We start from the raw sequence: 287,007 nt of genomic DNA on the forward strand, positions 1-287,007 counted from the left end.
TGCCTTGCCTCAATTGGGGGGCAACTCTGAAAGGCGGCTCTGGAGCTTTCTGTGGGACTGGCTGGGGCCTCAGCTGTGACCCCACTTCTCTCTCTGCCCACTCCTGCACTCCTCACTTCCTTGTGGGGGTCCCTCCTGAGAGCTCTCAGTGGAAACCCCCTGCCCCAAACTCTCCGCCTCAGTCTGCTTCCAGGAAACTCAGCCTAAGATGCTCCTGGGCTCTGGGGCCAGTGGGCTGTGGGGATGAGGGGCTTAGACTCCCATCCTGCTGGAACCCACCACACGCTCAGAGTTGTAACACTCCAGGTCCTGACCTCCAGCTAACCGAGGCATGGGTCTGACCCCCACAGGCCTCCCCTGGCTCACCAACTCTGTGAAGGGCTCCCTCGGTGGTGGACGCTGTTAACGCTCCTCCCAGGCCGTCTGCCAGCCCCTTCGCCCCATCTGGGCGCCTTGTGCCCCGATTCTGAGAGCCACACTAACAACTTCTCAAAGGCCTGCCCCAGGGGATGGGGAGCTGCTTTGCCCACAGGCCCAGGGCGTCCATGTCCCTTGGGGAGCCCTTAGCGGTTTGTTGTTGTTGTTGTTTTACAAATACAAGAACAAAGCTTTTAATATCTTGTAGCTAAAACATTCTGGAAGGGAAATCCGCTCTCACAGTGCGCTGACACCGACTTGGAACTGTTAAGAGCAGGCCTCATCCCGCCTCGGCTGACGGTTTGCAGGGGGTGGTCACCAGTCCTCTGCTGTCAGTTTGGAGCTCATGGAGGTAGTAAGAGGAAGGCCCACCAAGGCCCACAGTGACTGGGACAGGCGTGTGAGAGCCCGGATCCTCACTTCAAGGGGGGACGGTTGGGACTTTGCCCAAAATGGCAACTGTGTCTGGCTTCCTCCCTGGCCTCTGCGCCCTTCCCTTCCTGCTGGTCCCTGGGAGCGCACGGGTGTTCCTCGGGGGTCTACTCCTGAGAAGCCCACCTGAGACACTCTTATTAGAGAAAAAGTGGAGTCTAGAGAGGATCAAAACACACACACACACACACACTCAAGCCCGTGGGCCTTGGATTTCCATGTTTATGACAGGTCAGGAAGAATTTTCTCCCACTCAAGGATCCACCATGTAAAGTTTGCTCACCCACGTTTTCTCCCATTACTTTTGAGAGCTTCAGTTGTTATAATTAAATCTTTAATCCACTACTTGGAATTTATTTTGGTGCACGGTATAGGGAAGGAAATCAATTTAATATTTTTCATAAAGAGTTAACTAATTATCACAGTGCTGCTTATTTATTTATGTGGTTTTTAAATTAAAAATGAATTAGTACATGACATGATTGCCAAGATATTATTAAGTAGAAAAAAACAAAAAAATAAGAAAACAAAATGCAGAACAGTGTGTATAATAAGCTCTTATTTGTTTAGCAAACTAGAAGCAAGCGCCTCTCTATGCGTGGGCAGTTCCTAAAGGGTTTCTAGAGACCATTTCCATGAACCGTTAATGGTGGTTGCCTCCAGAGAGAGGGACAGGGTTCCGGAGTGGAGACTTACTTTTCATTGAATACCCTTTGACTTATTTGAATTTTTTATCATGTTCAGCTATGCCCTTTTTAGTAAAAAATAAATTAATTTTAAAAATTCAAGACTCTGTAAGTTGCAAGTAAGAAAACACAGCTGAGCTACCTTGAGCATATGGGGACACATATTTTAAAGGATGTAGTGACCACCCACGGACCCCAAGGACAGGAGGGCCACCAGTGTTGAACCAGGGATGCAAAACTAACACAACAGCTCCTCCTGCCTGTCCACCTGTCCCCATCCTGGATCAGAGGACTTTCCTCCCAATGGAAAGTGTCTAAAACCCACCTGTCCCTGCCCTTCCTGCCTTCCTTGCTCAGGTGGTCTTGAGGTTCCTCTTCTCAGAGCTCACCTTCTTTTCACTTGACTACTTCAAGTGATACCACATCCCATAGACAGTAGTAAGTTTCATTTAGAAGAGGCGACATGTTAAGAATCTTCTCGAATAGAACTGCACCCCATTCAGTTGCCAGGCTAAAGCAGATACCATTTCTTCCTGCCCAGGAGGAATAGGGGAGTGACAGGACCAATGGATTCTTGCCTTCCACAGTTCTCTGGTGGCTTGCTTCCCTGGCCAGCAGCCACCCCAGGGTCCATCGGTCAAGGGGGGGAGTTCTCGACCCAGTGTCCTTTGGGGTTCATTCCAGAGAAGAGCACTGGGGAAGATCCTCCCTGAGGGGGCTGACTGCCTTGGTAGTCCACTCCCAGCTAGACTCTGAGCTCAGAACTATGGATTTCCTGAGGGACTGAGAAGCAATCACAAACTCCTGTTGGCCAGGCTTTCTCTCCTCTAGGAACACATCTCTTATGAAAATCTGAGCCATGCAACGACAGGGGTCCTCTATGTCTTTACTCTCTGTTGGCCCCTAGTCCTAGACCCAAGAGCCAACAAGCACCACGATGCTTCTCTAATATGTAACCCATTTGGGGAGACTTCTCAGTGTTAGGTGTGAAGTTCTCACTTTTGACTTCTTCACTCCCATCCTGTCTCAGTCAGCTCATTGTTTTTCAAGGACTGACTACTTGTAACTCCACTTCCTGTACCAAGGTGGATATCTGTCACTATTCTTCTGATTACACCATCCAATTAGAACCAGCTTAAACAAAAAATATGTTTTTTTTTTAAAGGCTGTAGAACTGGTGAACGGAAACTAGGCCTCAGGAAGATCCATCATTCACTCACAGCCTGGACTCCCATTGCCACATGGTTGAAAACATGGCCGCCAACCTTTCCTGGCTAGATAGGTGACAGGGCTAGCCACATGAAGGACTGACTTTCTCAGCCTGATTCCAAATTCCTGGTCAGAAGATCTTGACTGGCCCAGCTTGGGTTAATGCCCACCCCTGGTTCAACCCCTCAGGCCAAGATGGAGGGTTGGGGAGAAGACAGGCCCATTATCCAAGATGGCTGCTAGACACCTACCAACGTCATCAAAATAAGGGGCTAGGATTGGAGATTATTTTGAGCTGAGAAGGCACCTCTTCAGGGTGGACAAAAATCTAATGGTATGGAAAATTACTTTTCCATTTCATGAGAAATAATATGTAAATTACAGAAAAAGCTTTAAATTCAGGAAACAGGAAACATCCCCCATCTCATATGCTAAAACAATACTATTAACGCCTTGGTGTTCAACTCTCCTGCCCCCTCCTCTGCTTCATCCGTGGGTGCACATCCTTCCAGTCTTTTTTCTCTATATTTATAATAAATTTTACATATATGTGGGAGCAGAATATGAATGCCCAGCCTGCTTTATTAAGAATCTAAAGTCTTTGATCTTTTTTCTCTTCTCTGTTGTATTAGAGAGACAGAATGCAAATATTTCATCTCTCCTCCAGGAAGGTTTGCATATTAAGCCCTTCCTGCCCTTGAGAAAAGAAAGGGTAACCAGGTTTTTGGCTGCTAAATGATGGGCTTAATGGCTCATCAAATCAGGCCTATTGTGAAAGAATGAGCGAAGATGAGGGGTTTGTTGGCATTTGAGGTGAGCAATAAACAATACCCTCCTCTCCCCATCAAGTTTTGAACCAACTGAACAATAAAATTCAGTAATCAGGCAGATGGAGATGAAATTGTCAGCTTCAGTTCTGATGAGGCTGACGTGAAGTCCCGAGGATCTGCAGCCCCTGTTGGGTTTCCTAATATTACACCCACTACATATCCCCTCCCCTCCAGCTGGGAGAGTGGTTAGTGACACCCCCTTGCATATGTATCTACAAAAAATGGATCATACCATATTCACTTCACTCTGAAATCTGCTTTGTCCTTTATCAATACCCTTTGCTTTACAAATCTCCTTTAATTGACATCTGAGTTGTTTTAACATGGGGACTATGATGAACATCCTTATTTTTATTGTTTTTAACCTGTTTGATGATTTCTGTATAATAAATTCCAAGAAGTGGATCACATTAAAATTGTGTATGCATGTTGCTACATTGGTCTCAGGAAGACGCTAACAATTCAGAATCTGCCTAACAGGGTATGAAAGTTCCTGTTTTTTTCCCACGGGCTCATCAGCATTGATAATTATCCTTTTTTGCTCTTTGCAAATATGAAAGACCAGAAACATATTGTTTTAATACATATTAATGATGATCACCAAAGTCGGATGTCTTTTAATGTTTCTTGTGCATTTGCACTTTTTTTGGAAGATTGCATTTGTCTTTTCATTTTTTCCTTATTGATTTTTTTTTGTTTTTGTTTTTGTTTTTTTTAAGATTTTATTTATTTATTTGACAAAGAGACAGTGAGAGAGAGAACACAAGCAGGGGGAGTGGGAAAGGGAGAAGCAGGCTTCCCGCCGAGCAGGGAGCCCAATGCAGGGCTCGATCCCAGGACCCCGGGACCATGACCTGAGCCGAAGGCAGACGCTTAACGACTGAGCCACCCAGGTGCCCCTTCCTTATTGATTTTTAAGAGCTCTTTACATGTTGAGACGATAACCTTTTGCTTATTGTAATGTATTGCAATCACTTCCCATATACACTCCCTGTCAAATTTTGTTTTCTGGTTTTATGGGAATCATTTGGAAATTTTTCACTATACACATGCCAGGTACATTACAAAATATTTCCTATATACCAGGCACTGTTCTAATTGCTTCACATGCATTAAATTATTTAATCCATACAACAATAACCCTGTGAGGTTCATGCTATTATTGTACCCATTTTACAGATGCAGAGATAGGCACAGAGAGGTTATATAACTTGCCCAAGGGCACATAACCAGTAAATAGGATTCAGGCTCATTGCCTGGCTATGAAGTCCTTGCTCTAAACATAACCTAATGCTGCATGTATTTACTCTAAACCCTGGAGAATCTGAAATGTTTCCTTGGGTTGTGGCTGGCATATACATGTTGAAAAGCTCCCCAGGCAGTTTGTCATACCCCAAGGATGAGCACCAGTGATTAATGGTGTTTTATTTGTGTTTTGCTCTACAGACGTTCTAAATTTTTATGTAGTCAAATTTGTCCTATTTCTATTTTTCTTTAGTACTACATTAAGAAAAAACCTTCCTTAGCCCAAATCTGTCAGTTATCTATTGCTGCACACAACACTCCCCTCCAGTATAGTGGCTTAAAATTGTAAATATCTATTAGTTTTTATGATTCTCTGGATGGCATATGGGCAAAGCTCCACTGGGTGGTTTCTCTGCTGGTCTCACCTAGGATCACTCATGTGGTTAAAACTGGCAGTTGGTTTTGGCTTTTGGGTGGGATGTCTTGGTTCTCTGGTAGAGAACCGCTCTTCCTCCAAGAACCTAGGCTGGCCTCCATCAGAGCATGGTGGTCTTCGAGCTATGAGAGTTTTAAGTAGAAGCTGCAAACATCTCTTAAGGTAGGGACTCCAGACCTGGCCCAGGGTCACCTCCCTGCCTTATACTGGCCAAAGCAGGTTGTGAGGCCAGCCTTGATTCAAGGGGTAGAGAGACAGACTCCACTTCTTGATGGAAAGAACACCAAAGCCACATTGCAAAGGGCCACGGACACAGGAAGATAGATTCGCTGGAGGACATTATTGTAACAATCTACCACAAGATGTTGAAATCACTCTTCTGCAGTGTTTTCTAGTCCTTCTTTTATTTTTGAGGTAAAATTCACATAACATAAAATTAACCATTAACCATTTTAAAGTATACAAGTCAGTGGCATTTAGTATATTTACAGTGTTGGGAAACCAACATCTCTATCTAGTTCCAAGACATCTTCATCACCCCAAAAGAAAAACCCATACCCATTGATTGAGCAGTCATTTCTGAATCTCCTCTTACTCAGCCTCTGGAAACCACTGCTTTCTATCTCTATAGATTTACCTATTCTGGATGTTTCCTATAAACGGCATCATACAATGTGTGGCCTTTTGCATCTTGCTTCTTTCACTCAGCATCATGTTTTTAAGGTTCATCCATGTTGGGGTGCCTGGGTGGCTCAGTCGTTGGGCGTCTGCCTTCAGCTCGGGTCATGATCCCAGGGTCCTGGGATCGAGCCCCACATTGGGCTCCCTGCTCGGCGGGAAGCCTGCTTCTCCCTCTCCCACTCCCCCTGCTTGTGTTCCCTCTCTCGCTGTGTCTCTCTCTGTCAAATAAATAAAATCTTTAAAAAAAAAAAAAAGGTTCATCCATGTTGTGACACATCACCAGTGCATGATTCCCTTTTATAGCTGAATAATTTTCAATGGTAAGGTCATGCCACACTTTGGTATCATTCATCAGTTGGATGGACATTTGGTGTGTTTCCACCTTTTGGCTTTTATGACTAGTGTTACTATGAGCATCTAGTACTCTTGATTCTTCTTACATTGAAATTTTGCCCACATCTGGGATTCAATTTTACACTGTTAGACATAGAAAATTGAACTCCACACTCTTCCTTTTATCCCAATGACGTGTATTTATAGACCATCCTTCTTACACCAACGTCATCTGCCACTCTCATCACGCATGCCCTTGGGCAAGTTACATAACCCCTGTTGTGCCTTAGTTCCCTAATCTGTAACTTGGGGTAGTAATAGTAACACATCTCACAGAGTTGTTGTCTGCATTAAATGAATTCATACATGTCAAGTGCTTAGAAGAGAGCGTGGCACATGGGAACTCTCTGTTATTAAATACCCATCATTAGGGACACCTGGGTGGCTCAGTCAGTTAAGTGTCTGCCTTCAGCTCAGGTCATGATCCCAGGGTCCTGGGATTGAGCCCCGCATCAGGCTCCCTATTCCATGGGGAGCCTGCTTCTCCCTCTCCCTCTCTCTCTCTCCCCGTCTCTCATGAATAAATAAAATCTTTTAAAAAATTATAAAAAAAAAGTACCCATCATTATTCTTTTTTTTTTTTTTTTTAAAGATTTTATTTATTCATTTGAGAGAGAGAATGGGAGAGAGAGCACGAGAGGGGGGAGGGTCAGAAGGAGAAGCAGACTCCCTGCTGAGCAGGGAGCCCGATGCGGGACTCGATCCTGGGACTCCAGGATCATGACCTGAGCCGAAGGCAGTCGCTTAACCAACTGAGCCACCCAGGCGCCCTACCCATCATTATTCTTAGTCATCCCCAAATTCTACATATGCAAGAATCCACTTTGGACTCTTTCCTGTCCTGTCGTTCTCTTTGTCTGTTTCTATTTGTAATGAGCATCGCTTTATATTTGTTTTCATTTCCTGTAAGCCAAGTCTACTTTCATTGTTCTTTTAAAAAAAAGTTCTTCGTTCATCTTAGCCATTTGGAATTCTTCCAACTGAATTTTATCAGGTTCTTCCCCCTAAATCCTGCTGGGATTTTTATTAGAGTTACATTTATAGATTAATTTAGGAAAAATGGAAATATTTTTATTGCCAAGTTTTCCTATGCCATAACATGGACCTTCACTTATTAAACTCTTATTTTATATCTCACAGTACAGTTTTGTAGATTTTTTTCATATAGGTATTGTAGATTTCTTTTGGCTTATCCCTAGATATTTTATATTTTTGTTGCTATGGTAAATGGGATTTTTTTTTCATTATATTTAAGTAGTTACTATTTGTATTTAGGGGAACTATGGATCTCGGTTCTTGTTTTATTGTTGATGTTCTAGTGGCCTTTCATTTAAAAAAAAAAAAGTCTTCCTATAATTACCTTCTTTTCTCTTTTATCCATCATTCTATCTATTTTATTTTTTTTCTTGACTTATTGCACAGACTAAGACTCTCAGAACACTATGACGTAATGGGCATTGCAGGTGTGAGAAGGTTTTGAGGAGTGGCAGTGGGTGGCGGGGAAGGTGTCTCAGTGCAACAGCATGAACAGAAGTTTTGCAGGAGGAAAGTGGTGATGTATCCCCAGAATGGTGCAAAGAAAGGAGAAGTTGGTCTTGAATACCAGAGTGGGGATTGTGGGTTTGACTTGGCAGTGGTGGACACCAGACTGGTGTGGTCGGGTTGTATTTTGGAGGCATGGCTCAGACTGTGGTGGAAGGTACACCACCGGGAGGTAAGACCCAGATAGAATGACCAGAGGAGTCTTCAGCAATCATCAGACGAGTGGTGCTAAGGATGGGAGCTGGGTAGGAGTGTCTGCTGGTGCCCTTTGTGATGAGGGACACCAGGTCTTCCGTTGGATTAGGTCCTAAAACCCTGGGGCCCGTGTAGCCTGGGGAGCATACCCAGAATGAAGGTTCATGCTTCTCCTAAAGAGGTTCAAAGGTGGCAGAACCAAGCTAATGGCCCCACACCCCCTCCAGTCTCACCCTCCAGAAGAATGTCTACACTCTCAGTTGTACATCCAAGAGGGGGAGGGGTTTTGTGGGGTTTGTTCTTGTTTCTGTTATTGATTTTGGATGTAACATAACTAGCAACCATAAAAACTCAAGATTCCAGGCCTCAAAGGGAAAGGGCTCCAGCCTTTAGGGTAAACCCATCTCACACATCAGTGGTGGTGACATTCTCCTTCTGTGGTCAAGGCACCTCAGGTCCCCTCCTCTGTTATCTGGCTTTGGTTGGCTCAGCCCCACAAAGTTCTAGGGTCACAGCGGTCATCTCCAGGTTGGGGGGGATGACTGGGGTGCAGGCCTAGGCGACAGTGACCAGTGTGATAGCAGCACTTCCCCAGTCCCTCCCCTCTACCCAGTATCCCCAGAGCAGCCGGTCAGGCTTCTTCCCTACCCTCCCTAGACAGCCATCATAGAGAAGAAGAGCAAGAGGCAGCCAGAGGAGGGGGCCCCCATCTGGAGACTAGAGAGAAGCCAGCTCAACCCCCATCGCAGCAGGGGCAACAAGGAGCAGGTAGGCAGCCAACGGGTGAGAAGAGAAGGGACCGTCCGGGGGCAGAGAGGGGAGCAGGTTGATGGGGGATGGCAGGGGCCCTGTGAGGAGTTTGGGCAGTGGGGCATGTGCTCTAAAATGAGGGTTTGAGTGTGGAAAGAGGATCACCTCAAAATCGTCGAGGGCAATCAGCGTGGGGGAGAACCAGCCCTGGCAGAGACCTCTTTGTTCCGCCGAAACCCAAACTCACTAAAGAGCCCAAGCCCATTCCCAAGCCTCACCTGATTCTGCTGTGCTTTCTGCTGGGTCTGGCTGCCTTTTGGTCATCTTGATTCCAATCAGCATGAAAGCAGTGCGAGTATCCCTGGCTTCTGGGACACCAAGGCCCAAGAATGATGGTGGACAGGAGATAAACCCCGATTTTCTGCCCAAGCCCAGCCCTGGATTCCCGGTTGGGACTTTGATTTGATAGTTGGCAAAAAGCTGTCTGGTAGTGATGTGGGGGATGGGCTGCGGGACGGGCAGGACTGCTCCGCCCACACCTGCCGATGCTCAACAGCCCCACCTGGTGGTGCCCGGGCTTCACCTGGGCAGGGCAGAAACCCTCAGATCTACCTCTGGCAATAGATAGAAGGTGCAGGGTTTTCTGAGTCATCCCAGGCTGACCCGAGGCCCCAGACAAGTGGGAGACCACTCACCCTGCAAGCTGCTCGTTCTGATTATGGGGATCCTGGGCCCTCCCTCAAAGAGGTCACCAAAGTTGCAGCTCCGTCTCTCCATGACAGACCTTGGCTGGTGGGCAGTGCCCCCACCACATCTCTGCTTGGCTAGTTGTTCACCAGTGGACATGAAGGTCCAATCCAAGTCCGGCGTTGGCTTTATTGTTGTGTGTTCACGTTTGCTGGGAGGAGAACCTATTGGAAATCAGCATGGACAGAGCATTTTAATTAACAGAGCTGGTCTGAAACATTAGGCTGACGCAAGTTTGCTCAGTACTGAGGATGATCACAGTTTAACATAAGGAGAGAAAAAGCAATGAAGGAAATAGATGAGACGAGGCAATATTGGGAGTTTATGAATCCTGTGCATTTTCTTGTGGCTTCACAGTGATCGCTTCTAAACTGGCTGTCACCCATGTGTGAATTATCACCTCAACCTGGGAGGATGGGGAGGCTGACAAGACATACACCCGCGCACAGGACATGGGCACTCGCCCGGCTCATAATTCTTTCTTATGCTGCAAAAGTGGAGAGCACTGTGATAGCAAAGAGAGATGTGACCCTTGTGATGTCTTTGGGAAAAAAAAAAGAAGAAGAAAGAAAAAAACCAACCCTGGGGGCAGGAGAGGAAAGAGGAGAGCTAAGAAATAAATAACAAAGCAGGATGCTATTTACATACCCAGGGAAGGCCTCTGAGACTGCGCTCAGTGCCTTGGACGTCAGTAATAACTCGGTGATGGAAATAAAGAGACTCTGCAAACCCACATCGCCCGAGATGGTATCAGCACCATCTTTCCCTCTGTTTCCAGGCAAATTCCAGCACAGCAGGGGGCCAGACAGGCCTGTCAAAGGGAACAGTGAGGTGGGGGTGGGGGGGGGGTGAGTCCAGTGGTCCCCATGAAGACTCAATTATGTTGGCTGTGAAGAGATTAATTAGAATTGAATTTTCTATTGATGTAAAGCTGCCTTTTGCACCTGCCGTTGGCATCCTCATTACTGGTTTTCTATTACGGGGGATTATATGATGCAGCGAAATAAACTTTATGCTTCCCGAGTGGTACTCTTCAAATGGGTTTACTGTACTTAAGCTGGTGGAGAAGAGGTTTACCTGAGAGATATATGGTTTAACCAATTCTCTTCTTCTTCTTCTTTTTTTTACACAAGGGGAACCTCCATCCATTTATGGGAATTGTAAGGCGCAGGGGTTTTAATGTCCGATGGCCCGGTGATAAGCTGTGTGAGGGGAGGGCTTGTCTTACTCACTCTGTGCCTGGACACTTACTAGGATGACGAATTGGAAGGAATCACGAGTCACAGCGAGTGATTCTCTGGAAGAGATGGCCCAGAGACCCGAGGGTAGGGAATCGGAGTCCCTGGGATTTCTGTAACTTGCCCCTTGGAGAGGGGGTGGAATGGGGGTGGAGAGGGGATGCTGCCCATGTGGAGGGGTGGGCAGCATCTGTGGTCTGGGGAGAGCTGGTGACCAAACACTGCGTCCTGTCCCATGAACTACCTGCCCCTCCCTTCCAAAGTCAAATTTGGGAGGCACTGGTTGGGAGTGGGACCTTCTCTGCCCAGGACAGGCTCAGTAATTGTTCATTAAATGGAAAACAGCGGCATCACCCTCAAGAGCACTTCATCCTCCCCCGCTGGGATAATGACTAACCTTTTGGCCTCTACTGTCCCAGCTGTTAAATGGCTAGAAACGGGGGAGGAGGAGGCTCTGGGAAGCAAATAAATCTCAGCGATTTTATGTAAATCCGAATTTCATCTAAATCACCTTAAACGATGCTACCTTCCAAATGTGCCCTGAATCTGGGTCTCCAAGGATGAAGGTAGTCCCTTATGTTCTTACGTGGGTGTACCTGGCATCCGGTTTTCTTGGGGACCCCCAGGAACTGCAGTTGGGGGCCTAGATGGGGCACACCAGTACAGGCCCGTGCTGTCTTTCCCTGATATTTTTGGGATGAACTCAGTGTGAGCCCCAGAGCCCACAGGTGTCCTTGCTTCTTCTGAGCAACCACTAAGGTGAATGCTTAGTCATGGTCCTTGCTTCTTTGAAGCATCGCCAAACTGGTTCAAAATGAAGGTGAAAGGACTATCTGGTCCCTCCCCTGGCCAGGCCAGTCCTGCTCTGGTCTTCCTCTGGAAGCAGCAAGACATCCTTCACAAACGTGGTTCACCAAGGAGGTTCTTGGGGCTCCTCAGCCACCTCGTCCGAGTGGCGGGAGGGCTGGCATCCAAAAGGGTCAGGAAGTGACCTCAGAGATAAAGCTATGCCTGACTCAGGAACAGGGAGAAGTCAGGCCTTTGGGGGGGGTGGTCTCGGTGTCTTTTATATGTTTTACCCGGACGAGGTGAAACCTCTGCCTCATGCATTCATTCAGTAAATATTTACTGAGCACCTACTACCTGCCAGGTGCGGCTGGGAATACAGCAGTGAACGTGGCAGACATGGTCTCTGACGTTCCGGAGCTTGTATTCTGCTGGGTCAGTGGGTCTTTCTAATTAGACACTCTGTCCTTACTCTGGAGCTAGAGCCCAGAGGGAAATCAGTCACAGCCACAACCACTGCCTCTGGGCGTGTGGAGAATGAAGAAAAAACTGTGGGATGAGGAAATGTTTTAAAGAAATAGCTTGATTGTAAGTAAAATAAAACAGATGGAAAAAAAATAAGCCAAAGAAATGGATGGCTTAAGGAGTTATTATAAAGACCAATATCAGATGGAGGACTAGAACTTCGCCAGTGTCCCCAGAAGTCCCTCATGCGCCTCCTATCAATCTCAGCTGCCTTCCTCCCAGCAGAAGTCACCCCTCTGCAGACTCCCACAGTAATCTATTCTCTGGCTTTCTTTAGAGGGTCTCACTTAAGTGTGCCTTCCTAGACAGATGAGGTACTCTTGCCCATTGTAGAAAAGCAGATCTATCTTTTGAGTTTCTTTTAATCTATAGGTTTCCCCCCTCCATCCCTTTCTTTCCTTCACAATTCATCTGTTGAAGAACCTGAGCCTTTTGACCCAGAGTTTCCCATTGTCAGGATTCTGCTGATGGATACCCTTGATGCAGTTCAAGAGTGTTCCTCTGCATTTCTTGCAAATTGGCAGCTGAACCCAGAGGTTGGATCAGACTCAGGTTCGGTCATTTTGGCAAGACCAATTGGTGGTAGTGAGTTCTTTCATTGGGAGGCACGTGATACCTGTTTGTCTCACTTTTTGTGAAGTTAGCCGTTGGCTGCTCGGCACCTATCTCTGTTCATTCGCTGGCGTGTCGAAATGGTGATATTCTAATTCTATCATTTCTTTTTTATATATCAACTTGAGTACCTCTATAAAGAAATGCTCCTACTTGTCTACCACATGGCTACCCAGTGGTACAGTTTACATAGTAAATTTGTTTCTTATAATCTGAAGGCGGTGACGTTTTAAGAAGCATTATGTATTAAAGGTCTAAATATATTTGATGGGTTTCAATCCATTACAATTATAATCTTTATTGAAGCTCATACGGTTCCATATATGGCCACTGGGAGCCTCTTGCAGTTGGCCCCCATGTCCTTTGGACACAATCGTTTAGTCTCTGCCATCCTCCTTGCTACCTGGTATGACAAGATGTGCCCGGTTCATCTCACATACCTCTTCCTCCAGACCTGGGATGCAATCAGCCGTGGAGAAATCAGACCTGGAGGAATCTGCCGTTTCTCCAAGAAGTCCTGGTGTCTGTTAGTGGAGAATCTTTTAAAACAAAACAAAAGAAAACAAACATAAAATGTCAAGAAAATGAGAAGACGAGCCACAGACTGGGAGAAAATATTGTAAAGACATATCTGATAAAGGTCCGTTATTCCAAATATACAAAGAAATAAAAAGAAATGAGCTATCGAGCCACAAAAAAGATGTAAAGAAACTTAAATGTATGTCGCTAAGTGAAGGAAGCCAATTTGAAAAGGCTACATCCCTATGATTCCAACTATATGACATTCTGGAAAAGGCAGAATTGTGGAGCAGTAAAAAAAAAATCAGTGGTTGCCTGGGGTCAGTGGGAAGAGGGGGAGGGAGGAGGGATGAATAGGTGGAGCACAGAGGATTTTTTAGGGCAGTGAAACCGTTCCGTGTGATATTATAATGGTGGATACATGTTCTTATACATTTGTCAAAATCCACAGGATATACAACACAGAGTGAGCCCTAATGTAAGCAATGGACTTGGGTTGATGTTGGTCAAGTTGTACCAGCAATGTTGTACCAACAATGTACCTCATGACCACTGGACATTGATGGCAGGGGAGGCTGAGTGTGAGGGGAGGGGATTTAGGGGAAAAACTCTCTGTACTTTCCACTCCATTTTGTGGTGAACCCATAATAGCGCTAAAAAAATAAATTCTATGAATTATTTCAAAAAAGATAAAAACCTCGCGAATGAATACTGATTCTTAAATTCAGATTCAGAGTTATTGGGCGTGTTTACCTAACGTCTTCTTTTTTATACCTGAATTCCTTTTTCTCACCCCAGACTCATAGCACAGGAAATGACAGAATTAGCATATCCAGCAATGACTCTTACCTTATTCTGTCTCACGCTCACAATAGTCTCCGTGTAAAACATTAATACTTCCTCGATCAACATCATCATTGAAAACAGGTAACATTTTCCCCTGTGCAACCTCATTTCCTTATCCCTCCTCTTTATAAATAGCTGTCGTACATCTATACCGTCTGAGCATCTAGCCGTCATACACTCTACTCTTTCCTCTTTAATCCTCATTTATTCCTAATTCTATAGACAGTTTATATTTAATGTTCACCTCCTTATGGCGATGTCCCTCTGGTCACCTTGGCTCTCTGAGGCTCATTTTCTAGTAGATTCCTCAGAGGTTCCCATGGGGACAATATTTCCTGAATTCTTGCATGTTGGTGTGAATTTGTACCCTTTCTACACTTGACAGTCAGTTTCCCTGGATATGAGATTCTTGGTTCACATTTTATTTTCTTGAGTATCTTAAATATAGTACTCTACTTGCTCATGGCACGTGTTGCCATCAAGAAGTTGACGATAATCCAATTTTCTGAATCCTGTGCTATTTTCGCTTAGCTACTCAAAGGGTTTTTCTTTTTCTCTCAAGCCTCATGTAAAACTAAAATTACAGCTTGGTTTAGGTCACTCTGGGTCAATATTTCCAGGAATGTGGTGTGACCTTTCAATATGTAGTTTCAACCCTTATTTCGGAGAGATGATCTTGAAATACAGCTTCTGTTGTTTGCTCTGTTCCCTGATTTCATTTTTTTCCTTCGGGGACTCCTATTCTTTGTGTGTTGGGTGGTCTTTACCTCGCTTCAAGATAGGTCACTTTTTAAAAAAAATTCTTTGTATCGTGCTCATTTCTTTTTGATCTCTAGAAATTTCCAGTTTTCCCACCCTCTACTTCTAAGGCGTTGTCCGTCGTGTTTACCCATCCTTGTATTCTTTCCAATTTAATGTCTCAAAATGATGTCTTTTAGACCCAACTCTTTCTTCAGTTTGTCATTTCACTTCTGAGCTTTTCCATTTCTGATTTCTGTTGTTTGTTCATATATCATCTCCTTAATTTATTTTAGCTCTTTTTGAAATAGTAGGTTATAGGTTTTTATTTGTTTGGTAGGCACATCTCTCTGGTGTGTTTTTCATTGTCTGTAGAGACAGCGTTCGACTGCTTATTTTCTTCTTTCTTAAAACAACTTTGTGTGGGATCTGACCTTGATCCCTTTCTGCTGCTCATTTCTGTAAAGGTGAAATTAATTTTTCTGAGCTTTTAAAAGGAGGTTTCATTCGAGATAGCTTTTCCAACTTCCAGCTTTCTAACTTCACAGAGCTCCCTGTTTCGTTTCATGCAGTTAAAAGGTATGTCTCCCCTTTCATCTGGATCTTCTGTTTGCTTCCTCTCTATTCCTGCTCCGTTCAGTTTTGATCCTTCTTTCAGTAGTTTCTCCTTGGTGTGGGGCCCTGTCCTGGAGGGAAGACCTGGCTGATCAGCCTCAGGAGTTTCCAGGGGCTAGGCTGCTCCATCCTCTCACAGTGTTCTTACCTGATGACCCTTTGCACTCACACACTGTTGCAGTGGGCAGAATGCCTCCTAGTTTCAGCTACCATTGTAAAACTGGAGTCCAGTGCTTTCCAGTGAACACCTATTGGCTATTTTGGGGTGCTTCTGTTCTCAGGCATGACAAGCACCCCATTTCTTCCCTTTGCAAATATTTTGATGTTTGGGGGGATACATTACCCACTCTTTCTATTGTGAATGTTCCCCACAAGTGTTTGGTCTTCCTATCTAGTTGGGCTGTTTTTACTAGGGGATTCAAGAATATTCAAAATTTTACCACCAGCACTGACACCATCTTCTGAAAAATGCCCCGGGGAGAACTTTTAATATTGTCACTTTAACAGCACTGAGGCATGCTATGTCACAAGCAGACCAGAAGAGAAAAACTATGTAAACATCTGCTTCCAAAGCCTGGTGACCTTGGCGATTTATGTGGAATGTCTTGTGCTGACCGTGACATTGTAGCAGACCCTGCTGATCCCCTCACTGCATCTCAGTTTAACCCAGGAGACAGTTCCAACTTCTACATCTCTTGAGCTTCTACATCTTTCCTTTTCTCTCTCTAGAGCTTTCCCTGGTACCACCCATTGGCTTGCTTTGTGCTGCCCGAGATCACTCTCAAATGAATTGCCTGAACCTAGATGCTTGTCTTGGGTCTGCTTTGGAATGAACTCAACCCAAGACAGATGCAAAGCTGTGTTCCAGGAGCCTTGCCTGTTTCAGACACCTCTCACGTAGTATAACCTGCTGATGATTTTCAAAAATGGAATGATGTTAGCTTCATATTTTTAATAGTCTTTGGTGAGACATATTTTTATTCTACACAAATGAAATGCTTGTCTTTCCTGTCTACACACCCCTTTATTTCCTCAAAGGGCCCTGGTTGATTAGCTGTTTCCCTTAGACATTGTCTTTCCTAAATGCTAGGTTTGTTTTCCCAAATACAGCAACCCTGTTTTCTAAATGTAGAGTCTATCCTTTTTCTGGGCATGAAAATGAGAGTCCTTTATCTGTAGGTGCCAGAATATCCTTTGTGTTTAACCAAATATATATTGAATTATCATCACTGGTTCTTTGTGGCTGGAAGTCTTATGAATGAGGACAGGCCAGGTGAGATAGGTCAGGTCAAATGTCACCTCTTCCGTGAAGCCCACCCTGATGTCCCAGGGAAGACCACTCAGACACCTCTCTCATCGCTCCACCATAATCTGCCTTGCATTCTAGTCTGTCTGTTCATCTGCCTTATTCCTTGACTGTGAGCTGCCCTCCTCAGTGCCTCCCCCCAATCCTGGCCCAAGCAGTCCTCAACAAAGGCTTTGCTGGGCAGTCTCTGCCTAAAGACAGGTGGTTCCAGACACCTGAAAGAGAGGCTGGGGTTTCACCCTCGAGCCTGCCTCCAGCTGGTGCATCATCTCAGCACACCTCTAACCAGGGCAGAGTGGGGGCCCCTGCCCTGCCCCCCCCAACCCCCGCAAATCCTGGGACAAGGCACAGAGCCTGGAACAGGCACAAAGGGAGGACTCATTTGAGCCCAAGCCATCACTGCTGAGAACAAGCAGACAGAAAGCTCTGTCTGAGGACAGGGATGAGGAACAGAGTGTGACAGGCTTTGTGCTGGGACCTGCGGGGCTGCCTTCATGCCACGGAGCCCTTCGTGTGGTGTCAAAAGAGGAGATTTGGGTTGTCTTGTTTTTTTTTTTTTTAAACCTAACTTTAAACACTATTGACAGCAAGATGTCTCCAGCACGAAAGCCAACAGGGAGGCAGTGGCTCAGTGTTTCCATAGCTACCGACAGGACGCCACTGGGCAGTGTTCTGAACTCCAGAGCATCTCAGGCTCTGCCTGCAGGATGAAGTTTCCTGGGCTCTGGGAGAACTCAGCAATGAAGTGGCAGTGGCTTATCATGGTTTCTGCTGCAGCTGCCTGCTATTTTCACTGACGGGGTTTAATTTCTCCAGGTATCCAAGGCTGTCCCCTGAGATCACTCCTGCGTCTGGGAATCCTGGGGAAGCTGGAGATGTCCCTTGCCCCACAAACCTGCCGCAGGTCATGGCATCTGCTTCCAGAGCCTGGTGACCTTGGCACCTTCTTGGCACTGAGGGATGGCTTGGCAAGGCGGGGAAGGCAGTTTCCTGGGTGGCTGGCCGGCTTTCAGTGACAGGTTGGCCATGGGATAGGAGGTGCGGACAGGACGTTTTGGCATTACCTGCATCCAGTTTGGAAAACCCTCGGAGGGTCTGCAGAGCCAAACCCTCTCTGGCTTTTCCAGTTTTCTCCCTCCCAGGGAGCCTGCAGGACAAGAGTCTGGGCGTTCTCCTCCAAGGCTGACTTGGGTGTTTCCCGTGGCGGTGTGGGCCCCCCAGAGGAGCAGGCAGCTCGGATGCTGGGGGGAGGGGAGGGGAGGCATTCCTGAGCCGCTGCCCTTGTGTGTCCTGCTGAGGGACATGCTGCCTGACTGATGGGCTCCTCCTGGTCTGTCTCCTTGGATGCATCAGCCACCAGGCTTTTGTTTTCAGTCCCGGCAGAGAGATTCCTGCTGCCAGGCGGTGTGTGGGTTCCCGGCACGGTGTGAAAATACCACTTGCTCAGGACTGCCTGGAGAAGCAGGGTAGTACCTGTCTCTGTGTTTCCATTGCTGCTCAGGCCGCCCACATGGACTAGGGCGCAAGCGCCACTGCTAAAAGGGTCTGAGCAACCCTTGAGAATAACCATAACCCAAGGCCTTGGGGAGATTTTTAGAACGTCTGCCCTGGGGGCAAACAGCAATTGCCTAGTGACCCCTTGGCTTTCTGCTGGCTCTGAGGACACAGACCTGTGGCTCCTTCAGCATGAGGCCCCCAGCTTCGCTGTGAAATTGCCACATGTGTGACCTCCATCTCCGTGTCACGTCTCGGCACTCCTCTGACTACAAACCTCCCGAATCAGGGAAGTCCCAGGGTGCCCATCCTCACCCAGTGGCAGGCTCCTGGGGGCATCTGATAAATGTTTCTGGAGTGTTCCTGCGGAAATAGTTTGTTCTGTTCAAAACAATCCTTTCTTTCCTTTCAACATCTTCAAACCCAATTCTTAATACTAAGCATTAGATGTAGAATAGCATTCACATTTGCATTTAAAAACATGCTTTTAGCTAGCTCAGGAACTGGGAAGACACTTAAGCCCCGCTTTCCTGCCACAGGATGGAAAGATACCAGTGGATGTATGACCTTTGGTCAGGGTGGAGGAGTTCTGGAAATGTGCTCTGGGCTGATGATGTTGGAGAGCAGATCCTGCCCTGAGAGGCCCCACTGGCCCCCTCGGATCCCACAGAGCACTTGGTGGGGCTGAGAGACCTGTGCTCACTCTGCCCCGGGGAGCGACCAGCAGCCCCAAGACAGCGGCCCGAGTTGTGCCAATCTGGGCTAAGCCAGCAGGGGTCCTGGAGAATCTGCAAGCTTTCCCAACTAGGCAGCATTTAAAAAGAAGTGCCATGAAATGATTTCATATAGTGATTTCCTCATTGTAACAGTCACCCCAGTTAATAATGAACAGCATATAGCAAAAAAAAAGGAGGCCCACTTGAGGGACTAGAGAGAATTATGTATAATTGTCTCTTGTTTGTATCTGGAGGCAGGTAGATGCACAGAACTACCACAATGGTGGGAGAAGTCAAACCCTTTACTATCTGAGGCAGAGGAGACTGGCCCCTGCAAGCCTAGTCCCACCGTCTTTGACTGACAGTGAAAAAGTCAACTTCAGCCCCATCCTGCATGACGTGAATGCTGAGTTAGTTTGGTCCAAGTGAAAGAGCATTTACTGAATTGTGGCATAAAATTATTCTAGAATTTTAAATTCTTTACCCCAAAGTAAAAAAGAAAAATCTCCACTGTTTATGCTCAGGGTCTACCGGACCCCCTCCTGCAGTGAATCCCCCCACCTGAGTGTCCTCTCCCGTATCGTGGGCAGGCCACCTGAGGAGGGCTGGGCTCAAGATCTGTGGGGACTGAAGGAACAATCAGCAGCAGACCAGCCCAGTGGTGTTTTGTTTGTGTTTTGTTTTGTTTTTTAATTAAGAAGCACCAAAATGAACTTGAACTTGGCAAGACCTCAAGAGCGAAGCCAGGCTGGCTCTGAGCCCAGTTCGCATGGATGGGCTCGACCTGGGCTTGGGCCTGCCTCCCTCTTGGGCTCTGGGTTCAACAGGGGCGCGTCTGCAGACCCGCTCATCTTAGATCGGGGGAGGAGGACATCCCTTCCTGCAGACCCCAGAGGTCCTCTAGCCCCCGACCCTGAGTGCTGCCATCCTCCCTCCTGGATGCCCGGCTCCCCCCCTTGCTCTGTGAGACGCCTCCAGTGTCCTTTCCAGGAGTCCTCCCTTTTTGCTCAAGTTAGCCACAGTTTTTATTACGTGCTACTCAGAAACCCTATCTGTTCACCAACCCTCGTTCATGTTAAGGATGGACACTGGTGTCATCTTAGCCTGCCTCAGAAAGGAAGTATTTTTATGATGGTGGAACTTCAGAATTTGCAACAGGCATGGGGGACGTGGGCTTGCCCGGAAGCCCAGCAGCATTGCTAGTGTAGAGGGCTCTCCCCCAGGCATGATGGCATCAGGAGATTGCAGGTGACTCAACAAAGAAGGGAACAAAGGGACCCATTCCCTCCAGCTTCTCCAAAACCCAAGGGGTGACAGAAAAGGAGAAGGGTCATGGGGAGTGGAGGAAAAGGGGCAGGGAAGGGACATTCATCCAACATGGTCCCAGGTGGCCAAGGGAGACTCCCTGGGCCTCCTCTCTAGGTGAGGAATTTTTAGGAATTGTGGCATTACAGCACAAGCCCGGTGGGGGTCTCAAGAGCCTGGGCTACCCTCCCCTTACTGTTCAAATGGGGAGGAAAGGCTTGGCCATGGTCCCACACTGAGGTCACGGCAGAGGCAGCTGGGGAAGGCAGCTATGTTCCTGGAAAAGGGACTCCCATCCGGACAACGCTGTGCTCAGCCTGTCACAGCGTGGGGAACTAACTCTGGGAAACCCTGTGGTCACAATATTTCAGAGGCCAGCACAGGGCCAGCTGCTTGACACCCAGGTCCTGAGGTGGCTAATCTGAGTGACGCAGAGCAGGCCAGCCTCGCCACCCCGCTTTCCAAAATGTCTTCACACCCTTCCCTCACCTCATCTGCGCATCCTGGCCACCAGAAGCAGGTGGAGTCTGTTTCCCAAATAAGGAAACAGGCTGGGATTGCTAGCAGACCTGCTCGAGGCCACCCAGCCCGTGCCTGGGAGAGCTGAAACCCACCCCCTGGTCTATGCCATCATTCTCTTCTCTCTCCCATGGGATGCTGGTGTTCCTGGACCTACCACTCCAGATGGCTTCCCTCTCCTCCCCGGAAAAGCGCTCTGGTTCTTCTCGCAGAATGGAAAGTTGAAGACTCAGGATGCAGTGTTACCACAGGGGCTTACGTGCCCTTCATGGAACACAAGGTCCTTCCCCCACTGTGCTGCCTTCAGCTCCCTACCCAAAGGTAGGCGAGAATCTGCACTCCAGGGGATGCTCCGGGGACCCAGAGCCCGGGGAGGGGGGTGGTTTGCCTGCCACCCTCCCCTAAACCTGGCCTGGCCCCCTCCTCCCGCCTCTTTGGCAGCAAATAGAGTGGCTTCTGAACCTCCGTGACCTCTTCTGGGGCATGGGTCGTGGACTCCTGGTGTGATCTAATGCAAATGTCCTTGTACCTTCGTTGGGATGCAAAGGGAGAAGTTTGCCACTCATCTTTCAGCGGAGAAACACATATCAAAAACTGCAAGTGAGGACACAGGGCTTCATGCCGGGAATTTGCAGCGTTTCTCTGCCTCTCTTGCTGCAGAGGCCGAGCCTGACTTTCAAAAAAGGGCACGCAGCCCTTGGCAAATCCCGAGGAGGAAAACCCAGTGCATGTTGGTGCCAGGGGCCTGGAGCCCGCTTTGGGGATTTCCCCGAGGGCCTCTCCGAACAAGAAGGAAGTCTGAGTGAAAAAATTGAAAATCTCGCGGATGTCAAAGGAATGCAGCATTGTTGATGCCTAGCAATGCCTGCCTGAATATTAGATGCAAATAAGTGCTAATAAGTACAGTTGGAAACGCTAATGGAAAAACGGTCCTTCCCGGGAGGATCACTGCACACAGCTGCACGCCATACCTCACCGGCCCCACTTGCTGCTAGCTTGGTTCTCATAAAGCCTGTGTAGATCAGTCCCGTGGAAGTAGAGCTTGTGTGGACTTATCCAGTGGATGCACTTGTGGCTCAGAGCCTCCTCCTGGGTGTAAGGCTGGGCTCAGGGGATGGGAGCTCCTCTCCCCATTCCCTCCGCACTGCCTGCTGAGTGTGTGTGTATTCTCTTGCAGGAGCGTGCCTAGTACTGAAGAGGTTCCCTGGACCACCAGCTTTCTTTGGCAGGTGCCCAGCCAACTCATGGCCAGGACCCTGGGTGGTGAGAGACGCTGGAGGTGTGGGGACAAGGCAGGGGAGGGGAGGGGAGGTACAGGGTCAGTGCTCTCTGGGCTCACCAGGCAAGTAGCTTTCTGCTCACTTCACCACCACCCCCCAACCTCGCCTTTGTTCACCATCTTTCATCCTGCTCTGCTCTGCTAGCTTTTGGTCATGGGCTGGATAAGGATGCCACTGCCCTGTCTCTCCTGACATTTGTGTCCTTGTCCCTGATATTCTGTTCATCCGATCTGCACCTGACTGAGGAGGAGTAGGGCGATTTCAGCCCCATACATACTCCCCCCCATATACAAACACAAGTAACACAGAGCCAGTGGAACCCAGCTAGGCCTGGGTCTGGAACAGTCTCTGAACTCGGGATCTTGGAGAGGAAACCCCACTGAACCTACTCCATTTTAGAATCAGCAGCTCAATCCTGGCTCTGCCATCCTCCGGATGTGTGGACTCCAGCAACCTGGTGGCATTCTTGTACCTTGGTTTCCTCAACTGGAAAATGGAAATAATAGAGCCTACTTTGATGTTGCAAGAATTAAGGAAAATCATGATAGCGCTGGTCTGCTAAAGTTTGTCTTCTCACCTTTGCTGTTCTCTCTGTGCTGAGCTCACCTGAAGCATTCAGTCTGGGTGCCTCCTAGGCCTTCTGGAGCTCTACTGCTGGGGACTCCCTGGCCTTCCTCAGGAGCGGCTCTGCTCCCTGCCAGGGCTGCCCCTGACCATCCCCTCCCTGGTCAATCGAAGGCCATGAGTTCACCTCACTCCCCACCTCTCCATCTTACACTCCGAATTAGCAGGGTGGAGTCGTCAGGCCAACCAAACAGCAGATAAAATGAGAGGAGGGTGAACATCCTTTCTTTTACTAAAGATTTCTCGGCAGGTTTTTGAAAATACTGGGGTCCCCTCAAGATTAAGGGGTGACTCATTTACAGCTTCATCAAGTTCCGGTGACCGGCCTTCCTTCCCAGCACCTGCTTCCCCCTGCAGGTGGGGGCTGCGTCTTCTCAGGAACAACAGGACTGGAGTCAGATCTCCCTCCCCCTCTTCCCATCCCGGCTCTGTCCCGGTGCTCCGTGGCTGTGGCTCTGTGTTGTTGAGGGTGTGTATAGGGAGGAGTCGGCTGACCCAGGCTGACCTGGTTCGAGAACCCCGCCCCCCCCAAGATCTCAGGACGTGACCCAACAAGCACTTCTAGGAGGTAGCCCTCAAGGAAAAGCCTGGGTCATGGGTCCTTTCAGCAGAATCCAGAGCCCCAGGAATTTGGGGATGGGTGCAGACACCTGGGACCAAGGCCGCCCAAGACCTTGACCAAACTCCACTGAGGCTGTAGCTCAGGGATCCCTCAATGCTGCTACGGACCAAGCCTCTGCGTTTCCCCAGCCCCGCGCCCCCGCAGCGTCGGGTCCTGAGCGCGCGCCCCTGCCCAGCTGTGGTCACGGCCCGCTCTGGTGACGCCTAGTCATTTTCCCAGGTCGGCGCCGGCGTGCGACCCACCGAGGCAGTGGCAGCACTCCGGCCACGCTCTGGAGCCAAGTGGCAGCCGTGAGGCCGGCTCTCAGGGAACCCGGGAGACGGGCGCGGCCCCCAACACCACCGCCCCTACCCCCGCGGCCGTTGGACCGCGCCCAGCGGCGGCTCCTTCGAAGCGCGCGGCCCGTGGGGCCGGCCGCGGGAGCCGCAGAGCGCGCGTGGGCGCGGCGCCCGCGAGCTCCCGGGAGGGACCGGCGGATCGCGGGAGTGATCCCCTCCCGGCCCGGCCCCCGCCACCACCGCCACTGCCACCGCCACCGCGGGGCGGGGCCCAGGCCGGGGGCGGGGCGCCGGGCGGGCGCGGCGTTATTTCCAGCCTTGCCGGAGGCTCCGCTCTCACTTCTCTGGGAGCCTTCCCGGCGCTCTAGCCGGATCTGGCAGTGCTGTGGGGAGAGGAGAAGGTGGCGGCGGCGGGAGGCTGGAGGTGGGAGGCGGGGGACGGACCCGGGCTCGGGGCCGAGGAAGAACACGCCACCGCACCCTCTCCCCCTCCCTCTCCTGCGCGCTCCGGCCGCCGGCCCGCGCCGCTAGCCTCACCCACCGCACCGGTCTCCGCTCGGAGCGGGAGGAGGCCCCGGGCCCGAGCTGAGGCGGAGGTCGTCCCTGCCGCGCGGCCCCCGGGAGCCGAGGATTCGCCGTGGAGGACCGAGCCCGGGCTGGAGGCGCCCGCGGCCCCGCGAGCGCCGGCTGCGCCAGGTAAGTGCGCTGCGCCCCCGCCCCAGCCCTGTCCCCGCCCTGTGCCGGCTCCCGGCCGGGAAGGGCGCCCCGAGGGGTCCCGGGAGGACTCGGGACTGCACTGCGTCCCGGCGCCGAGAACCTGCACGGTTAAGCGTTCGAAGCCGAAGGCGGAGATAGGGCGCGCGGGGTTCCGGTCCGGCCGCGCATTGGGGACCGGCTCCAGTAGCGGGAACTTTAATTAGACTTTTGCTCCATGGCTTTCACTTGCCGCCGCGCGTCTGTGCACTGCCGCCCCTCGGGCTCCCTCGGTCCCCGCGGATGCTGTGCTCCTCTTCCCAGCCCTGGGTGCCGGGCGCGGGGAGGCAACGTTGGCTGCGGAGAGGGCCGGGCTGGAGCGCCCGGGGCGCCCGGGGCTTTCCCGCGCGCTCCAGTCTGGGACTCGGGGGCGGGTTGTGGCGGGCGGGGGCGGGGGAGGAGTTCGGAGCTGCCAGGGCTTCCCAGCGAGCGGCGGAAGGTGCCCCCGCGCTCCATCGCGCGCGTCCCCACCCCGCCACTCTCCAGGGCACTGGCCTGTTTTGTACTTGAGGCGAGTGTGTGTGCGTCAGTGATGCGTAAAGGTGTGTGCGTGCGAGTGTCCGGGAGCGCGGGAGTCCGAGCCCGGGGCTGCTCGGGTGGGCGGAGCTGCTTCGCCGCGGGACCCAGCCGAGCTCTGGCGGCGGCTGCAACTCCAGCTGCTAGCTTCCAGTTTTGCACGCTAGCTCTGACCTCGCCAGAGGCCGGCGCAGCCAGGCGAAGGTGCGTTGGCGGGTTTTGGTAGTGCCAGTGTTGGCGCTTGATTCGGAGGGTCCCCTCTCCCTTTCCAGGCGCAGGACTCTTGCCGCCCTAACTTTCGCCCTACATCTGGTCCCCAGGCCCCGCGTAACCCCCGACCCGGAGCTGGCGCGGCAGCCGCTCAACTCCCTCGGCTGTGAGCACTCGCTGCGGGGTTACTCTAACCGAGAAGTAGGGGACGTTCCCGGGGCTTCCTGTCTTAAGCTGTCTCCCGGATCCGGTGGGTCTCGGGTGCTTGGGCGCCTCCCTGTTGGACCCTGCGCAGTGATTGGCTATGCTAGGGAGACTGGGCGGCAGGGCGGTCGGTGTCTGGCCCCGCAGCAGAGCCAGAGCGGGAGGCGGTTGAGTGAACGGACCATAGCCCCTGTGGGGTGCATGGTGGGAGAGGAGTTGGCAGAGGGGTAAGGGACAGACTGGCCCCTTCCTCATTTCTGGGATGCTTCCACGCTGCACTACCAAGCTCACTTTTTTGGGTAACCTCTCACATCCGAGTTCACCTTGACCCTTGCCTGTGGGTGGGGAACTTTTCTCAAGTCCTGCCCTAGAACTGGGCGGCCTCTGGATCAGAGTGGCAGAACCCTCTTTAAAATTTCCCACCTGTATGGCCTCTTCTGCCCACCCTCTGTCCCTGTCCCAAAGGCAAGGCTGACAGGCTGCAGGAAGAGGTGACCTTCTGCTTCCTGTAGGAGACCCTTTTAAAATCCAGGCAGCCCACCACATATGGAAGGACAAGGGCGGAGGAGCCCTTGAGGGGAGTGGAGCCCTCATCAGACTTGCCTCTGTGAAATGACCCACAGGAGGAATAAAATGCAGACCCTGAAGAGGTTGAGTCTCTTAGGATGATCAATAATTTAATAGCATTTGAACACAACCCCAGAGTCAGACCCCATCCCGTCGCCTAGCCCATTCACCCTGAGACACACCAATGGCATGGCTTATTTATTTATTTACTTGGAATCAAACTCCACAGAGTGAATTATGTTCCCTTGGTATTGATTTTTAAAAAGACCCCAAATTAAAAAGTCAAGGCTTTCTTAAAACAAGGTCAAGGATTAATTATTTATAGAGAGACATCAATCAGCTGACGTGGGGGCTCATTTATAAAATGCCTGAGCAGGCAAAAGGAGCATGGGCTGATTTTCACTGGCTCCGGCTGGGAGAGGAGCAGGCTTGTCTGACCTCCTGGGATTGGCAAATCTTCGCCGGATTGTGACCGGAAGAGGAGGCTTTGTAACTCAGCCTGCTGTCTGAGATGCCTTTGTAATCTCGTAGCCAGAATACCACTTGGGAAATTTCATGCATATCTGCTGTGTTTCCATAATGAACATTTACTGATTATGGAGTATCAAGGGAATTTCATTTTTTAAACATTTATTCAAATGTCTGTTTATGTAAGCTAATAAGTCTGGGAAAGTTCGGTGGCTACTTTTTTGCCGAATGGTCGTTGGGAAAGCGTGCTGGTGAGCTCCTTGGGGGAATTTGCCTGGGATTCACTTGGAAGGTGGGCAGTCAGAGTCTCCTGATTGGAAACACCCTGGCAGACTACTTCTCTGCTCTTCACTCAGAGTTTGTGCCAGTGGCGACCTGATAGGCTTTTTGTGGTTTTGCTGATCGAGGTGATGGGCGCTGAAAGCTCTTACCGTGATTTGCTGATGCATCTGGTTGGAGGCACCTGTGGTGGGTGCTGGAGTCTTGTGCAGGCTGGTGGGAGGTACGGGGCCCCCTTCTCTGGACTGCTGCCTGGCTTGAAGTGGGAGATGTCTGTCTCAGCTGTCCCTGCTGCACCTCCCTGATTCTCCCCGGTGGGTGTGGCAGCCACATTGGAGAAAATGTGGAGCAGGGAGGGAGCCCGTGGGCAGGAAAGTGGACCAAGGGTATGGCAGTGCGTTCATGAACAGCTGTGGCCATTGCTAGAGCTAGTACACACTGTGTGAAACAAGGGCCCGGCCTTTCAGCTAATCAGAAGGTGATGAGTTAGAAACAGGAGATTTATGGAGTGCTGGGCCAACAAGATCATTGTGACCCTCCTGTGGGACCCTGAGAAATTAAAAAAAAAAATTGAGGATGGTTGTCTGGATGTGAATGCGGGAGATGGTGTCCTGGAGCCTCAGGAAGTTTGCTGGGAGTGGGCAGCCTGTGTGGTGACAGCATGGGGACAGTAGGCTCCCTGGCACTGTCTTTGGAGTCAGAGCCAGGACTAGTCTGACTCCAGAGCAGCTGTGTTCCCTCCCTCCTGGGAAAAGGCTGCCCCAAGGCAGAGGGAACCCCTGGGTTCAAACAGCTGGGGGACAGGGCTGCATTAACTCAGGTGGCAGAGGACACGGGAGATGCCATCTCATTTCTTCCCAGCCGGAAGGTGTGTGACCCCGTGGTCGGTAAATCACGCGGCAGAGGATGAGACTTACAAATTGGTGGTGGGAAAAAGTTGTGACTTTTACCCGGTATAAAGCTACCTGTCATTTGTGATCTGGAGCTCTAGCACGCACCTGCTGGCCCAAATACAGCCTCGGCCACCAGCAGAGTGGGGGAGCCTGCGTCCAGGGGGGTGACAGCAAGAAGCAACTCTGATTCCACCTCGAAAGCCAGGAAGTCAGAGAGTGTCTGCGTGCAGGCAAGGGGCAGGGTCTCCCCATCCCTGCTCCCCAGCTTGAAGGTGGGCCATGCCTTTCTGGGAAATCAGGGCTTTTTGCTCCTGGGGACCAAGGGCAAGGCTCCCTGTCTCTGCCAAGCCTTGTCCAGAGGTGGCCCTGGTGAGCAAGTTATTTGAAGTAAATGGGAGTTGTCAGCATTGAAACCTGGAGCCAGAGGACTCCATCCCACATTCCCATTGTCTGACCGGTTGTGGCTGTCCTTCATTCTCCATCAGTGAATGCTTGTGGAGCAGGTAGTAGGTGTCTGTCTCTGGGCCAGCTCCGGGGACAGAAAGTAAACAAAACTAAGAGTGGCCCCTACCCCTGGTGGACAGCCGTTCCCTCATCACTGATTCATCACTCACTGATTGATGCTCTGCCAGACGCCTCCGCCGTTACTAAACAAATAACTGGTACATGTGTGTTCCTAGGCTGTGATAAGCATATAAAGGAAACATCTGGGTGCTTCGGAGATGCATCATAGTGTAACCTGACCTGGACTTGAGGGTCAGGAGGACCTCCCGGAGGAGGTGACACTTCAGCGGAGGTCTGAAGGAAGAAACCTGGAACTAAGAAGCAAGGAGGGGTGTGGCCAGAGGGAGGGAGAGAGCTTGCCTGGCACTGCGTGCACAGGAGTGAGAGGGAGTGTGGAAGGGCCCACGTGGCCAGCAGAGTGGAGGGGTTGATGCATTTGGAGACACAGCCAGAGCCCTGGCCATGTAGGGCCTTGAAGGCCAGGGAGAAACTTGGGACTTGACCCTCCCAGCTGCTGTACTGGAGGGAGCCCAGTGAGGAAGGAGCTGCAGTAATCCTGCAGGAAGGTGACCCGGGTCCTAAAAAGAGGAGCAGGCCGATGGGAATCTGCCGGGATTCTGCAGGGGCCTGGTGCTGGATTTAGTGTGGGTAGGGAGGTAGGGAGTGCCGTTGGGACCCCGACTTCTGGAGCGCCACTGGGAGCTGTCAGTTCCCTGAGGCAACCTCCCCACCCCCACCCCGAGACCAGGAGTTCCAGACTCCTGTCCCCTCTGGTCGGGTCATGTGCTCCAGGGCTGGGGCTCAGGCAGCCGCCTCCGTGGCCCTGCCCACATGGTGCACCTTCTAGCTTTCCTCTAAGCTCTTAGGCTTTCTGCTACCTTCCCCCCAGCACGGAGTGAGACTCAGTAAGTGACAGTCCAGCGTCCCATGCTCTCCGGTGAGGACAGGCAGCTCTGATGCCCACTCTCCTTTAGAGTTGATTGCCCGCAGGGCTGCTGGCCAGAGGTGGCCTTGGCCTGTGTGTCACCCGCTTAGCTTCATGGGGCCCTGGTAGGTCCTTTACCTGCCACCTACTTGTACCTGACCTGGCAGCTGGCCGGCACTGGGAAGGACTCCCCTCCCGTGCCCTTCCCTCACTCCAGCCCTCTCTCCTCCTCTCCTTCCCGTGGGAGCCACTGTGGACCTGCTCCTGCCCTCGGCTGGGGGCTCTGCCCCAGGCTCACAGCTCCCCAACTCCCTCGGATGTCAGCGAGTTCCCTGTGGCTGTGTGCAGCTTGGCTCGGCATCCCCACAATCAACTTGGTCCACCCAGCTCTGTCTTGCAGAGCTGGGGTGGGGGGAGCGGGTCTATGAGTCACCCCACTTTCCGTTGTGCCCACACTGCTGGCTGTGGGCCCTGAGCCGAGCGGCCGCTGAGCTGCAAGCAACAGCCCAGGTCGCTGTCACCTTGTCCTCACTCTGCCTGGGCCTGAGCCAGCTCCTTCCCGGCTGGGCCAGACTCGGGGACAGGAGGGATGAGAGCCAAGGAGAGGATGCTAGGAGGTAGAGATTACTCCTCTGGCCCCAGGTGTTTTGGGAGCTGATTCCTCCAGCGCTTGGACCCCTCGCGTGGAGGGCGGCCTCACCACACTGGCCCTCCTTTGTACCCTGGCGGCTGCCTCACCACCGTAGACCACCACACGAGGCGCCCAGGTGCTCACCGGTGGGAAGGTGACACAGGGGAGCCCTCTACCAGCAGCCCCTAGTCCAGACTGACTCACGCTTGGCCGACTAGTCATCCCCCTGCTCAAGGCTGCCTCTTCTTGGGGGCTGACTCATCTCCCTGGACAAGACCCATCTGCCCAAGCCTGTGAGCACGGAGACCCTCCAGCCCTGAGATGTGGGGGCTTCGCTTCCTATGCTCTTGAGGGGAGCACCCCCGGCACCCAGCAAATAATGACCGCAGTCCTTCCGTGTGTAGAGCCGCCTGCTGGCCCCAGAGGAGGCCGAGTGAATCTACGAGCAGGTCTCAGGGCATAGAGCAAATAGCGCTCGCTCTGGCTGTCTGGGCCATGATGAGCTCGGGAGAAGGGACTTGGTGATGGCTGCTGGCCGGCACAGTGAGCTAAACTTCGCAGTGTGTCTACACCACGGGAACCAGGGTGTGATGCAGGCACCTGTCTACACCAGCGGAGCCAGTGCCTGGTGCACGTGGTCTGTCTATACCGGCTGAGTCTAGGGTGGGAGCACTGGGACTTTCCATTCAGTCTGGGCCAGCCCCACTCCCTGCGGGACTTATACGAGGTTCAGAGCCCTCAGAAGTCTCCATGGCTTTGGGCACGGTCCCTGTGCCTGGGCCCCCCAACCCTTCCCCCGAGGCCATGGACCCTGTCCATCGGGCCCTGGCTCCCACAGCTGAGGGGGCTGAGCCCGCTGTGCAGGGCAATCCAGCTGTACTAGTTGAGCCCAGTTCGTGATGCAGACAGTGTGTTTATACGGGCTGAGCTCAGCACACAGTTCCGGCAGTCTGTCTACACTGGTCAAGTCACTGCATTATGCACACTATCTGTCTACAGTGTTTGAGCCAGTGCTCAAAGCAGGCACTCCGTCTCTCCTGGTTGAGCAGGAGGGGGGTGCAGCCAGCCTGTTTTGGCTCCTTCTGCTCCTTCACCAGGAATCCTCTTTTTAACCCCTTCCCTTATACATGTCTGGGTCCGATTTGAATGCTACGTCCAAGGAGCTTTTCTTCTCGGCTCCCTCCGCTTTCCCACATCTGACTCCAACCTCTTCCGCAGAGGCTGGTGCCGGGCCCGGGAGCGGTGTGGATGTGGGGCCTGGTGATGCATCGGGAGCTCCCCTGGATGTCCCCTCCCCCGTTGTGGTGCTGCCTCGTCGCTGTCCCGCACCGAGGCCACACATGTGCCTCTCTCTCACAGACGTCCTGTAGGTGCGGCTGACTCGGGTTGGGTCTGTCTTGCCATCTCCTGTTTAGATTTTGGGCGTCTTTGTCCCCTGATGTTATGTCACTTCCCGAAGGTTGGTCTCATCTGCACATTTAACTTACTGTCCGTTCATCCCTGTGAAGGCATGATCTAGGCCTCTTATTTATCTCTTCTCAGTCCCTCTACCGTGAATTCAAGTGTCAAGGGACAGCCAGGGCCACCAGCTCCACCCCTCGGCCTGCTCCGTGCAGCCAGCCCCCGGTTCTGAATGAAGCCAGCACCGGGGTCAGACCGCCTGGGTTCAAATCCCAGCTTCACCACTTGGTCACCATGTGCGCTAGAGGCTCAGTTTTCTCATCTGTAAAATGGGGATGACAAGTAGAATCCACGTCATAGTGGCCATATTATTCTTCTTCTTATCTCCTGTGTGTGGTCTGTTAGTCCCTTTCTATCTCAGGTGCAAGGAAGCATGCTGATTGGGGCCTGCCTGGTAACGTGACAAAGGCTTAGGGGGCATGTGGCCTCACTGGCTTGTGCCCCCTTGAGTCTTGTCCTTTCTAGGCAGGCTCCCATCCACGCCTCCTCCCCATCCTGCATTCAGTCCATTTGAAAACTTTTTACTCCAAGCAGAGTATGCATACTGAGATCGTGCGCACCATGCTGTGAGAATCCGCAAGCCAAACACACCTACGTCCAAACACACCAAGCACCAGAGCAGTGTCCCAGAGGTCCCTGGGTCCCCTTCCAGGCCCTTCCCCTCTACCGCGGGTAACTGCTGTCCTCCCTTGGAATGGCACTCATGGGTTATCCTTGTTTTAAAAACTTGATGTAAGTGGAATCAAGAGTCTGTACACTTTGGGGTCTGGCTTTCCATCACGTGTGTGAGATTCACCCACATTATTGGTTCTTTCTTGCGACTGTATGGGATGCCATTGTGCGAATGTACCCCAGTTTAAGTCTCCATTCTCCAGCTGACCGACACTGGGGTTGCTCAGAGTTTGGGGTTGTGATGAAGAGTGCTGCTGCGGACTTCCCCGCACATGTCTCTTGCACACAGGTGCACGTTTTAACGAACGTCTGCCGAGAAGAGAATTGCTCGGTCTCAGGATGCGCATAGGTTGACCTGTGTGGGGGCTGTCGGTTTTCTAACGTGGTTGTAGTAACCGCCCCGCACCGACACCAGTTAGATGAGAGTCCCCGTTGCTCCACACCCTTGTCGACACTTGGTGTGGCCAGTGGTTCTCATTTGAGCCATTCCATGAGTATGTAGAGATATCACACTGTAGTTTTAATTTTATTTCCCAGATGACTAATACAGTTTATTATTTATTTATTTATTTTGCTAAGGATTTGTTGAACTTAACACCATTATTCATCAAATTTGAAGATTCATTTCCATCTCCTAAATTTTTGTCTTAAATGTCTGTGGGTGATTCCCTCTGCAGGGCGGATCTGAATCTGCCCATTGGAGTGCAATGGGTGCCGTAGACAGGTGTTTCTCTGGATGAGGCTGGGGACCCAGCCACCAGCCTCAGAATCACCCCAGGAGCTGTCAGAGATGCAGGTTCTGGGCCCCTGCCCCAGCCTCCAATCACCGAATAAATCCTTGTGATCTATCCGTCTCTCTGTGGCTCATCTTGCTTTCCCTTCAGACATTTCCATGAGCATGAGCACCTGTCCATCCTGTTCACTGCTGTATCCTAGGACCTAAAACAGTCCTGGCATAGAGCGGGGCCCCATGAGTCCCCACTGACCTGCCCATTGACCTCTGCCCTCTCCCACCCCAGCTGCCTTGATGGGGATTTGTCGGTAGCCTCGGCTGCTATGGGGAGGTCTCTGGAAGTCGGGCTCTTGGGCCTTGGAGGGTGTCCTGTCCTGGTGCTCTGTCCCTCTAAATGACCTCCTCATCTCCAGAGCCAGCTTCTGACCAAGGCCTTTAGGTCCTAGGCCCCAGGCTCTGTGCTGGTGCCCCCAAAGCCCTGTTCACCTCCAGAGCTCCAGGTATTGGCCATTTAGGAACAACCCCTGGGTGACCTTATCTCTGATGGGCTTCTCTGTCATTGGGTCCCTCTGGAGAAGCGTGAAAAGCCCCCCAAATGCGGCACTCCATCATTGTGCCATCCTCTGTTTCACAGATGACACACCCTTGAGTCAAGTGAAGGCAGGAGGGCCATGTCTATGACCACCTCATCCACTCCTTCCCATCACAGGAGTGGTTCTCATCAAAAGCGGATAAAGCCTCCTTTCTTTGGGTGTGGCTTGTCCCCTTTCTCCTCAAGTCTGACATACTTACTTGGAAGGCAGCATGGCCTGGGGGGTGAGAGCTCTGGGTCAGACCCATTGGGTTCAAATCAAGGTTCTGTTCTTGTTTGGTTTTGAGACTCAGCCCTTGCCCCCAGGGGAGAGAGGCTGATTCACACACAAGCCTGATGCCACCAGAAGGGTATGGCTAGGGTGGCTGAGATCTCTGAGGTTGAAGAGTGAGAACAAGGGATTCTGGCTGGGGCATCTGTAGGAGGGAGGCTTGGGCTGGTCCTCAAAGATGCAGAGGAGAGAGATGACACCTCACGGACCACTCAGTGTGAGCCCCACCCCTGAGGGTCCACAGGAAAGGAGTTCTCAGGGAAGGAAGTGCACTGAGCCCCCATGAGAACATAGTCTCTTTTACCCAACACACAAGGGCACAGAGCAATGATCAGAGTTCATTGGTGAGTTATGGAAGGCTTCCTGGAGGAGGTGAGCTGGGGACTGCATGTCAAAGGCCAAGAGCAAGAACTTCCTCCTGGTGCCAGTAGAAATTCTCTCCAAACTGCAGGATCATGGGGCACGGGCGGTGGGAGCCACATACCATTGGCTTTAAAATAGGGCAAGAAAGAATCCATGACACACACATTGTTTATGCGGTGTGGAGGCGGTGTGCAAAATGGAAGAGCTAAAAGCAGTTTGGGAAAAACAACACCTTTTTTTTTGTTTTGTTTTGTTTTGTGGAAAGACAGATTATAAAGGTTTATCCTCTTCTGTGATAACTAATATGAAAGGTTTATCAAAGTTAAAAAAAAAAAAAAACCCTTGACGCTTTCTCCAAAATTGATTTGAAGACTTGGCAGATTTGAAGAATCATTCAGTAGCGTTTTATGGGTCGATGCTAATTTGATGCCGCAGACCCGAGCATCGCGCCAATTTACTGCCAAACCAACATTAAGCACGGACCTTTCGTGCAAGGTTTATAGGCGGGCAGCTCATAAAGATGCATGCTTGACAAGTATTCTGCTTCTCTTAGGATGTGCAATATGAAGTGTTTATCAAAAACTAACTAAATCGCCCTCGCCTTTTACTCGTAAACAATCTTCGGGGACTTCAGGCCCCAATCACAGACGATAATTCCTGTGCAATATCTCGCCACTCTGGGTACTGGTGTGTGGGGAGTCTTTGTCTCCAAAAGCCACAGGTAGCAATCCTTTGGGGTGGAGGGTGCCCTGAGGGACCACATTGGAAATAACCTGTAACCCAGGCCATGGGAAAGCCGGTGACGTTCTTCCTACCGGGGTCTCCTAAAACCAATCGAAGGTTGCACCTAAATGAGATCTGTGGCCCCAAGGAAATACATCTCCTGCTTTTGTTTTTGTTTCCCAGGCTGATGTGTCATGGATGATCACCGCATGTCTCTCTTGGTCCAAATACGTGTCAGAGCCTTGTCAATAAGGAGATCACCGGGCGCCTGGGTGGCTCAGTTGGTTAAGCAACTGCCTTCGGCTCAGGTCATGATCCTGGGGTCCTGGGATCGAGTCCCGCATCAGGCTCCCTGCTCAGCAGGGAGTCTGCTTCTCCCTCTGACCCTCCTCCCTCTCATGCTCTCTGTCTCTCATTCTCTCTCTCACAAATAAATAAAAAATCTTAAAAAAAAAAAAAAGCTTAAATTATAAAAAAAAATAAAAATAAAAATAAAAAAATAAGGAGATCACCGAGCTCTATTTTGCTCGTCGGAAAGTGCTTAACAATAAAAATTGCCGAAACTCCTGTCTTTCACCACCGAAAACCACAGCTCATGTTTTCCACAAAGGAAAAGTGGACATCAGTGGTCCTCAGCTCCTCTGCCCCACTCCAGTCCCCCAGTGCCTCCCAGCCCAGTGTTAATTACCCAGCCTCCAAAGAAGCAGGTTGCTTCGGGGAGGGAGTGCGTGGTGTGCAGACCGCTGTCAGCCCAGAGCCTCGTGGGTTTTCGCAGGGGGAAATTTGATCTTGGGCAAATGTCAAGACGTCTTTGAAATCTGTGTTATGATATCAGCTCATTGCCAGTGTAGGGCTTCATCTGGATTTCATAAATATTGTATGGACCTCAGCCAGCTGGAGAACACAACAGCTACCCCCCAACACACACACACACACACACACACACACACACACACACCCATCACAATTGCAATCTATTGCTGAGTTGTCATGAAAAGCCAATTGGTGATATTTCAATCACAATGTTCTTGTAACAAATTCCATTCAAATTCCTTCAGAAAGGGAGCTAAGCGTTCCTCCTGCTGCCGAGAGAATGATATGCTAAATGTAGCTTCCTAGGGCCCTGGCAGCCATCCAGGGCTTTGTAATTTATAGTTCTCCTTCGTGGTTCTCCAAGTGACCTTGGAACCTCCATGCTGGTGGATTCCTTAGGTCCACACGTTGCCCTCCGTTATCTTCTCTTGTGAGACTGGTCCCCAGGCGCGCTTCCAGCACCCATCAGCCTGGAGCTGGAGAGAAAGGATGTGAGCAGGGGCACCCAGGGATTGGAAGATTGCTTGTTTGCTTGTGACCTTTCCTCTGAAATTGATGTCGGCCACGAGAAACAGTCCAATATTGTGTTTAAAGGCAGCCTGCAGGTGACAGGAGCCTCCCTCCAGCCCCAGCACACAGCAGGTAATCCTGGAAAAGAAGGGGAGGGACACTCTGTACAATTACATTCATCAGCTATTTTTGGTTGGGGAATAAACAGAATGGCCCAAAGTGCAGCTGTTACAGATTCTAGCAGAGGAGTGGCATGTAGGAAAGATTAATGTACAATTAAAACCCGTGTACGGGTAAATTACAGGGTGACAGCTATCTAACACAAACACCGCAGACGTGTAATTAAGAGGAGTTACGGGCTCTCAAGGATGGATTTGCTGGGGAAAGTGCTAGGGAGCTGTCTGGGAAGCCGGCAGGACAGGGGCAGGCGCTGGGCCGGGGGAGGAGGCAGGGTGGCTGGGGAGGTGGTGATGGGGAGCCCTACAGCCTGTGTGTGGGGGCAGCGGGCGCACGGGCCCCACAACTCCTTCAAGGTGGAGCGGCCTGCCTCCCCAGCCTCGGCTGGTTCTTGTTCCAAGCTTCCAGCCCTTTCTGGGGCCGCCCTGCTCTCCCCGCTCCTCACCTTTGGCTCTGTGGCCATGAGTGCCCATGGATGTCTTTTTTTTTTTTTTACGTTTTTAATTTCTCCTGCTTTGTCAGCTTTTTAAGGAATATGTTACATTATGTGGAAATTGGATGCTAACAAGATTTGTATGAATAAATTAGACTCTTAACTTTCTATGTTATTACAGAATTGAAATGGACTCTAATGACAGTCAGAATTAATGTTCTGTTTCAAATAAATGCCGGGGATGTGACTGAATTTTCAGTGCACTCTCCTGTCTTGAGCATCTGGCCCCTTCCTGTGAGGCCTTTCGGGAGAGAGAGTGGGAGACACCTGGCCTTTTTCGTGGGGCAGCCTTCTCGCCTGGCCTGCCCACCGCGGGGCTGCCTTCTCGCCTGGCCTGCCCACCGCGGGGCTGCCTTCTCACCTGGCCTGCCCACCGCGGGGCTGCCTTCTCGCCTGGCCTGCCCACCGCGGGGCTGCTGGGAAAATCTGCTGCTGTTGTTCCCAGAAGTAACCCCCTCCCAACAAGAACAGCCCTTGGCCTGGGGAGGGCTCCTTGCCCAAGGTTATGTCCCCCACTGTGTCCTCCCAGCCCCAGAGCGCCCTGTGGGATCAGCTGAGGCCTCACTGCATTTCCCTCTGCGGGCTCCTGCCCCCTCACTTCCTCAGAGGGGTCTCCCAAGAAGCCTCCCCAGGGAACTCAGCCCACCACACTGGCTCTTAGGGATTTCAGATTTCCTACACCAAACCTCTGCCAGGTGAGTCTCTTCTGCTGGAATCAGAGTCCCCAAGGACCAGGATCAGTCTTTCTGCTCTGTGTCCCCTTCTTGAACCCAGGGCTGGATGAGGCGCTGACTGGGTCTTGGCCTCAGTCCTGGTCCCCCTGGTTGGGTTTGGACAGTAGCTGTGGGGCCAAAGGGCTCCCCTGGATCTGACTCCCCAAACTGCCTGGCTCTGAGTAGGGGGCAGACTTGAAGGGATTTTCTGTGATGAAAACTCCCGTGTCCCAAAGCGGCAGGGTTGTACGGGGGCTGAGAACACTGGGTTGGGGACACCCGTTCCCACAATTGATGGTGGGAGGGAGGAGGGGCCTGGTAAAGGGAGCAGAGAGCAGGAGACAGCCCAGACCTGGAGCAGCCTAGGTGGAGGATTCAGCCCCCACTTAGGACTCATGGCGACAGAGAAATGGGGTCTGGGATGCCAGGAACCTTATCCCTTGGAAGGAAGCAGCAGATCCTGGGCACCAGCTGTCCTAGCAGGAAGGGATGGGGGCCCAGGGTGGCCAGATATTTGAACATTCAAGAACAGGCAGATTTTTGTATGAAATCTATTCCTTTAGAGTGTGGAGACTAATTCAGAATTTAAAATCCAAGTCTCACCCTGACCACACAATATGTCTGTGACCTGCATTTGGCTTCTGGGCTGGAAGAATTTGGAACCCCAATCTTTATTGGCAAGGTGGACAGTTTCCCACCTGGAAAGCGAAGGCCAGAGCCCCTGGAAAGGGGCAGTAACTGCCGAGACCACGGGCCATGGCTGTGCAGAGGGCAATGATGGCCTGCCCAAATGTGTCCTCTGTCCTGCCTCCCCCCACCATCTGCTGGGAAGGGGGTCCTCGCCAGTGGGGTTTGGGCATCCAGGCTGCTGGCTGGGCCTGAGTAAGGTTGGATTCTGGCAAGCTTAACCATGACCCGTCGGGCCACTCAGCTTGGGGTTCTGTGGCTGAGCGGGCAGCAGAAGAGCCCATGTGGACCCCCATCCTACATCTGATGGACCTCACCTCAGCATTCCTGTCTCCTCCTTCACAAGTCCTAGAAAACTCCTGCAAAAGTGCTTTACCAAGAGTAAAAATAAGATTAAAAAAAAAAAGTAAAAATAAGAAAATAAAAGTCTCACCACCCACTCGGCGCATTTTCTAGAGCTGGGGTTCCCATACATTGTTACGGAGAGGGAATAGCTTATATTTATATCTCTTTATGTACATAAACTCATAAGTCCTATTCATTTTGTAAAAATGTAATAATTTTTATGCCTCCTGCACATAACCTGTTTAATCACTTTATGTATCACGAACGCCTTTCCAGGGTAATGGATCTATTTCCATCCCGTGCTTGACACCTGCACGGTATTGCTTCATATGAATTTATCATAATTTATATAAACAGTTCCCTGTTGGACATTTTAGTGGTTTTCTTTTTTGTTTTTCAGTTTGAAAGAACGGTGAATGGAACATTCTCGCTGTATTCCTTTGTGTCACTTCAGGATAAATTTCTAGTAGTGGAATTGTTGGCTCAAAGGGTATGCATGGTTTTAAGACTTTTAATATTTCCCGACAAATCACCTTCCAGAAAGACCCAGCGGTGCACGAGTGTGCCTTTTTCACGCGGGCGGATCTTCATTTTTTAAATCTTTGTCAATATGATAGGTTAAAGAGGGGGCATGCTTAGTGCTTTTTTAAAATAACTTGTATTTTCATTAAAGTAATACATATATGTAGTTTAAAAAGCATAGGTAATAAAAGGCTTATAATAAACCCAGCACTCCTCTGCTTCATCCCTCACCATGTCTCCTGGGCCTGCTCCTAGGCGAGCACCTAGGACTCTTCGAGCAACTTGGCCAGCGTGTATCAGTACCTCTGTATTTCTGCATAGCGTGTATTCTGCAGGTGTAAAATGGCCAACCAACTATCACAGCACCATTTCTGAAGCACTCACCCTTTGCTGACTGATTTTCAAATGCCATCATCATCGTTTGCTTAATTCTATTTCCTGGGGCCATTTGTGGTCTTTTCTGTTTTAGTCTGCCTATGCTAGAACCAGAACCCACTATTTTAATTAATGTATCACATGAACACATTTTTAATATTGTACAGGGCAAGTGTCTCTCGTTATTCTGTGTGATATCACATTTTTATTATTTTAGGTGCCTTTTAGAAATCTTGGGTCAAGTTTCCAATAATATCCCATAGAGATTTGTGTTGGGATTGTGTTTCATTTCTAGATAAACTTAGGACAAATTTGTAGATAAATTGACCTTTTAATGTATTTATTATGTTTTGCCATATTGAGTCTTGTGATCCATTTATTCAACAAATATTTATTGAGAACCAACTATGTGCCAGACACTGTTCTGGGCATTGGGGTTATACCAGGAAACAAAGCAGAGGAAGATCCCAGCTCCCATAAAACCAACTTAATAGTTACTTTGAAGAGCTAAGCAGGGTAAGGGGGATTGGAAGTGTGGGGCAGGGGTAGAACGGATGGAAGAACTGAGTGGGGTGATCAGGGTGGGCACCACTGAGAAGGTGAGACATGAGCAAACATGAGATTTGAGGGGAATGTCAACATGGGCCATGCAGATGATACAGACCAGCGGTTCTCCACGTGGGGCAGTTGTGCCCCCAGGGGAATCTGGGGGTGCTACTGGCATCTAGTGGATACAGGCCAGGGGTGCTGCTGCATCCTACAATGCACAAGACAGTCCCCACAGCAAAGAATTGTCTGGCCCCAGATGTTGATAGTGCCAAGGTTGAGAAATCCTGATCCAGGTGAGTATCTGCCAGGCAAGGGGATACTTAATAAAAGGTCTTAAGGCAGGAGTAAGGAATAGCAAAGAAGTGGAGAGAGGGAGGGCGAGGGCAGCTGTGAATGAGGCCACAGAGTTGGGATTGGGAGGGAATGGGGAGAGGGCCAATGTTCTGGGCCTTGTAGGGCAGGGTGAGGAATTTGACTTTACTGCCAGTGAGGTGGGGAGCAACTGTGGGGTGTTGAACAGAGGCGTGCCATGATAGAATTATGTTTTGAGAGGATCGCTCTTCTTGCTAACATGCTGAGGGGCAAAGAGCTGGTGGGTTCTTACACTGAAAGATGATGGTCTGAGCCAAGATGGTGGCAGTAACGTGGAGTGAATAGGTCAGATTCCAGATTGGTTTTGAAGGCAGAGCCAACAGGATTTCCTCATGGATTGAATGGGGTGTGAGGAAAGGAAAGCTTTAGTCTGAGCACCTGGAAGGATGGAGTTACCCCCAACTGAGGTGGGAAAGACAGTGGGCACAGCAGGTGTTGGAGGGGTTTAGACCAGAAGTTCAGTTGACACATACTGTATTTGAGATGTCCAACACACATGCAACTGCAGATGTTGGACGTTTGGTTGGATATACAAGTGTGGAGTTATGGAGAGAGGTTAGTGCTGGAGATATAAATTTGGGAGTCATCAGCACATGGTTTCTGAAACCGTAAGACTGATTGAGGTCAGTAAAGGAGTGAGTGTAGAAAGTGAAGAAAAGAAGACCAATAGCTGACACCTAGAATATTCCAACAGGAAGAAGTCAGGGAGATGAGGAGGATACCAAGAACAGAGGCCAGGAAGTGACCAGTGAGGTAGGAAGAAACCAGGAGAATATAGTATCCTAGAGGCCAAGGGAAGAAAGTGCCTCATAGAGTGCATTGGTCACCTGTGTCAACGCTGGTGGAGGACCAGTGATTGACCAATGGATTCGGCAGTGTGCCCTAGGAAGAGTGGCTTTGGTGGAGTGGAGGGAACAACGTTCTGATTTAAGTGGGTCTATAGACAATGGGAACAGTTGAGAATATGGGTAAAGAGATGCTTTGCTGCAGAGGAGAGCAAAGAAATGGGAAGGTTGCTGCTGAGGGAAGAGGGGTTGAGAAGGTTTCTGTTTTTGCTTTTAGGTAAATGGGAGAAATAACATGTTTTTATGTTGATGGGAATGATCCAATAGAAGGTAGAAAATTCTGTAGGTAGAAGAGAGAATTGCTGGAGCAAAGTCCGGGAGAAGGTAAGAGAGAATTGAAGTTGGTGGAAGTAGAGGGACTGGCCCTAGGAGCACAGACACTTCAGCTCTGGTGAAAGCTAAGAAGGCAGAATAGTGGGTGCAAATATGGCGACTGGAATCTGGAAGTTCTCTCCCTCTCTCTCTCTCTCTCCACACCCCCCACCCCCTAGCTTATTGAGATATAATCACATACCATTCACCCATTTAAAGTGAATAATTCAGTAGTTTTCACTATGTTCACAGAGTTGTGAACCCATATTCTCATCACCACAAAAAGAAACCCTGTGCATGTTAGCAGTCACTCCCTATTTATACCTACCCAGTCCTAGGCAACCCCTAATCTACTTTGTGTCTCTATAAATTTGTCTATTCTGGATTTCATGTAAATAAATCATGTAATAGGTGATCCTTTTTTTGGTTTGGTTCGGTTTTCACTTAGCGTAATGGTTTCTATGTTTATCCCTGTTGTGGTTGAATAATATTCCATTGTATGGATATACCACACTTATTATTGTATCCTTTCATCCATTGATGGACATTTGGGTTGTTCCCACTTTTTGGCTATTATTAATAAAACTGCCAGGTGCACATTTGTGTACAAGGTTTTTGGGAATGTATGTTTTAATTTCTCTTGGATATATACAGAGGGGTGGAAATCCTGGGTCCTTTGATAACTCTGCGCTTAACCTTGTGAAGAACTGCCAGATTGTTTTCCAAAATGGCTGCACCATTTGACATTCCCACCAGCAATGTATGGGTGCTCTAATTTCTTCATCTCCTCAGCAATACTTGTTACTGTCTATTCTTTGGTTCATAGCCATCGTTGGGAGTGCAAAGTAGTCTATGATTTGCATTTAGTGTTTGATTTCATTATAGTTTTGATTTGCATTTCCCTAATGACTCATGATGTAGAGCTTTTCATGTGCTTATTGGTCATTTGTACATCTTTGGAAAATATCTATTCAGATCCTTTGCCTATAAATTAATTTTGTTTTGTGTATTATGGAATTGTAAGAGTTTTTTATATATTCTGGGTATAAGTTCCTGATCAGATATGTGATTTGCATGTATTTTATCCTATTTTGTGTATTATCTTATCACTTTCTTGATGGCATCATTTGCAGTGCAAAAGTTTTTAATTCCGATGAAGATGCCTTACCTATTTTTTTCTTTTGTTGTTTGTTTCTTTGGTAGTGTGTCCAAAAAGGCCTAACCCAAGGTCATGAAGATTTACTCTTTTCTTTTTTTTTTTTCTTAAGATTTATTTATTTATTTGAGACAGAGAGAGAGTGAGCATGTGCATGTGCACACGCCCACAAGGGGAAGGGGAGAGGGAGAGAGAGAATCTCAAGCAGACTCCCCCCCTGAGCACAGAGCCCAACATGCCGCTCTATCTCATGACCCTGAAATCCTGACCTGAGCTGGAATCAAGAGTCAGATTCTTAACTGACTGAGCCACCCAGGTGCCCCAAGATTTACCCCTTTCTGCTTTTTTATTTATTCATGTTTTTTATTTAATTTTCCTTTCTCTTTGTATTGGCAAGTGTTCCCAGGATAATATTAAATACTAGCAGGCTTTCTTTGATCTATTCCTGACACTAATGTTTCACCATTTATCATGATGCTGTCAAAGGAATAAGATTTTTAGAACTTAAGAAAACAAAGTATCCCATATACATTTGTGTTTATAAATAATCAAGGACTTCTCCCCAAATTTATTTGATCTCTCTATGGAGATAAACATGGTTTTTCTCCTTTTACCTATTGATGCAATAAGTTATATTAATAGATGTCTAATATCTATTAATTATTGAGCAATTCTGTAATGTGTTTCTGGATTAATCTTAATTTGTTGAGAGTACATAATTATTTTATTATACTACTGTTTAATAGCCAGAAGTTTTATAATTTCCTTTGTGATTCTTTGACTCATGAAATATTGAGACTCTTAAACATTTCAAGGGCATTTTTTTCTTTTCTGCTTTTCAGTTATTACACTGTAGTCAGAGATCGTGGTTTGCATGCTATTGATTCTTTAATTTTAATTGAGAACTGCTTTGTGTCCTGGTTGGTACATACCCTCTAATTGTTGGGTGCAGAATTCTACCTCTATCATCTATATCATATATATCTATCTATATACAATCTTTAGCTCAGTCTTGTTACTTGTATTGTTTGTATCTTTTATATCCTTAAATTTTTTGATGCTTAATTTATCAATTTCAGAGATGTGTTAAAATCTCCCAATATGATTATGAACTTGTTATTTTTTCTTTATAATCTTATCAATGTTTGCTCTATATTTTTTAAAAACTATATCATTAGGTGCATATAAGTTCAAGATTATTATATCTTCTTGGTGAATTACTCCTTTTTTCTTTATGTAATGACTCTTTTAATCCCTATTGATGCTTTTTTGCCTTGCATTCTATTTTGCCTTATATTGCTATTATAAAAATGACCTTTGCTTTGTTATTTACATGATATATCTTTTTAGTATCTCTTGACTTTCAGCATTTTTGCATCATGCTTTGGAAGGGTCTCTCATAACAAGTTAATCTTTTTTTGTGTGGTTACTGGTGTATTTGCATTCTTTTGTTTTGCTTTATTTTGTGTTTTCTACTTTCCTTGGTTTTTCACTGTTTCTTCTTTTTTCAAAAAATATTTTCTGAGTAATACTCCATTTTATATATATATTCCACATCTTCTTTATCCATTCATCAGTTGATGGACATAATATTACTCAGCCATCAAAAAGAATGAAATCCATCCTTCCATTTAAAATGATGTGGATGGAGCTAGAGTGTATTATGAGAAGGGAAATAAATAAGTCAAAGAAAGACAAATACTGTATGATTTCACTCATATGTGGAAGTTAAGAAACAAAACAAATGAGCATAGGGAAAAAAGGCAGAGAGGCAAACCAAGAAACAGAGTCAACCATAGAGAACGAACTGATGGTTATCAGAGGGGAGGTGAGCAGGGGATAGGTTAAATAGGTATAGGGATTAAGGAGGGCACTTGTGATGAGCACTGGGTGTTGTATGGAAGTGTTGCATCACTAAATTGTACACCTGAAACTAAGATTACACAGTATGTTAACTGACTGGAATTTAAATAAAAACTTAAAAAATATTTTCTGCTTTCTATAGGATTGATTGTACTTTCTTTTTTTCCTATTTTGCTCCCTCTACTGATTTGGAAACTATGTATTCTACTGTTTATTCTTTCAGTGATTACTTTCACATTTTTAATGTGCACATTTGGCTTACTACAGTATGAATGTCACCAGAATTTCTGCCTTCCTCCAAAACAACACCATGATGACAGAACACTTCAGTTCTTCTTTTTTTTTTTTTTTAAGATTTTATTTATTTATTTGAGAGAGAGAATGAGAGACAGAGAGCATGAGAGGGAGGAGGGTCAGAGGGAGAAGCAGACTCCCCGCTGAGCAGGGAGCCCGATGCGGGACTCGATCTCGGGACTCCAGGATCATGACCTGAGCTGAAGACAGTCGCTCAGCCAACTGAGCCACCCAGGCGACCCTGGAACATTTCAGTTCTGATCATATTCTCATCTCATATCTTTTGTCTAATTTTAGCACTATATGGTTAATAAGCTCCCTAATTTTTTAAATCAGTATTACTGTCATTAATATTTACAATTAATGGTTATTTCGGTTGATAGCTGTTCTCCAAGTTCTTTGCTCACTCCTGCTTCTTGCATCCTTCTCTCTGGGTTCCAATTCCTACTGCTTCACATAACTGCTTTCCTTAGTTCTTCCAGGGAAGGCTTGTAGAAACTCTCTTGGATTTTGTTCATTTAAGTATGATTTTGCCCTAAATGGTTGAGCTGGGTCTAGAATTCTGGCGTAATAGGTGTTTTCCTTCAGCCCTTCGAAGACCTAGTTCATTATTTTCTGGCCTCTATTATTCATCAGAGGAACCTGGAGTTAGTCTGCCAGTCCTTTGTAGATAATATCTTTCTCTCTAGTTGTTTTTGTGATTTTCTCTTCACTTTGATACTCCTCAGCTTCACTCAGGGTATCTCTAGGTATATAATTTTATTTCCCCTGCTTGGAAGTTGAACACTTATTTACTCAGTCTTATGGCTGTCTCAAGTTCTGAAAAGTCTTCAGTCGTCATCTCTTCAATAGGTCCTTTCCTTATTAGCCTTTGAAATTTTTGATTTATTTAATATTATATATTAGCCTTTGAAAAGCCAGCCACATGTGTGAGGGACAGCATGGCATGGTGGGTAAGAAAATGGACGCTGGGGATAGCTACATGGATATGACTGTACTTCAGGTCTTAAGAGTTGAGGACAATCACTTAAACTCTGTTTCTCAGTTTTCTCATCTATAAATTGGGCATAATAATAAACTCTTAGGTTGTTGTAATAATTAAATGAGTTAATATATGAAGAGTGATTAAAATAGCTCCTGGCATATGGTCGGCGTTATGTGAGTCTTAGTGACTAGTGTTCCCTGAAATGCTCCAGAGACCCTACACTGACACTTAACGTGATTGTAAGTTTTCTAGATGGATCTGACTTTGTTTCAGTCCCTGGGGATGCATTTCTGCCAGTCTCCATGATTATTAGTATCGTTTTGGACCTTCTTATTTTATTCTCTTCCTTGTAACCCCCATCTCCTATTTTCCATGGATGTGTGCTGGGTGGTTATGTCAGATTTATCTCCTGGTCACTGCATCTCCTGGCTTAACTAATCAATCTGTTATTAAACTCTTGTATTGCGTTTTGAATTTCAATCACGCTATTTTTTTTCTTTCTAGGAAGTCCGTGGAGATTTCTAAGATTTATGTTCTATGTGTTTTAGTAATTTCCTGTTCTTTCATTGTTTTTAGTCCTTTTACTCACTTAGTAATTTAGAACATAATTATATTATCTTTTTCAGGTTTTTCCTTATTGAGGTTCATAGACTACTAGTCATTCTGTTTCTTTGTCAGCTGATTTTTCCCTCCTGGTGAATCATTTCCTTGAGCAGATTATAATTTCTTTTTTTAAAAAAATATTTTATTTATTTATTTTAGAGAGGGGAGGGGGCAGAGGGAGAAGAGAATCTTAAGCAGACTCCATGCTGAGCTCCGAAGCAGATGCAGGGCTCTATCTCACAACCCTGAGATCACTACCTGAGCCGAAACCAAGAGTTGGATGCTTAACCGACTGTGCCACCCAGGCGCCCCCAGATTATAATTTCTATATGATATTCTAGGGAAACAAAAATTATCCAAACTAATTTAAGATTGGTGATTTTTTGAAAAAACTTTTTTATGGTAGCCCTGTTCTTCCTGGGCTGTACGAGTGTTGCTTCGGAACATTTCAAAAATTGTTTCCGCCAGCAGAGCCATGGATGCATCGGTTGGGACCTGTTTTTTCCATTATTTCTGTATGTGGGGATTCTGCACCACATAGATAGTGTACTTTTGGACTTCCATGGCCATGGTGCTTCCTTTCTTTCTGGAAACTGCCCATCCCCCAAGATTCTTTGTATTTCCCCAGACTGGGGTTGAGTGTCCCAGCCCCCATTTCACTGAATGGGATGCTTTCTAGAACCTGAGTTTTGTGCAGGACCTCAGGTCCAGCTCCTTGTCACAGGGCGGATGAGAGCCCAGGCCGGATCCCTGCCCCTTGTGGACACCGGCGTCCCTGTCCTGGCCTCTGGGGTCTGCCATCTGTCGCTCAGGGCCTCTGGGGTACCAGCTGACAATTTATGGCTCTGCTCTCACATCTCTTCATTTTGTGCACCTGAGGATTTCCTTTTCTTTCCTTCAAGCTCAAGTATGTATTTAATTATTTTATATTGTGTTTTATCCAGCATTTCCATGCATTTGGAGCTGGGGGTGGTAGTGGGGGGGTGGGGGGCATGCTGTGCATGTCGGCCATAATCTTTTATTTAGGATTTTTACATCTAGAGTGACAAGCAAGATTAGCCTGCGATTTTATTTTTGTTTCATCTTTGGCAGGTTTTGGTACCAGGGTTATGTGTTATTCATAAAATTAATTAGGAAGTTTTCCTCCTTTCTTTATCCTCTGGAACATTTTAAATAGCATAGAAAATTTCTGTTCCTTGAAGGTTTGAAATTTTCCAGTGAAATCTGTCTGAGGACTACGCCTCTGGGGGTGGGAATGATTGTTTTCCATACTTATTTTCTGGTCGGCTTTTCTACTTCTTAAATCAGTTTGTATAACTTCTGCTTCCCTAGACTATCATACATTTAATCAAGATTTGAAAATTTATTAGCATAAAGATTCCACGTGGTATTCTTATGTTTTAATAATTTTTTTTTTTTTTTTTGCATCTCTGGCTACATCTCTTTCACATTAATGCTGTTTTTTCCTCTCTTTCTTTTCTTGATTGGACTTTGCCAGAGATTTATATATATTTATTGACCCTTTCTGAGAAACAGCTGTTGAGTTTATTTATTCATCCTACTATTGAATTCCTAAAAATCAGTACTTCCTCCTGTCATCTTTAATTTTTTAATCTTGCTCTTTTTCTAATTTTTTAAGTTGAATGTCTAGCCATTTATTATTTTTTTTCTTTGAGAATAAAACACTTAAGGCAATAAAATTTCCTCTGAGTACAGTTCTGGCCACATTCCGTAAGTTTTGGTGTGCATAAGTTGTCACCATCATAATTTTTGATAGCCGAAAATTGCTATTTTTATCTCTTCTTTGAGTATTTCATAGCTTCTAAGTTTCCCTCTTGTTGTTAATTTCTAATTAGGTAGTATTGCATCCCATACATTTTATCAAAACTACCGTATTTTTTCATGAAATTAGAATGATCTTGATTGTAACACATACCATTATTTTCCGTACCATGAAGAAAGAAAAAAAAAATCCACCACTAAATTCTAACGTCCCGTCATTCGTAAGATGTATCTTGGTTTCAGAGATGATGTGAAAAAAGTACATCTTAGAATGTCTGAAAGGTGGAGTTTATTGTTCATTTTTCTTTCTTTTTTTAAAGTAGGCTTCACGCCCAGTGTGGAGTCCACCTCGGGGCTTGAACTCACCACCCTGAGATCAAGACCTGAGCTGAGATCAATAGTCAGATGCTCAACCGACTGAGCCACCCAGGCGCCCCTGATTTGTTTTAAATTTAAGTACATTGTGGTTTGAGAATGTGGCCTGTATTGTATTAATTCCTTGCAATAGATTTTAACCTGGTATGTGGTCAGTCTTTTATAAATGTTTTACAGATATTTGAAAATAATGTCCCTTCTTGATCTGCTGGCTATAGGGATACACACACATATATATTTCTGTACATTCCATATATATATATACACATTCACACACATGCACATATAAAATCAATCTTGAAACAGTGCTTTTCGAATTTTCTGTATCCTTGCTAGTTTTTTCTAGTCACTTGATCTTTTCCATTTCTAAATGACGCCTGTTAAAGTCTTCCACCCTTGTGGTAGTTTTGTTCATTTTCCTCGTGATTGCCACTTTTTGCTTTACAATTGACTCTTGAACAACATGGGAGTTGGGGCACCCACCCCCATTCAGTTGAACATTACAGTAACACGTTTGACTCTCCCCAGACTTTACTAACAGCTTACTGTTGACCAGATGATAACATAAACAGTCGATGGACATATTTTGTACGTGTATTATATACTGTATTCTTACAAGGGTCCCTAACTTTTCCCAGATGTTTTTGCTATTTCTAGGCTGTGTGGCTCATCTGTGAGTTTTTTCAAATTGTCACAGATCTCTAAAGATCTCTTAATATACTATTTGCAAAATATTTGTGTGTGAGGGGCCCTGCATAGTTCAGACGTCCATTGCATATATTTTGAAGTGCTTTTGTTAGATGCCTACAAGTTCCTAATTGCTACATCTTCTTTTTCAGACTGTCCTTTTCTTCATTATGTTGTGCCACTCCTTATCCCCCCCTCCCCACCAATTCCTTTTGGCCTTGAAATCAACTTGATCTGATAATAACATCACAACGTCAACTTTCCTTGGGTTAATATTTCCTGGCATTCCACTTAACATGGACTTATTTCTGTTGCCTTTGAAAGGCTTTTCCACCAAGATTGATGGCCTTCATCTGGCTGGCAGTAGGCACGTGTTTCTGAAGGCAGCAGAGAGTACGGGGAAATGCACAGGTTGGGGAACCCGCATGCCTGAGTCCGGATCCTGGCTCTGCTCAGCCAGTGGTAGGCACTTGCACACATTCCTTCACCTTCCAGGGCCTTAGTTACCCCATTTAGAAAATGTGATCATAACAGTACCTCGCTCATGGGCTTGTTTTGACAATCAATATGACAATACACGGAAGATGCTTAGACCATGGCTTCACATATAGCAAGCATCGCTGAATGTTAGATGAACTTAATCCCTAACCATTTATTGTTGTCACTGATATTTTGGATTTCTTTCTTTCTTTTTTTTAAACCTGAGATCGTAACCTGAGCCGAAGTCGGGTGCTCAACCAACTGAGCCACCCAGGCGTCCCTTTGGATTTATTTCTATCACCTCATTTGTGGCTTCTGTTTACTAGTCTCTTCTCTTATGCTCAGTCTAATTGATAACATTTTCTTTTTTTCCTCTGTTAATTTGAAAATGGTAGATTTTTTTCCCCCTTTCCTTTGAGTACCCTTAAAATGTTAACATACATATTTAACTATAAACTTTTAGCATGTGTAAAGTTATTATCGTGGTCATCCTTCAAAACAGTCAAGGATCTTCACACATGAGGACTGCACACTGAATAGTCTCTCCCTCCATCCTCCCTCTTGTTAGAGTTGAGGATTTTTTTGACCTTAATACGAAACTGGTATTATCAATATGTAGAATCAATGGTTAATTCAATTTGCTAACAAATTTTTATTAATGCTGTGTTTTTAAAATCCTGCTCATTTCTCTCTGGGTTCATTTCTCTTGCAGAAATGTATCCTTTTGTTGTTTTTTCATTAAAAGACACAAGTTTTTTCATTTTTCTTGTTTTTCATTAAAAAATAGAATGACCCCTATTTACCTATAGCACTTGGAAAAAAATGTATACTTCACAGTCTGCTGTTGTTCACACCATTGGTGGGTAATCTATCTTTTCTTTTTGGTAAACTTTAAGATTTTTCTTTTTTCTTTTTATTGTCAGGTTTTACCAAGATGGGTGAATTTTTTTAACTTTACCCTACTAAGCACTGTGTATACACTTTCTGCATAAGAAATCATGTGTTTCTTCAATTCCAGAACATTCTTAACCATATCTCCTCAGTTTATTGCTTTTCTTACCTGTACCCCATTCTCTTCTTTGGAAACTCTGTATTCAGTGAATGGGGTGATTTTTCCAACAATTGATTGCATAGGATTCCAGAGTTCGGATGGACCAAAACTTTTTTTTCTAAGATCGTATTTATTTATTACAGAGAGAGAAAGAGAAAGAAAGAGGGAGAGCACAGAGGGAGAAACAGACTCCCCTCTGAGCAGAGAGCCCAACGCGGGGCTCGATCCTAGGACCCTGAGATCATGACCTGAGCTGAAGGCAGACGCTTAACCTACTGAGCCACCCAGGCGTCCGGGATGGACCAAAACTTAATTAACTTTCAGCTACTGATGGGAATTTATATTTTTCCACCTTTTTTTTTGCTATTAAAAACAAGGCTGTAGCCAACATTTTAATCTCTTTCTTTTTTCTTAGATTCTATTTTTTTTTTTTTTTTTGCATTCTGTTAGATAATGACTTCTATTGAGTTTTTTTTCTTGTAGGGTAATATAAGCCCATTTTTCTAAATATTCTATGAGTGATTGAGAAAACTGTATTCTGTTTGCTGAGTGCAAAGGTGTAAGAGGGAGTGCCAGAGTTTTATTAGTCAAATCTTTAATCTCACTTAATTTTGCTTGCATAATTTGTACATTTAAAAAGTGTTAAAACCTTTATGACTGGGGATTTATTAAGTCTCCTTTTGCCCTAATCATTTGCTTTATAGACTCTTTATAGACATTGTGAGATGTATCAGTGCCTGTCTGGAGAGGTCACTCCAGAGGGTTGACCCCCGAGTGTCCCCCTGAAGCCTTCTTCTTTTTTTTTTTTAAGTTTATTTATTTATTATTTTAGAGAGGAAGAAGGGGCAGAGGGAGAGAATCTCCAGCAGGCTCCCTGCTGAGCGGGGAGCCCACCCCAGGGCTTGGTCTCATGACCGAGATCATGAGTTGAGCTGAAACCAAGAGTCAGATGCTTAACCCAAGAGTCAGACGCTTAACCCACTGAGCCACCCAGGCGCCTGTCTCCTGAAGCCTTCTTGGACCTCCTTCATGGGTGCTCAGGCTCTGCCAGGTGCCCTGACCTCCCAGTGGCTGCCCAGTCACCCATCTTGCGCCTGCTGCTCTAGGTCTGCAGGAATTCCTGGGGGCACCTGCTTGCCTGATGTACCCTGCACAGCTTTCCTCCAGGAATACAGGCTCCATGCCCCCACCCCGTTTTTATATTGATTGGGTCCTTTCAAAGGAAACTGGGTGGGAAATGAATTAGGCTATTGGTGCCTGCTGCCACCCCCTTTCTTCCTGACGGCAGCTTTCCAAACATGAAAGTTCTTTCCCTTACTCAGCTTGACCTCCTGCCTGGGCTCCAGCCTACCTGCGTGTCCAGGTGAGCGCCGTCCACGTGTGCACGCATTCGTGGCAGGAAGGAAGGGATCCAGCACCGCTGGCTGCAGCGTGGGGACACAGAAGCTGTGTGGGGCGGACAGTCTGGGCTTGATTCCAGGAGAGAGGCTTGTTAACAAGGCCCGGGAACTCGTTCTGCTGATGGGATGTTAGCACACGTGGCATCCGCTGAATACCTCCGGTCAGGCCCAGCACTTGGTTGGGTGCAGTACTGCGTGACCTCACCTTGTTCGTACAGCAAAGCCCCAAGAACCGCTAATGCGGAGGAACCCAAGGTTAAGGCCCGTGTGTGTGGTCTTCCAGCCAGCCAGGGATCTGGTGGGATTTTCACCGGGGGCCTCCATTCCTGGCCACCTCGTGAATTTCAGCTGCGTCAGAGCTCAGTTCCCCTCAGCCCCGCTTTCGCTCCCTAAGGGAGGGTCCTTGGAGCCCTTTGCCATGGCTGGACCATCAGGGAAGAGGCAATGCCCATGCCCAGCCACACTGCCCTGCAGCCCACACAGGCCCTGCCCCAGCCGCATGTGGGACCCCCCCCTTTGGCCAGGTGTTTACCCAGCGCTACTCAGGCTACCTGTGGGTGGGGAGGAATGGACAGGCGGACAGCTGCCCTCCCCTCCCCAGATCTCTTCTCTACCACCAGCCAGAGTGGGTCTTTTGAACAAGAAAATTGCATCCATCTGGTGGGAGAGGTGCATGCCCCTGCTGCCAGACCTTTGGTTGGGGGTGCCCCCATCCCTTACCTGGCCCTCCTTCAGTCCCCACCTCCCACATCCTAGGCACAGGCACCTTCCTTTGCCCAGACTAGGGCCGCACACCATGGGGCCTTGCTTCAGGACTGTCTGCATCCCTGGGAACCCCATGAGGGAGGGATGTACGGCCCAGCACCCAGTGGGAGTGGTGCTCAGTGAGGGTGGTGCAGCAAAGGGATGAGGGGAAGGTGGGGGAGCCAGTGAAGGCAGGGGGAAGAGGAGGAGATAAAAAGGTGGGGGAGGATGCTCTTGAGCCAAGCTCCAGGCTCTGCCTGTTCCGAACGCCTGCCGCCTTTGCTGCACCGTTCCCAGAGGGTGCCAGCTCTGGATGCCTGTTTAAGTCACTCCACGAAGCTCAGCTTCTCAATCTGTTTTTTATTTGCAAGGGCCAGATTCATCTTCCTTTTTTAAAAGTCAAGCTTCTGAGAAAGTCATTTAAATTCACAGTGATTCTCCTTTCAAATAGCTTCTTTGAATGGGGTTTTTGGAGTCCTGGATCTTAGGGGCTCTGCCAGGAGAGGCTGAGGGTCGCACAAAGACTCATTGACAGGATGCTTATTGTGGACAAGTACCCAGGGGCCCCCAGGGTGGGGGGTATCTTCCCATAAATGGAGTGGGCACCAGGCGCCTGCAGGCCATCTGCTGAAGGTCGCTTTCCAAGGTGACCGGTGGTTTTTGATTCTCCTAGGAAGGAGAGCTGGTGCTGCCACCTCCAAATGTTTGTGTGCATTGAGATTGGAGTTTGCAACACCCGCACGTTGGAATATTCTGGACAGTTAAAAAGCATGAAGTAGATCTGTATGAACGGCCTGGGAAACACGTCCAAAGTGTATTAAGTGAAAAAGCCAAGTGAGAACAATGCATACACATATAACATGTATGGCTAAAAAGCCACAAGGATATATTCATTATTTACATATTTGTAAGTATATATCTAGAGAAGAGTCTGGAAGCAATTATAACAAATTTCCCCCCGGGGTGGAGTGGACTGGATTGGGGTGGCTTTCAAAGGGATCTTTCATTGTACTGTTTGAGGTCTTTTTTCCTGTGAGAATGTATTCCTGTGTGTGTGTGTGTAATTTAAAGAGATGTGTGTTTTGGAGTTGGAGCTCTTCATGATTTACCCTGAGCTTCTGAGATTTTCATTTTTATTTCTTCAAGTGATGGTGTTGAATGGCATACCCAAAGTTTATTGGGCATCCCCAAGGTTTATTTGATGATTGATAAAGAAATCACATTTATAGTGTAGGTCAGAGGTCAGCAAACTTTTTTCCTAATGGGTCAGATAGTAAATATTTTAGGCTTCATGATCCAAAAAGTCTCTTGCTGAAACTGCTCAGCTCTGCCACCTTCATGTGAGGCTGCCATGATGATATGAGGACGATGGAAGTGGCTGTGTCCCAATAAAACTTTATTTATAGAAACCAGTGGCAGGGGGCGCCTGGGTGGCTTAGTCGTTAAGTGTCTGCCTTTGACTCAGGTCACGATCCCGGGGTCCTGGGATCAAGCCCCGTGTCGGGCTCCCTGCTCCGTGGGAGGCCTGCTTCTCCCTCTCCCACTCACCCTGCTTGTGATCCCTCTCTCGCTGTGTCTCTCTCTGTCAGATAAATAAATAAAATCTATAAAAAAAAAAAAAAGAAATCAGTGGCAGGTAGGTTTTGGCCTGTGGACTGAAAGTGGCTGACCCCTAGAGGTTTAATTGAATCTTAAGACACAGATGGGTATGAAAATAGAGAAAAATGGCAAATGGAAATATTTGAGGAGTTTAGTCAGAACTATCATGTTGAAAGCATTGTTTGAGGGGCCACAAAGTTAAAAAAAAAAAAAAAAAGTATTGCTTTTCTCAAGTACTGTCCTGTGGCCTCTTTCAGCCAGATGAAGGTGAAGATAGGGCTGCCAGAACCCAGGAGAAAGGCCCCCATGAGTGTATTCGCTGTGGCTCTGTGGGGAGCAGGCCCTCTGGAAAATGTTCCAACAGTTGTCTGATCCTGTGCGAGTCTGTGAGGTGATCTTGCACATGGCTGGTCCTCAGTAAGCTTTGGTAATGTGAACAGGGCTCCAAGTGGCCCAGGGCCCCCCTCCCCCCAACCCTGAGAAGGTGGTGGACAGGGTCAGACTTGGGGCAGATGAGCGGCATTGCCGCAGTTAGATGCTGAGAGCCAGGCCTCTCCCAGGCTAGCCTCCGCCATCCTGGTTAGGGTGTCAGAACCCTTCTGCCTCAGCTTTCCCCAGGGTCAGAGGGCTGAGGTTAAGCACCATGGGCTGCCGGACAGGAAGGACTCATTAGCACCCAGCTGTGTAGCCCACTCTCATTAGACATGTTGCTAGAGATGGAACACTTGTGTGTCTGGCATTGAGCAATTCACACCCCACGTGACTTGGAAGGTCAGGGGACCCCTACAGAGTGTGTTTCCTCTTGTCCACACCCCCTGCAGCCTTTCCAGGGTGAAGGAATATGTGTACGTGCACATATGCGTGCACGTGTACGTGCAGATGGGTGTGACAGTGAAATAATCACTAATAGACCAGGACCTGCATGTCCCCTCCTCCCAGCCTCATGAGGAGAATTCGGCCTGCCTGGCATTTCCTGGGCCTCTGTGTCATTAGGATAGTAAGAAAAACAAATCCTGCTGGTCCTGGAAGGAAGAAGGGATAGGGTTACTCAAGGAAGAGCAGAGTTCTCACAGTGGAAGAAAGAAGGGAGTAGAAGGAGCAGGAGGTCATTGGCCAAGGAGGCTGAAAGCTGGGTCTGGGAGCAGAAGGGATTTGGGGTTGGCTGTTGTGCATACACAGGAGATTTCGAGGCAAGATGGAGACAGGGCTCTAACGGGCAGCCGGGCATTACCAATGGGATCCCTTTTGTTACCTCAGTGAGCTTTGGGGGATAGATTTCTTTAAGTAGAGGTTGGTTGTTAAATGGGTATTTTTAAAATTAAATTTGTTTAAATTACAAAAACAGAAACATTCCATTTCTTCCACACATACCCCCCGCCAACACCCCACCTCTGGCAACCACCAATCTGTTCTCTGTATCTATGAGCTTGTTTTTAAAAAATAGATAGATAGATAGATAGATGATAGATTCCACATATAGGAGAGAGCATATGGTATTTGTCTTTCTCTGATTTATTTATTCAGCATTATGCCCTTGAGGTCCATCCTTTTTGTCATGAATAGCAAGATTTCATTCTTTGTTATGGCTGAATAATATTCCACTGTGTGTGTGTGTGTGTGTGTGTGTGTGTGTATCACATCTTCTTTATCCATTCACCCATCGATGGACACTTAGGTTGTTTCTGTATCTTGACTATTATAAAAAATGCCGCTGTAAACATGGGGTGCAGATATCTTTACAAGTTAGTGTTTTCATTTTCTTTGGATAAATACCTAGAAGTGGGGTTGCTGGATCATAGGGTAGTGCTATTTTTAATTTTTTGAGGAAACTTCGTACTGTCTTCCATAGTGGCTGCACCAGTTTGCGTTCCCACCAACAGTATATGAGGGCTCCCTTTTCTCCACATCCTTGCCAGCACTTGTTATTTCTTATCTTCTTGATAATATCCATTCTAATAGGTGTGAGGTGATATCTCATTCTCCCCGAGAATTTGGCGTCTCCCCGATGATGAGTGATGTTGAGCATCTTTTCATGTACCCATGTGTCTTTGGAAAAATGTCTATTTGGATCTCCTGCCCATTTTTTAATTGAATTGTTGCGGGGGGGTTGCAATTGAGTTGTATGAGTTCTTTCCATGTTTTGGGCATTAGCGCCTTATCAGATACATGATTTGAAAATATTTTCTCCCACTCAGTGGGTTGCCTTTTCATTTTGATGATGGTTTCCTTTGTTGTGCAGAAACTTTTTGCGTGATGTAATCTCACTTGTTTGTTTTTGCTTTTGGTGTCAGATTCAAAAAATCATTGCCAAGACCAGTGTCAAGAAGTTTACCACATCGGGGCACCTGGGTGGCTCAGTCGTTAAGCGTCTGCCTTCGGCTCAGGTCATGATCCCAGGGTCCTGGGATCGAGCCCCGCATCGGGCTCCCTGCTTGGCGGAGAGCCTGCTTCTCCCTCTCCCACTCCCCTTGCTTGTGTTCCCTCTCTCGCTGTGTCTCTCTCTGTCAAATAAATAAAATCTTTAAAAAAAAAAAAAAAAAAAAGAAGTTTACCACCTATGTTTTTTCCTAGGAGTTTCATGGTTTCAAGTCTTTCATTCAAGTCTTCAATCCATATTGAGTTATTTTTTGTGTATGGTATAAGAAAGTGGTCCAGTTTCATTCTTTTGCATATGGCTGTCCAGTTTTCCCAACACCATTTATTGAAGAGACTGTCTTGTCCCCATTGTATGTCCTTGGGTCCTTTGTCACAAATTAATTGACCATATATGTGTGGGTTAAATTCTGGAATCTCCATTGATCTATGTGTCTGTTTTTATGCCAATACCATAATGTTTTAATTACTATAGTTTTGATTTATAGCTTGAAATCAGGGAGCATGATACCTCCAACCTTGTCCTTCTTTCTCAAGATTGCTTTGGCTATTTGGGGTGTTTTTATAGTTCAATACAAATTATAGGATTGTTTGTTCTGTTTCTGGGAAAAATGCCACTGGGATTTTTATAGGGATTGCATCGAATCTATATATTACCATGGCTGGTATGGACATTTTAACAATATTAATTCTTTCAATTCATGAGCATAGAATATCTTTCCATTTATTTGTGTCTTCTTCAATTTCTTTTCATTATTGTCTTATAGTTTTCAATATACAAGTCTATAACCTATTGGTTAAATTTATTCCTAGGTATTTCATTCTTTTTGATGCAATTGTAAATGGGATTGTTCTTTTAATTTCTCTTTCTGATAGCTCATTATTAGTGTATAAAAATGCATCAGATTTTTGTGTATTGATTTTGTATCTTGCCACTTCACTGAATTTATTAGCTCTAACCGTTTTTTGATGAAGTCTTGAGGGTTTTCTGTATATAAAACATATGCCACCTACAAAGAGTGACAGTTTTACTTCTTCCTTTCCAATTTGCCTGCCTTTCATTTCTTTTTCTTGCCTAATTCTGGCTAGGACTTCCAATACTATGTTGAATAAAAGTGGCAAGAGTGGACGTCCTTGTCTTGTTCCAAATTTTATTTTATTTTATTTTTTTTAAGATTTTATTTATTTATTTGACAGAGACACAGCGAGAGAAGGAACACAAGCAGGGGGAGTGGGAGAGGGAGAAGCAGGCTTCCCGCAGAGCAGGGAGCCCAATGCGGGGCTCGATCCCAGGACCCCGGGATCATGACCTGAGCCGAAGGCAGACACTTAACGACTGAGCCACCCAGGCGCCCTTGTTTCAAATTTTAGAGGAAAGGCTTTCAGCATTTCACTGTTGAGTATAATGTTAGTTGTGGGCTTGTCATATGCAGTCTTTGTTATGCATAGATACATTCCTTCTACACTTGCTTTGTTGAGAGTCTTTTTTAAATCATAAATAGATGTTGAATTTTATCCATTTCTTTTTCTGCATCTATTGAGATGATTATATCATTTTCCTTCTTTGTTTTGTTAATGTGATGTATTACATTAACTGATTTGTGAATGTTGAATCACCCTTGCATCTCTGGAATAAATCCCCCTTGATCATGGTGTATGATCCTTTTAATGTATGTTGAATTCAGTTTGCTAATATTTTGTTGAGGATTTTTGCATCCGTGTTCATCAAGGATATTGGTCTGTAATTTTCTTTTCTTGTGCCATTCTTGTCCATTTTGGTATCAGAGTATTGCTGGCCTTGTAAAAAGAGTTTGAAAGAGTTCATTACTCTTCTATTTTTTGGAAGAGTTTGACAAGGATTAGTATTAATTCTTCTTGGAATGTTTGGTAGAATTCACCAGTGAAGACACCTGGTTCTGGACTTTTGTTTGTTGGGAAGTTTTCCATTACGGATTATGTAAGGAATCTCTCCTTACTCGTAATCGGTCTGTTCAGATTTTCTATTTCATCATGATTCAGTCTGGGTAGCTTTATGTTTCTAGGAATTTATCCATTTCTTCTAGGTCATCAAACTTCTTAACACATAATTGTTCACAGTAGTTTCTTAAGATCCTTTGATTTCTGTGGTAAGGTTGTAGCATCTCCTCTTTCATTTCTGATTTTATTTATTTAAGTCCTCTTTATTTTTTATTTTTTTCTCTTTATTTTTTTCTTGGTGAGTCTAGCTAAAGGTTCGTCAGTTTATTTTTGTTTTATCCTCAAAGAACTGGCTGTTAGTTGATCTTTTCCATTGTCTTTTTAGTCTCTTATTTATTTCTGCTCTAATCTTTGTTATTTCCTTTCTTCTACTAACTCTGGGTTTCACTTTTTCTAGTTCCTTAAGGTATAACAGTAGGTTATTTATTTGAGACTTTTCTTGTTTCTTGAGGTAGGCATTTATTGCTATTAACTGCTCTCTTGTACCTGCTTTTGCTGCTTTCCATTTATTTTAGTATGTTATATTTCCGTTTTCATTTATCTCAAGGCATTTTTAAAAATTTCTCCTTTTATTTCTTCTTTGACACATTGGTTGTTCAGTGGCATATTGTTTAATCTCCACATATTTGTGAATTTTCCAGTTTTATTCATGTTAATTTCTAGCTTCCTACGATTGTGGTCAGAAAAGATGTGTGATATGATTTTAGTCTTCTAAAATGTATTAAGACTTGTTTTCTGACCCAACACATGATCTGTCCTGGAAAATGTTCCATATGCATTTGGGAAGAATGTCTATTCTGTTGCTTTGGGGTGGAATGTTCTATAAATATCTAAGTCTATCTGGTTTAATGTGCACTTAAAGCTGATGTTTCCTTATTGATTTTCTGTCTGGAAAACCTAATCCATTTATGTAAGTAGGGTATTAAAGTCCCCTACTATTATTGTATTGCTGTCTATTTCTCCCTTTAGGTCTGTTAATATTTGCTTTATATATTTAGGTACTTCTGTGTTGGGTGCATAAATATTTACAAATGTTATATCTTCTTATTGGATTGACCTCTTTATCATTATGTAATGCCCTTCTTTCTCTTATTACTGCTTTTATTTTAAAGTTTATTTTGTCAGGTGTAAGTATAACTACTCCGGCTTTCTTTTGGTTTCCATAGAATATCTTTTTTCACCCCTTTATCTTCAGTCTACATGTGTCCTTACATCTGAAGTGAGTCTCTTGTAGGTAGCATATAAATGTGTCTTTTTTGTTTTAAATCCATTCAGCCACTCTATGTCTTTTGATTGGAGAATTTAGTCCATTTACATTTAAAGTAATTATTGACAGGTACATGCTTATTGACATTTTGTTCACTGGTTTCTGATTGTTTTTGGAGTTCTTCTTTGTTCTTTTCTTCTTGCTCTCTTCCTTTGTGGTTTGATGACTTTCTTAAGTGGGATGTTTATATTCCTTTCTCATTATCTTTTGTCTATTTCCTATAGATTTTTGCTTTTTGGTTACCACGAGGCTTACATATAGAAACTTATATCTATAATAGTCTACTTTAAGTTGATAACAACTTAAGTTTGATCCCATTGTAAGCTCAACATTATTATTCTCCCTACCCCAATGTTTTATGTTTTACATCTTTTTTTATGTACCCCTAAACTAATTGCTGTAATCATACTTATTTTTACTACTTTTGTCTTTTAACCTTCATACTAGCTTTATGAGTGATTAAAGTGGATTAAGTGGGTATTTTTCTGAAAGGGACCTCAAGGATGCCAAAGGCAACCTCATGGACTAAGCCCTATGTGGTCACAGTCGTGCTTGCGTGCATGTGTGCGTGTGTGTGTATAGGTTTGGATATACTGATGTTAGCCCAAATGGGTATAGCTGGCATCCTTTCACCTTGAAATGGTGTTCATAGAAGGAGGGTGAAGAGTACCTTCATTTTTTCTGAGTCCTGGCAGGCAATGGCCATCCTCATGTGGATGTTGCCCAGAGCCCTGGGTCTGGACTTGGCTGTGGGAAGGGCGGTGGGAGAAATGACATAGGAGAAAGCCTTAATGCAGCACCCAAACGGAATTTCCTCCTCTGCTAGAAGTTAGATCCAATTCACACCCTCGCGCAGCTTGAAGGCTGGCGCTGGCTCTGTTTGGTAACATCACAGCAAACGGCTGCTTCGTCGCTATTTTGGTTCTTGCCACTGCAGCTTCTTTCTGCACCTTTCAAGAAGTGTTCCTTCCTACTGGAAGACTGGGGTGCCAAGCTCCCCCAGCTCCTTCCCATTTTGGTAAATTAAGGAACAAATGGTGCCAAATTGTCCTCGTCTCTTTCACAAGATTATTCGTAACCAGCTTATTTTCTTTCCCTCTATTGAGTGAACGCATTAAAACTAAAATTAAATCATTACCCGAAGCACAGACTACGATCCTTTTCATAATTACATCCTCTTAATTGGCATCTGAGGGCCCAGCTCATTTTAATGCTTGCTGGAAAATGTCTCAGACACGTTTAATTTTTTTTTTTTTTTTAGGTTTAAAGGTCAACAAGAATATCTTACCTTAATTTGACAAGTGTGTAAGAAATAAGGTAAGACCAGTTTATGTTCAGGTAACGCACATAAATCAAGCTGGGCGAATATTAGATGATGCCATATCGGAACCATCTGCCTTCATTCTCAGAAGAATCGATACCACAAAGAACGCACCGAAGATGTAGTGATTTATGCCCTTATGTCAGGGGAGAAATATTGGCCATTTTTCGAGTCACTTCATATGATCCTAAAACAACAGGGCCTGAGGGAAAGAATGAGAGTGACCATAACCCCACGCGTGTCAAGGAGCAAATCTGCTGCTTGGTGTTTGATTATCTCCGCTTGAGAAAGGGTGAGTCTGAGGTCCCTTCATGCCCTTGACTCTGCCCCCTCTGCTATTGTGTGTGGGAAGGCTGCCATGAGCGTTGAGGTGGCGTGGAAGGGAATTAACTGAATTGCATCTGAGTGATTGTTGCCAGGGGATGGAGGCTTAGAGCTTGGGGACCCTGGGTTTTCCATGCTAGCGCGCTGCTTCAAACCCTGCCTTCCTTTTGAGAGCCTTCCCTGGTCTCCTCATCACTGGCCTGGGCGGACATATAGCCTCCAGGAACTCCGCCCTCTGGTATATTGGATGTTGGGGCTGGGTTCCCACCAAGATGTCTGCAAGGGGAACAGGGTGCTGTGGCTCTTGATGGTGGGAAGAAAAGTCTCCGAGCAATTAGGGCTTGGAAAAACAAGTGACGTTGTCTTAACCACCTTCCTCAGAGGTGGTGGTCGACAGCAGGACTTCTCCAGGGAGACAGAGGAGGAGGAACAGGTCAGGTGAGCCTCAGGCAGGTGTATCCATCTCTGGGGAAGGAGAGGAGCATTTATAAGGCTTGAAAAAGAACACTTTGTGATTGGAGACATTTTCTTGCGGGAGGGGTGGCTCAAAGCATAAAAGTTTATTCTCATGCTGTAGCTACAAGAAAACAAAGCTTTTCACAATTTTCCTGGTGGGTGGGGTTCTGCAGGATGTCAAAGAAAAGAGAGTTGGCAGTGTCGCTCGTGACACCCGTGGTAGGTACATTGTGGACTGCCATTGTGTTTGCGTCGCCACGTGTCCTATGGTTCCCAGTCCATGTCACGAACATCAGAAGCGGTTCCTGTTTTACGGTGAGGATGGGCTTTGAGGGAGTGTTTGATTTTTCTGTTTACTACAGAGCAGCCCAGAAGAGGGACTGTGAGCCTCTTACACCTCCAGTTTTATCCTTTCCAAGAGGCAAAGTTGGTCCTAACACTACAAGCTGGAAATCAAAGTCGGATCATTTCCATTGCCACAGGCACCAGTACTCTGTGCTCATGACTTTTTTTGTGTGAAACAAACCCACAGACACATCATGCTTCTTGGAGCCTGGGCATGGCTAGATGCCTGGCCTGCCACACCACCATCTGGCCACCGGCCATGGAGGTCACATTGCCGTCTGCAGACCAAAATCGAGCACCAGGACTCCTGATTTTGCTTTTTTGTCTCTTTTGGGGTAGCTGATGATACTTGAGGCTCAGATCAAGGGCAGTTTATATCTATTGCAAAGATGGGGCACACCTTCCTTGAGGTGTTGGCAAACTCTGGGCAGGGATGCCAAACCGCCCCCATCCCTTAAATAGTGTTGGACCAAGATCACATGAAATTTATTCTAAAACCTGTGGGTTTCATTTTTGCCTGCAAAACATCATTCTGTGCTTCACATGAAAGAAACTTGCAGTGGAACACATCATCAGGATCTGAAATGTTTGTCACCTGTGGGTACAAGCCCCTTGGTATCCTTAAGGACACAGACCCTTGCCTTATTGGAAACTCCCACAAAACGTACACCGAGGGCCGCCAGACCTTGCCTTGGAGAAGAAACAGAAACACAGCCTGGTGAAGTTCATTGCAAAGGCCAAACCAGCGACTTAGGGAGGGCAGCAGGTTGAAAGTTTTGCCAAAAGTCAAATGTATTATTTGGCTATTAGTTGTCATGAATGGATGACAAAGGACCCCATGCACACTACCTGGGTAGAGGTGACATGTGGCTAAAAAGGTGGATCAGAGGAAATGCGGTTTTCCTGAGCCTTCGAGACCACTGATAGAATTGGTTATTGTCTGAAGTGGAGTCAGATTTCTTCGAAGTAAATGAGCTTAATTGGAAAGTAATATTAGACTTCCATGATAGGTTTTCTTGCAATGCCAAACTCAAGACAAGGACTCTGTGTGTGTGTGTGTGTGTGTGTGTGTGTCTGTTTGTGTGAATATAGAGAAAAACCTCACAAATATTTTCAGAATATGCTCCATCATTCCTTGGCAAGCTTCAGCTTCTGACAATTTTGCCAATTTTTAAAGAAGACTTCAACCTTGCTTGCAAAGTAATTAATTATGTACAGAAAGACAAGGAAAGAAAAAAAAAAAAAAAAGAAACCAACCAAAACAAAAAAATCACCCACCGAAACCCAAGGCCTCGAATGCCAGGCTGTTTTCCTAATTCTGTGACCATCTGACCGCCAGTGAGCTCACAGCACATACTGAACTCTGGTCTGAGCTGAAATCGTCAGAGTGAGTACATGGTGAGCACATGGGCCGAAGACAGAAGGTACCATATTTTTAATCATCAGGGAAAAGACCAACTGCATTCAACTTTCAAAATTGATCATTCTGACATGCTTGGCATACTCAGCAGACAAGACTGAAATAGTTTAGCAAACATGGAATGTCAAAATAAATACCAGCCCTTTTCCTGGGCGTGACACGCACCAGCGGAGATAGCCCAAGGCCGGCGCTGGGGGCAGAGGCGGATGTGCCCAGAAAGGCTGCTCGATTTCCCTTCTTTTTTTTTTTTTTTAAGATTTTATTTATTTATTTGACAGAGAGATAGAGAGAGAGCACAAGTAGGCAGAGAGGCAGGCAGAGGGAGAGAGAGAAGCAGACTTTCCACTGAGCAGGGAGCCCGACGCGGGGCTCGATCCCAGGACCCTGGGATCATGACCTGAGCCGAAGGCAGCCGCTTAACCGACTGAGCCACCCAGGCGCCCCCAATTTCCCTTCTTGATGCAGTGCTCAAGGGCCAATTTCATGGAAGCCCTTCCCAGAAAGGTCACCGACCTCTTTGGGGCTGCCTGTAGCCTGAGCTCCTGAGATATTCCTTGGAGAGCCCCGTTAGGAGCCTCCACGGCTCCTGTTTCTTGTTGACCTTCAGGCTTTGCTAGGCGATGTCCAAGAGTGGGTTGTTGCTCCAGCTCCAGGTTGACAGACTTGCCTGGGAGAGAAGCACTTCGAGGAGCTCTGGTCATTTTCCCAAAGTAGTCACTAACACGATGGAGCAGTCCCTGTGTGCCAGGTGCTGCTCCTTATCGCTCTAATAGTCCTTAGGACAATTTGCGAGGTAGCCATTATTACCCCCATTCTGCAGGTGGGGAAACCGAGGCAGAAGAGCTGAAGCAGCTTGCCCAGAGTGACACGGTCAATGCCTCATGGAGCCAGGATTTGGAACCCAGGGTGCCATGCGACTCCAGAGCCCTCTTCCCAGTCCTCACCGAATGTCTATATCCCAGGTCCACTTCACCCACATGTACCAAGCCACTGACTTCCCTTGCACTTCTGGCTCTGGAAATGAGTGACTTACAGGGGTGCCTGGGTGGCTCAGATGGCTGAGTGTCTGCCTTTGACTTAGGTCATGATCTCTAGGTCCTGGGATCGAGCCCCATGCTGGGCTCCCTGCTCAGCAGGGAGTCTGCTTCTCCCTCTCCCACTCCCCCTGCTTGTGTTCTCTCTCTCTCTGTGTGTCTCTCTCTCAAATAAATAAATAAATCTTAAAAACAAAACAAAACTCCCAGGGCACCTGCATGGCTCAGTTGGTTGAGCGTCTGACTTCAGCTCAGGTCATGATCTCCATCCAGGTCCTGGGATCGAGTCCCACGTCAGACTCCCTGCTCAGCGGGGAGTCTGCTTCTCCCTCTCTCTCTGCCGCTCCCCCTGCTTGTGCTCTCTCTGTCTCTGTCTCTCTCTCAAATGAATAAATGAAATCTTAAAAAAAAAAAGAGTGACTTACAGATTTTTCAGGATCCAGAATCCTCACGTCAGAAAATCTCATGGCCAGCAAGTAGACCGAAGACACATACTGATATCAGAGCATTAAAGTAAAAACATGTAATTTTCAATGTCAAAATGAAGTCCTCTGGTAAAAGTGCCAATTCTCATAAGAATGGCAGACCCGCATGTTCACATCACAACCGAAATCTTTCACCCAGACTAATTTCTTCCCTGGCCTTCCTGCTTTTGCCCTTGTCTACCTATGTGGCCAGAGGGGTTCTGCTGCAATCCGAGCCAGTTAATGCCCCCATTTTACTCACAGTAAAAGTCAACTTCTTTTCAGTGGCCCACCTGACAGGCCCCGCATTACTTCTCTGTGTCTCCTTTCCCTCTTTTTTATGCTCACGCCTCTGCAGACACATTGGACGTCAGGAATGCTTCCACCCCAGGGCCTTTGCACAGGTTGTTCCCTAGATATCCACATGGTTCAAATATCACCTTCTGAGTGAGGCCTCCTTCTACACGCTTAGGTCTTGAGACCTGCCTCTAGCCTCCAGCCCCCCAGTTCCCCTCACTCTGTTCTGTTTTTCTTTTCTTCATAGCATTTATCACCCTGTCATGTTAAAATAATTTGCTAATTTGTTTATAGTACTTATAGTACTGTCTCTCTGCTGGTTGGAATTTAATTCTATGAGGGCAGGATCTTTATCTGTTCTGTTGACGATGGATCCCAATTGCTTAGAACAGTCCAGGCACATAGTAGGTGCTCATTAAATGTTTACCACACATCTGGTTACCTCTGGAGGGGAGGGGAGGGGTAAGTAACAAGAAGGGGTGCAAAGGAGACTCCACCTATTGGTCCTTATTTTATTCTTGAAGTTGACAGTGCACTGGTGGTTCTTTTTTTTTTTTTTTTTGAGAGAGAGAGAGAGTGCGCACACGCATGTGAGCAGGGTTGGGGCTGGGGAGAGGGAGAGAGAGAATCTTAAGCAGGCTCCATGCCCAGCACAGAGCCCACCATGGGGCTCGATCTCACGACCCTAAAATCATGACTTGAGCAGAAATCAAGAGTCTGACGCCCAACTGACTGAGCCCCCCAGGCGCCCTCTTCATATTCTGTATATTTTTATACATCTGAAATGTTTCATTTTGAAGAATCAAACAGGGTCAAAAAGTAACAACTGTCACATGGTTTGCGTAAGAGGAATAGTCTCCTTCCCCATGTGAACATATTTTCTTATTTGGGGGTATTATCTTGTGTCAGTGGCTCAAAGTAAGGGTCCTTGGGCCTATGCATTTGTAACAGGGGAGCTGCAGAAGGGTGGGGGAAAAAAGGGTGAGGCGGGGCCTCTGACCATCAGGGCAGCTTGGCTTGGAGGGTGAACAAAAGGAAGGAAGCCCCAAACTGACTTGCAGAACTGACCGTCAAAGCATATTGGGGACAGATAAGAAACAAGATGGGTCAGCTGAGATCACGACTGCCTGGGGGCACATGTCTGATGACCCTGGGTGGAAGGGCTTGCGCCCCCTCTGTTTGCCAGGGGAGAGCTGGAAGGAGGAATGCTGTTTCCTGAGCCACCAGGAAGGGCAAGGCCAGAACGGGAAAGGGTCGGTTTCAGGAATCTGGCCGAAGACATCAGACGGAGGACTCCTCTGGGTCGGCATTGACCTGAGCAGGACAGAACTCAGAGCTTGGCTCAGTGACATCCTGTGGCCCCATCAGATCCCCACATCCTCCAAAGGAAAGCCAGTTCCTGGATTTGTTTTTCATCACGTTTGGCTTACGTCTGTGACACTGAAGGAGTGAGCGTCTCGGCTGTGGGGGAAACTGGCCCAGCACAGGGCCTGTGGTGTTTGGGTGAGGCGAGCTTGTCCAGGCTCTCAGCAGGGTGGACACATCTCATCCCCACACACACCGGGCAGCCTCAGGGCCCCTGAGGAGTACGATTCCTTCAGAGGAGCGCCATTGATCAGGCCAGACAGGAAAACAAGTGGCCAGGACTGGGATGAGTGAATATTCATTTGGAAATGTCAGTGCACAAGGGGAGATTACGTCTGCGGGTGACTTGCCTGGCAGGATCGATTCAGGACCTGAGGTGAATCCGATGTCTCCAAGGGCTGAGGGCTTGGGCCTGGGATCCTGGGGAGCGTGGGGGCGAAAAGGGGCCTGAGAACATCTGGAGCAGTGAGGTCAGACTTTTCGTGGCTGTCCCGCCCCTCGTCACAGATCTTGAGATGCTGATTGAAGCCTGTGTTTATGGGGTGTGTGGGTATCCTGTCCCACTATCTACAGTGGCCATCAGGCCTGGGGACATCTGTATGCATGGCTAGGAGTTGAAGGACCTCAGGACACGCAGTTGCTGGGGGAGAAGGGGCTTGCTGAGCCTTCCTCAGTGCGAGGGTCCACCTCCCTCCTGGGCACACTGAAGGCCTGGGGCCAGGGGAGGCTGGGAGATTTGGGACCAGGGTACTGTCTCCTCACCTTGCTGTGGGTTGGGTGGATGTTTAGATTCACCCACTTCACCCCAGGAGCCCTGGTCCCTGGCTGGAAGCACCCTAAGCAGAGATGAAAGGTCATTGCCGCTGGCCTGGGAAGCCAGGACCCCTGCCAGCCCGTTGCCAGGTGCACTGTCCCCTGGGTGTGTTCTGCCCCTCCCCCCCCAGCCAATTAACCATCTGCAGGAGCTGCTATCGGCATGGGGGAGGGCCGCAGTCCCACTTTTCTGTGCAGACTGCTCAGCTAATGAGGGGGTTTGTGAAATTTTTAATTATGGCTTCCATGCCTGGCTTAATTATTTGCATATGGCTTTTACAAGTGAGAAGAGGATGCCTGCGTGCAGTGCTTCTCCTCAGCCCCACATTTGACTTTAATTAAAGGCAGAACCTGAGGTCTTTCCATCACTAATGATCGTGGAAAATTAGCTTCCAATTCCCAGGGGTCGCCAGAGTGCTGCACCCTGAGGCGGAGAGGGGACGGACGGGGAAGCAGAGCGGGAGGTACAGATGGCAGATGGCCCTGCTGGGCTGCCACTTTGGACCCCCTCTCCAGCCCACCCGCTCCCACCCCCGCCTGCCCTCCAACACCCCCTCTCCCGTGGAAAAGGAGGCCTTGCTCACCTCTGCCAGGAAGGAGGGCTGACTCCAGGCAGCAGCTGGTAGTGGGGAGGGCCTCTGAGCTGGGGGCGACGGTCATTGGTGATCATCCTTGTGGCCACAGGGCAAAGGGATGGGAACTCCTGAAATGCCCACAAGCTTGCACACGTGCGGGAACACATGTCCCCACACACTCATGCTCACCCAGACACACAGACAGGAGCCCTCACCCTCTTCATTCACAGGACAGGGTCACAGGCGCGTCTGCATGCTCCCACACGCATGTGCTCACAGGTGAGCCGAGGGCTCTCGCGGAGGCCGGGGTCCGCATGGGAGCCAGCAGGCTAGTGCTGCAGGCAGGACGTGGCTGTGTTGGGAGGCCAGGCCAACCAGGTGGGCTCAGGGAGGGCTTCCGAGAGGGACAGAGTGGCCCTGAGCCCCTGCCCGCTGACAGACCGGGTCTGTGCTGTCACGGGTCCAGAGTGCGGCTCCCTCGGTCACAGGCGGCAGGGTTAATCCTGGGACGCAGCGTGGCAAGTGGCAGACAGCACTTCTCGGACCTAGACCTGAATTCAAATGTGCCTCCATTACTTCCCACAGTGTGGCCTTGAGCAAGTTACTCAGCCTCCCTGAGCCTGTTTCCTCATCTGTAAAATGGGGGTCCTAGTTTTTCATGCAGCTTTTGTCCATAGGGGACTCGGTGGCCAACTCTATGTCACGCCTTCCCCCTGTCTCCTGGGCTTTGAGTTTGGAGGCGCTGACCCCACTCCCGGCTCCAAGAAGGGCAGTTTCATCCCACTGGTCCCAGGCCTGCACCAACCAGCGCGGGACATTCCCCCAACCCCAGGCACTGAGTCAGGGAGGTGCCATAGGCTCAGGGTCCAGGAGCTTTGTTCCATGGTTAGGGACCGGGGCTCCCCCTCTCCTGCCGGATGTAGCGAGGATGCCTGGAGGCCGGACTGTGGTTGCAGCCATCAAACAACCATGCAGAAGCCATCCGAGGATAAAAGCTGCCCGAGGACAGAGGAGTGGAGCCTCAGGAAGGACCCGGGTCCCGATGGCTCTGGGGAGCTACAGGATTCCCACTGAGATAGGGTTTCCATTATTCACTTCCCAGCACAAATAATCTGCTTGTCACAAGCCTTGTGTCAAATGTCAAATGCTGGCCTGACACTGTCTACACACAGTTTATGAGAACCACCGAGGCAGGCAGGAGCTGGGCTCCTGGCAGCAGGCTCGCTATGTTCCCTACCCCAGCGCCCAGGATGGTGCCGTGCATGCCAGGGCTGAGCCTTCTCCACAGGGTCGGGTAGGTTTTAAAAATGGGTGTTGCTTGCCAGTTTGAGAATCAAGAAGTTTCAAGTGGTACTTGGCTTGGGCTGCTGTAACAGCATACCACAGACGAGGGGGCTTCAGCAGCCAAAATGTGTTGCCTCTCAGTCCCGGAGGCTGGAAGTCTGGCCCTCTCTGAGGGTGGTGAAGGGAGATCTCTTCCAGGCCTCTCCCCTAGATTCTGGGGGGGTGTGCAGGTAATCTTTGGCATTCTTTGGCTTGTAGATCTCTGCCTTTACCCTCACGTGGCATTCTCCCTGTGTGCATGTCTGTTCAAATTTCCCCTTCTTATAACAACACTGGTCATATTAGGTTAGGGGTTCAGCCTACTCCAGTGTGACCTCTTCTTAGCTCGTTACCTCTGCGATAACCCTTTTCCCAAATGAGGTCATAGTCTGAGGTACTCGGGGTTAGGACTCCATCGTGTGAATTTGGCAGGGACAACACAGTTCAACCCATAACGGGTGCATAGGAGTGTGACTGTGCATGCGTGTGTGTATCCCGTGCCACTGCAGCGACTGTCCTCCAGGCAGGGGCAGATGTCCTGTGCTGGAAGCCCGTGTTTCTGCGTGAGCGCCATCCTGTTACAGAGCTGTAGGGAGCAGCTCCTGACCAGTGAGGCTGCTGCAGCCTCCCTCCACACCAGCTGACTCACAGGCTTTTTCTCCTCTCAGCTGCTTTTGCACAAAATTCCTTGAATCGTTTTTATCCAGAGGTCAGGTGCCTTTCTCCAGTCTGGGCGATGCTTTTCGTGGCCACAGTGGCAATGGGTGGACCCCTGGCCAAATCCAGCTTGTACATGAGTTTTGATTGGCTCGGGTAGGTTTGAAAAATGTGTGTTGCTTGCCAGTTTGAGAATCGAGAAATTTCAAGTTAAAAATCCAGGTTTCTAGGGTGCCCGGGTAGCTCAGTCCTTTAAACATCCGACTCTTGATTTCAGCTCAGGTCACGATCTCAGGGTCATGAGATCAAGCCCTGTGTTGGGTTCTCCCTGCTCAGCAGGGAATCTGCTTGAGATTCTCTCCCTCTCCCTCTACCCCTCCCCCCCAAATAAATAAATTTTAAAAAAATCTTTTTAAAAATCCAGGTTTCCAAATTGGAAGATCTGAAGACCTGAAGGCTATCAAGGGTCATTGGCTATGTCATTCTGAAAATAGTTTTCATTATAAAAGTGTCATATAGTTAGTATAGGAAATGGACTGCTTCCAACAGGTGTGTTCACTGAAGACCAATGATTGGCCACTCTGGATCTCATCATGAAAATGTGTATTTCTACCTGTGTCTTTCTCTTTGCAGCAGCCATGCAGGAAATTAGGGCTTAAGTGCCCCTTCACTGACACTATGACACAAGAGCATGGGTGGGACCTTCGTGGATGCCATTCTGCTGTAGGGTGCTCCCAGTCAGCTGAGTGCTGCCTACATCCTTGGCCCAGCAAACATACCATAGAATAGCATGTCCAGGGACTATAAAGACTTAGCACCTTTTTTATCTGTGTCCTTGAGGTCGAGAGATGAGAACTCAGGGACATGGGACAGCAGAAAAGTGGCTGAAGGTTCAGGGAAAGAAAAACCAGACTCCCTTTTGTGTTGTTCAAGGTAAGCAATGAAGTCAGCAAAACCGTTTGGAGATCAGAGCAAGACCACCTGTAGAGGAGTATGTGCCCTGCAGGGAGAGGACTGGGACCCAGTGGTCCACCTCACCCATCCTGAGCCTCTTCCCTCTACCCAAGGACAGCAGGAAAGAGCCCAGAGCTCTTTCCTCTACACTAGTCTCTCACCTGTGTTAGAGGAAAGCTCAGGGGCTTTGGGAACACACAGGAGGGTGCCTCAACTGGCCTGGGGGCCATCAGGGAATGGTGAGAAATGAGACTGAAGATAGGAGAGCAGCAGACACTGGATACTCAGTGGGCCTTGTGGGATATGCTAAGACATTCAAACTTGGACCACTGGGCAACTGGGGGCCCTCAGACCCTTTTGAACAAGGGGGTGGCAGCAACTGTCCTATGGGGATTGGAGTGGAGATAGGGTGCTGTCCAGGCCTCCGGTGCTGAATCAGCCTCACTGAGGGGCTGGAAAAAAAAAAGATGGACAGGAAATACACAAGAGGCCGAGTCTACAGCTGGAGTGGGTGGGCCCAAATTTCTGGCTTTCCAACACCCTGTGGTGAAAGAGCGGGAAGGCACTGGAGGGTCAGTGGGGTACTCGAAGCACAGGATGTCCGCTGGAGGGAGACATGAGGCAGAGCCTCATGGAGAAGACAGGCTCCTGTCTTATGCATAGCCACTCTTTAGAACTTCCAGGTTACTCACAGCTCTGGCCCCCTCCTGGCAGCCTGAGGGAGACCCAATTCTCCACAACCAGGATAGGGCCCAGATCGCTCTGCCATATTCTTAGTCTTTGAGCCCTCAGGATAGAACCAGGTGTTCTGAGGAGAGCTCCAGGGAAAATCATGCTGGACTAGTGAGGACCAAGAATGTGATGGCTAGCCATGGATCTTAAAGAGGCCAGCCCTCTCCCAAAGGGGATGGCCATGCATGCACACTGTGCGGACAGGGCACACCTGCTGGACTCCACATGACCTCAACCCAAAGGACTGAACTGGTCCCAGTGTGCATCCCTTCCCCTTCTCCCTCCTCTTCCTAGCTCTCTCCTTGCTCACCACACATTGCCCGAGCACCTACTCTGTGCCAGGCATTCTTGGCAGCTGGGAACACAAAGGCAAGTCCTCTGAGGCCTCCCTGTGCCAGCCACAAGGAGAGGGATTCCGTGGAAGAAAGCCAAACCTCCTTGCCATTCTCTCTTCTTCTGGAGTCTATGGATTGCCATTCACAGCTTGGAGGCAGCTACACACTGCCAGGGGCCAGGGCATTCTAGGTTTACTCATACACTCCTTTCTGTCCATATTATACCCCAACTTTCAATTCTGAGAAGTAAATATGCAATTTTTTCCTCCCTGTAATTTTCCCTGCTGTGGCTGTGGATGTCAAAGCAGCTGGAAAATGTGAATAGCTCAGTGCTTTCTAAAAGTAAAAGGAGGCTGTGTGGCATCATACATCGTCTTCTGCTCTTGGCAAGATCCAGCAGCTCTGCTGGGGGGGAGATGCTCTCCAGGCTGTACTGTCAGGGGAACTTTTAACCCAAATAATCGAAGGCCCCTGCCTTCGATTAGCAATGAGATAATCGCCAAGAACTAAGCATGTGTGTGCACACACGCATGCATGTTGCAGGGATGTTAGCAGAGGTGAGGTGAGGGTATCTGCTTATGCAGTCAGACTTTCCATGTGTTCCTCTGGAGACTTTCAGACCTTCATGTCTCAGTACCTGAAGGTCAGGACAGTCTGATCTATGCTTTTGTTTGGGAGAAGGCATGAATGGGGTGCGGAGAGGCAAGATTTAAGTTAGGCAGATCTGGGATGGCGTATGTGGAATGTAACCTTGGCCATGTTTAGTCTCTCTGGGTCTTAATTTCATTGTCTGTAAAATGGTGGTAGACTTGGAGATGTGCTGTCTAGATCCCCCTCTGGAAAGGACACACTGACCACCCACAGGACATGTGGTCAGGAGCCATCTCCCAGCTGTCAGCTCCTTCAGGATCTGCTTTGGCTGCAGCAAAGTGTCCTTTCTGGGGTCGTGCCTTTCCCTGGGCATGCCACATCCAGGGACTGAGTAGGGTGACGCATGAAGGTGCAGCCATTTCTGCCTGCTACAGGACACTCCCATGGGCTACACCTGCTTCAGTGCTCCCTGCGCAGCCTGGGTTGGACCTGCATCCCTGTCTAGCCTCTTCTGCTGGTTCTGGCTTCCTCCCTTTTCCCTTCACAGGTATTGATCCTGAATAAACGTTTTGCACCCTAAACTCCATTCCACATCTCCTTACAGAGAACCAAACCTGTATCAAATAGGGGTAATGATTTTACTTCAAGAGGTTATTGTTCAAAAGCTAAATGGGATGTTTATATAGTATCCAGCATGCTACCTGGAAGGGTAACAAAGCATGATATACATCTATGCCTTCTCCTTGCCCTAAAAACTATGACACTAAATCCCATCCAGGCCTTGAGCAGTCATTCATAGCCTATGCTCTGTAATATTGGCTTGGAGAAAGTGGCCCTGAAAGTCTGTGCTGCCTAAGTTTGAGGGCCTGGCAGAGGACTCTGGAGCCAGTCTTGTCCCTGTGAAGTTCATTATCCATGGATCACATCAGCCCTCTTCAGGGTTCCTCACTGAAAAGAAATTGGGCAAGCAAATGCTCTTTTATCATAATCACCATGTATCCACAGGGTAATTCATAAAAGAGCTGGAAATATATTGAAATTCAATATTGTTTGAGTCCAAATCAATATTAATAATTGTTTGCATTTTAAAGTGCAATTTGCAATTGAAAAATGCACAAAGATCAACCAGTAGTTGCTAACACATCAAATTTTCCTATTAAAGGCATAGTCCCTTAACTTTAAAATGTTTCTTATACAACAAAGGATGGCGCTGATCCATGAAAATGGTTATCTATTATTTACGTGCACAACATTAGAATTTGCTTCCATTATGCATGAGTTGAAAGGCCAGTTACTTTTAAGTTCTTGATTTTTAAGAAATTAAACCATTCATTTTGAGATAATTTTAGATTCATGTAACAGTTGTAAGAAATAATACAGAGTAATCTCAATGTGCCCTTTTTCCTGTTTCCCCCAGTACATCTTGTAAAACTATAGTATAATATCACAATGAGGATATTGACATTGATAGTCAAGATAGAGGACATCTCCATCACCACAAGGATCCCTCATGTTGCCCTTTTAAGTTCTTTAAAAATTGAAGATATTTATTTATTTATTTATTTATTTATTTATTTATTTAAGAGAGAGAGAGAGAGCAAGCATGTAAGTGGGGGGAGGGGCAGAGAGAGAATCTCAAGCAGACTCCCCGCGGAGCACAGAGTCCGACATGGGGCTCAGTCCCACGAACTATGAGATCGAGACCTGAGCTGAAACCAAGAGTCAGACGCTTAACTGGCTGAGCCATCCAGGTGCCCTCCCAGTTGAAGATTTTTGAATGACAGAGGTGACTGTGGATACATTGGGATCCCCATCATTAGCCCTATGGTTGATTTCTGCCTTGAAATGAATTCTATCACTAAATGAGGCATGGTCTCAGCGGGGCTCAGTGTAGATGTTGAAACAGAGAGCAATGGTCATGTAGGGAGGGAGTGGCCTCAGGGGGGACTCACCTCAGCCCAACAGGCCTCAGGGGAGCAAGGCTTTGTGGCTCAGAAAGAACCTGAGAACACAATTTCCAGTTTTACACTTGCATCGGAGGCCTTTGCTTCCTCCACAAGGACAGAGTTGTCTTAAAGGGAAAGAGCTTGACGGCTTTGGTCCGTAGGAGCCCAGCAGTGATCCAGATTTGTGGCAAGGGATGGGTGGCAGGTGTGCGTAAGGGATGTCTTAGCTGAAAGGCCTTCTGCTCTGCCTGAAAATGGCCTCGTGCAAATGAAATTCATGAAAACACCTTTCTGTTTGGACATTTGTCTCACACCAGACTGCAAGGAACTTGGGAACTCATCTACAATGGATATTTTCGGTGCAGGCTGATTCTGAGATTAGGAAATCAAGTCGTGAGGGTCCCACAGCTTTGAGGTACAGCCAGGCTAGAACCTGGGCTCCCCACTCTGAGCCTGGTGTCCATCTCATGACATCTGACTACTTTGTTCAGGATGCCTGGGCCACAAACCCAGCTCTCCTATGTCATGGTCACGTTTCACACGGGCATGAACTTGACCCCTCTCTGGTCCTCAGCTCCTGGACTCACTTGCAGTCATCTGTGTGATGAGAGAAACTAACAGGCAGAGGGTGGTTTCTGCTCAGTTTCAACCTTTAGTTTGCTTTTGTTGATTTTTTTTTTTTTTTACTGTGGTAAAATATATATAATATAAATTTACTGTTTTTTTAAAGTTTTTATTTATTTATTCATTTAAGTAATCTGTATACCCAACCTGGGGCTCTAACTCACAACTCCAAGATCAAGAGTCACATGCACCTTTGACTGAGCCAGCCATGCACCCCTAAAACATACGATTTTAATCATTTTAAGTCCAGAGGCATTAAATATATTCACACTGTTGTGCAGCCATCTTCAGAACCTCCTTCAACTTCCCCAGCTGAAACTCTGTACTCATTAATTAATAACGCCCTATCCCTCCTCCCCTGGTAACACAATTCTGCATCTGCCTCTGAATCTGACTGCATGGAATCATACAGTGTTTGTCCCACTGCGCCTGGCTAGTTTCACATAACACGATGTCCTCAGTGCTCATCCATTTTGTAGCATGTGTTGTGTTTGACTTGTTTGTGTGTTCATTTGTTTTGTTTTTAGATTCCACATGTAAGTGAAATCATACGGTATTTGTCTTTCTTAGTCTGAATTATTTCACTTAACATAATATCCTCTAGTTCCATCCCTGTTACAAATGGCAAGATCTCATTCTTTTTTATAGATGAATAACATTCCATTGTGTGCTTGTGTGTGTGTTTGTGTGTGTATACACAATATCTTTATCCATTCATCTATTGATGGACACTTGGGTTACTTCCATATCTTGGCTATTGCAAAAAATGCTGTCATGAACATAGGGATGCATATTATCTTTTTGAATGACTTGTTTTCATTTTCTTTGGGCAAATACCAAGAAGCAGAAGCTAGGTCATATAGTATTTCTAGTTTTAATTTTTTGAGGAAACTCCATACTGTTTCAAATAGTGGCTGCACCAATTTACATTCCCACCAACCGTGCATGAGGGTTCCTTTTTCTCCACATCCTTGCCAGCATTTGTTGTTTCTTGTGTTTTTTATTTTAGCCATTCTGACAGGTGTGAGGTGATATCTCATTATGGTTTTGATTTGCATTTCCCTGCTGATTACTGATGTTGAGCATCTTTTCATGTGTCTGTTGGCTATCTGTATGTCTTCTTTGGAAAAATGTCAATGCAGGTCCTCAGCCCATTTTTAAATTGAATTATTTGTGGGTTTTTGTATTGAGTTGTATGAGAGCTTTATACATTTTTGATACTAACCCCTTATCAGATATATCATTTGCAAATATCTTCTCTCATTCAGTAGGTTGCCTTTTCATTTTGTTGATGGTTTCCTTCATTGTATAAAAGCTTTTTCATTTGATGTAGTCCCAGTTGTTTGTTTTTGCTTTTGTTTCCTTTTGCCTGGGGAAACATATCTAGAAAAATATTGCTAAGCGGTGCCTAGGTGGCTCAGTTGGTTTAGCATCTGTCTTCGGCTCAGGTCATGGTGCCAGGGTCCTGGGATCGAGCCCCCACATCGGGCTCCCTGCTCAGCGGGGAATCTGCTTCTCCCTCTCCCTCTGCCACTTCCCCTGGTCATGCTCTCTCGCATGCTCTATCAAATAAATAAATATTTAAAAGAAAAATATTGCTAAGGCCAATGCCCAAGAATTTACTGCTTATGTTTTCTTTTAGGATTTTTATGGCTTCAGGTCTTACATTTAGGTCTTTAACCCATTTTGAGTTTATTTTTGTGTATAGTGAAAGTGGTCCAGTTTCATTCTTTTGCATGTAGCTCTCCAGTTGCCCCAACACCATTTACTGAAAGACGGTCTTTTTCCTGTTGTTTATTTTTGCCTTTTTTGTTGAAGATTAATTGACTATATAATTGTGGATTTATTTCTGGGCTCTCTATTTTGTTCTATTGATCTATGTGTCTATGTGCCAGAACGATCCTGTTTTGATTACTATAGCTTTGTAGTATAGTTTGGAATCTGGGATTGTGATACTTCCTGCTTTGTTCTTCTTGGCTTTGACTATTTGGGGTCTTTTGGGTTCCATATAAATTTTAGGATATTTGTTCTAGTTCTGTGAAAAATAATATTGGCATTTTGATAGGGATTGCATTGCATCTGTAAATTGCTTTGGGTAGTATGGACATTTTAACAACTTTAACTCTTCCAGTCCATAAGCATGGTATATCTTCCTATTTATCATTGTCAGTTTCTTTCATCAATGTCTCATAGTTTTTAGAATATAAGTCTTTCACCTTCTTGGTTAAATCTATTCCTAGGTATCCTATTCTTTTTGATGTAATTATAAATGGGATTGTTTTCTTAATTTTTCCTTCTGTGAGTTATAGTGTATAGAAACACTACAGATTTCTGTATCTTGATTTCATATCCAACACCTGTACTGAATTCCTTTATTAGATCTAATAATTTTTTGGTGGAGTCTTTAGGGTTCTATATGTATACTTCTATATATAGTATTGTCTGCATATCATTTGCAAATAGTGACATTTTGCTTCTTTCTCACCAATTTGGATGCTTTTTATTTCTTTTTCTTTCCAATTGCTGTGGCTTGGACTTCCGATACTAAGCTGAATAAAAGTGGCGAGAGGAGCATCCTTGTCTTGTTCCTGGTTTTAGAGGAAAAGCTTTTGGCTTTTCATCATTGAGTATGATGTTAGCTGTGGGTTTGACATATATGACTTTTATCATGCAAAGCTATGTTCTCTCTATACCCACTTTGTTGAGAGTTTATCGTGAATGAATGCTGAATTTTGTCAAATGATTTTTCTGCATCTCTTGAGATGATCATATGACTTTATCCTTCATTTTATGTTGTGTATTGTGTTGATTGATTTGTGAGTGTTGAACAACTATCCTGCATCCTTGGAATAAATCTCACTTGATATGTTGAATGATGCTTTTCATGCATTTTCGAATTCAGTATTTTGTTGAGGATTTTTGCATCTGTGTTCATCAGAGATATCGGTCTGTTATTTTTGTTGTTTGTCATGTCTTTGTCTGGCTTGGGTATCAGGGTAATGCTGTCCTCATAGAATTAATTTGGAAACATTTCTTCCTCTTCTATTTTTGGGAATAGTTTGAGAAGGATAGGTATTAACTCTTCCTTAATTGGTAAAATTCACCTGTGAAACCATCTGCTTCTGGACTTTTGCTTGTTGGGAGTTTTTTGATTACTTATTTAATTTCATTACTAGTAATTAGTTAAAATTCCTGTTTCTCCCTGATTCAGTTGTGGAAGATTGTATATGTCTAGCAGTCTATCCATCTGTTCTAAGTTGTCCAATTTGTTGGCATTTTTTTTTTTGTAGTAGTCCCTTATAATCCTTTGTATTTCTGTGCTCTCTGTTGTAACTTCTCTTTCATTTCTGATTTTATTTATGTTAGTCCTCTCTTTTTCTCAATGAGTCTAGTTAAAAGTTTATCAATTTTATCTTTTCAAAGAACCAGCTAATAGTTTCATTGATCTTCTCTATGGTTTGTTTGTTTGTTTTTTTGGTCTCTATTTCATTTATTACTGCTCTGTCTGATCTTTATTATTTCCTTCTTTCTACTGGGCTTTGTTTGTTCTTTTTCTAGTTCCTTTAGGTGTAAGGTTAGATTGTTTGAGATTCTTCTTGCTTTTTGAGGTAGGCCTATATCACTATAAACTGCCCTCTTAGAACTGCTTTTGCTGTGTCCCAGAGATTTTGAACCATTGTGTTTTCATTTTTATTGTCTCCATGTATTTTTTGTTTCCTCTTTGATCTATCAGTTGTTTAGTAGCATGTTGTTTAGCTTCCACACATCTGTGTTTTTTCCAGTTTTTTCTTGTAATTGATTTCTAGTTTTACACCATTGTAGTTGGAAAAGATGCTTGATATGATTTCAATCTTAAATTTATTGAGACCTGTTTTGTGGCCTAGCATATGATCTATCCTGGAAAATGTTTTATGTGCACTTGAAAGGAATGTATATTCTGCTGTTTTTAGATGGAATGTTCTGTATATATCTGTTAAACCCATCTGGTGTAATGTGTCATTCAAAACTGCTGTTCCCTTATTGATTTTCTGTCTAGATGATCTATCCACTGATGTAAGTGGGGTGTTAAAGTCCCCCACTATTATTGTATTACTCTCAATTTCTCTCTTTATGTCTGTTAATGTTTGCTTTATATATTTAGGTGCTCCTATGTTAGGTGCATAGATATTTCTAATTATTATATCCTCTTGTTGGATTGATCCTTTAATCATTATACAGTGCCCTTCTTTGTCTCTTGCTACAGTCTTTGTTATAAAGTCCATTTTGTGTGATTGTTTGCTACCCTTGCTTTTTTTTTTTTTGCTTCCATTTGCATGGAATATCTTTTTTTTCATCCCCTCAGTTTCAGTCTGTTTGTGTCCTAGGTCTGAAATGAGTCTCTTGTGGGCAGCATATAGATGGGTTTGTTTTTCTGTATATTTAGTCACCCTATGTCTTTTGATTGCAGCATTTAACCCAGTTACATTTAAAGTAATTATTGATAGGTATGTATTTATTGTCATTTGTTAATTATTTTTGTGATTGTTTTTATAGTTCTCTGTTCCTTTCTTCTTCTCTTGCTCTCTTCCCTTGTGTTTAATGACTTTTAGTATTATACTTGCATTCCTTTCTCTTCATTTTTGGTGTATCTATTATAGGTTTTTGGTTTCTGGTTATTATGAAGTTCATACATAACATCCTATGTATGTAGCAGTTTATATTAAGTTGATGGTCACTTAAGTTTGAACACATTCTAAAAGCACTAAATTTTTACTCCTCCCTCCACATTTTATATATATGATGTCATATTTTACATCTTTTTACTTTATGTATCCCTTGACTAATTTTTGTAGATATAGTTGATTTTACTGCTTTTATGTTTTAACCTTCATGCTAGCTTTATAAGTGATTGATCTGTTACCTTTACTGTATGTTTGCTTTTACCAGTTAAATTTTTTTCTTTTCATTAATTTCCTTACTTCTAGTTATGGGTCTTTTCTTTTACCTGAAGAATTCCCTTAAACATTTCTTATAGGGCCCAGTTTATTGGTGATGCACTCCTTTAACTTTTGTCTGGGAAACACTTTATCTCTCTTTCGATTCTGAACATTGCTGGGTAGAGTATTCTTGGTTATACGTTTCTTCCTTTCAATACTTGGAATACATCATGCCACTTCCTTCTGGCCTGCAAAGTTTCTGTTGAAAAATCAGCTGATAGCCTTATGGGGTTTCCCTTGTATGTAACTGTTTTTCTCTTGCTGCTTTTAAGGTTCTCTCTTTATCTTTAGTTTTTGCCATTTCAATTATTTTTTTTTTTAAAGATTTTATTTATTTATTTGAGAGAGAGAGAATGAGAGACAGAGAGCATGAGAGGGAGGAGGGTCAGAGGGAGAAGCAGACTCCCTGCCGAGCAGGGAGCCCGATGCGGGACTCGGTCCCGGGACTCCAGGATCATGACCTGAGCCGAAGGCAGTCGCTTAACCAACTGAGCCACCCAGGCGCCCTTGCCATTTCAATTATTATGTGTCTTGATGTGGACCTCCTTAGGTTCATCTTGTTTGGAGCTCTCTGGGATTCCTGGACCTAGATATCTGTTTCCTTCCCAGGTTAGGGAAGTTTTCAGTTATTATTGCTTCAAATAAGTTTCTATCCCCTTTTCTCTCTCTTCTCCATCTGGGACTCCTGTAATGTGAATGTTATTTTGCTTGATGTTGTCACAGAAGTCCCTTAACTTATTTTCATTTTTTTTTAAAAAGCTTTTTTCTTATTTCAGTTTAGTTGTTTTTTACTACCTTGACTTCCAGGTCACTGATCTGTTCTTCTGCATCCTCTAATTTGCTGTTGATTCTTCTAGTGTATTTTTCATTTCACTTATTGTATTCTTCAGCTCTGACTGGTTCTTTTTTTATACTTTCTATCTCTTTGTTAAAGTTCTTACTGAGTTCTTCCAGTCTTGTCTCGAGTCTGGTGAGTGTCTATAACCATTAATTTGAATTCTTTAGCAGATAGATTCCTTATCTGTCTTTTGTTTAGCTTGTTTTGTCTTGTTCTTGTGTTTGAATCATACACCTCTGCCTCCTCACTTTGTCTGACTCTGTGTTTGTTCTGTATGTATATATTTGGTGCTCCACTATGTGGGTTGGGAGCACCCGCCAGTTATTACTGGCCTGAGTGCTGAGGGTGCACTGGTGGGTGGAGCCAGTTCTCAGCCTGACTTGTCTGTAGGCGCACTGGTGGGCTGGGCTTGCCTCACATGCAGTTGGCTAAAAGGGCCAACTAGCTACAGCATGTGCTGGTTGGTAGGGCTCATTCCCCAACTCCCTGGGTCAGGATTTGTTCTGGAGATGTGCCAGTTCTGACCAGAGCTGCCTGTTGGGTATGGGAGCTGATAGTCACTCTGGCGGGGCATAGGTCCTGGCTTGGGCTGCCCAGTGTGGGAGCCACTTTGGAGGGGTGCCTGCTGGTGGGTTGGTTTGGGTGGGGCTAGTCTTCAGAGGAATTCTGGGGCAGAGCAAGGTAGATGGAGAGTGTCAGAACTGGCTCCCCCAAAAGCATCTGGCCAGGTAGAAGGAGGGCTAGAGAAAGAGCACCTGCCAACATTTCCCATTCCTGGAAAAAACTCCTGCAGATCCCTAAGCCTCCAACACATATCCTAGAATTAGTCAATAAATCCCCTTCATGTATACCCCAGACACTTTTTAAACTGCTGCTTCTGTGCTGGCTCTTGGGCCCAATGATATAGTGCACTGGCCCTTTAAGACTGGAGAATCAGTTTCCTATAAACCTCCAGTTCTTCCGAAGGTAAACCCCGCTGATTTTCAAAGCCAGACATCATGGGGGCTCATCTTCTCTGTGCAGGTCCTCAGGGCCAGGGATGCCTGGTGTGGGGCTGATCCTCTCACCCCTCCATGCCTGTGATGTCCCTCCTGCTTGTGGGTTGCCACGCCGAGGGTTTGGTTCCCGACTTTGTCTCTGCGCCTCCTACGCTTCTCAATATGGCCTTCTCTTAATGTCTTTAGCTCGGGAAGATCTGTTTAGCTAGTCTTCAGGTTGTTTTCAGAGTGAGCTGTCACACATGTAGTTGATGCCTCGGTATGTCCACAGGTGGAGGTGAACTTAGGAGCCTCCCTCTCCACTATCTTACCCCACTGTCCTCATTGACTTTGGATCAACACATTCAAACTTAAATTTCATGTAGGAGTTTTCTAGCATAATCCATTTTATGGTATCTAAATGACTTGTATATTTGTTTGTACTTATGTATATTAATACAGGTGTGTATATATGAATAGAGTCCCCATTTACCTCTATGAGTGTATTAGTCTTCAAGCCCCATGATTTGAAATCTGCCCTACCAGAATGAGGATACAAAAGAGGCATCCTCATGGTGAGTGTGTGTTGGGTATGTGGGAGCTGCCAGGTTCCAACAGGATCTCTAATGGAGCTCACTTCCTTGCCTCCTCTTTTCTCACAGGATTGGGCTACTCTTTGGACCTAATTCTACCCCAGACCTGATTAAAACAAACCCACAGCTCCCTGAAACATGCATGGCCTTTTAGAAATTCCAGGTTCGTGGACTGCCTCTCTGCAGAGGGCCCAGACATCTCCATCTGTTAACCCCTGCTCACACCACATGCAGCACAGGTTATGTTGATCACCTGCCCTGTGCCAGGCACTGTGCTAAGTGCTGGGAAGGCAAAGATGGGGAGCGGCTGTGACACTGCTCTCGGGGCTCCAAGAGTTTGAGGCAGGTGTGGGAACACTATCCACACAGTGGGATAAGGGCTGTTATCGAGATAACACATGCTCATGGGATTGGGGGTGCTGAATCCCCATCCCAGATTCTGCCAGGGTGGGACTCAGTTTCTCTCCTTGCAGAATTACTCTCCCCTACCCTGCCTCATAAAATGCCCTGAAAATGAAGTCCTGGGCAGAGATGGTATCCATGGTATGGTCCTACCCCTGAAAGCAATCAAGGGCATTATAGCTTATGGCACCTTGGCCAGGCTCTCAGGAACCCCTTACTGCAGCTGTGTGTTTGCAGGCTTCCCCTCAGCCTCTTTGTGTAAGCAATGGTGGGAAGCTGGGCTGTAGCCTAGTGGATCTGTGGGGACAAGGCTTCAGGGCTGTTTAAGCCTGATTTATGCCTTGACCTCTGCCTTGGGGCTCCCTTTCTTCCACCCAGCAGAAAGCATGGGGAATTGGAGGGAGTCCCTGCCTTGTAATGGGGAGGAGTATGGCAGGTGGGGCGTACCCATGCGGGCTAGGGTGTGCTGAAGGTGGGCCCTGGGCATTTCAGGACCCAGGTCAGCACTCTCCCACATCAGGCAGGGCAGGAGGCTGCAGCCCTGCCTCAGTGAGCACTTGCAGCCATTTGTCACCCTCGCAGAGCACTGCAACTTTATGCCTACGCATAAAAACTGGTGGGACTCATCCCAGAGTTTGCTGCTGCCGCCGCCACTGTTAAAACCGGTTTTAATTAGCTGCAAGATTTTAATGAGCTGAAATCAAGAAGAACCCCATCTCAGAAGCAAGCAGGAGCCACACACACTGAAGAACTTTTCTGACAAAACAGATGGAGGTGGTGTTCTCTGGGGACTGGGCTGTGTGCTCCGTTTCAGTGAGGAGCAAATGAGTTACTGAGGCCAGGAGGCTGAGCAGGGAAGGCGGGAGGTCAGCGCCGTCGCAGGAGCCTCGGCAGGGGCTGAGCAGAGGTGCAGCCCCCTTTGCCGCCACGGCGGAATGCTTGGTGCCGGATTCAAGGTGACGGCAGTGCCTGGCTCCATTCTCCTCAAGTTGCCATAGCAGCCTCTCTCCCGATGAGCAGCTCCTCCTGGAGCCCTCAGCCGGGAGGGACGTCATTGTTTGCTCCTGCCTGTGCAAGGAGGAAACTGGCTGGACAGAGAACTTTCTGGGGCCCGGGGTCCACACGCCAAGTGGGTGCTCCCATGGGCACATGGCCGGACGCCTCCAGCTGCCTCCAGTGGGGCACGGGAGTGGGTCCTTACAGCCAGAGGGGGTCCTCTGGGTGACTGGGGGAAGCATCCAGGCTTTGCAGCAGCTGCAGCCAAGCGTGACCTTGGAGCCATCCGTCCATCTGCCTGCCGGCCTGTCGCCACTGGAGGTGCGTGTGTTTTGGCTGAATTCCCAAGTCCTTGCTTGTGCCCTAAAGTGAATTTTCCCAAGAGACAAATTTTTAAATCAGATAAATAAGGAAATGGGAGGAATCCTTGGCTCTGACCTGTGTCCCAGGAGGTGTTTACAAGATTAATTGCATTTTTTTTTCTTACAGTAAAAATTGGTGATACCATTCAGGCCTCAGGGAGAACAAGCCACTGGGGAAACTAGGGCTTGTGAGGACAGGACCTTCTGGAAACTAAGTGGGCTGTTTATTTTTCTTGCCTTATTCCTCCTGGCTCTGCCCCCAGTTATTTGAATTTTCATATTGTCTGTTGGTCCTGGAAGGGAGGCAGGGAGGCGGGGTGGGGGGGCCCCTCTTGTCAGTGGAGCTGAGTGTGATGCAGCGTGCAGTGAGGATGCAACAGTCCCAAGTGGGAGCAGAGGCCTGTGAGTGTGTTTATGGGGCCCTGGGCAGCCTGGCCCCGGCCTGTGACAGATCATAGTGTCCACTCCCCGGGCAGCAGCTCGACTCCCAGGAGACAGAGACAAGCAGCCTTTGGACCAGCATCTCCCCGTTGCCTTGAAAATAACATGTGACTTTGAAGACAAGGACCCTCACAGGAACAATAGGGGATCAGATACACACACTCCCTGGAGTGTTGGGTGATCTCTTATCTACCCTCCACCTTTAAAGGACGGAGGTTCCTACGGGTTCTGTGATGTTGGCCCCCTCCTGAGGGGAACCCAGCCAGATTGCAAGCCAGTTACCCAGGATGGGAGGCATGCTCACCTTTTGATTCCATTTGCACATAGCAGGGAGTTGGCTGGTTAGGTGGTCTGCAGTGAGAACAAACACTAAGCCGGGGGCGGGGGGCATCCGAGGGGAAGGCTGGGGTCTGATACTTAGGAGGGTCAGGGAGAGCCATGCACGCCTCTAACACCAGCTTCCCTGGATGTGGAAAATGGAGATGGTGCTGTATTCTCTTGGGGGTCAACAAAAAGGAGCGTCTCTGAGACCAGACACTTAAATGGTTGATGCTCCTACTGCAGTGAAGGTGCAGGTCCTAGGGCTGGTTTTCTCCCCCCACCCCCAGATCTGGGGGCAAAGATGTGGTCCTCATCCTGGCTCCCAGGCACAGGGGCTAATGGAGCCTGGCTCCACCTGGGGGGTTGGGTTTGGGGAAGGTTCAGAAACAAGTGAGGACTGGTCATTGCTGCAGGACGGGGGAGGTCTGTACTGGCTTGGACGGTGACAGTAGAGAGGAGGGGACTGGATTGCACGTGCTTCTGAGCTCCCCCCCCCCTTTTTTCATCCAATAGAGCCTTTGGGCCGAGATCAGGTGGCACTTTATTAGCTGTTTTACTGGGCAGCGGTGGGCCGTAGCCATAAACTTGCTGCTCTCTTTCCCCTCCTTCCTCTCTCTTTCCGTCACCCTAGGTCAGACTCGCCTGCTGGCTTCATGTAGGCAGTGTGCGACCACCACAGCCCGCATATCAGGGCTTTGTGGCACTTTCTTTACAGCTGGGGCCTTGCTGGGGACTGTCGATGGTATGTGTGTGCTGTGTGTGCATACGTGTATGCGTGTTAGAGCCTGTGCGTCTGCTCTGGAAGGGCCCCGAGCTGCCTTCCCTGCTCCCTGTCTGAGGGTCTTGTCCCTGCTGAATCCATGTATGTGACACTCTTTCCACTCTCCTGACTCCTTTCCGTGACTGTCTAGGCACCCCTGGGGGTTAAGCCAACTGCTTTGGGGCAGGAGGGCCTCCGTGCCCCCCCCCCACCTTCCCTCAGACCTCGAGGCTGGCCCTGGAGACCCCTGCACACAACTCCTGTCATCATGGAGGGAAGGGCTTGGGAGACCGAAGGACACAGTGTTGAGAGTGACCTTGCCTTCAGTGGGGCCTGGTGCCTGCACTGCTGTGTCTGTGTCTTTGCAGGACGATGAGCCAGGCCCCCAGGACAGTCCCATCCCAGGCAGCCACGGAGGGAGAAGCCACAGGGCCCCACGAGAGACTTCAGGGTCTGAGCCTTTGGGGACATGTGGCTGCCTATTTTACCCTCTGCAAGCCCCGTGCAGGGGTGTCCCTGGCGATGGCAGGAGCAGCTGTCTTTCTTGGGGCGGGGGCCGTTGCAGTGAGGTCGGGGCCAATGGCAAACTGAGCCGGCTCGAGACAAAACAGCCCTGCTCCGTGCTGCCTCCCAAACATAAAAGCTGGGAGGTCGTGGGAACCACCTGCTCAGCACAGCCCAGAGAGCCCTGTGCTCAGGCGTGTTCCCGTGCATAGAGGCCTGGGGCAGGTTAATTAAAGTTAACTGAGTGAAAACATAATTACAGAGACTGCAGAGGGGAGAAACCCAAACCTGCAATTTAACACTCTTCAGCCCCAGAGCTTTGCTGAGAACAGTCTAGACCTTGGGAATTTTTGTCTGGGCTGGGGAGGGAATGACTGATCTTACCACTTCCTGCCTTGTGCCCCCCAGGAGCATGAGGACACAGAGGGACGGAAGCTGGGGCTTCCTCCCCCACGCCTGGGTGCCTGGTCAGGAATGGGTTCCCCGACCAAAGTACTATGCCCAAGGAGACCCCAGGCAGGGAAATGTCCTTGTGCCAAGCAGCGCATCTGGTCTGGGGTCCCAGCCACCCACCTGTGATCTCAGAGGCTGCTGGAAGCTGCCCACCTGGCCTCAACCTCCCTCAGTGCTGTCCTGTGTCAGAGCTGGGGAAGCTCCCGCAGGCCTTTTGGGTAGAGAGAGGGTGGTATCTCTGTGCCTGGACTAGTAGGAATGGGCGAAGCCAAGGGGACAAAGCGGCCTTCCTCTAAAAGGGGGAGTTCTGGAATCCCTGCCTATCTATCTGTGCAGATCCCTCTTCAGCGCCTGTCCCATTCCACCCATGCCTCACCCCACTGCAAGAACTTACATCCTTCCTATGAGCAAATGGCCTCGGGGTGCCCCCATCTTGACCCACATCTTGGCCCAGTTGGAGTCACTCATTGGTATTTGGGGTATTTGGCATTTCTTGCTCTGCCCTTCAGGAGGAACCAGGGTGAGGGGCAAGTCACCTGGGCATGCTCTGGGTCGGCAGTGACCAGAGCAGCAGGTGTCCATCCGCAGGAACACAAGGGATGCTGTCACCAGCCTCTGAGCCGGGGATCTGTCAAACGCAGGTCTGGCTACCTCAGCTCCAGGCCCGAGGGCCTCAAGAGTGGGAGTAGCTGTGATCTGTTCAGAGCTTTGGTCCCCCTGACGCAGCTGACTAGCCAGTGGGGTCTCTATTCCGCTAGCCCACCCATCTGTCAGGGAGACACAGCTCTGGCTGGAGAGAGGAGCCACCAGGTGGGGGATTCTCTGTCCCTGGTAGCCACTGGGCCTAGGAGACTCCTTCCCAAAGCATCTTGCTCTGTGGAGACACTTGTCCCCAACATCCTGTAGAGAGGAGCCAGGGCAGAGGGATCCAAGAACTTCTCTGTCCACCAGGCCAGTTGTAATGGACAAGGACCCAAGTTGGTGGGCCTGTACCTAGGTCCCCTATAGGGAGCACACTAGTTCTTCTGGAAGCTCGGAGGGCCTGGACAGTGCAGGGGATGTTACTGGCTGTGGGTCTCTGGGGCTCCACCCTGGGCTCCCCCAGGCAGAGTCCAGAGAGTGTCTGTCTCCGTGGTTTTTCTGGTGGTGCAAATACAGGAGCCCCTGTTGGGAAGCTGGTGTCCCAGCTACAGGTGGTGACTAGACTTCCCTCAGCCTCCTTGGGCTTGGAAAGGTGGAAGGGACATACCCGAGTAAGTTCTAGAGAATGGAGGGATCGGGGATTATGCTTGGTCACAGGCAGTGACTGGGGCCTCAGCCCGCACAGGATGTTGTGTGCCTCAGTGATGGACCCTCTTTCTCCCCATCTGCCCTGTAGGCCATGGCCTGATGGACGCTTGGTGTGGATGATGAGGGAAGAACGCACCTCCCACACCCGAGAGGTGACCCCGGAGCAAGCCCTGGATGACCCCGCGAGCCGGAACCATGCGGCTAGCCTGCATGTTCTCATCCATCCTGCTGTTTGGAGCCGCAGGCCTCCTCCTCTTCATCAGCCTGCAGGACCCCACGGAGCTCGCCCCTCGACAGCTGCCAGGTGAGCCCTTGCGCTCGGCCCTGGTGCCCGCTTGCCCCAGCTTTCTTGTCTGAAGTGGGGGCCTCCGTGGCTGCCCCGGGGCCAAGTCTGTGCCAAGAGCCTCGGCAGGCAGAGGAGGGGGCCTGGCCTTCTCCTGGCGGGCATCAGCCTCTGGCCTCTGACCTCTAGCCTGTGGTCTCTGGCCTGTGCCCTCCTCTTGAAATGATAGCCAGGCTCTCATCCACTTGTTGCCTTTGGTGAAGCTGAGGCTTAAGGAGGATTCTGCCATCTCTTGGGGCCTCTCCCACATGGTCTGGGGTATCAGAGGGTGAATGACTTCTCCTTGAGCCCATGCCCCCCCCCATGGGACTCTGCTTCTCTGCCAGCCCTGGGACCCCTCGAATCCAGGCCCTCTGGCCTGGGCAGAGGGGGTCAAGGTACCTCCTGCCTCTGCAAAGCTGAGATTGCTCCTGCTGGCCCCCACCTGCTGTCTGTATCCCACGTGTCCCTTGTGAGCCATGGAGGGAAACACCCTTCCTGACTTGCAGAGATCTGCTGAGGACAGGTGGGATCCAGCAAGGGGAAAGTGGGAAGGATGGTTCTGGAGCCTCAGGCAGGCAGAATATGGAGAGGGGGAGCTCAGGCAGAATGCCTGCTGCTGAGACACAGCCCCCACTCATCTCTCAGCAGTGGGCCTGGGGGCCTTTAGCGGGGAAGTCTGTGAAGACAACCATGAGCTCCAGGACATGGATAATATGGAGGAGTAGAGGCTGTGAGTTTAGGGAGAGAGATTCCTGCACCGTCCTACAGAAGAGCAGGGCCCAGCGTAAGGCACCTGGCCCTCAGGGAGGGGACCCCGGCTACTTGGGCCTGCAGCCCCCTCCCCAGCCCCACCCTCGGCTCTGGCTGGCTTAGTCATCCCACGCACAGACTGAAGGCCTGGAGACATCAGGTAGAAAGTCGGAAGGTGCACCGGGAGGCTGGAATGAGGCCCGTTGGCCTGGCAGCTCCTACCAGAGGCCCTGGGCAGGGAGGCCAATGAGTTCATTCTTTCATCAAGAATCAGCAAGAGGCAGCCAGGTGGTGGGACCCCAGGAGACAACAGGTGAGTCACTGGTACTGACTCACGCCTGGGCTGCCCGGGCCGGGCCCTCAGGGGTAGTGGCTGTCAGAGGTGGGTCTGGCTACTCCCTGGCTTCTGGAGAAGCAAGGATATGTGACTGAGCGGGCTCCTCTGTGGGGACTTTGCAGCCCCACGTGAGCTTTAGAGTGGCTGGCGGCCCTCTGTCAGCAGAACCCGACCCGTAGGGTAGGGCTGTCAGGCGGGCTGAGATTGCCACCGCCCCCCCCACCACTGTGCGGTGTCTGTGTGGAAATGAGGTCCTGAACAAGGGCCCTTAAATGTGGCTTGGGGTGAATGGTGTATCCTCGGGGTGACCCATGGCTCTTTGGTGCCCATTTTGGTGTGTGTGTGTGGCTGGGGCGCACGCCATGGGCAGAGGGTCCTTGTGTCCAGGGTCTGCGTTCCGTGGGACGAGCCTGGGAGAGAAGGCATGAGTCTGTGTCCGTCTGGGCAGGGGCCATGCACTCATCCGTGGTACACTGCAGGGACAGATGCTACATACGTGGGTAGAGTTGGGACCTGGAGGCCAGGACATGCGCCCCGCCATGCTGCAGTCGGCCAGCAAACCAGAGCGCTTGCGCTTCGTGTCTTCCTGCCCCTCACACCAGCCACTTGCCTCTGCACATGCGCCCCTGCCCAGCTGCCCCTGCGCATGCACATGTGGATCTTTTCCATTACCAGTAGGGCCAGACCCCACAGGACGGCTGGGACTTCTGGGGTGGAGTGGCGAGCTGGGGAAGGAGCTCCGAGCCTCCGAAGGGCATAGAGGATGACACGAAGCTTAGGCACATATCCCACTGCAGTGGGGACGGCGTGGGCCTGGCTGACCCATGCGATGGGCACGCTTGAGGCTTGAGCCGTGTTCTTCTGGCTGTAAATGGAGCCGGACCCCCTTCGCCACGTGGCCGGGGATGGGCAACCTTGACGTTCTACGTAAATCACATCGAACACAGTCATAAAACTTTAAGTAATGCTTATGTTACTTTCCCTGAGCAAAGTGTTCCTGACACAGGCTGTTTGTGTTGATTTGTTACTATTCATTTATTCTCTCCCTGTACTTCTCACAGCAGCCTAATTGTGATTCGGTACCAAGAAAGCAATATCAAAGTAATTTTCCACAACATTAGTTACAATTTTCTTCTGATCTTTCAAGTGAAACAATCCCATCCTGTTGGCTTCTTTGAGCATATAAACCTTGATTACATTTATCTGTTGGAAACCAGTGCTTACAAAGTGTATGTATCCAGTTGCATGGGTGGGTGGCCCCAAGGGCCTGGACAAGCCGCCTCGCTGTGGATTTCTCCTGGCGGGAGGTACAAAGTCAGGAGGCTGCCCTGTCATCCAGATTGGGTAAGGCCATTGGGGATGCCGCCTAGAGAGGAAATTCCACACAGGCTCCTGCGGCTTTCACAGTGCAGCAACTTCTGGTGGCCTTGACCAAGGTGGGAGGGGGAGGGTGGGCAGGTGAAGATCCAGAAACAAGCCTGAGAGTGGGAGAAGGAGCCTTCAGTTGCTTGTGGTCCCTTAGGGTCAGGGTGTTGCTTAGATTCCTCCCGTGCAGTTATTAGGTGTTAACAGCAGGCGCACCTCTCAGAGACCAGTCAGCAAACCTCACCTGACTTGTGCATCAGATGGAATCTTACGGGCTTGCCAACTTTTGTAAATCAGGCCATTTTAAAAAAATGTTTGCTATATTTTAAATCAATCAAACCTTTTGAAATGTGAATAGCTGCTGGTTAACCTATCTTTCACCTAAGATGAGATTTTGGTGTGTAGTGTGTATCAGAGAATTCACCTATCCAATTATTTTCCAGTCTCCAGTATTGCCAGGCCCTGAGGCCTCAGGAAACTCATTCCTTGACCCAAGAGACTAGGCTTGCCCCTTCTCTAGGTGGAAGATGCAGAGAACAGGCCAGAACCAGGAATAACACATCCTAGCCTGCTGGCCCTGGGGATACGGAAGACAGATTCCAGACGTGTGGCTGGGCAAACTGAAATGTTATGAGTGGCCTTTCTTTATGAACTTTTTATTTTGGAGGGTTTGGAACACACACGAGGAGATGAGAATAGCACAGTGACTCCAGGCGCCCGGTACCAGCGGGCTCCGTCGTGGTCAGGCCTGCCCCACCCACTGCCACTGGCGCCTCCCTCCTTTGACTTTACCAGATAGCATATCAATTCAGCCATAAATATTACAATGTATTGCTCGATTTAAGAGATAAGAACTCTTTTTTAAAACATCCAACGATTCTTTAATATCATCCAATATCCAGTGTTCAAATTTCTGGTTGAATCACAAATATTATCAATACCTTTATTTCCACTTTGTTTTATCCAGGATCCAGATTAAGCCCACACATTGCAGTTGGTGATTGAGTCTTTAAGTGTCTTTCAATCTGTAAGATTCTCTCCTCATCTTTATTTTTCTCTTGCTCTTTATCGGAGGAAACTGGGTCCCAGGTCCTGCCGAGTGTCTCACCGTTGGGGTTTTTGTCGATTGTGTGTGTTTAGTGTATTTCAACATTGTTTTCTGCTTTTCATATTTCCTGTAAATTAAGTAAATCTAGCAGCTTCATCTGATATAGGTTTGGGGGTTTTTCTTTTTTTTTTTGGAAGATTTTATTTATTAGAGAGAGAGAAAACGCGCGTGTGTGCGCACGCGTGAGTGGGGGGAAAGGGCAGAGGGAAAGAGAGAAACAGACTCCTGGCTGAGCAGGGAGCCCAACAGGGGTCTCGATCCCAGGACCCCAGGATCATGACCTGAGCCAAAGGCAGATGCTTAACCAACTGAGCCACCCAGGTGCTCCTCTTTTCTTTTTGGGGAACAAGCATGCAGATGTGATTCTATGTTCTTCCATCAGGAGGCGCACATCTGCCTCGCTCTCTCTTATGATGCCAGTTAAGCCACTGAGGATGCACGTGGATCTGTCCATTCATTCAGGGCTGCACAATGCAGTGTTCTGAGTTTATCTTTCCTCCTTCATTCTTTTAAGTGGGATTTTGTTTTAATGGGGTGAGGTGAGTCGTTGTTAGTGACCCAAGCAACCAAAGTGATGGCGGATTGACTGGTTTATTCGTTGGCAAATAAAAAACCATGACCTTATGATACAGATTCTGTTGCTAACACACTATAAATAGTTCTTTTTTCTTTCCTTCTTTCCTTTTTTTCTTTTTTCTTTTTGATTTTTGGTTTCTAGAGTGAGTTTTCTTAAAGCGGGACCACCCCATGTTTCAGAGAAGTAAGCTCTTGGCTTTCCTGAAGCCGTGGAGTTGTGGGTGGTGGAGCTGGGGTTGGGGCTGCTGCTGGGGTGTTGAAGATGGAGGCAGCCACAACGACAGCAGGGTTTGTGTTCAGGGGCCCCTAGTGCAGACAAAGGGACTGGACAGCCCCTGATGACTTCCTCGTCTGGAACAATCTGCCCCAGCACAAAGGCATTCAAGGATGGTGGTAATAATCCGCTTTTAGCATGTGCCAGATCTTGTGCCAGGCACTTTACATGTTTCAATACATATCATTCTTTTTTGTTTGTGTTTTTTGTTTTGTCTTGTTTTCTAAAGATTTATTTATTTATTTGAGAGACAGAGCATGAGTGGAGGAAGGGGGAGAGGAAGAAGGAGAGTTAGAGAAGCAGACTCCCCACTGAGCATGGAGCCCTACCCGGGGCTCGATCTCACAACCCTGAGATCATGACCTGAGATCATGACCTGAGCCAAAATCAAGAGTTGGACCCTTAACCGACTGCACCACCCAGGTGCCCCAATACATATAATTCTGCTAATAACTGATTATTCCTGTTTACGGATGAAGTACTGAGCGGTGGCTGTGTGGGCACACAGCAGCACTGTTCTTGATGCATTATTCGCTGCGTGCTGGGCACAGTGCCAGGCACTTCACAGGTATTTAGTACTCATTGAATACCTTCAAACCCCCATGAGTTAAGCACTCTTATGCCATCTGACAGATGAGACTACTGAGATAAGAGAGGTGAAGAGCCGGGCCCGAGACCACACAGCTTTGGGTTTCAGAGCCAGGATCTGTCCTTGGGCAGTGGGCTGTTGCCATGTACCTGCTCCCCTCCTAACAACAGAGCAGAGCCTGGCCAGAGAGAGCCTGGATCAAGATTTGGAGGCATGCAGGAGTTTGGCATGGGAGGAACTCCCAGTGGATTAGGGGCTGGAGTGTGACCTGTGGGTCTAGACTCATGCTGCAGACACAGCCAGTCCCGGGGCCCACAAGCCCTTCCTTGGAGCATCTCAGAGGAGCGAGCCTTCGCTACAGGCTGAGGGGAGCTCCCGGGTCCTGAGGTGGGGGTGGCCATTAGAAGGCACAGGTCTGGAGCTGTGGGCAGGAGCACGGGAGGGGAAAAGAGCACAAGGAACCCAGCGGGGAGGTGCAGATTGGTGCAGGAGAGGAAGCAGAGACCGGAGAGGGTGGATTCAGGAGGTTGGGGCAGAGTCGGCAACTGCATGGTGGGACGATGATGAGGGTGAGGAGGGCTGCTGGCTCTGACAGATTGGGACGAGGGTACCGCTCACTGAGGCAGACACACCAGATGGGGAGCGGTTTGGGGGAGGGGGCTGGAGACCACGTGTTCTATTTTAGGCAGGTGGCATCTGAGTTGCTGGGCAGAGTTGCTCCGTAAGTCTTCCACCCGGGACTCCAGACTCACAGACTGCAGGCACAAGCGAGAGAAGCAGAAAGCCCCCACCCCTCCCAGCCCTCCTCCATCTGCCTCTCTGCTTTCAGGCTGCACACTCACTTCTTCCCTCTCCTACACCTGAGGGCAGAGTTGTGGCTGGAGGAGCCAGGAGGGCTGCCTGGAGGAGGGGAGCTGTGGGTGACTTCTTTGTCTTCTGTAGCACACAAGAGGTGACCAGGTGCCAACCTACTGTGGAAGCAGTGAAGTAGATTTGGGTGAGACTCTCTTGGAGCCTGGGGCCTCTCTCCAGAGTGCATGCGCCTGAGCATCTTGCCTAGTCTCTCACAGTTAGAAATCCACGGAGCCAGAATTCCACTGCCAAGGGGCCCCACCAGCTCGAGGGCTCCTGCTTTTGTCTCCTGGGGGCAGGGATGTGTTGGCCGGAGAAAATATGGCCCTCACTCTTGGTCCCATGGTTACCAGGGACACACAGCCCTGCCCGCGCCAGTGCTGAGCCTACACTTGGCTCGTGTGTCTTGTTTCTACAGCAACTCTTTGCCCAGAGATGGCCACTTGGAGCCCTGAGAACTCTGCCAGGCCAGAAGAGATGAGAATAGCACAGTGACTCTAGGGGCTTTCAGTAGCTCACCTGTGTGGGGCTGATGGCGTAACCAGAGGCATGGTGGCTGTCCCTCTGCCTGCTGGCCCCGGGGTGTATATGCTCATGCTCCTTCTGGGCCAGGGGAGCCAGCTCCCCTTCCCCTTAGTTTCCACGGAGCCATCTGCTTTCCCCAGGCAGGTGGGTTTTATTGGAATCCTCTTTAGTCTGTTTCCTGAAACCATTTTCCACCAGCATTGCAGAGCACCATATATATTTTCTACAAACCTTGTGAGGCTGACACATCCTTGTTGTGACTGTGAATATCAGAAGTGACATGTAATTGCAGTGATCCATCCTGTTAAGTAGCTGGCAATATATCATTGTGAAATCAGCAGGGCTGGGACTCTCAGAACCCGGTGTTTCTGAACAATGCACCTGCAGCGTGTTCAAACTCTCTCACCAAACACTGCTGAGGGCTCACGAGGGCCGCCTCACCCTCCCGCACCTCGCTTTTCTGTGACCACAGCAAAGAAAATTCTACTCTAGGTAAACCATCCACTGAGTTTCCTACTAGTCTTTGGAGAGCCCTCTCCTCGTCACAGAATGCACTGGGCTCAAAGTCAGGGCCGTGGGTCAGGATCCTTGTAATGGTCCCTCTTATCTTGGGGGCTTCTTGGCCCCCTTCATCCTTATCTCCAGAGTGGCTCTGTGGGGTTCCTTCTGGGGCCATGAGGTGGGCAGTGAGCTGGGGTCACCCAGTTATCACTGTGCCGGCAGAGAGAAGGAAACCCATGGGCTTAACAATTGCAGGATTGGAGACCCATGTGGCCAGAAGCCCAGGGGCATGATGGCTGAGCCCGCCTTGATGGGTGGGTGCACTGAGGCAGAGTTTGCATATTTCGGGGGCACCACTCACACTGTGTTCTGTGCTAATCTGGAGTAGTGTTGACTTAGAATCTAGGGTAAAATGGTGTCCCCTGGAAGTGTGGAGGGCAATACGGATGAAGGGACAGACATGGGTTCCCCACATGGTAGTCAGGCAAAAGGTGCCGAAAATGGAGACTGGTGTCAGAACACACAGCCCTCGAGTGTGGGAGGCCCTGGTTTGGTGGGCCCTGGGGTGCTGACTTTGGAGCCTTGTCTGGAGTCTGCTTTTGGAGGTGGGGTTCATGAAGGACCCTCACCACTGCCTTCCCTGGGAGGCCCTGTGGGCCCTGTCTCTACAGGGGGAATTTCCCTGTCCCTATCCTCTCTCGCTGCAACCGGGCCATTCCAAGTGGCACCCCTGACCCGCAGCTCCCCAGCATCTGCTTCTCTGATTTGGGCCTCAAACATTCCCCCCATCCCTGCAGAAGACACCGGGGTCTCCAGCCAGAATCTCACTTTCCTTTGGTGCGTTAAAATATGCTAAATGAAAAATAATGAACATGTAGGAACTAATAACAGGAATCACCTAATTAAATTGGGAAACAGACATCATATCGCTGTAATCTGGAAATTGATATTAATAGAAAATGGTCCCAGAATTGTTATGCTAAAGGTTCCTAGGGGTGGGGGAAATTAAAAAGGAGAGCAGAACAGAACACTGGGGCACCAGATCCAGTAAGAGCAAGACTTCGGTTTTAAAGGAACTAAAGGGAAATGGTAAAAGTAGGAGATGGGGTCACTGTGTGGATCTAACTGAGTCCTGGACGAACATGGCTCAGAAAGCCACGGAACCCCACACGCGTGTTCGATAATTCTTTAAATAAGACAATATAATTAAGCTTCAGTGTGCGTGACACGTCGTGAGAGTTGTGTTCCTTGACATCTGGCACTGACCCCGGCACCTTCCCTTTTTCCTCTATCCTGGGAGGTAGGCACAGTTGTCCTCAGCTCGGACTCCAGAGAGGGTAAGTTGGTGACCCAAAGTCCTGTGGCCAGAGTGGCTCGAGCCAGGATTCGAACCCGGGTGTGCCTGACTGCAAAGTCCCTCCTTGGCTCACCCTGCCCTCCTTCCTTGTTGCTACTGGTTGATGTCATGTTCTGCATTTCTTGTGCATTCTGATGTTTTTCTGCCATTTTCTCAAAGTGCATTTCTTGCCGACACCCAGCGGCAGCCGGACACCCTGACCCCAGCCCCAAGGCTCGTCTGGCGGTGTCGCTAATAAAGCCCACACAAAGCCCCCTTCTGAAATTACAGTCCGGCTGGAAAACTGGGTCTCCTATTGTGTCCGGGCCTGGGCGGGGGCCAAGCGGGGCCGCCGGTTCCGATGCCCGCGCTGGCTCGCAGAAGCCCCAGTTTCAGGTTGTGTGGCCACGGCCGCCTACTGTTCCCCCAGGCCCCTCACTTGGGGGATGAATCCGGCTCTATTCACCCGTGATGTGAGTCATGGCTTGGCGGGCCCAGAGCGGGGCTCAGGTGTGGGGTGACCCCTATCCCACTCTGCCCGGCCCAGAATGAACTGGAGGGACCCAGGGAGGAGGGGCTCAGATCAGCGTGTGCGATGCCCCAGAATCACATCCGGTCTGGGAGGCTATGACTGCGCCTGGGCCATGGTTGAGCCCCAGGAGGACTTAGGCCTGGGTGTCGGGGAGGGGTTACTCCCAGGACTGAGCTTCCTCTCCCTCCATGTGGGCCCCACCCCGACCCCCTTCACCACCCAGGCATCTTTAGTGGGGGGGTCACCGACATCAGAGCCAAGTCCCCCACTTAACTCAGGAGATCTGCCAGCAGGAGCGGGAGGGCAGAGCAGAACTCCAATCCCGAAGTGGCAGGGGGGTCGGCAGGGCGGCCCCTTCTGCCTGGCTTGCCTCCCCCTGAGCCACATTTGGCCTAGAGAGTGTGTGTTGTGGCAGGAGACGGGGAGCTCAGGGCACACAGTGAATCAGAATGCTGTGTTCACTGCCAGTGTGGGGAAGAGCCCAGTGGGCTCCTAACATGTGCTTATGGAGGGCCCTCTAACCTTTCTGAAGCCTAAGTTGCTAATGTGGGCAGCAGAGAAATGGTTTTGTGCCAGAAGAGGGTCCAAGGACAGGCCTGTTGCTATGGTTGCTGTCCTTCTCCATGGCCACTGGATGGTTCTTGGTTTTTTAAACCCCGAAAAGGTCATGGTGGTAGTTATGACAACAGCAGTACTAGAGAGTTGGTTCTGAAGGCCGATGCAGGTCGGTGGTGCAGTGAGCCCATTAGGGGTGCCCTGGGGGTGGACTGAGGCCTGCGTGCCTTAGGTCAGGCCTCAGTGGGGCTCTCACCAGGACCCCACCTGCTGGCCCCTCCTGTTTATGGTGACTCCTTTCTTGTGGCTTGAGGGTCAGTGTGTGTCTTCTCCCTCCTGAAATATTTGCAGCAAGTTAGGAGCTCAGGCAGACCCCATCTAAGTCAGAAGCTCACCATTACCTATCTCCTGGTGTTTTCATTATAAAGCTTATTTCTGGGATGTGTGGCTCTGCAGTTTTAACTTGAATCGTGGTGAAACTCAGTGGACCGTTCTCTCATTGAAAATGTTTTATTTATATTGGAAAAATAGCCCAGCTGCAATGGGTTCCATTGCCCCCCCCAAATAGCTGCTGCTTGGGAGCCCCTGCACAGCCACTGGCCCCTAATGGAAGAGTAAGAAGCCCCTGGGGAGGTCTTCCCATTCTCACGATCTGGGGTCCAGACAGGAAGTTGAGGGCTGCTTCTCACCAAGCCTTGAGGCCTGGCCATGGCATTCCCAGCTCTCCTCAGAGGTTCTGAAGACCACCTATAGAGTAGACTAGCCCCCATCCAAGTTCCCCTTTCCCCCTAGCTTGGTTGTGCCCAAAGCAGGTCAAGTAAGGGTCCAGTCCCTGGCCAAGTGGTTCTCAGCCCAGGTGATTCCCAACCTGAGTTGGACTGAGGCGGTGGTCTGTGAACCTTTCTCCACAATTTGGTTGTGTATCCAGATGTGTTTCATCCTGGGAAGGAAAAGGCTACAAACATTTGTGAATGCATTCGACCTTTGCCCTCAGGGTCTGGCCTGCCCCAGCAGGAGGGAAATGGGTAGGGAAAGGGACAAGGTGGGATGTCAGTGAAAATTGTGTGCAGGGTCACCAGGTTGATCCGAAGATGCGTCCAGGGCAGGGAGACCATAGGGAACTGGGAGCGGGTGGTGGGGGAGGGAGGAGGGAAGCAGACAGGCCTGGGCCACTCCTTAGCTCTAGCCAAGAGTTCTGTGCAGTGTGGGCCCAGAGTGCCCAGACCCTCCCTTTTATTTATTTTTTTCCAAAGAAGCTGGGATCTGTAATGTATTTCTGTGAACTCTCCTGACTGTTAAGTGGCAGCTCAGATTTTTGAAGCTTAGAAGATGGTTTCAGAGTCGGACAACAGTTCACACAGGTACCTCCTATCGGTTGGATGGACAGGAAGGAGAGGGTCTGTCCCATATCCCAAAGCTCCCTCAGGCTGAGACCTGCCCCCTCCTGCCCTCCTTGTGCAGCCCCCACCGCCCAGGACAGACAGGTGGCGGGTCTCCCTGGTGGGGAGGGGACTCGTGAACTCTTTCCAGCCCTAGCAGGACTGCGTCAAGCCAGACACCAAGTGAGTCATGAGCGGAGCTTCTCCAGGTGCCTACTGCCCGACAGCGGCCTTCTGGAGCCCCAAGGGGCCCTTGTCTGGTTCAGGAGGCCAGGAGCCCTGCCAGAGAACTGTCATGATTTCAGCATGGGGCCTGGGGGGGCCAGAAAATGACTAGTCAGCAGAGGCATGGGGGAGGCAAGGGCCAGGAGTCGGGGTCTGGGGAGGCACACAATGAAAACCTTCCTTCATTCACACACAATTACTCATATGCAAATATTTGCACCACTAGCAGCAGCAAGCTTTGGTTGCTATGAATAAAGGAAGGGTCATTTCTGGACAAACCTTCCTACAAGGGTGGGCCCTTTAACCAAAGGGCTGGGAGTGGGCTGTGGGGTCCCTGTGGGGCAAGCTTGGGTTAAAATGGAGATCCCGGTTCCCATAGTGATGGCAAGGTCGGCCACACCGGGCTTCTTTCTTCCCCGCCTGGGATACTGTCTGTGGTTGTCACATCTGTCCGGGGTCTCCTGGGCGAGGGACCAAGCCCGGCCCAGCAAAGGACACTGGGCACTCTTCCTTCCCTGCTGTCTCCTTGGCAAGAATGGTGCCATCAGGGCTGTGAGTGAGACCAGAGAGTTCTAGAGAATCCCGACAGCATCCAGGGAGGTAACACTGGGGAATGTGGTCTGAGCAGGGATGACCGTATGAGTGCTGAGTGCCTGCTCTATACCAGTACCCCCTCCCTGAAGCCTCACAGCACCAGGTCTCTATTGTAACAGATGGGGAAACTGAGGCACAGAGAGGCAGAGTCATGGGTCCAAGGTTACAGTCGGGAAGTGGCGGTACCTAAACGAGATCCCAAACGAGGATCTCGTTTGGGCGGTACGTAAACGAGATCCTCTGTGACCTCATTGGTGACTCTGACAGCCACACGGAGCCGAGACACCGTGCTGGAGGGCCAGCCTGGGGGCCTGTGCTACAGTGCCATGCTGACGTTGGGGCGTGCTTCCTTCCTGTGTGTCGCAGACATGTTCTGGTCTGTGCATATGTCTACGCTGGTGCAGGGATGGGACCTCTGTGAATGTGTGTGCATGGCTGGGTCCCGTCCACAAGTGCGTGTCCGAGTGTGTTTGCGCACAACGCTGAGGTCCACGTATGTGTGTTTGGGGCTCACCGCTCACATGGGAAACACTTCCACATGGGACAGTTTGGGGCTGGCTGCTTTGAGGGCACACTGAGGCTTCCCGCTGCCCTGAGCTGGTGGGGGACACACACAGGCAGGGCCCCCGGCTGGGGCAAGTCAGCCACAGAAGTGGGTGAGGAATGGCCATTCCAGCAGGAACTCGGCGAAACCAGTTATTGTAACCCTCTTGCCCGATGCGACCTGGGTAGACCAAATAATGAAATTACGTTCATAATATTTCAAGTCGAATGATCGCTGCTCGAATTAGTTCCTTCCCAGAACCAAGCCAGAAGGAGCGGCGGTAATTAAAGGATTCGTGGGCTCATACCAAGTCTGCTCATCAGGCATGTACAACATACTATCCGGGGCTGGCAAGATGGGGCTGGGCCTTGCCCCTTCCCGGGGAGCACGAGCCAGCATAAGAAGCCTACAGGCCAGCAGGAGGGGGCTTCTTAATGGCTGGGGGCACTTTTCCACTTTCACTCAGTTATTTCAGAAATATTTACTGAGCCCCAGCCTGGCTGAGCACTGGGATTCTGCAAAGAGCAGGACCAGGAGGTCTCTGCGGGAACAGAACTCACAGTGAGTAGGGCGATGGGGAGCTCCTGGTGTCCACGCCCCACCCCCCGACTCCTTCTCAGGCTGGCCCTTCAGCAGTGTCCCAGGAGTGCTGGGATGCCTGATCCTCATTCCACTTCAGGGCTTGCAAATTAAGGTCTGAGGCTGGGACTCTTTCTAGGATTCCTGCTGATCAGAGAAAGAACAGGAAGGGCGATGGTGTGGCTCGACCCCCATTTAACCCATCCTGTGTCCTAGAGAGAGGGTCAGGGGAGCCAGACCCAACAGCAGAATCACACCCAAGACCAGAACATCCCTCCATCCAGCCACTTTTTGTGTTTGTTTGTTTTTTTAATTTCTTCCATTCGCTTCACTGAGGGGAGCAAATGCATACAGCCCTCCTCGGGGAGCAGAAAATGCCAGAATCCCATGAAAGTAAATACCGACCATGTGGTCAGCCTCGGCAGTGTGGCCACTGCCCTGGATAAAATAGCACCTAAAACTTCTTTAAAACCCAAGAAGGAGAGAAAAATCCCAGGAGCCAGGAAATGAGAGGGATTCAGGAGAAACTGAGCTCCAGGGGGTGCCTGCCACGGCACCTGGGGCTAGCTAGGGCTTTCCCCAAAACTGCTTTATTCACGTATAATTCGTGCGTTGTAACATTCGCCTATTCAAGTGTACACTTCAGCGATTTTTAATAAATTTACAGAGCTGTGCAACCATCCCCACAATCCAATTTTAAGATCCATTCATTCTGCCCCCCACCAAAATCTCTTATGCCCATTTACGGTCACCCCCCTTTGCCCCCATGCAACCACAGATCTGCTTTCTGTCTTTCTAGATTTGCCTTTTCTGAACATTTCACGTAAATGTAATCCTACGACATGTAGTCTTTTACATCTGCCTTCTTTCGCTGAGCATAATGTTTTTGAGATTCATCCATGTTGTGGCATCTATCAGTAGTTCATTCCTCTTTATCCCTGACTAATATGCCGTCACATGGCATCGTGGTTTATCTATTCAGCAGTGGATGGGCATTTGGGTTGTTTATACTTTTTTGGCTATTATGAATAATGCTGCTATGAATGCTCTCGAGTCTCTGTGTGAACACATGTCTTCATTTCTCTTGGGTGGATGCATAGGAGTAGAATTGCTAGGCTGTATCGTAAATTTATGTTGAATTTTTAAAGAAACTGCCACCCTGTTGTCAAAATGGCACCATTTCCATTCCCACCAGCCACACACGAGGGCTCCAATTTCTTCACATCCTCATCAACACTGGTTATGATCTGCCTTTTTAATTATAGCCAATCTAGTGGGTGTGAAATGATATCTCATTGTGGCTTTAATTTGCACTCACTAAAGACTAATGATATTGAGCATATTTTCATGTGCTTATTAGCCATTTGAATATCTTCTTTAGAGAAATATCTATTCGAATCTTTGCCCATCTTTTAAATTGAGTTGTCTTTTTACTGAGTTGTTATTCTTTATTTTGTAGATCCAAGAACTTATTAAATATGCAAGGAATTTCTCCCATCTGTGGTTTGTCTTTTCATTTTCTTTTTTTTTTTTAATTTTATTATGTTATGTTAATCACCATACAATACATCATTGGTTTTTGATGTGGTGATCCACGATCCATTGTTTTCGTATAACACCCAGTGCTCCATGCAGTACATGCCCTCCTTAATACCCATCACAGTACCCCTTAATACCCGGACTAACAAATCCCCCCTCCCCCCTCCCCTCTAAAACCCTGTTTGTTTCTCAGAGTCCATAGTCTCTCATGGTTCATCTCTCCCTCCAATTCCCCCCCCCCCATTTTTCCCTTCCTTCTCCTAATGTCCTCCATGCTATTCCTTATGTTCCACAAATAAGTGAAACCATATGATAATTGACTTTCTCTGCTTGACTTATTTCACTTCGCATAATCTCCTCCAGTCCCATCCATGTTGATGTAAAAGTTGGGTATTCATCCTTTCTGATGGCTGAGTAATATTCCATTGTATATATGGACCACATCTGCTTTATCCATTCATCTGTTGAAGGGCATCTCGGCTCTTTCCACAGTTTGGCTATTGCGGACAGTGCTGCTATGAACGTTGGGGTGCATATGGCCCTTCTTTTCACTACATCTGTGTCTTTGGGGTAAATACCCAGTAGTGCAATTGCCTTTTCATTTTGTTGATGGTGTCTTTTGAAGTGCAAAAGTTTTTAAATTTGGAGAAGTTCATTCCATCAATTTGTTTTCTTTTGGGGATTGTGCCTTAGGTGTTGTGGTCTAAGAAATCTTTGCTTAGCCTAAGGTCATAAAGACTTTCTCCTATGATTTCCACTAAAAGTTGTATAGTTTTAGCTCTTACATCTATGTCCACGATTCATTTTGAGTTGATTTTTGTGTTTAGTGTGAGCTAATGTTCTAACTTCATCTTTTTGCTGTGGATATCCAATTGTCCCAACACCACTTATTGAAGACTATCTTTTTCCCATTGTACTGCCTTGGTGCTTTGGCCAAAAATAAATTGCCCAAATATAAGGGTTTATCTCTAGGGTCTCAATTCTATTCTGTGGAGCCTTATGTCCATCCTACTTCAATAGTACATTATCTTGATTACCTGTAACTTTATAAGTTTTGAAATCAGGAAATATAAGTCCTCCTCTTTGTACTTCTTTTTCAAGATTATTTTGGTTATCCTGGGTCTTTGTAAAGACTGTGTAAATTTCCATGTAAATTTTAGGATCCGTCCATTTCTGCCAACAAAAAGCTTACTGGGATTTTGATGGGTGTTGCATTGAATCCAACAATCAACTTAACAATACTGAGTCTTCCAGTCCATGAACATGGAATGCCTCTCCATTTATTTAGGTTTCCTTAGTTCCAATTAGCAATATTTTATAGCTTTCAGTAGACAAGTCTCATCTTTCTTTTGTTAAATTTATTCATGTATGGTGACTAGCATAACAAAATAAAATTTAAAAAAAAAGAAAAAAATTTATTCCTAAGTATTTTATTCTTTGCAATGCCATAGTGAATGAAATTGTTTTCTTAATTTCATTTCTAATATGTTAGATATTATTGCTAATATATAAAAATGTTCATTGCTAGTATATAGAAATACAATAGATTTCTCTATATTATTCTTACACCCTGCAACATATTAATTCTAATAGTTTAATTGTGTGTGAATTCTCCAGGATGCTTAAAATACAGGGTCATGTTGTCTGCAAATTTTACTTCATCTTCCATCTGAATGCCTTTTTTTTTCTTGCCTATTTGTACTGGCTACAGCCTCTAGTACAATAAGAAATAGAAATGGTGAGAGTGGACTTCCTTGCCTTGTTTCCAATCTTGGGAGGAAAGCTTTCAATTTTTCACCATTAATTATAATGGTAGCTGTAGGATTTTTGTAGACCTTTACCAATTTGAGAAAGTTTTTTCTACTGCTAGTTTGTCGAAAAAAAATTTTTTTACCATGAATGTCAGGTTTTGTCAAATGCTTGTTCTATATCTATTGAGATGCTTATGTGGTTTTATCCTTTATTCTGTAAATATGGTGTATTACAGTACTACATCAACCTCACGTTCTTGAGATAAATCCCACAGGCTCATGGTGTATAATCCGTTTTATACGTTGCTGGATTCAGTTTACTAGAGTTGTGTTGTGGGATTTTTTGAGGAATAGTTGTCTGTAGTTTTCTTGCAATGGCTTCGTCTGGCTTTGGTATTAGATTAATGTAGGTCTCAGCATGAGTTGGGAGGTATTTCCTCCCCCTCTTCTGTTTTTCTGGAAGAGTTTGTGTAGGACTGGCATTATTTCTTCTTTAAATGTTGGGTAGAATTTGCCATCGAAGCCATCTGGGACTGGACTTTTCTTTGTGGGAAGATTTTTAAATTACTAATTCAATTCCTTTACTATAGGTCTATTCAGATTTTCTACTTTTTAAGTCAGCTTCAGTAATTTATGTCTTTTTAAGACTATTCATTTCATTGAAGTTGTTTCGTTCACTGGCAAAAAGATGCTGTTCAAACTAAAATTTATCCATTTTGTCACTCTTTTCAAAGAACCAACTCTTCATTGCTTTTGTCTTTTTTATTTTCTATTTCTCTGATTTCTATTCTCATTTCATTGCTTTTGTCTGTTCTATTTTCTTTCTCTGATTTCTATTCTAATATTCTTCGTTTCCTTCTTTTTGCTTGCTTTGAGTTTTTTCTTTTTCTAGTTTCTTAAGTTTCTAGTTTCTTAAGTGACTGATTTGAGATACTTCTTTTCGAATAGACATTGCTGCTATAAATTTCCCTCAAGCACTGCTTTATCCGTAGTCCACTTTAGTGATCTCCGGTCCCAGAGCTCTCTTTAAATATCTGTCTGGTCTGCTGGTCAGTTGCTCCCCCCAACCTGTATCACAGCCTCAGAGAGCTGAGATTTGGGAATTATTATTTTCAACAACATTCCTGGACATGGGATTTTTCGACCTTCGTGGCCTGCCCTACATTGGTAGAACTTCAGTCAATGGGGGAACTGGGTGGGGGTGACAGAAGCCGACCCAGGCTAACACATCATAGGCTTACTTTCTTCCTCCTGAGGTTCAGTAGAATTTCTTGACTAAATGCTTCTTCTTATATTCTATACCTCTGGCCAATTTCCAGAATTCTTAAATGGTGGGGTTTTAAATTTTTTCATTTTTATTTTTTTTCCCGTTCTGTCATTTCTTTTTTGGAGAAAGAATTTGCCAACCTCCTCACTCAGTTGTTCCAGAAGCCCTGTGCTCCGGACCAGAGTCATGATGTCACACAGACAGGAAATGAGGTCTCCGGCCTGACCAAGGTGCTGAGCTGGACTGCAGCCGCTCTGTAAATAGCACCCGCTGGAGGCATCAGAATCCCTGCCCACTGGCCCAGTTTGCTTGAGACGGTCCCAGTTTACAACCGTGGTCAGGGGTAATTATGTTATCAGTGCCCCTCCCACTCTTAGAGGTGGCTTAATTTCTATGACAAACCATAGCGTAGACGTAATCCTGTAAGACGAAAATTTAACCAGAAAGAGTGGGAGGCAAGAAACAGTGGTAAGATAATACCATTATGGTAAGATTATACCATTGTCAGTAGGTAGATAAATATAAATAAGTCTTTAAAAATAATCAGAAGCACTCATTTTTGCGGGGGTTTCGGGACTGCGATGATGTGGAAGTTCAGATGGGGGCAGTAATTGGGGTCAAGAAGTCTAAGGGAGTCTAAGTCTGTCAGGTGAGGGGCCTGGGCCAGGTGCTTGGGGTTACCTATGACAGAGAGGGGGTGTTAGTGCCGGAAACACCGGAATGCCGGGATCGTAATTAACTTTGGACTTTATTTTAAAATATGGCTAACCCCTGGAAGTATAATGTATATCCCCTGAGCCTCTGCCCTGGCCCCTTTCATGGTAGCCCCACTCTTAGGGCTGGGTGCTTATTTAATCACCTCCTGTTTGCCTCACTGGTGACAGAGGGGTCCCCAGCCTGTGCTTATGGGGATAGCCAACAACTCAACATTGGACGGACGAACCACATGTGCTCACAGCCTAGGGAGGAGGAGGGCCATAGCACGCAGGGTCACAGGGGGAGTGAACAGCAGGGGCTGTTGGAGGCAGACCAGTAGTATGGAGGGGGGGTGCTCCCCAGTCCTCTCGGGAAGATGTCGCTGGCTTATTTGAATAATTCCATGGGCTGGTAGGGCATCAACACCTGTGCTCAGGTCAGTGGGAACTGTGCTTGGTCCCCTTGATGAGGATGGTTGTTTGGCTACTGGGCCTTACGTGCAGGAGCAGCTTGGAGAGAGAACTTACATTGGCACCCTTTGAGGGCCTCCCAATTCTACCAGATATCAAGGTAGCACATGACATTGGGCCTTACTTTTAGGCCTTACAGCATGGTGGCAGGCTGTCCCTCAGCAGCCCGACTGAAAACATGTCATTCTGAGTTGGGGCCGCCTTGAGGCAAAGGAAGCTGGAGAGAGGAGCTCCTTACCCCAGTCTCAGGACTCCCCCAGCCGCAGCGAGGGTGCTGGGACCCTGCCCGGCTCCTGCCCTGGTCACCCTCTGCCTCTCCACCTTCCCTGTCTGCATATCCATCCCTTTCTCCACCAGCTGTCTGTCTATCTTTGTTCATAGGGACATGCTATAAACCCATACCCCTGGGGCCTAGTTTGTACCTCCTTCAAAAACAGCATCGATGGAGACTGGCCAGCCATGTGACCTGAGCCCAGCACTGGTGTTTCCGGTAACCTGTCATAGGTCACCCCAGGGCACCTGACCCAGGCCCCACCACCCCTGCCCCACGCAGGGGGCCTGGAGCCTGGCAGTGCTCACTGCCGTTTCCAGAACCACAGTGGAGTTCGGCGGATGGGTGAAGTGAGGCTTCACTGGCCACTTGCGGCTTCTCCCAGCCCACAGGGCTCTGAAGACGTGCCATGTCTAGTATCTGCCCCCCCCCCTTGTAGGAATGACGACTGGGCCCCCCTGGCAGGCACCGGTGCTTGGGAGCCGCCCTGGCATACGGGTCAGCAGTAAAGAGTAGCGCCCCCCCCACCTCCGCTCCACCCCAGCCGTCTCTGAGGCACTGTGTGTGTAGGGGCAGATGTGCGGGCAAAGCAGTTGCTTGCTCTCCCTCTCCCCCCTCCCTCCCTTGGGGTCTCCGTTCCTCAGGGCATGCAGCGACCAGGCAAAACCCAGACAGTTCGGGTTATTACTGCAGGAGAGGCTGGGACTGGGGTTTTGAACCTGCCAGTTATTTTGAGCCGTATAATCCCCTCAGAGCCTGGCTGGGGAGTGCAGAGCCAGACGAGGGCATTAGGCTTCTGTCTACCTTCCGATTTGTTTATTTGCAAGAGAGAGAAGAGAGGGCTGGGGAGAGCGGCAGAGGGAGAGGGAGAGAGAGAATCTCAAGCAGACTCCCCACTGAGTGTGGAGCCTGATGCAGGGCTCGATGTCACAACACTGAGATCATGACCTGTGCTGAAATCAAGAGTTGGATGCTGGTGCCACCCAGGCTCCCTGAGATCCTGCATTTCTAACACCAAGGGTTTGTATTTAGAATCATGCTACTTAATGTCTCTGTAGGCCGGTAGACTCAGTAACATTTGGGAGCTTCCTAAGAAAGCAGATTTTCGTGGCTTGACCCCAGATCTGCTCAGTTAGAATCTGCATTTTAACAAGATTCTGAGTGGTTTGAATGCACATGAAGGCTGAGAAATGCTGGCTTAGGAGACTTTAATGGCCCAGCAAGCCTGAGAGGGAGAGAGAGGATGCTTCAGCTTCTTCAGGGATCCCAAGCAAACATGTCTTCGTCACCAGATGACAAAGCCCGGACTCGGGTCCTTTTAGCTGCTGGCGGCTCTTTCTTCCTTAGGGACTAGGACGCAGCTGAGTGTGGCTCTCCCTTTGTCTTCCCCAAGCCCCCTGCTCCTGCCCCCTTCTTCCCTACCCCACCCTGGTGTGGATCCTGACGCTGGGCTTGCCCACACCTCTGAACTTTGCCTCTGAACTTGACTCAGCTTTGCAAAACAGTCCAGCCCAAGGGGAGGACTATGCAGCCTCCTGACCACATAGCACTCTCTCCAACACAGCTGACCCCCTCCGGCCCGCCCTGTGGCAGACACCTGACCCCAGCATCAAGGCCACTGTCACCTTTTCCCATACACCCACTTCTCTCCAGATGACTCATCCAGGATGCTTGCTCTGTTTTCATGTTTGCCCAGCTGCCATCTGAGCTGCACCCTGCTTCTCCAGCCAGTAAAGAGCCCCAGCCTTGTCCACTCACCCCAGGGCTGGTGTTTGTTCAAGGCCACGGGTGTGCTGTGAATGGCCTGAAACTCCTAATCTACCCTCTGGCTGTCATCTCCTGCCTTGTCCCCGATCTGGTCTGAGGCCCTACAAGAGGCCCCCATTCCCAGGGGTGGGTAACATGGGCATCTTGGCTGCAACTTCTTTTGGAACTAGGGTCAGGAAAGGAAAGTATACCCAGAGGGTCAGTTTCTAAACTGATAGGGACAGGCCTTGAGGGAGCACTGGTAGGGCTGTGGTTTAGGAAACGGAATATAGTACTTCCTGCGACTGTCAGCCCTGCATCTCAGCACACTTCTGGTTGCCTTGACAATTCAACAAGTTCAACTTCAGCATCCGTGTCTACTCAGGCAGGCTGTGACAGGACCCCTGGAGGTGTGCTGATCTTCAGAGGGCCAACAACTTGGCACTCAGGATGACCTTCACCTTCTCGCTGTATTAACTGGCCTTGGTTTTCACCCAGCTACCTGCATGATCATAGGATCCTGTCCAGCCATCCATCCGTGCATCCATCCATCCATCCGTGCATCCATCCATGCATGCATCCATCCGTGCATCCATCCATCCATCCATCCATCCATCCATCCATCCATCCATCCATCTGTGCATCCATACATCCATCCATGCAGCCATCCATCCATCCGTGCATCCATCCATCCATCTATCCAGCAGTTGTTGAGCACCTGCTATGTGGCTGGCCTCACACTGGCTTCTCCAGGCAGGTGTTCCTGGCCCTCCAGGTCAAACAGGAATGCCTCTGTGGGTCCAGAGGTAGCTAGATAACATGGAGGTCAGGAGATCCATGGGTATTTTTTACCAGCACATATGTGAGCCCATTTAGAAGATACTCTCAACACATGTGCACTGCAGGCCTGCCTACCACCTTCTGCCAGACCCTTCATATATACACGTAATTTGCATAAATACAATCACACTCCACGTACTATGATCTGTTTTCTCGCACCTACCGCTGCATGATAGACAGCTTTCTATACTGATACCTGGAGATTGTTCTTACCCCTGCTCAAAGGCAGCTTTGTGGTACTCATTGTAAAGATGTAGCATTGGTTTGTTCAACCAGCTCCCTATTGGTTTATGCTTACGCTGTTGCAATTTTGGGCTAGTTCCTGAATCATTTCTATTTCCTCTGCAGTCATCTTCTTCTATTTGCTTCTCTCGGTCTCTCTGGTGTTGGAGGCTATCCTAGCATGCTTGGTGGCTCACATGCTTGGTGGCCCTCCATTCCTAGTTGAGAGTGGGGCACCCAGCACCTGACTGGTGTGGAGTGGGGTGGGGGCAGGGCTTTCCTTTGTGGCATGGAGGGAGGAGTCAGCCATCTCGCTGGAGAGTTTCGAGGGGAAGTGTGTTAGTTTGCTAGGGCTGCCTCAAACTACTGTAGACCTGGGGGGTGGGGGGACTCAAACAAGAGACATTTATTCTATCAATCCTGGAGGCCAGGAATCCAAGAGCAAGCTATTGGCAGGATTGCTTTCTTCTGAGGCCTCTCTCCTTGGCTTATAGGTGGTGTCTTCTCCCTTTGTCTTCACCTGGTCTGTCCCTCCCTGTGTCTGAACATCCTCCTGCTGGGAGGACAACAGTTATATTGGATTAGGACCCACCCCACCGACCTCATCTTCACTTCCTTGCCTCTTGACATTCAGCTCCATGTCCCCTTCCTCCTGTGGAATCTGTCACCACCCTCCATCCACTTTCTGACTTCCAAAAATGTGTTGGAATTTGTGCTGTTGTTCCCATGGCCTTCTGTTTTATTCCTTTGCTGTCATTACACTGAGATCTTGGGAGAAAGACGAGACAAATGTACGTATTCAGTCTCCTGTGTCTCTCCAAAGCCTCCTGGCTTCTCCCCCAAGAAGAGGGAACGAGCCCCAGCCTGCCAGGGAGGGCTCTGAAGCAGGATCCGGTGGGGAGGGCTGTAGCTGCCTGGGGCTTGGGTGCAGCCTGTGGAGCTGCCCTTTGAATCCTGAATCCCTACTGCTGCTCAGAGAGGGAAGGAGCCTCCCTCGGAGGCTCAGGTCCCCAGGGCCTGGCACCTGCCTTGCCTGCCAGACTCCTCTCACCCAGTGATGTCATAGGTGTGACACTCTCAATCCAGAGACAAGGTGGGTGTCTGACACCTCCAAAATAATATGTGTTTTCCAAACTGTTGCTGAAGCTGCTAAAATGTTTTTTAAAACCATTTACACTTCCCTTGATACAAGGCAAATACCTTCTGTCAGCCAGGCGTGGGTCGGGTGGGGGCGCCCGAGACTGGAGAAGCCAGATCGGAGCAGCCCCAGGCCTCGGGGCTCCCCCGGACATGAGAGGGTCTCGGGGGAGACCCAGGCCTTGGGAGGGGGGACGGGCCCTGTGTCTGCGAGGGAGGGGGACCTCCAGGACGGGCAGAAGGGCCGAGCAGCTGTTACAAGATAATCCGCATTGACAGGGATCTGTTTGGCTCTGGTGAAATTCCAAGGCCTCTCTGTGTCCTTGCAGGGGTGCGGCTTTGTATCTGAGGTTACACCCCCCCACACACACACTTCTGGCTTCTGTTTTGGAAGGTCTGAGCTCATTGAGGAGCTGTTCTAGGGAAAAGGGACAGAGGGGATGTCTTTGAAAGACACAAGATAGATCCAATGACCAAAGCTGAGAGCAACAGGATTTGCTGGAGGCTAGGAAGAGATGGGGTTCCCTGGGTCGTGAGTGACGGCCAGCCTGCGCTGTGCCCGTGTCCCCAGTGCAGCACTCGTGTGTGTCAACCGCCGGGTGACTGTAAGGAGGCTTGGGGCCACGAGGGCCACTTCCCATCATGAGAGCTTCAGCACTGTCTGCTTTCTCCACGGGCAGCATCTGGCAGGCAGGGCAATCCTGCTGTCTGCCTCAGGGGCTCACTCCTGCAGAGGACTTGAGACTCGCTCCTACCCGACTCGAGAACCCAGTTGGAGGAGGGGGAAGAACCAGAAGTTCCCGGTACACTGGGGAGTGGCAGGGAGGGACTGTCTGGGCCCTGTGGTGTGCACACCACACCACACCTGCTCACACCACACGCACTCATCACACACACACCACACACACTCATCACATGCACACCACACACCATCCCATTGGCACCCATTCACCAGCCAAAGTCATACCCAGCTAAAGTTCCTCTGCCGAGTCTGCCACGTGCTCACTGAAGCGGGGGCGCCCTTTCCCTGCCTTCACCCTCTGCGGCCCCCACAGTGTTTGAAGCACCCCAAGCTGGTGAGAACTTGGTTAACTTCTCCAGCCCAAAGCCACAAGGAGGCAGGAGACAGGGAGCAGCAAAGGAATATGGTGTAGGAGCTTCCCTGGGCAGGACCCTGCTCACTTATCCTGAATCTCCCGCAGGGTGCAGCCTCGCCTGGGAGCTGGGGCCACCAGTGGGGGAGCCCCCATCAAGGATGATAATACCCTCTAGTTCCATCCACATCATTGGTTGCTGAACGCAGAGGCGGCCAGCCCTCTGGCCTCACCTGGACACAGGGAGGAATGGTGCGTGGATGCAAGCAGGCCCAAGCCAGGGCAGCTGAAGCTCCGTCTGACCAGATGCTCTCTGCCCATCCTTGGCCTGCACCTCTGGCCATCCCCAGGTTCAAGGCCATTTGCCCCAGAGATGCCTGGTCTGGGGCAACAGGAAGTCGAGAGCCCTCATATCCACAAATGAAACCCCTGTGGGAAGCGACAGGGCCTGGCAAGAAGGCTGGCGGTCTTTGGAGACCTTCCTTGGGGTCCCCATGGCCACTCCTTGGAAACCCAGTTCTAAGGTCCCTAGAACCAGTGTCAGCATTACAGGTGTGCACTAGCCTCGCCACCAGCAGAGGGTGCCCTGAGCCAGCTCATGACCTTCTAGTCTGCCCTCAGTCCTCTGAGACAGAGCACCCCCAGGACAGGACTCAGGTCTGTTCCTGTCTCTGTCCACCTCCAGCCACCTTCCCACCTCCCATCACCATAATGGTTGCAGGACCAGCACATGCTTGGTGCTTAATAAATGTCTGTTGGGTGGCTGTGGGGATAGATGGATGGATGGACAGATGGATGAAAAGGGAAGGACAAATGGTTGGATGGATGGATGGACAGACAGACAGATGGGTGGGTGAGTAGATGGATGGGTAGGTAGATGGACAGTTGGATAGTTGGGTGTTTGGACAGATGGACAGAGTATGGTTGGATGGGTGAGTAGATGGACAGGTGGACAGAGGATGGACAGATGGGTGGGTGGATGAATGAATGGGAAGGTGATAGATGGACAGACAGCTGGACGGACGGACAGATGGATAAGTAAATGCACCATAAGAAGGCACCAAAAGGTCAATAAAGGCTTATTGATGGACTGAAGCCGTAGCCCTAGCTATGGATGAAATTCTTTTAGGAAACAGAAGAAGCTTAACAACATCCCAGGAAAAGGGCCCAGGTGTTGATATGTTCTTGCAGGCTCCATGCCCAGTGCTCCTGTGGTCTTGCCATCAGGTTTCCCTCCATCCTCCCTGTGCCCTGGTTACCCCCCTTCCCCTCTCCAGCTTGGATTGGGCAGTCACAGCCGGAGACACAAACCTGGCAGGCGCGTGACTGCCCAGATGAGGTTTCTGGGGAGCAACGACTGTTCCCCGCCCGGGTGTAACTGCAGGCCCAGCAAAGGCTGTGGGCGTGGAGCAGCCTGGCGGCACCTCCTGCCCCTTCCCTCCCCTGCTTCCTGTGGTCGTTAGCCGGACTGCCAGTACGAGTACACTAAGTGGATCAATAGCATGGCAGCCGTCTGCCGAGAGCAAGCTGCATCTATCAAGGGCTGAGTGACAGCTAATCATTTTTCACCTGGTGTTCACCCTTGCAGAGATCTGCGGGCTCTGCTGCTGGGCCTGCTGGAGACCGGAGGCTGACAGACCCTGCCCCGCTCCCCTGCAGGCTGAGGGCACCCTCCCAGGCCACATTCCCGCTCCCCGCATGCCCTCCCGCATAGGGTACAGCTTAGTGGGAATGCGTGCACACCGGGGCTTGTGAGCACACGTGTGCCTGTAAGTGTGAGCATACCTGGAGGGTGCATGGCTGGCCTTTGGGGCACACCTGAGGGCTCATCTGCCAGTGTGTGGCTGTATTGGTGTGACTGTGTATGTCTGTATGCGTGTGTATATCTGCGTGCACGTCCGTGCGGCTCTCTGAGGGTCCGTGTGAGTGTGTGCACGCACAGGCGTAGAGGAACGCACGTCTCTGTATGTGATGCTGTCTAATAAAGGTGTGTGCTCAGTACCTGTGCTTGTCATCATTGTATTGTCATACATGCTAGAGGCTACAGCCCCCCTGGGTACTCCTGAGTCCTCTCTTGGGGAGGGGAGTGCTTGAACAATGCCCTACGCTGGGCCATCTCGCTGTCACTCCCGCCCTAGCTGGTGCCTGGAGCCCTGTGCTCACTCATTGTCCCTTTCCTGCTGGGGAAAGCAGGTGCCAGAGGGAGGAGGGGAGCCTGAAGGGACGAAGGTCCTGGGTGGACAGAAATATTTCTTTTTCTTTTTAAAGTTTCTAAAGTGTGTTTATTCTTTTTTTTTAATTATTTAAATTCAATTAATTAACATATAGGGTATTATTAGTTCAGTGAGTCATCAGTTGCATATAACACCCAGTGCTCATTATATCACGTGCCCTCCTTAATGTCCATCACCCAGTTACCCCATCCCCCCACCGACCTCCCCTCCAGCGACCCTGTTTGTTCCCTATGATTAAGAGTCTCTTATGGTTTGTCTCCCTTTCTGGTTTTGTCTGGTTTTATTTTTCCCTCCCTTCCCCTATGATCCTCTGTTTTGTTTCTTAAATTCCACATATGAGTGAAATCATAGGATAACTGTCTTTCTCTGATTGACTTATTTCACTTAGCATAATACCCTCTAGTTCCATCCACATCGTTGCAAATGGCAAGATTTCTTTTTTTTTTTGATGGCTGAGTAATATTCCATTGTATATATACCACATCTTCTTTATCCATTCATTTGACAGGAACATTTCAGTTGAAAGGGACGGCATCAGGTAGGGCTGTATTCAGGTGCTGTCTCAGCATCAGAAGAACTCAGCTTCTCCACTCCTCCCCTCTACATTCCCCTACGTGCTTCACTGCCAGGCAGCCTCGCCCCTAGGGGTGGCTGTCACATCTCCATGCTTCCACTCTCCCTCTAGCTTCATCACCTGATGCTCCTTGAGCCAATTCCTATGGCTGGGGGATGGACTAAACTGCAGGATCACATGCAGTTTGTGTGTACCCTGTGTGTACCACAGGGTCTGAGAGCAGGGGAGGGGAAGGTGGTTGCAGTGGGACAGGAATGGGAGATTTGGTCGGTGGAAGCCGTGTAGGGGTACTTTTCTCCCTGCCTGAGGTCTCGCGTCCCAGGCATGAACAGTTGCATCCCAAAGGGCCCTGGGCCTGCCTCCTTGGTGCCCCCAACACCCCCCATCCCTCGGGGGCTCACAGAAGCTACTACACAGGCCCTAGTTGAGGTTGGCTGTTCTAGCCTCTGACCATGTGCCTCCAACCAGGATCCACTGGTGGTTTCCAGCCATCCAGGCCCTGAGCTGGCTCCTGCCCTTAAAACCCCAAACCCTGGCCAAGCTCCATCTGTCTGATCCACTGTTGCCCCACCTTCCCGACAGACCCCCAACCCACGGGCAGTATCTCTCCTGGGTGTAGGGCCTTGAGCCCTGAGCAGCCTCTCACAAGAAGGGGAAGGCGCTGGGCCAGGCCCCCCGCTGTGGGGTCAGGTACAGTGCGGGAGGGACTCGCCTTCCACAGTGGTCCCCCCCTCCCTCTGGGTCACAGCCAGAGGGGCCATGAGGAGCCGTTCTGCAGAGTGTGGCTGCAGGCTTGCTCGGCAGGCCGACAACTCTTCCAAGTCTCCATGAATAATTGAAAACCCCTTAAATGTGCGCCCGAAGCCTGGAGGACACCCCCTCCCCCGTTGTGTGCAGGAGCAAGCTCAGACGATGCTGCCGGTGGGCCCCATCTGCCATCTACGGCACTGGGGTCAGGAGAGACCAGGCCCGGGCCTGCCTCTCCTGGGCCTGCCCCCTGCCCCTGCCCTCTCTCCTTCCCCACCTCCCTACCCTCAGTGCCCCCAGGGCAGGAAAGGGTCAGCTGGGAGGGCTTGCTGCAGATGGCAGGCATGGCAAGCCCCCCTCCCCCAAGGGCTCAGGAGACAGGTGCACCGACAGGCTTGCTTTGGGGTGGGGGCGGTGGTGGGACCAGGGAGGACGGACTCCAGGGGGACTGTCTCAGGGCCATCCCCGGGCAGGGCAGCACCCAGAGGGAGGCGCCACACCTGAGCAGACCCCACTAGGGGCCAGGCTAGAGCATAGCCAGCCTGCACCTGCTCCAAGGCATATCCCTGGAGGAGGGACCTGGCAAGTGATGGGTAGAGGGGGCAGGTAGGTAGTGCTTACCCTGAGCTCCAGGGAGCTGTGTGTGTGTGTGCATGCATGAGCGTGTGCGTGTGCGTGTGTGTGTGTGTGCACGCACGCTGAGGGGGGCAGATGTTGTGAGGGCCATGAGTGTGTGTGTGCAAGCGTGTCACATTGTGTGGGTGCGGCAGGGGCTGTGCGGCTGGGCGTGGGGTTGAGGGAACCCACCTGGGCCTCCGCGTCTGTGGCTTTGCATGTCACACGTCTGCTCAGGACTGAGCAGTCCCAGAAGGGCAGCTGCCTTGGGCTCCAGGCTGACCCCCCACGGCCCCAGGGCATCCTGTTTCGGAGCCTTCTGTCCACTGCTGCTGTCAGGGGCTTCTCTCAGACCCTCCGTCTGAGAGCTGAGCCTGACGTCCTAATCCCTCCAACCTGGAATTCCTGGTAATGACATTTATGAAAGGTGAAAATTAAAAACCAACTGCCACATGCTCTGGGCCCTGGGCCAGCCCAGCTCCCTGCCGGGCCCTGCATGGGGTCTCAGAGTCCACACGGCTCTTCTCCTGGCTGTTCCGCTCACATGGAGGAGCCTCCTTCCTCATTAGCACAAAGGGGTGACTCTACCTCATTTGTTCCCAATGCCACACGAGCGGGAGACAGGATTTCCCCGCAGCTCTGCCCCATCCTTACCTGGAACTCAGGGGGTCTGTGTAGGGGAGCCGGGAGAACCAGGCTCAGTGCTCTGCTGCAGGTCACCCCTCACCTCTGGCCCTGCCATTCCCTGTCCCTTTGTGTCCCCTTGTGTCCCATCATCCAGGAATGGTAGATCCTTTGGAGAGACTCAGACCAGAGTGGCCTGGGCTCTGGCCTGGTTCTGTCCCCGTGAGCCCACAGAGAAGCCGCCAGGATGGGTACGAGTATCACTGCTTGCTGTGGTGGGATGTGTCCCGCACTCTCTCCTCCCCTTTGAACCTGGAGAGGGTGGTCAGCTGGGCGTGGAGTAGCCCAGCTCTGCCATGAGGCCTTTGTGGACTGGGCAGAGGGCCCTGGGACCACTGATCTCTTGAGGTGACCATGCTGCCCTCTGGGAGCAGAAGATAGGGCAGGGGATGAAGCCAGGTGCTCTCCAGATCGCTGGGTAGGGGCATCGAGCTGCTTACATGTGAGGCATCAGCCTGGGGGTGGTGGTGAGGCCCAGACCCTAGAGCTCCCTTCTGAATGGGAAACAGGACAGACTGGGTCTGCTTCCTTGGAGCAGAGAGGGCCACCAACCAGGTGCCTCTCGACGACAGTGCCGAGCACCCTGTCTGGGCAAGGGAAGGTCTGGCTCTGCTTCTTCATCCCAGCTGCTACAAAGGAGGGAGCTCCCCTGGTAAGGAGTGAGTGAGACGTGGCCAAGGGCTGTGAGCAGAGGCGGGGGAGGAAAACTTCAGGTCCCCCGCCTGCCCAGCCTTGGGGCCGCTGCTCCCACCCTACTCCGGCCCTCCAGCCTGTCCATGATCCCTGATTGCCCCTGACCTGACAGTCCCCCTTCCAGCACAAGCTGAGATGATGCACTTGGTCCAGAATCACCTGGGGACCATGCATGGCCATGTGTCTGGCTCCCCAGAGGTGTCCCACAGGTCATGATCATCCCTCCACCACCACCACCACCTCCCTGCAGGGGAAAAAACCTGATATCTGGAGCATCCCCGCCCCCAGGAAGCCCTCCATCTGTAGAGCTCGGGGTGGACAACCTCATGCTAACCAAGGAGGCGGGACCAGTTCCCATAGCAGCTCTCAGCACCATCCAAGGGGTGTCCACTCTGTGGGAGCTGGGGACTGGGCGGTGGGCCTGTGTCTGTGTATGCATTACATGTGCATGGGCTTCTACAAGCCTGGGGCTTGTGCATCCACGCCCATGCATGTCTGTGCACGTGTGTGTGCCCCAGAGTCCGGGAGTGGGCCACAGGGGGGCCCAGAGTCCGTGGCCGGGTAGGCTTCTACTCCCAGCCTGAGGAGCAGTGACAGCAGAGCTGGGGCCGGGGGCCCGCCGCTTGCTGGGGACTGTGCATCTTGTCACGGCTGACTTCTTTATTAATCCCTTTTGTGAGCAGACTCAGGAGTTCATATTGTGAGTCTGGCCATTTGCTCCCGTTTCCCCCCGCGCCCCCCGGGAGGAGGAGCACATATTAAATATTTGCGGTTTTGCTGCGTTAGGTTTTAAAGTTCAGCAGTAATTACCGTGACCAGGTGCCAAGTGAATCTGCTCCCCGGGGAAGGCTCCGCCGTAGCAGGGCTGGTGGCTGTGTTCCAGGCCAGCCTCTGTGTGCCGTTTGCACAAACCTGCATGCCTTCCCTTCCGGACCCCACTGCCTCACTGAGCCCCGAACCCAGCCAGGCAATACCACCGGTGGGTGGGATGTAGACGGATGCCCACAGTGGGTGCTCTTGCCCGAGCACCGATGTGGGGATGCTGTGAGCAGAGCCTGGGGGACGAGCAAGCACCTTTGCCTCCCCAGCAAGGTTCACGGCCACACCTGCGACCATCCCCCACGCTCATCCTGGAAAAGCAGAACAGAGCAGGCAGAACTGCTTTTATTTCCAGAATAGATTTTAATTGTTCAGTTCCAGACCCCCAGCCCGCCTCGTGTCGGACTACATAGCCCTTCTTTCAGGTAAATTTAGTCCCACCCACGATTTCTTGGACAAATTCAGGGTAATTAAGACAGTGCCGTCCACTTTAGAAGTCTCTCCTGGCGCAAGCCTGGGTGAGCGATGGCATCCATGTTCTCCTCCTGGTTGGATGTAGCTGCTGCTTCTGGGGGTGGCTCCAGGGGCAGAGGTTGTGCCCTCAAGTTTTCTGGGTAGCAGCTTCTTTGCCCCTTGGCTTTTCCTAGGACTACATGTCACACCCCTCAACAATGGCTGTTCTTCAGGGTAGCTGCCAGATCCAAAAAGTGGTGGGGGTGCCCGGTGAAGAAGAGGGGTAAGTTCAGGCCGAAGTGTACCCCACGGACCTCATGCAGTCCCAGGAGGGAGCTCCTAGCCCAGCCCTGATACTTGGGTTTGACTGGCATCCAAGATGCTCTTCTGGCCATCCCTCGGCTAGCTGCAGGCATCCAGATGTGCACCTGCCCTCAACAGGCTCACGACCCACTGGGGGAGATGTGTGGGAGAGCCCAGAGCAGGGGAGGGGCGGAGGGAAGGAGGGAGGCAGACCCCGCCCCTGACAGCTCCCTGAGTGGCTGTGAGCTGGGGGCGAGAGGAGTTGGGACCCCTTGGGAGAGAATGCACCATGAGGCAGGCTTGCCCCATTGAGGGAGCCTTGGGCCTCTGGGCAGAGGTCAGCTGACACACCACAGGGTATTGGCTGCACCAGTTCAACTTCTGGGCTCACCCTCAATGGACCACATCTGAGTCCTTTGGGAGGGGCTGGGAACAGACGAGAAGGCATCTCACCAAATGCCAACAAAGCATTCTGGCATGAGGGGGCTGCAGGAGTTGGAGGGAGGGGAGATGGGCCCACTACTGTGCTGTACCAGGATGCCCTGCCTTTTGGCCATCCCTCCAGCTCCAGGCCTCAGTTGCCAGGGGAACTTAGAGGGAAAGCCAGTGGAAGCCCAAGGGGAAACAGGCTTCAGTCGAGGTGTGTCTGGGGCAGCAGTCTCATCTGAAGGTTCAGCTGAGGGTGGACCCGTTTTTAAGCTCAGCCACATGGCTGCTGGGAGGTTCCTTCCTATCAGGCTTGGCCTGAAAACTCCCTCAGTTCCTTGCCATGAGAGCCTCTCCCAGGAACAATTCACAATATGGGAGCTGGCTTCTTCCAGAGTGAGTAAGCAAGAGAGGGCAGACAAAAGAGAAGGCTGGGCATCTTTGCAACTCGCCCTCAGAAGTGACATGCCATCCCGTTAGCTGTGGCCGGCCCACGCTCACAGAGGGTGGGTAACAAGGGCAAGTTGCCCGGCAGGGAGCTGGGAGGCTGGCCCCCGAGGTAGGCTGTGATTGAGGGCCTTTCGGTGGGGGAGGTGGGGGGGAATGGCGTGTCCTGGTTTACAGTCGTAAAGAGACCACCCTGGCTGCTCTGTGGAGAAAGTTGAAGCCAGGGGACCATTTGGGAGAAACTTTACTTCACTGGGAGCTTCCCTATTGGCAAGGTGGGTGTAGAGCTCATAGTAGAGCCTTCCTCCGAGAATTAAGTAAGATAATACAGGACCATGCTTGGCATGGGGCCGGGTGGACACATGGGCTTTGCTGTTGCCTCCTCTAGGGTCTGGCATTGGCCACGGCCCCCTCCAATTCACTGGGGGTGTCTTTCTGTGTCTACGTGAGTGCGAACAATGATTGGAGACAAGGTTCGGGTTCTTTATTTATTTATTTATTTATTTATTTATTTATTTATTTGACAGAGAGAAACACAGCGAGTGAGGGAACACAAGCAGGGGGAGTGGGAGAGGGAGAAGCAGGCCTCCCGCCGAGCAGGGAGCCCGATGCGGGGCTCGATCCCAGGACCCTGGGATCATGACAAGGTTCGGGTTCTTTCTGGGGAGCTCTGGGCCCCATGTAGGAGGGTGCAGCCAGGTTCCCTGGTTCACCCAAGAATAGCCTGGGCAGAGGACAGATGTGATGATGTGCTCTCCTCAAGGGCTCCCTAACACCCCGTTTCCACCTGAAGCAGCTCACCTCAGGGAAACAGGAGGGCCAGCCCAGCACCTCTGGGAGACTGGGACACAGGCATAGGGGGTCCCTTATCCACCTGCTGGGACAGCCTCCGCTTCAGCCCAGCCTGGTCTGCCGCTGCCCTGAGCACCGAGCGCGGTCCGCGTCACCCCACAGGTGCTTACTGCAAACACCAGCCATAGGTGGGGTCTCTAGGCCACCCACACTGCTGACCAGCAGACCACAAATTGAGGGCTTCCCACGACCCCTTCTATTTGGATAATTCACTAGAATGACTCACAGACCCAGGGCGTGCTCTATTCACAAGAACAGCCTAATTATAAAGGATACATAGGGCCAGGTCTGGGAGGGTCCTCAACAGAGGTTCCAGGCCCTTCCCCCACGGAGCCCGAGCACATCACTCTCCCAGCACCGCAGCATGCCCACCTCAGAGGAGCCTCGCTGTCCAGAGTTTCTGTGGAGGTTTCAGTGGGTAGGCATGATTGATTAATCATTGACCACATAATGGAACTCAGTCTCCATCACCTCACCCCTCCTCGGTCAGGCGCTGAAAGTTCCAACCCTCTAATCAAGTGGTTGACCTTTCTGGTAACCAGCCCCCATCCTGAAACTGTCTGGGGCCCACCACCAGTCACCCCGTTAGCATAACAAAGACACCTGTCACTCAAGATATGCCAAGGGTTTCGAAGCTCTGGGTCTGGGAGTCTGGAGACAAAGACGGGTTCTACTCTTTGTTATACCACAGTCCGGTCCCAGGTGAATGGGTCCTGGTGAAATGCAACTTTCAGCCTCATTTCCAGATCCATTTATATCCCCCCCGGTTTTTCCTTCTTCTGTCAGACCCGCTTTTAATTTATGCTATCATTTCTTGTATGCCGAGGTGGAGTAGAATAGATAATTATCACTGGTTCCAGCTTCAGCTCCAAAAGAACATGTGACCTAAGAGCAAAGACTTCCTGTGTGTGTCACCTAACGCCTGGGAGCATCGTGCTCCGGGGCCCCCTCCGCACCTGCAGCCTGAGGCAGACATTGCAGTCCCTGAGCTTGTGCATTTTCCCAGTCAATGCTCCTTTCTCTGTGAGCAGACAGCGGCGGGACCCTCTTGACATGACACAGGTGTGGCCAGGCCAGACCCCAGGCTCCAACTACCCAGAGAATACCTTTCTGTTGTCACCCCAACTGCAGGAGCTCTGTGAGGGGATGGAAAGGAGGAGGAAGAGCACCAGAGTGGCTCAGAGCCCAGGCAAGGAAGGCACCAGCAGGGGAGTCTATTGGGAGTGGGGACCCACCTTCCTGCACCCAGAACTGCCCCTAGCTGGGCCTCACCTGCACCCTCCTGCCATGCCCAGAGCACCACCCTGGGAGCCCTGACTCACCTGGAGTACCTTCCCTGCCTGGGGGGTGGGCAAGTGGGGGAAGAAGACCCTGATGGGTAAGTTGGAGGTGAGATCCAAGACAACCATGAATGTTCTGCAGTGGGTTCCCAAAACATTCCCCCACCAGCATCAAGCCCAGCAGAGGGTGAACAGGGTCTCCGTCTGAGGGTCCTTCATGCAATGTCCCGAGCAAGGCCAGAGACTATAGCAAATGTCAGGCCGAAGTCCCCGGCCCCGGGGGAGAAGGAGGCATCCTTTAAAGACGTGAGCTTGCTGGCAGGCAGCAGTGCTAGGCCTGGCTTTGGATCAGAAAATCCCAGCTGTTGGCAGAAACCGAGACAATCCCTGGAAACAGCCTGGCTGGGGGAAGATGGAAGAGAGGGGTGGGGGAGAGCGGCAGACCCCCTCCCCTGCTGGCACACAGCCTCCCACCGCAGAGGCCACCTTGCTTCTCAGCGGGGAGCGTGGGGCACGTCCAGACGAGGCTTAAAACGCCTCAGACACAGAGGAAGCAATTGAGCTGGAGAAGAGAACTCAGGTTGATGGGAAAAGGCATCAGAGGTGCCCCTGGCTGCAGGAGAACGGGAACGGGAGAGGGGACTGCGCCTGCCTCCAGCCAAGTGCTTCCCCTTCGGACTCCCCAGCCCGTGGGCCGCCGAGGGCTGGCTCTCATGCATTCTCTCCGTCCCCACCCACCCTGTGCTGGAGCACAGGGTGTGCACATACAGATGCAGACTCGCATGCACACGCACACACTCACACACGAGCTTCGCTTTCCACAGCAGCCATAGAAAATCACCCTCTCTGCCTTCCACCAGAAGGATCACTCACACTTGTAAATGGAAGAGAGGGTCCTCTGCACCTGTTTCCATGAGGGTAGTGTTTTCTCAGGTCCCATCCCTCCACCTACAAAGAGGACAGCTCCCATCGAGGGGCCACAAGTGGCCTCAGCCCAACAAAGCCAAGAACTTGTGACCCAGGAAGATACTGGGGGTGTGCTTGGATTGTGGGCCTGGCTCTCTCTGGGGGGCAGGGGTCTCTTGCCTCACTCCCCTGCATGGACCCTCAGCTGGGGACAGTCTCGGAGGCTGTCTCTGGAATCCTTGCCTGAGTTTGTGCTCCACTGAGTTTGGGGAGTCTGGCAGCACCCCAGGCTCTGCCCTCGGGCTGCATGGTTTGCTTTCTTCCTTCTTGTCCCCATCAGTTAGGGACAGGAAAGGAGGCTGGAGGACCCGCTAGAGAGTGCTTCGAAATCGAGGTGTTGTTTTGGAAGTTGGCAGGGAGGAATTAGCCGGGGGCTAGGTACAGACTGGGGTCCCGCGTGCTTTCCCCAGTGTCCTCTGGGATGCCCCTCCTGGTCTTCCCCACTCCACCCACCTTTCTTCACAGCTGTGAGCATGGATGGAGTGGGGAGGAGGCCACGCCAGGATCACATGGGGCTCTCCCAGACCCTGCCAATCAGAACAGAGGGCTGAGGTGGGGTGGCGATCTCCCTTCTCCCTGCCCTGCCTGTGATTGGCACCTGGCTGCTTCTGGGGTCTCCAGAGAGCGAGACCTCACCTTTACAGAGAAGGCCCCTGTGAGGGCCCTTCTGGGGTACTGTTGGTTGTCTGCTTGAGCTTAGACTGGATACTCAAACTGGATACTCAGACCAACCAGGATGACCACTTCCTTGGCAGATGAGTGTGTAGGGGCAACTCTGGGGACATGGGGCACTGCAGGGGGTCCCATGTCTTTGGGGCTGTGAGAATGTCCTGTCCAGACTCCCTTCCTGTGCTTTTTTTTTTTTTTTTAAGATTTTATTTATTCATTTGAGAGAGAGAGAGCACAAGTAGGGAGAGAGGCAGAGGGAGAGGGAGAAGCAGACTCCCCGCTGAGGTGGGATCCCGAAGCGGGGCTCGATCCCAGGACTTGGAGATCATGATCTGAACCGAAGGCCGACGCTTAACCGACTGAGCCACCCAGGCGCCCCTCCCTTCCTGTTCTTTAAGAGATTGGCTAGCACCAGCAGACACACCGGCCACCACTCCGTGCCCCCAACCCCACTCCATAGAAGGTGTGGGTCTGTGGCCATGCGGGATACAGCCCACAGCCCAGTCCCCAACACATGTGAAAGAATGGATATGTTCAGCTCAGGTCATGATCCTGGAGTCCCGGGATCGAGTCCTGCATCGGGCTCCTTGCTCAGCGGGGAGTCTGCTTCTCCCTCTGACCCTCCCCCCTCTCATGCTCTCTCTCTCTCTCTCTCATGCTCTCTCTCAAATAAATAAATAAAAAAAAAAAAAAAAAAAAAAGAAAGAATGGATATGTGCTGTGTCATTGTCATTCCACATCCAAGTGCGGGACCAGTGGGACATGAGTTCAGAGCAGTCCCCAGCCGTGGGGATTGGCTGCGGTAGGATTCGCTGTGGCCATGATTAGAGCCAAGACGAATGGAGGAGACAGTTCGCTTCCCCATGCTGTCGGGCATCACAGTCAGCTTTTTAAAACCCAGGAAGAAGCGTTAGGACAGAACTCTGGGGAAGGAATTGTCCCCAGGCAGTGCCTGGGCTGGTCACACTCTCCTGAAGTATGGCTGCCCTCCCAGAATGGGTGTCTCAGCTGACTTTTCCATTGGGCTCCCCTGGGCCTTCTCCAGTTTGCTCTCTGCCCAGCCCAGTCCCCTCGCCTGATCTTGGGCTTCTCACTCTCCCCGGGACTGCCTGTTATGTTGCGCTGGCCTTTGAGAGTCATGCACCTGTCCCTAGGCTGTGACTCAGTGCTTATCTCCAAGTCCTGGAGAATTTTCTCCTGTCATCTTCAGCAACAAGTGGTTGCAGTTTTCATTATCATAAGACCAAAAAAAAAAAAAATTTAGCTGAGAAAATAGATATGTGCCTTGTACTCTACGCTGGGAACATCTTGACATTTAAATCCAATTACCCTTTTCCCATTCTTGATGAGGATATGACATGCAGCTAGAGAACATTCTGCTAGATAAATATATCATATTCTCTGACTGCTCAAAACTTCCCAGGGCTGATCTGGGGAGCCTGCGCCCCCCACCCCTGCCAGTCACCATCAGCCTGTGGGAGAGGGTAAGGTCATAGACCTGTCAAGTGAAGAGCCCAGGTAATGTTTGAAAAATTTGGGCAGCATTTGACCCCTGCCCTTCTCTGAGCCATTAATTGGGAAAAATGGAACAACTATAGAAGCAGGAGGACTCTCATCAACCTTTATAAAGAGCCTGTGGTCATTCCGAGCTCCCCATCCCTGGGCTTTCAGCAAAATGCCACAAACCAGTTGGTTGGTGGGATTAATGAAACACATTCCCATATTCCTTCAGAACTCCAGTGGTCTCGGAAGCAAAGAGTAATTGACTCCAGAAGAATCAGGAAGCCAACAAGGAGCCCTTGTACTGTTATTCTGATGTAAATACTAGTTCTCTTTGACATCTGGAGAGATGGAAGCCACGTTCCTTACCAAGTGCACAGACCTGTCCCTGGCTGGAGAGAGACGGTGGGAGGAGAGGAAATTGCCAGGATTAATTAAGGCCACGAGAATCTTGCCTCCTCTGCCTTCCAGAAGGGCTCCCTGGTATGGGCTGTGTCCGAGGAGATCAGGCAAAGCTCTCCACCCCAAACCTGCCCTGCTTCAGAAATCCATTTACCACTTAAAGTTACAGGGTTTGCCTTGACACTCCTCGCTCTATTTTCATCTGTGAGAGAGAGAGAGATTGAGGGAGAGAGAGGGAGCGTTGGAGCCCAAGGCAAATGTAAGTTCATGGAGATTTAGAGTCTCATTTTAACTTAGTTCCGAACACCTGATCTCTTCCCCAGCCTTGACTGTTAGCAGCCTGAGCTGACTCTTCTCTCCACCCCCAGAAGGTGGAGGATAATCAAGCAGAGAAAAGTTACCCCACCCAACTTCACCCATCCCCCAGAAATCATCAAAGCAGAAAATCTTCCCTCCCTCCCCTTCCATCAGGGCTGGGTGACCAGCTCTTTCTTCCCCAGAGGATCAGATCATCCTTAGAAACCCCACACAGTGTTTGTAGCTGTTCATCCCAAATTAACACTGTTGTTTTGGCCTGTGTGCTCAGCACTGGTTAATAAATAGAAATTAAATCATTCATTTACTTTTTGCTGCAAATCACAGTGTGAGACTCGAGTGGCACTTCGGTTTGTGAATATGCACGGGTGTGACACTGTGCATCTGCTTGTGTGCTAAATGGAATTTAAGACTCACTCCATCAGCCCTAAAGCACCATTCCCAGGAGATCACGTGTATTTATGGATTTTTACAAAAGCACATTTTTGTCTCTTTTAATATGCCCTGAATGCTTAGGTAAGAGTTGAAAATGAGATCTCTCTTCTCTGACATCTACGCTCTGGGCATCTCTCAGAAAGAGAAGGTCAAAGGATCTGATGAGGTCTTGGCTGACAGACAAGATGCTCTAGAGAGCCAGACATGCCCACATCCTGGCAAGCGGTGCCTCATGCTAAAGTCTGGTGCAGTCTGGTTAGAGGAGGCCAACTCTCAGAAGCAGGGGTGGGGATGCGGACCCTGTCATTTTCCTTATAAGTCCTTACATACTGCCTTTAAAAAGCAAGAATGTGTTCTAGTGTGTTTTCGAAATCAATTTGCAGTAGATGCTTGTAACTTATCCTGAATTAGATGCCAATAGGAGGCTGTGCTGGAACCATCCAGCAAATGGAGAAGCTCAAACTGGTGCATAGGAGCAAATCTCACACAGCTCCCTCCAAGAATGCCTCACAATGGGTGTGGGATTCCTTGGTGGATATCCCCAATCCATGAGGGCAAGGGGACCCCTCCAGTGACCCCCAGGGACCTTTCTCAAGTCTATTGGTATATTTGCAGAACTGTCTCATGGAAACCACATGCCATACTAAGTTCAAAGTCTGAGTACCTGCCAGACTGAGAAGACTCGGGGTTTCCCTGTGGGCTTTCAGCCCGTGTGGCCATGTGCCTTGGGACATTGGGTCTGGGACAAAGATAGGCTGCTGGACCCATTCAGCTCAGAGAATTAGTGGAACAGTCTTCCCAGGAAGCAGAGAATCACACTGGAACTGATCAAGACTGGTCATTTAAGACACACTCTTAAACTCCTATCCCAGCCAAAGGTCCAGACCATGGATCTTGACATTTTGGGGCCTCCCTCTTTCTCCTGCCCACCCTCTCTCTTACACACACACACACACACACACACACACACACACTCTCTCTCTCTCTCTCTCTCTCTCTCTCACACTTTGCCCACCATTTGAAAAGATTCAAGGACCCTTAAAGACCATTACACTTTCACGTCCTTGGACAGTGAAACTTCTCTAGAGATATATGATTTATTTTGGTATCAGCTCCCAGACTGGTATCTTGTACATGTACAGATCTTGGCTTCTGAGCTTAGATGTGGACCTTGAGGAACTGTCCTCAATGTTAAAACTTGCTCTTGGCCATGCTGATGGCCAGGACCTCACGTAGGTTATCCAGGAGAACAGAGCCTGGGGCTAAACCCATGCAGAGTGACATTAGGTGCTGTCCATTGTCCTGAAAGTGCCCCCCTTCTTCCAGTTGGCTGAGCTGCCACCACGGGGTCCCATTCTCAGAGATGTCTGTGGTGCCAGGTCTCAGTCTGGTTTTGATCACCTCCTTGCTGATTGCTCTGTTTCTTGGTCCAGCTTAGATCCCAGCCAGAATCTGGCCTTTTGCTTCCATCATGCTCCTCAATCTGACATGATCCTGACAGATCTAAGTCAGCTCTGCCAATGACCTCAGGGCTGTCGGCCCCTGAATGAGGGTTGGCCTCTGACCACAAAACTATATTTCCATTTCAGCCTGTTGCATGTTGGGTTCCCTGGGGAAACGGACAGAGATTTGTGTGCAGGAAGTTTATTGGGAAGATATTATAACAGAGGAGAGTTAAATTAGCTTTGGAGCAAGCTATGAACATCTGCTGTTATCCATTCCAAGTCAACGTGAACTGTTTCTGATACTCCTTTTTGACAGGGATGGAAAAGAACCTATTTGTCAGACCAGTGGTCACATACCTGAGGCCACGTAAATCTTCTCTAGCTAAGATACCACATCTGACACAGTGGTCACAATTAGGGCCACGGCTTGATAGAGTTCATGGTCATCTGTCATCCTCCAGGACCCATTCATCTTTTGTAGGGACAAGACTGGTGAATTTCATGGGCATTTGTTGGTATGACTAGTCCTGAACTTTTAGGTCTTTAAAGGTAGCACTAATCTCTGCCATTCTTCCAGTAATATTACCTTTGATTCAGTATCTTGGTTCAGGTGATGTGGTAATAGGTGATATTTCCACTAGGCATTCCTTACTATGACATCTCTTGTCCCAGGGCTCAAGGACATGGAAGTTCTGCCAACTGTACACCCAAAGACTGGGGAAAAATGATCCCTGGGGTGGGGGAGTCTTTGAACCCAACTTGAGCCAGACTTGGGCTATTTATGACCTGACCTCTGTATGTCCTCACCAGGGAGGCTACAGTGACTCTTCAGATTGCCAAGGATCAAATCCCCACGTGTAAATGTCAACTCAGACAAAAATCTAGATATGTTTGGATGTTCCCTCCCCCCACAGTGTACATTTAACCAAATAAATGACTCCAGGTCGCTTTGGGGAAGGACCAGGGAAACTTTACACTTGCCATGATGTGATAAGAGTTCTGCCTCTTGGGGACCTAACCCGCCCTTCAGTCATTGAGTTCTGGATCTGGAAACTGGCCAAGGGATTGTGCCCTGTTATTAGGACAGCTGCCCTTAGCCTCCTGGTTCTCCACCCCTGATTTCTTCTAGTTGTATGTATTGGTCAATACCTTTGTTGGCCACCCATCTTTCCTGCCCTTAGGAATGTCTTGTTCTAGTAACCATCCTCATGGCTCGCTGCAGGTCAGCTCCTCTTGGCTGCCACACTGACAGTGCTGCTCATTAAGATTCATTTATGATGCCTGAATACCACCATGTGACTTCTATTGTTTCAAAATCCTGTTGTTTCCCATTGGTATCTGGGAATCCAGGTCTGTAATGGCATCTCCCACATTCATCCCTGTCCTACAGAGGAGAGCCATGTCTGAGCTTCCATTGATGCTGGTGCCCCTCCTACCAATGAATTCTCTGTTGCTTTAGACAAGGGAGTAGCCTCCAGGCCCTCCCACAAAACATAGTCACGTAGTGGGTCCTCCAGCCTTTCACAGATCACTCTAGCACGATCACTTCTGAGAGCCCTTTGATCTCTTCTTCCAGGGTCTGCCACAGCACCTCTGTCATTTCTGCTTCATTTGGTGTGGGCCACGGCCTTCTCTGTGGCTCTGAGAGCATCCTAGCAGCATGTTAGCATCATCATCTGGGGTCCTTGCCATACTGTTAAATCCTGTATCCCAGGAGAATGCTCCCTTATAAATTATTCCTCCTCATGAAATTTTATGTTCTACTGTCTTACTTGAGATCCTCAGAATCCAGTTTGGTGTATACCCCTGGCTCCCACCAGGACCTGTTTCCTGGGTCCTTCACCTCTTTCTGGGTGTGGTCCCCTTCCTCTTCAAATGCATCAATCCAGATGTCCCCATCCCATTTCTCAGGGTCCCATTCCTTCTTCATGGTGCCTGACATTGCTGAAAATAAACCTTCTCTGTGGCTCTGCCACTCTTACCATTTGGACCTGGAACTGCCCTCCTGCTGCAGAAGACACGAGTCTCTTGATAGGCTGCCAAAGAGGCAACAGTCAACCAATTTCATTGTCCCTGAATTACTATTTGCCCCATATTTCTCAACCTCTTGATACATTTTGGTACACACCTGTGCACTTGCTTCCATATGCCATCCTAGTTCACCCCCAGTAAAAAATTTAACAGTTGCATTACTGCGTCTTGCCAGGGGCTATCTGCGCTCCACCTACAGCCAGTTCTGGGGTCCTCATTGGTGGCTGGTTGCCAGGCGATTCGAGTCTAACATTTCATCTTAGCATCTGCTTTCTCTGACTGGCACCAACTGTCACATTCCTGGGGAGTAGACTCAGAGGAGGTGCAGGGAGTATATGGCAGGGATGGGAGGAGAGGATTGACACCTGTGGGGAAAAGGGAAGGAAGCATAATTGGGCAGGGGGAGAAGTCAGACTGTGATGTAGCCAGCCACAATTCAGGACAACTCTGAATTGATGCAAGAGGTCTGAGCCTTTTTACTCCGCATCAGCCCATTTCTGGTTATGGGCAGCTCCCAGGAAGAAGATGCAGCCTTCGGTGAGGTGACCTTCCATAGCCTAGAGTGATCTCTGGATGGAATCTGGGTTGTGAGCCATGTCACTGTGCTTCCATGGTGGCCACAGTGCCCCATCATCCCCCAAATTTCATCTGATTGCTGCCTTCACCTCTGGCTCCCAGCCCCCACTCACCGGGCCCCTCTGCCCCATATGACAAGGATTGTCTGAGGCTTAGTTTGTGTGTGTGTGTGTCTGTGTGTGGTGGTGGTGGGGAGACAGTTTTTTCCAAATTGCTTTGCTTACTCCAGGATCATTGAAATTTAACTGTAGCTGATGCTATTGAATTCAGTTCTTTTTTCAGTTTGATAAAAGCTTTTTCCTTCCAGGTATTGCCATTTGGTTTTTGAGATACAAGCACGATCTCTGCAAAACTGAAATAGCATTTTTTTTTCCCCACATAGCACGTTAGGGTTCTAAAATATGTTCACACAATTTTTTAGCGATTTAATTGAGGTATAATTTATATACGGGAAAACACAGTCATGGAGAGCTTTGACAAATGTATACCATCACCCCAATCGAGATATACAACATCTCTCTCACTCCAGAACATTCCCTCATGCCCCTGCTCACTCAACAACCCCCCCTTTGTCCCCGTCCCCCAGGCAACCACCGATCTTATTCTGTCGCTAGAGATTAGTTTTGCCTATTGTAGAATTTGATAAGTGAGATCCTACAGTATGTACACTATGGTTTCTTTTTGTTCAGAATGTTTGTGAGCTTCATCCCCATTGTCAGGTGTATTGGTGGTTTGTTTCTTTTTTGTGGACAGGTACGTTCCGTTGTATGGAAATGCCATCCTTGGTTTATCTCTTCCCCTGATGGTGGGCATGTTCTTAGAGCTTCTTATCCCAGCACACCTGGACAAGGCAGTGCTGTCCTTAGTGAAGTGAAGGCAGGAGGTGGGACCCGTACACAGCCGTGCAGCCAGGCATGATGGGGCCAACAGCTACCCCGCACTCCAGCATCACTTAGCAAAAGAACCCTAGGAAACAATGATCTAGCCAGATCACTGGTGCATTTTGTAATTTCTTCCAAGGCATGTATTATTTTCTAGAAAATGCTCTAGGCATTTTCTTTGGATGCTACTTGAGGTAACATCCTGCCAGGCAGTATTAATCCTCCTTTTTAATTCAGGGTAATCGCAATTGAGGGGCTGAGCGGCAGAGCGACCGTTTTTGGCACATGCATGTCAAACAGACAATATATCATGACATCAGACATTTTGAGAAAATTGCTTTTCCTCCCTGAATGCCAAGTCATAAATAATTTCAGGCTGGGAAGAGCTCTGGTAAGTATGTGCTTGACTCCAGGGAGTGGCCTGTAAATAGTGTGAGTCCCAGAATAAAAAAATGAGTGGACAAATTTGTGGGGCCACTTGGAGTGTGGACCTTGGTATCAGTCCTTGTAGGAGATGCTGCGGGTGCGCCGCCCAGACCTGCTTTCCCGGTGGGTGTGCCCGGGCCCCAAGGCGGTGCAGGCTGCTGATGGCTCACAGCTGCACCCTTCATCAGAGGCTTGACCTCCGCTGACAGGAGCTGCCTCTGGAAGGTGATGCCTTCCTCCTGGAGGTGGTCTACCACCAGACACATAATGGCAAATGTGTTTTGGAGGCAAGGGACAAAGCCCTGATTGGTAGCATTCGCTCCTTTCTCTAGTGTAAATACTCCCACTGTGGTCAATTCCAAGCTACGTAGCAAAAATAGATGATGAGTTGCTTAGGGGTATAGGGCACATGCAAATAATAATATTTAAAAAGGCAAAAGAATGATTCGGGGCGCCTGGGTGTCTAAGTCGGTTAAGCGTCTGCCTTCGGCTCAGGTCATGATCTCAGGGTCCTGGGATCGAGCCCCGCATTGGGCTCCCTGCTCAGTGGGGAGTCTGCTTCTCCCTCTCCCTCTGCCCCTCCACCTGTTTGTGCTTGCTCTCTCTCTCTCTTCCTCAAATAAATAAACAAAATCTTAAAAAAAAAAAAAAAAAAAAAGGCAAGAGAATGATTAACACAGAATTCACTATAGTGGCTATCCCCGGTCAGGGTGGGATGGAATGTCTGGGAGGGGCACAGAGGGACCCCATGATATCGATAAAGCTCTGTTTCTCAGACTGGGTGATGAATACCTGAGTGTTTGTGTTCTTATTCTCTATACTTTATATGTATATTTTATATGTATACTTTATATTTCTTTACATGCATACTTTATACATTATGTATCTTCTTCTGCATGAGTGAAATGTTTCATGACAAAAACAATTCTAAGGAAACCCTTTAAGCTTTGAACTTGATGTCACCTACACAGACGGGGCACGGCTTTGTGGCGGAGACTGCAGAGGCAGAGTGAAGACTGCTCTGGGCTTTGCCTGCATCCACCAGCTGGGTGCAACTACCAAGTTCACAGTCCTAAGGAGTTCTGGGGTGGGGGAGAAGTGTGGTCCCTGGATGGAGATTGTCTTCTCCTCAGAGGGGCAGTAGGAGGAAGTGAATGAGGGGTCGTGGGGAGACTGCCCTGTGTGGCATCCCCTCCCACCAAGAACACAGGGGAAAGCTGCCCTCAGGCCTGACGCCAGGCCTTCCCCACCCCGCCCCCGCCACCCCCACCTCACCCAAAGCAATTCTTCTTTGGACCTGGAGGGGCTGTTAAATCCACAGCAGGCCACTGTTGGAGACTTCGCATTTGGCCCTTGAAAAATCACAGTCTAAATTGCCCCAGGCACTCTGCCCTGCTTCCCACCAGCTGTGGGTGAGCTTGCTGCGCCCTCTCCAGTTTTCATCACCAACCCCCCTTCCACACGCATGATGGCTGTGGTTCTGGAACTGGCCTGGCCCCACCGCGAGCCCCACAGCTCACGGGAGGTGTGGACTTCTGCCGCCAGATGGTGCCCCTTCAGCAGAACCTTCCTTCCCCGAAGTTCCTCTTCTGCTTGCAGCCTGGGCCGGGCTCCCAGCCGGGGAGGGAGACCTAGAGCATCCGGCCCCCACCCCCGGGCACCCAGAGGCTCTTACTGCGTGAACACAACCGGGGGTTCCTGCGTGTACCTTCACCAGGCCCGTGGGGTCCCGTGGTTCACACCGTCCTGTCGTCTGGGAGACACAGTGGTCTTTGGGTACAAAGCCACTGGTTTCTCATTGTAGAGATGGTGAAACCAAGGCTGCAGACAGATGACTCGCTGCTGGCCGCCGGCTCTTGGGGGGAGGTGGGGGTGGCCAGTGCAGGTGGGAGGAGGGACCTCAGCTCAGGCGACCGCAGTTGGGACTGAAGGCAGAGAGCAAGGAGAGTCTAAAGAAAGAAGTCAGGCTAGGAAGCTCACGTCCCACAGGTACGCACAGACACCTGAGGGCATCAGAGAAGTTCCAGAAGCTATTTCGGATAAGTCCTGGGCTGAGGCTGGAGGGAGATCCATGAGGAGAGTCCCACCCTGAGTGGGGCACACGTGGGGAGGAGGGGTCCTGAGCACTGAGTAGAGGAGGCAAGGGCAGCCCCGTCCCATGCTTAGCAGGTCCCTGTGGGACCCCCTTTTGCCACCACCAGCAAAGCACCACGAGAAAGCAGCAGGTGGAGAACAGACCCTGGGGCCAAGGACAACTGGGTTCAAATCCTGGCTCAGCCACTGACCAGCTGTGCACCCTTGGGTGGCTTAACCTGTGTGTTTCTCGGTTTCTTCACGTGTCCAGTTGGGTCAAAATGGCAGTGACCCCATGGGCTTCTGTAAAGGCCCAGTGCTGCAGGCTCTTTGCAGCTAGTGGGGACCTGGAATCCATCTCCTCGCCGGGGAAGACAGCTGGGTCAGCGTGAGGGCTGAGCCAGGCGGGGCTCTGCCCACCCGGTCCCTGAGCGGCCCCTGGGGATGGTCCCTCGGGTGGGTCCTGCAGCCCCTCCTTCGTCGACAGGCCAGCCCACCCACGTCTCCGTGGAGGCACTGGGGGCTGCTGTGGATGGGCGCATCTCTGTGAGGCCCCAGGCTGCTGAGGCAGGACACCTAGCCTTCTAGGCCAGGGTCACACTCCCGGGAAGGGGAGCGTGGCCCTTTGTGGAAGGTACAGTGCGGGGGCTCACACAGCACAGAAGGGTCGGGGGCATCACACCCATCAGGCGAGGGGCTGTGGCAGGCACTCTTGACCTCCATCTGTTCACCAGCTACCTCGCAGGAGTCCTGTAGGGCCTCAGGGCCCCTGTGAAGCCTGGAGCTGGGGCGAGTGGTGGTCCCAGGTCCCAGGTTCCCTGATGGGACTGAGGGACGCAGTGCTCAGAGACAGGCCAGTGGGGTGAGGCCTGGAAGGACCCAGACTCTGTGTCAGGCCTGCCTGAGAAGTGGGGACCCTCCCCGAGAAGGAGAGGCAGAGAGGTCTGGAACCTGAGAGAGAAATGCCCAAAAAAAGGGCGTCCTGAAGGGGATGGTGGCACTTAGGAGACCCTCTTGGAGTCCGTGAGTGGGGTTACGGGGCTCAACAAGGGTCGGGAGGATGCGTTCTTGAGCAGTGGCCTGTCAGGTGTGTGGGGAGGGTCACAGCTAAATTCAGTTTTTCCAGCTGCCTGCAAAACTAGATGCCCTCGCCAGGGGGTCTGGTCCCCAGCAAAGGCATGAACGGGGACAGACCTTTTCTCCTCAGAGTCTCTTGGTCATTCCTCTCTGGGGTTATCTGGGCCCGAGGGCCCGTCCCTGGGGAGAAGCTGGAGTCAGCATCTCCCCATGTCCTGAGCCACTCCTTTCTCAGTGCCCCCCACCCCCAGGCCTCCATCCAGGCCAGCCAGAGCACAGAGGCTCCCGAAAGAGATCACCACATCCCCACTGCACCAGCAGTCAGGCTCCTAAAGGCCCACCTTCTCAGTCTCCCTGTCAGGAGTCCAGAACTATTGATTCTCTTAATTGGTTGCTCATAGGACACCAAAGGAAAAAAACAGGCAAAGCAAAATCAAACAGGCTTTGTAGTTTTCCACAAGTCTGGGCACCAAAGACTCACGGTTCTCCCATGAGACCCCAGACACCAGGCGTCCACCCGCACCCCCCCCAGGGGGTGGAGAGGCAGTGGGGGGCACCGGCCAAGCCCCTCGGACCGAGCCTCCTGTCCAGGACAGCACCTGCCCCTCGGCAGCGGGCAGATGCGCCCCCAGCAGCCCCCGCAGCCTTCTAGCCATGCCAGGGAGGGCCTGAGGATTTCATTATGAGCTCCGATTATTATCAAGTACAAGGGGGAGTGGAGGGGACGTTATAAGCTCTCCTTTTAATAAGGAATCCCATTTCCTCTTGCATTTGGTTTTCTTGCAACAGATGCTGTTGCAGAAAATGGAACAAAATGGAAAAGATAAAAAGGCAAGTAATTAACTGGGCCCAAAAGCCTTCCCAGCAGATGTCAGGGACGGCGGGGCAGGGTGCCCAAGGCCCGCCCACCGCACCCTTGCCTGGCACGGCTGCCCGGCGGCTGCTTCGGGGACCCATATGTTCAGATGCTTCCCGGCTTGGCTTGGGGTTGGGGAAGCATGGAGCCGCCCCCCTGCTGTTCAATAACTGATGACCATTTTTCTCCAATTATACTGAAATTGAAGGATCCTCAGACTTAGACACCCAAGGAAAATAATTAGTGCTTCAAATGTTAATTGTGCTGAGATGTGCCTTTGCCGGTGGAGGCTGTCTGCAAGGGAGCATGCAGGAGGGCAGCCCTATGCAGAGAGGATCCTGCCTCTGCACCCCCTGCCACCACCCAACAGGCTGGCCTCCTCGGGAACCCCAGGCTGGGCCGCCCGAGGCCAAGAACCCGGTGCCCGTTCTCACCGGTGATGGCTGCGTGAGGCTTGTATGATCGCCTCCCAGGCCAGGCCAGGGGTCCCCAGGCACTGATGGGGCAGTCATGGTTAGAACGAGGGCCCACGGAGTCAGGTCTGGCCCGGACCCCAGCTCTGCCACCCTCCAAGCCGGCAGTGTGGACGAGGGCAAGACAGCCAACCTCTCTGAGACTCATTGCCCTCACGCAAACAGGGGTAGTCACACCAGCCCAGCTGAAATGCGTAACAGCCCGGAACTCGTCTGTATCTGGCCGTCTGTCCTCAAGCACCCACCAGGGCCCGCGTGAACAATTACAGAAGCAACGCTAGCCCTCCACAACAGGGCAGAATTGTCCTGTTGTGGGCAGTCAGGGGCCCCATTCTGGGCAGCCTGCTGCACCCCGAGCAGGAAGGGCTATAGGGGTCGCCCACACCCATCACCGTCCCACCACCCTGCGCACCGACTGGGGGAGAAACCTCTCCCCGCCCTCTGGAGAGGAATCCACCCTCCCTGCTTGTGACTTGGCCCACGCGTGCACCCCAGGTCCGTTCTCTGCGGAGATGACATGCCTAAGAGGCTTAGGCTCCTTTATGCCGCGTGTCCCAAGGAAATACACTTAGATATTCCATGTTCCGGATCCACCACATAATAAGATTCCTTTATCTCTTGTTGTCATGGGAAGTATATATTAACTGATTAATATTAATGTGTTGGCTGATTAATATTAATAACCGAACCGATTCCTACTTCACAAGGCAACGATGTTGATGAGCGCCGCAAAGCCCCGACAGCTGTCGGGTTTTGGCAGTTTCCCCGGGGAGATGACAGAAGTCAATGCTGACCCCCTCCGCTGCACCTCGTTATGGACACCATCATTAGCGGTGTCTGTCAGAGCTGGCGTGGAAGTGTGTTTGGACTCTGATTGTGGCAATTAAAATCCTTGCCATCCAAGACAGCATATTTTATCATTTAAATAGCATTTTCCATTCTCCTAACATATTTTCCCAGTAACATTGTTAAATTAGGTGATAAAAGGTTATTTCTTGCTTCTGAAGTTGAAATACGTTACCATTATTCCTTATCTGCCTGGAATTAGAAAGGTTTGGATATTATACATTCTAAAGGTTTCATTATCAAAATTTGCCAGACTTTAGAAAACATTTTTTTTTTTTCCCTTGTTTTAATCAAAGATGGACGGAGCTTTCTTTGTCTTCTGACATCTGAGATTGCTTCCAGTATTTGGTGGAAAGGGAAGGGCCATTTTTCGCCGCAGCCAAGGAGGTACCTCAAGGCTCAAGTGGGTCACTAGGGACCCCGGCTTACCTTCAGTTTGGAGCTGTCACCTGTGCCACCTCCAGAAAGCCAAAGACAGGAAGGCCTGAGTATCTTGTCCCTCTTGCCTACGGGGAAGGAACAACCAGAGGCTGCACCTTTAGCCAGTGGGGCTGGCCTGGAGCCTGTCTGTGGCATGTGGCTTCCCCGTCCCAGTCTCCTCTCCAGCCACCCACCTGTCCAGCCCTAGCGCTTGCCTGGCCTGCATCTCAAATCCTTTCCTCTGGACTTCGAACCATCCACCCACAACCCACCATCCACCTATCACCCTCTCCCCATCCATCCACCCACCCACCATCCACCCAGCCCAGCTGCCGTCAGTGTGCCCCCCACAGGCCATCTCCCCATCACATCTGACATGGAAGACCTCCCCACACAAGATCCCCCCCACCCACACCTCCCAGTAAATGTGCCATGAGCAGGGGCCGGGGCCGCACGCCTGGTAATGGCTCACTTTCCCCTAGTGCCCAGCATCCCCGAGTCTCCCTGTATCATGACTTCTTAGAGGCAGTGTCTCTGATGTGGCATTTTTGGCCGTGGGCTCTTGTAAGAACACATCTCTGCCTGAAGAGGAGAGAACACGGGCCGGTCCCAGATGTTGGGGGCATGGGTGACAGCGTCTCTGACATTACTTCGGCCAAGGGCGGGTGCTGGGGAAGCAGAGCTGCCAGTTTCTTCCTGAACTTTGAGGTTGATGTCAGTGTTCCTCTGAGCTCCTCTCAGCTGGGTGAGGTCTCGGCGGAAAGGGTTCACTCTGTGCTGATCATCGGAGTGAGAGATGCCAGCCCAGGGGCACCTGTCTGCAGCCAAGTGGGTCCTCATTCGCCTGAGGAGCTCAGCCCGGCAGAGCTGCCCTCACCTGGCCAGTCCAGGTCTCTCCCCACCCAGGACAGGGCTGCCGACTGGAAAATGGCCTCAGTATATTCCAGAAGCTGTCCCGAGCACAGAGGAAAGGTGTAATCCTCGGGAGGATTCCTTGCCCTGACCTCGCGCTCTTAATTAGGGGTGCAGCAGGGCAGACAGTGGTTGAAAGCTGGAAATACCGTTCCCAGGAGGTCCACCCCCATGCGCCGTCCCCAGCACCCAGGATAGTGCCCTTCCTGTGCATTTCCAGCGCTTCCAAAATCCCTGCCATCTCCAACCACAAATGCTCGCAAAAAGCCTCAGGCATTCAAAACCTGCTGCATCTTGTTCATGCTGCCCACCGCCCACACCTCCATGTGTCCTGTGCTCTCCCTGCCCCACACGTGTCATTACACAGCACCCCTCACTCTGTAACCACCTCCCCAACAAGCAGAAAACAAGCTCGTTGCCATTGTAAGCATCCCGGCGTGATTTATGGCCATCATCACAATATTTTGTTTGGAGCTGTAAACCTCCAGACATAAATCAAGTCATTAGAAGGAATGACATTTAATCCTGCAGAAGATGCCTCGGTGGGCTGAGCAGCCCTCACCCGGCTAGAGAATCATTCATTCTAGAGAGGCCGGCCCCATACACACCTCCACGGGCAGCTCCGCGTCTGCACCACACACAGGTGCGGCAAGCCAAAGGCACACGCCGAGCTGCTTTTGTTTCTTGGAATAGCATATTCACGACCGCAAAGAGATGCCCCAAACACACGCCCGGGAATCCAGACAGGCGTCTTAATTCCGCAGGAGAAGCACGCAGCCGGGTGGGGCTGTCCGTGCCCGTGATGGCTCGCGTCGTCCTGAGACCTGCCGCTGGTCGGACTTCAAAGGAAGCAGGGAAACAGCTCAGAACTGTCTTCAGCTCTCCTTGGACAGAGACCCCCACCACTTGGGAGCAGCCATTACACAGGACCATATTCTATATGCGAGACCGGAGGGTCTAATTTCCAGAAGACACCTGCTGAGCTTGAAGGGGAGGTTCAGGGACCTCAGAGAGTGCCTTCCGGGAACCCTGCACCCCCACCCTGCCCCGGCAAACAGCATCGGGCTCCCCGCACATGGTGCCTCTCATAGTTAAGGAGGCATCCCCAAAATGCTGGAGAGGGGAGGGGACTGAGGGTCTTGGCTGAGGGATCGCCTTAAAGACTTTGGCAAATTCTCAGTGCACATGACAATTGTGAAAATTCCGGATGACATTTCCAGGGTTTAGTTCTACTTAATATTCCTGTGCTCAGAGCTAACGAGGGTGTTGTTATGCGGCGTTACGTTGGCTGCGTGTTTCAAGGATGTCGGAAGTCGTAGGGCTGGGATGCGTGGCTTGTGTCTGGACAGTTTCTACCCACACTCTGCACTGTCTCCAGCTGAGAGCTTCTCCCTGCAAGCCTTACCCAAGTCTTGTGTCTCTGGGTCCATGTGGCCTAACTCAGGGCTGGGTCTTTGTCCTCTATCAGCCCCTCTGTCCGCCTGGACCTCCCTCTGACAGCATGTGGGGGCACAGACATTTTCCTGCCCCCCCCTCACACCCCGACTCACCAAGCCCTGCAGCCCTCCTTCCCTTTCTCCTCTCCCTGCGCTGCCTGAGCTTAGGCGCCCCATCCCTCACCTGCATTAGGATGTAAGAACCCTACCCAGTTTTGCCCTTCCTTTCCCACTTGCCTCCAGAAGGACCTTTGAATATACAGCCGCCGGGCCCCTCTGGCGGGGGCGGGGAGGGGGGTGTGTGGGGCTGGGTGCACAGGATCTGTGAGTCTTTGAGTGAGTGTGTGATGCGGATATGGAACCCAGCCTAGCCCACTGTGGTGGGGCAGTGAGAGGAGAGGATGTTTCCTCCCCAGGATGGCCTGGGGGTGCTGTGGTCAGGCCACAGCCAGCCCACTGTGGCCCTCTGCTGTCCAAATCCCAGGGCACCGGGCTGGGCAGAGCCAAGGGCTGGCAAGCCAGAAGGGAGTGGAGGTGGGTGTTGGCTAGATGTCCAGGGACAGTGGTGTCCCCACAGTCAGCATCCAGCAAGGCGAAGATTAATGCTGTACTCCAGGCCTTACCCTTCAGAGAAGCTGGCCAGAGGCTTCCTGAGCTGCTGGTGGCCCGGTCCTTGCCTGGATCTGACTTGATGTTCAAGGGGCCGGGAGTCCCCTCTCCTCTCCGATGTGGACTACAGCTACCCAGACCTGTGGCAGGGGCTCCCGGGTGCTCCAAGCACCCGCAGGCCTCCCCTCGCAATCTGTGATTCGCTAGAGGCTCCGTTCTGCTCAGGGGCACGCGGGATGACCCCTGAAATGCAGTTGCCATTCAGAGATCTCTGTGGTACTGGAGGAGAGCCTGGGGCTGCAGCTGCCTGTGCACAGAGCTCAAGCCAGGCGGGGAGGGAGGGCTTGCTGCCCAGTCTCGGGGCCCCTCTGGGTACAATCCGTGGACAGTGGTGACCACCCGTACGCGGCCTCTGGGACGCTCTTCCAAGGATTGGCGCATCCATCCCAGAACCCCTGGGCAGCCCCTTTGCAGTCCCACCTCCAGGAGCCTGCCTCCCCGGGGGGGCCTGGAGGGCCTCCCTGAGGACAGAGCATCTCTGGCCACAGGAACAGCTGCTGGGGACTGGGGTGCTTCAAAGAAGCATCGGCTAGAATCGATTTACTTTTGTGGCTCTCGGGGTATGGAAAGCAGCAGCTGGGACGGGTCTGACAGCCACAGGCCAGCTCAGTAATTGACGCCCCAGCCGGAACGACACATCCTGAAACCAGCTGGAGCTGGACCGATCATTATCTTGTGCCTGGGCCACCACACTCATGAGGCTACCCCACCGGCGGCCTCTGATGGCCTGACTGTCACGGGGCTGGGCCAGGCGGTGTTGCTGGCTCTTTCCCTGCAAACAGGCTGCCCCCCACTGGGGCCACCTCAGCCTCAGGCTCCAGCATGACCCACTCGTGTTTTATTTCTTGGAAACCTCCAGTAGGAATTCACCAATACTTAAGCCAAATTAGGCCTCTGATGGCCGAATAGGAGGAGTCCCATTTGACGCGGCCATAGCAGCCCAGAGCCTGAGCGGGGGCTCCCTGTGGGCTCTGGACAAAGGCAGACTCAGGCCAGGCCCGCTGCCGGGGCTGCAGGTGATTGGCTGCCGCTGGCCTGCTTCCTGTCCTCTGAGAAGGGCCAGTCCTACCCCCTCAGCGGGCCCTAGACAGCCACGGGCCGTGGACCGTGCTCCTGCACACACATATGTCTGCCCCAGCTCATCCCCTTCTCCCGCATCCTCCATCTGCCCTCTGGACGTCTACACTCGGAGACCCATCGGCATCTCAGACTCAGTGAGGATCTGCTCCCTTACCCAGGACATGGCACCAGCGTCCCATGGCTCAAGCCAGAAACCACAGTCTCCCTTACCCTGCTCCCAGTCAGTCCCCAAGTGGTACTGGCCCAATGGCAATGCAGAAACTGGCTGGTAGCAGCCCACGAGGACCCAACCCCGTTTCCCATCAGTAGTGTTAAACATCCACCAGCACACCACCCTGTTGATTCTTCCTGAAATCGTCTTCACGTCTTCCTCCGCATTCCCCCATCAGCAGCTGCGCCCGGGCCTCAGACCTCTCCTCCCCGGACGGTGGCAGCCACCACTGACCCACCGGCCTTTCTGTTTCTGTCTTCAGCTCTTCATCTCAGAGTGGTCCTTAAATTCAAGATAGCTCCCAGCTCAAAGCCTTTGTAGACTTCCCTTGGGCCTTAGGAGATAAGATCAGGTGTCTGTCAGGACCAGAGGGCCCCTTGCTTGCTGCCCCCGCCGGCCTCAATGGTCCCACCATTTCTTGACACCCTTCAGTCTCTATGTCCCTTCATCCCATAAGGCCACCACCTTCTGCCAGGAATGCCCTCATTACCCCCACGTGCCAGTTAACGGTCCCGACCTTAGGGAGCCCTCCCCTAGTGCCCGGGGCTTGCTGCCATCCCTACCCCACGCTGTCTGCTGCTCACCCCATTGCTGCCACCGCACATGGAATTACTGTCCGGCGCCTCAATTCCCCGCTAGACCGTAAGCTCCACGAGGGCAGGGGCCATGACTGTCCCGTTCATGGCCAAGACACTGTCACCAGTGTGTAGGACGGTGCCAGGCACACGCACGTGCTCCGTCTGTGGAGTGAGTGGACAGACGCTGTTGCCCAGCACGACTGAGCTCTGCTGTCTGGTCTTGCTGCCGACACACGGAAAGAACACATGAAGGGAGGAAAGGCATGACCCGCTCTAAGCCATGTGCCATGTGCTCTCAGAAACTGGATACCGGCGTGAACACACACGCTCCCCACCCAGAGCACGCATGCCACGTCACGTGGCAGGATGCAGGCACAGAGAAGTAGGGTGATGCCTCCCCTCGGTATGCATGGTGTACCACGTCGGTTCCATGTGACATGCACACTTGGAGGTACAGTGCAGTGCATGGCACCTGTGTGCGGGGGCCCCACAACCCCCCCAAACATGGTAGGAATCACCCCCAGGCTCTGACAGAGGAGAGCTTTGCAGCAGGAGCTGGGGACCCCCTCCCTTGTGCATAGGCGGGCATACTGGGGGGGCAGGGGGGATGCGCGGGGACATCCCACCCCCCAAGTGATGGGCAGATGGGGGGCGGGGAGCAGCAGGACAGCTGTTGGGTTTGCAGACCGGCTAACCGGCTGGCTGGCTGACTGACAGGCAGCTCCAACGCTCCACTCTGACAGCTGCAAGGGAATTCACAGCCAAGGCTGAGCTGACAGGGAACTACCCCGTTGAATCGTGGATCCTAATCACGGAGGCGAGGGAACGGAATCGCTAAACAAAACAAGTAGTGGTCAGAGCCGTCAGGAGCCCATCAGCCCGAGACGGGAAGATTCCCGCTTCCCTCCTCTGCAGACAGGCCCCAGAGTCCCCGAGCTGGTGCAGGAGCTGGGCTCAGAGAGACTCAGCTGCTTCGAAGGTGACCCGGGGGTAGGAACCCGGGGAGCCCGCAGCTTTGCTCCCATGGGCTCTTTCTGTGCCAAGCACTGTGCATGTTTCATTTGAACATTTATGGACGTGCAAGATGAGTCTTTTTATCCCGTTTTACAGATGAGGGAACTAAGGTTCGCTGAAGTCAAGGGATTTGTCCAGGGTCACACAGCTGTGCTCTTGCTCTCGTTTCTTTTAAAATATAGGACCCCTCGTTAAAAGCTGTTACTCAGAGAGGAGTCTCCAGGCGAAGGGAGGGAAAGCCCCTGCTCTGGTCTGGGCCAAAGATCAGGGACTACTGTGTCACCGCACCATGAGTTTGGTTGTCTCCGAGCCCACCGCACAGGCTGTCCCCTGGGCCTGGGACAGCAGGTGGGCACGGCTGTGGCTGTGGCTGGTCTCCAGGCCATGCATGAGCCTGAGCAGGGAATTTAATGAGTTGGATTTTCCTGCCATCACAAGTGAGAATTTAAGACCCTTTGGTGAGGCTCCTTCCATCTGAATTCTGTGCCTGGAGTCCAGGCTGCCCGCTAATTGCTGAGTGTGTTTAAACTTCAGTTTTGCATCTCATCTGCATAAATTAACAACCTGCCCAGAGAAAGGGAGCAGCTCACGATGAGGCATCAGAGGCCGATGGGGGCAGCGGGGTGGGGGGGTTTGCCCCTCAAAAGGGCAGAGCCTGAGCTGGTGGGAGGAGAGCCAGGGCGGGTGTGGCCACATGGAGGCCACAGGCCCCGTCCTGGTGCCCCACGGTGGCAATGGGAGGCAGCCAGTTGGGTGCATCGTAGATCTGACCGCACCACCTGGGTGGGGGTGGACAGACCCCTCAGCCCGGGCAGTTCCCGTCTGCATCTTGCCACTCGGCTGGCAGCTGCTGCCCAGACACACGGACCCTTCCCCAGCTGCCAGGCTGAGCTGGAGAAGCTCCTCCAGGGGCTGGCGGTCTCCAGCCGGGACCCTGGGTCCACCCCTGCTGGGAGAAGCCCATGCCCATCCTCACTTCCAGGGGCAGCTCTCCGTCCAGGCAGCATCAGCCTTTTCAAGAGCATTTATTGGGCTCCTGCTGTGTGCCAGGCCTGTTGCCAGACTGTCTGACTCAGACGAGACGTGGTCCCCGCCCCAGAACATCGAGAACTAACACGATCTTTCACTACTGATCAGATCACCCAGCCCAGTTGGGGAAATACTTTCTTACCTCTTCCAGGCTGTTCCTGGCCCTGCCTCCAGAGTGCTCTGAAGTCACATTACCACCACCCCCCACCCACCGCCGCCGCCGTGTTATGGGTTGAACTGTGTCCCCTCACCCAAATTATGTTGGAAGTCCCAACCCCTGGGACCAATGACTGTGACCTTATAGAGCCTTTGCTGATGTCATCAAGTCCGGATGAGGTCATTTGGGTGGGTCCTAGCGCAAAATGACTGGTGTCCTTGGAAGAAGAAGAAAAGGCCCACAAGGGAGGACAGCCATGTGAAGAGGGGAGCAGAGGCTAGGCCTCAGTGGTCACAAGCAGGGAACATCTGGGGCTGCCAGAAGCTAGAACTAGAAGCTGTGGTGGGCACACGGCTTTCATTTCAGACACAGCCTCCAGAACTATGAGAGGATAGATGTTGGTTATTTTAATGGCTTCAAATACCAGCTTTGTGGTACCTTGTGACTGCAAGCCTTAAGAAGTCAGTATACCCCTTGTGATGGTGAATTTTGTGTCGACTTGACCGAGCTATCATGCCCAGATGTTTGGCCAGATACCAATCCAGATGTTACTGTGAAGGTATGTTTTTAGAGGTGATCAGTATTTAAGTCAGTAAGCTTTGAGAAAGGCAGATCACCCATAATGTGTCAGAGAAAAGCCTAAGGTCCTCCAAGGAGGAAGGAATTCGGCCTCTAGGTGGGCCCTCAGCCTCAACCTGCAACGTCGACTCTTCCCTGCATCTTCAACCTGCTGACCGGTCCAGCAGGTTTTGGATTTGCCAGCCTTCCACATGAGCCGATTCCTTAAAATAAATTCCCCCTTCCCCCTCCCCCCATATGTGGATCCTAGTCGTGGAGGACTAATTGAGCCCCTCCTTCAGAACCCTTCCATGCTTCCTGTGGAGTGGGGCCTGGGCGTTCCCTCGGGGCTTCCTCCCCTGACCCCAGCGAGCAGCACACCCTCCTGGCTGCGTTTCTCCTGCCAGCATCCAAGCTTCCCACCTTGCGGCTCACCAGCATTGTGTGAGGACCCGGACACCGCCCGGCCGTTCAGGCTGCCCCCTGGACCATACGTGAGGTTCAGGAGCTGCTTCTTTCTAAGGAGGACGTGACATAGCAGAACAGGGCAAGGCTGCTCATCTACCAGATGCACCTGCCAGGGAATCTGGCTGGGACCAAAACTTTGTATCTCATACGTGGTGGACACCAAGATGCAGTGGGGGCCTCGTTTTCAGTGTCTTCCCCACTCAGGCCAGCCTGAAACCCCTGGAAGTTTCCTGGCCTGATGGGCAGCATTAGTGGACATGTGGGGAGACAGCACAGATGGTTGTGGCCACGCAGGCTCAGCCACCAGAAGATCCAGGACATGGAAAAGGAGCCAAGGAAACGCAGTTGGGGGTAGCTCTGGGGATCCAAGAACCACAAGCTGAAACTGCACAGAGCAGGGACTGTGGGCTCACACCCATGATGACCCATGTTGGCCCCTTCCGTTCTCTGCCATCTGTTTCCCTTTGCGGGTCCGACTCCTTCAGGACCGTCCTACCTGCCTCCAGGCCACAGTGTTCAGAGCAGCAGGACCCTCTCTCCATGATCAGGGCCTGGGGCTGGGATTTGAGCAGCCAGAAGAGCAGTCACACTCCTCAAACATGGTCAACCGAGGGCTCATGTGGCACCTTCCAGCCCTTTCTAGGAACTTGGGTCCTGTTTTTGACCCATGTCAGTGTTGCCAGTCTACACAGCCTGAGCCTCAGAGGGTCCTGGGCATCAACGATGGGGGCTTTTGAATTGAACCCAGCAGGTCTCTCTCCTGTGACTTGGAGAGGAGTAGGCAGCAACCCTCTCCCCAACAGCCCACGTGCCTCTGAAGCCCCCTCCACAGTTCTGCCCCAGACTCAGGCTGCACAGCCTAATTATAAGAAACTGGCCACACAGGGGCTCCTGGGGGGCTCATTCGGTTGTGTCTGACTCTTGATTTCGGCTCAGGTCATGATCTCAGGGGTCCTGGGATTGAGCCCTGAGTCAGGCTCAACGCTCAGCGGGGAGTCTGCTTGGGGATTCTCTCTCCTTCTCCCTCTGCCCCTCCCCCAACTCACACACACTCGCTCTCTCTCTCTTTCTCCCTTTCTTGCAAATAAATAAATCTTAAAAAAAAAAGAGGAGTGCCTGGGTGGCTCAGTTGGTTGGACGTCTGCCTTCAGCTCAGGTCATGGCCCCAGGGTCCTGGGATCGAGCTTAGGGTCAGGCTCCCTGCTCAGTGGGGTGTCTGCTTCTCCCTCTCCCTTTGCCCCTCCCCTCTGCTTGTGCTCTCTCTCTCTCTGTCTCTCAAATGAATAGATTAAAATCTTTAAAAAAAAATAAAGGTGATGTGTCAGTTTTCCGTATTTATGAAAAAAAAAAAAGAAAGAAACTGGTCACATACACCATCATCAGCCTTTTCCTCCCCTTGGCAGGTAACCAGTAAGCTTTTCAGCCAAACACTCTGAAGAAAACCCTGAGCCAATGAAGAGTTCACAGTGTGGCGCCCACTTGGCAGTCCCAATAACTCACGCCTTGTTTATTCTCACCAATGCTCACTCTTATCATACAGCATGTGTTTCAACCACTCTGCAAATGTCATCTGTCCAGAAAGAGAAAGCGGTTGTTTTTTTCTTATCGTGCAGGGCATGGAGCTCCCTTACAGATTATTAACATTATGTTGAAAGGAGAAGACAGGTAACTCAGACGCCGAACATGGAGCATGTACATGACTGGCCTTGGGATTCCCCTGTCGCAGGGAAGGGGGGTGGGAGGCAGCGGAGACGTGTGGTGGCATTGGTGCCATCGGATGGAAAAGGAGGCTAGGGGTTGTGGTTTATGTTGTTCAGCAAGCCCACTGTTTCTATCTAGGTTGCGCATTCATCTGAGGGCTTGGGAGGGGCTGGTGGTGGTTATATTGAAGCCGAGTCCCTGCCGCCCCATAAGTCCCCCCCCATGGTACCAATTCTGGTGGCTCCTGGTGGTCCTATGTCCTCATGTGTGCCGCAGAGGTGGGGGCCCTTAGCTGTCTTTCCCCGGCACTCCACAGAGCTGTCCAGAGTGCTGAAGTGCAGCCCACTGGGCATACGCAGACCCCGTCCTCAAGGCACCCAAGGCTGCAGACCTTCACTTGCTCAGAGCTAGGGGTGGGCTTTGCTTTGGCTTTTATCCAAGCAGTGCATCGAGGAGTAGCTTCCTCCACAGAAAAAGTAGGGACAGTGGGCCCCTGGCAAGAAGGGGAGCATGTTACATTTCCTTCATTAAGTTTCTGTCTTTATTCCAAAATGGCATATGGGATAGGGTCAATCTTTGCCAAATGAGCTGTAATAAGTTTAAAGGCCGAGAACGTACAGCCTTTGGCAAATTCAGGCTCCACCTAAGGTCTGTTGTTGGGTTTTCCACAAGACTTTTTCTTTTCAAAGGGGGCAGTTGCAGCCAGGTTGGCTTTATTGGGTAAAAGTGGCCAAGAGGTCAGAGATGCCCTGAGCCCCAGGCTCTGTCCATCAGGAATGTTCTCTCCAGCCTTCAAGTGGACCAACCTGGAAAACCTCTTGAGGCTCAGCATCCTTCTGTCCAGTCTGCACAGATAAAAAAGGACAGGCCCCACGGCCCACCACCCTCCAGGCTGTGAGGACAGTGCCAGGAGGTCACAGCTGTAGGGCTTGACATCTGCCTAAGCACATCCTCACCCAGCTCCACTGGCTGGCAGGGTGCCTTTTGTGAGTGGCTCCTGAGTCCCACTCTTGGCCAAATCTGGCATGACTCATTTGCTCCAGAAAATGAATATAAATAAGCACCACCGTACCTTGACAAGTTGACAGGACTGACAAGCAGAGTAAATTCCTGTATCTGAGACTCTGAGGAGGAGAGGTGATTTAACAGAGCCAGCTGCCATCACCAGAAGAAAATAATTAAGGAAACCCAGCAGCGTGGAGGGAAAACTGAGTGTGCAGCGGGTCCCTTCTGCTGAAGGGATCTGTGATGACTGGCTGCAGGAGGAAACCCTCACATGCCAGAAAGAAATGGGCTCAAGAAGCTCGTGCAGGGATGAGGCAGAGCAGGGGAGGGGTGGCCAGCAGGAAGGAAGTAAGCTCTGGGCTGAGAGGGGGACCCTGGTGAGGGGCTCCATTCTAAGAGACTCCTGTCTCAGGCCAAGTACCCACTGCCTGCACCCCATACCCTGAGGGGGGCAGCCGGTTCTACATGGAGCTTCCCCTCAGTCTCCATGGAAGAGTCTGGAAGCCTTGTTTCAGAGTTCCTCCATATGTACACACATATTGCCCGTAAGCTTGGGAATGCCCAGGAAGTTATGGACACTCTGTCCTCTGCCCGGAGAAGGGCACACCCCTGTTCCTAGCCCAAAGGGATCCAAGAAAAATATTGCAACAGAAGAAAGATGCAATGTGCCCAAGTTCCACTTTTGCTTCACTTTTGGAACTCGAAGAAGTTCCCAGGAGGCTCAGGGAATGTAGGCTTTCCATCCCAGGGCTGACCTTGCATCCCCCCCTCCTCACTAGCTGGAGAGTGAAGCAGATGTATAGGCACATCCTCAGACTGACCAGTATGAGGCCAGGGTCACAGCAACGGCTGAACCTGTAAAACGACCTCGTGGAGAAATTGCCAGGGCCCCCAGGGTCAGGGACTGGATGTCCTCTCACCACCTGGGTTCCAGCCACTGGACCTATGCCAAGTACACTGAGACAGCAGGGGACAGGCTGGGCCACCAGAACATCTCACGCACACAGCCCGAACAGCCAGAACTTGGCCAGGTGTGCCCCGTCCTGCCAACTGGAAGTTCAAGCCTTCTCTTTAAAGGGTAGCTGGTGCTGATTGTGATGGTGGCTTTCAACAAAGCCTCAGAGTAGAAGCAGCCACTTACAGGCACCAGAGCAGGAAGAGCCCCTGGTGCCTCAGTGGCCAGGCAGGGATGGGGGAAGGAGGCCAGAACTCCTAAATAGGTTCCCCCAAAGGAAATCATCTTGTTTTACTAGGACCTCCCCCAAGACCAACCAGAGTATGAAGCGGAATCCTCCCATCCAGCCGAAGGTTCACTTCCCAGAGCTTGTTATCCTGGGTGACTTCGGCCCCAGCCTAGCTAAAGGGCCTCCTTGGGGGGAAGAGGGAACATCGTGGAGTGTGGTCAGCAATGCACTGATCTGTCTCCATCTCCAGTGACAAGTGCTTGCCGGACAGTCACTCTGTGCCTGGGCTCTGCTTAGGCCTTTGCAGGAGACCGGGGTGAGCAGGAGGTGGCCAGCTCACGCCAGAGTCCCAGGGCCAGCTGAGTTGGCCAAAATCTCAAAGTACGTGCTTAGGTTAGGGGACTTCCCAGGGCAAATAGGGAGGGAGACCCCAGTCCAAGGGAAGGAGTGTGTTCCACTCCCAGGCCTGTGCGTGCGGAAGTGTGGGTGTGAGTGTGTCATATTCCGAGCACAGAAAGTCCACATCGATTAGAGCAAGGGCTGAGCCAACGGGCCATAGAGAGAGGATGGACAGAGCTTTCCGAGGGTCCTTTCCCCATGACTTAATGACAGCGAGGTTGCACGGGGGCGAGGGGCGGTGCTGTGGGGTTCCCGGCTCTTCCATGGAGCAGGCGGCCACCTTTCGAGACCTTCCAGGTCATATCAGAAGGTGAGACACTGAGAAGCCATCATCAGCTGGGAACCAGTGGGACCACATCTTGCTGCACTCCCATTTTCCATATGGGTAGGGCGGTGGAGGGGCACTCACACTGAGCCGTGCCTCCCTGAACTGAGCCCAACCCAAGTGCCCTCCAGCCCGGGGGCCCAACCGTCCAGAGCCTGTGAGCAGGTCCTTGGGAGCCACGTGGTACTTCTGTCACTAATACTGTCCTCTCTGCTTTTCAGGAATAAAGTTCAGCATCAGGCCGCAGCAGCCCTACAACGTGAGTTCTGAGAGTCATAAATCTCCGCACCGGCTGCCTGGGGAGAGTTGGGGAGGGCAAGGAAGAAACTCTGGAGCTCATGTCGAATCCATTCTTGGAAAGAAAAACATGCCCGGTCCTTCCCAGGAGCCCTGGGAACAAAGCCCAGGGCTTTGGAACCATGAATGTCCCCTTCCTGTTAGCTGGCGGCTTTGGACTTGTGCTAATAGATGCGGTAAATCTGAGCCAGCCTCCTCGGGCCGCCAGCTCCCTGCCGGGTCCCGCGCCACGCGGAGGTTCCTGGGAGGCCTGCGCCATCTCGTGGCTCAAAAGACCCTTGCACCTCTGGCCTCAAGACCATGGCCGGCGAGGGGTGGGGGCCTTTGGGGACTGGACCTGGGCTCAGGCCAGAGGGGTCCCATCCCACAGGGTCAGCTGGTCTCCTTCTCCCTCACCCGGAAAAAAAATCTCAGGCCACAGAGGGGGCAGGGACCCCGGCCATAGTGAGGGCCTGACCTGTGTGACCCTCAGTGCCCCGCTGATAACTGTCCTGCCCCCCCCCCCCCCCGATAACCATTTCTCTTCTTGCCCCAGGACCTCCCACCAGGCAGTTCCCAGGATGGTGACTTGAAGGCACCTACGGAAAAGGTCCCCAGAGACTTGTCCAGCCGGGCCCCGAGGGGCTCCCGCCTGCTGGTGCCCGACCGGCCTCAAGCCCAGCTAAACGTGGGGACCCGGCTCCGGCCCCGGCAGCGCCGCCGGCGGCTGCTTATCAAGAAAATGCCGGCTGCAACAGCCATCCAGGCCAACGGCTCGGCCGGCGCCTTGGCGCGGCCGGCACCCTGGGCCCCCGACGGCCACTGGGTCACCCTGCACCACAGCCAGCAGGAGCGCAAGCGGGTGATGCAGGAAGCGTGTGCCAAGTACCGGGCCAGCAGCAGCCGCAGGGCGGTCACCCCCCGCCACGTGTCCCGCATCTTCGTGGAGGACCGCCACCGCGTCCTGTACTGCGAGGTGCCCAAGGCGGGCTGCTCCAACTGGAAGCGGGTGCTCATGGTGCTGGCGGGGCTGGCCTCATCCACCGCCGACATCCAGCACGACACCGTGCACTACGGCAGCGCCTTGAAGCGGCTGGACACCTTCGACCGCCAGGGCATCCTTCACCGCCTCAGCACCTACACCAAGATGCTCTTCGTCCGCGAGCCCTTCGAGAGGCTGGTCTCCGCCTTCCGCGACAAGTTCGAGCATCCCAATAGCTACTACCACCCCGTGTTCGGCAAGGCCATCCTGGCCCGGTACCGGGCCAACGCCTCCCGGGAGGCCCTGCGGACGGGCTCTGGCGTGCGCTTCCCCGAGTTCGTCCAGTACCTGCTAGACGTGCACCGGCCCGTGGGCATGGACATCCACTGGGACCACGTCAGCCGGCTCTGCAGCCCCTGCCTCATCGACTATGACTTCGTGGGCAAGTTCGAGAGCATGGAGGACGATGCCAACTTCTTCCTGAGCCTCATCCGGGCGCCGCGGAACCTGACCTTCCCCCGGTTCAAAGACCGGCACTCGCAGGAGGCGCGGACCACGGCGCAGATCGCCCACCAGTACTTCACCCAGCTCTCGGCCCTGCAGCGGCAGCGCACCTACGACTTCTACTACATGGACTACCTGATGTTCAACTACTCCAAGCCCTTTGCGGACCTGTACTGATGGCGGCGGGGGGGGGGGGGAAGGCAGCTGGCCACGGGCAGCCCAGCCCCACGCACCCGCACCTGTCCACGGGGGCGTCCCACGCTCCGGGGACAAGAGGAGCCGTGACTGCTCGGTGCCGCTGGCCCTACGTGGGGGACAGAGGCCCGGGCCTTGGATGGGGGCCTCTGGCCCTTGTCCCATCCCCACTTCCTCACTCTTCAGCTGAGGAAGATGCTGGGGGTTGAGCAGGACCCCAGGAGTCCCAGCTGCAGACACCCAGCTCAGCTAAGAGTCAGGATGACCAGGGAATTCTGAGGCCCAGAAGACGAGGGCCCCAGCGGTGAGGGACTTCCTGCCGTCCCTTCGCCATTGCCTTGTACCAAACCACATGGTTTGCAGCTTTTCTATGACCCAGGGGGGAGGTTCCCTCGGAAGGAGGTTCCAAATAAAGCACATGGTTTCCAGAGTAGCAGTGTCTACCCTTTGTGTTGGAATGGGAACACATGGCCCCTTCCCTCTGCTGTGGGGGCTCTTTCTCCCTCCCCAGGATGGCCTGAGCCAGGCCTCTGCAGGTCCGGCTGCAGGAAAGGGGGGAGCGGCCTACGTGGGAGGGGGAGCGGAGGACCCAGAGGCTGCAGCACCCCTGGCTCAGGCTCCTGGGGCCAGCACTCGGTCACCTGGGGCCTCTGGTCTCGGTACCGGCCCATTTATCCTGAAAGGAGAAGCTCGACCTGTCCCTGTGGAGGCCCAGTGGGGTCCCTTCCTGTTAGTCACTTTGCCAGGGGCCCTCTGAGGATCTGCCAGAGCTCCCTGGGCAAGCTGCCATGTGGGGATCCATGGGGCACAGCACAGGGGTCTCAGTGGGTGTGGCATTTCCGGGTGGGGAATGATGCTCTCCCTCTCTCTCAGCATGGCTTTCTCTCGCAGCTGTCATCTGCAGACCCCCGCCCCTGGCCTTGAGCCCTGGCTCCATTCACCTGACCAGACCACCTTAAAGCTTTCAGGACTGCCCACCCTTGGGGGAGGAGGAAGAGAAGCCCATAGCGGGAACCTCTCCAACAGTGTACCTTTTCCCGTGCAGTAATGGCTCTGAAATTGTCCAAAGCCAAGGTGGTTCTGTGAAAGGTCCCAGAGACAGTGTGTTGGAGCTTTGAGTGGGGCTGAGGCTGTGACTCTGTCGGGTCCCGTTTGTAATGGAAAGTGCTGCCTGTTTCTAAAGGTCTGTCTGTCTGCCTGCTTTCAGGCCTCCTCTCTCCACCAGCCTGTGTCTGCTGCATGCCCTTCTGTATCTTTCTGTGGGCGCCTCTGCGGATCTCCCCAGGAGACTGCTCTCAGTCTGTCCCCACATGTTGGCGGAGACCCTGCTGGTCCCAAGGTGGCCATGCCGCTGGCCCCGAGTCAGCCTCATGCTGGCATGTGTGCCGCTCCATCGCCCTTCCTGCTTCCGCCATGGGCTCCAGAAACGTATGAAGGTGGGACAACGAACGAGGCCACCTCCCACCTGCTTGGGGTCACGGGCATCCAGGAACCGCGAGCAGGGTGAGGGCCCCCCCTTCCCTGGGTTCCAGCTGGAGTGGCCTGGCCATCTGGCAGGAGGGAGCTCCGAGGGGCGGGAAGGAGGCTGTGGTCAGGGCCCGAGGGGCTCTTGGGTGTGGAGGCTCCAAGGCCAGGTCCGTCTGAGAGGAGGCAGGGAGGGACCCGGCCCAGGAACAGGTGCGCCTGGGCTGCAGTGCTCGCAGTGAGAGGGAAGCCTCCACGCACAACTAGTGTCTCTGGGCAGGGATGCATCTGGGGAAGCCTGAGGCCGGGTGTCACCATGCCATCCCATCAGCCAAGGGGACACCTGGAAGCCCAGCTTAGGCAGCCTGTGGGGCCCCTTCACCCACTGCTGCTGCTTGGAGACAATTTGGATTGCCATGGGACCACCCTCCCACCGCATGCGTGCGTGCGTGCGTGCACATGTGAGTGTGCGTGTGCCTGGGTGTGCGCACGTGCATGTGAGTATGCGTGTGCGTGCATGTACCTGTGTGTGCGTGTGCACGTGAGTGTGCGTGTGCCTGTGTGTGCGTGTGAGTGGTAGGCATCTGTCTGCCGGGTGTCGGTGTCTGGGGTGAAGGTGGTATGTACCATGTGTGAGCATGTGTATGTGTCGGGGTGGGGAAGGGTACCGTGGACAGTCCTTCCTCTCTGGAACCATCTGTGCTGCTCCCTCCCCGACCCATCTCTGCCCCTTTTCATCTGCTCACCATTTTGTGGGTATAGTCTGGAGGGCCCCAGGCTCTTCCCAGGGGTCAAGCAGGCCCGTGAAGTTGGGGAAATAACTCCAATTCCCAGTGCCCTTCCCCAGCTCCGTCCTCCAAATGGGGGCCTGTCTGGGGCAGCCCAAAATGAAGTCCCTGCCAGTCCTTCTCATCCTAAAATCTGGGGTTTCCACTGGGGCCTATGAGCCCCAGAAGCCCTGGAGTGCCCGGGGGAGGTGAGATGTCAAGTCCAGCCTGGTGGTCTCTGGCCTCAGACACATGGCCAAACTCTCCTTCTCCCCTTGTCCCACCGGCCACACACACAGGGGCCCAGGACAGATGTGGTCAGGCCCTAGACCGAGAGACAGGCTTCCAGCACCCACTTCCCCTCCAGGCAGGGCCCATTTGCCAACTTCATCCTCCAGGTTGAGCCCGTTGGTGGGGTTGGGAGCCCTAGGAGAACCCCGAGGCCGGGAGGTGGTCTGCTCTCACTCCCCCCATCTCCTCCTGGGCCTTTCCTCTCTGGGGAACACCCATGGCTGATCAAGGGGATTGCCTCCTGGTATCTCCCCACCACCCCACCCAGAGCTGGGCACTGGGGGCTCAGGAAGACCTCGGGCCCCAGGATGGAGCAGGTCGTCTCCAGGAGCTGGGGGCAGGTAGTCTGGGGCTGAACAGGGCCCATCTCTGGGGACCCATGCTGATGATACAATGATGCTGCGTGAAGAATAAACAGGTACCCTGGGGTAGCCTGAGAGGAGCCTCACCTGGTAGGGGAGAGGATACAGTGTGTTAGCCCGGGCTGCTCCTGCCGCAGGGCTGGGGGGTTGAAGGAAGAGGCAGGGGGAGGGGAGGAGAGCATGGGAAAGCCCTGAGCTCTGATCCGTCCTGTCGGCCTGGCCTGGCTCGGAGGTGAGGCTGGTGCTGTACCCTGACTCATGCTGCTCGGAAGGGTAGTCTCAGCTATGAGGTGGCAGCAGGCAGTATCCCGGAGTCTGGCTGGGCTGGGACCACTTGGGAACAGATGCTCCTGGCCCCTCCCTCACCTCTGCGCCTGCCTCCTGAAGGGAAGGGGGAGAGAGTAGGGGGCGGGGCTGCTCCCCAAAGCACATGAAACCTAGGGCAAGTGGCAAGGGTCAGGGGTCAGAGGTCAGAAGTGAGTAGTTCCAAACCGTGGGGCCTAGGGTCTGCCAGCCTGAATCAAGCGCCATGGTGGGCCACGCTGTGCTGGCCTCCCCGGTAAATGCCTGATAGACCCCTCCCAGCAGTGCTGACCGTGCGCCTCGCCCTACAGGTGAGGAGACTGAAGCACAGAGCTGCACAGCGACAGCACCTGGAGCTGGGATCCCACCCGGGGAAGTGGGGCTGGGACCCCTCCCTATGTGCCGTCTCCGCCCCGCCCCCTCCACATCTGTGTGGCGCCGGGCGGGCGCTGGGCGGGCGCTGGGCGGGCGCTGGGCGAGCGCTGGGCGGGCCTGGAGGGCGCTGGGCGGGCACTGGGCGGGCGCTGGGCGGGCCTGGAGGGCGCTGGGCTAGCGCTGGGCGGGCCTGGAGGGCGCTGGGCGGGCACTGGGCGGGACTGGAGGGCGCTGGGCGGGCGCCGGTCTCCGCTGGCAAAGGCGGCACTCGGCCACCAGGGGGCGCCAAGTCCTCGCTCTTGAGCAGGGCCCGGGCTTTCCCCAGCCGGCCCACGAGGTGGCAGCAACACTCCGAGTGTGCAGCTGCAGGCGGGGTGGTGGATCCCCCAGCCCCACGGGAGACCGGGTCCCCAGCCTGGCCCCCGGAGTCAGCCGGTCTTCTGCTCTTTCTCCCTCCGTGGAGTCATGGAGGTCCTGCCTCTCCAGGTATCTCTAGGCAGACCCAAAAGTCATTCCCAATATGCCAGCTCCAAAGGACCCACCTGCCCTAACTCCAAGCAGGAAAACAGGCCGAGTCCCCACCCCCACCCCACCCCACTCCCCCGCCTCCTCACGTGGGCCTAATGGGGCAGGAAGGTCCCAGGGTTGTCGCCAAAGTGCAGACACAGGGAGGACACAGAGCGTGGGAGGGCCCCGTGTCCAGCACCCCTGCTGGCTCCACTCCTGGTTTTGGCGGCAGGCTCAGACTTGCGGGAGGATCCTGACCTGCCTGCCGACCTTGAACACTGCTCTGTCTCATTGCCCTGGCAAACCCCAAGCCAGCCAAGCCCCCATCCCCCACTGCAGGAGGAAATGATCACAAACCTCACAGGGCCATTAATGACCTGCTGTGTCTGTCCCCCGTTCCCCATGAGGGTGACCTCGGGCCTTCTATGACCTCAACACGCATGTACATGACACACTTACGCAGACGTGCTCCCCCACACAGACCCGCACAGACCCATCCTCACGAATACACACCCAGACACAGACACAGATGCAAACACACATGCAGATACACACATGTGCTTGTGCACGCACAGCCGCACGCACACACAGACCCAGGTGCACACGGACACAGACACACGTCCACACACAGGCAGACACACACAGAAAGGCGCACAGCTAATGGTGTGCCTCTCCCTGTGGCGAGGTCGACAGGAAGGAGCGGAAGGGCTCTTGCTGTCTTCCATCATATTTATTTCTGCTCCTTTTTTAAGATTTTATTTATTTATTTGAGAGAGAGAGAGAGAGAGAGAGCCAAGCAGGGGGAGCAGCAGAGGGAGAGGGAGAAGCAGACTCCCCACTGAGCAGGGAGCCCGACAGGGGGCTTGATCCCAGGACCTCGGGATCATGACCTGAGCTGAAGGCAGCCGCTTCACCGCCTGAGCCACCGAGGCGTCCTTCCGCTCCTTCTGCCCATCTCTCCTCCCTGCCCTTTCAGAGCCAGCCCTCCACGCACTCTGGGACCCCAAGCCCTTTGTCTCCCCTACGGAGACATCGCTGACGCACTCACCCCTCCTTCCCTGGGTCATCAGGCTTCCCTGTCAGCACCCCATCTTTGAAAACAAAAAAGCCATAGCCCCACATCCCCCCCAGCTCTTGCCCTCTTTCCCCTCCTGCCGCTTGCCTTCACTGGCCTTTGACTCTTGAACCTGCTGCCTTCCAGAACCCCCCAGCTCCCCCCCGCACCACGTGGAAGCAGCTCGCTTCCGTGTCTTCAACTACCCCACCTTCTGAATTCCACAGACACTGTCTACACACTCCTTGGATGAGCTCAGCGGTCTCACACCCTCACGATCCCTGCCCTGCAGACCCCTGCCACCAGCAGCCTAGCCCTCACCTCCGTCAGCAGGTATAAGGGCCCGTCCGTCCGTCAGAGCCTTGAATTTCGCCCCTACAGTCTCCCCTGCCCCAGGCTTCCCGTCTCGGCCCCCCATCCCTGGATCGGCCTGGACTTCCCCCTTCACACTCATTGTCTCTGCCCCCAAGTCCTGAGACCATGTGTTCCCCTCCTTCTCCAGCGCCTTCATCTTAACATCTCCTGCCTGGGCTCCTGAAGCAAAAATAAACGATCGTGGTATTCACTGGTTTACCAGGGACTGTTCTGAGCATTGTATATGTATTTAATTATTTAATCCTCACCACAAACCTGTAGGACAGATACTATCATTAGCCTCTTCATTTTCACAGATGAGGGAACAGACACAGAGAGGTTAAGTAATTTGCCCAAGCTCACACAGCTATTAAGAGGATGTTGCGGTACTCAAACCCCGGGCAGTTTGGCCCTGGAGTCCCCCAACGTGCCGTCCTGCTTTTCCTGCGGCATGACGGTCAGAGCTGGGCTCTCCTAGACACGTGTTGTGGCTGGAGGGAAGGGGACAGACAGATGGTGGCCCAAGGGAGCTAGAGCAGACAAGGAAGTGCTGCCGGGCACAGGGAGGGCGGGGGTGGGGAGTCTGTGAGCTTGCAGACAACGTGGCTTCCTGTAGCAACAAGGGCAGACCGTGGCCAGGGGTGGGGGTCCGTGGCTGGCCAGGACAGAGGGAAAGGTCACCGGACAGAGACGACCTTAGTTCCAGAACTTGTAGACAAGTCACGTGCCACAGACATACCCTCTTCAGGCTCCGCGGGGGGTCTGAAGGCACCATCCTCCTACACCCATGTTGGCTCCCAACCCAATCAGATGCCTGTCGCCTGGGACAGCCCATGTGTGCCTGAGGGTGGGAGTCAGCCTGCCTGCTTGGGTCGGTGGTGGTTGCCAGGGCTACAAGTCAGGCCTCTCCATGGGGTGCAGAGCCTGGGAGCCGGGGGTGACGGGAGGAACCCTGGGCTGCTGACGCCTGGAACCTCCTCGCGGGGAGACTCCCGCAGACTCCCACAGACCAGAGAAGGGAAGGGGCAGGGCGGACAGGGCGGGCAAATGCAGACCAGGAGGGGAAGCTACATTCTTACTCTGCAAGCCCATGTGCTGAATTTTACTTTTCCTTTTATTTATTTCTTCTTCTTAAAATCCTGTTTCTTTCCCCGAGGCACCTAATCTATTATTTAACATTGGATTGTACGATTGAAACTCCCAGGCAAATTGAAAATTATTTGTGTTTGAGGTTTTAGGCATGAGGCTGAGGCAACCATTTCTGGGAGATCCTGGGAACTGGGGTGAAGGAGAAGAACCCGCAGCCCTGCTCCATCAAGGGGCTTGGGGGGAGTAGGGGGTCCGCAGGCCCACAGGCCCTGCCCAGCGTGGCTTGGCCCTCGCGCACCCAGAGCCCACAGCCCAGGGGTCATTAATCTCCATGTGGCATTTCACTTGGGAAACACTGTCAACACCTCCCACTGGCCAAAGTCCTCATAGGCCAAGCAGGTGCAATCAGTCACCCCAGCCCCATGCCCACCCCAGGGGAAAGGCCTCGGTCACAAGAGAATTAATGACATGGGGACAAGGACTCGCCATCATTTCTCAGGGGCTGGGCTCTCCTGGAATTAGCAGCCAGGGTTGCTGGCCTAATGGGGTCCCCAGGGGTGAACCAAGGTGGTAGGTAACCGATGGGAGGGGCTCAGGGTGGCGCCGAAGGCTGATGGGCTTTGCGAAGGGGAGAAATGTGATGGCATTTCCACAGCAGGGAAGACCAGTCGTGAGGCCGGGAGGCCATCAGCATGCATCCATTCCACATTTTCTGGGCGGTCACACGTGTCCGGGGCTGTGCTAGGCATTCTGGGAGCACAGTGATGGCTCGAGCGTGCTCCCGGCCCAGAACCAGGACCCAGCGTCGGGGACGACAGTGAGGCTCAGGGATTCCCCACGTGGCCCTTGGCCACTCAGACAGGAACACTGGGAGGGGAAGGGGTCACAAAGGACTCTCCTGGACCAGCCTGCTGCTAGCCCCCCTCCCACAAACCCCAGATGCGGCCAGGACTCAGCTCCTCAGGCCCCTTTGTGCAGCGTCGCCCACCTCCCACCCCACCCCGTGATGTCCACAAACATCTCAGGTCCTGGACACAGTGTTTGGCACCAGGACTGAGCCTCGAGATGCACTTACCCATTTCACCTCCTGTCCTCCCACCTGTGACCCAGAGCCAGCCCCTGGTACCCAGCCTGGGCCCCACCAGGGCCAACAAGGGGCTCATGCTGTTATGCTTATATTTAGAATGAATATAACTTTGCAACCCACAGAGGATGCACCATCTTTTCAGAGGCCTCTGGAATATATACAAAAGCTTATCACAGATCTCACACACACACACACACACACACACACACACTCATCTCAGTTTTCAAGGAAGGAATGTAAAAGCCACATGTTTAAACAACAATGACAAGAACTGGAACTTTTAACAGCTGGGCCCTTTTGGTAGCAAGTATAACAAATCAGGAGGACCAACTTAGATAAAGGCGGCCCCTACTAGGGCTCCAGTAATGTGGGGACACACACAGCTGGACCACAGGGCCTCGGGGCCTGGGACCCTGAGTGCCACGAAGACTTTCGCTATCGGGCTCACCTCCACTCCCTCTGTGGGAGGTTTCATGCTTCTTTGTCCCACTGGGGACCCACTTCCTCCGCTCTTTCTATGCCCATGGCAAACACCCAGGCAGAGAGCTCGCTGTGGGCCCTGCTGCTCAGGGGGGTGGGGGTGGACACGGCCCCTTCATTCCCAGTCCCAACCCCAGGAGACTGATGGGTCCAGCAGAAATCTGTCCTGCAGAAACTCCCAGCAAGGGGACAAGCCCGTGCGTGGAAAATGTTCACTGAAGCATGACATGAACTATCAAAGGATCATAAACAGCCTCAACATCCATGAACAAGGAAATGGATGGACAAAGTGTGACCCGCTCATGCTACCAAATACAACATCGCCCATTTAATTAAGAAAGCAGTAGTCCCTTGCATTCATTTATTCCACAGATACCTTCTGAGTACCTACTGGGTGAGACCTGCTGTGTTCAGTGGAGGGCACACCACAGTGAGCAGTAACAAACCTCAGCTCTGTCTTCCTTGGGGGGGTCTGACTTTAATGAAATAGTAGTACCCACAGGTGCAGCACCATGACCTTCAAAGAGCTGTGATGACAACCCAGACAGAGAAGTCGGGGAGGGCTTCCCGGAGGAAGTGGCAATGGAGCCAAGATCAGGACAAGTGGGAGAGGATGAGAAGAGTATGTGCAAATGTCCTGTGGCAAACAATTCCATGGGCAGGAAAGGGACAGAAGGGGGTTGCTGGGGCTGGAACAGAGGGACTGTGGTAGATGTCTTGATGTGCACCCCAGGTCCCTTCAGGAAAGAAAGACTTCCAGTCCCTGGAGTGCTGTTGGAAGACAGTTCACCACTGCCAAGCCTCTTAAGGGCTAGCCCCGGCTAAAGACAACTGTCTGCCGAAGGTCACATCACACCCGATGACAAATCAGCATGGAAGTAGAAAGGCCCAGTGTCCCCACCCAACAATTCTGAAGGGTCATCCAACTTCATAGCCCCCCATGTGTAGACAGAACAATGGCTCCCCAAAGACTTCTGGGTCCTAATCCCCAGAACTGGTGAATGTGTTGGCTTACATGTCAAAAGAAAGTTTTCCACTATAATGAATGACCATAGCACGCGGAGATTATCCAGGTGGATGCAATGAAATCTCAAGGGTCCTTATAAAACGGAGGCAGAAGGGTCAGAGTCAGGGAGGAGATTGGACAACAGAGGCTGAGGTTGGAGTGATGGAAACCATCACTCCAAGAACCATGAACCAAGAATTCAGGAAGCCTTCAGAAACCTGAAAGGGCAAGGAAACACATTCTTTCCAGAGCCTCCAGAAGGAAGACAGCCCTGCTGACCCATTTTAGACTTCTTGACTCCAGAAGTGTAAGAGAATAAATATGTGTTGTGTTAAGCCACTAAGTTTGTGGTAAAGTGTTAAGAGCAGCCCTGGGAAACTAACACAGCATCAGAGCCCAACTTCTCCCTCTGCCTTATCCTGCTTTCCTCCCCTCCACTCCATGCATGTGGATCCTGGGAACCCTCCCTAATAAGCCTCTTGCATGTTAATGGGATCTGCTTCCCGGGGAACCCCCCCTACAGCTGTGAGTGCTCAGTGGTCTGAGAAAGGAGATGCTGGGTGGGATTTCAGAGCCAATTCAGCCATCTTGCCTGCCTGGCACCAGGAGCAGGTGGGGCATGGTAGACCCTGTCATAACGTGACCAGGCAATTGTCAACACTTTCACCATTGGCAAATTGGGATTGTTTACTCATGGAAGGGAATGCAGTGGTACTTGAGAAATATCAGGGAAAAGTGAAATCAGTGGAATTAGGTGGCTGTTGCTAAATTTGACTAACACTTTGAGAAAAGATAAAGGGCTGAGAGCAGTTAAGAGCTAAGTGTGAGAGCCAGAAGACCCCTGTAGAACATGAGGGGGTCCTCAGTTTCCTGTAGTGAGAGGGTGGAAAAAGCTGAGGACCTCAGAGCAGCCAAGTTCCAAAGAAGACTGAACAACCTAAGCAGGTCTTCTGTGCCAAGGTCATACTCTGGTTGGGCAAGAATGGCACTCTGACATTTCAGATGGGACGTCTGAGCTGATGCACCCCAAGATCTTAAATCCCAAGATTGCCTGCAGAAAGTGGTCCAGTCTTTCCTATTCTTTGAAGAAATGCAGAGGTCTCTGCTCCACAAGACAGCGTGCAGCCCCTCCAGGATCTGCCCCACCTCCCCTTCTGGCCATCAGATTGTAGTCAGGGGTCAAGTCACAATATAACTGTTGTGCCAGAGAAGTGTTGGGTTTGATAAGGGAGGAAAGGAACTATAACCCAAAGGAGCTCTGGGACCTGTGGCCTGTAGGCACTGGCAGGAGCTAGAGAGCCCAGGTGGGACAGGATTCTGAAGGGGCTCCATCCAAGATCACATGGCAGGGAGGGGTGACGGGCAGGGGGAGGCACATAGGTTAGAATAGGGTTGGTGAGCTTATCAATATAGAATTAATATCCTAACAAGAGCTACAAGAGATGGGGCAGAACACTCCTGGGATGGGTTCTAGAAATGTGAACAAAGTAATGGCCCCTCATACTCTTAGAAATGCCCAAACTTCTGCATTAGATGGTGGAAAAAGGTATGAACAGGTTCTGCGACTTGGCTAGACTGGAATGAATGCAAGGCCTGAAAAACAGTGGAGGACCATGCTTATTGGGAGGCCCCAGTGGAGACAGTGCTTACCAAAGCAACAGGGAATGTGCCGGTTAGAGGAGGACCAGTGTCACTAAGAGCAGGTGACAGCTTGCCTCTGTAGGCCAGGGCTGCCGGTAGGAGAGGCACTCAGCAGCGATGAGGGCAAGAGCACCCAACCATAGAGGTCTAGTGTGATATTTCCCCATCAGAAGCAAGGTGGCGGGTGGTCAGGTCAGCGTGGCAGCTCATCCGGCAAGGAGCCGGTCCATAGAACAAGGTGTTCCCTGGGGGCAAAAGAGATGGGTAGCCAACAACAGTGCTACTCAACCGGTACAATCAAAGAAATCAAGAATGGATAATCAGGAGCCTGAGGGTAATCCTCCTAATAAAAAAAAAAAAGTCATGATTCTTTGCCCAGTTTCTGGATATAAGCCAGCTTTCAGTTCAGGAACCCAGTGACTGAAGGAGAGGTCAAGCCCCCAGGTTGAGCCTATAACACCAAAGCAAATGTTTCTAGTAATTATCATCCTAGTTCTTCCCCAAAATGTACACTGGAGAAATAAGATACCCAAACAAACCGAGGACCGTTGGACAGGGTCTGACTTGATATTGATATGCTGAGATCTGATGTATCATGGTGGCCTTCTATTACAGTGGGGGCATATAGGGTCAGATAATCTATGGAATGCTGGCCCCAGTCTGGCTTACAGTGGACCCAACCGATCCATAGATTCACCCAGTCGTCGTGTCTGTACTCCCCAAATGTGTTATGAGAATAGACATACTTAGTAGTTGTCACAACTCCCTCATTGACTCTTTGGCCTGTAGGGTAAGAGCTTTTGTAGTGGGGCAGGCCAAGAGGAAGTCTCTGAAACTGCCCTCTGCCCCCTTCCAAGATAGTAAATAAAAAACTGTATTGCATCCGGGGGTGGGGCAGGGAAGGGTGGCAGATATCGGAGTTACCCTTTAAAACCCAAAGGATCAAAGGGTAGTGGTCTTCAATACAGCTCCATTGAATTGACTAGTTTGGGCCCTGCAAAAACAAGACAGATCCTGGAGGATAGACAATGGACTATTGCCAGGTAGTGGTCAAAATTACAGCCACCATGACAAACGTGCTATGCTTGCTAATGCAAATCATCATGACCTCAGTGCATGGTCTTTGGCCATTGGTCTGGAAAATGCATTATTTTCCATCACTATCAGAAAAGAGTAGAAACCAGTTTGCCTTCAGTTGGAATGGATAACAGTAGTCATTGACAATCTTACCCCAGAAATAGAAGTCTCCAGCCCCCTGCCCAAGTACAGGCCCAAAAGATCTGGATTGGCTGGACAGCCTACAGAATATCACATTGGTCTGCCATATCAATAACCTCAAGCCAATCAGAATGAATGGGCAAGAAGTGTCTAGTACATTGTGGTCTTAGGAAGACCCATGCACTCCAACGAGTGGGAGGATAGCCCAATTAAGTTTCAGGGACCTCTCATATCAGTAAAAATTTGGGGATCTGCAGTGGTCTGGGGCACTCCAGGACAACCAAAGTAAAGGACAGATAGTAACATCTTGCCGCCTCCAACCTCAAAGAAGGAAGCATGATGCTTGGTAGGTCTCTTTGGGTTCTGAAAGCAGAGTTCACATGTAGGAATACCCCAAACCACATATCAGAAGAAATGAAACGCTGTCATCTTTAAGTGAGTCCAGAGTAGGAAAGGGCTTGGCAGCAGGTCCAGGCTGTGGTATGAGAGATGCTGGCTTGGGCTCTATGACCCAGAGGACCCTATGACATTGGAGTGTCAGTATTAGGAAAAGACATCATGTAGAGTTTTTGGCAAACCCCAAAGAGGGAATTAGAATCAGAGTCGTAAGTTTCTGTCACAGGCCATGCCATGTGGAAAATTACAAATCTTTTGAAAAGCACCTCCTGGCATGCTATGGGCTTTGGTATAGACGGAGTGCCTGAATGGCCATGGGACACCGTGGAAATGCAGCGGTAACCACCTGTCTCGGTCCATTCAGGCTGCTAGAACAAAATACCATAAACTGGAGTGTTTATAAACAAAAAAAATATGTATTTCTCACAGTTCTGGAGGCTGGGAAGTCTAGTTCAAGATCATGGCACCGCAAGGTTGATGAGGGCCCTCTTTCTGGTTCAGAGCTGACACCCTCTCACTGTGTCCCCACATGGCAGAAGGGGCTAGGGATGGCTCTGGAGCCTCTTTTATAAAGCACTAGTCTCTTTAATGAGGGCTTCATCCTTATGACTTACACTCCTCCTAAAGTTCCCACCTCCTAATACCATTATGTTTAGGGGTTGGGATTTCAATATATGAAGTTTGGGCAGTGGGGGACACAAACATCAGAACATAGCCCTGCCCGTCATAAACTGAGTTCTGTCAGACCCACCAAGTCACAAGGTCAAGTGGACCCAGCAGCAACCATCCTAAGACAGAAGTGATGCATCTAGGACCAAGTGAGAACAGAATGAGAAGCCACACACAAGATGTGTGAGCATATAGCCCAGGCTCTCTTGTTATTCACCACGGTTGCACCAACACTTCTCTTTGTCTCACACCTATAGCCACATTGTGGGGGTCATGATGGGCTAATGAAAGAAAGAATAGCCCGACTTGGTTCACAGGGGTATTGGCTTGGTGTGTGGTAGCAAGAAAAAAATGTGTACTGTCTACGCCGCAGCCCCACTCAGGGCTGGCCTTGAGAGATGGGGGGTGAAGTGAAATCCCCCCAGTGAGTAGAGCTCTGAGCAATGTACCTGGTTGCCACTTTGGTAGAAAGAGAAGTACTCATGGGCCCAGAAGGAAACCAATTAGAAGAAAGGACAGGGCTGGGGGGCAGTCATGGGGCGGGACCTTGGCTCAAAGTGTGAAGCTTGCTCTCTCACATGTGAGCATTCAGTGCAGAGCATCCATCACGGGAAGGGCACTAAACAACTAAATCAACAGAACAACTTAGCCAAGTGACAGTAACCAGCTTCTGTCATTGGCCTCTTGGCTGTTGGCACAAAGAGTACGTGAAAGGAGTAGCCGTGGTGGGGGGGATGGGGGCTATGGAAGGTCTAACACATGGACTCTCACTCACAAGGCTGATCTAGCTATTGCTGCCGAGTGAAGTCTTCCAGCAACAGAGCCCAGCGTTAAGTCCCAAACCCAACACCATTCCTTGAGGACACCAACTGGTCACCTAGTGGCAAATTGCCCACACTGCATCCCTTTCATCCTGGAAGGAGCAGTGATTCATTTGGTTAGGAATGAACACATATTCGGGGTACAGGTTTGCTTTTCCTACCCACAGGGCCTGAGCCAGGCTACCCTCCAAGGACTTACAGATGCACCAGCACAGGACCCCCCAAAACATGTGTCAGAGTAAGGGTTACAGCAAAGGAGGTGAGGGGGTGGGCACACGACTATAGGATAGGTCATATCACTTACGACATCACCCTGAATCTGCTGATCAGAGAGAGCAATGGAAGGCTGTTGTCAGCACGTCAGATGTGCTATTTTGCAAAGATGTGGTTCCACTCTTGGGAGCCAAGTATACACTTTATTTTTTTTATTTTATTTATTTATTTTTTTTAAGATTTTTTTTTTTTTTTATCTGAGAGAGAGAATGGGAGACAGAGAGCATGAGAGGGGGAGGATCAGAGGGAGAAGCAGACTCCCCGCTGAGCAGGGAGCCCGATGTGGGACTCGATCCCGGGACTCCAGGATCATGACCTGAGCCGAAGGCAGTTGCTTAACCAACTGAGCCACCCAGGCGCCCCAAGTGTACGCTTTAAATCAACAATAGTTTGACATGGGTCTACTCAGTGGTATGCAGAATAATGACCCTTTTTTCCAAAGATGTCCATGTCCTAATTCCAAGAACCTGTAAATATGTTCCCTTACATGGCAAAAGGGACTTTGCAGACATGATTAAATTGACCTGGAGATGAGTAGAGTATCCTGGATTATCTGGATGGGCCCAACATCCTTATAAGTGAAAGAGGGAGGCAGAAGAGTGTCAGAGTGATCCAGGGTGAGAAAGACTTAACCAGCCATTGTTAGCTTTGAAGATAGAAGGGAGCCATGAGACAAGGAAAGCAACCAGCCTCTAAGACTGGAAAAGGCAAGGAAATGAATTCTCCCCTAGAGCTTCCAGAAGAAATGCAGACCAGCCTACACCTTGATTTTCAGCTCAGGGAGACTTATTTCCGACATCTGACGTCCTAAACTATACATAAGATGACAAATTTATGTTGTTCTAACTCACCAAGTCCCTGGCAATTTGCTACAGTAGCAATAGGAAACTAGTACACTAAATCATAGGTAGGTAGGATAGGTCTGGGAGCCAAGGAGCAGAAGTAAGGGTGTCCTGCTTACCATCACTCCTGACCGCCTACGTGGGGAATTTGGACTACCCATTCCCACAGCCCTGGGTTCTAAGGGTTTAGAGATCCTGGTTCCAATGAGGAATGCTTCTGCCAATGAACACAGCAAGAGTTTCATGAACTCTTAAAGCTATGGATGCTGCCTGGGCGCTTTAGGGACCAGCGAGCAAGAAGAGTCCCCATCTTGGCAGGGGTAAAGGACCCTGGTCATCAGAAAGAGGTAGTTGTGAGATACACACACACACACACACACACACACACGTGTTAGGAAGAAATATATTTAGTGCCTGGTTAATTAATCCACTTGGGTGCCTCTGGGTACCTTGCCCAATTTTAACAGTAAGTGGACAAGTACAACAACTCTGGCCTGAGGTCATGTTGGCCAGGGTCTCAGAACCCTCAGGGATGAGGGTCTGGTTATTCCACCAGGTAAGACACTGAGGCCAGGACAGTCATTAGCTGAGAGTGAGGGAAATTCAAAAGAGAGAACCAAGGTGAGAGAAAATGAGTATCAGCTGTTGCCCCAGGCCAACTCAGTGGAGGGTTGTCCTTAATCCCACTAAGCTTCGTCTTCTCTCCCCAAGAGAGAGGCACACCAAAATCCTGGATGGTCCACCCCCTGAACTTATATGACGAAGTCGAGCCTGATCATGCAAGAGATGGACTGTGTTGGACACTGTGGTCCACCACCCAGATCCCCCTTCAGTAATGAAGCACTTATCTCCCCAGCTTTTGGGGATGCTATCTGCAGAGAGCCTCCAGCCATCAGTTCCCTTCAGAGATGGCCTAGGGTGAAAAGTGCTGCGGGGCTCAAGGTCACCCCCCCATCCGTGACGCGTCCAGTGATCAATATGGCAACACAGAGGCCCAGCATGCTCGCCCCAAAATGAGGGTCAACTCTGTGCTCCTTGTGAGGTCAAACACAGCCACTGTTGAGACTGCATAAGAGCTCAGCTTCTCCCTCTGCCCACTCCTCCCTTGCTCTCTCTTTCACAAACAGGAAGGACAACTGCTGTGGACATCCAGATGAGAGGCGATGGTAGCTGGACAGGGGTGGCGATGGAGGAACGTGGGTAGGTCTGAGGAGTAACTGGACAGACCATGCTGGAGGGCTGGAGATGAGAAATGGGCAAGAGGGTAAGGAAGGGGGCGGATCCAGGATGACTCCTGGCTTCCAGTTCCCACAACTGAGTTCCAGGGTGAGATGGGGACACTGAGGAGGCGGCCAGGCTGGAGGGGGCAAGAGCATGAGCTGGACCTGTTGCATCTGAAGAACCCCTGAGACATCTCAGGGGAGGCATCGGGCAGGCGGTGGGACCTGCAGGTGTAGATCTGAGGGTCATTGACGCTGCAGAGAGCGCGAGATTATGCAGGGAGAAAGCGCGAGAAGAGAAGGGGGCCTGGGAGTGGACAGATAGAGAGGAATGAGCCAGCAAACCAAACTGAAAAGCAGTGGGCTGAGCAGGAGGCAGGTGAACAGATGTGAGCTCTGCTCTGTAGACGTCAAGTGCCTCAGGCAGTGCGGGCGAAGTTGGGCGGCAGACACTACGGCCCCTAGAGTCTCCAAGCCCTGGAAAGACAGAAGTCTATTTCTCCTTCCCACAGGGTCCTGCGTGGGTCAGCAGGAACTCAGCTCAGCATGGTCAGCCAGGCACCGGGTTGACGGGGGCTCCATCTCCGAACCAGCTTCCGCGATCCCCCAGGCAGGGAAGGGGCACGGGCAAGGCACGCTGGCTCCCTGGGTCTCTGTCGCATGTCAAAGCTGGCAAAGCAAGTTACATGGCTCTGCCTAACTTCAAAGGAGGCAGGGAAGGACAGAGCTGCCCTGGAGCCCACAGAGGGAGAGAGTGGGGAGCTCTTGGTCGCACTACTGTCCAATGCAGAGAGGAAAAAGGAGTGACAGCTGAGCCAGATGCTGCTGAACCCAGGGAACCTGCGGATGGAGAAATGGCCTCTGATCCCTCGTGACCTGAGAAAGAGGGGACTTTGGAGGCCTGAAGGGACTAAAGGCTGGAAGGTAACCGGGATTGGTCGAGGAGGGACTGGAGGTGTGAAGGAAACAAGAAGTGTTGACCGCCCTTTCCATCACGCCAGCTAGGATGGGTGGAGGGAGGCAGGGAAGGGGCTGGAAGGGGATGCCTGGAACAGTTAGAGTTGTGTTTGTTTGTTTAGTGAGAGATAACTTGAACGTGTGTTAAGGCCAATGGAAAGGATCCACTGCAAGGGGGAGGTTAACTATGCAAGAGAAAGACAGGATGAGCTGAGCGCAGGGGTAAGAGGACATACAGGTCTCTATGTGCCAATGCACCTGAGACCCTCGGATTTCCTGCCCAAACAGCCCTGAGCTTACTGCCCAGGCTGCCTGGGGGTTCTTCCTCACGTCTATTGTCCTGAGGGTGGACAGCACCCACCGGTGTGCGTGCCCCCAGGTCCATGGGGTGGCCAAGGGGTGGCCACTTGTGGGGTGTGTGCATACAGTATGGATGAAGCCCCCAACAGTCCAGGGTGGAGCCAAGCGAGGTGAGGGAAGCCGTGGGCCCTGACCAGCTCCTCCCATGCTGCCACATTCCAGCACAGTGCTCCAGACAATCCAAGAACTCCAAACTGAACCCAACCTGCTGGATCATTATGCAGGAATATGCAGTTGACCCTTGAACAATATGGGGGGGAGGAGTGCTGACCCCCCCACACACAGTTAAAAACCCATGTATCACTCTGCCCCTCCAAAAACTTAACTACCAATAACCTACTGTTCACCACGAGCCTTACCAGTGATGTAAACAGTCAATTAATACATATCGTGTATGTCATCTGTACTAATATGCTGTATCCTGACAATAAAGTCAGCTGGTAAAAAAGGAAAATCTTAAGAATATCGTAAGGAAGAAAAAACACATTTACTATACTGTAAAAAATCTGCTGTCCGTGGACGTGTGCAGTTCAAGCCCATGTTGTTCAAGTTGTGCAAGAGTAAACTCTATACACATTCCCACACAAATTAGATTGGGAGTGTGCACACACACATACAAGGATAGTTTGTATCGGTCAGCTTTTGCTGTGTGACAAAGAAACACAAAAAAAATCTTAGTGGTATACAACAAAAGGCATTTATTTCTCATGCATCTGTGGTGGCTCAGGCAGCCCCGCCCCACGTGGCTCATTCTGGGGCTCAGCCTGGAGGATCAGCATTTCTTCCTACTGCAATGACAGGAGTTCAAGAGGCAAGCTCAGCCACGGGAATATATTTCAAGTCTCTGCTCATGCCAGGTCAGCTCACTTCCCTTTGGTGAAGCCCAGTATCAGAGAGCAGAAAAGTACATTCTGCCAAGCATGAAGCTGTAGCAAGTGTATGGATGTCTAAAGCTACTACAGGGCAGGGAAAAAATTGGAATCAATAATTTAACCTAACACATACCAAACTGAGTTTCCCTAGGAGGAAAACGAGATTGCTGGAGGGAAGGGGGTAATTTGTAATTAATTCTAAATACTAAAAGAATAGATGTTTTAATTTTTTTTACAACTTACATGAGTTCCCATATTCCTCGTGTAATAAAGCAAAAATAAAAAAAGACCTCAATTCTCTCCAATTCCAAGCAAAATCCTAATATGAAATTTTTACTAGCTGATTCACCTGGAAGACTGGCTAGCCATCTTTAAACAACAATTTCTGTTTCAGATCCTGACCTCAAACTATAAGCAAAAGTTAATTATAAAAGGATTAGCGACCTAAATGTAAAAATAGAATTGTAAAACATCATAGGGAGATTGTATTTTGAAATATATCAAGATGCCTTTTCTTTTTGCACTTCCTTGGGTGACCTTCCAGCTTTTCAGCCAGAGGCTTGCATCGCCTAGAGGCAAGGAGGATTGAAGAAGGGAGAGGAGAAGGGAGGGGAGGGAGAGGAGAAAGGGAGGGAAGGAGGGAGCAGGGAGAGGGAGGAAGGGGAAGAAGGAGCTGGGGAGAGGAAGGAGGGGGAGGAAGGAGCTGGGAAGAGGGAGGAGGGGGGAGAGGAGGGGAAGGAGGAGGAGAGGAGGAAGGAGAAAGGAGAGGACAGGAAGGAGGGAAAAGGTGGAAAGGAGGAGGAAAGAGTGGACATCATCCATGCACACACGTGCCAGGCAATGCCCTCTTCCAAAAGCAGCCTGGTGGGAGGTAGGAGTGGGAGGTGAGAGGTGGGAGGAGGAGTCTTTCCTTCCCTCCGACATCAACATCGACATCGAGGTGGTCAGAAACCACTGTTTTCAGCAAATGCATCAAAGACTCAATTCCAGCAAGAGAGGCCCCTTGGGGTCCTTGGCTTATAAGACACAGAAGAGCTGGCTGAGGGAGGGGGTGGGGAAGGAGGCGGAGGCCCGGTGTGGATCAAAGCAGTGACAAGGGAGGGCACCAGTACTGTGACAGAAGTGAGTGGCAAAACAAAAGGCAAGAAGATACACATTTGGATATCATTCCTGTAAAAGTTTAAAACTAACACAAATGTTATCATTGTTTATAAATACATTCGTATGTTGCAAAGAGTATAAAAATGTGCTCAGGAATGTTGCAACTTCTGGGTAGCAATTAAGGGAGGAGAGAAGGAGGGCTTTCCACCGGTCTGTATCATTTCATCTGATTTTTAAAAGAGGAGTCTGAAGCAAATATTCAGAAGGTTAACATGTATCTGGGTGGTGGGATATGGGTGTCTCTTAGATTATTTCCTATGTTTTGAAATACGCAGTACGGGAAAGAGAGGCTGTGGGTTAGCATGAATGGTTTTTTGTTTTTTTTTTTAAAGATTTTATTTATTTATTTGAGACAGAGAGAATGAGAGAGAGAGAGCACATGAGAGGGGGGGAGGGTCAGAGGGAGAAGCAGGCTCCCTGCCAAGCAGGGAGCCCGATGCGGGACTCGATCCAGGGACTCCAGGATCATGACCTGAGCCGAAGGCAGTCGCTTAACCAACTGAGCCACCCAGGCGCCCGCATGAATGGTTTGATGCCGTAGTTTAACAACTACGTACACACGGGTATGTTTGCGTATCCGTGCTAAGGCGTGTGTGCACGTGTCTCCGTGCCTGGGGTTCTGCGGGACTCTGTGTATCTGTGTACGCTGTGTGTGTGTGTGTGTGTGTGTGCGCCGCGTGTCCCTCCGTGTGTGCTGTGTGTGAGCACGCGTGCATCCGCGTATCTGTGCGCCCGCATCTGCGCAACGGTATGTGTTTCTGTGACCTCATGTGTCTGTCTGTGCAATTGCGTCTGTGGTTGTGTTTGTGTGTCTTTGAATGCGTCTATCTGTGAGTCCGTGTGACTGTGTGTGTGTGTGTGTGTGCTTGTGCATCTTTGTGTGTATGAACGGGAGGAAGACTGGCTGGACAAACACCAAATCATTGACACATTTCTGCCTGGGGAAAGGAAACAGGATTTTGGTTTCCCCTGCATACATTTTTCCTGTGTGTACATGTGTGTGTGCATGCACGCGCACACACACATGCCTGTGCAGGTTTTTTTTAAATGATAATGTATTCTTTATTAAAATTTCAATACTTTGAAAAAGACAGTGAAGACTTTCACAGTTTGAAAAATGAGAAGAATTTACCAGCAGATCGCTGATGCCCTCCAGGGCTCCTCTTTGCTCCCTGGGCCCCAACCTGGTGGGGTGGATTCCATCTATCCCCGAGGGCCCTGAGGACAGAAGAGCCTGAGGACACTTCCTAGCTCCACCCCAGGGGCATGGCCCAAAGCAAGCATGAAATTTCTCTGAAGTCTTGTGTCTTATCTTTAAATGTTAGGCAACTTTTACATTCTCCTCTTTAATGTATACATGTTTATCTTAATTATACAATCACGAGGTTTTAACCCCCAAATCTTGGAGTCAAGGGGCCATTCAAGGGGACTCCCTCTCACTCACCTTCCCCAGCTCCTGTGCACCCCCTGTGGGTGCGTGCCTAGTCAGGTGCAACTGGAGTCAGGGTGAGGGTGCAACCACGGTCTGCGGTCTCCCGGAGGCTCTTGGAAAGTCAGCTGCAAGAAGCAGCTAACCATCATCATTTCAAGAGCACTGACACTAGGCTGGGCCAAGTTCTTTGCCACGCCATCACAGTGAATTCTCCCAGCAACCCGTCAGCTCGGTACTCTTATTGCTCTCTTGTTACACAGGAGGATACTGAGACTCAGAGAGATTACGCCCACGGTCACCCAGCTGGACTCAGACTGCCAAGTTCATGCGGTGCACAGACTGTCTCCCTACAGGACAGGCCCAAGGAGAAGGAATTGCTTGTGACAAGGAAGAGGGTGGGTGTACCGAGCTTTGGCCGGAGGGAGGAGCCGGGTACAGGGTCTCTGCTTCCCTCACTGTCTCATGTCTGTTTTACCCTTGGACCTGTGCAAGTGCAGCCGTAAGGCACTTTGTGTTGTGAGCCCAAGGCCACCTCAGTGGCCCCTTGGAGCCAGAGTGGCAGCCACACAAAGTCATTTAGGGGCAAGACTTGGCATTTAAGGCTGTTCTCCCAGGGATACAGACTACGCTTACATTGAGTGACCTGGAGAACCCTAGAGAGGGCCTCACTGGCCCCCAGGGACTGCAACGGCTTTCTAGAAATCTTTTCTATGTGTTGCACAGTGAGAGCGGTCCTGAGGGCTGCTTTTGTGCTTCTTCCCAATATTGGGTGCCAGGGCCCGTGTGGAGATCCATTGCCCTACTGAGCCACGGCACAGGTGCTGCTCAGGGAACAGGGAACAGCCTCATCCCCCACGCCCTAACCGCCTGCTGGGAGGACCTCAGGACTTTACTAATGCATCTGGCCCCAGGCCACTTGCTCTGCCAGGCCACCTCCATGTTTGGGTCTGGTGTCTCCTGGGAAGGAGGACCTGGCGTAGCATGGCTGTTTCAAGCTCCCCTGAGGTGCCTTTGGGGCTTGGGGCCTCTCTTCACTCTTTAGCTTCTACCTTCCTTCCAGCTCAGTGTTCCCTGGGCTGCAGCCCCCAGAACCGAGTCCATTCTTCCCACCTTCCCCCTGGACTGTGCCCAGGGTCCATCTTCCTCCCCAGTGCTCAGGGCAGCAAAGCTGGCTCCACAGGACAAGGGCTAAACCTGATTGGTCCAAGCTAAGTCCCTTCCCAGCGACTGGCTTGTAAGTTGGCCAATGGGATCATTTCCCCGCTCTCCATGCCTCGCCAAGTAAGTGTGAAGCTTGGAGCTACATGAATCTTGAGACCAGAGAGGAACAGGTGTGAGGACAGGCCAATGTGTGGAGGACCGCAGAGTAGAGTGAGGGAGGGTAGCCTGGGTCCCTGAATACACTGCTAAGCTACTCAGACTCCACTTGCCATTATGTGAGACAATCAGCTTTCCCCATCTTGAAGGTTTGGTTATTTGCACCCATGTTCACATAGACGAATCTGGTAAAAACACTGAAACTTCCCTTGGAAAAAAAAGGCTCAGATGCAGAGTGTTGAGCAATTGCAGGGGGGATCTCCTGGTCCCCCAGAGGCCATCCACAGGCTACCACTAGGTAAGAAATGCCTGGTCAGGAGATCTCAGTCTTTGGTCATTACTGTCTCCCCTGATGCCGGCTCTCTGGGAAAGCAGGTTGGCTCGGTGCTGAGCAGACCACCAGGTGGAAGGCAGGAAGGATGGGGTGGTCTGTAACACCCAGAGGCAGTCCCTGCTTTCTGTCCCACCAGAAACCATAAGTGCCCCTGAGCATAGTGCTGGGGACTGGGCAGAGCTCCGTGAGAGCTGGCTGGTCATATTTTATCCGTTTCAAGGACAGGTAGGGGCAATCTGGCCCCCCCCCCACTGCCACCCCAGGACAGGTTTGGACCTCCATTCTCCAGGAAGTGGGTCCACAGCTGACAGTCGCATGTTTCAGCTCTCCAGGTTCTCTGAGGTCCTAACCAGGAGGGATTTCTGGGGTGGAGACCACGTGGATGTGAGACTGATCTCTGAGCCAGGCCAGCTCTATCCTATCCTGGTCAGGGGCCATCTCTGAGCCTCGATGTGGGCACAGACCTAGGAGGGCCAGGCTTTCAGCCCAGGGGGCCTGGGGTTGGGGGAGGAGACAGCCTGGCTGTAACACCCCAGCATTCCCCCGCACCCCAGGATGGGGGGCAGCAGCTGTGTCTCAGCCTGTTCATCTGCTGTCAGTCTGATCGCAGCCTTCCTAAGAAGGCCAAGTTAGTCCAGCAGACTCTGGGATCTCATTTTGAGCTCATTTTACTTTCCTTACTGAGGTCCTCATTTCTAACCATTATCAGCAAACAGCAACGACAAAGTACAAAAGCGCACCGGAAGTCACTATGAAACATCTGGGGACTAAGGTCTTGTCGGCAGCACCTGGACGCAGGGCCCGGCACCTGCAGGGTGCTTCACGTGAGCACCTGCAGAGGGGCCTCAAAGGAAACACAGGTTTGAACCCGCTTTTTAAAATATGAACCGTAATGGCATAAGCTCTAGTTAAATCTACTGATAAAGCAAGTTACATTCTGATTAGACTCACATCCAATTTTGTCTCTCAGACCACAGTAGTGAAACGAGATGTATTTCACAAGATGTTTCCTAATTATACATCTTCAATTAAAAAAAAAAAAAAAGCCTCGCCATTGCATGATATACCACAGATCATTAAATGCCTATCACAACCCATGCCCAAGTCTTTTAATGCAAAAGATGGTTGACATTTAACTGGGAACTTTTAAAACACTTGAGAATAAATTATGACCCAAACTTACTCTTCTTAATGACACGTATAAAGTTCAGCTCTTTAATAAAAGGATTCAGGAATACGAAAACAAAGTTCCCAGCAATATTAAGGAAATAAAGGTCCTGCAAAATGGTCAGTTCTTGTTTCGATTAAGTTGTGCATTTTTAATATAGTTGGTATAAAGTGAAACCCTTAAAAAAAACATGTAGGAATTTAAAATAAAGTGGAACATTCCTATTTTCAGGGTCACCAGTACCACAGTGAGATTTGTCTCTTAAACAATGACACTTAGTATCTCTGTACTTCCAGGAATACTTTTGAAGTGTCATATTAAAACCAATCTCATGGCCTTGAGGCAAAGAGAAGCAATTAGTCTTGGAGTTGTGAATAAATAAAAATCCATTTATACACCCGTCCTTGACATGTACCTTGCAAATCTTAGAAACTTCATCTAGTGGGAAAAGAAATGTTAAATCATGAATACCAATACTAATCATATCACCATGTGGCTTCCTAAAACAGTTTGGTTTATACCAATCTTTTAAGTATGAATTTATATGTATATATTCATCCATGTTGAACACAAAACAAAGCCATTCTAGCTGGCACCTAGGAGAGGGTGGGGGAGGAGTGAGGGACACCAGGGGCCCCAAGGGCCATGACAAGTAGGTTTTCAGTGGGTCTGCTCCTCAAACAGGAGCCTGGTGCGTTTTTCCATATGCTCCCCTTCCCTCAAACACTCAAAGACCTGGAAATGGGGTAGGCTCTGTCCCCGAAGTTTGGGGTAGGTATCCACACCCTGCTCCGTTTGTGATCCCAGCCCCGTATTTAAGGGAGGACTCAGGAGGTCGAAGTATTTGGACACTTGCTTCACTTGTAATTTGGGTCCATTCCTTCAGTGCTGGGTGGGGTGAATGTGGATGGGGGACTTTGCTGTTCCGGAGCGGCTGGGGCAGTCGGCCACCTAGGAGAGTAGACCTCCCGGGCCTGGGCTGGCCTGGCCCCAGTGCAGAGAGCAGAGAGTGGTGCTGCCAGGTCAGAGCTAGGAGCCAGAAGCCCGGAGGCTCCAGGGCGTGGGGAGCTGAGTGGGCAGCTCGTGGGCCCCGATGGAGCCGCTGCACAGATCCCTGACCTACTTCCAGGCCCCCTTTCTGTTCTAGGAGCCGCTAAAAATCCATAAATTAAGGAAATTAACTGATGGGGCCTGCGGCATCTTTGTAAGCTATTTAAATCTATAAATTTACAACATCTTCTGCATATATCAAGTAATTGAACTAACTGCAGGGATGTAACTTTAATGAGAAAATTTCCCCCTTCTCCTGTAGTTCGAGCTCTAAAATAAATAAATAAATAAAACCTTCCCTTAGGAGGAAAGTTTCTGCTTATTCCCGCGTGGAGAAGTTACAGAAGCGCTATCCGGGTGCTCTTTCCACGCGCCAGGTGCCCTAGTGAAGGGAAGCAGGCCCTGACTTGGTCCTTCTGCCACCAGCGCCCCCCGCCCCCCACCCCAGCCCCGGGCCGCCCCCCCCGCTCCGTGATCGAGGCCGCTAGAGGGCGTCTAGGTCCGGCTGAGCTCCGGGTGGGGGCCCCCGCGCCGCTCCCGGCGGGAGCGCACCCGCCCTCCAGCCCGAGCCTGCCTCTGGCCCGGGCGTCCCCGGAGCCGGACGGGGGCGCAGTGCAGGCCAGGCGCACTGGAGACTCCGCGCTCCGTTTCCTAGGAGTCGGGAAATGGAGTTGGGGGGTGGGGGGGAGCGGGCGGGGCGCACGGGAAAGAGGAGAAAGAGGAAGGGGGGAGGAGGTAGGAGAGGAGGAGGAAGGGGCAGCCGACCTGGGGACCTGGGAGGGACGCCCCGGGCGCTGGCCTCGGCGCCCGGGGGAGTCTTGGCCGCAAACGTCTCCGCCGCGCCAGGCGCGGAGAGGAAATGGCGCGTCTGGCCGCGGGCGACCGGCTGGGCGCCCCCCGCGCGCCCCTCCCCCGCGGTGGCCGACCGCGTGTCCGCAGACGTCACGGGCGCCGCTGCTCCCCGGCAGAGGGGCAGTCGGGGCCGAGACCCGGGGAGGGAGGCCGTGGAGGGGGAGGGGCGGCCCTGGCCCCCGGCTCCGCTCCAGCCCCGGCCGACTCGCAGCCCAGTTTCTTCCCAAGTCCCGCCCCTACCCCCGGGCGCCGCGGCGGCGGCTGCTCTCCTCTTTGTAACCGAAGAGTCAAGAAATGTGAGAAACGTGCCCTGTGTTACTTATTTGGGAGCCGAAAATTTATGCCCAGCTGAAAGCGCCCGGGGAAATATTACATCAGATGAAATGACAATGATTAAAATCAGCTTCTCCCCCGCCCCCTCCCGAGCCCGGAGGAGGCCCGGGCGCCGCGTGGCCGGCCGGCGGGGGGCGGGGGGCTGGGCGGCGGAGGGCGCGGGGGCCCGGGCGCACCGCTCCCGGGAGGGTCCTGGCGGAGGCCCCGGCGGGAAGGCGCGGGCTCCGGGAGAGGCGGGTGGGGATCGCCCGGCGAAAGGAGGGGAAACAGCGCATTTTTGTCGCCGAGCGCGGCAGGCGCGGGCGCGCGGAGCTAATTGCGACTCTAATCCTCTGCCCCGCGGCGCAGCCGAGCCCCGAGCCAGGAGTCGCCGCGCGCTCCCGCTCGCGCTCGCCGCGCTGGGTAATTTGGAGCCGGATCGCTGCCCTCTGCGTCCGGGCTGGGCCGCGACGGGGCGCGGGCTACGGACTGGGGTGGGGGGCTGATTTTCTCGCCAGCAATCAGGGAAGGCCGCTGGAGGGAGAGAGAGAGGAGGGAGGAGAGGAGGTGGGAGCGGCGGGAGGGCAGCCGGAGAGCGGCGCGAAGAGGAGGCGGCGGTGGTGGCGGCGGCGGCGGCCGCGAGGAGGGGAGGAGGCGAGGGGAGGGCGGGGAGGGGAGGCCCCGGCGCGCCGCGCCGCGAGGGGCCGCGCGAAGCGGGGGCCGGGGCGGGAGGGGTGGGTGGGGGGAGGGTTGGGGGCGAGAGAGAAAGTAACTCCAGGACGAGACCGGAGCGACCCGCGCAGCGAGCATAGGCGGCGAGGCTGCGCCCGGCGCCCGAGACCGGCGACTGCGGGGGGGCGGGGGCTGCGCCCGAGCCGGATCCGGCGCTCCGGCTCCGAGGTAAGCCCCGCGCGGGCGGCCACCGCTCAGCGCCGCGCACCCCTGTCCCCAAAGTGGCGGCGATACCGAGAAAGTCGCTCGGCTGGGGTTCGGACCTAGGTGGGGGCAGCTGCTTTGTCCCGGTGCCGGGCGGCGGGGGCTGGCGGCGCGGGGGCACCCAGCACAAAGGCCTGGCGCGGGAGGGGGGGGATTGCCCACGTGGGCTGGCCCTGGCCCCGGGTGGACCCTCCCCACGCGGGCGGGCGCCGAGCTTCCGGCCGCGCGGGGCGGGATGTGTGTGTGGGGGGGTGTTGCAGGTCCCCGCACTCGGGCCTCAGTGCAGGGCCGAGCGCCCTGCAGGGCCAGCGAGTTTCCGGGGTCAGAACCGGGCTCACGCAGCTGGGGCTTCGGGGCGCCCAGGGCCCGGCTTGGCGCCCAAATCAGAAAAAGTCTCTAACGGGACAGATGTGCGTCCTCTGACGCCCACCCCGGGAGTCCCAGACGGGGCGGGAGGGGCCGGCGAGCTGGTGGTGGTCCCAGGTGCGCGGGGTCGGGGGCCCAGCGCGGGCCGCACGGAGACGCGGTCGCCGCCTCCGGCTCGGGCTGCCCGCGGGTAGTCCCTGACCTGGACGCGCGCACGGGGCACACACTCGCAAACGCCCCTCTCGCGTAGCCGAAACGCCTTTCCGTCCTCCCGCGCCCCCCGCCTCGACTGCAGAAAGATAAGCTTCAAGTTTTCACTCCGTGTCTCAAATGTGCATGAAGGAATTTAACTGCACGAGTGAATAACAGCATTAGTTTCAATTAATTTTTTTTAAATCCCGGCAACAATAAACTTTGAGAACAAAAGCGCTTTTACGTCCTTAATTAGGCGAGCTTCCCATCTGTGGTCTCTAAGTGTCTGCCTTTTGATTTAACTTTGTCCTCCGCCCCGCCCCCGCCGCACACCCCTCCCCGCCCTGCCAGGCACTTCGGGTTCCGTGGCCACCCCCGCCCCGCGGCGCCGCCGGCCTTGGCCCAGCCGGCTCTGGCCGCCCCGAAGTTCACACCGGCCGGCGGGCTCTGCGGCGGGGCTGGCGCGCACCAGGTGGCACGCCCGCCCCCCTCCGGGGCCCCCCACCCCCCACCCCCCCCGACAATTCTGCAGGCCCCTGGCACTCTCGCCCGCGGCTGGCGCCCAGGGCGCAGAGCTGAAGGGAGCTCGCGAGGCGCCTTCTGTTTACCTTTTATGGTTAAAATAACAGCTTAGCAAAGAAGCGACTTCACGAAGAAGCGATTTAGTGAAATCGTCTCAAGCTGCCGCAGCTCAGCCAGTTTAATCACCCCCAGAGAGCTGAACAACTGCGAGCACAATGGGACACAAAATCATTTTGTGTGTAAATGAGCGTGGCATTCTGCTCGCTTCCCTCTGCTCGGGCGGGCGGGGCTCGGCGGCGGCGGGCGGGCACTGGACCCGGGGCTCCCACCGCAGCTCCGAGAAGCAGGTCAATACCTAGCCAGTCTGGAGTCCCGCAGGCCCCCGGAGCACACACTACACCGCGGAGGCCCCTGCAACAGGCGGTTTGGACGAGCCTCGGGAGGGCCGCGGCGCGCTGGGGCTGGTCGTGGGGTCGTGAGTTTGCTGGTGCCATTGAAGGACTGAACTTGTGTCTCTTACTGCACCCACTTTTGTGCTTCTGACCTCAGCAGTGGTGTCGGGGAAAGGTCGTTGTCCAGCACAGATGCGTTTGCCGGAGGCAGCAGTGGAGGTTCTGGTCGAGGCGTAAAGCCTGGGGCTTCCAATGGTGAGTTTCTGCTTTGCCATGAACATCAGGTTGCGCTTATGATGGAAGAGAGGCTTGGATGAGAGCAAGGACTGAAGAGCTTTTGTGATGGGTACTTGGTGTTAAATGTCACTTGAGTCGTGTTCCTGGTAGTTGGGAAAACATTGCGCAGTCCGCTTTGATAGAATTTCCATCGGAATTCCTTCCAGCACAGTTTATCCTCAGTGTGGCTTTCCTTCTGACTCCTCCCCCAGCAGAGCCTCCCAGGGCAGGATAACCCATCCTGAGGTCTGTTTTGGTCTCTGAGAACTTCCTTGAGATAAGTGACCTGCTTTTCTGAGCTGGCCAGAAGTCAGGAATGCCACGAGCAGCAGACCCTGAGTAGCCCCCAGTGAGAGTATCAGTGAAACATCACTGTCTAATAGCAAGCCCCCACCCCCACGCCAGTTTTGGGTCAGGGAACTGGCCAGGACACCCAGGGCAGAACAAATCCTAGGAGAGGAACCTTACTTAAATTGGCAGGATTGATGATGCTTATTGGACCTTGGTTATGTTTTAAAATTGGAGGGTGAATTTCAAGACACAAGTCAAACCTGTGAGAGCTAAGTCCAGGTTAGGCTTGCGGGGGCCAGCGTGTGGGTGGGTGGGTGGGTGGGTGTGGGTGTTCACTGTGCCCCAGGAGACAGCCTCAAGTCCATGCAAGGGGCTGCATAGACCACCACCCCTCCAGCAGTGTTGTAGGGTGGCTTCTAGCGACTGAGGGACAGTCTTATTTCAGGTGGTCGTGGCATAGAGGAAGGTCGCTAAGTGACTGGGGAGGAGTAGGAGAGAGGGTCCATTTGCTGAGCTGCTGTCTGTTTCCTTCTGGCAGCTCTCTAATGCCTTGCCGGGGGGGTGTGATCCCGAGGGGGTCTGGAATACATTAGGCACAGATAAGACCGTCCTGCGGGTCTGGGGAGAAACTGCAGAGGTGTGGGCTAGGCAAACAAAGACAAGTTTCCTCTCTCAGGCGCCCTAGGGAAGAGGTGGCTTCCTGCGTGACTTTTGCTCTTCCCCTGGCTTCTGCCAAAGGAGGCTGCTCTGTGTCTGGCCGTTCACAAACTGCATCTTAACCACGGTGGAGATGGTGTTCAGAGAGGTCCCGGGCTCCCCAGCCCATGGAGGCTGGGGGATCCTCCCTGAGCTGTGGTCCACGGGGCTCTCTGCTGATGCAAGAGGAGACACGCTTGGTAACGTGGCTCTGAACCAAAATACCAGGAAAATCAGATTTGTTCTGAAACATTTTGGGGCAGTAATGGTGAGCATATGCTTTAGTATTGTCATTAACCGAATTAGCAGACGTGGAGCTGCCCAGAAAACACGTGTGTGAGTGTGTGCGTGCATGTGTGTGTGCGCGCATTCATGCGTGTGTGTGCGTGCATGTGTGTGCGCGCGTGCGTGCGTGTGTGTGCGTAAGCTGCTACGGCTTTGGAGCACAGGGACAGGGTAGTGGCGGGTGGAACCCGGAGAGGGCTGTGTGGTGTGGGGGTCCCAGAGAGCACAGGCGGAAAGGATGGTTCCGAGCATCTTTGAATCTGGGACTACGGAGGAGTAAAAGCCCTGTGGTTTTGTCGGTGCTCCCCACAGATACTCTGGGCAGCGATGGAAGCCTAGATGCCTCACCGCAAGGAGCGGCCGAGCGGGTCCTCGCTTCATGCCCACGGCAGCGCCGGCACTGCGGTGAGAGCCAGCAGGGTGGGCTGGGGCAGCGGCCGGTGGCCCCCTCTCTGCCCTTTTCCCCAACGCCTGCCTGCTCACCGGCCACCCGTCCCCACAGCCCCCGCCTTCAAGAGATGGCTGTTGACTGGCTGTACGATTATGTATTTTTTGAAACAAAAATGCTCTTAATTTGATGTGAAATTTACTACATGGATAAAACTCAACGCCTTAGGTGCTGAGGAAGTCACTAATTTAGAGGTGTCTCGTTACTGAGACAAACTTGCAAAAACCCCTGAATCCCAATTCACAAATTGGTGATTCGTTTGTCAGGGGATATTTCACATCTAACACATAAGCCCGCGACCTTTAATTAGAATTTTGCAGTTTGTTTTATGCCCCTGGAGGCTGACACCTTGAAAATTTTTTTTTTCTTGATTTCTTATTGCTAATAAGCATCTTTCTTTTTTCCCTCTGGTACTTGGAAGAAAATGATGCAAATACACTTAATTACAGCGGTGGCCATAATTTGTCAGCTGAATATGTGATCAGGCACAGGCAGAAGTGATCTGATTAGATCTGTGATCACATTGGCAATAAAGGGAGTGCACGGCTCTGTGGTGGAGAAACTCTTGTTCTCGCCTTGTCTCCATCTCCAGGAGGGAGGAAGCATGTCCCGGTTGTCTCTTACCCGGTCGCCCGTGTCTCCCCTGGCCGCCCAGGGCATCCCACTGCCAGCCCAGCTCACCAAGTCCAACGCACCTGTGCACATCGACGTGGGCGGCCACATGTACACCAGCAGCCTGGCCACGCTCACCAAGTACCCCGACTCCAGGTAAGAGCCGAGCCCCACGTGGCACCAGGCGTGCCGTGGCTCCTGGCAGCAGGGGCCACCTGCCGCCAGTGGGGTCCGTCTCCTCTGCCAGCCACCAGGCAGGCTCTCCCGGGCCCACCTGCTCTCCCAGACCTGGGGCACCGAGGGCCCGGGAGGCCAAGGCTGCCTCTCGGAAGATGCTTTATACAGGGACTTGTGACCCTGTGTTGGTGGCATCGAAAGTGCCAGGTGGAGCTCCTGACCCACCGGCAGAAGCCCCTCATTCAGAGCCAGGCCCACCTGAAACCGGCCGGCAGCTGGCTGGGGAGTCTTAAGTGCCTTCAGGTTCCTCGGGACTGAGACTCAGGCCTGGCGTCTGCAGAGGATCATTTGTGAGCCATGCTACGTCCGCCTCGGGATGGTGTTGGAGAGAAGTGTCTAATCCTATTTCCTGCTCTAACCCTCGGTTAAGTACAGAAGGGGAGGGAGGAGTGGGAGTTGCAATTTGCCATCTTTGTCTGTTGGAGTGGCCCCTGCTAGAGGCTCCCTTGGGCGGGCGGTGACTAGCTAGGAATTCCAGGATGTTCAGGCATATCCAGGGCTGTGGATGAGCATGAGCCTCATACCCCCATCAGCAGACGAAGTGTCTCTGACCAGGAGCCTCCCAACAGGGCACCTTGCTCTCCGCCCAGCTCCCTGCAGCTCCTGGCTCCTGAGCCATTTGTGGGAGGTGCCAGGAGGTGCCGCTTGGGCATGACCCTCCCAGGGGCAGACGTGGCTTCCTGTTGGCATAGCAGCAGGGCTGACCGGAGCTGGGACGGGCCTCTGAGCATCTCCTGGAGGTGACGCAGTGTGCTGCTTGCGCCTGGCACGGCGAGGCAGCCACCACGGAGGGCTGAGCAGCAGGAGGGCCAAGGCTGCAGGGTATCGCCCTTGTTTTATACATTTAAAAAAAACAAGAGGAGCTAATTAAGCCCCCAGACACCGAGGGATCATCTCTGGGAAGCTCTCTCGTCTGTCGCCGGCGCGGTGGCTCAGCGCCGAGGCTTCCGAGCGCATGGCACCTTGAGGAGGGCCGGGGTGGAGCTCTCCACGGGGGCAGGAAAGCTCCCTCGAGGAGCCGGTGCTGGAGGTGGATATAGCGTCCGGCTCGGAATCTGGGGAGCCCGGGCTACAGATGGCAGTCGGACTCACTCCCTCAGCGCAACAGAGCCTAGGCCTGGGGCGCTTGTGAACTTGGCGCTTGCAGCCACGAGGCCCCACCGGCAGTGCCGGCCTGCGCGCTCGCTTGCAGAGCTCTGTCTAGGATGGGAGATGGATTCTGCTTATTTAATTTCAATTTTGCCTTCTGCGGCATTCCCGAGTTGTTTGAGATAGATCATCCCTTAATCGGTTGACGACGTTTGTGAGTGAAATTCATAAAACCCTTGCCCACAACCTCTCTGAAGAGTGTTTCTTGAAATCAGACACTTGCCTTTCTAGAGTAATCACAGCTCAGGCCTGCGGGGAGCGGCTGCCTCATTCTTGTCTTCAGGGCTGCTGCCTGGGATCAGCAAGGGCAGGGGCAGCCCTCCCCCCCACTCCCATACCCACAGTGCCGCTCCTCCTTGCCCGTCCTCCTGCTCTTCGGTGTGGGGCAGGCCCTCTCACTGGGGGGCTGAGGCCCCCTGTGGCCCCATGATCCGGCATGTGGGACCCTCGGCAGCAGGACGTGCCCAGAGGGGGTGGCGGTCTGCATTCTTTCTGCAGGGCTGGGGCTCTGAGATGAATCCGTCTTTCTTGCCTGGATGGCTTCTGGCTCAGGGCAGAGCTGCTCCCTGGGCCTGAAGCTTTGGCCTAGAGGCCAAGGGGTGGCGTGACCCGTAGGACCATCAGGGGACAGTGGGTCAGGCCGGGCCTGGGAAGTGGGTTGGATAGCTGTGCTGGCAAGAGCCCCTCAGATCTCTCTCGTCCTTCTTTAAGTGAATCATTAAAATTAAAAAACATTTTTTCACCAATTCTGGAAACCAAGATCAGTCCCTCACCCAGTGGCACTGATGTATGAGTCACCAAGAGAAGGAGAAGTAAGAGTGCTGAGGTCACCCCGGGTAGGGGGGTTCTGGATATCAGGCAAGTCCCACCTGGGCAGTGCCGTGAGATCAGGGGGCTGGTGCCCCACAGCCGTGGGTCCCTGAGCCCACAGGACTATGCCCGGGCTTCTGGTTCTCGGCTCCTCAGCGTGGGGGGGGGGGGGGGTCCAACAACAGGGAGCAGGTGCCGCCATTAGCCCGCGCCCAGAAAGAGCAGGGCATGGCTGCCCAGGGCTGCAAGTGGCCTCCCCTGGGCTGCTACCTCGCCTGTCCCTGCCGGACAGCCATTAGCTGCTGCCATAACAGTCCCAGGCTGGTGCCCGTGCTGGCCGTGGGAAGCGGCAAATTAAGCCAGGCGCTCCAGGACTAATAAAACCTTCCCCTGAAACATGCAGGAAATTGGAGCCAAAGGTTTAAAAAAAAAAAAGAAGACCTCCGTCAGCTGGGGTCAGAACTGGCCAGATTATTCCATGAAGGGCTTCTGAAGTTGGCACCCCCAAATCTTGCAGCCTCTCTCAGAGGGTGACCCAGGGAAGGAGCTGGCTCTTAAGACCCTGCCAGGGGGCCGGGGGGGGCGGTGGAGGGGGGTCCTCTTGTGGCAATTGTCCTAACCTGCCCTCAACCTACTCACATCTTTGTTAGCCTCAGACCCCGAGGGCATGAAAGGCCTTTGTCCTTCGAAGAGACACTGAGGGTAATAGCTAGAACTAGTCTTAAAATAAGGCCAATTGAGAACCTCCTAGCCTTGGACCAATAAGACAGCCTAGAACCCAACCAGCCCTGGAATGTGGGGTGGTCAGGAGTCCCCTAGACCAACAGGATGGTGTGGAGCCCAGCCCTGGCATCGGAGAGATCTGCAACATAGCCCGGCCTAGAACATTGTTTGCTGCATGGAGGGTTTGAGCTCAACCAGGAAGGGTGGAGAAAGTTCCACAGGGAGGCTGAGGCTTGGGTCTGGCTTGCCTGTGGATGTGGTTCTTCCTTCTTCCTGCCAGTGCCATGTGTGGGCCCTCCTCTGTCTGGGGAGGACTGCCCATGGGACCAGGCAGCCTTGCTCAGTCCCATCTGCCTCTCGGGTGCTGGACGGCCCTCGTTCTGACATCTGAATACCCAAGCTCTGCTGAGGCCAGGTCTTGGGGGCTTTGGCAGCTGGAACAGGCCTTGGAGCCCACAAGGCTTTCCAGCAGGGGCTGTGTTCCCTAGGCCTGGGAAGTTCATAGGGCTCAGTGGCCTTCGGAGTCCTCAGATGAGTCATATCTGGTGACCGCAGTCCTGGTTCCACAGGCCCAGACCTCTCCACACCTCATCCTAAGCTCTGAGCTGCTCACGCCTACCCGTGAGGCAGCCTTGCCCTCTACACGGCCTCTCTGGGACCGGGGCTTGGCCATGTCCCCAGAGGGAGAATAGGGGAGTGCATGGCTACTGCACACCCGGGCAGGCCCTCATGGCCAATGCCCTGAGGGTGCCAGGCCTGCAGAGTGGGGGACAGCGTGGGCAGGAGGCCCTGAGAGCGGCTTCGGGGATTCTCAGCCCTCAGCTTCTGCCCAGCTCGTGTGCCCTGGCACATAACGGCGGGGCAGGGTAGGGCCTCGGGAGCGGTGACTTGGAGCGCACAGAGGATGGGGCTGTTGGTGGAGAGCGGAGCCTCCCTGGAGGGCCCTCGCTGGTGCGGGCAGTGAGTCGGGGGGCTTAGGCACCAGCTGTGCAGGCTAGGCTAGAAGGCCTTTGTCCCACACCGGGGCCACCGCTCTCCCAGGCTGTGCACGCACACTGTCACCACCGCGGGGTTTTGCTGGTTGGTGGCCGTACCTGCTGAAGGTGTGTCCGGAGGGGCCATCCCTGAGGGGACCCTGCCAGCCCCCCACCTGTTCCTCAGTCCAGCTCTTGGCTGTCCCCACCCTCCTTGGGGCCCGTAACTGTCCACAGCCGGGCCTGGGGTCAGCAGGAGACTTAGCCAAACAGGGCCGCCTGCCGTGGGCATTGGAGAGGCCCCAGCCCTCCTCCCTGCAGCGGACGGGGACAGGCAGGGGCTCCCCACAAGCTGCCCGCAGGTCTTGGGTTTCTGTCCGAACCACTGCCCTCCAGAGGACAGGCCGCTGGGACGAGACCTGTCTGTCCTGCCAGGGTGCACGCTTGTTTCCGTGTGTGTGCGCACAGGCGCGTGGGCACCTACCGAGCGCGTGTACGTGCGTAGACTGCGGTGCGTGCGTACATGTTTCCACCGCAGCTCGTGTGCAAGCACACTGTTGAGTGTGTGAGGCACACATGCTGTCCCCCCGCCTGCCTCCCTTCCTCCCCGAGGGCCCCCCGCGGGAGCGGCTGCGCGTGGTGTGTCTGTGACTCTGTCAAGCGTACCGAGCAGCGTCTCTGGGTGGTTGGTGTTGGCTGGTGTGGCCTCCGCCTGGGTGTGTCTGGGTCTGCCTGTGACTCGCGTGTTGCAAGGGAGGGGACCGTGGGATGCTGGGCCCGTTGCCCAAGCGCGTCCCATCTGATGCTCATTCACGTGGGTTGGGTGAGGTGGGTGTGTGTGACCCGAGACCGCCTTGCCCGGTCTACCTGTGTTCACTGGGCGTGGGGCTGCGGGCTGCGGTATCTGATGGCTGGTGGGAGTTTTGTGGGTGGGTCTGCCCGGCAAGGGTTCGTGTGCGTGGGGCAAGGAGGCTGCCGTGTCTGGGTCTCGCTGTGGTTTCCCAGGCCTGGAACGTGTCGGCAGGCCGGTGCGAGCGGCCAGTGTGTCTGTCTCTGGCTGGGGCTTGTGGATGTCGGCCGGGTACCGAGCATGTGCTGTTGTCCTGCCCGGCTGTGGCCTGATGGCCCTCGGTGTGTGCACACACCTGGGGTGCCTGGCGCGGTCCCAGAGTTAGGCATGCCGGGCCCCTCGCCCCTGCAGCGTGGGGGGGGCGGCCTGGCCTCCCATCAGACGCCCCCCTCTCCTCTCTCCCAGAATAAGCCGCCTCTTCAATGGCACCGAGCCCATCGTCCTGGACAGTTTGAAGCAACATTATTTCATCGACCGGGATGGGGAGATTTTCCGCTACGTCCTGAGCTTCCTGCGGACGTCCAAGCTGCTGCTCCCGGATGACTTCAAGGTGAGTGCGGCCGGCAGCTCCCCTGAGCCGCCTCTGCGGTGGCATTACACAGGGGACGCTGTGACTTAATAAATGGACCCGTGGTCGTCATGGCAACCATAAAAAGTTAAACGGTGGAGCCGAGGGCTAAATCAGTTTTTCTAAACTAATTTTGTTTTCTCACATTTTTAGCTTATTTATCAGGGTGTAACAATTAAGCAGCGGTGCTTACCCCTTTTCGTTTGCTGTGCTGAAGGATGGTCGCATGCCAAAGTTACGGGAGTTAGAGCTTTCCCACATCTGTTCCTTGTTGGCAGCTTGCAGGGGAAACCCTGATCCAAACCAACCAGACCTTTTAAACAAAAGGTTACCCCCAGGTCCCGGGGCGAGCCTGTCCAGGGCAGCCGACCTGGTTCCGAGAGGCCCACCTCCATGCTGGGCCCCTCCACGGCACTGGGGATCCCCGAGGAAGGAAGCTCAGGCCTGCAGATGCCCGCCCTTCCTTCCTTCCTTCCTGCCTTCCTTCCTGCCTGCCTTCCTGCCTGCCTGCCTTCCTCCCTTCCTTCCTCCCTTCCTTCCTCCCTTCCTTCCTCCCTTCCTCCCTTTCTCCCTCCCCCAGAGACCCAGTGGCCCTGGGGCTGATTTGTCCTCCATCCAACTGATACTGGGTGCCAACAACCAAAGTCAGGCCAAAGATACAGTGAAATATGCAGACATGGGTCCTGTCCCCATAGCACTTATAATCTAGTGAAAGGTGTTGAACCAAAAAAAAAAAAGAAAAAAAAGGCATGAATTCCCTGGGGGGCAAATGTTCCATAGAAGTAGAGAATGTGGTGAAGGGGAACCATGGAGAACCTGGCCCCAGGGGGTTTGGAGAGAAGGTTGCTTCTCTGGGTGAAGGAGGAACGGGGCCAAACAAGTATAAGGGCCTTGATGAGGGGGCAGGGTGGCAAGAAGCTTGGTACCTTCCAGAACCAGAGAGAAGGTGTCAGCCTGGGGCTGTATGAAGTGGGAGGGGAAAGGAGGCTGCCCCTTGAGGTGGGACCTTGGTGGCCAGCTCAGCATTTGGCATTTTACCTGGAATGCAGTGGAAGGGTTGTGAGCAGGGAATGACAATCAGGTTTGCAAGTCAGAAGGACAGCCCTGGCTGCTGTATGGGGAAGGATGCAGTGAGGGTGAGGGGTGAGAGCAGGAGGCCAAGCGAGGTTTCCTAAAGGCCTTGGTCCAGGTGGGAGGCAGCGAAGATAGAGCAAAGTGGCAGATTAGATTTCTGTTTAGGAATTGGCCATGGAAGGCCGTGGTGTGAATCGGTCGGGGCTAAGGGGACTCTCGAGGCTGCTTCCTGGCCTTTGGCTTGGGTCCTGAGTGAATACATGGAGGCCCAGGGATGGGACAGGCTGGAAGGAGCGTTGCATCTCACTCTTGCATGGAATTGATGGTGGGGCATCGGGTGGAGAGGTTCTGGTGGAGAGGTTCTGGGCTATAAGGGAAAATGTGTGCAGATACCATTTAAAACCTCAAGAGTGGATGAGAGCAGACGCCCAGGAGGGAGCCCTGAGGAACCCCAGTGGAGGGACAGGATGGGTCCCTGACAGACGACAGGCCTGGGTCGGGGCTAGAACTTGGGCTTCCCTCTGAGTGGTTCCAGAGGCTGGGGCCAGCAGGTGGAAGGGACTGAGGGCCTGGGGGGTGGGCCGTGCTTTGGGGGTTGGGCCTCCTTGCCTCTCCCCCAGGGGTCCTCAAGTTCACCAGCCAGCCTTGAGCTCAGCCCCCAGTGAGTGGCCCAAGTCCTGGGGTCCTAAGCCGCTCAGGGCCCGGGCAAATATGGGCGTGCATGTGTTTGGGGGACAGTTGGTGTGAGCGTGCCAGCCTGGGAGTGGGCTGCGTGGAGGTGGGCTTCCCACTCCCAGACACCTCCTCAACCTGCCTGCTAGGGCAGGATGGGCCCGGCACTTGGCAGATTTTGTCGCCCCTTAGACCTCACCCCCTTCTCTGAGCTGGGTGTTTATGTCCGCTTTATAGACGGTAAAACAGGCTCTGACAGGGTCAGTAACTGACGATCAGAGGCCTCAGGGCTGGTAGACAGTGTGCCAAAAATCCCACCCAGGCAGGTCTGCTTTGCCTCGCTGCTGGGCTGTGAGCTCCTCCCCTGCAGGTGAGGATGCTGCTCCCCTCTGCCTGGCCCAGCCTCTCTTCTCTGGGATTCTAAGAAGGCGGCAGGTCCGCAGGCCATAGGCACGGCCTCAGGCTGCCCTAGTCCAGCCCCCTTGGTCTTTGCAGAGGCCCCTCTCTGCTCCAGGGACTTGAGGCCAGATGGAAGAGCGCAAGGTTATCTGGCAAGGGTGCACGCCAGCTGCCGCCTTTGGGTTAAGGCTAGACTCCTGGGGCTTGTACACATTCAGCTGCGCCTCATTCTCCCCATCTGTACAATGGGTACGACCATCGCAGTCCGCACTGAGCCCTGGGTGGGGGCAGGGCGCGTGGGGGGCCGGAGCGGGGAAGAGCAGCCCCGGCCGCGGCCATCGCTGTGCGCGCGCCCGCAGGACTTCAGCCTGCTGTACGAGGAGGCGCGGTACTACCAGCTGCAGCCCATGGTGCGCGAGCTGGAGCGCTGGCAGCAGGAGCAGGAGCAGCGCCGACGCAGCCGCGCCTGTGACTGCCTCGTGGTGCGCGTCACGCCGGACCTGGGCGAGCGCATTGCGCTCAGTGGCGAGAAGGCCCTCATCGAGGAGGTCTTCCCCGAGACCGGGGACGTCATGTGCAACTCTGTCAACGCCGGCTGGAACCAGGACCCCACGCACGTCATCCGCTTCCCGCTCAACGGCTACTGCCGGCTCAACTCCGTGCAGGTGAGGGCTGCGCCCGCCCCGCCCCGCCTCCCCCCTGCCTTCCCCCTTGGGCCTCCGGCGGCAGCGGGCATACCTGGAGGGAGGCGCGGTCCCTGAAACGGTGAAGCCCTCCGTGCCATCTTACAGAAGAGGCAACAATGTGTCACTGCATAATTTATGTCCCGCTCATAATTAAATGATGGCGCCTGGGGGATGGACTTAAAAAAATTGATCTGTGCTTTTTTTTTTCTTTTTCCAAAAGGATGTTCTATAAAAATGGCCCAGAGTATTTTCAACAAAGTGTGCTTCATTTGACACCCAGAGTCTGCCTTTCGATTCAAATTAAACCCAGGCCGTCTAAGGGGGCAGGTCAGAGGCTGAGCGAAGGTGGCCTGGAGCCCCCTTGCTCACCCCGCTGACCCGCAGCCACCGCACCCAGATGGCTGCCCAGAGCCGTTCTGAGCTGGCCTTCCTCAGATGGGTCTCAGAGCTGGGGAACCCCAGAGGGGTGGGGCCTATTCTGCACCGGCTCTTCCAGACCCAGGAGCAGACTCCTATTTCAGGCTTAGGGCAGAGTGACACTGGGGAAGGAAGTGCTCCTCCCCCCTCCTCCCATGCACACATTCCACAGGCTGTCAGTCAGAACTTGCTACCCGTGGGACACAGGTGTCGGACACAGTGATGAGACACCCCCCCCCCCCACAGAGGTACAAACCCACGTGGACTCGGAGGCCTGTAGAGACTCAGACACCAAGAGGCCTCCTCCACCTCCCCACCCCGAGTTCCCTTGAGCTGATGAGCCCCCAGGCCCCAAACCATCTGGGACTCACAGCTCAGGGAAGCAGGTGGCCGCCCAGAGGCCAGGGGCAGGGTCTCTTTTATTGAGTCAGGCCTCAGTGTGGTGGGAGAGGGGGGCTGGACCACATGTCTTGGGGGGGCAGGTTACACCCTGGAGAAGAGAGAAGGGGCCCCAAGTCTCTTTCTGCCTCTGGATCAAGCTGTGGACCCCTGAGAGGGGCAGGATGGGGTGGCCTTTCCCAGGTTTGGTCACTCAAGGGGACCCGGGGTCTGGCTGCTCCCGTCCCTCCCGTGGTTGCTCAGCTGGTGGTTCTGCAGGGCGGTGTCTGTCCTGAGGTCTGAACAGGAGGATTGGCTTGCCCTGGCTGATGCCCACCTGCCCGCAAGGCCAAGCCAGGCAGACTCTTTTGCAGCGGGGCATCGCTGACCCTTCTTTCTTCCCCGGCAGGTGCTGGAGAGGCTGTTCCAGAGGGGTTTCAGTGTGGCTGCATCCTGTGGGGGTGGCGTGGACTCCTCCCAGTTCAGCGAGTACGTGCTGTGCCGTGAGGAGCGGCGGCCGCAGCCCACCCCCACTGCGGTCCGGATAAAGCAGGAGCCCCTGGACTAGGCCCCGCCTCAGTGCCCGCCGGAGGCCGCCTGGCCCTGGGGACACCCCAGGGACCTGGAAACAGTGCTGGGGAGTTCTGCCTCTGCCTGCAGCAGTGGGCATGAGACTGAGGGTGGGGCTGGAGGGTCCAGAGCCAGCCTGGAGAGCCGCAGGTATCCTGGCAACAGCGCGTGGGATGCCGGAGGCACGCCCACCGAAGGACCGCTGATGTGACCCAGAGCTGCTGCGGTGGCAACAGTTCTCCGGGCACTTGGGCTCCCCGGCCCGGCGCGGCCTGCTCCGAGGCAGGGTCAGCAGAGGTCTCCGGGCCCACGCCGGGGGAGCCATTCATCCTTCTCCACGCGTGGCAGTCTCCGCTGGGTCTCCTTGTGTCACAGATGGCTTATTTTTCTACACTATTTAAGATGGAAGGAACTAACTGCAAAAGCCAGAGAGGCTGACAAGGACCAACGCTTCTTCATCTGGTGCTCCGTTCGTAGCTGGACGGGCAGTGTGCCCCCCCGCAGGTGCCCGCAGAGTGGGGCTTGGAGACTTCTGGTCCCTGCTCCAGAGACAGATGCAAGAACGGCAATGCCGTAGGAACTGAAGCAGGGCCCCCAGGGGGCAGGGCTGCCGGGAGGAGGGCTCTGTGGGTGTGGGGGATGGATGGCTCTGGAACCATCTGAGACCCTCCCCTTTGCTGCCACCCAGGGTGCAGGCCACACTTGGTGAGTCACCTGACCTACCAATGCCCCAGGGGCTTCCAGTCCTGTCTGAGTGTCCTCACCTGGGCTTCTGCAGAAGTCTCTCCCCATCCAGACCAGCCACAGGGCCACACCGCATCCTTACCTCAGGAATGGGCCCCATGGTGAAGGGGCCCATGTGTCAGCAGCATCCTCTGGGTCCCCAGCTCAGGAAGCCGTCCCCAGCTCCACTTTTCCCACACTAATATGCACACTGAATTTGAATGAAACTGTTACACTAGCTTGCCGATGAGACTGGGACACAAGGCGTACCTGGGGCTCTGGGCTCCGGATTCCAACAAGGACCGGCCACGAGGGGTCCTCCCAGACAACAGGTGCAAAGGTGGACACCCCCCCCTTGTCCCCCTTCCCCGCGCTGGCTCCACCCGGGTGGGGAAGTCTTGGAGGGGCACCCCAGCCGGCCCCGCGCTGTGTATGATGCCTGTAGACTTGTATATGACTCCTTTAATATTGTAAAGATGCCGATGTACAATTGTGTGTGTGTGTAAACACATTACGTTCCTAGTTCATGCCATAAATGATGCTCTAAAGCAAACGACTCAGGCTCCGTCCTGTGCAGAAGCGACAGCCGGATCCCGCCTGGCACGCAGTGCGCAGTGTGGGGTGGTTTGGGGGTGGGGTCCCCCCCCAATCGGGAAGAAACAGACCCCTCTCTCCCACGCAGCCCTAGCTGGGAGGGGAAGGGGCAGGGTCCCAAGCGGCCGTTATTTATTACATTTGGGTGTTTCCTCTCTGCTGTGCCTGTCCCCTCTGGGCAGCACAGATTCTGAATTCTGATTCACAGCCCCGAACCAGATGCCATACAGGGGGAAGGCAGACAGAAAGTGTCCGGGGGCTTTTGAACCTAGTCTTAAATGTTTGAGATTTTTCCCTCCCTGGCTCTGGGTTGAGGTCGGCGTCCTCTTAGCACCCCCCCAAAGCAGTAGAAGGTGGCCAGCCATGGCTCCGTCCATCCCGGGGTCCTCGCAGCCCCCGGCATGAGAACCACAGGCCACCGGAGCACGGAACAAGGTCTCAGTGCCTCTTTCCAGGGGTAGGCCTCCTGTTTTAATAAGTCTTTTTTGTGTTTTTCCTCAAAGCCCTTATGTTCTAACCCACGAGGACCCTTTTACATGCCTGGTAAGGGGCACCAGCTTCAACCTGCCTGCAGGACGGGAGCACAGAGAGCCTCATCCTGTCGGAGGCCACAAAGCAGACGCCATCCGCCGTACAATCTAATTTGCGGGACAGACTTACTAGCCTTCTTTGCTTAGCAACGCGCCTACGGTTGGCACACCTGCATTTTGGCATCTGAGGCTCACGTCTGAGAGGGGGAGAAAGTGTTGTGCTTATTAGAAAGGAAGTCTTGTGAAAACAGCTCAGTGCTGCCTGTGTTTTGGGTTTTTCTGGTATGATAGCCAGGATGGTTACTGGTGGCCGGAGATCCCCTAACATTTTCAAGCAAACTCTCTTTCTTTTTGATTAGACCGTGAGATCCCCTAACATTTTCAAGCAAACTCTCTTTTTGATTAGACCGTGAGATCCCCTAACATTTTCAAGCAAACTCTTTTTGATTAGACCGTCGTGCTGAAAAAAACAACGAAAACAGTAACTACTTTAACTGTCACTCCTATGTCTTTACTAATTAAGTAACATCAGGAAGTCCATTGGCCACATAAATTGGCAATTTCTGAATCTGTAGAGATATCCGATGCTCCCACAGTAACGCTAAAATTCTAATATATGGAGTCCCCATAAACAGCATAAATTAGTGGTCCCTTTAAAACATTTTTCTACTTCTGGAATGACTATATTCTAAGTAATCTTTTGATCAAATACCAGCAGCATAAATGTTTCTTCTGTTCTTCAGGAGCCTCAAAACTGATTATTTATGATAAGCAACTAGAGAGAGAGCTCGGCCAACACTGCCCAACCTCCACCAGGGCAGGGGAGAACCGGCCAAGCCACGGCACGTGGCTTTTGCCACTGTCCTGCTCACACGGGGCTTGAAGCCAGGTCACAACACTAAATATCTTTTAAAAAGTGTGGTTTGTTTTTTTTTTTTTTAAGTTACCACTTGACTGTGTTCCTTAGAATAAATCAAGGCTATTTTATAAATTACGCACGCAGCTCTAGTGCTTTGTTTCTAATCCATGGAGGCAGCCACAAGAAGGTGATCTAGATGATTCTGAAACCATCACTGCTCACACCTGGGACTTGGCTTGGCCAATGAATGGGACCCTGAGCAGCCCAAGTCCCAAATCCTAGACCTGATCTGAGGAGCTGCCATGGAGGGCTGGGCCCTAAGCAGCTGCACAGTCCCCCGGCAACCTAGCGTGCAACCATGCTGGTAGACCTGGGAACGAGGGCAGTGAAGGCATGGGCTTCCTTCGTCTCTCCCAAACCCCCAGCCCTGGTCCCTGTGTTCAGGGTACAGTAGGCCTTTTGCACTATATTGATTTTGTGTGTGTGTGTGTGTGTGTGTGTGTGTGTGTGTATGTATGTTTGAACCAAACCAGTACATTTGGGAAATGGGCAGAGAAGCACAGATATGAGCAGTAGGGGAGGGAGGACTAATTTGGCTGAGCCCAGCAGAGCCTAATGAGCATAGGGTTGGGGGGCTACCCTTTATCCTATTCAGGAGGCAGACCTGTGTTCTCTGGACAGATGAACTATCAACTAAGATGGCCCCAGCCCATTGGGCCCTGTCCTTCCTCTTGACTCTCCAGAGACAGGAAATCAGCTACAGTGACCCTGGAGGACACTAAGACACACAAGATTGGAGCTTCTCCTAAGTAGGTGACAAGGTGGGACATACAAAAATGGGAGCAGCCAGAGGATCTTCAGTTTGAGGAAGAACCCTTGGTTCAACCCAATGGGCAATCTAGACAGAGGGACAACTGTTGTCCAGACAGGGCAGCTGCTGGCTTTGAACCTGACACCTGGGCTAACGTGGGCTGTTGTAGAAACTAATGTCCAGTTTGATGGCCATAACTTCCATTGGCTTTAAGGTGGGTGGGCCACAAATTCAAGACAGCTACACAATGCTGGTCTTGGCTCAAATGTGATGAGGACATGTCGGACCCTCTTTGCTTACCCAGCCCCATCCAAAGGAGGTGGCTCCATGTGGAGAGAAGCCCTGCCCGGAGACTGGGACCCATGGAGTAAGCCTTTCTGGACCAAGAGAAAGAAAAAGGTATTGGTGGCAGGGAAGGGCAGCTTCCTGCCAGGAGCAAGACTAGCAGTGACAGAGTTCTAAAGTGACCCAAGTGAAACCCAACCCCAGTGAGGTTGAACAGAAAAGGAAGGCTAATGAGGGACTCTCCCTGGACCTCACAGCCCCCGGCTTCAGTCCCTGCCCTCAAGGCCCTGTAAGTCCAAGGGCATTTCCCAGTGAGCTTTCAGTGGAAGGGAGACCCGAGCCCCTAGGCGGCCCCTCCAACCCCACCCCATCCCCCTGGCCGATCTTATTGGGAACACTGAATGGCGGCTCTCTTCCCCCAAACCCCAGAGCCAGACAAACCAGGTACTTGCCTGAGCCATGGTGCGTTCTTCAAACCTCAGGGCTGTGGGCAGAGTGGGGAGCACTGCTGGGGATGCGTAGCCGGGCGTGGCTGCCTGTCCGGTAGCTGTTTGTTCACAGGGACAGAGGCCCCTGTGTTTCTAGTCCTACCCTCCTACCCCCAGTGGAAGGATGTCTTGGACAGTATTTGTGCTATTTCAGGGTCATATAACTCTGACTTGAAGAGTGGGCTGGTGAGGCTGCTGAGGCTTCCGACATCGGCCAGCCAAAGGGTCCCTGCTAACTGCAAAGATCCTTATCTTCCCAACCACCTGCTGGGCGCCATTGATGGATGGCCAGCATGCGCCAGCCACTGTGGGTGCTTGGGGACAAGACATCCCATGAGACTGAGCGAAGACATTTCTTTTTCCACAAGGATTGTTTACTTGAGGCTCTGTACATTTATCTGGGAGAGAATTTTCCATATTACAGTTTTTGAGTTTATCATGACATCAAACACAGATTACCCCTAAATTCCTTGATTTGAGCATAGAGCCAACAATCAGGCTTCAACACTAACACCTCCATGGCGAACAAGCCTTCTCTGAAATTCTAATGAGAGACCCAGAGACAGAGGCAGGCACACTCCCGCAGGAAACACAAAGGAGAGGGCTGGATGTCAGCTGCATTTGGATTTTTGTCTTTATTTCCATTACATCGTCGAACAGCCGGTCCTGACAGCCATCTCTGGGCCTGGTGACCACGCAGGACAACGCTCTTCCTGGTCCCAGAGCCATGGCTCGGGAACGGTAACAGCTGGGTCATCCAGGGCCTGACTCACGGGACCTCCTCACACTAACATCCCAGACCCGGACAGACTTAAAGAGCAGGGGCGGAGCCAGGGAGGGGCCGGGACGCCCAAGCCAAGCGCCTGGGAGGATGCCCGCGGTGCCGCCCTGCCCCTCCCCGGCCAACAGAGCCCCCCGCCCCCCTCCGCGTCCCTGGCTGGACGGCCGGAGGTGCGCCGCCTCCTCCACTTGCTCCCGGCCAAGCCTGCTGCTGGAAGCCTGTGTCTACAATGTCACCAGAGCTTCCTCCTCCGTGTCCTGGACCCGGTCCAGGGCTCCCGAGGAAGCTGCGGTTTGGGGCGGGCGAGGAGTCTGCTCCGGCAGGGCGGGGCGGCTGCTCCCACTCCGGACGCGGGCCACGCCCTCTTGGACGCGAACACACCCCCATTTCCCGGGGCCCACAGAGACACGCCTCGCCCTGCAGCCCAACAGCAGGAAGGCAGATTCGTACGAGTATATACAAGGTCCTGGAACTCTCGCCCGGTTGCCACACAGTCGACGGAGCATAATTGGGGGAGGTTGTGCAACTGCCCGAGAAGCCGGGGCTCTCCAGGTTCTCATCACAGGTGTCCAGTGAGCCTGGGGACAGGGCCAGACGCCAACACGGCCACCTTTGGGGGGCACTGATGGCCTTGCTTCAGCGGGCTCTGCCGAGAGCTGGGGAGCCCAGGTGTCTAGGAGCTGGGCCAATGGGAGCGTGAGTTGGGGAGAGGGGACCTTGCCTGCAGCCCCCCCACACCCCAAGCTGCAGGAGCAGCAGTGGTGGTGGCAACCGCCCTGTCTGGCAGGCCAGCGAGCACAGCGTTAACCCCTCCCCCCCCCCCCCCCCCCCCCCCCCCCCGCCCCAGGCCCCCAGGCAGGACCCACACCGGTCTGGTGGTAGGGGAGGGCGGGCCCCGGGGGAGGCTCCACCCAACTCAGGCTGAGACTGACAACCCCTTCCCCACCCCATGGGGCCTGTGCCCAGCAGCTGGCCTGCATTCTCAGGCTCTAGGAACCCCATGGGTGGGTCCTTCCCCGGGGGGCCCAGTGAGTCACTTCCCCAAGCCCCCGAGGCCTTAGTTGAAGGTGCCTCCCTCTCCAGCAAAGCCTTCTTTGTTCTCTCGCTGGCTTCACTTCACAACCCTCTCCTCCCCTCTCCCTTGCAGACTCAGGTCCTGCGGGCTCTAGGGGCACCGGCAAATGGATGCCACCTGGAAAGTGGGATGGCCCTGCAGAGAACGGGCGCTTGCTTTCTCACTTCCTGTGTCCCTGCCCTCTCAGGGCTCCGTGTCTCTCGCCGCCCCCGACAGCTGGGGAGGCCCCTACCGCCCTGCATAGGTGGGACAGCCAGCGCAGCACCATTATGGGATGTGCGCCAGGAGGGAGGGTGGTTGCGATGCGCTCACCCTGGTCAGCACCACCGGGAGCTGCTGAACTGGCCCCTGACGCTTCCCTTGCGTCAGGGAGAGGCTTCCTTGGCTCAGACGATTGCAGGATCATCGCTCCCTCTCTCCAGTCTCCCTTTCCTGGGTGCCCCCCCCCACCCCTTGCCCTGGTGGAGGAGCCCAGGGGAAGCACAGCCCAGGAAGGGAATTCAGCAAAGTGCCTTGGGACACAGCTTCGAGTGTCCGCCTCCTCTCCCCTCCTCACCTTCCAGCCCCAGCCAGGCAAGGCCACGTGGTGGGCTCACTGGCCCGGTTGGTGCCCAGCTGCTGGGTGAGCTGAACCACCCTGCACTGAAGGCAGCTGTCTGCAGCACATCTTGTGTGTGTGTGAGCACCATACTTGCAGCCAACGGGAGCTCTGGTTTTGGAGAAGTAGAAGACTAATCTTTTTTTTTTTTTTAAAGCTGTATGCACAAAGATTCTCAAATTTTGTTTACGATAGCAAAAAAAGAACGTGGGGAGAAACTCCAGTGTCCTAAACAGAGAGGAACGATGAAGTCTCTTATGGAACATCATTTGATGAAATGCATTTATCCTTCCACAAATATATATTGTCTACAGTCTGCAAGACACTTGCAGGGCCTCTGGTCAAGAAGAGGAGTTACAGGAGACCAGGCTCGGAGCCATGCGGCCGCTCACCAAATCCGTAAGCCACACCCATGACGTAGGAGCAATCAATAGTATTATTTGCACAGAAAAAGAAAGGTGTGAGGTCCCTCAGCTGACGAGGACCAGAAAAGCAGCCCCAGCTGGCTTCAGAGCCCATGCTCCTGCCATTAAAAAAAAATGTCTAATGCATTAGCTTCGTATTGCTGCTGTGAATATTACCACAGACTTAGTGGCTTAAAACAGCACACATGTGTCATCATACGGTCGTGGAGATCAGAAGTCTGAAGTGGGTCTCACCAGGCTAAAATCAAGGTGTCGTCAGAGCTGCATTCCTTTCTGGCGACTCTAGGAGAGAATGTGTCTCCTTGCGTTTTCCACCTTCTAGAGGCTGCCACATTCTTTGACTCATGGCCCCTTCCTCCATCTTCAAAGCCAGATCAAATCTTTTTGATCCTGGCTCTACTGGACTCATGATTATGTTGGGCTCACCCAGATAATCTGGGATAATCTCCCTATTTTAAGGTCAACTTATTAACCTGAATTCCATTTGCAGCCTTAATTCCCCCTTGCCATGTAACCTAACATATCCACAGATTCCTAGGTTTAGGATGGAGACATATTTGGGGCCTTATCCTGCCTACCACAGCTAAATAGCAATTTTATCCACTCAAAAACTATTGAACACAAGCTGTGTGTCAGGCGCCGGTTTAGGTTCTGCTGGGGATACAGCAGTGAATGAAGAAGACAAAAATCCCTGACCTTGTAGAGTTTACACTCCAGGGGAGGGAGACAGACAATAAATGAAATAAATAAGCAAATGTATCATCAGTTAGATGGTGCTAACTGCTAAGGGGAAAGACAAATCAAGGAAGGGGATAGGCAGTGTGTCTGTATGGCTATTTTGGTCAGTGTGCTGGACATCTGTAATTTGCTCCTCTCCCTGCCCTATGCCTTGCAGCTGATATCTGTGAACAACATGAAGAGTAACACTGGCTTCCGGTTGGGCATGGCTGGTGGGAAACACCTTCAGAAGACCAGAAGGATGCAAGTGAGGTCAGGATCCCTCACCCCTCCTCCAAAAGCCTCAGCCCCTATTAGGAAGCTTTTCCCACATAGGCCACCCAGTTCCAAGAACACCTTCCTTCAGACCTAGGAATGGCAACTGTGGCTGCCTTTACTAGCCCCAGGGGAATTCACTACCTCTTCTAGTTTCCCTATACCCTGTCCAAACCTTTGTAAATCGTACTTTATAAAACTCTCCTCAGTCCTAACTAGAGGCTGTCATCTGTTTTCCTAGGAAGGATTTGCTGAGCTGGCAACATTTAGATAAAGCCCCAAAGAAGATAAGGTGGGAGACATGCAGATACCTGGTGGAAGAGCATTTGGGGCAAGGTAGGTGCAAGTTCAAAGGCCCTGTGGTTAAAAACATGCAGGATGTGTTTGAGAAACAGCAAGGAGGTTCTTTGTGGCTGGAGTGGGTAAGAGAGCACAGAATGGCAGGTGAGGTCACTGGGATACGTGGGATAGGACAGAAGTCAGATCATGTTGGGTCTTTGAAGAAGGTCCTGGGAGCACTTTACCTATATCTCCTCAGCAGTCCCCATTGGATGCACACAGACCCTATGGCTTCCTATGGCCCCGGCAGCTCTCCGTCTGAGGGTCTTTGCTGGCCACAGGTACACAGTAGGCCCTTGTGCAGGGAGCAGGCCAGGGAGTTAATGATCCTGGGAGTAGCCCCCAACCTATGTGGAGTTGGTGAATAAATACCTAGGTGCCTTGCCTCTTGGGTTTGACAGTTGTGAGGCATGATCTAGGCAGACTCTCAGAGATCCCCAGGAGGGTTGAGCTTGTTACCCACAGTGGTAATTCCCTTATTAACACACCCTGTATTGGCTTCCTTCCTGTTCCCTGTCTCACTTCCCTGTTTATCTCCCCATGCTCCCAGAAGTCACCTCTCAAGTGAACTACTTATACTCAAGCCCTTGCCTCAGCATTGGCCTCTAGAGCATCCCAGTGTAAGATACCCTGTGAGCCATTATTAGGACTTGGGCCTCTAGGAGAGCGAGGTGAGCAACCACTGCAGAGTAGGGAGTGGAGGAGTGACAGGGGCTGAAGGGGGTAAGAGAGAAGTAGGGAGACCAGCTAGATGCTATTGTAGTAGTTCAGAGGAATGATGAAGGTGGGTAGAAGCTGTACAAATGGTCAGCAGTGGGTAGATTCTGGATACTCTTTTTTAAAAAAATATTTTATTTATTTATTTTATTTATTTGAGAGAGAGAGTGAGAAACAGCATGAGAGGGGAGAGGGTCAGAGGGAGAAGCAGGCTCTCCCCCCACTCGGGAGCCCAGCGTGGGACTCGATCCCTGGACTCCAGGATCATGACCCGAGCCAAAGGCAGTTGCTTAACCAACTGAGCCACCCAGGCACCCTATTCTGGATATTCTTTGAAGAGCCAATGTGATTGGCTGCCTGATCACCTGTGGGATATGAGAAACAGGAAGGTGTCTAGGGTGATTTCAAGGTTTTTGGCCTGAGCAAAGGAAGGATGGAGTTGCTTTTTACTGGGATGAGGAAGATTGTTTTGTGGAGAGCAAAACAACGAAGGTCGGGAGCTCAGTTTTGGATACGCTGAGGTGAGATGCCAGTCAGACACGTAAGTGGAGATGCCAAGCAGGCAGATGGTCAGGGACACATGTAGGGAACTGAGGAAGGAGCCCAGGCTGCAGGTAGAAGTTGAGAGTCATCAGTAGATATATGGCATGTACAGTGAGGACTGGGTAAAGTCTCCAAGGGAAGGAGTGTGGAAGGGAAAGTGTTGAGGCCCCAGGACTGAGTCCCAAGCCCCCAATATCCAGAAGTCAGGAGAAGAGGGGACCAGCAGAGGCATCCAGAAGGAGCAGCCAGCGATGGGGAAGGAAGGCCAGGAGGCTGAGTGTGGAGGAAGGGATCAGCCTGCCAGATGCTGCTGATGAGGCAGGTGAGAGGCGGCCTGGGGCTGCTGGATCCAGCAGCGTGGGGCTCACAGTGACTTTAACACCAGCTCGAGCAAGTGGGATGAGGAGGCAAGAACCTAAAGGGAGATTATGCAAGAGAGAACAGGAGAAAAGTCAAAACAAACACTGGATGGCTCTTGAGGGAAAAGTCATCAAGTATTTTAAATTAATTTTGTTTCATTTTGAAATCATCCCAAATCTGCAAAAACAAGTTGCAAGTATGCAAATTATTTTTCTGATGAACCATTTCATAGTAACTTGCTGGCATGATGCTCCATCACCCCCAAATACTTCAGTGTGTGTTTTCTACAAACAAGGACATTCTCCTATGTAACCATCACATAGTCATCAACACCAGGAAAGTACATCAATATTCCTCTGACTCATTCAGGTTTTACCAATTGTTCCAGTAGCATCCTTATTAGCAAGGGGTTCAGTTCAGGATCGTGTGTGTACTTAGCACTCATATATCTTTCCTTCCTCCATCTGGAAAAGTTCTGCCTTTCCTTATCTTTCGTGTCCTTGACATTTTTGATGATTACAAGCCAATTATTTTGTAGAATGTCCCTCAACTTGGGTTTGTCTGATATATATATTTTTTTTCATGGTGAGAGCAAGTTATGTTGACCTAGCAATTCGACTCTTAGAAATACACCCCCAAAGAACTGAAAACAGATGATGAAACAAATACTTATATGGCACCATTCACAATAGCCAATAGGTGGAAAGAACCCAGATATCTACCAATGGTGAGAAGACAAAGAATGGTACATCCACGCAATGGAATATTATTCAGCCACAAAAAGGAATGGGTACTGATACATGCTACGATGTGGATGAACTTCACAAGCAATATGTATAGGAAAAGATGTCGGCCGCAGAAGACCATATACTGTACAATTCCATTTATAGGAAATATTTGGGATAAGTAAATCCATAGAGACAGAAAGCAGATTACTGGCTATGGCGGAGGGAGGGTGGGTAATGGGGATTAACTGCTTGATGAATATGGGGGTTTTATTTTGGTGTAATGAAAGTATTTTGGAACTACATTGAGGTCGTGGTTGTACAACACTGTGAATATAGTGAGTGGCCCAGAAGTGTTCGCTTTAAAATGGTTACGTTTATGCTATATAAAGTTCACCTCAATTAAAAAAAAAAAAGATTCAAGGGCGCCTGGATGGCTCAGTTGGTTAAGCGTCTGCCTTTGGCTCAGGTCATGATCCCGGGGTCGTGGGATCGAGTCCCACATCGGGCTCCTTGCTCAGTGGGGTGTCTGCTTCTCCCTCTCCCTCTGCTGCTCCCCCTGCTTGTGCTTTCTCTCTGTCAAAAAATAAATAGAATCTTTTAAATAAATAAATAAATAAATAAATAAATAAATAAATAAAGATTCAGATCATGCATCTATGGCAAGAATATCCAAGGAGGGTATTCCTGTTCTTCCCATGATGTCCTATCAGGTGGCACATGCTTTCTACGGTGCTTACTTGGCTCACTTGATTAAGGTGGTGTCTACTAGGCTTCTCCTCCATAAAAGCACTCCTTTTCTCTTTGTAATTAATAGCACTTTGCAGGTAGCTACTTTGAAGCTGGGTATTGCCTGTCCCTCATCGAATTTTCCATCTATTCATTTATCTGTTTAGGGCAGTGACTTCCCAGCCATTCATTTCTATTCTGTTCAAGGGGTTATAATCTGTTAAGTTCATTACTTATTTTGGTGTTGCAACCTCCCCAGATTTGGCCAGTGGGCGGCCCTCTACGTTGGTTTTGGACATTCTTTGGACATGGCCCATCATTTTTCAAGTACCTCCTTGCTGACTGGCACAACAAGCTCATCTTGTATTTTCCCTGCTCCAGTCCTGGAGTCAGTCCTTCTGGCAAAGAAAATTAGTTCATCCTAATGGAGAATAGTATTTAGAAACCGAGATATAGGGCTAGGCGTACTTATTGCTATTGGGGTGGTGGTTTTCCCAGACCTTCTCAGTGGACAGTGCTAGGGAATTTATGTGTGCATGTACACATATATACTCATGCTTTTACGCATATTATTTCTCTACATATAAAAAATCATGAGTTCTTACCAATACTTCCAATTCCAACCCAACACCACATGTCTCAGTCTAGTGTTCTCCTGCTCATATCTGAAACTCTCTTTTCTAGCAGTGAGAAACATCACTCCCAGAGCCTTAAAATATCCAGTCACTGCCCTCCCCACAAGCCCTCAGACGCCTTCCTCATCCTGCTTGGGCTCTGTGCTAGGTCACACCCCTGCACAGATGCTCCCCTTCATCCAGTGTAGGTTCACACCCCCCCACCCTGCACTGAGCTACTCTCCTGTGCAGATGTCCTTCTCACCTCTCAGGGTGCAAGCTCTACTTTGGACCATCGCAGCTTCCTCCCTTGCTCAGCTCTACCTAATAAATTTTAGCCTGAAGTGTTCAGGAACGAAAGAGAGAAAGGAAGAACTCTGATAAAACAACAAGCATAAAAAGCAGATGAACAGACCTTATACATTCTATATTTACAGCTTTAAATTTTGCATGGAAAAAATGTAGAAATTATACTAAAATTATAATTGGTATGGTTGTGGGTTAAAATTATGAAGGCTTTTTTTTCCCCATACTTCCCAAATTATCTGTAATATGGTTACATTACTTTTCAATTAAAATATTTCAAGGAAAACATAATTTAAATTGCACCTTCTAAATTGTCTCAAGCTGCATACAGCATGCTCAGAATCCATGCTAATAGTCCAAGAAGATGCCCACAATTTTAATAGAAGATCTGGAGAAGAGCAGTTTTATATCAAAACAAACTGGGACCGGAATACAAAGTTCTCGTGAATTTTAAAAAAAGACCTGAGTTCCAGTTTTTTTTGGAGGGGGGGAACGATCCTTTTCCCTTCTTCTCCCTGTGTTGTAAGGCTCAGTATCATATGCTGCCTTGACATCAGGAGGACCTCAAATGGCCTAATTGCAAGTTTCTTCCTCACCTGCTCCTATAAATAAAGTTCCTCAGCCAGATAACCCTCCTTATCAAAGTGATCCCGTACAATCCCTGTTCATCCCTGATTTCAGTGCCCTACCAGCTCATGGAATTATTCAAACAAGCTAATCACATCCTCCTGCAGAAACCAGGGGGTACCTCACTCTCTTGATACTATGGAGCCTGCCTCCCACGGCCCCTGCTTGTTCATTCTGTTCCCAAGTGCAACTCCCATGTGACCCTGTGTGGCATGTGGTGTCCTCCAGGCTATGAGTATGTGTGACTATTAAAATGTTATTGATCTCACTTGCCCAGTCTCAGCGGTTGTGTATTCAACCATCCTCACAACCCTAGGGCAGGAAGCCCTCCCTCACCAAGGGGGTAAAGAAGAGGTGATCAAAACCCTGCCCTCTAATTACAACTAAATATCCTGGAAGTTACTGAACAGAAAATGATTAGAAGACTTGTAAAGCTGGAAAGCAGAAGGTGGACCAGCGAGGGACCTCAAGACTTGAGGAACAACGGCGTAGTCAGTCCCCCAACGACTGGGTGCTGAAGATTCCAACAACTTAGAACCACTAAGAGGCATAAAAAAAAACAAAAACAAAAACAACAAGGAAAGCCTGCTTTCACTGGGCAAAGGACAAGTAAAGGAAAAGCCCAAGAGAGATCTAGGGGGGAGCCCCAGTGGCTGCCCATGACAGAGCACTGGCAGGCGTTCTGATCCACTTGCAGCAGGGGTGCAGTCAGAGTGGAGGCTGGTCCACCTGCAGCACAGCTGGTCCAGCTGCAGGAGCAGCGGCAGCTCTGTCTACTTGCCCTCCATCTAGTGGCATTAAAAGACCCAGCAGCTTCTGTCCTCCATCTCCAACTCTCCCCCTGAAGACAGTGGCCCAACCCCACCAGGTAGCCCTGGGAATGATCCCAACAGATGACACCAACAGGGATTGGTCAGTAGCCCCAGCAGTTCTAGAAAAATTAAGCTAGAAGACAAGAATCACAATGGAAGATTTCTGATAACCAAACCATTGTAAATATATATATATACCAGAACCTGCATACTAAATCTAAACAGAGTGACTGCCCACTAAAACAGATTTAAATAGGTCAAGAGTGTCATAACATAATAACCAAATGTCCAGGATACAATTGAAAATCACTCATCTTTCCAAAGAATCACAATTTGAGTGAGAGAAGACAACTGACTCCAATACCTAGATGAATCAATGTCGGAACTACCTAACAAGAATTTTAAAGCATTATCATAAAAATGCTTCAGCAAACATTTGCAAATTCTCTTGAAACAAATGAAAAAAAAATCTTAGCAAAAAGTAGCAGTAATTAAAGAGAACCAAATGGAAATTACAAAACTGGAATATACAACTGAAAAGAAAAACCCGCTAGATGGACTCCATAGTAGAATGGAGATGACAGAGGATAGAAACAGTAAACTTGAAGACAGATCAATAGAATTTACTCAGTCTAAACAACAGACAGAAAACAGACTGAAAAAGGAAATGACAGAGCCTCAGAGTTCTGTGGTACAATAACAAAAGATGTAACATTCATACAATCAGAGTCCCAGAAGAGAAGAGAAAGAGTGTGGGACTGAAAAAATATTTGAAGAAATATTATAAAAAATAGGGGCGCCTGGGTGGCTTAGTCTGTTGAGTGTCTGCCTTCAGTTCGGGTCATGATCCTGGGATCCTAGGATGGAGCCCCTCCTCTGTTACCCTGCTCAGTGGGGAGTTTGCTTCTCCCTCTCCCTCTGACTCTCCCCCTGCTCATGCTCTCTCGTGCGTGCGCTCTCTCTCTCTCTCTCTTTCTAAAATGAGTAAATAAAAAATCTTTTAAAAAAATAATAATAAAAAATAAACCAACCCCATACCAAGATGGAACATAATCAAACTTCTAAAAACTAAAGACAAAGAAAAAGTCTTTTAAAAAGCTGGAAAGAAATGACACATTACCTGTCAAGGAACATCAGTTAGAACGAGAATGTTTTTTTTTTTTCATCTGAAACCATGGGGGCCAGAAGTAAGTGGCATAATATTTTTCAAGTACTGAAAGAAAAGTACCGTCAACTGCACAATCCTCTATCCAGTAAAACTATCCTTCAGAAATGAAGAAAAAATAAAGTTATTCTTAGGGAAGCTTAGAGAACTTGTTGCTTGCAGATCTATCCCTGGAGGAAGCTCTCCAAACAGAAAGAAAATGATAATAGAAGAAGGCTGAGACATTCAGAAAAGAAAGAAAAACAATGCAATGGGTAAAAATTAAAGGTAAACACAACAAACTTTTCACTGCCTCATGAGTTTCTTTAATCATATTTTGTGGTTAAAGCACAAGTTATAATACTATCTGATGTGGTGTTCAATATAGAGAGAGGAAATGCTTAACATTATTATGTTTAAAAAGCAAGGATAGTAAAACAGATGGTTTTTACACTTCACTTGAAGTGGTCAAACATCGACACCAGTAGACTGTGATATGTTATGTATGTATATAGTAATACCTACAGCAACTACAAAGAAAACTATACAAAGCAAAATACTCAAAAAATCATAAAGAAATAAAAATGAAACTAAAAATGCTCAAATAGCCAACAGGAAGGTAAGAACAAAGAAGCAGAAGGATGAGAATCAGAGGCAACAAACAGAAAGCAAATAATAAAATGGCAGACTTAAGCTCTAACATATCAATAAATACTTTAAAAATAAATGCTCTAAATTCACAAATAAAAAGACAGAGATTGACAGAGTATGTTAAAACACAGACACATGGGGCGCCTGGGTGGCTCAGTTGTTAAGCGTCTGCCTTCGGCTCAGGTCATGATCCCAGGGTCCTGGGATGGAGCCCTGCATCAGGCTCCCTGCTCAGCAGGAAGCCTGCTTCTCCCTCTCCCACTCCCTCTGCTTGTGTTCCTGCTTTCACTATCTCTCTCTCTCTGTCAAATAAATAAATAAAATCTTTTAAAAAAAGAAAACCACAGACACATACCCACAGACACACACGCGCGCGCACACACACACACACACACACACACAAACACACACAACCACAATCCAAGGATATACTGTCTACAAGAAACTTATTTCAAACATAATGACATAGGGAGGTTAAAAATAAAAGGATGAAAAATATATATCATGCAAACACTAATTTTTTTTTAAATTGGCAATGTTTTTTGGATTTAACACCAAAAGCAAGGCAACAAAACCAAAACTAAGCAAGTGGGAATGCATCAAACTAAAAAGCTTCTGCACAGCAAAAGAAACCACCCAACAAAAATGAAAATGTAACCTATGGAATTGGAAGAAAATATTTGCAAATTATATATCTGATAAGGGGTCAATATCCACAATTTATAAAGAGCTCATATAATTCAAAACAAACCAAAAAACAAAACCCTACAAACAATCCAATTAAAAAATAGGCAGAGGATCTGAATACACATTTTCTAAAGAAGACATATGACATACAAATGGCCAACAGGTACGTGAAAAGGGGCTCAACATGACTAATTATCAGGGAAATGCAAATCAAAATCACAATGAGATCACCTCACACCTGTTAGAATGGCTATCATCAAAAAGATAAGAGAAAACCAATGCTGGCGAGGGTGTGAAGAAAAGAGAATCCTTGTACAATTCCCCTGTTGGTGGGATTGTAAACTGGTACAGCTACTATGGAAAACAGTATGGAGGATCCTCAAACAATTAAAAATAGAACTACCATATGATCCAGAAATTCTGCTTCTGAGTATTTATCTGCAGGAAATGAAAACACAAACTCAAAAAGATATATGCACCCCCATGTTCATTGCAGCATTGTTTACCCTAGCCAAGACATGGAAGAAATAAGTGTACACTGATAGATAGATGGATAAAGAAAATATGGTATGGCTACACAATGGAATATTATTCTGCCATAAAAAAGAATGAAATCTTGTCATTTGTGACATCATGGATGACACCTTGAAGGCATTATGCTGAGCAAAATAAGTCAGACAGAGAAAGACAAATACAATATGATCTCACTTATATATGGAATCTAAACAAGCAAACAAAGAAAATACACCAAACTCATAGATACAAAGAACAGATTGGTGGCTATCAGAGGCAGGAGGTAGACATGGGGGAAATGGATGAAAGTGGTCCTTCTAGTTTTAAACTTCTGCTTATAAAATAAATGAGTCCTGAGGATGTAATGTTCAGCCTGGTCACCATAGTTAGTAATACTATATTGTTTATTTGTAAGTTGCTAAAAGAGTAGATATTAACAGTTCTCATCACAAGAAAAAAAACTGTGACTATGTGTGGTGATGGATGTTAATTAGACTTTTTTCTGGTGAACATTTTGCAATATATACAAATATCAAATTATTATGTTATAGATCTGAATCTAATATAATGTTAAATGTCAATTATATCTCAATAAAAATAAAACAGTGGAAGAGATATATCATGCAAACATTAACTTAAAAAAACAGGAGTGGCTATATTAATACTAGATAAAGTAGACTTCAGAACAAATAAAGTTACTAAGCACAAAAAGGAACATTACTTAATCCACCAGAAGATCTAGCTATCCTTAATGTATGTGCACCAAACAACAGTGGCTCAAAATACATGAAACAAAAACTGACAGATCTAAAAGAAGAAATAGACAAATTCACAATTATTGTTGGGGACTTTAACACTCCACTCTTAGCAAATAATTGACATACTAGACAGAAAATCAGCAAAGGTAACTATGAACCAGCAGGATCTATTTGCCATGTATAGAATATTCCACTCAACAACAGCAAAACAATTATTTGTAAGTACCCATGAAGCATTCACCAAGATAGACCATATCTTGGGTCATAAAACAAACCTTAACAAATCTAAAAGAATTGAAATCATACAGAGTATGTTCTCTGACCATAATGTAACCAAACCAGCAATCAATAACAGAAAGTCCAACAAGAAACTCTCCGAACACTTTGAAATTAAACAACATACTTCTGAATAATCCATGGGCCAAAAAGGAATTCGCAAAAGAAATTAACAAAATATATATAACTCAGTGAAAATGAAAACACATTTCAAAATTTGTGAGAAGCAGCTAAAGAAGTGATAAGAAGAGAATTATAGCACTAAATGCTTACATTTAAAAAAGGAAAAAGTCTCAAACCAATCCTCTAAGATCTCAAGAACCTAGAAAAAGAAATTAAAAGTATACAAATTGGAATGGCAGAAATAAGACATTCTCTATTTGCAGATGACATGTCATTGGTGAGTAAAATCCCAAAGAACTTACAAAAAACAAAACAAAACAAAACAAAACAAAAAACAAAACCAAAAACACAAACTTTTAGAACTAATAAGTGAGTTCAGTAAAGTTGCAGGAGATAAGATCAACACATAAAAATCAATTGCATTTCTGTATACTAACAATTGCATTTCTGTATACTAACAAGTGGAAACCAAAATTTAAAAATGCAATGCCATTTAAAATTGCTCCAAAAAATTAAATAGATATAAATCTAGCAAATCATGTACAAGATCTGTATGATGAAAATTACAAAATGCTGATGAAAGAAATCAAAAGATGTAAATATGTGAAAAGACATACTATGTTCATTGATTGGAAGACTCAACATAGAAAAATGTCTGGTCTCTTTAAAATAAAATAGGTTTAATGCAACTCCTATCAAATTATCTGTAATGTTTTTTTGAGACATAGACAGAATTATTTGAAAATTTATATGGAAAGACACAGGCCCTAGCTTGGCCGAAACCATTTGAAAAAGAATACAGTGGGAGAAAATATTCTCCTTGATGCTAAGGTTCACTGCATAGCTACAGTAATTAAGATAGGTTGGCTATTGGCGGAGGGATAGACAAATAGCGGAACAGAGTAGGAAACACAAAAATAGACCACACAAATATGCCCAATTCATATTTGGCAAAGGAGAAAAAGCAATTCATTGGAGGGTTTGCCTTTTCAATAAATGGTGCTGGAGCAATTGGACATTCATAGGCAAAAAAAAAAAAAAAAAAAAAACAAAACAAAAAAACCAAAACAAAACAAAAAGGGAGAGAGAGAGAAATAAATAAACCTTGACTTAAATTTCATTCCTCATACAAAAATTAACTCAAAATGGATCATGGACTTAAATGTAAAATGTAAGCTTACAAAACATCTAGAAAAAATACAGGAAGAAAAGTTCAGGACCCAGAATGAATCAAAAAGTTCTTAGAATGAAATTAAAAGCAAGATCCATAAAAGGAAAATTTGATAAAATAAACCTCATCAAAATTAAAATGAAAAACCTATGCTCTGCATAAAATTCAGGATGAAAAAGGCAAACTACAGACTGGAAGAAAATATTTGCAAATTACTAATCTGACAAAGGACTACTATCTAGAATATATAAAGAGCTCTCAAAACTCAACAGTTTAAAAACTCGTAACAATGCAATTAAAAAAGGAGGAAAACCCTATACAGACATTTCACTGAAAAGGACATACAGATGGCAAATAAGCACATGAAAGAAAACTCAACATCGGATGATGTATGGAATTGTTGAATCACTCTATTGTACTCCTGAAACTACTATAACACTGTATGTTAACTATACTGGAATTAAAATAAAAACTTAAAAAAATGCTCAACACCAATGGCTGTTAGAGAAATTTAAATTTAAAGCACACTGAGATATTACTATACACCTAAAATGTATAAATAGCTGAAATAAAACTGCTGGTGAATGTGTTGCAAAACTGAATGACTCATACAATTGCTGGTGGGAAAATTTCAGCCACTCTGAAAATTAGTTTGACAGTTCCTTTTAAAACTAGAAGTGGACTTACCATACAACCCAGCAATTACACTCCTGGGTATTTATCCCAGAAAAATGAAAACTTATTTTTATGAAGAAATTCATACATGAGTGTTCATAAAAGCTTTATTCATAATAGCTCCAACTGGGAACCTACCCACGTGTCCTTCAGTGGGTAAAGAGTTAAACAAACTTAGATACATCCATCTCATGAAATACTACTCAGCAATAAAAAAGAATGATCTGTTGGAACACACAACAACTTGGATGAAACTGAGGAAATTATCTTGAAAAAAAAAGTTAATCTCAAAAGGATGATACTGCCTGATCTCACTTATACAACATTTTTAAAATAATGTAATTACAGAGACTGAAAATAGATTAGTGGTTGCCAGAAGGGATGAAGGGAATGGGGAAGGAGGGGTGGGAATGTCTATAAAGGGGTAGTTCCAGTGATGATGGTACAGTTAATTATCTTGACTGGGATGGTGGTTACACAAAGCTGTTCATGTGATAAAATAGCATAGACACACACACACACACAAATAAGTGCATATATAACTGGTGAAATCTGAACAACTCTCTGAATGGTACCAATATCAGTTTCCTAGTGTTCTATTAAATATAATTATGGACGATATCACCTCTGAGGGAAACTGAGTGAAGCATAGGCAGGCCTGCCCTATATATTTCTTTGCAACTTCCTGTGAATCTGTAATTATTTCAAAATAAACATTAAAAAAAATAAAAATAAAAACTTGAGGCTTTGGGCTCATTCTGCATACCCTGGGGCTTCTCCTCAGACTTCGGGAGGTTTGTCTCCATGCTCTGTTTCCTGCTCTGAAAGGAGCTCTCCATTTTATCGATGCCCCTGGCATAGCACCTATGAGGTGCTCGATAAATGTCTGCTGAACAAACTCACATGACTCCCATGATGCAAACATGGAAAGAACATCAAACAGGAGTCTACCCCTTTGACATTTTCAGTAGGCAAGTGCGGGAGCACAGAGCTGAGGTGCTGGGGATGCAGAGGGTTCATTGCCCATTTTTCTAGAGGGCAGGTGAAGGAGGGGTTGCTGTTGGAGAAGTGCATCAGAAACCAGGTGAGGCCAAAGACCGAGAAAAGTCGTGGTGGGCAGTGAGGACATCAGGAGAAGCAGGAAGGGGTGGTGGGGTCTGCCACCTCATGGCCTTGAGAGAAGCAGGAGCTCTGGAACACACACCACTTTTAGGGTTCCAGCTGTGGGCAACATCCCCAGAGGGGCATCCTTCTGGCTTCCATTCCCCATCCCCTGAACCTAGGGGTTTATGCCCAGGCTGTGGGGGGGCAGGGGTTGTCTTTTTTTTTTTTTTTTTTTTTGCATTCTCTCCATCTTCTTTCTCCCTCATCATGGCATATACCACCTTCTTTCTCTTTTTCCAGTTACAAAACGAGAGCTCCCGTGCATACGTAGCAATCAACGCAAGCAGGTATTGAGGAGATGAGAGTAGAGGATCTGAGTGGACCTTTCACAGGGGCTCAGGACACAGGACCTCCTGAATTGTAAACAGACCTGCTCCGTTGTAAACAGACCTCATCTCAGTTCTTGGCACCCATTGTGGGCCTGTCTCTGGCCAGGGGCAGTGACAGGGAGCATATCCTCACCTTCTCCACCCTCAGTGACTTTTAGAGAGGGAAATGCTACCCAAGTGACTGCAGAACGAATTCTAGTATGTGCATGGGAGATCTGCTTCTGCTGGAACTGCTGGCAACTTCCTTGCCTCTGGAAAAGCCTACAAAGGAAACAGATGCCCAGGAGAGAGAGCTGAGGGCTGGGGGAGGAGTCTGAGACCTGATGAGGGTCTCTCCTGCCTCCAGCCATGTCTGAAGCAGCCTGCTCCACTGCCCCTGGGCTTTTCAGTTATTTGAGCAAACATATTTCCTGTTCTGTCTTAAGGCAGTTTGAACTGGTTTTTTTCTGCTTTGCAACATAGAGTCCTGACTGATAAAAGGATTATCTACACTAGTATTGTCATGGGCCCAGTTTAGCCAGCCAAACATGATGTAAATGTGGATTTCCAGGAACACATCTACTGCCTAACATAATAGGGAAAACTCCCCATCACTATGAGAAACTAGGAAATAGTGTGAGACCAACCCTCAGTTTCCTGTGAAGGGAAATCTCATCTGAGGAGTACAGAGGGAGCAGAACTGAGTGGAACGATGTTAATGGTACCTTCTCAGAATTTCAGGGGCTAAAGATGAGGGTGAGTTTGAGGCAGTCATTAAAACTTGTAAGAAATATATTCAGCCCTGGAATCCCCAGTTTAGGATTTAGGATTTCTGCCCACAGTGGCCCAAGGGAGATAGATAAGAAACAGAAAAAATGGTAAAGATCTAACTAATATTCATAATTTTGAGGGGTGATTTCACCTAAAAAGGAAGAGCAAGAAGTCATGAAAATAGAACAATCGGGAGACAGAAATATTCTTGGAAATGAAAAATAGATTGTTTTCCTATGAATCTATGAGAAAAGAACAGGCAAGTTTGAAAAAGAAGATAATTATAAGCCAATCTTATTCATGAACATACACACAAAAATACTGATCAAATGTTACAAACTGAGTGAAGCCGTGTAAAGCCCATCATAACCAAGTATGGTTTAACCCAATAACATATGAAAGCTTTATCATTAGAAAAATATTGATGCACTTAACTAAAAATAGATTAAAGAAAAAAAGAAACACATGATCACCTCAACAGATGCAGAAAAAACATTTGATAAAATTCTATATGCACTCATTATAAAAATTAGGATAAAAGAACTACAGCAAAAACCTACAGCAAACATTATACCTAATGGTAAAATCCCAGAAATTTTTCCTTTAAAGTCAGAAACATGGGGTGCCTGGGTGGCTCAGTCAGTTGAGCATCTGCCTTTGGCTCTGGTCATGATCCCAGGAGCCTGGGATTGAGCCCTGCATTGGGCTCCCTGCTCAGTGAGGAGTCTGCTTCTCCCACCCTGCCCTGCCAACCCCCACTCATTCTCTTTCTCTCACTCTCTCAAATAAACAAATAAAATCTTTAAAAAAATAAAATCAGAAACATGATGAGGGTGCTTATTATGACTGATCCTATTTAGCCCTGTACTGGCAGTTCTAGCCACCTCAGTAAGAAAAGAAAAAAGAAGTAAAAGGATTGGAGACATTATAATTACCTACATGGGGATAAAAGCTAGAAACAAGTAGAACTAATGAGAGAGTTTAGCAAACTTGCTGTAAACCTATTCAATATACAAAAATGGCATGCCTTGATGCCAGCAACACACTATTAGAAAAAACAATTTTTAAAAATCCCATTCACAACCACAACAAAAACTTCAAAACATAGGGATAAATTCAATCAAACACATGCAAAATATTATGGAGAAAAACTTTACAGAAGGACATAATAAAATACTTAAATAAATGGAGAGATATATACAGTGTTCATTGATGGAAAGGTGGCATCATGAAAACATTGAATTTTCCCATATAAGCATATAAACACAATGCATTTCCAATTAAAATGCCAACCGTTTTTAGTGTGCAGTTTGAAACATTGATCTTAGAAGTTACATGGAAAAGCAAAAGGTAACAAATAGACAAGAAAATTATATATATAAAAAAAACACAACCAACAGCAACAGAGAAGTAGGGCTTACTCTACCAGAAATCAAGGCTTATTACAAAGTTATGGTAATTAAATCAATAAGATACTAGCACGGGGTAGTAAAGAAGAACCAAAGGAGAAAAACAGAATGAACTGATGAATGCAAATATAAAAACTTGCTATATGACAGAGGTGACGTTAAAATGAGTGGGGAAAAGGAACTATCCAGTAAGTGTTGTTGGGACTACTGGCTACATGTACAGAAAAAGATAAAATCACCTCCCCCTATCATTTCACACTATATATAAAAATAAATTCCAGAAGGACTGAAGTCCTAAGTGTATAAAGCAAAATGTAAAATCTTTTCAAAAGACAATATAGGTGAATTTCTGCTTCTGGTCATCATACATTATAAACAATTAGAAAACAGGACAAAATATATGAATCAACTGTTTTCTGACATCAAACAACAAGCAGTGAAGGACTGTAATGTCTGAGAGAAAGGAAACAAATGAAGTGGGGTCTTATAATTACTTTGGCTTTCTGCTTGGAGGCACCCTCTGGACTCTGCTACAGGGGAAGGAATTCAAACAGAGCATGGCACTCCTATTCAATTGAGAAGACAGAGACAGAATTCAGAGAGGCTAAGGGGACTGGAGTTTGCAGGGCACAATACAGGAGAGGAAGGAGCTTTGCACAGAAAAATCCCTAGAAATATGTATAGGTATCCTCTTCAGTCTTTATTTGCAACTAACTTGTGCATAGAGTGAGACTCAAAGAGGCTGGATTAAGGACCAACTACCAGGGAAATAACAACTCCAGGAAGCAATAAGTGGAATAATTCCATACAGAGAGCAATAAGTGGAACAATTCTCTCACAGAGAGCTGGGAGATGTCGGAATTCTAACAGGCAGAGTGAAGAGAATTTATTGAACCCTGAGGCCATTCAGTAGATACCCCAGAAGGAACACAGTGTGATATTAAAGCTAAAGTAGCCCTAGCATAAAGACTATTCTAGACCCACCCTAACAAATTTTAAAAACATGCTTCAAATGGTTCACAGGTTACTTAATTGGCTGCCAAAACAAAACTTAACTCTCTTTAAAAGAAGACAACAAAATCCAGTCACTAAACAATGTCTAGCATCCAATAAAAAATTACTAGGCGTGTGAAAATGTGATCTAGAACCATGAGAAAAATGAGTCAATACAACAGAAACAACAAAGATGATAAAACTATTATAGAACAATTTAAACAGTTATTTTTAAAAAGTAAAGGATTTAATGGGAATATAATGACCTATGGAATATATAAAAAGAACCAAATACAACTTCTGAAAATGAAAAATACACATTTGAAATGAAAATTTCATTAGATGAGATTAATATCAGAATAGACACCAAAGAAGATAAAAATAGGCAAACATGAAGACATAAGATTTGAATACATAGAATAGCAGCAAAGTGAAGCAGAAAGAAAAAAAACCTTTAAAAAAAATGAACAGACTCTTAGTGACCTGTGAACAATATCAAGCAGTCTAACACATCTATACATGGAAACAAATAAGGAAGAGGAGGAGGGACTTTTTGGGAGAAATAATGATCCAAAACATTCCAGATTTGATGAAAAGCGTCCACCCATACATAGAAGAATCTCAAAAACCCCAAACAGAATAAGCATAAATAAATCATACTTAAATAGCTGAAAACAAGTAATGAGGCAACTATTTATTTATTTATTTATTTATTTATTTATTTAAAAGGCACACTACAACATTACATATAGAGATGACAGATAGTAGTTAACGCTGACTTCCGGTCAGAAACAAGTGATCAAGAAGAAAATGCATTAATATCTTTGAATGCTGAAAGAAAAAATTTCAATTTCTAATTCTACATCCAACAAAGTAATCTTCAAAACTGTTTGTCCGAATCTGTCTTTATTTTACTTTAATTTTGAAGGTTACCTTTGCTGGATATAGAATTATACATTGATCTTTTTTTCTTTCACCATTTCAGAGAATATGTCACTAGCAGACCTTCGCATCAAGAAATGGTAAAAGAGTTCTACAGCTGAAGGAATATGACACTAAACGGAAATCTGATTAACACAAAGGAGGGAAGAGAGGTAGAAAAGGCAAATAGGTTGATAAATATAAGCCTTCCCTTTTCTTGTTTTTTAAAATATTTCTTTAAAAGATACTTGACATATTAAAGCAGAATTTGAAGTTTATAACACATATAGAAGTAAATTATATGATAACAATTGCACAAATGCTTTGTGCATTTGTGCACATGAAGAGGTAAAGGAAGTATGGTATTGAACTATGTATTATGCATACACAATGTATGATTCTTACATTGTACCTAAAATAGTTTAATATCACTAGAAGCCAGACTGTGATAAGTAAGATGCACCAAAAAAACCCCTAGAACATGACAAAAAATAAAACGAAGAAGTGTTGTTAGTCAATATAGAGTAGAATAATAAAAATACTTAAATGAAAAGAAGACAGGAGAGAGGAACAAAAGAACAATGAATATGGAACAAAAAGAAAACAAATAGTAAGATGGCAGACTTAAACCTAACCATATCAATAATTAAATATAAATGGTCTAAACACTAAAAGGCAGAGATGGTCATACTGGATTAAAAAGCAAGATAAAATTATATGCTATTTAAGAAAGACTTTAAATATAAAAACACATATAGGTTAAAAGTAAAAAAAGAAAAATATATATCATTCAAATACACATAAGAAACCTGAAGTAGCTACATTAATATCATACAATGTAGAGAATATTATTGCAGATAAACAAGAACATTACATAATGATGAAAGGATCACTCCATCAGGAAGACATAAGGCACTTAATAACACAGATTCAAAATGCATGAAACAAAAATTAACTTAACTAAAAGGAGAAATAGATAAAATTACAATCATAGTTGGAGCTTTCTATATTCCTCTCTCAATAATTGATAATATAAGAAAACAGAATATCAGTAAGGATACAGAGAACTTGAACAGTATTATCAGCCATCTTGACATAATTGACAGAGAAGATTACATTTAATAATAGAAGAATACACAGTCTTTTCTTTTTAAAAAAAATTTATTTATTTGAGACAGAGTGTGCACACGCACGTGTGAGTAGGGGGAGGGGGAAGTGGGGGGAGAGGGAAAGGGAGAGAATCCCAAGCAGATTCCACACTGAGTGGGGAGCCAGGCCTGGGGCTGGATCCCATGACCCTGAGACCATGACCTGAGCCAAAACCAAGAGTCCAATGCTTAACCAACTGAGCCACCCAGGTGCCCCAGAATACAGTCTTTTCAAGTGCATATGGATCATTCACCAAAATAAACTATTGATGTTATTTAACACAAGTCTCAATAAATTTTAAAGGATTGAAATCATAGATGTTTTCCAACCACAAAATATTAAATTAAAAATCAATAACAATAATATATCTATTCACAAATATTTGGAAATTAAGTAATACAGTTTTAAATAATCCATGAGTAAAGAAGAAATCGCAAAAAAATTAGATAATGTGTTGAACTGAAAAATAATGGAAATGTAACATACTAAATTATTGGTACACAGCTAATGTGGAGTGGAGTGCACCTAAATGGTGCTTAGGAAAACTAAGAGCTTTCAATGCATATATTTAGAAAAGAAAGTCTAAAGTCAGTGATCTAGGCTACCACCTTAAGAAGCTAGAAAAAGAAGAGCAAATTAAACCCAAAGGAAGAAGAAGGAAGGAAATAATAGAAATAAGAGTGGAAATCAATAAAATTAAAAATGGACAAATAGTTTTACCTGGCTGGCTCAGTCGGGAGAGCATGCAACTCTTGATCTCAGGGTCATAAGTTTGAGCTCCACGTTGGGTGTAGAGATTAATTTAAAAAAAAAAATAAGTAAACTTAAAAAAATGGACAAATAATAGAGAAAGTCAACAAAATCAAAACCAGATTCTTTGAAAACCTCAATAAAACCTATAAACTCATAGTTAAACTGATCACAAAAAAAGAATGATGACATAATTACCAACATTAGGTATAAAAAAGGAGTCATCATTAAAGATCCTATAGACATTAAAAGAATAATAAGGAAATACAAAAACTTTGATGTCAAGAAGTCTGAAAGTATAAATGAACTGGACAAACTCCTTGAAAAATACAAAGCATCAAAACTGACCCAGGAAAAAATAAAAAGTCTGAATAGTCCTCCATCTGCTTTTGAAATTTTTGTTAACTAATACCTTCTAAAACTTCTAACAAAGAAAATTCCAAACCAAGGTGGCTTCATTGGGAACCTTCTCTCAAAAACTTAAGGAAGAAATCATTCATAAGTATACATAAATTCTTTCAGAAAATAGAGAAGGAGGGAATACTTCCAACTCATTTTATGAGGCTAATATATTAACCTGTTAAATGAAACCGGACAAAGACGTTACAAGAAAACTCCAGACTGCTATCCCTCATTAACATAGATGTATAAGTCTTCAACAAAATATTACCAAATTCACTCCAACAATAGATGACCAAGTGAGGTTTACCCCAGAAATGAGAGGTTGGTTTATCATTTCAAAATTAAACAATGTAATTAACTGTATTAACAGAATAGAAGAGACCATATGACCATCTTAATAGATGCAAAAAGAAGCTTTGACAAAATTCATCATTCATTCATGAAAAGAAAATTCTCAGCAATCTGGGACTATAAAGGAACTTCTTCAACCCAATAAAGGGCATCTGAAGAAGCTATAGCAACATCACACTTAATCATGAAAGATGGGAAGCTTTCATCCTAAGATCAGGAATAACAAGGTGCCCATTCTTACCACTTCTTTTCAACATTGCATTGAATATCTTAGTCAATTGGAGTATAGTTGACACATCATGTTACATTAGTTTCAGGTATGCAACATAGTGATTCCACACCTCTATATGTCGTGCTATGCTCATCACAAGTGTAGCTAGTCTGCTAGCATGCAATGCTATTATGATACACCATTGACTATATTCTCTATGCTGTACCTTTCATTCCATAACTGGAAGTCTGTATCTCCCACTTCTCTTCATTTGTTTTGCCCATTTCCCCTTCTCTTCTGGAGAAAATGAAATTTTAAAATTAGACAGCTTGTATAGAAAGAAGAAATATTTCTTTCTTCAAAGATGACATATAGTGTACATTTAAAAAATCCTAAGGAATGTCCAAAAGCCTTCTAGAAATAATAAGTAAATTTAGTAAAGCCTCAGAGTTCAATCTCAATGTAAAACAAAACAAAACAAAAAATCCCAGGTTTTCTCTGAACACTAGCAGCAAAGAATTGAAAAGAAAAAAATTTTAAATTGATACTAGCACCTAAAACCATGAAATTATATAGGCCTAACTTTAACAAAAGATTTGCAAGACCTTATACTTAAAACTACAAAAAAAGTTTTTTTTAAGTTTTTCTTTTTCTTTTTTTAAGATTTTTAAAATTTATTTATTTGACAGAGAGAGACACAGAGAGAGAGGGAACACAAGCAGGAAGAGTGGGAGAGGGAGAACAGGCTTCCCGCGGAGCGGGGAGCCCAATGTGGGGCTTGATCCCAGGACCCTGGGATCATGACCTGAGCCGAAGGCAGACGCTTAACAACTGAGCCACCCAGATGCCCCAAAAAGTTGCTGAGACAAATTAAAGAAGATCTAAGTAAGTGGAGAAGTGGAATATGTCTCATTCCATGTTCATAAATTGGAAACTTAATATTGCTAAAATGTCAATTCTCTTCAGGTGGATCTACAGATTCAAAACAATCCCAATAGAAATGTCAGTAGGCTTTTTTTGCTTGGGTTGAAGTTGACAAGTGATTCTAAAATTTATATAGAAGTATGAAGACCTAGAACATCCAGAATGATTTTGAAAAAAAGATGAGAAAAGTTGTAGGACTTTCCTATAGGATATCGCGACTTTTGGTAAAACTATAGTAATCAAGACCATGGGGTGCTGGTGTCAGGACAGATCAGTAGATATAGATTCTGAAGTGTACATCAGAACAGAGGTCCAGGGGCTCCTGGGTGGCTCAGTCGGTTAACCGTCTGCCTTCGGCTCAGGTCATGATCCCAGAGTTCCAGGATGGAGCCCCACATCAGGCTCCCTGCTCAGCAGGAAAAGAAGCTTCTCCCTCTGCCCCTCACCCTGCTCATGCTCTCTCTCTCTCATTCCCTCTGTCTCTCTCTCAAATAAATAAATAAAATCATTTAAAAAAAAAAAAAAAGAGGGCGCCTGGGTGGCTCAGTTGGTTAAGCGACTGCCTTGGGCTCAGGTCATGATCCTGGAGTCCCAGGATCGAGTCCCGCATCGGGCTCTCTGCACAGCAGGGAGTCTGCTTCTCCCTTTGACCCTCCCCCATCTCATGCTCTTTCTCTCTCTCATTGTCTCTCTCAAATAAATAAATAAAATCTTAAAAAAAAAAAAAAGAACAGAGGTCCAGAAATAGACCCTCACTTACATGGTTACTTGATTTTTGACACCACGGTTAAGGTTATTTGATTGGGAAAATGACAGTCTTTACAGGAAATGGTGACAGAACACTTGGACATCCATATGAAAAAAATGAGCTTTAACCCTTACCTCACAACCTACACAAAAATTCACTTGAAACAGATTAATAGACCTAAACATAAACTGTAAAATTATAAAACTTCTAGAAGTAAATATAGGAGAAAATCTTTGTGAACTTGAGGTCGGCAAAGATGTGTTAGACAAGACACATTTTTTTGTAGAAAAAGAAATTTAAGTAAATTAGACTTTATCAAAATGAAAAAACTTCTGCTCTCTGAAAGACACTGTTTAGAAAATAAAAATCCAAGACATAAACTGAGAGAAAATATTCCTTTTTTTTTTTTTTAAGTAAGTTCCACACCCAGCATGGAGCCCACCATGAGGCTTGAACTCACGACCCTCATTTCAAGAATGAGCTGAGATTAAAAGTTGAACACTCAATTGACTAAGCCACCCAGGAACCCCCAGAAAATATTCTTAATACACATTTCTTACAAAGGACTCAATAATAAGAAAGAGAAAGGAAAATGTATATATGTGACCAAGACTTGTACACAAATGTTCATAGCAGCTTTATTCATAATAGCCCCAAACTGGAAATAACCTAAGTGTCTAACAAAGATAAATGAAACACACACACACACACACACACACACACACACACACACACACACACTATGGTATATCCATACAATTGAATACTATTTAGCAATAAAAGGGATGAACTCCAGTACGCGTGATAGTGTGGATGAACCTCAAAACCATTATATTGGGCAAAAGAAGCCAGAGAAATATGCCATATTATTCCATTTAAATAAAATTTAGAAAAGGTAAATCTCATCTATAGTGACAAAAAGCAGATTAGTCATTGCCTGGGGTCAAAGGGTAGGAAGGCAGAATGTCTGGGCAGGGGTGAGGGAACATTCTATATATTGTGTGGAAGGCATGGTTACAAGGTTGCATACACATATCAAAGCATCAGATTCTACATTTAGAATGGGTGCATTTTGGGGCACCTGCGTGGCTCAGTCGCCTAAGTCCAGACTCTTGGTTTCAACTCAAGTCATGATCTCAGGGTCATGAGATCGAGCCCCACATCTGGCTCTGTGCTCAGTACGGAACTTGCTTCAGATTCTCTTTCCCTCTTCCTCCTGCTCACTCCCTCTCAAATAAATAAATAAATAAATAAATAAATAAATAAATAAATAAAATCTTAAAAAATAGAATGGTGCATTTTATTGCGTGTAAATTATGCCTCAATCAATTTGAATTAAGAAAAAAATATAGGAAAATATTTTTATGTCATTGAGGATAGAGAAAGATTTTTTGAATAAAATGTAAAAATTACAAACCACAAAGGAAAAGGAGAATTCTATTACATTAAAATTCAAAACCTCTGCACATCAAAAGACACCACCAGCAATGTTTAAAAAGAAAAAAAAAACAGTCCACAGACTGGAAGAAGATATTTATAACCCATATAACTGAAAAAAGATTAGTATCCAAAGTATTTCACAAACTGTTACAAATCAATAAGAAAATTACAAATAATCTAATAGAAAAATGGCCAGGATATCATCAAGTAAATCCTAGGTGAGAAAAACTGGATAGTCCAGGGCGCCTGGGTGGCTCAGATGGTTGAGCATCTGCCTTCGGCTCGGGTCATGATCCCGGGGTCCTGGGATCGAGTCCTGCGTTGGGCTCCCTGCTCCGTGGGGAGCCTGTTTCTCCCTCTCCCTCTGTCTGCCACTCCACCCCTGCTTGTGCTCTCTCTCTGTGTCAAATGAATAAAATCTTAAAAAAAAAAAAAAAGAAAGAAAAACTGGATAGTCCATAAACCTGGGAAGAGATATTCAAGCTCTCTACTAAATAGGAAATTATAAATAAGAATGGCAAAATGTGATCATCGGTTAGCACCAACTGTTGACAAGGACGTGGGGAAATGGGAACAGCTTTGTGTTCCCATTTGGAGTGTATCTTCCTAGAGCAATTTGGAGATGAGTTTGGCAAGAGTAGGAAAGTTTAAGGTGCGTTTCCCATCACCTGCCAGTTCCCCAATTCACTGAATACCCCAGAGTCTTCAAGTCTAGGTGCAAAAGGAAACATTAAAATCCATTGATCCCAGCATTGTTTCTTAGTCCCAAAGTGCGAATGTCATAGATTTCCATTACTTGAGCAATGGGTAAATAAAACGTAGTATCGTCATATAATGGAATAAAGCCAGTCATTAAAACAAATAACCTGGATCTATATATGTCAACATGACAAGATCTAGAAAGTATATATATCTTTATATTAAATATCCATATTTAGAGAGAGAAAGCAAAAAAGCAAGCTACAAAAAGATACCTACTGCCCAGAAAGGGAGGTGCTTAGCAGGACCCTAAGGGAAGGGTCCCCACTTTATGGAGATGGAAGGGGGCAGTGTTGGGGTAAAGAGCTGCAAACTGCCTGCAGCTAAGACATCTCCCAGACTCTAGGACTCTCCAAGAGACCCAAATACAAACTTTCTATCAGCAGTACAGGTCTTCTGACTGTGTGGGAAGCTGCTGGCCGTCCCTGTCACCCTTGGCGATAAGATATGAACAATTGCTGGAAAGCATTGTGATCCCACAGCCTGAGCGCTGCAGAATTCAAGATGAGCGGGCCCCCAGGGGCTCCAGCTCCAGCCCACATCATAACTTGCCTTGTTTTTCTTCTCCACTACCATTACACTCACTTTGGCTCCACGGGCTCGCTTTGAGGTTTGGCATTTTCACATTTTTAATATAAACTCAGATGCTTAAGACAGCAACTTCAAATCCTTTAAAAAAGAAAAGAAAAGAAAAGAAAAGAAAAAGACACCTCCAAAATCTACTTCCTAATTTTCCACTTGCCCTTTGTGTCCAAAAAGGACACCCATGTAAGAGTAGCTTATAGGTTGTAACCTCTTTCCTGAATGAAGAAAGCAAACCCTTGCTTCCTCTTTCTCATGCACGCCAACCTCCTTAATCCCAAACCGGCACACTTATAAAACCCTGCTGTGATTTTCACCTTGTGACTTCCGATCCCCTGCTTGTTACTGGCTGGGGTGCGGGAAGGTGGGAGGTAGATGTGTCTGAGGTTTGTCTCTGACCATGACCCTACTTGAGTCTGTCTTTGTCTCTCTTCCATGGGGAGTTTAAAAAAACATTAGTATCCGAGCTGGACAAGGTCAATGAAACTGAGGAAGGCTCTTTTTGTATGAATTAGAGAACACTGGTGGGAACCGCTTCCCTGCCTTCCTGCAAGAGTCTAATATGCTCCTTTTGTCCTTCTGACCCCCCACCCCAACCTGGCTCTCTGCCCTCGGGGCTGGCCTGTGAGGGCCACAGGAATGGGGGGGGGCCTTTGCCTCTGGTTTCTGGTTGGGGCCAGCCCCTGGGATCCTCCTGCTCAAGACTGGAATGAGAGAGGAGAATGGGGAGGGCATTTATCCCCTCCGGGGCCACCCTCGTTGAAGGTCACTGCCCAGTCAATCACACAGCCCTTGTTTTCCTGCATGCTCACACCAGACTCTTGTGACAACATCCTAAAAGTGAAACAAACCTGCACTGCAATTTCCTTAGCAATCTCTCCCCCTTCTCTCTCTGTATTAGGGAAAAAACCTCAGTCCTTCCCCCTCCTGTGTCTCTCTCCTGTGCTTTTACACAGAACACTTCACTGCTGACACTTCCAATCACCAAATGTGTGTGTGTGTGTGTGTGTGTGTGTGTCAGCAGGCGGGGGGGGAGGGGCGTTGAGGGTCCCCCACACCAAGCAATCCTGCAACACCCGCTGGGTGTCCTACAATTGAACTCCATTCTGACACTTTCTACCTGGAGAGAGCACCCGATCCCAGAGGTGAAGGGCTCAGTCCCACAAGGCTGCCTCCCACTTCAGGTGCTAATCACAAGTCCAGGTAGCCACCTGTGCATCAGACCCATCAGCTATAAATCAGAAGTTCCCGTGACCACCCCCCCCACCTTGGATTTCATTAATTTACTAGAACGGCTCACAGAACTCAGGAAAACAGTTCCTTAACAATTATTACCCAGTTTATAAAAGACTGATATGATAAAGGACCCGATGAACAGCCAGACAAAGAGTTATATGGGGTGAGGTCTGCGAGGGTCCCCGTGGAGTTGGGGTGTGCCACCCTCCCAGTACACAGATGTGTTCACCAACCTGGAAGCCCTCCAAACGCTGTACTTTGGGGATTTTTATGGAAGCTTCATCACATAGGCACGATCGATCATTAACTCCATTTTCAAAGATTGGGGGGTGAGGTGGGGCTGAAAAATGCCAAATTTCTGACCATGGCTTGGTCTCGGTGACCAGCCCTCATCTGGGAGACCACCCGGAGTTGCCTCATTAGAACAAAGACACCCCATCACCCAGGAGATTCCCAGGGTATCCAGAGCCCTGCGCCAGGAACTGAGAGGGCAGAGACCCACTTGTATCTTGTATTATCGGACTATTTCCGTCTCCCTCTGCTCATTCATTCACAGCGTCTGTTTATGCAGTACCTACGATGCACCAGGCATGGCAGGTGGGGGGGGGTGCGCTGTGTGCGTGGCAGCGAGGAGCTGGGCGCAGCCCTGCCTCCAAGGAGCATGCGGTGTGCGGGATGCAGAGCTGGAGAGGAGCGTTTCTGACCGCCTGACCATCTGAAAGCTGGCCTCTGCGTCTTTCTCTACCGCAGAGTGAGGACTAAATGAGAAAAGTGACTGCCGATCACTCGGCATTCCTGAGTGATATCACTCACTTGGGATTTCCCGAGCACTGGCCTCCCACAAACCCTGTGTCAAGGGCCTTGGCGTGGGGACAGGTGCACGAGTTGGGGGACAACCCCTTCCCTGGCTTCGTAAAGATTATCGTCCATTGGGGGACATCAGGTGAGCGAGGCCGTCTGATGGGGAAGGGTTTCTGAGGGATTTCCAGGGAGAGAAGGGAAGGCCACAGAGGAGAGATTTCACTGACACTCTTGGCACACAGGGAGAGGCTCCTTTAGGGAAAGGCCATGAAAGTGGCTTTAGAAAATATGACACACTACTGCTGGACTCCAGACTCATCCAGTGATGAATCAGTTCGCAATTAGGTGTTCAGCTGCCAGGAAATCACCACCTGTTTCCCCAGGAGCCTTGGGAGCAGCTCCATTCCAAGGACCTGTGAGCAGGCCCAGGACTGAAGGACGCAGGCTGCCTGGTGCCTTTGTGGGAGAGCTCCATCCCCTCTTCCTTCCCATTAAAACCAACAGAACCCATAATCACAAACCAATAATCCCCCTATACCCTGTCACCTTGGTCCCTGCGGCTAGCCTGGCAAGGACCCTGCCCTGAGGGCTCCCTGCCTGCAGCCGGCCTGAAACCAGCATTGAAGGTGCAGAAAGACCCCCACAGGGAGGGGATGATCCCATCCAGCGGAGCTGCTCAGCCGGGCCCTGAGGCTGAGGGGAGTTTGGAGAGGGGGCCGTGATGATGTGGATGGTGTGCACAGCGAGTATTAGCGGTGTCCCGGGTGCTGTGCTAAGGGCCCCATGTGAACCATGTCACTCGGTCCTCCCAGAGCCCTGTGGGGTAGACATCACCATCCCCACTTACAGGGGAGGAAACCAAAGGTGAAATGGGTAAGCGACCTGCCCCGCAGGGACCCGGGAATGGGTATTTGTGCCCCGGTGCAGGACAGGCTTGAGAGCAGGAGGGCACTGCATGGGGGACAGCCACGGGGTGTCAAGGGGTGGGGCAGCACAGAGCAGGTTTGGGGAGAGGCAGGAAGTCAGTTGCGCTAGAGCAGAGGCCTGGTGAGGGGTGTTGAGAGAAAGGGGAAGCCCCATGATCAGCGCTTCCTGGGGCAGGCGGAGAGGTCAGGGCCCGAGGGCGAGACCGGAGGCGGAGGCGGGAGGGTGGGGGTGAGGACAGCCCCTCAGGCTAGGGTGCTTCAGGCAGAAGCACAACCCCCAACATCCCCTTTTCATTCACATAAAGCTGGGTTTGTTTCCATTTATCTGCTAGACTTTTCAGCCAAGATGCTGTTAGAAAAACATATTGCTCTAATTTAACCCACATGTGCATCCCCAGGACAGAGTCTAAAAGAAAACGTCAGGTCCTGAGTCCTTGGCCTTGTGGATGTGGCAGGGAAGGCCCTGGCCTCAGGACAGGCCCTGACCCTAGTTTCAGGGACCATCCTAAAGTGAGTCCCCACCCCACCTGTGTCCCGGGGCAGGCAGGAGAGGGTGTCCCGAGAAAGGAGGCTGGCAAGGTACCTTCTGCGGCCTGCTTCCTCTACAGCTGTCCGGAGCAGGGCGGTGGAGAGAGGAAGAGGCCAGCCGGCACTGCAGAGGGATGGGGCCCGTGCAGGAGGGGCTGTCGACCCCCTTCCCCAGGTCTCAAAACTCTGAAGCAAGCAGAGGCGACAGGAGGGGGGTTTATCCAAGGACATGGGGGAGATGCTCCCTGTAGGACCAAAACCAGGGAGAAGCCAGGCCCAGGGTTCTGCGATGTGGCACAGGACCACGAGAGATCTCGCCTGAACGTCTGGTGCACGTGATCGGCTTGGTTTTGGAAACTTGTCTCGCAGCCCCACTCGCTGGCCAAGATCCAGCAGGGAACAAAGCCAGCGTGCTCATTTCAATACCCTCCACCAATTCTGCTCCCGTCCCAGAACTTATTTTGAACGTAATTATATTATTTGGAGGAACTGATTGCCAAAACCTAGAAAATAAATCCAATCTCATTCAGATGTTTATTCAGGACTGGGATTGGAGACACAGCACCGAAGGGCAGAGCCAAAATGTCTCACTTTGATTCAGGGCCTAGCACCTTCTTGATGGCTTACAAATCAAGTTCTTGGTGAATTAAGTCCCAAGGAGACGCTGATCCTCCTTCCTCAAGCTTGTTCCACCTCCAGGGTGCCTCCGTCTACAACAAAACTCACTGTCCACTTGGTCTGGCCTTGATTTCCAAGCAAAGGCACTTTTAAATGAAGAGCCTGATGTCAGAGGGTTCATGCAAGCAGCTTACATCTGTGACCCTCGGGGACCCCTCTTGCCCTTGTGGCTTCCAAAAGTTGAGCCCCCAGGCCCTTCAGTGGCAGGGCAGGGCCAGGAGCAGCCCTCAGAACCCACCTGGATGGCATCCCAAAGGGTGCTGCTGGAAAGAAGAAATTAGGGTTGATTATAGGGTTTTCAAAATATACAAAAGTATATTTCTATCAGAAACAGCAAAAGAAATGGAAGTGATCTCTCAGAATGTCCGCATGAACTGGGTTTGCTGTCCACAGACTGGAGAACAGTTCTTGTTCATGACCGTGGCGGCTGGTGGCCCCTGTTCATGTCTGTGACCAGGCAGTCTTCTCAGGTTCCCCTCCGCCAAAGGCAGGGCAGGGCTCCCTGGGGTCTTACGCTGAAAGCTTTGAACTCTCCCAGGCTACCCTCCAGACAGGGGTTCAGCTGGCGGCCAGAATGCAGCTCAGGAGCTTCCTCAAGGCTTGAAGGGCCTGGGAGAGCCACCTGAGGCATGGCGGCCTTCCCTTATCGCCCTTCCCAGAGGAGCAAAGGGAGAGAGGCCATTCCGGATCTTGCAAGGACTGGTGTCCAGGCCAGGCTTGAGCTGCTCTGGTTCTGTCGGTGGGGGGCGGGGTGGCTCAGCCCATTCCCTGGCCAATCCTTTGATGGACCCCCACGCCAAAAGGCTGGTGGGCTATCACAGCGGAGACACTTAGCAAGAACCCAGGGCCATGAGCAGGCAGAGAACCCAGAGATCCAGAACACTGGATCCACACATGTTCAACCCTGCACCGACACACGGATCCCAAAGTGAAGGCCGAGGAGCTTGCACCTTTGAGCTCACCTCCCAGAAGGCAAAAGCAAGGAAGACCCAGGTTCAAGACCAGGTCCAGTACTGGAAACCAGCCGCTATACACGGGCTCCAGGGAGGAAATCCAGCATGCAAACCTCAGGCAACAGATCTTAGACGTTACTTTACCTCCTTAAGTTGGGGCTGGGCTGAAATTTTGGTTTATCAGGTTGGCCTTTCCAAGTTCCAGTGACCAATTAAGATGAAACTACCTTTCACCACTAACACAGCTGATAACAGCTGCACAGCCATGTACCAGTCCCCCCGCCCCCGCCCCTGCTCACGGTCACCGAGGCTGCCCGTGTGCCTCTGATGGAAACTTTTTTATGGTTTGACAAGAATTTGATGTGATTCTTTTTTTCCACGAAGGGCTGGGCCTCTGGACACAATGCTATACAGTAACCCTGTAATCTTGGGATTTAATCAAAACCTATTCCAACAACTTACGCTGGGGCTACAAATGAATGTTTATTTTAAAACAATTTGCCACGGCTTTTTAAAAAATTTTTTTAAATTTTTTTCTTCTTGGAGCTAGATTTCTCCCAGCCCTAAGCCGCTCTTTCCCCCCTCGAAAGGCTGTGTCATATGCTCAGGTCGTAATTAACCACAGAGCTGTTCCGGAGAAGGGGACAACGAGAGGACATTTGACGAAGAGTTAACAGATGTCATCTCGGAGGCTGCTGGCCCACTGTTGCTGGGTCATTTGAGGGATGGAAGCTGATTCTGTTGCTGTTGCCACCAGAGAGTAATAATAATTACATGCAGGCTGCATTAGGCATAGCAGATTGGATGTAGAACATTCTGTTGAAAACCGGCTCATATCCGGTTTCTCTCGAGATACAATGGAGACGACCCCTGGTTCGCAGTTCTGAAAGTCATCCCCGAGGATTCTTTCAGACTTTCCAATGGAGAAATAGGTCAGGTTCTTCCACGGCAAACGCTGCCGAGGTCCGGGGATGGCAGAAAAGATCCGCTCCAGAGCGAGTGTCGGCATACTTCAGTGAGCGAGCCTCACCGCACCCCAGAGCTGCCTTTTTCCATTTGAAAAATGAAAGAATTAAATTCAAAACAAACAACTTCAATTTAACACCAAACTACAGGATAACCAATCTTAAAAAATGTCACAGCGTAATGGATCTTAATACCCATAGAAAACACAAAAACAGCACCATTGTTCCCCGGCAAGGCAGAGCAAACTCGCAGAATTTCAGTGAAGGAGAAAGAAGGGAAAAACACCTTATTACTTCCAACCCCTGCGAGCCATTTTGGTCTCCAAAGGTTTTAGGCTGCCCGAGGCCGTGTGTCTGCAGTGTTTCGGGAAATGACTTGCCTTTGCACGAACGCTGCTCTGTTCTGCAGCGAGGCTGCTTGCCCCGGAGCAGCGCCGCTCCATTTCTGGTTAACTCTTCCTTTCCGGGCCCGCCGCACGCGCAGGAGCAGTGTGGACGGGGGCGGGGGGCTGGCGGCGCAGGGCCCAGGGACGCCAAGGCCACCGCGGCAGCAGCCCGGCCTCCCGTAGGGCAGGCGGGCTGAGCCGGGCCAGGATCCGGCAGGAAGCAGGAAGGCCAGTGACCCCCTCTGCTTTTTAAAGACTCTCTTCTCAAACCAAGCTGTAAAGCAACTATCCTCAGACACACAACACAGCCGAAGCCAGGGGACAGAAGTGGGACCCAGTGAGCCAACACCGGCCAATCCAGCCTCCCGGGATCCCCGGGAGGGACAGCTTCCCGCCTCTGCGACAGGCCCAGGCAAGACAGTCTTCTGGTTAGTGCAAGGTCCGGCCCGCTGAGCAGGGCAGGACTTGGACTTGAGGACACTTAGGTCCTGCGTGACACTGACCGAGGGAAGCAAAGTGACAGGAACACGTCCGCCCGCACCTCTGAGCAGGGAGAGGACAGAAAACAGTTTAGCACTTAAGAGGTTAATACAATTCCTAAGTGTTCAGCAATCACTGCAATTTAGTGCCATTTCGATTATTACACAATAAACAGACCCTGTTGTCTGGAAGCAAATTTTTATGAGTATAGCTGAAGGGGCTGCAACTTATTTAGCTGCTGAAACTCGCAGGGAAGGAGCATTTCCGAATGCTAAGACCATGGATCAGAAATGCAGGTAGCAGACAGAGGTTATTCTTGGGTCACAGCTTGGCAGCTCAACACCGTGACCTTTAAAATGAGGATATCATTAGAAGGAGATAAAGTTCACCGAAGTGTTCTTTAAACAGAACCATTTTAATAACGATATTGTTGAGTTTCCGAGGGAAGGACTTGGGGATTTTCAGAAACATGTTCCGTTCAGGAAAGAACATCATGTTAACATGGGCTGGGAATATGTAAACCATTTGCCTACCTTGAACATACATTATACACACCACACAAACACACACAAACACACACACAGAGACGTGCACGCACAACCGAAACAGCCAGTTCATCTGTACTGGCCCCTGCTGTCTTTCACAGGTATTTGGGTACAGTGATCACAAACCAGATCACATTCCTAATATAATGAGAGACCCAAACATTGAAACTGGAGAACAGGGAGGTGGGAGATACGGCAGCGGGCAAAGCCTGGGCAACATTTCACTACACACTCATCTCCAAGAGGCACTTCCTCCCCCTCCCCCCTCCCCCGAGGCATAGAGGGGTTCAGCTCCGGGGAGGAAGAGAGCCTTGCCCTAGCTCCACTCATGGAGGAAGGAAATCACCCCAAATATACTTCAAGATTCAAGGTTAAAATGTGCACAGAGGCTTTATGTGTGCACATTTTAAGACTTGCAAAGGGCTGTCACATTGATGAGTTGTGAAGCAGCCTCTGAGTGAGACAAGGGGGTTATTTTTACACCCATTTCACAGATAACATAACTGAGGCTCCACCTGAGAAGAAACGGCTTGGTTAGCCCACACCAACAGCTGCTATATTCCAGGAACCCCTCCCAGAGGGGATGAAATCTCCAAAGGAAGGTCTAGGCTCCCTCCTCTGGGGAAATTGGACACGCTTATAGTTAACCCATAGGAACTGGGCCTCTCACCACACAAGGTCCCTGGGACTCAAGGAGCTTAATGTGGGCAGTATGGGAGGCAGGGCGGAGCTGCGAAGTCCATCCTGGTTCCAGGGTACGTATGCCTGCTGCTGAGGGAGATGAGTCCTGGTGGCAGGGAGGGCACCTGGTGCCTAGGAGGCTGGGCTAGATCCTGTGACTGTGTTAGCCCGGCTAACAACAGGTGGTGCAGAAAGCAGAAAGGAGGTCTCAGCCACAGAGCTAGGTAAGAGTTTCCACCCGCCCCCTCCAGCAGATCAGCATCAAGTGGTCGGAGGAGCACACCCTGAGACATCCCAATTTGGGTCGTGCTTCTTTGTGTGTAGCATCCTTCTTTGGTCTCTCAAAAATGTTGATGCTCCTTGAAGGGGTAACATTCAGTTCCTGATGTGAGTTTGTGAGATACTCCCAACCATCCTCTGGTCTGTCTGTCCTCCCGTCCATCCCTCCATCCATCCTTCCCTCCCTTCATCCATCCATCCATCCCTCCATCCATCCTTCCCTCCATCCATCCTTCCCTCCATCCATTCTTCCATCCATCCATCCATCCATCCTTCCATCCCTATCTATGCATTCATCTATACATCCATTCTTCTATCCATCCATCCTTCCCTCCCTCCATCCATCCATCCCTCCATCCATCCTTCCATCCTCCCATCCATCCATCCATCCTTCCATCCATCCTTCCATCCATCCACCCATCCTTCCATCCATCCATCCTTCCATCCACCCATCCTTCCATCCATCCATCCATCCTTCCATCCCTATCTATGCATTCATCTATACATCCATTCTTCCATCCATCCATTCTTCCATCTTTCCATCCATCCATCCATCCTTCCATCCATCCTTCCATCCTTCCATCCATCCTTCCATCCACCCATCCCTATCTATGCATTCATCTATCCATCCATTCTTCCATCCATCCTTCCATCCATCCATCTTTCCATCCTTCCTTCCATCCATCCATCCATCCATCCATCCATCCATCCGTCTGTTCAACAGATCCTTCCCAGATACCTGTTCCATATCTGGCCAGGTTCTAGGTGCTGGAGTGATAAGAGGTCCTAGCATGCATAAAGGGAAGAACTTCGAGGGGGCTGGAGACTTAGAGAGGGGACATCACCCAGAGGTGGGTGAGCCACCATGTTTGGACACCCTGCTGGTCCCCATGTTGCTTGAACCACTATGAGAGATAGCTCACAGTGCAGTTTGGGTCCCTCGAGCATTAATCATCTCCTCAAGGGGTCAAGTCTCCTCTCCTTTCAGAGAAGAAAATGCAGTTCATGATCATTGCATGGGGAGAGAGATGGCAGTGTAGGGAAGGCATGTAGGAAAAACAGGAATTGGAGGACAGTGACAAGGGCTGCCACAAAGAGACTCCCAAACATTCTGCATCAGAGGCCCTTTAGAGACCCAGGCAAGGCCTATTAGGAGCGCAGATGCACCAGGCTTGGAGCTATCTTGTCCCCATACTCCACCCCTATTCTGAATTCTCTTTGAAACATTGTTAGTAATTGGCGGTTCAAAACAACCGTATGCTTATAAAGCCATCGCCCATCTGGTCCAGGCTCAGGGCAGCGTCTCACACAAAGAAACACAATCCACCAACTGAAATGTAAAGTTGACCTTGAAGGACATGGGAGCTATAGGGGTGCTGACCCCCTGGATGCAGTCAAAAATGCGGGTATAACTTTTGACTCCCCCAAACCTTAACTACTAATGGTCTACTATTGACCGGAAGTCTTAACAATAACCTAAACATCCCATAACACATATTTTGTATGCTATTTGTATTGTATACTATATTCTTACAATAAAGTGAGATAGAGAAAAGAACATGTTATTAAGAAAATCATAAAGAAGAGAAAATACATTTACAGCACTGTACTGTATTTATTGAAAAAAATATCCGTATATAACTGGATATTTGTGGTTCAAACCCGTGCCATTCAAGGGTCAGCTGTCATTTCAAACTAAGCCAACTTCAGTCCTGACATTTCTCACACGGTCAGAAGGAGATGCACAGACCACAGCACTGCTTCTGAAATCTGTCTCTTCTCTCCTGCTTCTTCCCTGGCATAGTTTCTCACACTCCCCAATACCGTGCCGCATGCCTCTCCCTCTTGGCCCTGATTTTCTCTCTCTTTCCCTTTCTTTCTGATCTTGCTGTTCAAAACCCCCAAAGGACTGGCCTGGCCAGCCAGAGAGGGAATTTGCTGGATGATCTTGGGCCCCTTGGACACCTCATCTGATCTTCTATGGGTTTGTGGTAAGAATTAAATGAAATAGGGGCGCCTGGGAGGCTCAGTCGTTAAGCGTCTGCCTTCGGCTCAGGTCACGGTCCCAGGGTCCTGGGATTGAGTCCCACATCGGGCTCCCTGCTCAGCGGGAAGCCTGCTTCTCCCTCTCCCACTCCCCCTGATTGTGTTCCCTCTCTCGCTGTGTCTCTGTCAAATAAATAAATAAAATCTTTAAAAAAAAAAAAAAGAATTAAATGAAATAATAAAAACAAAACATTTACTAAAAGAATTGGTACATGGTGGGCAATTAATGAATAACTTTTCATATACGAAAATCATGACAGATTTTATTATTTCAAGTGTTCATGATTTCACATAAAATGATTCTATATATTATAAAAAATTAACTTAGGAATTTGGGAGAATGTTCTCCTGGTTTATGGCAAGGCAAACTGGAAAGTAAAATTACTATTATGCAATGTTTTTCCCCCCAATAATTCCCGTGTTAATATTCAAATGAAAATGGGCTCCCAAATTTCTGCATTTTTATCATGTGTGTCTGTGCTAGCATTTATGTTATATTCTGAATTAACAAACATCAAACGCTAAAAAATTACATATGCATAAAAATGGGGAAAGGGATATGCATCTTTTGTAAATCTCAGTGGAACACACTCAAACCTCTAGCCCTACCAGATACTCCCAGCTCAAACCACATGGTAATTTTGGAATAAGGAGCATTAATGAGTACAAAACAATAAGAAGGCAGTTTGGGCATATGCTAAAAAAAATAAAATAAATCTTTAAATCAGGCCGTCCTTATCATTGGGTGCCTCCTAATGAATATCATTCTCAGTAAAGAACCTTCTGGCTCGCTCACGTTCTTTCTGTTGGCTAACATCCCATTCAAGTCATCTTGTGTCACACAAAGTTAATGTGAATCCAAAACAAACTAAAAAGGAGAGAATGTCAAAAGAACAAACTTTTAAACTCTGCACTTTTTATTATTAGATGCTATTCCTAACTTGTTAAAATTGATCAAATAGAAAGCTGTGAAAAGAGAAAAAAATTAAGCCAACTAGAAAAGTGTGACTTGGATTTAATATTTTATAATTGCCAAGGGACATACTGAGATCAATGAATTTTTGCCTGAGATGAACGTCAGAAAGAGATGTACTTCAGTCTTTTAGGGAACATTGGTCTATTTAATTCTTGTGTCTGATGCATGTGAAATAGGCCCTGCCCCAGCCTTCTCTCTTCGCTGTGGGCATCGCCTGCAGCACATATTACCACTTTTAATAGGGCCGCTGTCTGAGGAGTGGCAAGGGATCCGATAACCCATCGACTCTAATGGATCCGCCTGTTTATTCACTTACACCTTTTTTTCCAGCTAATTTTAGTTTTGCATGCTGAGTTGTTTCACTTTGAATTCAATGAAAAGAAACAAAGGAAAAAACCAGTGCAGCTAATAAACCATGATTATGTTCACGGCCCCTCTCGACGGGTTTCTCCACGTCCCAGGTACACCATCTGAGAAGAGATTCACTGTGGCATTTTCTCCTCTTGTTGACAGAATTAACATTTTATTCATGCTCAGATTTAGAGGAAAAATCAGATGATTCAAATCACTTTACATATAATGTGCTGTTGTTTGTAGTCGAGCCCAGCCTCGGGCCCCCGACGTCCTCCAATTTCAGACACTGGTCAGTGACTTTTCCTACCTGGCGAGTCACCCCAGAGCTCTTGGCAGGGTCATACAAACGGGACAAATGCCCAAATGCTTTGCTTTGGCTAATGAAAAACCAGAGAGACACAAGGAGAGCAGGGCTGAGTGTCCTCCAACAGAAATAACAAAAGTCACTGGTTTAGAAACATCCTCCCTCCCAGACTCTCTCCTTATGCCGGGAGAGCTTGAAGAGGAGCTTGAAGAGGATTCCAGAAACTTTTAGGCTAATACCTGCCAAAGAACACGAGAGGAACAAGGATGTCCAGTATAGGAGAGAAGGAAAAATAGGGCCAGCTTCCCCACATTTTCTGAACAAGAGCCATATCCCACTGTGGGATTTTGTCACAAAGATCCTGTGTGTGGAAAGGGTGAGCAGTGCCCACCGGTGCCCCAGGGGGACTCCCGCCAATTCCTCTCAGTCCCGGCAGGTTCCAGGGGCTGCCTCCTCTCCGCCACAGGTAAGGTCGGCCTCTGTTGGAGGCTGGTGGCCTGAGCTCCAGAGGAGGCATCCTCTACGTGTGGGGAGGGTTACTATTCCCCGGGGACCAGAAGATTCCCCTCTAAACAGCTCATGCCCGGAGCTCACTGCCCCCCGGATGGTGCCATACTGTGATGGTGAGTCTTCTCCTGGCAGAGAATTACTACGATTGTTGCCCCATCAGGAGCTAAGATAATTTATAAAATAATCTGGAAAATTTGGAGAGACTCTAGACTAGCCGGGAGGAACAGAACGTGGTCTGTCATGGAATCTAATAAAAATAGGGCCCTCCGAGTGTTCACCAGAATGTCAACAGCTATCTGAACGAAATCCCTTTCAGACAAAGCAATCGCCTAATGCCTCCTTTTGCCCTCACGCAATTAAAACAGGGTAATTTTTTAGCCTGTTTCTCTCAGCTATCATCTGTCACTCTAAGAAGAAAGGCCCTTAGCATCCCAGCTGTATCCAGTTTCACACAATGGCTTTTCTTCTACCGATTCTCCTTGCAGCCGGAAGTCAGGCAGCTCACAGACTGCAGCAGCCCTGGCTCTCTTGGACTCCCATGCCTTATCCGCGATTTCTTCCCCAAATCACCCAAATAGTCTTTCCTTCGTGCAGCAGGAGCTCTTCAGCAAAGACGCATTGACTTCTGCAGGACGCAAAGCACTGGACTGGGGTGCTCGGATGCTGGTGCGGAGCTGAGTCAGATGAGCTTCTATTGGCTACAGAGATGAAGAAATGCAGTGCGGAGGGTCCCCGGCTTACCTCCCTGCACAGGGCCATTCAGCCCTGCTGTTCATCCCAGAGTCTTGGGGGCCCTGTCTCTTATCCATACCCAGCTTACAGGAAAACAAGGCACAGGTCCACAATACGTGCCTTGCAGCCCAACCCCAGCACAGCCTCACCACGCCAGAAACTATCAGCCGCCCAGTAATTCTATTTCCCCTCCATGCGTGCGTGCAGACCCGGATCCTCACTCTCAGACCCAGTGTGCAAAGCAGCCGGGGAACAACAGACTCAAGTTGGAAGTGATTTACTTCATTAGCTGGGATTACAAGTTTAACTTACAAACCAGAGGTCAAAATTTCTCATTAACAAGGGGGCCGTGAATGGCTGCAGGCTTTGGTTCAAGAGGAGACCACTCTTATTACTAACTACACATTTCAATCTGTCTTTGATGTTCTCCTTCTTCCCTCCTCCCTTTTATTTTTTGGCAGAGGAGCTGATTTTAATTGTGGCACTACAACAAGGCTCCCTCCATCCCGGGGAGCAGCCTCCTGTCTGCTGCCGCCGAGCACCAGGCTGCAAGATTGGGTGCAGCCCATCGCTCAGGGCACATTTTAATGGCTCCTCTTTCCTACAAGGCTTGGATTGTTTTCCACGTGATTCTGGTTAATTTCACTGCGGGAAAGGGCATCGGTTTTCCTTGTGAGCTTCTGATCGCCTGCCTCAGAGAGGTGAAATATATTAAAACGGAGAAGGAGGCGTCATTCTAACTGTCCCAACGCAAAGACCAGACCCGGCACATTCTCCTGCGCCCAGAATAGAGAAAGGAGGTTGACAGAGACCGCCGTGCTGTAAAAAAGTGTTCTCTTGAAAAACATCAGCTCTCGTTGTTTACAAAATACTCAGACTGTTCTTCACATGCCTCTTCTCTTCAAAACCACTGCCAAGGGTTAAAAGAAGCAACTGAAATGAGATAAAAACCTTTGCAGAGGATGCTATACTTGGAATCTCAAAATCCAACCCCACAGATAAGAACAGGAAGAAAATATAGCAGCCTCTCCCGGTGTGCGGCACAAATCATAGAACGCTTAACGGGCACTTTCTATTTCTGAAGACCGCCACCCCAATGCAGGCCACGGGGGCACAGTGACCATTTTCACTGAAACAGGGCTTCGAACGGAGTCACTGGTGGAAGTGATTACGGTATCTAATTATTTAGTACCACGGCAGTTATAGAGAATAACTAAATTGTTATTCCGGTCTAGTCTGGGAAGAAGGTCACATTCAAACCACATAAGCTCTAAATACTCCTCGGTTACTATTAATGTGCGGGGATGTTGCCATTAACGTTTGTGCTCCCCGAGAAATGTTTTCTTAGTCCCCATGTGAAGAGCCAGCCCACGGGTACCACAGATATCACAGCTGAGTGCCCAGTGCCCAGCAGAGAGGGGACCACGCTGCCCTCCTCCCCGCCCCCATTCAGATTCAGCCGCCGGAATCCGGGCTGGCCCACTTGGCCGCACCCAACCATAGCCACGTTCCAGGCAAGGCAGTGTGCCGTGGGGAAGAAAACTCAGCGTGCAAAATAAGCGTGACAAAGGGGAGGGGGCTCGGTGGGGGAGTTCTGCGCAAGACCACCCGGTTCCCCTTCTGTGCCCCTTGGGGGCTTCACATCCTTGGAGGGATGACTACTTTCTTTGCTTTTCTGCTTAAGGTTCAGTATTAGTCCCTGACGTCTCTAGTTCCCTTTAACACAGATACTGGTTAGAACTCGAGGAATCTGTTTGACCTGGAGGTGAAGAGCGGTTCTCTGCTGGGGGACAGTCAGCGGCTCAGACCTAGGAAGCCGCAGGGGCTCCAGGTCGGGTGGGGGGGGAGGGGAGGGGGGCCTGAGGCAGCCTGGCCATCTGGGCTAGCGGCTACTTCCTGCCGCCAGACAGCACCCGGGGCCAGGCCAGGCGGTCACCTTGACCGGGCTGCTGGGGCATCACCCACTCGGGGGGGCTTTTTCAGCTTCACCAGGGGGCTATCTTAACAACAAGACATCTTAGAAAGGTCATTATTGCTGGTCTGATTTCAAATAGGCACCACAGTGAAGGGCTGTCTTTGTGTGGGATTAATTTTAAAACCTCAGGATTTGATGTCAGTGGGAAAGAACCAGCGTGGGACTCACAGTGCTGCCTTCTCCTGCTTCTGGCCAGTGCCGGGGGCTCGTTTCTTAGGAGATGAAAACTCTGACAAGCCCTTCAGTCAAGCTGAAAGCAGGCAGCGGTCCAACAACACCCACAGGCCTCACGGGCATCCTGTGACCCCTCCGAAAAGTCACATTCACTTTGCTCTTGAGAAAGGAAAAATAATGCTGGAGGCACTTTATTTTAAACCATGTGAAATAAGGAAATGTGAAGATGCGAAAATGAAGTGGAAAAAAAAAAAAAGTTAGAATTCATTTCTGTCCTTTGCAATGGCTTAGAAAGCCAAACTGGTTCATTTTGAAAGAGTGTAAAAATCTGATCCATTCACCAGTAGGCAGAGACTACAAAATGCTTAAGGTAAAATATGTAAATATGTAAAATTATCTGTTGAAAACCATCTCCTTTTGTGCTTGAAAGAATTTTTTAAAGCATCTTTATTTCTATTCTGCATTAATATACTGTTGAACAGAGAAGTTACTTTCTGGCAAAACAACAAAACCAAGGTGTTGAAAATAGTCTACAAGTGAAGTCCACAGAGAAAGGGAAGGACAAAAAGGATTCTACCCTATCGTCGGTAATAATTTACAGAATATCATTAATAAAACAAATTACAGAATCCACGTTTCAAAAGCAGCGTCTGCCTGAAAGCTTGAAACAAAACCCACCTCCCAGCCTGCACTACCTTTTCTTTTGGAAGTGGGGTCCTTCTCCCTAGACCCCTCCATCTCCTCCTGACCCAGCATCCCCTACCCCATGTCCTTGCTGAAAGAACTAGAGACCCCTCAGCAGTGCGTTTAGACACATACCACAAGTAATTGGCCCCAAACAGCTTACCGATTTCTAAATATCCTCAAGTTCATTTAAAAAAAAATATGTAAGAGAATGGCGGAAGAAATGCATATGGTATAGTATCATCATTCATTTAGTTTGGTTTAAGTACATTTTATCGCAACAGAAATGGTTTTCGTCGCATGACATCTAACTTCCAGAAATAGTTTTGTGGGTTTTTTTTCTTCCCTAATTCCATTCCTTTGGGGAGAGGTTTAACCAACGAATGGAGTGTCTCATCAAAAGAACATCTAGATTGTGGTGTTTCCCGTCTCTTCCTGGGTGGAAACATCCTCACCAGCTGGACACCCGGCCCTGTCAGCCAGGGATGGAGGATGTGCCTAAGATCGAGAATGGTGTGTGTCTGAGAGCAAATAACTGAGCTTTCAAGCCAGGTGTACAGAATGCTCAGATCCTACAGAGACAGACATGATATACACTTGAACTTGTCTTTATTTATTGCAGCAGCATTGTTGGGGGGGAAAGGAAGGCACTTAAAACTGAAAAACTGCTCAGTTTTGCAAACCCTTGGGTATTTTCTGAAAGATCAGACAGTAGAGAATAGAAGGTTTTCTCAGAACAGTTTGCAAATCTGCTTTTTCTACTGTAAACTCTCATGTTCCTATCCCTTGTTTCCATGCTTTGCTTCATTTAAATCTTTCATTTCCTCAATAAGGTCACCAAAAAATAAATTTTTAAAAAATCATACACACACACTCAAAAGATACTTGTCCAGGAAGGGTTCCCAGCTCCTACCCACGCTGATGGAGGGCAAGTTCACAGAGCCCAGCTCCCAGCTCCCTTCCCCTGGACCAGGCCAGACCTAGAGCTGCCCCAGAGAGCCCAGAAAGGAGGATGCTAGGAGCCCAAGGGTTGCTGATGGGTCAGTAAGATTGGGCTAGAAGCCAGAGTGTAAAGCGTTGACATTTTGCTCATCATAGGTTTTTTTTTTTTCATTAATTCTTATTTTTAAAATTTGCATTAAAATATTTATCTTGATTACGGAGAATTTGGGCATTTTCTTAAATTTTTTCCAAAGACAAGTGCCTCGCCCACCTCTCTCTGATCCTAGCCTTGCTGTGGGGGAATGGATACCCCACTAGCTGAGCAGAATCCTGCCTGGACCAGCCAACGTGGTGGAGGAGTGGTCATTTCTCTCAACAACCCTCCCCAGAGGGCTGGAAGCAATTTCTCCACAGTCTTTCTCCATCCGGGCTCACTGCAATCTCTCTTCTTAGACCTCATCCCCTCATAAAGATTTCCTAAACAATACAGCTTTCAACTTTAAGAAATCCAGGATGGGAAAGCGTTACTGAATTAAAATAGAGCTTTTCTTGTACATGACACTGGAATATTACTCAGCCATCAGAAAGGATGAATATTTACCATTTTCATCAACATGGATGAAACTGGAGGGTATTATGCTAAGTGAAATAAGTCAAGCAGAGAAAGACACTTATCATATGGTTTCACTCATATGTGGAACATAAGGAATAGTGTGGAGGACCACAGGGGAAGGGAGGGAAAACTGAATGGGAAGAAATCAGAGAGGGAGACAAACCATATGAGACTCTGGATCCTGGGAACCAAACTGAGGGTTGCAGAAAGGGAGGGGGGTAGGGGGATGGGGTAACTGGGTGATGGGCTTTAAGGGGGCACGTGATGTGATGAGCACTGGGTGCTATACGCAACTAATGAATCATTGAACATTATTATATCAAAAACTAATGATGTACAATACAGTGACTAATTGAATTCAAATTAAGAAAAAGAATACATTATTCTAAGTACTATCAGAAACCCCATAGTAAGTAAAGTTTTGTGTTCTGATAAAGGTCTTAAAAAGACAGGATGAGATGTATTATTAGCATTATTATTATCAACCACCCCCATCACTTACTGGGTGCCATTCATGGAGCTGAGGGCTCTACACATTTATTTCGCTTAGTTCCCAGCAACGCTGATGGCAAATCTGAGGTTGCGCACAGTTATATACACTGGTCGTGGGGCACAGCGAGGATGTGAAGTCAGGCTGGACTCTGAAGCCCACATGCTAAGGAGCCTTGGAGATAAGTTTGATTTTACTCTTTCTTGTACATTTCGCTGGCCTAACTCTGGGCATGGGTGCTGAGCCCAGGGCTGATGTTTGGCCAACTGGCTCAGTTGAGGCTCTCCACCACCACCACCTGAAAGCCTGAGGCTGCACAGCTGAGGACCCCTGAGCATCACCCATCAGAGGCCAGAGGCCGTGTCCCCACCCACATGGCTATGGGCACACGCGGGCCCTTCTGCCCTGCTGGGCAGCCCTGGACATCAAAGGCATGCCCAGGGCCAGAGTCCACTTCCTCTGGATGATATCTTCAGAGCGGTCAGCAGCAGGAGCACTGATTTTTAATTCTAGGTTCTTACACAATAATAATCAAGACGAAGCAGTAAGATAAACAGATCTCCAGCTTAAAAGGAGGACAGGAGGGGCGTGGGGAGGAATACTGGTTGTTGCAACTAGAAACTTAAGCATCGAGAAATGCATGTGTGTTTGTCACGTTCCCAGCCTGCCAAAAAGGCAGCCAGACCACGATCGGAACAGCCACCGGCCTGGGCTCTTCCCCTCCCCTCCTCCCTGTGGGTCCCGTCTGTGTGTCCAGGCTCCCTGCCCTTTTCTCCCCTAGGCGAGCCCCAGAGGGTATGTGCTCCTAGTACACTCACTTCCATTCCTTCTTGGCCACTCCCTCAGCTTTTCACCTCATATTCTGCCAAGAGCCCCCACCTGCACTGTTGGTTCCAATCGCCCACCCTACCCTGACCAAGCCTCTTTAAAAAATTAATCTTTATCCTACTTGAGGTACGTTAACCCATGTGCCTCCAAAAGAAACCAATTGCATATACAGAGGGCTCAAGTCCCCTGGGACTCCTATCATCCATGACTACGTCTCAATCTTCTCAAAGGTAACCTCTCAGTCTGTACACAGTTGACCCTTGAGTCACACAGGTTTCAGCCGCACAGGCCCGCCGATATATGGATTTGTTTCTCAAAAAGTGCAGTACAGTCCTGTAAGTGTATTTTGTCTTCCTTATGATTTCTCAACGTTCTCTTTTCTCTAGCTTACTTTATTGTATACAATACAGTATATAATACAGATCACATACAAAATACATATTAAGTGACTGTGGATGTCATCAGTAAGGCTCCCAGTCAACAGCAGGCTATTAGTGGTCACAAGTTTCGGGGAGGTGTTGGGAAGTCAGAAGTGATACACGGACATTCTACTGCATGAGGGTGTCGTGTCCCTAACCCCCATGTTGTTCAAGGTTCAACTGTATGTTCTTTCTGAATTTTTCTAGGCTTTTACAGCATATGTGGGACTCCATTAAAACTATGTAGTATTATTTGTTATCAATGAACTTTACATATATTGTGCAGATTGTTGTGGGTTTTTTTTTGTCTTTTTTTTTTTTCTCAATGGTACAGCTTAGAAATCTATTTGCATACGTGTAGGTCCAACTCAAAAATGACTGTATAAAACTCCACACTGAAAAGAGGCCTCAATCTACTAGGGCATCCCAATATTGATGCACATGTAGGTTTCTGCTGCTATAAAGACGGCTACAGTGATCTTCTATGCACATATATATTTCCCGAGGAGAGATATGGCAGAAGCAAAACTGCTGCGCTGCAGGGTAGGCACCTGGCTAAAGGACACTGCTAGGCCGTCCAGGACAGGTGCACAAATGCATGGTCCAGTAGCATCTGAGGGCAGGATCCCGACATCCTCACTAGTGCCTGATACCATTAGACTTGTAAATTTCTGCTCATTTGATGGAGTGACAAATGCATTCAACTTGCATTTTCCTTAAGATTTGGCAGGATTGAGCATCTTTTTGTAATAAATTTTTACAAGACATTTTCCATGTCTCTTCTGTGAGCTGCCTGTTCATATTCTTTGCCCATTAAAAAAAAAAATGAGTTGGGGTGCCTGGGTGGCTCAGTTGATTAAGCATCTGCCTTCGGCTCAGGTCATGATCCCAGGGGTCCTGGGATCAAGCCCCACATCGGGCTCTCTGCTCAGCAGGGAGTCTGCTTCTCCCTCTCCCTCTGCCCCTCCCCCCACTTGTGCTCACGCTCTCTCTCTAATAAATAAAATCTTTAAAAAAATTAAAATTAAAAAATGAGTATTTTGTCTTTTCCCCCAATTCACACTTGCTTCCCTGCTTGAGCACACAGCAGGTACTCAGGACATGTGGGATCTCAAGCCACTCCATTCACTTTGTATATGGGCATAGCAGCTCCTGGCCACCCTGTGGCTCTGACATATTCCTTTGAAGGGGATCTAAGGCCACCTCTTCTGGGAGGACTTCTCATATTTCCATGGCATTTGAAGATCACTGATCCTGAAGCCGGAGGTAACAGCACTGACAAGGAGCCCCCTAAAGGCAGGGGGACTCCAGAACATGCCACACCTCCAGCCCCACCACCCTGCCCCCGTGGGTTTTTCACAACCAGCTGGGGCTTCCACTGGGATCTGTGCAGCCTAGTGGGCTAGCCCCAGCCCTAGCCTCAGCCCAGTGTCCGGGGCCCTAGGGGGCCTGCAGGGGCCTTCCCCAGCTGTGCCTAGTGTGTCCAAGCCCTAAGCAAGGTGGCCCACAATCACCCCTTTGTTTGACCCTGGTACATTGACAGACGCCAACACCGAATTCCACCAGTTGCTCCAAACTTCCCAGGGGGGCCCTGGGAAGAATGGGATCCGAACTTGGATCAGCCCGCCTGCCGTATCCATGCTTTGCTGACGGCCCCATCTGCACTCCTGGGCGTGTTGCTCCTAGAAGCTGAGGTGCAACCAGTGTGATCAGGGCCCAGCCACAGCGTCTGGCACCCTCACTCGGCACCCACACCCTGTCCACGGTGCAACACACTCCGGTCCATTGCCGGAGCTGCTGTAGTCAGAGCACTGGGGAGTCCAAGTTCTCAGTTAGGGAATCCCTCGCCTTCCCCCTCCCTGTGGCCCCACCTCAGAGGATGCTGAGTAACAGGTGCACATGGGGAGAATCATCCCTGAGCTGAGAAGGCCTTCAGTGGAGGCCCACAGTCAGCCAGAGACCCAGCCACCCTGGGTGCCCCTGCCCCACGAGCCCAAGACAGAGAGAGGGGTGGGGGGCCACGGGTTCCTGAAGGCCAACAGACCAAATTTTGGTCACATTCTAATAAATCTTCCACTCAATATTAACATTTAATACTGAAAAGTACTAATGGTGATTCCCTCTTTTGAATTCCAGCCCTCTCAGATAGGCTATCTCTTGAGGTGACAAGCCAGTGGTCCCTGAATTCATTACTGCCTGATTAATTATGCTGCCTTTGTACAAGGGAAACGAGGACTTCAATCAGCCACAGCCACCATCCCCAGGCCGCTGCCTCGTCAGGCCGGCCACTGTCAGAGAGCCTGGCCCCTCGCCCGATGCGACGGCGGCCAGGAAGCTGGGAGTGGTGGCTGGCTAGATGGGGCTGCCAGCAGTCAGAGGGCCTGGGATTTGGGGCCCTTCCTGCAAAAAAAAAAAAAAAAAAAGAAAAAAGAAAGAAAAGAAAAGAAAGAAAGAAAAAGAAAAAGAAAGGGCATTTGAGCAGTCAAGGGAGGGAGAGCTGAGTCAGGTCCAGAGGCTACAGAGCAAAAATTTCTGCTCTGTCCCAGGAGGGGCCTGACCAGGAAGCTTCCCCTGGATTCTCTGAAACTCAGTATCATCCCTTCAGGATGGGTCACGGGGACTCAGAAAGTGCTGGTTAGAGCAGAAGTATCCCTTGGGTACACGGCCGCGTCGGTAAAGGTGAAGGTTAACTTGCCAGCTACCCAGACTTGAGGGTGGGCACAGCTCTGGTGGGCATCAAAGCGGAGCCTTGACATCTGGGGTGGGGGTTGGGCAGCTCCAGGCACCAAGGCTGGGGGAGAACCACCACCTCCCAACTTTGCTGGGCTGTTTACCTGTCAGGCTGTTTACCTCCCACTGTGGCCCCTTGTCCTATGCATTCGGCATTTGTCAGGGTCTACAATGTTGTGAAACACAGTCATATTTGGGGAGTTGCAGAGTGATGTATTTTTTCACGGAAGAAAAGACTAGATAGCTTTGTAAATGTCAGTTCCCCACTCCTACCCTGAGGCTTCGAGTGTGGAGAACAGAAGGGGCAGATGACAGCCTGAGTGCCCTGTGAGCCTTGTCCTCAGCAGGTCTGGCGTTGAATCCTACCCTATCATGGATGTGCTGTGTGACCGTGGCCAAGTCACCTACCCTCTCTGAGCCTTGGTTTCAGAGAGACAGCTCTATGTGCCCCACAGGGTGGTTGCGAGAGTTATATAAGGGAGCATACGTGAAACCCTTGTTTTTGCCCCAGACTACCTCCGGACATAGGCCAGCTTGATCCAGCTGTTTTGGGTGCCATTTTGTCAAAGCCAAGCAGTGAAAACACGAAGGGCTGCTTTTCCTTGCTAAGCTGAGTGTGAAGCCACCGTCCCATGGGGAAGCTTCGGGGCCTGGGAGAACATGCAGTACAGGGCAGTTTTATAAAACCTTGCTTTGAGGCCACACCAGAGCAATCCCAGGGCCACCCCCCCACCCCGGCTGCCCTCCCTGGAGGCTTCGCTGGCCTCCCCACAGGCCACCCGGCAGGTGTGGTCACAGGGGAGCCCCCGCAGAGTGGGAAGGGAGGGCCGTTGCTCACGTCCTGGGGAGAGGCGGGTGTGTGCCGAGGTGCAGCTAGGGAAGCCATGAGGAGTCAGCAGTGGTGCCCGGGCACAAGGAGACGAGGCAGGAGCATCACCCACCAGAAGCCAGGCCTGGAGTTCGGTCAGGGAGCAGTTTAGGTCCAGCCTGGTCAGGAGCAGTCACAAGCCAAGCGCCAGGAATCCTCAAGTGGTCAGAAGTGCTGAGGCGTGGGCACCCCCACTCAGACCATGTCTGAGCACAAAGGGTGAGGTCCCACCAGAGACCCAGAAAGAAAGATTTAGTAGCTGGAGTCCGCTGAAGACAGAGGGAAGGGGGCTGGGACTGAGCTAAGTCCATCGGAGGGAAAATAGGACAACCTCCATAAGCTCTCCGTTTTCAGCTGCTGAACCTACAAGGTTCAAACATGGGAGGTTGGTGGAGAAGTTAACTTGGAAAGCTCTAAATGATACAAAGGCCACTTCATCGGTGACTTGACCTTCAGGCAGGAGCAGAAGCCACCTTCCTTAGCTCTCCAGGTGTCTGGACACATGCTCTGTACGACCTGGGACGTGTGATCTCCACCCCAAAGCACTTGGAGAAAGTGTGCAGCCTGCTTGAGGCCATTTTTCTCAGCAAGGGAGAGTGGTCCCTCCTGATTCTGGCTGCGAACCTACCGAAGGACCTCTGAAAAGATGGGGGGGGGGTGCGGCGGGCAGAATAGACAGCAGGGCAGCAGGGTTAACTTGCTAAGCCTTTGGAATCACAATATGCCCATTACACTGGTAAGAGACTAAGAGATTTGCCCGGAGACAAAATACCAATAGTTACGGACTGGATTGTGTTTCCCAAAATCCATATGTTGAAGCCTTAGTCCCCAGTGTGATGGTATTTGGAGGTGGGGCCTTTGGGAGGTAATTAGGGTTAGGCTGGGAGATGAGGGTGGGGTTTTCATGATGGGATTAGTGGCCTCCTGAGATATCAGAGAGCTCGTTCCCTCTCCCTGCCTGGTGGTGATGCTAAGAAGCCAGCTGTCTACAAGCCAGAGAGAGCTCTCACCAGAACCCAACCATACCAGAACCTTGATCTCAGACTTCCAGCCTCCAGAACGTTGGAAAAATAAATGTCTATTGTTCAAGCCACCCAGTCTATGGTATTTTGTTACAGCAGCATGAGCTGACAAAGATACTCATGAATGGTTTTCTCTTCTCTTTTCTCTTCTCTTTTCTTCTCTAAAGCCACACAGTAAGCCAAAAGGACTAGGCGAGCACCTGGCACAGAGTTCTTAATGGCTATGGAATCTCCCGGAAACTGTCAAGGAAATGCTAGGACCCTGATGACGAGAGGATCAGCCACAGGAACCAAGGTCTTCTTCACCTGTCTTCCCACGCTCTGTCTCATCATTTGTCTGCAGAGGACAGGCTGCTACAAAGTCCCAAAGATAGGGATAGAGGAAGCACTAGGCTCCGACCCACCTAGGACATCTGGGCATTTCAACCCATCAATATGGCTGTAAGCTGGGGTCTCAGGGCAAGTTCCTTAACCTCTCTGTGCCTTGATTTCCTTTCTATAAAGTATAACCACACCCTTCCCGTTAGGTTATTATGGGATCAATGAGATCACAAATAATGGGAGCTCTGTAAAGGTTGGTCTCCTTTTCCTACTTGGCCTCTGTATTTGCCCATTTGCTCTTATTTTTACCAGTATTTCACAAAGTTCACTGAGCAGGCAGAAAAACCTCCCCTACTTTTTTTTTTAAGATACCATAGTATTTTATTTTATTTTATTTTATTTATTTTTTTAAAGATTTTATTTATTTATTTGACAGAGAGAGACACAGCGAGAGAGGGAACACAAGCAGGGGGAGTGGGAGAGGGAGAAGCAGGCTTCCCACCGAGCAGGGAGCCCGATGTGGGACTCGATCCCAGGACCCTGGGATCATGACCTGAGCCGAAGGCAGACGCTTAACGACTGAGCCACCCAGGCGCCCCCAAGATACCATAGTATTTTAGAAAGAATATGGGTCTTAGAAAAAAATGTTGACTAGGCTAGCACATAGTGGGTATTCAATAAACATTTGAAGAAGGGAGAAAGGAAGGAACAAAGGAACTCTCCAAGGAGAGTGGGTGACTCTCTTGTCAGGCTCCTGTACCTTTACTACGGTATATACTCGATTTGGGGGCCCTCTCTATGCGTGTCTGTCTCTCTCGGGGGTTGTGAGCTCCACTAGGATAGGCACAGCCCAACACTGAGCCTGAGCTCTGGCAAAGCTCCACAAACATGGGGCGGAGCAGAAAGGAAGCTGTTCTAGTTCCTAGATTTTCCTCCCTACACATAGATTGCCACAGTCAATAGCATGGTTTTCCAGGCTCTGTGCATCTGACCATGTGAGTATGGATGCTACAGTGGGGGTAAGACAGTGGGTAAGTATGACTCTGCTTTAAGAAAATGACTGGCCTCAAAAGCATTCTGGAACAGCCGATTTGATTCAGTGAAAGTCAAAAAAGTACATTCTCCGTTAACTGCTATTGATAGTGGCAAATTTGTGTGGTCATATCAGAAATATTTACCTTTCTGCCTCCTACTATGTCTTTAGTCATTGTTTGCATGGCATATCTTTTTTCACCTTTGTACTTTCTACCTTTCTTATCCTTATGCCAAAGTATATCTCAACATGTAATTGGGTTTTGGTTATTTATCCAGTCTAACAGGTTTTGTAGTTTGATGGCAGTATTTAGTTCATTTATGTTTAATTTAATTACTTATATATTGGGGTTTCAATCTACGATGTTTCTATTTCTTTTTCTATTTGCCTCACCTTCTTTGTCTTCTTTTGGAGTCATTATTTTCATTTCATTTTACTTTCTATTATTACCTTGTTAGTTATATATGTTTACCATTCCTTTAGTGGCTATACCCTAGAAAGTATGTAATGGATTGAATTGTGTCCTCCCAACAAATTCATATGTTGAAGCCCTAATGCCCGAATTTGACTATATTTGAAGATAGCACTGGGGCGCCTGGGTGGCTCAGTTGATTGAGCATCTGACTCTTGATCTTAGCTCAGGTCTTAATCTCAGGGCCATGAGTTCAAGTCCCGTGGTGGACTAGCATGGAGCCTACTTAAAAAAAAAAAAAAAAAATGTACAGATATTTTCTTCTGCTGTATCTTCCAATTCACTAATCCTCTCTTCATCTGTGTCTGATCTGCTTTGAATTAATCTAATATGTTCTTAATTTTAATTATTTTTTTCAGTCATAAATTTTCCATTGATTTTCAAAATAAATTTATATTCTTTGCTGGAATTTTCCATTTTGTTTTTCTATCTCCTTGAATGTATCAATCAGGAGTTATCCTGAAGTCTATCTGATAACTCTAATAATTGGATTTCCTATGGGTCAGTTTCTATTATCTATTTTTTTCTCTCAGTTTTGGGTCATTTGGTCTTGTCTCCTGGTGTGCCTAGTAAATTCTGATCAAATGCTACATGTGGTATATGAAAATTATAGAACCAATGTGATATTGTGGATAATGCTATCTTTCTCCAGAGATTTTCTTTTGTTTTCATAAAGCAGTTAATATGGAGGCAGATCATCTTAATCTGGTTTGAGTCAAAGTTGTTATCTTTGTGAGAATTGGTCCTTTTTTGGTGTACCCTTACTATTGATATAATCTTCAGAGGTCCTAACCAAAAGCCTAGGATATTACCAGGCTCTCTCTGAGACTGCCAAAGCTTTGTTCATCTTCTTAGCCTTTAAGTCACTGCTCTTAGATGTAAATGCCTTGAGGGGAATAATAGTGCTGTTATGGACTGAATGTTTGTGCCCCCCCCCCATTCATATATTGAAGGCCTAACCACCAAAATGATAGTATAAGGATTGTGAAGCCTTTGGAAGGTAATTAGGTTTAGATGGGATCATGAGGGTGAAGCCTCCATGATAGGATTAGTGCTCTTGTAAGAAAAGGAAGAGACATCAGAGCTTCTTCTCTCTACCATGTAAAGACATATCTGCTAGCCAGGAAGAGAGCCATCACCAAATCTTCCAACACCTTGATCTTGGACTACCAGTCTTCATTACTGTGAGAAATAAGTGTCTGTTGTTTAAGCTACCCAATCTATGGTATTTTGTTTTAGCAGCCCAAACTGCCTGAGACAACTGTCAAATGTCAAGCTCAACTATCTATACTTCCCTTCTCTCCAGGATCTTGTCCTCTAAGGTTCTTACTACCTAGGTAGATCTCTGATGTTTTAAGATAGATTTTAAAAATTATCCAGCTGCTCTACTTGTTTGAGGTAGGAGGCTTGGTTTGAACCAGGCTTGTGTTCCAGAGCTAGAAGCAGAAGTCTCAACTATTCCTTTACCATAATGCCCAACTATAATGACGGTTAGCACAAAAACTAAGGTTTTGGGTATTGGCTTTGGAGTAATAAATTCCATCTGGATGGGTATTTAAAAAGTACAAATTAGTTCAGCTGACTGGAAAAAGTGGAAAATCATAGTTTTCTATTAAGGTAAATTATTTTAATTAAATTAGTATAAGAAGCTTTTGAGCAGTCACTGGAAACATACAATATATCACGGCTAACTTCCCAATATTTTTTCCTACAGAGAAGTGTACCTTTGGTTTATAGCGGCAAAAATTAGAGAAGCTCCTAACATTGTCAGCCTTCCACCAGGGTCTGAATCACACCAAAAGATGCCTGTTAGATCCCTAAGAAGATAATGTGTTTGACTCTGCAGCATAACTCAGGAAAACTCATTCAGCAAACATATAGCAACCAAATTTAAAGATTCTTTTCTGGGGCGCCTGGGTGGCTCAGTCATTAAGCATCTGCCTTCAGCTCAGGTCATGATCCCAGGGTCCTGGGATCGAGCCCCGCATCGGGCTCCCTGCTCCGCGGGGAGCCTGCTTCTCCCTCTCCCCCTCCCCCTGCTTGTGTTCCTTCTCTCGCTGGGTCTCTCTCTGTCAAATAAATAAATAAAATCTTTAAAAAATAATAAAAATAAAAAAATAGAGAATCTTTTCTTCTCCAAAAGTTTCAGAAATTGTTCTTTTAAAGGGCAATTATCCATAAAAACTGAGATGATGAAAAGAATAAATAGAAAGAAAAAAAAACCCATAATTTTCTATAATAGACATGATACAGTGAACTACTTGTCAAATGACCACTGCTGTTTCAAGCGTTGCCTGAGCAGATGGCTCATGTCACATGGGCAAAATGGCCATCAAAGCACAATCTGTTATGGCAGAGTATCAGGATGAACTAGTGAACCTGAAGGCCAGGCTGCTATATCTTGAACTCCGAGTCCTACAGGGAGAGAGGGAAGACAAGAGCAGTTGGGAAAGCTAAGGGTATCAACCACAAGCCCTCACATTTTGATGAGTAAATGGTCTTTATTACCAATGCTGGGCATAACTACCAGCAAATGTAAAGCTAATGTTACTTAAATGAAATGCCTTGGGAACTAGATGGATGGAAATAAATCTGTGAGCCCAAGAGACCACTATCTCAGAAGGTTATAGACTGGCTAATTCGATAATGCTTTGGTCTCCAAACACAAATGAGAGATTCAAGAACAAAAGTTCAAGATGGTTTGCTTCAGCTAACAAAATAAAGGATGATGACAGGAAGTCCATAGGGGTCTCTTGACTCCCTAGAGACACACACACACAAGGGAAAAAATGGTTGCAGGCAGGTTATAACTGCAGGATCTATTAGGACTAAATGGGTCCTCCTTGCAGATCTAGTCTCACCATCTTATCTTCTAGAAGATGAACTGACACCATCCAGGGAACTCCTTTTCATCTGTCAATCAATTCTTCTGCAAAGCCTTCCACATCTCCATTTGGCGGCTTCCCTCCTTATCATTTTCTAATCTAGAGTGTGAGCTCCATAATTTCAGAACTCAAGCAAATAGGGGGTCCTCAATGTTTCTTAAATGGACAAGTGAGAATCAATGTGCACAAAGTCACAGAGGAAGACATGGGCCGATCATCCTGAGCTCCAGCCCAGGTAATCCAGTCAGGTTTCAACGCCAGTTCCCAAGTTTGAGAATACAGTGCAAAAAGTAAAAGATTAAAAAACTTCAAACAGAATAAATATAAAATAGAATAATATAATGAACCACCATATACCCATGATTGATGTCCATCTTGTTTCCAACTATACCTTCACCTGTTTTCCTCATTGCTACCTAAAACTATTTAGGAATAAATTCCAGCTATTATATCATTTCATCTATAAATATTTTAGGATGTATTTCTAAAATACATGAAAAATACATTAAGATACTTTTTAAATACTTAAAAATGTAAGAACATCACTCTGAAATAATGTAACAATACTTTTTAAATATCAAATATTCCATTAGTGTTCAGATTTACAAGTGTTCTATGGGTGTCACCTGTTTTTCTTTTTGCCATTTGTTTGATTTGGAATCTAAGTGTGATTCTTTTCCTTACAATTAATTACTGAAGAAGTGGGTTACTTGTCCTGTAGTGTCACAAGATCTGGATAGCTTTGATTATGTTCCCATAGTGTTGTTTAACACAATCCCTATACTTTGTATTTCCTGTAAGATGATAGTTGACCTTGATGAGGCTGGATCAGATTCAGGTTTGATTTGTGTGTGGGGGCAGGAGCGTGAGGAATGAAGACTACTTCACAGTTGGTGCTGAGTTTTTCCACTAGAAGGCACATCATGTCAGGTTCTCACTCTCTCTCTCTTTTTTTAATATTTCATTTATTTATTTGATAGAGAGAGTATGAGTGGTGGGGGGAGGGGCAGAGGGAGAGGGAGAAGCAGACTCCCCACAGGGCAGGGAGCCCGACGTGGGCTCGATCCCAGCACCCCAGGATCATGACCTGAGCCGAAGGCAGACGCTTAAGCGACTGAGCCACCCAGGCGCCCCTACCAGGTTCTCTCTTTCCATGATGTTAGTAGCCTAGCTTATCTGCCTAGATCCATTAATTCATTAGGGATGCAAAATGGTAATGTCTATCATTCTTTCTCTTCATTTAGGAGCTGGAAATACTTTCATTTTTAAGATTTTATTTATTTATTTTGAGAGAGAGAGAGAGAGGTGAGCAGGGGGAGGGGCAGAGGCAGAGGGAGAGAGAGAACCTCAAGCAGACTTCACATGGAGCACAGAGCTGCTGTGGGGCTCGATCTCACAACCCTGAGATCATGACCTGAGTCGAAATCAAGAGTCAGATGCCCAACCGACTGAGCCGCCCAGGTGCCCCTGAGCTGGAAATACTTATAAAGAGAAATTTCGGGGCACCTGGGTGGCTCAGGCGGTTAAGCACCTGCCCTCGGCTCAGGTCATGATCCCAGGGTCCAGGGATCAAGCTCCGCATTGGGCTACCTGCTGAGCGGGGAGCCTGCTTCTCCCTCTGCCTTGGCCTGCTGCTTCCCCTGCTTGTACACTCTCTCTCTGTCTGTCAAAAATAAATAAAATCTTAAAAAAAGAGAGAGAGAGAAATTTCCCCTCATCTATCATTTCACCACCCAAGCCCAATTTTAAAACTACTTAACTAAGCCCATGTTTTCTCTCAAGTTAGAATCCTAACTAGGAGCATGAACAACTTTAAGGAAACCTTCATTTATTCTTTAGTTTCTGGTCAAGAATTAACTGGAAGACCGTGGGCCTGACAGCTGCAAAAAAGAGAGTCTGGCTTGGTTTTTCCCTCACCAGCCGGCTGAGGACCTGCCTGCCCTGAGATTTTCTTTAGAAGCATTGCTCCAGGGCTTGCTCTAAAGCTCTACCCTTTCTCTTTGAAAGTGTTTTCTCCTATAATTAAGAGAGTTTCTAATTTGGGGAACAGATACAAATTCATCAAAATTATATTTTTAAAAAGTCATAATCCTGAAGCTGCCTAGGTCTAGCTCCAGGGAAATCCTGAATTGAGGAAGGATCCTAATCATGACGGAATTTAAGACAATAGTTGATAATCTTTCATTCCCAGAACTGGGAATATCCTAAGGAAATGCCAAGTAAAAAAGTAAAATCGGCGATTGATTTTGCATTTTGAGAAACTGACCAAGTTTCTTGATCAAATGTTCATTGCAAGTCTGACTCAAGGTTGAACAGATAAAAGAATCCTCCAGGGTACCCCCACCTCCTGGGTCTTAGCATGCTGTGATTTTGAAAAACCAGACCCTGGCAATCAGAGACCTCTCTCGTTCCACCGCCGAGGAAATGAAGGATGCTTCGCCTCCAACTCCTGGCTCCTGTTAACATGCCCTCGGGTCCCTGCTGGCGCCAGGCTGGGAGGGAGAGTGGTCCCTGTCTTGCTGTCTGCAGAGGCTAAACGCATGTCTACTCCTCGGTTGAGGGAAGAAAGGCATCATCCTCATTAATTTTGTGAGGCTGGGACCCTCGCTGAGGTTTGGCTCTGTCCACCCGGTGGAGCTGTCCCGGCAGCCGGCACCCAGACCCCCAGGACTTAGGCCCTGGGAAAATCCCGGCCTCTGTCCGGTCGCTCCTCATAGGCTTTCACTAGGCTCCCCTGTGGTTTGCTAACTCATCATGTGGCCTTGGTACAATCTGTTTGTGCCTCGGTTTCCCCAGGTAAAGTAATAAGGTTGGACGGGAGCTTTGATTTGCAGACTCACTCAGGAAGCTTTTCCAAAACCCTCTATTAGGGTGCCCCTGGGGACCCACGGGATCGGGTGGGGGACGGTACGGGGTGGGGGCGGGGCGGTGAAAGGCCCGAAGCTCGCCTGGGACCCAGCGCCCGGGCTCTCCCGCCTCTCCCTCTCCGCCTGGTCTCGCCCCTGGCCTGGGCGGGGTCAGGCACGACTCCGGGCGGGTTCCGGGAGGCTGGGCGCGGCGGCCCGGGTTGGGCAGCCCCACCGGAAAGACTCGTTTCAGCCCGAGCCGGCGGGGGCCGGGCGGAAACAGACTTGTCGTCCCCCCGCGGGCCCTCCGGGTCCCCGCCCCCCCGCGCAGCCCCGCCGGGGTCGGGGAAACGGCGGCCGGCAGCTGTGGCCGCCCAGGGTCACCCACTCCCACGCCGGCCCCGCCCCCAGGCCGCGCCCCCCAGGCCACACCTGGGCTCTGCCTCGGGTCCCCGGGCCCGGGACTTCGCGGAGCCTCGGCAGGGGAGGGGAGAGAGAGGCCGACCCAGGCGGGGAGGGCCCGACCCGAACTGGGGACCCGTTGCCAAGAAACCGGACCCCCGCCTCGGGCTCCGACAGCAGCCTGGCGCAGCTGCCTCTCCCGCAGCCCCCGTACCCCCGCCCCCTTATCGTCCAGAAAGGCTTCTGGAGCTGCGGCGCTCAGGCGACCCCAGGCGGAGACAAGAACCTTGGACCGCGGCTCTGCGGGTGAAAGCCCCGCGGGCAAGCGGGACCGCCGCTCCCCAGCTCCGCCGCGCCTCCGGGCCCCGGAGATCGGGTGGCGGCCCTGCTACCGCCAGCTGGACGGCCTCGGCCCGGCCACCCCTCCTCTGGGGGCCGCAGCCTCCAAACGGGGTGCTGGTGCAGAGCTGTAGGGCGGCGGGACCCAGGCCTCGCCGGGTGGGGGCCGCGTCCACGCGGCTCTGGGGGCGGCACGAGCTATCTGTCAGCCGGCGCGCGCAGGGTCCCCGGCTCTGCCCCTGTGGGTGTCGAGGCACCGGGGAGACCAGCCCCTGCCCAGGCAGCCGCCCCGCCGACCGCGCGGACGGACGAGGCACCGCCCCCTCTCCGCAGAATAGGGGCCCTTCCCTGACCGAGTAAGTCTGTCCCGCCTGTAATCCTATGTGACCTTGGTCAACTTAAAATCTCTGAGCCTCACAGTGTTCTCATTCATAAAAAGAGCCCGCCCTACCTTCCGAGTACAGTCGGAACGAGAGGGGACAATAAACATGACAACTCATTGCCACCTTTGGAGCCCCAAAGGTGGGGCAAGTTTTCTCAGCACCCGGAGAAGAATGTGCAGCGGCCGAGATTGCTGGCAAGACACAATCCCATCCCTGAAGGAAGAAAACTGAAATAAGCACTTTATTTCCCTTCCATAAAAGTACAATCCAGTACTGGAGACGTGTGAAAATTAAGGAGTCCTTAGAAGCCATTTGCTGGGTTTTAACTTTCTATCAAAGAAATGGGTGGAGGGGACAGGAATGCGGGGTGCTCTGGATCTGAGGGAGTTCGCCTCAATTCCAGAGTCACACATACCTGAAGTCCTGCTTCTATTATTTACGAGAATTGTTACCATAGGTGAGTGACTTCACCTCTCTGAGACTCACTTTTCTCATCTGTAAAATGGAAAAAATTACACGACCAGACTATGGGGGCTGTTGAGAAGATTAAATGGGAAAATGAACATAAACGTCCTTGGCACAGGGCCTGGCACATGGCAATACAAGATAAATGCTAACTAGTGCTTTTGCTGTTTTCAGTGCTTTCTTTCCTCCTCCCTTACCAACATTCTACTGTAAAAATTTTCAAATATACAAAAAAAAAAAAAAGAAAAAAGAATGGAAGCAATTGTAGAGGGAACACCCATGCATGTTTCCCTTGGACTCTACAATTAATATTTTACTCAATTTGCTTTATGGCATGTCTGTTTATCAATCCAGTCCTCTGTATATTTAGCAATCCATCTGTTCTGGTTACTATTGTGGAACAAATTTTCCAAAACTTAGTGACTTAAAGCAACAGCTATTTTGCTATGCTCATGGATTCCGTGAGTTAGGAATTCAGACAGCGCATAGAAGGGTTGACTTGTTCTTGCTCTATGATGTCTAGGGCCTCAGCTGGGAAGACTTGATGCCTGGGGGGCTAGAATCATCTGGAAGCACCCTCACTCCCATGTCTGGAGGTGCCAACAGAGAGCCTGTGTGTGGTCTCTCATGGAGCCTGGACTTCCTGCCAGGATGGTAGGCTCAAGATAGCCACTTTTTACATGGCAGCGCAGGGCTCCAAGTGTGAGTTCCGCAAACAAGGCAGAAGTTGCGTTGCCTATGTAACCCCGCTCTGGAAGTTACATAGCTGGAAGTTACATCATTTCCTATTGGCTGAAGTAGTCACGGATTCAAGAAGAGGAGAATTAGAGTCCCCCTCTTGATGGTGACGTGGCAAGGTCACTTTGTAGAAGATCCCATGGACCAGAGCTCTTGTTGCAGCCATCGTTGGAGATGCCACATTTGTCCCTTGGTCATAACAACTCTTATGCAATATGCCCACCCTAAGAGCTCCCCAAAGTCTCTTTCCATTAAAGCTGTGAGGCTCGGGCTCAAAGTCCAAGATTTCTTTTTATAAATCAGGTCCAGGCATGCATAAGGCCCCTCAAGTATGATCCCTTGGGTACTCTATTTGAAGACCTGTGAAATAAATGGAAATGTTACCTGCCCCACCCCACCCCCCCGCCGCCCTCCTCACCCCTTTACATAGATGAGAACAGAAATAGGATAATCACCAGAGATACTCCTATTCAAAGAGGGAGAAAATGGGAGGCACATAGGTGACACTGGACCAAAACAATTCTGAAATCTGGCTGGGTACCAGTTGCCAATTCCTTGGGAGTTGCTTTCCATGGTTCTTGGCTCTGCCCTCTGAGTCATGCTTCCTCTTCCATAAGAAATGAGCTGCATTTGTAAGTAAGCCTTCTGAAACTGCTTCCTGCCCATAAAAGCATGGGAGTTCAAAGGCCTCCTTTCATTTTGAATTGTCTCTTTCCCTTTCATTCCAATCTAATTCACTTCCTTTAAAACCTTTGTGGATTTCTTCTGTATCAATCCGTAAATCCAATCCATTAAACAAAAGCTATGGTTACAAATCTCTTCAGACTAAGCCCTTTTCTACTTTGGGCTCTCCATGAAGTTGCTGTGGGACAATTTCCTCAGGATCGCTAGGCATTGTATTGTTTAACACAGAGGGTTTGCAAGGCACGCTGTTAATATCTTTAAGAGAACTTCTGTCTGGGGGCGCCTGGATGGGCTCAGTCTTTAAGGATCTGCCTTCTGCTCAGGTCATGATCTCAGGGTCCTGGGATCGAGCCCCACATCGGGCTCCCTGCTTGGCGGGAAGCCTGCTTCTCCCTCTCCCACTCCCCCTGCTTGTGTTCCCTCTCTCGCTGTGTCTCTCTGTCAAATAAATAAATAAAAATCTTAAAAAAAAAAAAAAAAAAGAGAACTTCTGTCTAGTTGGAAGGGGCTGCAAGGCACCACCTAAAAACTGCCCGGTGTCTTCATCTTTACCCTGAGATGTCTTCCTGGCAGCGCCTTGCATTCATTCTTCTCTCTGAAGCTCTTTCTTTGAGAATCTTCCACAGGAGAAACTTGGAATGAGAAGTTGTTTTTGAATCCAGCTACTCCTGACTTCTATACTCTTCCAAATGTAATTCTTGAAACCAGTTATTTCTTTCTTTAGTTCTCTCTCTTCTCTAGCCATTCCTTAGGATGCACAGCTGAAAGAAACCAGGGGGGTACTTCCATTGTCCTGCTTGGAAATCTCCTGAAATGGGTCAGAGCTGGAAATAGCGGGAGGGTCTTTCACTCACATGTCTGGCACCTGGGCTAGGATGACTTGCAGGCCGAGACAACAGAATGGAGTCACTATGACTCAGTTGAGTTGGCCTCACAGGAGCACGGCAACCTCACCGTAGTTGAACTTCTCACTGACGGCTTGGGGCTCCAAGCACAGGTGTTCCTGTTGGACAAAGTGGAAGTTTCTCGAATGTTCCTGACCCGGCCTTGGAACTTCTACCGCATCATTCCCACTGGACTTGATTGTTCTACAGTCACACGTGCACTGGATTCCAGGGGAGGGGGATTAGACCCCCTGTCCACCAAGGGGAGTGGCCCAGTTTCCCTTGATGGCCACGGTTGTACGAGAGCAGGTGGGAAGGACGATGTTGCTGTGGTCACTTCTGGAAAATAAGTTCTGCCTCACTATCCAAATTTTGATGCATTTCAAAGTAAGTTACTGATATCCTTACGCTTCCTCACCGAAAATGTGATTGCTGCACATCTTCTCCAACACTTGGAACTGTCTTACATTTTCATTGCTGGGGTCGGCGTGTAGTGGTATCTCAGTGTGGTGTTCATTTGCATTTCTAACTAATGATATCGAATACTGTTTCATGGGCTTATTGACCATAGCTTCCTTTGTGAAGTGTCTTTTCAAATCTTTTGCCCATTTTTTGGACTTTTTAATTATTGAGTTAGTAAGGATGATATGTTTTATGAATATTTTCTCCCAGTCTGTGGCTTATCTTTTCATTTTGTGATAGCATTTTAAAAAGATTTATTTATTTATTTATTTTGAGAGAGAGAGAGAGAGAAAGCGCATGAGTGGGAGAAGCAGAGGGAGAGGGAGAGAGAGAATCTCAAGGAGACTCTGCACTGAGCGCAGACCCCGACGTGGGGCTCAATCTCACAATCCTGAGATCATGAGCTGAGCGGAAGTCAAGAACTGGATGCTCAACCAACTGCGCCACCCAGGTACCTTGTGATGGCATATTTTGACGAGCAGAAGATTTTAATTTTTTTTAAAGACTTATTTATTTGAGAGAGAGGTGGGGGAGGGGTAGAGGGAGAGGGAGAGAGAATCTCAAGCAGACTGCCTGCTGAGCACGGAACCTGACACAGGGCTCGATTTCTTGACCCTGAGATCATGATCTGAGCTGAAATCAAGAGTCAGACACTCAACCGAACGAGCCATCCAGGTGCCCCCAGAGGATTTTAATTTTGAGGAGGTCTGCTTTGTCTGTTTTCTCTTCTATGGTTTGCTTCCTTAGTGATAGATTAGCGATCTGTCTCCTCAATGTTGTGAAGATATTCTCCTCTGTTTTCCTTTGGAAGGTTTAAGTTTTGGCATTTATACTTAGGTCGGTGAGCCGTGTGGAATTAATCTCTTAATGTGGTGTGAGGTAAGGGCTCTGGAAGCTTCTTCCTGTGGCGAGGAAGCTCAGCATGAAGTACATTTTCCTCCCCTGTATGGTTCTGGGGTAGGGAAGAGCACAAGAGAAATGCGTGTCATATTTGGAAAGTGGAAGTAAAGGAAGTGCCAGCTCTAAGCTCCAGTGATCCACACGGAGCCAGGCACATGGTCGCTAATCTGTCGGGTCACTCTGACTTTGTGCAGCCAGCCAGGCATACACTCGTCCTGCTCCCCTGAGTCCTGGGCCAGGGGCCTTCTGCTGCGCGGTCAAGGGCACCAGCTTCTTCCATAGGGCATCCTCATCACTGAGGTTAGCATTGCTGACAGACAGATGCAGGTGTCAATTTGTCCTCATGGGGTCCAGTTTGTCCTTGTCCTCCTCACACCCGTCTTTCCTTCCCGTCTACCAGTCCCATTGATTGCAGGCCAAACATAAAAGCAAAAGTAACAGTTTTACATAGACTGTTTAACCAGCTCTCACAACTGGTACGGTCGAGTTCCTGTAATAAAACCCTTGTTCTGTATCACTCACAGTGACTCTGCGTCTCTCATCAAACCCTAACTGCTACCAGAGTTGAGGTTCATTTTTTTTTTTCTATATGGATACCCAGTCATCCCAGAACCATTTGTGAGAGACTCTTCTTTCCCTGTTGGATTGCTTTGGCATTTTTGTCGAAATCAAGGGACCAATCCTTGAACTTCTCACTGACGGCTCAGGGCTCTGCACAAGTATCTGCTTCTGGGTCCTCTGTCCTCTTCATTAATCTGTTTTTCAATCTTGTCACCAGTACCACACTGTCTTGATTACTACAATTTCATAGTGAATCTTAAAGTTCCCGTTCTTTTCTGAGTAAGAAGATCCCTTTCTAACACACAAAACATTGCTGACCTGCAAAATAGCTGCTGTCTAGTGTGTGTGTCAGTTTAGCACAGACAAAATATTAAAAGAATTTGTGAACACCTTAAAATTACCTTGGATCTTATTAATCAGAATGCCAACTGCAGATATCTGAAAATCAGTCCACTGTGTACAGGGCCATGCATCCTCCAGCAGGAGAAGGAGGCGTCAGCCCCTGATGCATTTTTCTGCTACTGGGATGACTTGTAGCCATGAATTCAGGTGAAGTTCCCATAAGAGTGGATTTCTTTTTTACCAGGGAGATAGTTTGAGTTTTCCAATTTGTCCAGATTGAGGCTTCTTCCAGGACAGAGCAAGATACACCAGGGTGGGAAAAGGTACTATCTGGAACATAGTCTTTGCAGAGACACTGGATTGGATGTCCCCAAAGGACTGTTATGGGTTGAATTTGTTCCCCTCCTAACCCCTAGCACCTCAGAATGGGACCTTATTCGGAAATGGGGCCACTGCAGATGCAATTAGCTAAGAGGAGGTAATTAACTAGAGTATGGTGGGCCCTAATCTAATATGACTGTGTCTTTATAAAAAGGAGAAATCTGGCTGCACAGTGAGACACGCTTAGGGGAAAGATGATATGAGGCCCTCGGGAGAACACCACCTACAGCCAAGGAACGCCCCAGGCTACAAGCAGCTAGCGGAGGGCCTGAAACACATCCTTCCCTCCCAGCTGTCAGAAGGAGGTAACTCTTTGATCTCAGACTTCCACCCCAAAGAACCGTGAGAAAATACATTTCTGTTGTTTAAGTCACTCTAAACCTTTCGTTCTCAGGTGCTCATGGCCTGCCCTGCCGTGGGCCACAAGGCCCCACTTTTTCTTTGGGAACCTGACTTTCCTATTTCATGTGCTTCTGGTGGGAAGTCAACTCCAGTACCTGCTCCCTGGCCCAGGGTTTGGTCTGACACGCACCCCTTGCCAGGAATCTGAGGTTTAAATGGAGGAAAACGGTTTGTGCTCAGCCATTTGGATGGCAGTAACCCCCAAATCCTTCCTAAGCCCCCACATCCTCGGGCCACCTGGCTTCCCAACCTACCTGCGGCTGCCTAGGGGTTATATGATTCTTTGTGTTGTCTCATGTCTTTTTCATAATCATCGTTTCTTTTGCTTACATTAGCCAGAGTAGGCTTCTGTCATTTGCAATAAAGAGCCCCCGTTGATCCAGCCATGCCCTTCGCCTGGGATCTGGGAGGACCCAACACCGCTCGGGAATCACTCTTCCTTCCCTCCATCTAAGAGCTACCAGGTGGAGTGGGGCAAAACTCAGCATCTGCTGCAGTGTGGGGGTGGGGAGCACCGGCAGCCGAACACCAGAGTCCAGGGGGGCAAGGGGCATTGGTGACGTCTGGTGTGGAGTTTTGGAGCCCCAGTGTGATGAGGAGGATGTGTGTGGGGCTGGGGGGTGGGTAGCAGTGGCAGTGGTCTGTCATGGGGAGCGGGGACAAAAGCAGAACAAGGAGGGTGCCCAGAATGAGGAACTGCAGGCTTCATGGGATGAGGCAGGCGACTGCATGGAGTGGGGGTAGGGGGTGCACAGTGTGGGTTTTCTGACCCCAAGGGGGATGAGGAGGGCTTCTGTGTGTGGGCAGAAGCAGCGGCGGCAAGAGATTGGTATGTACAGAGGGCACTGATCTAATATGTAAATATATGGGTAAAATGGGAGCCACATTTCTCACTGTTAGAAAAGGGAGTTTTAAATATGGAAAGGAAGAAAAAACTAAAATCATCAACCTGTTATGGGCTGAGTCATGTCCTCCCCCCAAATTCGTATGTGAAAGCCCTAAACTGCCAGTACCTAAGACTGAGTATATTTGAAGACAGGGTAATTTAAAGGGGTAATCAAGTTAAAATAAGGCCATTAGGGTGGGCCCTAATCCCATCTGACAGGTGTCCTTATACAGAGGAGATTAGGACACACAAAGAGACGTCAGGGGCTCAGGTGCTCAGAGGGATGCTCATGTGAAGAGACAGCAGGGGGTGGGGTTGCCATCTGCAAGCCAAGGAGAGAGGCCTCAGAAGAAACCAACCCTGTTGGTACCTTGATCTTGGCCTTCCAGCCTCCAGAATGGTGAGAAATTAAACTTCTGTTGTTCAAGACGCCCAATCTGTGGTATTCGTTATGGCAGCCCTAGCAAACTCAAATAGAATGTTTTAGGATGAGATGAAAATGTGAGTTATCAGCACCAATTCATGGTCTTCAAGGCACATAAAGATAGATATAAAACTAAACATAAATGTAAATGTAGGTATATGTATATAAATTGTGTATGTCTGTCTGTATGTTTATGCATTCATGTACTTCTTATCTGTGTTGACTGAGAGTCCCCGGGAGTGGGGACACCCCAAAAGTCATGAGCTCCCCTAGCGTCCAGGTCTTACTTTCTAAAAATCATTCTCCACAAAGTGAACAGGGCAGGGAAAGCCCAAGATGAGCCTGGACATCTTGTTGCACCAGAAAATAAGGATGTGTTCAAAGAATGATGGAGAGATGCCAAAGGACACGGGGGGAGCTCTCACTGGAAATTAGAATCCACTGACTGCAACAGAAATCTATAAATCCCATGCTGATACAAATCAATAAGTGGAGAACCACAGAATGCTTCCCTGCAGTAGGATAGGGGAGCCAAGTGTATAAGGAATGATAGAGTGAGAAAATCATAACCTCACAGCCACCATGGTAACGAATTCATCCAAGAGTCACCGGTGGATGCTAGGACCAGTGGATAGAGGTGTGATGAGAAGCAGGATATTTACTTAGTCTCAAAGCACCTCCCCACAAAATGTTCATTAATGACAAAAGTAAAAAGAGTAATTGTGTAGTAAAAAAAAAAAAAAAGGATGGCAGACACAGATACACTTTAGTCAAGTTACCATCATCAGTAACGGGACAAATTTGAGATCACATGCCCCCTGATAAGATGCAATTAGGAGAGCACAGTGTCACCTGTGTGGCATTCTGGCCCAAACCACAAAACCTGAATCTAAATGTGAGCAGACATCAGTCAAACCAACTTGAGGGAGAGTCTACCAAATGACTGGCCTGTGACCTTTGGAAGGACCAAGATCATGAAAGGGAAGGAAAGGCTGAGGAACAGCTCCAGATTAAATAACCGAGAGACTTGACAATTCAACGCACCACACATTTCTGGACTCAAGCCTTCCGCTATAAAGGATGCTATCAAATCAACTGGTGAAACTTGAATGAGGTCTGAGGAGTGACTGTTAGTAATAGATCCATGCTATTTTCCCAATTTTAGCTATCTACTGAGGTTCTGTAGGAGAATGTCCTTGTTTGTAGGAAATACATATTTAAGTTTTAGGGAGTGACAGGGCATCGAGTAAGAAATTTATCTTCATACTGTTAAAGAATAATGAAGCTCTTTGCACTGTCCTTGCCACTTTTCTATTGATTTGAAATTATTTAAAAATAAAAAAATATGTGGGGCGCCTGGGTGGCTCAGTCATTAAGCGTCTGCCTTCGGCTCAGGTCGTGATCCCGGGGTCCTGGGATCGAGCCCCGCGTCGGGCTCTCTGTTCAGCGGGGAGCCTGCTTCTCCCTCTCCCACTCTGCCTGCTTGTGTTACCTCTCTCACTGTCTCTCTCTGTCAAATAAATAAATAAAATCTTTAAAAAAAAAAAAATAAATAAAAATAAAAAAAAATAAAAATAAAAAAATATGTATCTCTAGAAGTCATACAGATGGCAAATAAGCCTATGAAAAGAAAATCATTAGGCATTAGGGAAATGCAAATTAAAATAACAAGGCGATACCACTACGCACATAATAGAATGGCTAAAATCCATAAAACTGATAATACCAGTTGCTGGTGAGAAGATACAGAGCAACGGGAACTCACACTGTAGGTGGGGATGCCAAATGGGGCTGCCACTTGGGAAGACAGTTTGGCAGTTTCTTACAAAGCTAAACATAGACTTACCATTGCGCCCAGCAGTCATGCTCTTAGGTATTTATCCAATTAAACTGAAAACTTAAGTCCACAAGAAAAGTCTGTACATGAATATTTATAGTAGATTTATTCATAGCCACTCCAAACTGTAAGCAACCAAGATGTTCTCCAATGAGTGAAAGGACAAACAGTAGTAGGTCTATTCCATGTAATATTATTTCGTGATAAAAAGAAACTAGACATATAACAATGTGAATGAATATTAAATGCATATGGCTGAATGAAAGAAGCCAGTCTGAAAAGACCACATACTGTACGATTCCATTCATAGGACATGTTGGAAAAGGCAAAACCACAGACACAGTAAAGAGATCCATGATTGCCAGGGGTTTGGGGAGGACAAAATCTCAAACAGGTGAAACACAGGTGATTTTTTTTTTTTAAGGAAGTGAAACTCTTCTTTATGGTGCTGTGATGGTGGATAGATGATGATGCACGTACCAAACCCATAGAAGGTCATGGCACGCAGAATGCACCTTAATTTGTACACATTTTTTAAAAATCCCTTAGGAATTTGGAGAATCTCAGGATGGAACACAGATGATGACAAAAGAATTTAATTGTATTACAAATGTATGAAACAACTGAAGGCCGTGCTGACCTACATAACTCTGAAGTGGGAGTTTACAGATAAGCAAGGGAAGGGAGCTAGAGTGATCCAAGTGTAATACATTGGAGTTGGAGACATCAATATGATCCATGTTCAGCTTCATCTATATACATCTGGCTACATATTGAAGTATTTATGGATATATGTATATACACAAGTTGTATACACAGATATATTTTCTTGCTCCGCCATTTGAGAGGTCCTAGAAACGATAGGACCCCAGTAGCAATGAATGCACCTATTGCCCAGATCTTAGTTTGTAAGATCATTCTCCAATAAAAAGGAACTAGGGCTCTTTGGAGAAATGGCTGAGCCTAGGACTGGGTTATACAAAATGAGCCTGGAGCATCTTATGGCGCTAGAGAGTAAGAAAGTGCCCCATAATTGTACACAATTGTGCACAAATGTTGTCAAAGAGACACAGGAACCAATTGAAAAAGCTCCCAATGGCAAAGCTGGAACAATCTGATCAACAAAATAAGTAACATAGTATTGGATTATAACTCAAAGTATAATAAAAATATTCATGAGTCCATATAATATAAATAAATTATTGATTAGACAAATGGGGTAGAATCGACAAATCTCCATGCAGAGGAATTCCAAATAATTTATGTACGTACCCTGCCCTGATGAGGTGGGGCATAGCTGTCCACTCCTTAAGCATCAAGACTTCCTGCCAAAAAGCACAGTACGGACAGGGCAGGGGAGTAACTTTACGTGGGGAAACCGGACAAACACTACTTCTATCAGGTGATCAAGGTCAGGGGAGTAGCATGTACCCCTGCTAGGATGTGATGAGAAGGTACTTGACCTCGGTGGTCTCCTCCAAAACCCACAAGTCTAGCTATGAGAAAAATATCAGACAAATTCCAATTAAGGGAGATTCTACAAAATACCTGATCTTGAATCTGTTAAAGTCATCAAAAACAAGGAAAATCAGAGAAATTGTCCTAGGCAGGGAGAGCCTAGGGAGACATGACAGCGAAATAGAACATGGTATCCTGATGGGGATCCTGGGACAGAAAAAAAGGATGATCGATGAAAAAATAAGGAAATGTGAATCAAGTGTGGACTTTACTTAATATTGGCTCATTAATTGTGACAAATGTCCCACGATGATGCAAGATGTCAGTAACAGGGAAAACTAGGCTTCAGGTATGGGAACTTTCTGTCCTACCTTCCCAACTTTTCTGTAAGTCTAAAACTAATCAAAAATAAAATCTTTATTACAAATTACTTTTAGGGGCACCTGAGTGGCTTGGTCAGTTGAGCATCTGACTCTCGGTTTTGGCTCTTCCGCTCATGATCCCCGGGTCGCAGGATTGAGCCCCGCATCAGGCTCCACGCTGAGCAAGGAGTCTGCTTGAGATTCTCTCCCTCTCCCTCTGCCCCTCCCCCCCAAATAAATAAATTATATTTTTAGGATTTTTTAAAAGTTCGATATTATGATAGAGAAACAATCGTTAGTCAGGCCTGTTGGTTCCTACGGTCACTCTGCTGTCCATTTGCAAGACCAGGAGAGGCTCTTGCTAGACAGAGGGTGCATGCAAGTGTGGGATACGTTTGGGAAGTTGCTGCTGCCCTCCCATCACTAAGGTATCCTTCTTCCTTAACAGTGCTTAACTAAGGTTCAGGTTTAATCTGTTCCTCCATCCCTGGATGCAGAGATCAGTCGTTGCTAAGGAGCGGTTTCTCTGAAGGCGTCCTGCAGGCTTCGTACAATACCTCAAACCATGCTTCTGATACTTCAGAAGCAGACTTTCAGACCGCGTCCCTTGCTTGCGTATTTTCTCCTAAACCTTTTGCACATGCTTGCTGCTTTACACAATCATCTCTGAAAATGTCCTTGAAACCTTAGACGTAGACATGCGGCAGTGGATTAACGGCATTGCCTTTAAGGTAATAAAATAATCTCTGAATTAAAAAATAAATAGGGGCACCTGGGTGGCTCAGTCAGTTAAGCGTCCAACTCTTGGTTTCCGCTCAGGCTGTGGTCTCAGGGTGGTGAGATTGAGCCCCATGTGGGGCTCTACGCTCAGCACGGAGTCTGCTTGAGATTCGCTCCCTCTACTCCTCCCCCTCCTCTTGCTCTCTCTCTAAAATAAATAAATAAATATTTTAAATAAATAAATAAATAAAATAGAGTAAGTGGCCAACCTATGTTTTCCTTGAGGAAATGCAGAGCAAGGCAGACTACAACACCCATCCCTGTCTTGGACCTGAGCTCCTCTCTGGTCCCAGCCTGGCTTGGGTACTATGGATTGTCACTGGTGAAAGCACCAGGTCAAAATCACAAGAGAAAAAGAAAAGGCTCCTGTCCTCGGATCTTCTTCAAAAGGTCGGCCATCTAATGGAGATGAAGCAAACCAAATCTTCCAAGGTGCACCCAACCAGAGGGGTGGAAGGTCACCTCTTAGCTCCAGTAGGAAGTTTGCAGTGGTTTCAAGTTCACTCAGAGGAGTCCCTTGACTCTCACTTTACTCACCTTTCTCTCAATACTCCTGAGAGTTGGCCACAGCTGATTTCACCCTGTCTTTACAGAGGAACACGCTGAGTTCAGGAGGGCAGGTAACTAGCCCACTGTCCGACCCCAGGAGCTCTCCATTGGCCATCTCTAGGACAGGCCCAGGCCCATCAACATGGGAGATGCGGGGATGCCAGCAAGGCTTCCAAGGACATGCACGCCTCAGGATCATGACCGTCTGAAGTCAGGGACAGGGTGAGAGCTGCTTTCACCCCAGGCATCAGGTTAAACACTACAGACAGCATTTAGGACAGGTGACACTGTCTTCTATTCAGGATTTTAGACTGGTCGAGTGTACTGCCAGACAGATGGATTGATAGAAAATCTCTATTCTTTATCACTGGAGTTTAAAGTTGGTTTGGCGTGCATGCCACAATACCTATTACATTCTTGTCTTTGGTCGATGCTAGCAGTCCATTTGAAATGTTCCAAATTTGCGTTGGACTTCAGCTACAAGGCGAACTCTGGGAGATCCTTGGTCCTCAAGAGTCGTTTTTTTTTTTTTTTTTAAATTAATAAACTTCATTTTTAGAGCAATTTTTGCTTTACAGAAAAATTAAGGAGAAAGTACTAAGCGTTCTCATCAACTCCCTTCCTCCCACACAATTTCCCCTATTATTCACATCTTGCATTACTGTGATACATTTGTACAACCGATGAGCCAATACTGATCCATTATTGTTAATTAAAAGCTACATAGTATGCATTAGGCTTTATTCTTTGTGCTGCACGTTATTCCATGGGCTTTCACACTTATCCACCACGACAATATTACACAGAATAGTTTCAGGGCCCTCAAAACCCCTGTGCTCTACCTACTCATCTCTCCCTTCCCCCTGGTCCCCCCTAAGCCCCCCAAAATCACTGATCTTCTCACTTTCTCTGCACTTCTGCCCTTTCCAAAAGGTGACCTAGTTGGAATCACACAGTATGTGACCTTTTTAGTTTGTCTTCTTTCCCTTAGGAATACACATTTAAGGTTCCTCCATGTCTTTCCATGACTCCTTCCATCTGGCATATAGTGAGAACTAGAACCGAAATGGCATGAAGAGTGGCTGGGGAGGGATGCTTGGGGGAGGACCCTGGCTCTGGTGGGCCTCCCTCTCCAATGAAGAGGAGAACCCAGAAGTCTCTGTTTAAATGTCTGAAGTACCTTGGGGATGTCTGGAAAACAATGTGTTCCTTGCAAGGACACAGTAAATGACAGCAAGGGCTTCCGTCTCCTGGGAGTGCCCAGAGTGAAGGAACAGGCACGCAGGGAAGTGGCCCAGCAAAGACCCTTTTCCTTTTCCAACCTTAAAATGTCTTTGATGGGCCAGTGGGCCTTGGAACGAAGGAAGGAAAGAGTTCATGAAAAACCATTCAAAAAACTAAAAATAACTCACTTATTTTCTCAGCTAGACCGGCTTTACTCAAGTCTTGGAAAAGGCAATGAGAAAAAAAAAAAAAAAACCAACTTGAGAGCAGAAATCCATGGCAACAAGCAACTTCTGTTTATGGATAGCATTCCAGAGAAATTAAGTATCTGGCTGCTACAGAGTAGAAGAAATGAATATGAAATCACACATATCCATTTACTTTCCTCTGGATGAGCAAATGGAAATTCATACCTGTTCTATCTATCCCAGAGAAATAAGTCCTCATAGTTTTGTCTGATGAGACAGATGCCATGTTATTTCAGGAGTTTTGAATAAAGATGATCACGTAGCGCTCTGATCGCTGACCTGCATTACAAACTGGCTCTCTCCACCATGGATTACCAAGAAGAAGAGGGGACAGAATGAAAGGGGTGGGTGTCGGCAGGTGCAGGCTCTAATTTCTAATTAAAATTCTTGTTACTGGGCGCCTGGGTGGCTCAGTCGTTAAGCATCTGCCTTCGGCTCAGGTCATGATCCCAGGGTCCTGGGATCGAGTCCCACATCGGGCTCCCTGCTCGGCAGGAAGTCTGCTTCTCCCTCTCCCACTCCCCCTGCTTGTGTTCCTGTTCTCACTATCTCTCTGTCAAATAAATAAATAAAATCTTAAAAAAAAAATAAAATAAAACAAAATTCTTGTCACTTTTTCATGTACTCTGTTGACTGCCTTCCTTCTTCGAGTCTCCTTTTTAAATGTCCTAATTGGGGGGTGCCTAGGGGGCTCAGTCGGTTTAGCATCTGCCTTTGGCTCAGGTCGTGATCTCGGGGTCCTGGGATTGAGTCCCACGTGGGGCTCCCTGCTCAGCGGGGAGTCTGCTTCTCCCTCTGCCCCTCCCCCTCCTCTGCTCATTTGTTCTCTCTCCCTGTCTCTCTCTCTCTCTCTCAAATAAAACCTTTAAAAAATTAAACAATAAATGTCCTCATTGGTTTCAAACATACAAAAAAAGTAGTGATCCAGACTCAACCATCTCTAAATATTTTAAACACGTTCAAAAATCTCTTTCCTGTTGTCCTAGGACTTCCGGTTCTTGGAAGGCCAATTCTCCCATTTGTTGCACAGACTCTCCCTCATGGTGGTTCGCAATTTATTATTGTGAATTCAACTTCGGTGGGGGGTTCCTCTGTCAGGGAGTCTCCAGTGCCTGACGGGAGCCTCTGCTAGTGGTGTGACACCCCCCGCCCAAGATCCTGCAGGCCGCCTCTCACTGCCGACCAGAACCCTCTCTCAAAGGTGGCATTTATGGCCACCTGTGTCAGAGCTCCATGTCCAAGAGACCCCCGTGCCCGCAGAGAAAGAGCAAACACCAGAGGTGAGCACAAGTGTTTCTGAAGTCCTTCCCCCTTCACTTGGCCCCGGCGACTGTCCTGAAAGATGCTTCCGTCCATGAATAAGGACGTTCACATTTCACATCCCCTGCTTCCTCCTGCCACGGCTTTTGGCCGACGAACACTTGCACCACTGATATTCCACACAAGCTAAAGAAACAGCTCTCGCACCATAGAGACACATTGGGTCTCCCTCATGGATTTGCTGGCACTCCCGCGTTCCTGTTTTGCAGCCTGGTGGTTATAAACATTTAAAAAACCATGCATCTAGAGAGTGTGACTAGAAACTTCCCTTCTGTAGATGAACACTACCGTCTGACTTTAGCCATAACACACCACACCTTCTCTGGCTGCCATGTGGGGGCTCAGCTAAGCAAGACAGGTGACGGAGAGATGGATGAGGGCATGGGCCCCAGAAGCTGGGGAACTTGACATGGGAGGTAAGAAACGAGGAGAAAGAACAAGACCAGCCATCCCTGACTAGTGACTAGTGAACGATGACTCTGGAAGTCTAGAAGAGGAAGGAACCAGGAAGCCAAAGGGGCAGCACAGAGGATGGGAGGGGGGACAATGGGCAGAGGTTCCAGACAGATGTGCAGGGGTTGGGGTGGGAACTTGGGAGGCAGGTTGGCATCCTCCGAGTGAGGGGGGAGGCCAACCCTCTGAGGCCCCATTATCTGACAGGGCTGGGGTCCTGGCTTTGGCTGGGAGGTTGCTATCATTTGACGCCCCCTCTGTGGTGAAGAATCCTAGGAGTCCCACCCCACGGTGGCCATCCCCATCAACCCTGCTGACACAGTCCCGTGGCCACATGGGAGGCCCTGGACTGGAAGAATTTCCAGGCCTGGTGATTACAGCAGTTTGGGAAAACTGGTGACTCATGGTCGGGCAGAGTCCCTGTGCCTGCTCTGCTTGACCAGTACTCTCTCTCAAGGACCCAAGTTCCGAAACCCCTTAGGCCATGTGGGTGAAATGAGAGCTCACGCCTACAGACATGGGAGCAGCAAAGTTGGGGGGGGAGCAACATCCCAGAGATAGGAACCACATGAGACCCTGTCACCCAGAAAGGACTCTGCCTGCAGCATGAACAGCAGGATGGGACATCTGCAATCAGGACCAGGTGACTGAAGGAGCACCTGACACGCATACCCACCCCTAAGGTCCCAGATTTGGGCTTGAGACTTTCAGAATGGCTATGGCTCTGAACCCTTGGATTCTAATCCATTCTCCAAACACTGAACACATTCACGTGGTGTGGTTTCACCTGGGCCAGCGGCTGCACGTGGTTTAAGTACACAGCACATCTCAGTGAGTGCCTGTGGCCTGCACCTCGTGGTTCTAACATATGCCCACCATTCATGCTATTACTCAAGTATTTCTAGAGTCTTCCAAGTCACAGGCATGGTTCTAAACATAAAGGATCCGTGTGAATGAGACAGACCAGGCCATGGATATGTCCTTGTGAGATTCACATCCAGGCAGGGAGAGACAATAAAGCAATGAGTGTTATAAAGAAAATAATAAATGTTATTGGCCATTACATTTACACGTACATTACAAATATGAATACAAAGTGACAGGGGCTGGGGGCCAGGACAGAGCTGGTGCTTGGGAGAAGCACTTCTCACAAAGTAGTTTTAAGCTCTGATCTGAATGACAAGGAGAAGCAGGCATGAAGTTAAAGAGAAGTTTCCAGGCAGAAGAACACCAAGACCAGCAAGTGCAAAGGCCCTGAGGCAGGAAAGGGCTTGAGGAGTTCCAAGGACTGGAAGAAGCCAGGGCAGCTGAAGCCTTTGGGAAGGAGAAGAACGGAACAAGAGAGGCAGGGCAAGGGCAGGCCGGCTGGGGTCTACACTGAATGCAAGATGGAAGCCATGGGAGGATTTTAAGTTGGGGCATGACATGCCAAATCATCTAAAAAGCCCCCTCTGGCCGTGTATGAAGAATGGGTTCTGGGGGACGAAAGAAGGACAGGGTGCCCGCTGGAGCCCGTTGCATTTGTCCAGGTGAGAGGGGATAGAGCAAAGCACATCCCTCTCTTGTAGACGCACAATGTCAGTTAGTAAAGAACCCTGATTTACATGGTTCGGCCCAGCGCTTCTCAAACTTCCTTGATGATGAAACCCTTTTATCCTGGAGCTCCCTTTCACCTACTCCTGTGTTTCACAGAACACTCAGCGGGAAATCAGGCTGTCTGCTTCTCCCGTTGTGGCTCAGTTCTCATTTATGAAAGCCATCTGCTTTGCTGGTTTTGCCCATGCCGGGTGGTCTGGACACGAGATTAGATTTACCTGACTACAAAAATCAATTGTTCCAGAATCTTTGGGCGCTTAGGCACTGCTTTTCCCTTTCTTAACCATAAGGAGTCAAGAAAAGAATTTAGAAAACTAACCCATTCCCAATCAAGTATTCATCATTTATAGACACAGATTCCTAACTGTCCCAGAAGATACCAGAAGTGGGGATAACACTTTCTGCCCATGAGCAGAGACTCCTGTTTCTTCACTTGCGGTTTTTGGGTGTCTGTAGGATCAGCAGAACGCAGCAAAAATGACATTACTGTGGAGGCTGAACAGTGACTTTAAAAAGTGCAAATTACACACTTAAAAATGCAGGCCATTATTCTAATCAGAATAATTACTAATACTCTCTGTGCCAAGACAAAGGTGAAATGCAAGAGATACAATTTGCCTGTGGTGGGATCAATTACCATACCTCCGTGTGACGACCACGCACTTCCTTCGTTACCGGGAGCAAGAGATTTTGCGCTAAAGATTCTCACCTAAATCCTACTGTTATATATCATCCGCAAAACATGACACTAATGTAAGCATCTTCGAAAACACTTACATGTACACATGTTAACAGTGGGAAAATAAACTAAACTGAAATCAGCAAAGTTGCTGCTCTTCGGGGAGTTAACAAAAGGTACCTAACAAATCAAGATGCAGAGCTATCTTCACAGTCGAGATGGCTCACCAGCTCAAATTGTGTGCCGACTGATGCCGGATGAGGTCTGGGGCTCCTGGATTCCGGTTCCGGGTTCAGATCCGCTGTGGGGGGCCGGGGACGCATGTTAGAGCCCACCCAGACAGCACGCAAAGCGCACGTCATGCTTCCAGACTGACATGGTGTTTGGGAATTAAATCAATTGCTTCGAAATGTAATCCTTGAATGTACCATAACAGAAATATCTTGCAATATGCCACGCTTGCATTCCTGGGGCCCTGCTAGGATTTACACTTGGAACCCAATTACGGGCAACTGGAAAGGCCTAACCTCTGAGATTACACTCTGTTGTTCTACAAATAAAGGGAGAGGACAAAAGAAACACGTGGTGTTTGGTTTTCACTGCATTTCAAAGGCCAAACAGAATGCTTGGGCATGGGACATGGAAGAAATCGTGCGTTCACACGAGGCTGACGGTGTGGTTCGGTTCTCTGTCTTGGTTTCAGTAGCGCTTGCTCCTATTTTTGCATCTGGGGCAGAGAGAAGGGGGTCCTCCAGATTCCCTTTCTAAATAACCATACGACTCCCAACACACATGTACTTGTGACCCGTGGTGGGGACATCACCTCAGCACGCACCTTCCAGAGACTTCCACAGCAGGCCAACACTGTGGTTTGCTTCAGACTTTTCCCAGATTTAAATCTTAAGCTCTTGATAAGGACTTTCATTTCTGGGAATTGTTAACGGTGCCACAGAGAGACGCTAGCAGGCCAACCATGGGATCAAGCCTGACTTGCCAGCACATATTGACTTATCCCCTCCCCAGGTTTCAACTGCTCTTCCTGGGACTGCAGGTGTCTAGGAGCCAAGGAGAACTCTCGTGGGTTGGTAGGGGAGCGGATGATGAGGAGCCGCAGTGTCTATAAAGATACACTCGGGTGCTCAGGACAGGGACAGGCCAAGTTCTGAGTCCTGAGCAAGGGCCATCCCTGCTCTCCGGAGGGCTCAGGGAGGCCGGCCCAGAGGTTGGCTGGACGGAGGTGGACCAAGGAGGAGAGTGGGTGGTGATGGAGTGTTCTGGGGCATTGCAGAGGTAGCAGCTGATGCCCCGGTGTCCAGGAGGGACGGCCCCAGTAAGATTGGCCTGGCTGGGGAGGGAAAGGCGGGTGCAAGAGAGAACCAGTGGGCGCCAAGCCTGGGTGACAAAGAAACCCAAGACAGTGGCAGTGGCAGACAGCTGAAGGAAACATGCTGCTATTGCCTAGAAAAGACTCTGGAAAGGCCAACAAAAGTCATTTCAGTGGCCCCATCAGCACTCTAACCACAGACAAAGGTCATTCCTAACAGCAGTGGTTTAAGAAACTGAGTTGGGTTGGCGCCCAAACAGGACAACACCTTCTTACCATCCCCGCGGCCCTTCACGGCCATCAAGGAGGTGGGTGGGAACAGCCTTCCTGACCGCTCACCCCCGAAATGCGGGAGGCCTGAGGTCCCGGGGGGCTCTGTGGCTGGCCTTTGGCTGTCCGCCCTCAAGCGGCGCCAGGGGCCTGGGGGGGGGGCGGTGGCTAAAACCACTGCAGCTGACTTCGGATTCAGCAACCCGGGCTCTGAGGCTGATCTGGGCCTTACATGGGAGCTCTAGGCAAGGCCTGGCCCAGCCTCCTCTGGAAGAACGTTTCACCCTGCGGCTTCCTTGGGCTTCACAATCCAAAGCTTAGCATTTGCGACCAAATTCAGGGACTAAAAGAAAGACGGAAAAGAAACTTCTTTACGACAAATAACAATTTCTATCTGCAGGTCTAAAAACTTCCAGGGCTATGCTGAATCTAGCCCCTGGGGGGTGATGAGGGCAGCTCTGTCCAGAGGCTCTGGAGCAAAGAGCCAGCCGCAGAAACCAGGACTCAGACAAAGGAGAGGGGTGTGGGGGACACACAGGTCCCGGCGGCGGGGGGGCAGAGAGAAAGTCCACACGACCTTTCTCTACAGGCCAGTTTTTACCTGGAATATCTTTGGCCCACATCCAGATTAAATGCCAGTTAGGAAGCTCTACCCACACGCTCTTTCTGGGCAGACGGCAACAGTGGTGAGCTCTAATCATTTACAAAGGTCACGATCGGAGCGAGCCCCGAAGCAGTCATTTAAAATTCGATTGATCCCTATTTGTAGTCAAGGAAAGAAAATGGGCACTTGGACTGTATTGTAATTATGAGGCTTCCAGGCAACCGTAAATAGATGTGCAGTCTCGATACTGGCAAATACCTGGGAGAAGAAATTATTACTCTGGTATTGCACGTTGCTAAGAAAGGTTGAAGATAAAATTGCGCATAAAAAAAAATCAATCATCTTTTAGCTAATTTGCCCTGCTCACCACCCATCAGGGTTATCACAATTATCAGATGTCTGCTGAATATATTAAGGTGAGGGTCTAACTTGCTAAAAATGCTCACCAAGAAAGCAAAGGCCTCCAACACAGTGGGGAACTCTGCAGAGCTGACATGTGGGGGCTGGGTGGGCTCCACGGGCCACAAGCACAAAGGAAGAGCCTGTTGCTGAGGGACAGGGAAGAGGGTGGAGGTAGAGTTCCCCAGAGCATCAGCGCTCATTTCCAAGAGGCCCTCCCTGCTGTGGGCACTGCAAACACCATCCTATGTCCACCGTGCCGAGGACTGGGGAGAAGGGGCCTCCCCACCCCTGCTGGAGGAGGAAGGTCTGCTTGTCCTGTGAGTGGCAGAGGGAGAGTGCGTGGCCGGCCCATTATTCGGTGCTGCTCAGTCACACGGGGCTAGGCCTGGAGCCTTGACATCCATGAGCTCAACCCTCACCACAATCCCCATTACTGATGGGGAAACAGGGACACTGAGGTTCAGAAATGTGGCTGAGGGGCACCTGGTAGCTCAGTCAGTTAAGCATCTCCCTTCAACTCCATTCATGATCCCGGGGTCCTGGGATCGAGCCCTGCATGGGGCTCCCTGCTCAGCAGGGAGTCTGCTTCTCCCTTTCCCTCAGCACCCCCACCCCCCCAGCTTGTGCTCTCTCAATCTCCCTCTCTCTCAAATAATTAAAAAAGAAAGAAAAAGAAAGAAAGAAGAAAGAAGAAAGAAAGAAAGAAAGAAAGAAAGAAAGAAAGAAAGAAAGAACGAACTGTGGCTGAGGTCACCTGGAGGGAGGTGGCAGAGTGGGGCCCAGAGCCCGCCCAGGTAGAGACCCCGGGGGGTTAGGTGCCTCATCACATCCCAGGTGGGGTCACACCAGCACCTCCCAAAGCGTCCAGGGCAGTGGTGGTCATGCCCCCTCTCCAAATCTGCGCCTGCCCCTCTTCCACACCCGGAAGAATCTGCCCCCCACCCCTCCTTGGGAAACACAAGGCACTTGGCAAAAACTTGCTACACGGCAGACCTCACGGGAAGCGGGACGGGAGGGCTGGCGGCCGTTCTGCCTGGAGCTGAGCTCTCATATCTGCTCCCGCTTGCGAATGCCACCTGCGTGGTCGCTACCTACTGTGCTTGGTGTCCCGGAGCTCCATGACCGTCACTAGCGGGACCGGCAGCCCCTCTCTCGGGAGTGACGCATGTGGAGTCAACGTCCTCCTCTCCCCACGTGCAGTCCGCAGTGCTGGGACACGGCAGATGCGCTGGGCGCTGAGGGAAGGGCCAAAGGTGCAGCCTTCTCTGGGAACCAACCTGCCGCCACGGGGCAACCTCTAAGAGGGCTCCACGTTATACCCGAGGACACTTACTTCTCAAAATCTCCCCCACGGAAAGAATCAGGGTGTAGGCCGATTTAGGCAAGAAGATGTTGACCACAGTGTTGTTTATAATGCGAAGAACTGTTTGAAGACCTGAAACATCAGGCATTTGGGGTCGGTCAAGCGATTGATGGCATTGGATAGAATGTTAACGGCGATTGCAGTGTTATTTTATATAAAGGGTTTCTAGAGATAGAACATGTTTATGAAACAATGCTAAACAACCACTACCACAAAAGCCAGGTACAAAATTATATGAAACATTATTAAGAAAAAATGCTTAGGGGCGCCTCAGTGGCTCAGTCGGTCAAGCGCCTGCCTTCGGCTCAGGTCATGGCCCCAGGGTCTTAGAATTGAGCCCCACATCGGGCTCCCTGCTCGGCGGGAAGCCTGCTTCTCCCTCTCCCTCTGCTGTTTCCCCTGCTTGTGCTCTCTGTCAAATAAATAAATAAATAATCTTTAAAAAAATGTTTAGATAATTTAGGATTACGGGGAATATGGTTCTGCTTTCATCTCCATCAGTTCTTTTCAAAAATCGTCTGCACTGAGTTTACCTCCTCCCCACGCCCACAGCAGCCCCAGGGACCCCACTCAGTTTCATCAGAAGGTGCTATTCTGTCTTTATTTTTACTTTTTTTTTTAAGATTTATTTGAGAGCGCATGCGCGCATGCAAGCGGGGGGTGGGGTGGGGTGGGGGGAGGGGCAGAAGGAGAGTCCTGAAGCAGACTCCGCGCTGAGCACCGAACCTGCCTGGTCTCGATCCTAGGACCGTGAGATCCCTCCATGGAAGCCTCTTTGAACTGCACATCAGCGGCTGTTCCCATTTAGCAGCTGAAGAAACTGAGGCTCACAAAGGTAGAGTGGGGACCTTTCTTGGGTTTGACGGAGTCCATCACTCGCCGAATGCAGCCGGAGACCTGCCCTAAGAGGTCCAGAGTCAGGTGAGGAGCAGCGATCTGGCCTCTTCATACCGAGTTACCTACGGCTGACCCAGCGTGCATGCACACACTCCCAAATCCAGAGAAGAAATGGCACATTCCAAAAGCTTGCCTCAGGTGGCCAGGGGCTTATACAAGACTCCCACCCTGCTGGGGAGCTGGTCCCCAGCCAGCCCTTTCCCCAAGCACCGCTCTCTGGCACCGCGGCCTTGCCACCTTCTTCTCCCCACCCCCACCGGTGGGCATAAGGTGAGCAGACAGCCTTGCCCTCCAGGCCACCAGAAGAGCCAGTTTATAGTCTCCCTTCAAACCAGTCCTCCAGGGGCACTGGGTGAGGGTCAGGACAGCCAGGACTCACTGTCCCAGGAGCTGGTCTGCCTCCCCCCCGCCCCGGCTTTTGACTCCTGCCCAGGGAAGCACTCCCCCTCTGAACACTCCACCGCCATCCCCGGCGAATCTGTGGACAGTCAACCTCTGTTAAAGGCATGTTTTCCATGACCCAATCACAACAGCTCATTAACTGATGGAGTCCTCTTAAACAGGTATAATACCCGCTAACAACACACATCTGATAGAATACATTACCTGTGAACTGGTGCTAGGCAATTAGCAAGTTCCTACTACATTTAATACAACACCTTACATCACTACCGTGGCACAATCATCTTACAAGTGGCAATTTCGTCCTTCTGTGCATCACTTGCATCCTAAATGATTATAACAGAAAATCCAGACAGGCCTGCCCCAGGAACATGACTTTGCTCAGATCTCCCCTACTACCACCTGCTTGAACAACCACGGGGCCTCTTCACTAGCCTCCCCACCCTCCTTGAGTCCATTCTCCCCCACAAAAGCCAAAGTGACCTTTTAAAAATGTAAATCAGATCAGATCAGGTCATTCCCTGCTTCAAAAGCTCCAAAAGCTTCACATGGCGACTGTCAGACTCACCTCGAAGCTTCCATGGTTTCCCATGCCCTGCAGGATGTGCCTCAGCAGCGTCCCAGTCTCATCCCTCCCACCGGCCCTCTCTCTCACTGCTATAGGCGCCTGGCTTCTTCCCTCTCCCTTGAGCACCTGCCCCAGGACCTTTGCACTGACACATCCTCTCCCAGTCCTCTGCCCAGCTGGGTCCTTCTCATCACCCACAGTCAGTGCTGTTGTCACCTCCTTAGAGAGGCTTTCCCTGACCAGTCCAGCTAAAGTAGCCCTGTCACTCTCTATTACATCGTCCTGATGTATTTCTTCATGCGTCTCATCCATATCTACAATTATTTTTTATTACATGTTTACTCTTCAAGGTCAGAAGCTTAGTTTGTGTTGATCTCTGCTATATCCTCAGGGACTATCACACATTAGGCGCTCAGTAATGTTTGCTGACTGACTGATGGAATAATCTTGTTTTTAAAAAGTCCTTTTTAAAAACATTGTCTTACTTGAGTGTAGCTGACGCATAATGTTACATTAGCTTCAGGTGTACAACACAGTGATTCCACATTGCTGTTGTTCTGCTGTGCTCACGAGTGTAGCTACCTTCTGTCACCACACAACGCTGTTACGGTGTCACTGCATCCCCAGGCTGTACCTTTTACCCCCGTGACTTATTCGTCCCATAACTGGACGTCTGTACCTCCCCTCCCCTTATCCCATTCCCCCCACCCCCACCCCTCTTCCCTCTGGCAGCCATTGGTTTGTTCTCCATGTTTATAGGTCTGATCCTGCTTTGTTTATTCATGTTTTGTTTTTTACATTCCACATGTGAGTGAGATCACATGGCACTTGTCTTTCTCTGACTTATCTCACTTAGCATAATGCTCTCGAGGTCCATCCCCGCTGTCACAAATGGCACTATCTCATCCTTTTTTTATGGCTGCATGATACTCCATCCGCATCTTCCTTATCCATTCATCTATGCCCCTTTTACTCCAAGTCTCCCTCAGCCTCTGTCTTGAAGGAGTTGCCCCTGCTTATTGCCTCCACTTCACCCCCTCTACCCCCTGCCCGCTGCCCCCATCCCTGATAAGACTCTGCCCCTCTACTCCATGACCTCTGCTCTCGCCAAGACCATGAGTGTCACCCACTCTGGTGGCTTCCAGAGCCTCAGCCACGCCCCAGGTCGACCTGCCTGGATATGCAAACCCAACCCAGTGCCGACTGGACTCAGCATCGTCCCTCAACCCTCGCTTCTCTCACTGCATTCCCCACTCCAGCACATGCCCCAGCCGGAAACTCGGGGGCCTGGAACAGGTACTTGCTGTGTCTTGCTGCCTCCCCTGGGCACACCTGATTCGGCACAGCAATTGGGAACAGTCCCATGCACGCAGCCTGGGTCCCACCTCAAATGCCGTAGCACCTACCAGACATTGCAGTGGCCCCAGGAGGCCATTAGGGGGAAGTGGAGGGATAATGCCCTTGGGCCAATGTGATGGTTAATTCTATGTGTCAACTTGACTGAGCCACGGGGTACCCAGATGTTTGATCAAAGTACTTCTGAACGTGTGTGTAAGTGTGTTTCCCCGATGTGATTAACACGTGCATTGATAGACTGAATAAAGAAGATTGCCCTCCCTCACTCAGGTGGGCTTCATCCAATCAGTTGAAGGTCTGAATAGAACAAAAAGCCTGATTCTCTCGTGAGTAAGAAGGAATTCCTCCTGCTTGGCTATCTGAGCTGGAACTTCAGTTTTTTCCTGCCTTCAGAATTGAGCTGAAACATTGGCTTTTTTCTGGGTCCCCAGCTTGCTGGCCACAGATTTTTGGAATTTCACAGTCAATCTTCATAATCACGTGAGCCAATTCATTATTTTATATATATATATATATATATATCTCCATCCTATTGGTTCTGTTTCTCAGGAGAACCTGACTCATACAGGAAACCATCAACCAGTGGGAAATGGGAGCCATCGGATAAACACCTCCGCTTCCTGTCCTTCCGAGGGACAATATGAGGAGTACCCCACATGGTTTCTCAGCCTGCCAAAGTCACCAGCTCAGTCATGCACCTGTCTGGGAGCCTCTCTCTTCCCTGCTTCACCGCTGCCGGGCTCAGCCTCTGCTTCCTGGCCTCACTCCTGCTCCCATAGCTGAGTCTCAGGCTTGCTGGCGGCAAGACCCAACCTGGAGACCTCCCAGGTGCTGCCAGTTCCCCCAACAGACACATCCATTCAGCCCCTAGACTGGCAGATTCCACCCCTAGATCTGTCTGACTGTCCGTACCTGTTTCCTGTGGCTACTGTAACAATTTACCCCAAACTCCCTGGGTTGAAACAACAGAAAGGTATTCTCTCTAGTCCTGGAGGGCAGAGGCTAGGAAGCAGGGTCCCTGGGCTGACGGCGAGGTGTCAGCGGGCCTACACTCCTTCCAGAGGCTCCAGGGAAGCATCTGGCCTGTGCCTCTTCTGGCTTTCGTGGTTGCTGGCGTTCCTTGGCTTGTGGCCACATCACTCCTCTCTTTGCTTCCTTGGTCACATCGCCTCCTCCCCTACTGTGTGTGTCAAATCTCCCCTGCCTCCCTCTTATAAGGATAGATGTGATGGTATTTAGGACCCATCTGGATAATCCTGGGTAATCCTCCCATCTCCGAATAATCACAGCCGTAAAGCCTTTTTTTTGCAGTATAAGTTCACATTCACTCACAGATTCCAGGGATTAGACTCTGATATCTTTTGAGGGGGGCATTATTCAACCATCACAATCTTACCATTACCCCTCCCACGACTATTGTAAATGGCCTCCTTTCTGGACCCATCAAATCCATTCTCCAGGCTGTAACCAGAGATGCCCTTCTAGAAGGCAAACCTGCTCAGGTATCCCCATGCTCACAGACCGCAGATGGCTTTCTACTGCTTGTGGACATGGTGCCGATGGCCTAGCCAAGGCCAAGGCCCCCTGCATGGCCCCTTGCTCCCCAGCTCCAGCCCCAGATGCCTTGGGGGCCAGGGAGGCTCAGTAGCCCAGCTGACAGGCAGGAATGCAGATGTCAGATTTTTAAGAAAACCCCAAAATCCAGGGGTTTTTTGGTTTGGTTTTGAATGTAAAACCTTGCAGTATTTAAACGTTGGCAGCTAATTTAGAAAGAAAAATGTAACATAGTACAGGCTATCCAAAGCAGTCTGCAAGCTGCCCCTTTGCAACCTCTGCCCCACAGCTGGGTCATGTGGCTCCTTTCTGGCCCCAAGCCTTTGCCTGCTCTCACCCCTTTGCTGGAAACACTCCCCTGACCATCCTGCCCCAGCCCCCAGGATGCTCCCAGTCTGACTAATCCCAGCTTTCTTTTGTTCTTAGTTTGTGCTTCTGGTGGACCAACTCCTGCCCCAACTCACATCCCCCCTGCAGGGATGGTGCCCGCCTGCGGGGCTCTGTCTTCCTCCAGACCATGAGCACCTCAAAGATGAGGACGAATCCTCTAGTGGCAGAGAATCTGGCCCAATGGGGGGGGCTCAACGGATATTTGCAGTATTAGGACTATGTCTTCGCCCTTAAGAAAACATCCACTGTTTTATTTTCAGAACATAGCCACGAAGTCACCAAATTTGGAAGTATAAATATGGGTTAAAGTCGTTCCAAAATGAGCTCTTAAATTTAGACTTAAGGATTGTTTGGTCTACTCCAGCAAAGGACAGACAGGGGAAAAAAAAGAAAAAAAAGATGCTGTCTGCATTTTCTCGGCTGATTCACTATTCACTGATTTGTCCGTGCTTTGCTGTGGGCACTCAGCAGGCCATTCTGGCTTTAGCAGGCGGACACCTGCACCCGTCTGCACATAGGTATGCACACCCCTTTATCCAAGTGCACCAATTCTTATGAGTGTGACTGGCAATCACTTTGCTGCTTGTGTATACCAACTTGACCTTACTTAGCATCATAGCAATCCAGACCCCCTCCGAGGAAGGAGGTAGGTATCACCACTTTAGGAAAATCAGGCTGCTGGGCGTTGGTACTCTTGTATTAATGATTACTGTAAAGGAACACCGCAAAGCAGAGAAGGTTTCCCTCACCCCCAAAAAAGCCCATTAAAAGAGTTCATTTTACAACAACAATACGAAGTAATGAAGCCCAAGTCCAGAAATTAAATTGTGAAATCAATCAGAGCATTGTTCTAGGTGGGTGTCTGGGAGGGGTGGGCAGCATATATTTGGCCTAAACAAGCTGGAACAGTCGCTCCTGAAACAGAATTGAGCAGCTTTGCATGGTCCAAATTGTCTGCCACCAGCACTTAGAATCCAGCAAAAAGGATGAAATTTTTAAGTGTGGGGAGGAACTGTAAACTCAATGAGCAGAGGCTTCCCAAGAGCCCACAATGCTGTCAGACTCGGGGTGGGAGGGGGTGGCGAGGGTGGGGGGACAATGGGAGGTGGGCAAGACTTTACCCTCCAGGGATTTGTCACACACTTGGAAAACAGGAGCACCACGTGTGGGGCTCAGGCCACGGTGGGGGCCATGGTGGGTGGGCAGTCAACAAGGTAAGGCCAGTGGGGCTGGGGCAGGCTGAGAGGGTCTCCTGTCCCAGGAGAAAACCTTATGGTGCTTTCAGGTGCTATTTTATTTTATTAAAGATTTATTTGTTTATTTTAGAGAGAGAGAGAGAGAGCACTCAGGCCAGCAGGGAGAGGGGCAGAGGGAGAGAGAGAATCCTCAAGCAGACTCCACATCGAGTGTGGAGCCCGACACGGGGCTCGATCTCACGGCCCTGAGATCATGACCTGAGCCGAAACCAAGAGTCTGATGCATAACCGACTGAGTCAGCCAGGCGCCCCTTCAGTTGCTATTTTAATACTGCTTTCAGGGCGCCTGGGTGGCTCAGTTGGTTAAGCGACTGCCTTCGGCTCAGGTCATGATCCTGGAGTCCCGGGATCGAGTCCCGCATCGGGCTACCCGCTCAGCAGGGAGTCTGCTTCTCCCTCTCCCGCTCGCCCCTCTTGTGCTCACTCTCTCTCACTCTCTC

General features: G+C 49.7%; 2 protein-coding genes across 5 annotated transcripts; both read left to right on the plus strand.

The window, feature by feature from the left end:
• Positions 1–23,917: 23,917 nt before the first annotated feature.
• Positions 23,918–152,365, plus strand: CHST8 (carbohydrate sulfotransferase 8). 3 transcript variants are annotated; one of them, XM_032390601.1, is made up of 4 exons: positions 23,918–24,282; positions 88,278–88,493; positions 150,634–150,671; positions 151,245–152,365. In XM_032390601.1, the coding sequence occupies exons 2-4, from the start codon at positions 88,364–88,366 to the stop codon at positions 152,349–152,351; spliced, it is 1,275 nt and encodes a 424-aa protein (XP_032246492.1). In that variant the 5' UTR covers positions 23,918–24,282; positions 88,278–88,363; the 3' UTR covers positions 152,352–152,365. The 3 variants fall into 3 exon arrangements, with proteins under 3 accessions (XP_032246492.1, XP_032246493.1, XP_032246495.1); XM_032390602.1 differs by lacking the exon at positions 23,918–24,282 and adding an exon at positions 61,069–61,313; XM_032390604.1 differs by lacking the exon at positions 23,918–24,282 and adding an exon at positions 84,317–84,379.
• A 26,799-nt stretch (positions 152,366–179,164) lies between these two features.
• On the plus strand, positions 179,165–194,197 carry KCTD15 (potassium channel tetramerization domain containing 15). Of its 2 annotated transcripts, none has more exons than XM_032390668.1 (7): positions 179,165–179,303; positions 180,969–181,066; positions 182,672–182,764; positions 183,400–183,575; positions 188,568–188,712; positions 191,235–191,540; positions 192,766–194,197. In XM_032390668.1, exons 3-7 carry the CDS (start codon positions 182,699–182,701, stop codon positions 192,922–192,924), a joined length of 852 nt encoding a protein of 283 aa, XP_032246559.1. In that variant the 5' UTR covers positions 179,165–179,303; positions 180,969–181,066; positions 182,672–182,698; the 3' UTR covers positions 192,925–194,197. The 2 variants fall into 2 exon arrangements, with proteins under 2 accessions (XP_032246559.1, XP_032246560.1); XM_032390669.1 differs by having other exon boundaries at positions 179,177–179,303; positions 180,972–181,066.
• Positions 194,198–287,007: the final 92,810 nt, after the last annotated feature.

The sequence above is a fragment of the Phoca vitulina genome, unplaced genomic scaffold (assembly GCF_004348235.1).
Source record: "Phoca vitulina isolate PV1807 unplaced genomic scaffold, GSC_HSeal_1.0 scaffold58, whole genome shotgun sequence".
Taxonomy (NCBI): Eukaryota; Metazoa; Chordata; class Mammalia; order Carnivora; family Phocidae; genus Phoca; species Phoca vitulina.

Coding starts and splice junctions, on each gene's coding strand:
- CHST8 (XM_032390601.1), top strand. CDS start 88,364: ATGACCCCGCGAGCCGGAACCATGCGGCTAGCCTGCATGTTCTCATCC. Junction 88,494..150,633: donor CGCCCCTCGACAGCTGCCAG/GTGAGCCCTTGC, acceptor TCTGCTTTTCAG/GAATAAAGTTCAGCATCAGG. Junction 150,672..151,244: donor GGCCGCAGCAGCCCTACAAC/GTGAGTTCTGAG, acceptor TTCTTGCCCCAG/GACCTCCCACCAGGCAGTTC.
- KCTD15 (XM_032390668.1), top strand. CDS start 182,699: ATGCCTCACCGCAAGGAGCGGCCGAGCGGGTCCTCGCTTCATGCCCAC. Junction 183,576..188,567: donor ACCAAGTACCCCGACTCCAG/GTAAGAGCCGAG, acceptor CCTCTCTCCCAG/AATAAGCCGCCTCTTCAATG. Junction 191,541..192,765: donor GCCGGCTCAACTCCGTGCAG/GTGAGGGCTGCG, acceptor CTTCCCCGGCAG/GTGCTGGAGAGGCTGTTCCA.